Source organism: Drosophila hydei, unplaced genomic scaffold, assembly GCF_003285905.1.
Source record: "Drosophila hydei strain 15085-1641.00,03,60 unplaced genomic scaffold, DhydRS2 tig00000060-arrow-pilon, whole genome shotgun sequence".
NCBI classification, from domain to species: domain Eukaryota; kingdom Metazoa; phylum Arthropoda; class Insecta; order Diptera; family Drosophilidae; genus Drosophila; species Drosophila hydei.
Window position 1 is genome coordinate 89,820 of NW_022045656.1, and position 249,130 is coordinate 338,949.

At 39.0% G+C, this 249,130-nt stretch overlaps 1 protein-coding gene across 1 annotated transcript; it reads left to right on the forward strand.

Moving 5' to 3' along the window:
* Positions 1-7,136: 7,136 nt before the first annotated feature.
* Positions 7,137-188,076, forward strand: LOC115483804. The gene is made up of 6 exons (XM_030226124.1): positions 7,137-7,156; positions 13,790-14,144; positions 34,180-34,316; positions 83,449-83,545; positions 99,541-99,728; positions 187,895-188,076. The coding sequence occupies exons 1-6, from the start codon at positions 7,137-7,139 to the stop codon at positions 187,923-187,925; spliced, it is 828 nt and encodes a 275-aa protein (XP_030081984.1). The 3' UTR covers positions 187,926-188,076.
* The last annotated feature ends 61,054 nt before the right edge of the window (positions 188,077-249,130 follow it).

Genomic DNA, 249,130 nt, shown 5'->3' on the forward strand with positions numbered 1-249,130 from the left:
TCAGTTGGAAATAGGTCATGCTGAAAATTTCATTAAAAACCATTAAGTAAAACAGAAGTTATTAAACAAAAAGTTTGCTCATGCTAAGCATTTTTCCGAACCATTGAAATGCGTGTATTCTTCACTATTTAAAGAATCAACATTTCAATTGCATTGTACTTGAATTTATCAGCTGCTACTTAAGTTCAAATTTGCGACTTCTTGTAAAACCACGGGGTTGGTAGAGTTGAAGAGCTTGCATAGACAATGTGTGTTCGAGTTTTGTTATCGTAATGTCAGTTTATATATTTTCTTTTTTTTTGAATACTCGATACGACTATAGAAAATATTAAAAAACGCAATAGGACTGGGATCAGAGTATTTCATAGTCGAGCAACCTGACTAGAGCTTTGTTACTTGTTATATATATTTGTCTTTGTAAATAGCCCTTTTGTTCTGCGATATATATTACTATTTTTTTCATCTTCATTCTTACTTCACTTTAGTAAAACCTCGCGTTATGATAATCAACAATCTCAAAATTGGTCAACTTAATATTCCAAGTCTAGTATGGTACTCTGATGTATAAGTATCTTTGACATAAATACAAGTCTTTATTTTTTGACTTTCCCAATTAATCTATTTTATATACGGCGATGTTGACATTAGGCATCCTGTTAAAGTGCTGGTGTTGTGCTTTAATGGTCAAAGTGTTTCTGGTATATATAAGTTAATATTTCTCGTATTCACTTGTTTAGTTTTACGAAATGTGGTTCGTACATGGTATGTTAACCGCTACCCAAAGGTTCTTGGAATTCGCTGACTGCTACATAGTAGTATTATTCTGTAGTATTATTCTGTGCAACGATCAAGTTCGGAACTTGTTTATGCACAAAAAGATTAGACGTTTAGCTTATTATTGGCTTATTGCTGATTGGATACGATGAACACTGTAGGCCATGTTATTAGCTTTTTCTCAACGTTGCCAATGTGTTGTAGGTTTTCGAAATTTAGTCTTTGAAGGTAACGTAAGCTCAAAATTTCTTGATGACCAGTAATGTTAATGAGAGTTGATGTTGCAGAGCCTGGACGTCTTTGGACGATGCTTCTCATGTTCTTATATAGAGACCCATTGATGTTGATTTCATCATCGAATGTCAGCAAAAACGTGTCATGGAGAATTTGATCTGCTCCGCTGTTCATTTTCATTATAGCCGTTTCCTCATTTAGTATGATGATCCCATCATCTATCACTTCCGGTGACTGAAGGGGACTGGGACGAGTACTACAATGTGCAATGCCTCCAGGGTGTAATTGTTGTACGCATGTCGCTGAAGGCAACTCCTTGCAGAATGCAAAGAATGCAATTTCTAATTGGAAAAATTGTATTAAAACAGTCTGCCACGTTGTTGTCGCCATTGAAATTTAATATTGTGCCATTATGCTAAACAGGAAAAATGATTATCTTTTTACATACTAAATTAGGATTAGGATATTTGATTATAAAGTGTACAAACTTATGATCTAACAAAACGTTCACATAGGCTAATTCTATTAAATCGTTTAGAGTTATAATTGAAGAGTGCTCATTTAAAATTTCTTTTAGGTCCTTCGAATCGAGAATTGCTGGGTTTATTATTTGAGTCTTTGCGAATGTAATAGACAACATTATTGTCTCAAGCTCTGAAATTACAATTCTATTTCTTGCGAGTAATATTTCGTAAAGGTGACCTGAGTCAATCTGATTTTCTTTCGCAAATTTAACTATAGTGTTTATAGATTCTGTTAAATTATTAATTCTTTCTTGAATTTTTGTATTTATTAGTGCGTGTCTATTAATTGATTTACTTAGTTTTTGTTGATTGAATTTTAATTTTCTGCAAGTCTGCAAAGCCTGGAGTTCCAGCAACAATCTTCTGAGCTGTTCCCAGAATATTTATACTCCTTGTCTGTCTATGATGGATGTTTACTGTATCTAAAAATGTTTTAATATGACCTATGTCTGATTCAAGAATTTTTTTCATGTGCGACTGTAGAAAGTGTATCATTAAAGGTATGTATGTAATGTGTACCATTATAGGTATGTAGTCCGAGCTAGTGTAGTTGACGATCTTTCCGGCTGTTATGGTTACGAAAAGTAGTGGGCATAGAATCCAAATCCTAATAAAGATATTAGATTATGTACCTCCCTTCCCTTTATAAGAACCGTTGTCCCCAAATCGGCTTCTACAGTAACGTCCTTAAATAAGGGCGTTAAATTATTCCCGAGTCTTTTATTTATTTTCACGAGGACCTTGTCACCTACTTAATTGTTTTTCAAGTTTTAAACATCTGGCAATTTCCGCGAGAGTACTATGGAATCTCTCTACTTGACCATTTGATGTACTATGGAGCGGAATATACAATGTCAACGTTAAAATGATTTTTTAAGAGTGAATGAATCGTTCCTGAATTTAGTGATGGTTCATTGTCGCAATATGCAATTTTGTTGTGGGGGTAAAAGTTCATGAGTTGTAGAATAAGTGGTTCACTGTCTACTATGGTTCTTGAGGGTTGAACAGTTGCAAATTTTGAAAGCTAAGAAATATTTCATGTAATATGAAAAAATGTTTATGTGGAGGATTTCGCCTACTCGATTGGGAATTAGCGTTTTACTAATAAGCTGTTTTTTCGGATGCCGGTCATATTTTGACTTTTTACAAATCTTGCCAAACGAGTTTTGCTTTACATTTTCCTGAACTGCTCTATGAGCTCTGATATGTTCTGCAATTATTATTTGTTTCAGCTTGTTTTTGTCAAGGACATCTATGACCAACTTGTTGGAATGCCAGAATTGGGTTGAAGGGAAGGTCGAAACTAATGTATTTTGAATAAATGCAAGTGTTGGTAAATCGCATTTGATCGCATTCACCACTTCCTTTTTAACTGCATCGCACACCTTTTCCACTTAGTTTTCTCTACTAGGCTAGCATATGAGGTGTCGTGTTTTTTGTTCGAACATAACAATAATTTTCTCAAAGGCCGTAGTGCCTTCTTCAATAATTATTTGATTTCGAAAGCAGTTCACCGGTTTGTCTGTGGACTCAATGGTGTATGTTAGCGACAATTCGCTATGTATGGTGGCCAGGTGAGATGGAGCATTTGCTTATAATGGTTTTGCCTTGAGAGAGCATCAGCGACAAAAGTTTCCTTTCCCGGTTTAAAGAAAATGTGTGCATTATGCTCATCGATGAATGATTTCCATCTCTTTATTTTCGCATTCGGATTCTTATCCGAGCCTGCAAATGTTAGTGTTTAATGTGTTTGTGTTTTAATTGTTTACACCATATAGATAGTTTCTCAGAGTTTTCAAAGCCCATACTATCGCAAGAAGCTCACGTTCATTTTGTTGCGAAATTTAATTCATTGTCCCTTAAGGCCCTAGAGATCATGGTAATTGTCTTCTTATCTTGTGATAAGACTGAACCGAGGCCAGACGAAGCGTCTGTTGTCAAGTCGAAAGGTTTTTGGTAATCAGGGTAAAGGAGCATTACGTCTTCAGAAATTAATATGCTCTTGAGTTTCTCAAATGTCAACTTTTGTTTTTCATTGAGGCTCACAGGGATTTTCTTTGACTGTCCGGCGCTTACGTTGCGTTGTCACCTTTTAATATGTCCGTTAGTGGTTTGGCTAAAAACGCAAAATCTTTTATAAAGCATCTTGCTAAGCCAAGGAATGATCTATGATGGAACAAAGTAGTTGGCTGCTCAAATTTGCCGATTGTTTCTACTTTGCCGGGATTGGTTGTAATGCCGCCACGGGACAAGACACTCTACTTTCTCTTTGAAAAAATTAGACTTTTCTCGTGATACCCTCATGTTAGCATTAAATAATTTGTCTAATACCCAGGCAATGTGATATACGTGGTTTTCCATGTCTTCTGAGAATATAATCACGTCATCCACGTAAACTTAGCACGACTTGCCGATCTGTACCCGAAGTACGTCATTAATTGCGTTGGAATATTCCAGGAGCATTTTTTAGACCACAGGGAAGTCTGCAGAATCAAATTTCCCGTTTCCTATCGAAAATGCGGGTTTTTCTCTCTTTCTCTGCAAGAAGAATTTGGTGAAATCCCGATTTTAAATCAAGAGTTGTGAAGTACTTTGTCTTTCCTAAGTTTGAAAGGATATCTACTATGTTCGGAATCGGATATTTGTCATCAACCGTTTTCGTTTTAGTTTTCTAAAACCAATGACAAGACGTTTTTTTTTTTGTTTCCCTGTTCATCTGCTCATTTTTTATCGACTACCCACACCGGATTGTTATACGGTGAACTGGATGGTCTAATAATATTATCCCTTAACATGTTGCTTGTTTCATTATTAACGAACTCAGTTACTCCTAATGGGTATGGATATAATTTTGAGTAAATTGTCTTCAGTTCGAATTGCCTTACTTTATTCCTAATTATGCCTAATGCCTGGCAATGTCTTGAGCTTCCGACATAGTCCTCAAAAAGTTTATATGCTGTATGTGCGGCTGTACGCCATGAAACATAGCCGTCAAATTCGGGTACAGATTTTACCATATCTAGACTTTCCTCACACTTAACATTGCGATCTATTACTGCATTTTCAAAAACTTCCACTTCAGATACGGACACTGCTGTTTTCTGTAATTCTTTTTTCATATCTCAAGTAGACTTCTAATAGTCTTTTCGACAAAAGGCATTTGTTTGTTTTTACTTGGTTTAGTGTTAATCTGTCTTTTAAATCTTCTATTAGTTCTTCAAACTCGGTGTCAACTTCTTCAACTTTACGATCACTCATAAGATTTTCACTTCTTAACTTTACGATCACTCATAAGATTTTCACTGTTTATCTATTAAAAATGTTGTATGCAAAGATTCAAATTTTAAACACTTGAATTGGGTTTACTTTATATTTAATATATTTTAATAATTATTATTTATTTTTTTTAGATGAACACTCTACTTACATGACTTACTTATTTTGTTTTTAGCTGAAATAAGTTTTTTTATTTTTTTTGCGTTGTTTTGTTTTGTTGCAGTTCCCGCTATGCCGATCAAGTGATGCTAAGTTGCTGCTTACAAATTTTGGGTTGAGTAGTTCGTGCCCCACGTTGGGCGTTACTGTTTTTGTCGTCTTCACTTGTTTAGTTTTACGAAATAAAGACAAAGATATCGTTCTGTGCCGGGTTATTGTTCAAATCAAACTAAAACTAAAAATACAAAAAGATTCTCATGTGAAGCTATCCCTGCCCGATATTCGCTGACACAGCGATTTGGCCGTGGATCATATGGTTCGTACATGGTACGTTGACCGCTACCCAAGGGTTCTTGGAATTCGCTGACTGCAACATAGTTGTAGTATTATTCTGTGCGACGATCAAGTGCTTATGCACAAAAAGATGTTTGAGACGTTTAGCTTATTCTTGGCTTATTGCCAAATAATATATATAAAATAAATAAAATAAATGTAGGCAATTTGTGTAGGCATATGTATATATCCGGGTAGAATATACTGATTCTTGTAGGCTTCGTAGACGGCGTGACTAAGGTAACTAACGCGCCCACAATAAAACAATAACAATCGTAGCGACATTTTTTTCAGTAATTATTATAGAAAGTATGCATGCTGGCGCAATAACAATAAAGTTTAAGAAACTCCGGGAGAAGCGAGTAAACTAATTAAAATGGGCATGCAAGGATAGGGACGGCCTATATTGAGATGGACAGTGACACGTGACAACATCGCCAGAGGCCGCTCGGATTTGAGCAGCGGGTGCGTCCCGTCGATGCTCACGTGCTGGCCAGCAATTACGCCACAGTTGCACGTGAAACAGCAACAGTATTCAGTTCTATTACCAGTAGCTCTGCTGACCAGCACCGCTTAAAGGGAGACGGTAGACGGGAGACGGTGCGAGTCCGAACAGAAGTTCGTCTCTTTCACCCCTACAGATTACAAACGTTCCTTGCTACTTAACAGTAACGAATGCAGTCGTTCTCGTGGCAGGCCGCGTTCCGAAAAATCAAGCAGACTCCGTTCTGTTACTGGCCCTTCCAACTCAGTAAAAAAGTATTAAAAAAATAAATATTTTCCGTAGTTTGTATCGAGTATTCAAAAAAAAAAAACAAATAAAAATCGTCCTTAAGACACCAAGATTCGAACCTACAATTTCTACGCAACGCTCTTCAACTCTACCAACACCGCCACTTCATAATTAAATAAAAAAAAAAATACAGAAAAAATGTACCATCGCCACCAATCTCGAAACCAGGGATTAACCTCTTACGAGCGCCGCCTCTAACATCGTAGTCACTGCACCGCTTGCAAGAAGAGTTGCAAATTTGGACTTAAATAGCAGCTGATCGCAATTTCGATTCTTCGAATAGAAAAGAATACACGCATTTGAATGTATAAGTTAACAACAATCAAGTTGCAACTTTGCAACTGAATCAAATTACAATTTTGTAACTTTGTCGTCTGGGAAACATCCAATAATCCAGAAATGCTAACATAAACATCCGCCACGCGCAATGTAGAAATGCCTACTCTGCATTTCTGCATTCACACCAGCCACTTGAACGACTCCAGCAGCGAACGTCGCGTAGTATAAATTAGCAGAATAAATTTTGTCAACTTCAGTCCCAAACAAGAATCTGAATAAAGCGGTTCAAATAAATAAATCGTTATTTTATTTAAAATTCAATTTAAATAATTAACTGACACCCGAGCAGGGACCAGCGAATATAACTAATAGAGCAAAACAGTTTCTACAGTTATAGAAAATATCAACAAGTGGCCAAAAGAGCAAAACAGTTTCTACGGTTGCGAAAATATTCGAGAGTGACTAAAAGAACAAAACGATATCTATCTATCAATAGTGCAAAACGGTATCTACGATCACGTCAAAATTTTCATCGCTGGTCAAAGTGAAAATCGAGGGACTCCCGTATAAATTAAAACGGTCGATTCACTACAAAATTTTATGCACGATAACGGAAAACATTGTTAAGTGCGGAAAAGACAGTGTATCAAAAGTTGTAAGATCCACTCCCAGCTTTACCTCCACAAGAAGTGAATACCGAGAGCCTTAGTAGGGGCTATTAAAGGAAGTCGCCAAACCGGACCCACTCAAGGATTCCAGGAGGAATGATCACCGCAGGATTTATGTAAGCTAGTTAAGAAAATTAAGAAGTTTTAACAAATACATAAAAGAAAATACATACAAAATAATTATTAAGATAACACACAATCATTTTTAAGATAATACAATACAGATTATCTAAAATTAAGTAAAATGGCAAATCAAAACAACCTAGTAAGACCTTCAGTTTTGGGTAATAATATTTCACCCCCAATCCCACAACCGGCTAATAGTGACTCTACTAGAGCACCCAACATAACATTAGAAAAACTAAAAGAAATCATAAACAATATCGTAGTCGAGAATCTAAACAAAACCAAGACCCAATCTATCGATAATCCATTCAATTACTCTGACGTTACCATCAACCCAGACCAAAGACATAGAATTGACGACTTAGATAAAGTACCTGACGTAGTGAAAGGACTAAGGGAATTTTCAGGAAACCATGCAGAATTTAGTTCTTGGAAAAAGAGCGTAGACCGCTGTCTATCCGCTTATTCCGATTTAATAGGAACACCCAAATATTTCGGTATAATAAATACAATACGAAACAAAATTGTCGGCATAGCCGATACGGCACTTGAGTCCTACAACACTCCACTTGAATGGAATGCTATTTCAAAATGCTTGACTCTGCATTACGCAGACAAGAGGGATATAAACACACTCGAGTATCAGATGTCAACCTTAAGGCAGGGATCACAATCTGTTGAAGATTTTCATTCCTCAATTTACAATCATCTGTCTCTCATAATTAACAAAATAGGGGTGATGGGATTATCTAAAGATCAGGAAATACTACTAACGAATGTGCACCGTGAAAAGGCCCTTAACACATTCATAAGAGGTCTACGAGGTGACCTCCCCAAACTACTTGGAGTTAAAGAACCAACTGACCTTCCCCAAGCATTACATCTGTGCTTGAAGCTCGAAAATTAGAGGTTCGTTGCCTTTCAGGCGATTAACAAACCACAACCCTCGACCTTCAGGGCAGGACGTATGATAGAAAAAACTCCACAAAGACCGACCCAGAACCAATACAGTTACGCACAACAACAGAACCAATACAGTTACGCCCTACCATGTTCCAACCACGCTTCATATCCAATGTCCCACAAAAACCCAATCAGACAACATACTTTAGACCTCAAATGAACCAACAGATAAACCGACAACAATACCAAACCTTGCCTATTCCGCCACCGACTGGTCCAAAACCTCTTCAAAGTCCAGTACCAATGGAAATCGACTCAACCGTACAAACTCGGCAGGTTAACTACATGAACCGGCCGCAACATAACCGAACAGATAAAAGACAGCACAACTACAATATTCAATCAGAAGGACTAAATGACTCAATAGACGAAACTTCTCAACAACAGAACTACGAACAAATTCAACAAACAACTGCTAACGATGAATAAATAAATCTCTATCCTGGACTATTTTCCGACCCCAATAAAAAACTTAAATACGTCACAAATATTAGAGCAGGAATCAGAACAAATTCGGATATCCCAGTCTATTCTAAGTACTACCAGTACCCAATGTCTTTAAAAGAAGAAGTAGACACACAAATTCAACAGATGCTAGACGATGGTATTATTAGACCATCCAGATCACCTTATAATTCCCAAAGAAACTAGATGCTTCTGGAAAAAAGAAATACCGAGTAGTCATAGACTACAGAAAACTAAATTCAATCACAATAGCTGATAAATACCCAATACCCGATATAAATGTGGTACTTTCCCAATTGGGTAAAAACAAATTTTTCTCAGTACTAGATCTGAAAAGTGGATTTCACCAAATCCTTTTAAAAGAATCAGACATTGAAAAAACTGCTTTCTCCATAAACAATGGAAAATATGAGTTTACACGACTTCCCTTTGGTCTTAAAAACGCGCCATCTATCTTCCAGCGTACTCTAGATGACATATTAAGGCAACATATTGGTAAAATCTGCTACATTTACATTGATGACATAATAATCTTTAGTGAAGATGAAAAGTCACGTGTTCAAAATCTCAACTCTACAATTGGACAAATGCGAATTCCTTAAAACTAAAGTAGAATTTCTAGGGTTCGTAGTATCAGATAAGGGAATAGAAAGTTAATGCCATAGCTAACTATCCTGTACCCAAAACCTTAAAAGAGCTCAGATCTTTTTTGGGCTTATCCGGCTACTACAGACGATTTATTAAAGATTATGCCAAATTAGCAAAACCACTAACAACTCTACTTAGAGGAGAAGATGGAAGAATCTCGAAACATATGTCTGCCACAAAACCAATAAGCATGGACAAAGAATCTTTAGAAGCATTTCGTAAACTAAAAAATTCATTAATCTCGGAAGAAGTACTTAGCTATCCCAATTTCAACAAAGAATTCCAGCTGACTACAGACGCATCTAATTTCGCTATTGGCGCTGTACTTTGTCAAGATAATAAACCTATCACTTTTCTCTCAAGAACCTTATCAAAAGCAGAAGAAAACTACGCCACAAATGAAAAAGAAATGCCGGCAATTATTTGGGCTATTAAGTCCTTACGTAACTACCTTTACGGTAGAGCAAAAGTACAGATTTATACTGATCACCAACCTCTAACACACTCACTAAGCAATTGGAATGACAACGCTAGGATTAAAAGGTGGAAAGCCCTCCTCGAGGAATATGATTACCAACTTATCTACAAACCAGGGAAAGATAACATAATCGCAGACACACTATCCAGAATTCCGTCAAACCAAATAAACTCAGTAACTTCTACAGCACATAGTGCTAATAGCTCCTCACATTACCTAATCCCAAGTGTTGAGGCTCAATCAATTCATTTAGAAATCAAATAATTCTTTCAGTCTCCGATCAACCAAACTACACGTTTGAAATACCCTTTCAGTGCTTTCAAAGACACACCTTTTTAAGGAAATCATACTCCAATGACGAATTGATAGAAATCATCAATGGCATATTAACAACAGAAGACATTATGGAACGAATTCAAACATTTTATCCACAACATTTCAAAACCTATAAAACAAGATTTACCCAAATTAGAGTTACAGATCTTATCAAAGAGTCAGATCAGGATGAAGAAATCCTAAAAGTTCATAATAGAGCCCACCGTAACGCAGACGAAAATAAAATTCAGATATCTTCTAAATTTTATTTCCCTAAAATGAAAAGCAAAATAGCTATCATTCTACAACAATGTCAAATCTGCAAAGAGGAAAAATATGATAGGCATCCAACCAATCCCCAAATCAAAGAAACCCCAATTCCAGAATACCCCGGACACATTATTCACGTCGACATCTACTCTACAGAAGGGAAGTTAGTTTTGACAGCAATAGACAAATTTTCAAAATTGGCACAAGCCATAAACATAAAATCAAAATCAATTGAAGATATCAGACTACCCTTAAGAAACATAATATTCTATTTCGGCGTTCCAAAATTTATAGTAATGGATAATGAAAAATCATTGAATTCCGCATCCATCCCTTTTATGCTCAGAGATCAGCTCGGCATCGAAATTTATAAAGCCCCTCCATACAAAAGCACGGTAAATCGCCAAATAGAAAGATTTCATTCTACCTTATCCGAAATAATGATAGTTCTAAAGAGATCCAATATTCATCGAAACTTCGAAGAACTGCTAGATAGAGCCGTGTTTGAATACAACTATACTTTCCATTCTGTCACTAATAGACGACCTTTAGAAGTGTTCTTTGGCAGAACTGTGACTACGACCCCAGAACACGGCCAGACTGGACAACATAACTCGACTGAAACAAAAACAAGAACAAGACCTACAACACCACAATAAAGACAGAATACCTTTAAAAACATATAAACCAGGTGACACGATTTTCATAAAATAAACAATAGATTAGGATCAAAACTGTCATCAAGATTCAAAAAGGAAGTAGTAAAACTAGACCATGGTACAACCGTTATTACCCAAACAAACAAAACAGTTCACAAAAGTAATATCAAAAACGTATAATTACAGTCTACTTCTGACATGGCTTATAAACACAACAAACGTAGAGCTCGCCATAACGAACTATACGGACGCACAAACCATCATAAAGGTCTGGGGAAAATTCAAGCAACCACTACTAGAATTATTCATGTAATTGACATTAAGAAAATAGAAGAAACACTGGTCATACTTACTTTCCATACCGAACAATCACTGAAACACAGTATATTTCATCACACCATAAATCGCGAAATTAATCAAACAAACTCCATATTCTCATCAATAACCTCTTCCATAAATAGACGAACCACTAGATCTATTAATCTTACAGGAACAGCCTGGAAATATATTGCCGGAAGCCCAGATCATGACGATTTCGAGCAAGTAGAAGAATATCTCAATAAGTTAACTACAAACAATAATAAACAAATAATTATATATACACAATTAGAGGACAGATTAAATAAATTAACAACCGTCACAAATAGTCTAACAAATACAATAAAGAAAGATAGTATGTTCAGCAACGACATTGCCATTAACATTCAAAACCAGGTCAGACTTATCAAAGAAGAAATAGTTAACATAAAATATGCAATTCAATGGGCCAAGGTCAATATCATAAATTCATTCTTATTAAGAGATAACGAACTACAAGAGACAAATAGAATCTTTAAAGCAGGGAAAATGCCCCAACTCTCAATAGAAGAAATGTTAGAATTTGCCGATGTTTCAATTTTGCACAACAAAACAATTTTATTGTATGTAATAAAAATACCAAATTTAGAAGAAACTAACTACGAAAATATCATAATAAAACTTGTAATTAAAAATAACCAAATTGTCAATATAGATTTTAAAGAAATACTGTTAAGTAAAACAAAATATTATGGCATTATAAAAGATTGTAAAAATTTCAATAACATCAAAATTTGTAATAAGAATGAGATCATAAGTCTTAGAGACAACACATGTTTGCCCAGGCTTTTTAATGGAGAAAGATCAATATGTAAATTTAGTAATGCAGACCACATCAGCGAAATAGATGAAATTAACAGCGGATTTATCCTACTACAAAACTTCAACGGAACCATTTCGCGACAAAATAACACCACGAAGCTTAAAAGCACCTACTTGGTAAACTTCTGGAACGAGACCATCGACGTCAATGACAGGAGTTTCGGCAATGTCGGAAACACTCTGTTGAAACCGGGAGCCCCGATAATCCAAATCACCCCCGAAGAAACAAAGCGACTGAAGATACTCTCCCTAGAGGCTCTTCAAACTTTACACATAAACAACACACAAAAAATCGAACAACTACAAATAGAAACTTATGGAGCTGCAGCAGTCATCGCCCTCTACATTGTGGTAATAGACGCCTTTGTACTCTACTTGTATAAAGGCAAAGAAGAAAAAATCATATTGCAGCTAGCATCCCCCACAACTAGAAACAATATCAAAAATCAAAGCCCCTCCACTTCAATTCAATAACATACCGTTCTTTTAAGTCGCTTGAGGACAAGCTTGGATTTACGAGGGAAGAGTTAATAACAATCAAGTTGCAACTTTGCAACTGAGTCAAATTACAAATTTTGTAACTTTGTCGTCTGGGAAACATCCAATAATCCAGAAATGCTAACATAAACATCTGCTACGCTCAATGTAGAAATGCCTACTCTGCATTTCTGCATTCACACCAGCCACTTGAACGACTCGAGCAGCGAACGTCGCGTAGTATAAATTAGCAGAATAATTTTTGTCAACTTCAGTCCCAAACAAGAATCTGAATAAAGCGGTTCAAATAAATAAATCGTTATTTTATTTAAAATTCAATTTAAATAATAATAAAATTTATTTATATGTGTATAGGAAAAAAGCGTGGCGTGGCGCTGCTGACATTTGCTTTTGCAAATTGGCCAAACGTTTTGTTTAATAACTTCTGTTTTACTTAATGTATTACTGAAATGGATTAATTACATTTTCAAAATATTCTATTGATTTGGCAGTGATGCAACCGCCTTCACATAATGACCCTATTTCCAACTAAAATTAAATTGTAAGAATTTGGGGAAATATGGAGCCGGTATCCAAAATCCAACAAAAATCAAAATTGTATAAAAGATACATAAAACTAAGTACGAAATTTGAAACTTACGAGATATAATTTATTAACTGCATTTCGATCATGTTTTTATTCGATAACAATTAAATGTGAATAGTTATCGAATATTTGAAACAAACTTGACCTGCGCGTGCTATACACGGACCTACAAAATTTCAAGTCTCTAGCTCTTATAGATGATGAAATCCACACGTCCACACATACGGATAGACGGACAGACGGACGAACAGACAGACGGACAGGGCTTGTCGTCCAGATCAACAATATATATACTTTATTTGGTCTGCCACGCCTCCTTCTGCCTGTCACATACATTTGCACAAAACCATTATACCCTGATTTATTATTGATTAAAAGGGACCAGGGTATAAAAAAAATACGTGGTAAATTTATAGATTTGGAAAACTAAAAGGGTTTTTATTTCGACATATGAAAGGCAGAACAGTTTTAAATATTTTTAAAATTTTTTTTTATAACAAAAGGTAAATTTTTCCATTTTAGATCTTCACAGCTCTAGCACTAAAATATACTTATTTAACAGATTATTTTTGATATGCTTATTAACTGTCTCGGGATGGAATATGGGATCTATATTTCTGATTATGTTTACAAGGTTTAATACTGATTCGACAAGCATAGGAATAAGGACAACATATATTCGTTGGTCAAACACATTTCCATCAGTCAGTATATGTCTTATTAAAAATAAGATAACCAAAGATTTTTCAGCAACTTTAAAAAAACGAGTCTTTGAAGACAAACCCCTTATAAGTGGTTATGAAAGAAATATCATAGAATACCTGTTTGCGACCTCTGACGGTTCTAGCATTAAAGAAGAATATTGTAAGGCCCTAAACTCAACATGTGGAGTCAATATTATGGAACTCAGAAAAGAAGTAAGTACGTTCATTTAACTGTATATTTCAAAGCTATGTAATAATACTATATTCCGCACCGTCAATTGGCCTAGAAATATTCAATATATATTTGTATACCTTCAACCCATTGAAAATGGGAAATTTGGTCATATTTTTGTTGAAATGCAAATAACAGGCATATATATTCTTGTTTTATTGCTATCGACAAGCATGAATATACAGCAATCGAAGATTCTAAACATGCTGTATTTGCAATCAACGACAAACAGTTAGTGCAATGGTCCTATCACATAATTAAAATCGAAATAAACAAGTAAGAAAACTCTAGTCGGGGTGCCCGATTAGGAGATACACTGATCCCAGTCCTATCTGCGATTTTTAATATTTTCCGTAATTTGTAACGAGTATTGAAAAAATACAAATAAAAACTGACATTACCACACCAAGATTCGAACCCACAATTTTTACGCAACGCGCATCAACTGTACCAACGCCGCCACTTAATAATTAAAAAACAAATAAGAAAGATCTGGTCGGGGTGCCCGACTAGGAGATACCCTGATCCCAGTCCTATTTGCGTTTATTAATATTTTCCGTAATTTGTATCGAGTATTCAAAAAAGAAGAAAACAAATAAAAAACGACATTACGAGACAAGGATTCGAACCAGGGTTGTTTGCGCAACGTGCACCAACTCTACCAACACCGCCACTTCATAATTAAAAAAAAATAAAACAATAAAAAATATTTCATCTCCAGCGGTCTCGAGCCCTGGGCCTAGCTGCATACGAGCGCCGCCTCAGCCACTGCACTGCTTACTCGAAGAGGTGCAAATTTGAATATAAGTAGCAGCTAATAATTCAGCACAATTCAAGCGCAATTTCGACTCTTCGAATAGAAAAGGAAAAATGCATAGGAAAAATGCGTACGCGTGGCGCTACTGACATGTGCTTCGCCTTCACATAATGGCCCTAGTTCCAACTAATCTTAAATTTTAAGAATTTGGGGAAATTTGGAGCCAGTATCCAAAATGCAACAAAAATCAAAATTGCATAAAATATACATAAAACTAATTACAAAGTTTGGAGGCTCTAGCTCTTAAGACGTCCGAGATATAATTTATTAACTGCATTTCAATCATGTTTTTATTCTATAAAAATTAAATGCGAATAGTTATCGAATATTTGAAACAACTTAATATGCGCGTGCTATACACGGACATACAATGTGGTTCGTACATGGTACGTTGACCGCTACCCAAGGGTTCTTGGAATTCACTTTCTGCATCATCGTTGCAGTATTATTCTGTGCAACGATCAAGTTCGGAACTTGCTTATGCACAAAAAGATTTTTGAGACGTTTAGCTTATTATTGGCTTATTGCCAAATAATAAATATAAAATAAATAAAATAAATGTGGACAATTTGTGTAGGCATATGTATATATCCGTGTAGAATATACTGATTCATGTAGGCTTCGTAGAGCAGCGAAATTATTTTCAGTAATTATTATAGAAAGTATGCATGCTGGCGCAATAACAATAAAGTTTAAGAAACTCCGGGAGAAGCGAGTAAACTAATTAAAATGGGCATGCAAGGAAAGGGACGGCCTATATTGAGATGGACAGTGAGACGTGACAACATCGCCAGAAGCCGCTCGGATTTGAGTGCGAGTGCGTCCCGTCGATGCTCACATGCTGGACAGCAATTACGCCACAGTTGCACGTGAAACAGCAACAGTATACAGTTCTATTACCAGTAGCTCTGTTGAGCAGCACCGCTTAAAGGCAGACGGTAGACGGGAGACGGGGAAACGGTGCGAGTCCGAACAGAAGTTCGTCTCTTTCCCCCCAACAGATTACAAACGTTCCTTGCTACTTAACAGTAACGAATGCAGTCGTTCTCGAGGCAGGCCGCGTTCCAAAAAATCAAGCAGGCTCCGTTCTGTTACTGGCCCTTCCAACTCAGTACAAAAGTATTAAAAAAAATATTTTCCGTAGTTTGTATCGAGTATTCAAAAAAAAAAAACAAATAAAAATCTTCCTTAAGACACCAAGATTCGAACCTACAATTTCTACGCAACGCTCTTCAACTCTACCAACACCGCCACTTCATAATTAAATAAAAAAAAAAATACAGAAAAAATGTACCATCGCCACCAATCTCGAAACCAGGGATTAACCTCTTACGAGCGCCGCCTCTAACATCGTAGTCACTGCACCGCTTGCAAGAAGAGTTGCAAATTTGGACTTAAATAGCAGCTGATCGCAATTTCGATTCTTCGAATAGAAAAGAATACACGCATTTGAATGTATAAGTTAACAACAATCAAGTTGCAACTTTGCAACTGAATCAAATTACAATTTTGTAACTTTGTCGTCTGGGAAACATCCAATAATCCAGAAATGCTAACATAAACATCCGCCACGCGCAATGTAGAAATGCCTACTCTGCATTTCTGCATTCACACCAGCCACTTGAACGACTCCAGCAGCGAACGTCGCGTAGTATAAATTAGCAGAATAAATTTTGTCAACTTCAGTCCCAAACAAGAATCTGAATAAAGCGGTTCAAATAAATAAATCGTTATTTTATTTAAAATTTAATTTAAATAATAATAAAATTAACTTATATGTGTATATGAAAAAAGCGTGGAGTGGCGCTGCTGACATTTGCTTTTGCAAATTGGCCAAACGTTTTGTTTAATAACTTCTGTTTTACTTAATGTATTACTGAAATGGATTAATTACATTTTCAGCATATGATATACATATTCTATTGATTTGGCAGTGATGCAAACGCCTTCACATAATGACCCTATTTCCAACTAAAATTAAATTGTAAGAATTTGGGGAAATATGGAGCCGGTATCCAAAATCCAACAAAAATCAAAATTGTATAAAAGATACATAAAACTAAGTACGAAATTTGAAACTTACGAGATATAATTTATTAACTGCATTTCGATCATGTTTTTATTCGATAACAATTAAATGTGAATAGTTATCGAATATTTGAAACAAACTTGACCTGCGCGTGCTATACACGGACCTACAAAATTTCAAGTCTCTAGATCTTATAGATGCTGAGATCCACGCGTTCATACATACGAACAGACGGACAGACAGACAGACAGACAGACGGACAGGGCTCAATCGACTCGGCTTGTCGTCCTGATCAAGAATATATATACTTTATGGTCTGCCACGCCTCCTTCAGCCTGTTACATACATTTACACAAAACCATTATACCCTGATTTCCCATTTTCAATGGGATCAGGATATAAAAATAAAACAATATCTCAAAGCCGCGATGATTGAACCCAAGGATTTAACGTTGACGCCGCCTCTACCAACGCAGCCACTGCATTGCTTACTCGCACAGTTTCAAATTTAAAGTTAAGTAACAGCTAATAATTCGGCACAATTCAACAGCAATTTCGGAACTTCGAATAGAAAAGAATACACGCATTTGAATGTATGCTTATAGGAAAAATATAAACATACTTTAGCAAAGATGCATTTCCCATATTGTAAACATAAACAATTATCGAAGAGGATTCTCACAGCCTAACTGCATAATATAAACACACTTTAGCAATAAGACGCAATTCCCATATTCTAATCGTAAACAATTATCGCAGCTTCCGCTGTCTATCATAAGCATACTTTACCATGATCGGAACCGAGAGTCATATAAAAGAATAGAATAAGAATACAGTTGTATTTGATGCCTTAAATAAAGAACATGTATTAATTAGTGACATCAATCGAAAAATGTTCTGAAATCCACCACACGCGCAACGTTAACGAGCTGGCGCAGTTCGACAAGTTCGACAAGCTGTGTCATTCAGCAACCTCGGAGCAGCGGCCTGCAATATTTTCTAGATTTAGATTTATTTTAAACTTTGAAGGCAGCAGACCGCTCCTAATAAATAATTAATTCTCACAAACTACAATTGAACTAATTGGCGCCCAACGTAAAGAAAGCAGCGGAGACGGCAGGAGGCGAAGTCAACAAGTCGAGAGAAACATGTAAGTGGGCCTTTTATCAGAACAACTGATTTAGATATTGAAGCTCCTGTGCCTATGTAAGAAACCTTCCTTTCTCATGATACTTAAAGTGTTTAAACATATGAGTTATAGAACGCAAGACGATAGTGACGATAGACCTAGTGCATGAACAGTGTAGATTGGCAAGAAATAAGGTTAACCAACCCACAGGAACGAATCCGCTTTGGCGGCCCAGGCGGAGGAATCGGGCAGAGGAGAGCAGCGGCTTAGGGCAGAGCAAGAACAAAAGATCGAAGAACTGTCAGGTCGATTAAGGGCAATACAGTTATCAGTCCCAGAGGTAACAGTGTACAAAGATGCGGAAATTATCCCAAATGTAAAGTGCGATGAACCTTTGGACGCAGTCAAAAGCTTATAAGATTTCCTGGGTACACATGACACATACGTGGCTTGGCGACAAGCTGCCCATGCCGTGCACAAACTTTTTGAGAATTTTAATGGTAGCTCACGTCACTATCAAGCCATCATAATTATTTGCAACAAAATAACGGGTCCTGCTAACGTAGTATTGGCCTCGTTTAACACGGCTCTTAATTTTGAGGCTATCTTAGCTCGCCTCGATTTCACTTACAGCGATAAGAGACCTACCTCTTAGAATACTACTGCTACTTAGAAAAAGCTCACCTTGCTCACCAACAAAGATAGAGATTTAGCAAAGGGCATGTGTGAAAAATTCAGAGGAGACGCTCTACGAGTGTTTATTTCTGGTTTAAAGAGAAGCTTAACCGACGTTATATTTGCGGCTCACCTATCGGATTTGCCAAACACGAACGATACGCATTCGTGACAAACTATGCAAGAGGTCGAGAAGAAAGAGCAATCAAGAATGAGGTACGAAGCCAGTACCGTCAATCTCAAGAACTGAACCTTAATGCTGAAGCCAACCCGGGCAAAAATCCAGCATTTAAGAGGCAAAACGGGCAAAAACAACCCATGTCAGCTGACCCTAGACCCAGGTAGCTCATCAGGGACCGAACCTATGGAGGTCGACCCATCAATATGCAAATTAAGGCAGCCGACAAACTTTCATAAAGCTCAAGGCTTTGAAAGATACAATCCAAACCATTGTCAAGCCATGAAACGTTCCAACACGAACGATTGAGTATCCGGATAGAGATGACAGAGGGTAAACCACGACACAGCTGGGTCAGGGCTGGACTCGGCTTACAGTCAGGTTGCCGAGCAAAGGCTGAGATCGAAGCTATAAATCGACACGGGCGCATCTAAAACTACATCAGACCCCTTAAGCAACTCAAAGGTGGGGTCCCGGTCGAGTCTCAATTTACCGTCCAGTCCATTCATTGTTCGAACAACATAACCGAAAAGTGCGTGGTACCATTGCTTGGACAGGAGACAACCCCTTTTATTTTGGATAATTTATCCTCATTCGTCGGAATCGTCGAAGGTTAAAACAGGTCGACGCCACTATCAGCCTGAGCAAAGACAAGCTGATAGTTGGGGTGTGTGTCGGAAACGATACACTACTACAGCTGCAAAGATGTTAATCATTCAAGAATTTGTGACATCGATGTACCGGTGTCGGTAAGATCAAAATTCTTACAGATGCTAGAGGATTGTGCAAAGGCGTTTGCGGACCCTCACGAGGCTCTACCTTTTGACACAGCTGTGGTTGCTAACATCAGAACAACTGATGAGCAATTCGTTCACTCTGAGCTATACCCTTACCCTCGAAATGTTGATGACTTTTTTGCCGCGAAGTTAAACGACCTCCTAAAAAATGATAGCATTCAAAAATCTATGTCCCCCTACAACAACAGTCTGGGTGGTAGACAAAAAAGGTGTTGACCATGATGGCAACAGAAAAAGCGCTTGGTAATCCATTTCAGGAAACTAAATCAAGAAACAATAGCCGACAAATACCCTATGCCAAGCATGCCGATGCTCTTGGCGAATTTAGGTAAAGCTAAGTTCTTTACAACGCTCGACCTCAAGTCCAGCTACCACCAGATAACTCTGGCTAAGCAGGACAGGGAAAAAAACAGCGTTTTCGGTAAATGGCGGAAAATACGAGTTCCGTCGACTATCATTCGGCTTGAATAATTCTGGCAGCATTTTTCAAAGGGACATCGACAATGTTCTTCGGGAACATGAAAGACAGGGAAGCAAACTACGTTACTAACGAGTGTGAACTACTGGCTATCGTTTGGGCTTTGGCCAAGCTTCGTCATTACCTCTACGGGGTAAAAGACATCAATATTTTCACGGACCACCAGTCACTTACGTTCGCTGTGTCCGAGGGGAACCCGAGTTCTAAGATCAGGCGTTGGAAAACACGCATTGACGAGACAGGGGCCAACCTTTTTTACAAACCCGGTAAGGAAAATCACGTAGCTGACGCCTTATCAAGACAAAAAGTAAATGCGCTCGAGAACAAAAAACATGAGCCGGATGCTGCTACAATTGTGAGTCGTCCCTGACATATACCATTGAAACGACTACCAAACCGGTCAATTGCTTCAGAAATCAAATTAAACGTAATCGAAGAGGCTCGGTTTCCACTGAAAAGAAATTTCATTTTATTTGGCGAAAAAACTCGGCACGTAATCATATCGACACTGTAAAGGCGATAATTAACCCAGGTATGGTGAACGCAATACTCTGCGACTTCACAACCTTGGCCCAGATACAACATCAACTGGTCAGGGCCTTCCCCACTACAAAGTTCTGGCATTGTAAAAACATTGTCAATGACGTCTTCAATAGTAGGAAAAGTAGTGGGTAGTTTAGGAAAACGTATAGCAAATAATGACCGATTATTACTTCCCAAAAATGACAAAACATGCAAACGAGGTAGTCCTGAACTGCATGGTTTTCTCGAATGCAATGACAGACACCCAAAGAAACAGGAACTTGGACTTCGTCCAATCCCTTCTATCACCGGAGAGATGCTCCATGTCAACATCTTTTCAACAGATAGGAAACACTTTTTGAGAGAAGACGTTTCATCAAGATCAAAATTTGCGCTGGTTACTGACACAGTACTTATAGTATGCGTAGCAGCAGACGACTAATCGCCCAACAAGTCGCAGAGCTGGTGCAGGATTTGAACGCGCCGAGGACGGCCGGCCTTCGAAGGGGGGAGTAGTTAACTGCGCGCTCCCAATGACCCGGAGTAGTGGAGAGTATACACCACACGCGCAACGTAAGCGAGCTGGCGCAGCACTATCAGCGGTCAGCGAAGTTTCGTAAATAAAGTGTCAAGTTCGGCAAGCTTTATCGTTCAGCAACCTCTGGGTAGCGGCCTGCAATTATGTTGAACTTTCTTATTTCGATGCTCTAAATTTTGGAAATTTAAATCAAAAATTATTAATAAAAAACGACAATAATTATTCATCAAATTACAAAAAAAGACATTTTAACGGACAAAATAACCAAAACTCAAGACAAGACGCAGACAACCGAAATTAAAACGAAAATAATCAAACAAATAATAATTACCAAAGACAAAACATAAAACAGAATAGCCAAATAGTTAGGAATAATCAAAAGAAAAGTTTTCATTAAAGGAACTATTGAGGGGGATACTTTTCTAATTTTAAATAAACTTAAATCAAAGTATAAAATAATTGAGAAATTTTCAAAAACCATTTACACTATTAATGGGGATATAAAAAGGGACAGCTATTTAGTTAACACAGAAGTACCAAGTGAATTTAAATATGCAGATTGCTCAAGAATAAGATGGGTAGATAAGTCCCTGGGAAGATAATATGATGTTCTATTGGGCATGGATATTTTCCAAGCAAACTTGGAAAATATTGATTATAAAAACAAAATAATTAAGCTTTGCAATGGAGTCGAAATTCCGTTCCTTTCCAAATTATATGAAGATGTTTGTGTAATGGAAGTAGGTGAAATTGATGACTTTAAGCTAGAAGAGCTCAATGCTGAAGAAGCGCAGATAGTAAACAATCTTACGAAAAAGTATAAAAAATTATCTTTTAAAGAAGGAGATCTAACTAACTAACTAAGGAGTTAACTAACACTAATACAATAGTTCACAATATTAAAACCATAACAGATCATCCCATAAATTCAAAACTCCATAGGGTTTCTCCAAAATATGAGCAAGAAGTAAGAAAACAAATAATTGAAATGGAAAAAAGTGGAATAATAAGAAAAAGTAAAAGCAATTAAGCTCTCCTATATGTGTTATTAAGAAAAAAATTGATAATTCAGGAATTCAAAAATATCGTATCTGTGTACATTATAGATGACTAAAACAAGTAACCGTATAAGTATCCAATATCTGTTACCCAATATTTTATTACTCTTGATTTAGTGAGGGGTTATCATCAAATATTAATGGCAGAAGAAGATATTGAAAAAACAGCTTTCATAACACCAATGAGATTATACGAATGTGTGAGAATGCCATTCCGGTTAAAAAATGCTCCTGCTATATTCCAACGGTTAATGAAGGTTATATTGTGCGATTATATAATTAAATTTTGTATAGTATATCTTGATGATATTCTAATATTTTCAACAGTCGAAGAACACAAGATGGCTCTAGAAAAAATTTTCAAAGTACTTAGAAATCATAATTTAAAAATACAACCACATAAATGCTCTTTTATGAAAAAACACACCGAATGCTTGGGACATATTCTCACAAAAGAAGGGTTCAAACCATTTCCAAGAGAAAATATCGCTTTAATAAAAGAAATTCTATTACCAAAAACTGAAAAACAATTGAAAGGCTTTTTAGGAATGACAAGATTTTATAGAAAATTTATCAAAGACTTTCAAAATAGCTTACCCAATGATAAGATATTTACAAAAAGGTGTACCAATTAATGCAAATGATCCCAATTTATAGATGCATTTGAACATCTTAAAGCAGTTCATGAGTTCACATCCAATATTAAAATATCCAGAATTTGACAAACCATGTACAATTACTACAGATGACAGTGATTTTGCCATAGGTGCAGTTTTATCTCAACAAGGACAACCAATTGCTTATGCTTCAAGAACACTTAATAAACATGAGCAAAATTATAGTACAATTGATAAAGAATTTTTGTCTATTATACATGCCATAAATTATTTGATTGGAAATAAATTTTAAATTATAACAGATCACGATCCTATAAAATACTTAAATTCAAAACTCAAAAGAAATTAAATGAAAGTTAGACATCAAAGATGTATATTAAAACTACAGGAATTTGATTATGATATTATATATTTAGAAGGCAAAGACAATAAAGTAGCATATTTTTTGAGCAGACAAGAATCACCACAGTTAGTCAATACAGACAATAAAGAAGAATCAAATTTTGTTTTAACAAATACATAGCATTCAGCAGATGAAGAAGATTTAACTTATTTTTATATAAAAAATGATATTGTTAATAAATATAAAACTCAGATAAAAATTACCTATTCAGCAACAGATAGAATTAATATACACCATGGAAGAAAAATAATTGAAATAAGTCCAGCAGACACATTAAACGAAATTGAAATAAAATTACAAAATAATATATAAAAGAAAGGAACAGTAGGAATCTTTTTAGAAGTACCAAACTCAGAAAGAATTACATAAACAAATTTCAATTTACAATTTCAATTTATTTAAAAGATAAGATGGTATAATTGATGTATTCAACTCACTAAAAAACAAAATATATTGCCCAAAATTAAGGGACCATATTTAATCAAAATCCAATTGTAGAAAGTGCAAAGAAATTAAGTATGATAGACAACCGATAAAACCAAACTTTTAATTAACAGAAACACCAGATACTAAAAACCAAATTAAACATTTAGATATATTTCACATAACACACAAATCTTTTGTTACAATCCTATGATTGTAACAAACTTACAAAATTTGCAGTTGCTTATAATATTACGGATAGAAGTTGGCGAACAAAGATGCAAATTATGATAAAACATTTTGCAAAATTTAACAAACCACAGAAAATAATAATGGATAATGAGTTTAAATCAGAACATAAAATACAAATATTAAACAATAAAGATATTGAAATACATTATACAAAGATCAACTCCCATACAGGAAACGCTAATATTGAAAGATTAATTGAAATAATAACAGGAATAGATAATAATGAATTGTCCATTGAATCTAAAATTCAGTTAGCAAAAATAGCTTACAATAAACGTTATCACTCAGCAATAAAATGTGCACCAAATTATGCTAAAGATACAGAAGATGCAAATAAATTAAAAATGACGTACGTAAAAAAATAACTATGAACAAAATAAATAATACAAGAGAAGAACTTAAAGAACAAAGACAGGAAGGTCAATTAAAAATTATAAAAGAGTCAGACATACGGATGAGCCTTCCGTTACATATGCAAAGTTAGAAAACATTCATCCAAGTAACATTTAAAGACCGTTAAAGCAGGAAATTAACAATTCTAACGAAAGAAAAACATATTGATAGCAGAGTTTTTTTCTTTCTTTATTCCTCAGATGTTAATCATGTTAGCCATCATTATAACCAGGTTCAATCGAGTACATACAAGATTACAAATGGAACCGATATAAATAAGTACAGTACAGTATACTATGCACCCATATCGATTCATCAAACCGAAATAGTAAACGAAACAATAATTATACTACACATTATTAACGTTGACCCACTTCAGGATATTTTAGAACAGATAGAAACAAACATAAGAACAGCCAATATTACAGGCAAAGGGGAACTGTTAGTAGAAATCAGATTAATAAAAGAAAAGATTAAATCTATTACATATTTTAGCAGAAATAAAAGGGGGCTTATTAATATAGCAGGAACAGCATACAAATGTCTGTTTGGACTAAAGGACGACGAAGACAGGACTGATATCTTATAATCAACCAAAATAACCATAATAATTTAAAAAACATGAACCAACAAATAATCATAGATTCACATTTCAACAACACAATACATAGTTTAGCAGAAACAATTAGACACGACCAAATAATCATTAACGAAACACTGACAACCATAAATAACCAAAATAAAAAAATATTAATTAAAATACTTTACAATAACCAAATGCAGAAATTAATAAATACATTGAAATACCAAAATAATTGCATTATAAAAGCCATAAAAATTCCACAAAATTAAATAAGTGTAAATGTTAAGTTACTTATCCCAATGCCGTACACAGATTATATCCAAATTGACCAAGAAAATCTACAGTATAGAATTTAATAATAAGACCCTGGAATATAAACCAAATAAAAGTTTCACTCTTACCAACAATTGTAAATTTATATTTAATAATATCACAAGTATTGAAAAAATAAATGATGACACAAAAATAATAAACAAGTAAAAAGCTCTAGTCGGGGGCCCGACTAGGAGATACCCTGATCCCAGTCCTATCTGCGCTTATTAATATTTTCCGTAGTTTGTATCGAGTTTAAAAAAAAAATAAATAAACGCATAAGAAAAATGCGTGCGCGAGTTATGCCATCAGCATCTTAGACTTAGCTTCAGTTGACATTAAAAGTTTGAAATCTTCCTTAATGTAAAAAATCCAATTAACTCAAAGTACATAATCCAAAATTGCAAACCTAAACAATTATCGCAGAAGATTGACGCAGCCCAGTAGCATAATATAAACACACTTTAGCAATAAGCAGCTGCAATTTCCAGATTCTAAACATTAACAATTATCTCAGCCTCCGAGGTCTAACTTAAGCATAGAATCGTATAAAAGACCCCTTAACATTGAATAAGAGGCAGTCGTATTTCTTGCCTCAAATAAATAACATGTATTAACTCTTATCAAAAGAAAAACATAATTCGCGTGGCGCTGCTGACATGTGCTTTTGCAAATTGGCCAAGCGTTTTGTTTAATAACTTCTGTTTTACGTAATGGATTTTATTGAAATTTTCAGCACATGATCTACATATCCTATTGGCTTGGTTAAGATGCAAACACCTACACATAATGCCCCTAGTTCCAACTAAACTTAAATTTTAAGAATTTGGGGAAATTTGGAGCCGGTACCCAAAATCCAACAAAAACCAAATTGCATAAAATGTAAATAAAACCAAATACAAAACTTGGAGGATCTAGCTCTTAAGACGCCCAAATATAATTTATTAACTGCATTTCAATCATGTTTTTATTCGATAACAATTAAATGCGAATAGTTATCGAAAAAATGTTCAAGTCTCTAGCTCTTATAGACGCTGAGATTGGCGCGTTCACACTTACGGACAGACATGCAGACACACAGGGTTCAATCGATCCAATACATGGAGTCTGCCACGCTTCCTTTTGCCTCTTACATACATTTGCACAAAACCATTATACCCTGATTTTCCATTTTCAGTGGGTTCAGGGTATAAATATGCCAGAAAAGAAAAGCTGTATCAAAATTGTGACAAATGAAATATTATATTAAATGGAAATAAACTCATACAATTAGGAAATTGTCAAATAAAAATTTTAACAGAAACATTTTCCAATAAAAAAATAGAATTTTACGAAAAAAATTTTTATCCCACAAAACTATTAAATCAATTTTATAAAAACACTATTAATTTTGATCATTTAACAATAAAAAGCATTGAAAATTTAAAAGAAATCACAGAATTGAAATATGTGAGAAGAGTAAGAAATTGCAATATGTTAATAGTTTTAATCATTTTTATATATTTTATTATTTATGTATACTTACGATGCAAAAGGTAAATTATTAATATTAATTTAAAAAGAATTCAGGAGAATTCATATTCTAAGAGAGGAGGAATTATGCCATTAGCATCACTTCCCACAGCGTCAGCCGACACCATACCATTCATTTCAATAACTACATTTCCAATAACTACATTTCCCATAACTACAGGTATTTATTTATCGTGGCGTGTACCCCGAGGGGTCTTACAACCACGGTACGCGGTTGAGTCACATATGTGACACAAAGTACAGCGGGTGAATACGATGGGTCCACCAACGCCGCTAGAAGAAACTCTTTTAGGTACCAAGTCCGAATTCATGCTGTCGGTAATGAGCTCCCTCTTGGGTAGAAGCGAGGCCTATCTTAACCTCTGCTGACTGTGGGGACAGCTTCCAGATAAGGTCCAACTCTACGTTGAATCAAATTATCAACCACAGCCATCATGATACTCCCACTAAAGTGGGCCAACCTCAATTGTGCTGGCCTTGGCCACCAGCCTGTACCGTGGTTCAAGTTAACAGCTTTGATCGGCTTATCCGCCGACAGAGACTGCTTCCCATTTTGGTTTCCGTCAACCAGGAACTGGGTAAACACCGGCGACTGTCTCCCGAAGGAATGAGTCTACCAAATTAAGAGGCTTTGGTCCGCCCTTAGACTGGTCCACAAGGATTCGTCTGCCAAACTTAAGGACTCTGTTCAGCCTTCCGACTTTCTCCGGAGAGAAGAGAGCCTACCAAATTTGGTCTTTGGTTTGTCCTTCGACTAGCCCGTAAGGATTCGTCTCCCTAGCGTAAGAACTTTGGTAAGATCTTCGATGTATCGAAAAGTACACGTTTCCCAGATTAAGGCTCTGGTAGGGCCTTCGACTCATCGCGAGAATTTTGTCTGCCAAATTGAGGCTTTGGTCAGCCTTTCGACTAGTCCATTAGGATTCGTCTTCCAAATTTGCTTCGCTTGCTGAAGACTGTGCGAGCATAATCTTCTAGCAGTTGCATGCTCTCATTGGTCGTCAGGGTGTCCACTTAAGTCCAACCCCCGGATGTATTCTGCTGAATTCCAAGCTCTTCCGGGTCTCGCACATCCGCATAGAGGGGGCAGACACATAAAATGTGCTGCCAGTCCTCTACGGGATCGCCACATGGACATTCAGCAGTCTCGCTTAGACCACGCGTATGCAGGAAGGCATTCATCGAGCCATGGCCAGTTATGAGGAAACTGGCATGCATCGTGAACTTGAAGTCTGGGCGGCTGTAGACGAAGTTTACGTCCGGGATGAACTTATGCGTCACACGACGGTGCTCGCTGTCATCCCATCGGAGTTGCCACTCACGCAGTAAGCGTTCGTCCAGCAAGACTCTCCTCATGTTACGATCAAGGGTCTTCAACTGCATTGCTATACGCATCGCCACAAGGTCCAGCAGTGGAGCTCCAGCAAGAACTTTAAGAGCATCTGTAGATACCGTTCGGTACGTTGGCAAGCATCCTAATAGGATGAGCCGGTGACCGTGATGCCAAGGTAACGGCATTGCGTCACATACCGCAAGTTTGCTCTTGCAAAGCTTGCAACGAGCGGTCTGTCAGATGACAGCCTTCCCTTAAGGAGCATCGTCACAGTATTCGTTGCCGAGACTGAGACGCCTACCTCGATACCCCATCCTCCAACTAATTCCATTAGTTGGGCACCTTTGAGCTCCAGTTTGGATCTGGAATTTCCCTCTACTCGCAGCAAGAGGTCGTCAGCATATGCACTTAGAGAGCATTCCGCTTGAAGGTGATGCAGAAGAGTGTCCATCAGGATGATCCAAATAAATGGACCACTTATGGACCCCTGCGGACAGCTACGTGTAACATCTACACTGACTTCGCCGAAGCTGCTTTCGATACTTGACTTTCGGTCTGAATAGAAGGTGCGTCAGATCCCAACTTCCCTGCATCCTAGATCCGATAGTGGGCGTAGAGCTGCGTCCCATTCGACATGGTCGAACGCACCCCTGAAGTTAACGAAGATACCGAGCACAAATCGAGCAGAGCTGGCTTCGACACTGCTCACGACGTGACTCCAGGCATCCCCAACGCAGCGCCCGGGGCGAAAGCCGAATTGCCATCGACTCTCGTCTGTGAGCACCTCCTTCACGCGGCTCACCATGATCCCATCGAGTACTTTTCCGAAGACAGGCCACAGGCAGATACCCCGATAGGACGCTGGATCGCTCCTGTCCTTATCTGGGCCCGTGAGGAGCGCAACTACACGTGGGCGCTTCCACTCAGTGGGGAAGTAACTATCTGCCAGATAGCGGGAAAACAACGCTATCATGTACTCAGGGATGGCGCGCCAAGCCGCATTGACCATACCCCCAGTTATGCCGTCTAAGCCAGGTGAGCGTCTGATGCATGTTTCTACCTCGAACATGTCAAAGGCTGGGGGTACTTCGCGAGGAACGGAAATGTCCACTGGCCTCTCCGCAGCAGGAAAGAAGCTGCGGAGCAGGACGTTCGCACAGTCGTGCCAGGTTACAACTTGTTCATCATTCCAGCGAAGGCAACCGAGATCGGTGCACGTCATGTGGCCTCGGCATATCCGGTAGGCACGCTCCCAAGGGTCTTCCTGGTGCTCGCCGACAAATCGTCTCCAGTCTTCCTCTTTCACCTTAAGCATCATCCTCACGTATTCCTTTCGGGTGATCCTGAAATACGTGGCGAGGTCATCAGCACTATCACTGTGGTTTCGACGCGCATGCTGAAGCCTTCGTCGGGCTCTCCTGAGCTCACGACGTGCATCAGTGAGGGCGGCATTCCACCAACCCACACGACGCCTAGCTTGCAGCTGCTGACGCCCCAGCACAGTGTCGCTCACCTGATGAACCAGGGAGCGAAGTGCAGTGATCTGCTCATCAGATGCCATCTGGTGAAACTCCTCCAGAGGAAGTTCCAACGATGCAGTCATCAACTCATCACTGAAACGTCGCCAGTCAACACATTGAAGTGTCCACGAGGGCAGCGGAGCATAGCTCTCAACAGTGCTTAGCGGATCAAGTGTTACAGCAACAGTGATGATGGTGTGATCACTTAGATCCCACTCGCTCACACTCCAATCGTACGTGGCCCATGTAGACGCTGAATCGCTGACGATCGTTACGTGGATATCGCTTCTTGCCCTGCGATTATCAACCGTGTACACACTGCTGCGGACGTTTAGCACTCCGGCTCGACTGCCCTGTACCCAATTTGCTAACAGTTCACCCCGCTCTGTTCAAGTAGCCCCGAGAGCGCTCGTGGAGCTTACTGAACCGCAGGGGGTACTGCGTTCGCATCTAGGCCATAGATGACAGGCGTGCGGCTGGCTAGCAGCAGCACCGCATCCATGTACAGCACGTACGGTTCAATTTCAGCATTGAACTGGCAATACACGGAAGTGAGAAAAATTGAGCCAAATTTCCCAGACACACTCACGCAGACGCCGTACTCAGTGATGGGCGACGAAACAGGCATGCAGACGACCTCCTGGTCGTCAACGACTATAGCAGCTTTATTGCGGCGGTCGGAGAAAACTCGTATACCTGCCGGTAATCCGGTGATCCTTCCTCCACGGTCAACGTAAGGCTCCTGGATCAGTGCGAAATTTCTGCCTGAGTTCCTCATTCTGACACCGAGCTCTATCACGGCAGCTCGACTGCGACCGCAGTTTGCCTGGGTGATGCTAAACATTAATGTCCAGCAGCCACCTTGGCGAGCACAGCTCCGTATATCGGGCAAGCCGCTGAGAGCATAAGATGCTCGCAGGGTAGCCCCTTGAAGCTGCAATCCCTACAGTGCACAGGGTTGTAGCATTTCCCGGCTCGGTGTCCCGACTGTCCGGTAGATCTGCTCCTTCATCCGGCACTGAGCGATCTTGTGGTCAAAGCTGACACACCTGTGGCACGCATACGTACGCATCATCGATCGCCATCGAAAGGCGAACCAATCTACATACATCCTGTCGTGTTCCTCCAGGATATCCAGGGCCTTCTGTTCTAGCTCCAGCTGGATTGTCACTGATCTTGCCTCTTGTGTCCATAGTTTGGACACTATGGCCACCGACTTCTCGAAGCCAGCATGTGACATGTGCCCCGAGAAGTGGTTCTTGAACAAACCGCCCATGAACTGCTTGACAGTCATAGCGCAGCATTTCTCTTCCCATCTAACCCATCTTTGAACCTGGGGTTAGTCACGACCCTGCGACCCTCCTCGCTTCAGCTCACGCAACTCATGTACACGGACACCGATAGCGGGGGCAACATCCCTGCGAACGCGCTCAGCGACTTGGTGAGGCGTCTCCTCCTCCTTGTCACAATTGCTGACCAAGTCTCCGCAGCCTTGCGGGTACGTGGTGCACAAATTGGAGCGTTAGCGCGGGCGACTATGGCAGTGACAGCGGGGACAGCAATGGCGGCAGCGGTTTGTGGCGGGCACGGCTTAGCGCCTCCAATTCCATGATCCTCCCATACATCTTGATCACCAGCTACTGATAACTCGCACGTACATCCAGCACGCTTAGTGCTACGTTGTGGACCGTTGGACCATTTCGTTAGAACTAGTCAAGCTAAAGGAGGCGGCAGCAGTAGCAGCGGCAACGGCAGCAGGAGTAGCGGCAGCCGGGGCTGCAGCAATGGGGACGACAGCAGCGGGGGCAGTAGCGACGGGGGCGGCGACAACGGTAGCATAAGCAGCACTGGCGACGGCACCGACGGCGGCAGTAGTGGTGGCTCTGGCACTGCTGCTAGCATTGCTCTACATGCCCTACGATAGGCAATAGAAAGCAAAAAGTCGACACTAAAGGCTTGCAATCTGCCTTAATGTAGAAAATCCATGAGTCATAAGTGTCATCTGAATAACGGACACTTATCGCAAACCATTTAGCAATAAGATGTATTTCCCATATTCTATACATAAACAATTATCGCAGCCTCCGTTGCCTAAAATAAGCATACTTTACCATCGGAACCGAGAATCATATGAAAGACCCCTTAGAATTGAATAATAAGACAGTTGTATATGCTGCCTTAAATAAAGAATGTATATTGGATCTTGTATGAAAGAAGTACATACTTCGCGTGGCACTGCTGATATGTGCTTTTGCAAATTGGCCAAACGTTTTGGAGCCGGTATCCAAAATCCAACAAAAATCAAAATTGCATAAAACATACATAATACTTAATACTAAATAAAAGAGATATAATTTATTAACTGCATTTAAATCATGTTTTTATTCGATGACAATTAAATGCGAATAGTTATCGAATATTAATCAATCGACTCGACTTGTCGTCCTGATCAAGAATATGTACTTTATGGGGTCTGTCATGCCACCTTTTGCCTGTTACATACATTTACATAAAACCATTATACCCTGATATCCCATTTTCACTGGGATTAGAGTATACAAATAGATATAGCTAGATTTAAGGGATGAAATACGTATGAGTCGGGGTGTAAAACATTTGTTCCGAAGAATAAACATCAGTACAAAACTGAACAACAGCACAGTAAAGTGTATATAATAATTGACAAATGTGCCAATATATTCTATTGTCTGTAGATCATCTGCTGATAAAGTGTAATGGTCGTTTGCTGCACAAGCACAATAATTATTATTTGCCGCTGGAAAAAATATATTAAGAGAAAAATAATCATAACAGCGTTTTAGGATGCGATTTAAAGTCCAGCTTATTTTTTTTTTTTTTTTTTTGTTTTATTATTAAGTGTAGAACCTGTACAATCAAATTTAGTACCTTAACAACACATGTATATATATGGAATTAATGCCAAACCTCAGGCACATTATGAGGAATTAAAAGTCAATAGTTTACTGTATTCCAATCGTTTTGGCAAAGCCTTGCCATTTAAGTCGTCTTAGGAGTCTGGCAGGGATTAGAACTCTTGCAAGTAGGCTTCGTTGTCGTTGCAATCTATCCGTGTATCTGCTTGTATGTCTTCCAATCTGTTCTTCGACAGTAAACAGCTCGAGGTCTCTATAGAGTGTTGAGCCGCGTATAAACCAGAGAGAGTTGGTTATCTGGTAGTACTCGGTTCTGCAATACCTGTACCCGTTTCTAATTGGAGTTGGCAGCAGTTCCCCAGATTTGCACTCCATAGAGAGGGCCAAGTGGGGGATAGGTTATGAAGGAAATTTACAACTTATGATGAAATGGAAAAATTACCATTTATTTTCTAATTTTTTTTTAAAGTGAATCTATAGCTTTTTTCCTTTTCCTTTCATAACGCAACCTGTTATAAAACAACTGATTTTAAATGCTTAGCACAATGCGTAATTTTTGCAAACACTTCAGCACAAAATGACACCCGCAAATTTCAAACAGTTCAAAACACATGAAGAAGAGAACAAGACGGCAAATAAAGGTTTTAATCTGTATACGGAATATGCAGATAGATTATTCCGCGTCTAGCATTTAATTGTAAATTAAATTTTAAATATGCAGTGCTTTTATACGTCTGTTTTCGGGGTAGGGAACTTTTTATTCAGTTTGCTGAATAAGTTCAGTGCTTTAGCTTTAGCTCTAGCAGATGTTAAGCTTAACTTTTGCATTCCTAGCTTTAATTAGTGCTCAGGCATGCACATACAGCATATTCAAGAAGACATAAAGCTGAATACAAATGTTTGAGGCTTTAGCTCTTAAGCCGTATGAGCTATAATTTAATAACTGCATTTAGATCGTGGTTTTAGTAATAATAAAACGGGAATAGTTATTGATTTGAAATATACACGGAGCTCAGTTCGGCGTGGGTCCGCATGCCTCCTTCTGTTACGTACATTTGCGCATAACCTTTAAACCCTGATTTCCCAATTCAATGGGATTAGGGTACACAAATTTGCACTCGCGTACTTGTCATTGCGTGTATTTTCAGTTTGTACGCAAAGATACAAGTGACGCATTAAGTTTGAAAAATCGGCGTGGTCATCTTGCTATCCGTTGGTCAGACTTTGTCTGAATGGATACGGAGATGTAATTCTGTCGTCAATCTGTTGATAATCTAAAGTAATTCGTATGCTATCTTATTATATCTAGTACAAAAACTTTAAAAGACACACTACTCCAGTAATGGGCGTTGATAAATCCGTTATATTTTTATCTTCGATTTTGATCGCGAGTATATGTGTCAAATTTCAAGTCTCTATCACTTGAAATAATAGCGTTTCTTACATACCTGATTAAGTATAGTAATTATTTAACTATCAATACTATGTTATTATGCATATGACTTTATTAATACGATTAATTTTATATACAGTTTTTACCTGAATCTTGTGAACATTTTTTCAAAGCAATATATTTTGCTGGGGTTCCACTAAATGATTGCAAAACAATATTTAAATATCACGTGCTGGAGATGGGTAACTGCTTCATTTCCAATAACTTAATTGACTAGTGAGTATCTTTCTATTATTATTATTCTATTTTATTATGCACTTATATATATTTAATACCAATATTATACTATGTTCTTATAGACTAGACTAGATAAATAACAAGTATGAAAGCTCTAATCGGGTTTAATACACTAGGAGATACCCTGAAGTTTGTATTGTAATATTTTCTGTAGTTTGTTACGAGAGTTAAAAAAAAATAATAATAATAATCGACATTACGACATCAGGAATCGAGCCCACAATTTCTACGCAACCGCCCCTTCATAATTTAAAAATAAAACAAGAAAGAAAGCTCTAATCGGGGTGCCCGACTAGGAGATCCGTGATCCTAGTCCTATTTGCGTTTATTCATATTTTCCGTAGCTTGTATCGAGTATTGAAAAAAAAAGAAAACAAATAAAAAACGAAAATACCACCACCCCCACTTCATAATTAAAAAAAAAAATAAAACAATACAAAATATTTCATCTCTACCGGTCTCGAACCCTGGGTCTAGCTGCATACGAGCGCCGCCTCTACTAACGCAGCCTCTTGCAAGAAGTGTTGCTAATTTGATGTTGAGTAGCAGCTGAGAATTCAAGCAGTATTCAATCGCAATTTCGATTCTTGGAATAGAAAAGAATAGACGCATTTGAATGTATGTGTGCACACGCATAGGAAAAATGCGTGGCGCTGCTGACATGTGCTTTTGCAAAATGGTCAAACGTTTTGTTTAATAACTTTTGTTTTACGTAATGGATTTTGATGAAATGTTCAGCATATGATCTACATATCCTATTGGCTTGGTTGAGATGCAACCGCCTTCACATAATGGCTCTAGTTCCAACTGAACTTAAATTTTAAGAATTTGGGGAAATTTGGAGTCGGTATACAAAATCCAACAAAAACTAAGATTGCATAAAATATACATAAAACTAAATACAAAATTTGGAGCCTCTAGATCTTTAGACGTTCGAGAAATAATTTATTTACTGCATTTAAATAATGTTTTTATTCGATACCAATATTTGAAACAAACTTGGCCTGCGCGTGCTATACGCGGACCTACAAAAAAAATTTCAAGTCTCTAGCTCTTATAGATGCTAAGATCCACGCGTTCACACATACGGACAGACGGATGGACAGACAGACGGACGGGGCTCAATCGACTCGGCTTTTCGTCCTGATCAAGAATATATATACTTTATAAGGTCTGCCACGCCTCTTTCTGACTGTTACATACACATGGCACAAAACCATTATACCGTGATTTCCCATTTTCAATGGGATCAGGGTATAAAAAAGTAGCGACTGCAAACCGGCTGCTTATAAGCAGCAAAATGATGCCTTTGGGAAACGTTGGCGGAAGCAATATTTTGGTGTGGCAAAAAGTACCAACAGCTCCACGATCAATTAAACGGAAAAATGAAGAGTCTCCATCTGTGATAAGGAAAAATCTCTACACTGGCCCTTCTACATATCGGCAAGCTAACCTCTTTGTCCTATTCGCAGACAAGGGAGACGAAGAGACCAATAAATCAACAAATGCAACAACTGATGAAGTGGAAATTGATACAGCGAAAAAAACTACCTCCAATATTTGTTCCCAATGTGAGTGACATACATTTATTTCTTCAATTCCTCAACCCCCACATTGATGCCACTGAATTCACTAATAAGACATAACGAGACGAATATGTATTCGCATTATGATAAAAACTGTTGAAAAATATAGGACCATAGTTAAATTACTAATGGCTAAAAAGTAAACTACCACACATTTCAACTAAACTAGGAAAAAGCATTTAGAGTTGTAATTAAAAACTTGCATCACTCGACACCCTTCGACACAATAAAGCGTGCAATAGAAAAGCAAGTTCACGTAGTCAGAGGTATTTACAATATCAAGAGTCGTATTACCAAGGAGCCGCTTCCAATGCTTTTTGTAGACCTGGAACCAAATAAAAACAATGTGGAGATCTACAAAATAAAACATGTTGAGAATGCCATAGTAACAATCGAGCCGCCAAGGAAAATGAGCGACATGGTGCAATGCTTTCGATGTCAAGAATTCGGGCAAGTAAAAGCATATTGTAAAAAAAAAATTTAAGTGTGTTAAATGTGCTGGTAATCACCCAAGCGTCAATTGTACTAAATCGAAAGATTCACCAACCACCTGTGCCAACAAAGGATGCAGAGTCTATCAGTCTATTACAAAAACAAATCTATTAATAACAAAACAGCAATGGCTAATGAACGACAAAGATTGTCAGCAAATACTCCAACAAGCAATACAACTCAATTTTCAAAATTTGCAAGCTATGCGCAAGTACTACGAGGTTACCCTGTCATAAAAGAAAACTCTTCTCTAGAAAGTAAAAAAATCTGAACTAACAAATAATTTACTTAATATAATTATATATTACTTGTAGATCTCCGCAAAGCCATATGGAATGCTAACGGGCTTTCCAGTCATCGTAATAAAATTACCTTATTTATTAAAGTCAACAAAATTGATATATTACTTATTTCAGAAACACATTAGGATTAGACTGTATCAGCACAAATATAATGCAAGTTGCAGCGATTCAAGTACAATGCATGCACTCCTCTATATCTATTGCTGCAGTGTATCTAACACCAAAATATGCATGCAAAGAAGACGATTTCAATTCACTATTTCAAAGACTTGGTAGATGCTTTATTGCTGGAGGTGACTATAACGCAAAGCATCCATAGTGGGGGTCAAGGCTGATAAATCCAAAAAGTGCTGAATTATACAAATGTATCACCTTCAAGAAATACTCAACTTAATCGACAGGCAAGCCGACGTACTGGCCAACTGATCCACGTAAGATCCCAGATTTGTTGGATTTCATTGTTTACTCTCAGCTACCGCAAAATAATTTTAAAATAGAAGAGAACTTTGATCTGAGCTCTGACCACTCACCGATTATAGCAACCTATGTAACTACAGCGTGTTACAAGCAAAAGTCTTATTGAATTATTAATGGTAAAACCGACATAAACGGATTTAAAAACTGGCTAGAAGACCCAACATGTCTAAATATATCACTCAAGTCAGGTGATGAAGTTGAAATGGCAATTGAAGCACTCACAAAATCGATTCATACTGCTGGGTACATGTTCACACCACCACTAAAAGATAAAGAATGTAAATAGGGAAGCTTTTCTGCCACTAGAACTTAGATCAAAAATAGCTGAACAAAGAAAACTGAGGAAAATATGGCAGACAATGAGAAGCCCAATCGACAAAAGAAAATTCAACAAGGCAGTCAGACTTAAAAAGTAGACTATGGGAAATAAAAAATGAAGCTACAGCAGAGTATCTAAGGAATCGTGATCCGTATACAAGTGACTTGGATCACAGCCTTTGGAAAGCAACTAGGTATCTTTAGAGACCAACCAGAAGAGCTTCCACAATTCTAGACAGCAGGGGACAACGCTGCAGAGGCAATAATGAAAAAGGTTAAAGCGTTTGCAGAACATTTAAGCTCTGTTTTTAAACCAAATCTGGAAAATGATCCTGACACAGTAGATGAGGTTGACCAATCTCTAGAAACTGCTTGCCAGATGAGCCTACCGATACGCCACACGACTATTGCAGAAGTGGAAGAGGAAATAAACATTCTAAACAAGAAGAAAACGCCAGGATATGATAAAATATGCGCAAATACCATTAGACATCTTCCGCAGAAATGCATCCGATTGCTCACTCAAATATACAATTCTATGCTAAGATTGGAATACTTCCCAAACCAGTGGAAATGTGCGGAATTAATCATGATTCTCAAACCCAACAAGCCAGAGAGCTGCAGATTGTCATATAGTCTCATTAGTTTGGTGGTGATATTCTCTAAAGTATTTGAAAGAATACTTTTCAGAAGAATGTCAGTGGTGCGGGACGAACAATATATCTTATCGGAACATCAGCTTTGGTTTAGAAGACGGCATGGAACACTCGAGCAATGCCATCGTATAACGCATGCAATTATTGATGCATTTGAAAGCAAAAAATATTGCACAGGTGTTTTAGACATTAAACAAGCGTTTGATAAAGTCTGGCATGCAGGTCTTCTTTACAAAGTTAAGAAGTGGCTGCCAGCACCATACTTTACTATTATAAAATCGTACCTGGCAAACCGATTTTTTTATGTACGAGAACATAACGAATCATCCAATACAATTTACACAGCTGACCTACCTACAACAAACGTTGTTGAGATAGCAATACGAACACTCACCCACAAGTTGCATCCAACTTACTCCAAGAAGAACTCGGTCTGATTGAAGTATGGCTTCAAAAGTGGAGAATAATAGTGAACACGTAAAAGTCAGTGCAAGTTACATTTTCCCTGAGACCTGGAAGTTGTCCTGCAGTCACACTAAACGGTCATGCTATACCTGTTATTGAATCGGTAAAATATCTAGGTGTTCATATTGATCGGCGGCTAACTTGGAAGCAGCACATCAAATCAAACGGGAGCAGCTCAAGGTGAAAACGAGAAAAATGTATTGAACTTAGTCTTCAGAACAAATTAAGGATATATAAAGCCGTACTGAATCCAGTATGGACCTATGCATTGCAATTATGGAGTACTGCTAGTAATTCAAATATGAAAATATAAAGCGATACCAGAGCAAGACGCTCAGAATGATTACATGTGCATCACAGTATATGACTAATTATAATATCCACAAAGATGTTAAACTGCCCCTTGTTAAAGAAGAAATAAAACTATATGTAAACAGATACATGAATAAACTACATAACCACGATAATGCTCAAGCACAAAGACTACTGGATGACTCAAGCAACAACAGGCGACTCAAAAGATTACATGTCCTAGACCTACCCCACAGAAATAGATAAATATTTAAAGTAGGTAAATATATGGATTTATCTCATTGGAGCCCAAGCCAAACCATATTATTGTTAACAAATTTGTTTATTATCTAGTATAAGACAGATTGCAAAAAAAACCAAGTAAGACAGCTGTAGTCGGGGTGCCCGACTAGGAGATACCCTGATTCCAGTCCCATCTGCGTTTTTTATATTTTCCATAGCTTGTATTGAGTATTAAAAAATACAAATAAAAACTGACATTGCCACACCAAGATTCAAACCCCCACTCTTTACGCAACGCGCATCAACTCTACCAACACCGCCACTTCATAATTTAAAAAAAAAAATTAAAAAAATGAGTCTCGTCGTCGCACAATTCAATCGCAATTTCGATTTTTCGAATAGAAAAGAATACACACATTTGAATGTATATGTACACACGCATGGGAAAAATGCGTGCAAGAGTTATGCCATCAGCATCACTCCCCGCAGCGTCAGCCGACACCAGAATTAGCTTCAGTTCTTATTATACATATTCCTCTTATTCCTCAGATCGGGAACAATCTCTTTTGTTTTTCTTCCCTTGACGAAATCTATCAACTTAATGACAAAATTTGCAAACCAACACGTGATTGACATCCTTTAATACTTTCTTTACCGTAATATGCTGTTTAACGGTACTAAAAGCTTCACACGACGATTAAGCACAATGGGTTGTTAATTTGTACGCATACTTTTTCTAAGTGAATTTTTTTTGTTTTTTTATTTTAAATATAAAAAAAACTGTTTAATATTATAAAAAAAAATTGTTGATAAATGTGTGTTATTAAAGTGTTTTCCATTAAAAAATATAATATTGATAAATATACTATTTATCACATTTATTCTCTATCAAAGTCGCTCGTTAGGCCTGTACGCATAGTTTTTCTGGCAAGTGTATATTAATCGATATAAGCATATTTTTAAGCGATTTGTCATCACTAAGAGATGAACAAACGAAGTCCATACCTAATGTTCACATGTTGAAGCATGATGAAAGATTAAGCAACATTATGAAATTAAAATTCTTAGAAAACAGCAATGCTAAACTGGTGCCAGGATAGTCGAGCAACATTGTAAGATTGACCAGCAATAAGCAGAAAAATTAATAAAGATCAGTTCATTTCTGGGAGTAGAATGAAGAAGAGTTTTATAAATTTAAAATTAAAACAAAATTGGCGCAGCCGGTAGGATCCTTTTTTTTTAAAGGATTCAGTGATAAATGCGAATTAAAAATAAGTCGAATTATTTTTAAGTCGATCATTATAAAAAGTCAAACTACAAATAAATTGACTAATTTATAAATCGATCATTGTAAAAAGTTAAACTACACATACATAAGCTGACAAGTTTCATAAATCAATAAAATAAAACGAAAAGTATATCTCAACGTTGGCAACCAGAAAACAAAATAGAGTAGCTAATTACGACAAACGTAATTACGAACGATTCTTTCAAAATTTAAATTATTTGGCAACGTTCACGGGACCAGGTGATATTTCTATTAACTCGTTCTTCAGCAGAGTGGAGTACCTTCTCCAAGGAGTGAAGGACTCTCAAGTAAAACGGGATGCCACTAGAACAATCTTCCACAAGACCATCCAAGGATAGGTGAAGGATGTGGTCATCAATGTGCCGGAACCAGACAACTGGGAGCTAATCAAGTCAACCCTAAAGCTAAGGTATCGACCGGACACGGAACCCCAAAAAATTTACCGTCGAATTTATAAGTTAAAAGTAGACACAGTAAGCGAACTGGTGGTAGAATTACCAAATATTAAGTATAAAACCGACGAGTTAACAGTTTACCATCAAAACGATCATTTTATAGATTTAAGTAATGTTGAAAGTTAGTAAATGAAAATTAGTAAATGCAGCTAAAGAAATGAATCAAGGCACTTTACTTGATAAAATATACGAAGAGAGAAATTGAAATGCCATTTTAAAAATAATGATGTTACATAGATACGAAAATAGTTGTATTATATTCCAATATAAGAAAACTAAACCCAATAGGTATAATGCTGAGGCAGAGTTCAGCAAGAAAAATCATGACTACAAAAACGAAAACATCCAACAACAAAATTATAACAACAAGAACCAACAATATTATCAACAAAATTATAACAATAACAAGCAGTCATATTATCAACCTCAAAGTGATCAAAACAATAATCAACAAAATTACCAACTAAACTACCAACAATAAAATTACAGAAACAACTCAGGTCAGTACAGACAAAATAATACTCAACAGAATTCAGGACAGAGCTGACGTAACCCGAATCAGCAAACGATTTCACAACAGTCTAAACAGTATAGGTCAGTATAGGTAAACAAGTTACAAACAGTTACCATCAAAAAAAAGAAAACAATAGCAATAATGGCAACTCTAACAACCAGAACTATCAAAATCAGAGAGATGGTTACGACCAGGCAGAGGTTAATAATACTGTTTTGTTTTTATGAAACAGCCTCGGAATGCCTACCATTATTAGAATTTAACATTGATAAACAAAAAGATGTAGCATTAATAGATACAGGTGCAGGTTTAAGTCTAGTAAACAACCAAATTAATGGACACAAGAAGATTAAGCCTAATAAACCTATATCATATAGAGTATGAAATTCATACAACAGCACCTAGAGAATTTAACTTACCAAACAATGCCCGCTGGAAGTTAGCCCCACTAAAGGGAAGGAAGTATAACTTTATCATAGGCATAGACCTACTAAAACTTTTAAACGCAGTTATTAAAATTAAAAAAAAAAAAGAGCTTAATATTAAATCACAAAGCTAATCAATATAATAATATATGGTTTTATATATAATATAATAATAAATAATCCATATCAATATGAAGAAGTCTGTGCACTAGAGAACACTATGAAAAAATATTATAGCTTGGCATTAGATCATTTAAATACACAAGAAGTAATTGAAGTTAAGATAATTTTATAACGATATAGTAAACTATTTTTCAAAGGAGATAAACTAACTAGTACAACCGAAATAAAACATGAAATACGGATAACTACAGATGAGCAATTTAATTCAAAGCTATATAGATACCCACCACAGCATGTGGAAGAGGTCAGAAATCAGATAAAAGATATGGAAGAACAGGGAATTATTAGAAAGAGCAATTCAAGATATTCGAGCCCACCTTTAGTAATACCAAAAAAATTAGACAATTCAAAACAACAAAAATTTCGCATTGTAATAGACTATAGAAAACTTAATGCCATTGATAAAGATAAAGAATTTCTAGCAATACTTTGGAGTGTAAACTGTTTTAGACCATATCTATATGGAAGAAAATTCAAAATATTAACCGATCACCAAGCAATAAAATACATTCAAAGCACAAATTGAAAGATATTTCGACAAGGCATCAAAGATGGCTATTAAAGCTAGGAGAATATCAATTTAAAATATATTACTTAGATTTCTTAAGCAGACTAAAAGATAACGATTGGATAAATAACAACAAAAAAGACCCACACCAAGATAATAATGACAATATGTCCGACATAAATATAATAACAAATATAGAAGACATAGAAGATAACTTTTCAATAGCAACTGTACATTCAGCAGAAGAAAATTTATATGACCTTTTTCTAATAAAGGAAGAAATAGTAAATAAATATATAACGCAAATAATAATAACAAATTCCAAAACACAAGAATTTAAAATGATTCATGGAAAAACAATAATTTTCATAGCTAAACACGACTTCCCAACAATGGAAGAAATTTTTACAAAATACTTTAAAAAAAAAGGAAAAGTATGTATTTATTCAGATCTATCGTATCATGAGTATAATATAGTGCAAGAAAAATTAATTTAATTATACTCTAATACCAAACAAATAGAATTCACTAAATGCACACTTAGAGCTCAAGAAATAGAAAATGAAACAGAAGCTGTAAAACAAATATCTATCAACCATATTCAAGAGAGTATGCATTCAGGTATTTAATAGACGTATAACAAAATAAAAAATAAAATATTTTATCCTAAGTTATTAGAATTAATACAGATAGTTATCCACAAATGTAAGTTTTGCAAAGAAATTAAATATGACATAAATCCAGTTAAAAGCAAATTTGCTAAAACAGAAATTCCATCGGATAAGAATCAATAATTCATTTGGACACAAACGTAATAAAGAACACATTGTTTAACTATTATAGATTAGTTTTCGAAATTTTCAGCCGTTTACCCACTAAACGATAAGAACCATATAAACATTGTAGAGCAGATCGAAAATCATTTCACAGAAAAGGCAAACTAAATAAGATTGTGGCTGACAATGAATTTAATTCAATAAGAATTAAAGAACTATTAAGCCGAGATAATATTGAATTAAATTTAACAAAACCAAACAGCCATACGGGCAATGCAGATGTAGAAAGACTGCATAACTCATTAGCAGAAAAATTTAAGATAACACATAAAACAGAAGTAGAAAACATATCAGTAAAACAAATTATGCAAAGGGCAGTAAGAAATTATAATGACAGGTACCACTCTACTATTAAGTGCACACCTTTTGAAGCGCAAAATAATAAAATAGATTTAAAAATAATTAAGAATAACTTAGAAACCAATAAAATCAAGATGCTTGATAAATACAACCAAAACAGAGAAAATTATTAGGAAAAAAGAAAAGAGGGGTTTATTAAAAGCTATAGAGTATTCAGACACAAAGAGGTACCAAAGTTTAAAAAAGCTAAACTTAAGGATATCAACCTAACATATAAGTTAACAACAAAGTTGTTACACAATTCCGCAGCCTGGAATACCCAACAAAGTTGGCGCGCATCTCTATCTCTGAGGTCAAGAATCGCTGCAATAGCGCGAGAGTACCGAAGTTCAGCAGCTTGCAATTGCTAACAACAAATTTGGCGCGCAACTCTCTCTTCGGTCAAGAACCGCTGCAATAGCGCGAAAGTACCGAAGCTCAGCAGCTTGCAATTGCTAACAACAAATTTGGCGCGCAACTCTCTCTTCGGTCAAGAACCGCTGCAATAGCGCGAAAGTACCGAAGCTCAGCAGCTTGCAATTGCTAACAACAAATTTGGCGCGCAACTCTCTCTTCGATCAAGAACCGCTGCAATAGCGCGAAAGTACCGAAGTTCAGCAGCGGGTCGCTGAATGCAGACGATGTCGCGAGAGTCATCAGCAGCGCTGCCGCCATCAACTCGGACTTTAGCTAGCTAGGGTACAATAATTTTAAGGAAAAATTAGTCTAAAATCTGGGATCGACCTGATCACATGTGAAAATAAAAATAAGAAAAATTATTTATTTTAACTGGCGCCCGAGCAGGGACCGATCGCGATACAACAGTGCAAAAAGTCATCTAAGTACGCGAATCGGCCACGAATAAACCACGACAGAACAAAACGTTTCTAAGTGCGTTTAATCACGAAAAGGTCAAAACCGGATAGCAGCCACAGTTTGTGCAACGTGGGCTCACGCTTTGTATGATCCGTTCGCAGAGCACGTCTTGGATTAACGTATGAACAGCCGAACCGCGAGTAGGGGAAACCAAAAGGGATAAATTCGGCATCATCGGAGATGGAGCACGCACCAACAATAGTTTTGTAAGATAAAGAAAATTAGTGATTAAGTTAAAGTAAATTGAAAAAAAATTAAAAAAAAAAAAAAAAAAAAAAAAAAAAAACGAATCAAATCAAAAACTAGTTAGAAATATAAGTTAAGAAAATTAATAAGTAAAATTACTGATTAAGTTAAGGTAAATTGGAAAAAATATTTAAGTGAAATAATTAATACAAAATTAAAATTAAAAAAAGAAACAGCGAATCAAATCAAAAACTAGTTACAAATATAAGCTTAGTGTGCCGTGCTTGTAGCTGCGCAGTGTAACCTAAAACAAAAAAATAAGAAACAGTAGAACACAAACGCGCTGCAAAAACTTTCACAATTTTATATAATACATAAAATTCATTTTGCTTTTACAATTTTACACTACAACATTTTTTTTTAAATATTCCAAGCATTTCTTCAATATCACACTCTATCTATAAACATATTCACTTTTACTTACAAAAAATTAACTAACCATGGCCAACCCGAATAATCTATTACGACCCGCAGTACTTAATACAGTTGACACGGACGAATTTCCGACTTCAGCACCAACCAACGCCAATAACGACGAATACAACCAGAGACAGCAGCAACGAACAGCAAGTAGACAGACGATGAATCAAAATTATAGTAGTGGTGAAACAAATTCCATCGAAAACTATATAGACAGAATAATCAACGATAGATTGGCAACAATTTTAAGCAACATGAGTGGTAACAGCAATGCTAGCGATTTTGCTGAGGCAGCCGCCTATAGCATAGATCCCGACTCTAGAGGCAATACTGCAGACTTAGACCGCGTACCGGACATAGTGAAAGGAATGAGAGAATTTTCAGGAGATCCAGCTGAGTTTAGCTCCTGGAAAAAGGGGGTAGATAGGATTCTAGAGGCGTACTCTAGTATTAAAGGGTCACCTAAATACTTTGGTATCTTACAAACTATCCGTAGTAAAATAACCCAACATGCAGACCAAGTACTAGACTCTTACAATATGCCCCTAAACTGGGAGGCAATTGCTCGATGCCTTACTCTACACTTTGCGGACAAACGCGACTTAAGTACATTGGAGTACCAACTAACCACTATGATACAAAACGGACAACAGACAGTTGAGGAATTTTACCAAAATATTTACAAACACCTATCTTTAATCCTCAACAAGGTTAGTTGTATGAATTTAGACCGACAAACTGAGGTTGTTATGACAAAATCATATAGGGATAGGGCATTAGATGCATTTATAAGAGGCCTACGTGGTGATTTACCACGCCTTCTCGGCGTCAAGGAACCAACTGACCTGCCGCAAGCTTTGCATTTGTGTCTGAAATTAGAAAATCAAACCTATAGGATAACCCACGCAAACAATAGACAGCAAAACTCGAAATTCAGAAACATAGACCAAAACCCAATTCCGGCACCTCGTAGGTTCATACCGGCTCCATCAAACAACCCAACTTACATACTTCCAACATATTTACCATCTCAGAATCCACCTCCAATTCCGCCTCGTAGACTAATATCACAACCCAGACCATTCTACAGCTATAACCAGGTACAGCCCGTTCAATTTCAAAGACCACCAAACCAATTTGGTCGCCAACAACAATATTGGCCGCAACCCACCCAGACCCAACCAATAGCCCCAGCCCGTCCGACTGCTGTCAAGCCAGCAGAACCAATGGACGTCGACCGTAGTATGCAAACTAAGATGGTCAACTATATGAACAGACCTCAGTTTGAGATCGGTAAGAGGCCAACATTCCCCATAAACCAAGACGGGAAAAGACAAAGACTCTTTAACACTGAGGGAGCAGAATGTCAGGGACAAAATGAACAAGGCTATGCCGAGGCTTACGCCACCATGACTGATTATGAAAGATACGAGCAGGCAATGATAGAAATCAACAACCAGGAGGAATATGACATGAGCTTGGCAGGGTATATTGAGAAAGCGAACGCAAACAGCGAACCAGAAACCACACAATACTCCAATACAGACTTGAATTTTTTAGAATGAGCGACTCCTCGCTACCCTATTTCGAATGTCGAGTGGGGGGTCACAAAATTTTCAAAATTCTTATCGATACTGGTTCAAACAGAAACTATATACAGCCGAAGCATGTTACAAATCCAAAACCTAACGAAACACCTTTTAAAGCAATAACTGTAGGAGGTAGTATTGAAATAACACACCACAAACTTGCCAATTTATTCAATTATCCAGAATGTAACATTAAGTTTTTTCTTTTACCAACTCTAAAATCATTTGATGCCATTCTTGGCAACGATAGCCTTAAAGATTTAGAAGCAGTAATCGACGTAGCAAACAAAGTAATGACAATTAAAGGAGAAAAAAAGATACAGATAAAAGAAAAAAAATACGAAGCAGTTAACACAATCATACCCAGGACGGAACATTTAGACGACAGACAAAAACTAGACCTCGACCAATTAATCCTGAAATATCCTAATCTTTTTGCGGACCCAAACGAAAAATTAACCTACGCTACGAATGTTGAAGCAGAAATAAGAACCTCTACCGATTCCCCAATATATTCAAAATTTTACCAATATCCGATGTCCCTGAAAGATGAAGTGAATAGTCAAGTCCAAGAGCTGCTAGATAATGGCATTATTCGACCTTCACGGTCACCTTACAACTCACCAGTATGGATAGTTCCTAAGAAACTAGATGCATCCGGTGAAAGGAAATTTCGAATGGTAATAGACTATAGAAAACTCAATAAAGCCACTATAGCAGACAAATACCCCATCCCCGAGATTAACGAGGTATTAGCCCAACTCGGAAATAATAAACTCTTTTCTGTCCTCGACCTTAAGAGTGGATTTCATCAAATTCCGCTAAAAACGTCTGATATACCGAAAACAGCCTTCTCCGTGAACAACGGGAAATACGAGTTTACACGACTCCCATTCGGCTTAAAAAACGCACCATCTATTTTCCAACGTGCGCTCGATGATATTCTCAGAGAACACATCGGGAAAATCTGTTATATTTACATCGACGATATTATTATTTTTAGCAAGGATAGGGAATCACATACAAAAAATCTTCAAACAATTTTCCAAACTCTGCAAGATGCCAACATGAAATGCCAATTGGACAAATGCGAGTTTTACAAAAACAAAGTAGAATTTTTAGGGTTCGTTATTTCTGGCCAAGGTATCGAAACAAACCCAAACAAAGTACTAGCAATAGCCAATTACCCACAACCCAGAACTTTAAAGGATTTAAGAGCATTTTTAGGACTAGCAGGGTACTATAGAAGGTTCATAAGGGATTTTGCTAAGTTAGCTAAACCCCTTAGCTCCCTTTTAAGAGGGGAAGATGGACGAGTGTCCAAAAACAATTCAAAGAAAAAAATTATTAATATGAACCAAGAGGCAATAGAAGCTTTTAACAAAGTCAAGAACTCACTAGTGTCCGATGAAGTTATTCTTCAATTCCCTGATTTCAACAAGGAATTCCAACTAACAACAGATGCCTCCGATTTCGCCATAGGCGCAGTACTATCCCAAGGTGACAGACCAATTTCCTTTCTCTCTAGAACGCTTTCCAAAGCAGAAGAAAATTACGCCACTAACGAGAAAGAAATGTTAGCCATAATTTGGGCATTAAAAGCCCTCAGAAACTACCTATACGGTAGATCAAAAGTTAAAATCTACACTGATCACCAACCTCTTACTTATTCGCTTAGTAGCTGGAATGGAAATTCCCGAGTAAAAAGATGGAAAGCATACCTGGAGGAATACAATTACGAATTGCTGTACAAGCCGGGTAAAAGTAACGTAGTCGCAGATGCGTTATCAAGACCTAGCCAGATCTATTCAGTCGCGTCAACACAGCATAGTGCGGAAAGTTCAGCAGATAATTTAATTCCCAGCATAGAAGTCCCGATTAATGCATTCAAAAATCAAATCTTCATCAAGAAAAATGACTTAACCAGCTACAATTTCGATATCCCATTCCCAACATTCCATAGGCATACGATTCAACAACCAAACTATAACGAAAAGGACATACTGGACATCTTAAAAAAATATTTAAATCCATCAGTTTTAAACGGAATCATAACATCAGAAGATATAATGTTAGTAATACAAAAGATCTATCCTTTACACTTCAAAAACTATAAAATCAGATTCACGTCATTACATGTAAAAGACATTTTAACAGACATCGAACAGGAAGAAGAAATACTTAAAGAACACAGTAGGGCCCATCGTGGCATAGCAGAAAATAAGGCACAACTTTCGGAAAAATGTTACTTCCCCAAAATGAAGGAGAAAATCACGAATCTTGTCAAACAGTGCAGGATATGTAAAGAACAAAAGTACGATAGACACCCTACGAACCCAGAACTAAAAGAAACCCCTATTCCACAGTATCCAGGACAAATCATCCATGTAGACATTTACTCAACGGAAAAAGTATTGGTACTAACAGCACTAGATAAATTCTCAAAATTAGCTCAGGCCAAAATTATCAAATCAAAAGCTATCCAGGATATTAAAGAACCATTACACGATTTAGTATTCTATTACGGAGTACCAAAGTGTATTGTGATGGACAACGAAAAGTCGCTGAATTCGGAAACCATAACCTTCATGCTTAAGGATCAGTTAGATATCCAAATCTATAAAGCTCCCCCTTACAAAAGTTCAGTTAACGGACAAGTGGAAAGATTCCATTCCACCTTATCCGAAATAATGAGGTGCTTAAAAAATAACCGGAAGCAGAACAATTTTAAGGAACTACTGGATAGAGCAGTATATGAGTATAACTCATCGATACATTCAGTTACCAATAAGAGACCTTTGGATGTATTTTTTGGAAGGAATATTACAACAGACCCGGAATGTTACGAAAGATCCAGACAGAACAACATAGAAAGAATCAGAACAAAACAGGCAACAGACTTGGAGCATCATAACAAACAACGTAAAAAATTACAAGACTACAATATCGGTCAGGAAATCTTTGTCAGACAAAACACACGCTTAGGGTCTAAGCTAACAGCTAGGTATAAGAAAGAGACGGTGAAGGAAGACAGGGGTACTACTATACTAACTGAATCGGGAAAAATAGTCCATAAAAGTAATATAAAAAACCAATGATTCTTTTCCCTCAAATGGCTGACGATCATACGAGTCAGTTCATGTTTACGTCAAAACCTAACTCATTATCCATAGAGAAAATGCTTGAGTTCGCTAACGTTCTATCTTACGCAATATAACGAGATAATTCACCTAAAGCAAAATGAATTTAAAAAAAAAAAAAAAAAAAAAGAGAAAAAAATAAATAAATAAATAAATAAAAATAAAAATAAAAATAAAAAAAAATTTGTACGAAATATCGAATAGTTGTAAGCCATTATTAATATTACCGTATGCCTTAAGAAAAGAATTGTTAATTTAAGCGATACCAATTGTAATCAAAGCTAGTTCAGGGTACCAGGACTTACTGCAACTATAGCAACACGAAACTACGAAACTCATCAGAGGGACTCAGCAGATCGACAATACCGAATCGACCATCCGCTGCTGGCTACCTCGGAAGACAAGGGATTGCCTATCGTCAATCGAACACGGTCATTTGCGATATCAACTTGGGGACAAGTCGGATTTAAAGAGGGAAGAGTTAACAACAAAGTTGTTACACAATTCCGCAGCCTGGAATACCCAACAAAGTTGGCGCGCATCTCTATCTCTGAGGTCAAGAATCGCTGCAATAGCGCGAGAGTACCGAAGTTCAGCAGCTTGCAATTGCTAACAACAAATTTGGCGCGCAACTCTCTCTTCGGTCAAGAACCGCTGCAATAGCGCGAAAGTACCGAAGCTCAGCAGCTTGCAATTGCTAACAACAAATTTGGCGCGCAACTCTCTCTTCGGTCAAGAACCGCTGCAATAGCGCGAAAGTACCGAAGCTCAGCAGCTTGCAATTGCTAACAACAAATTTGGCGCGCAACTCTCTCTTCGATCAAGAACCGCTGCAATAGCGCGAAAGTACCGAAGTTCAGCAGCGGGTCGCTGAATGCAGACGATGTCGCGAGAGTCATCAGCAGCGCTGCCGCCATCAACTCGGACTTTAGCTAGCTAGGGTACAATAATTTTAAGGAAAAATTAGTCTAAAATCTGGGATCGACCTGATCACATGTGAAAATAAAAATAAGAAAAATTATTTATTTTAACTTATATAAAACGTGCTTTCAAATTTAAAGAAGACAACAATAACAACAGGATTGAAGACTCATCAATTACTTGACCAAAACAGATATGCAAGCAATGAAAAAAAATATATTTTACAAATTTATAATTTTTTTTAGGATTATAAACAAGTTACTATTCATTAATCAAAACAATTATTATAATCATTACCTACATTATATATTACCTATAAATAAGAAAATTAATAACAATAGAATTCAAATAGAATTCAGGAGAATTCTTATCGAAATGGGGGAGAAGTTATGTATAACTCTTCTCATTATACATAAACATATATTAATCGATATAAGCATATTTTTAAGCGATTTGTCATCACTAAGAGATGAACAAACAAACTCCATACCTAATGTACACATGTTGAAGCATGATGAAAGATTGAGCAACATTATGAAATTAAAATTCTTAGAAAACAGTAATGCTTAACTGGCGCCAGGATAGTCGAGCAACATTGTAAGATTGACTAGCAGTCAGCAGAAAAATTAATAAAGTTCACTTCTGGGACTAGATTGAAGAAGTCCAGCAATGACAATAAGACTTTTATAATTTAAAATTAAAACAAAATTCGCGTGGCACTGCTGACATGTGCTGTTGCAAATTGGCCAAACTTTTTGTTTATTAACTTCTGTTCTACTTAATGGATTTTAATGAAATTTTCAACATATGATCTACATATTCAATTGGCTTGGTTGAGATGCAACCGCCTTTACAAATTGACCCTATTTCTAACTAAACTTAAATTTTAAGAATTGGGGAAAATTCAAATTAAAATTGCATAAAATATACATAAAACTAAATTTGGAGGCTCTAGCTCTTAAGACGTCCGAGATATAATTTATTAACTGCATTTCAATCATGTTTTTATTCGATAACAATTAAATGCGAATAATTATCGAATATTTGAAACAAACTCGATATGCGCGTGCTATACACGGACCTACAAAAAATGCAAATCTCTATCTCTTATAGGAGCTGAGATCCACGCGTTCACACATATGGACAGACGGACAGACAAACGGACACGGCTCAATCGACTCGGCTTGTCGTCCTGATCAAGAATATATATACTTTATGGGGTCTGCAACGACTCTTCTGCCTGTTACATACATTTGCACAAAACCATTATACCCTGATTTCCCATTTTCAATGTGATCAGGGTATACAAATTAAAAAAATAAAAAAAAGTCGCATCGCCGCGAGGCTTGAACCCGAGACAAACCGCCAACGGACGCCGTCTCTACCAACGCAGCCACTGCACTTCTTATGTAAGACGTTGAAAATTTAAAGTTAAGCAATTTCGATTCTTCGAGTAGAAAAGAATACACGCATTTTTATGTATGCGTGCACAAGCATAGGAAAAATGCTGGTGCATTTTCACGATCAAATCATCAGAATCATTAATTTCAGATGCCTTTTATTTGAATGACAAAAAGCTAATATAGCTTTATAGCTTTATGAAGTCATAATGTTACAGACTGACAAAAAATAAAAGCTCTATATGTAGCCACTGACAGACAAAAAGGTGAAAGCTATGCATAGAGCGGCAGACTGACCAAAAGCTGAAAGCTTCATATAACGTAACAGACTGATAAAAAGAAAAAAGCTCTATATGAAGCCACTGACTGATAAAAAACTAAAAGCTATATATGACGTCAGTGGCCGACAAAGACCTGTAAGCTATATGTGAAGCGAAGAAAAAAAAAGTTGAAAGCTATACATAAAGTGACTGACTGACAAAAAGCTAACAGCTATTTATGAAGTGACTGATGACAAAAGTTTATAATAACTGAAGTGACTCACCTACAAAAAGGTGAAGTCACTGACTGACAAAAAGCTCAGAGCTATACATGCAGTAACAGACTGACAAAAAGCTACAAGCTATCTCTAATGTGACTAACTGACAAAAAGCTGAGAGTCATATAGAAAGTGACTCACTGTCAAAATATGAAAGCTATATATAGACAATGAAAGCTATAGTGACTTACTGACAGGCAGCTGAAAGATATATGTAGTGAATGACAGACAAAAAGTTGATAGCTATTCATACAGTGCCTGACACAAAGCTAATACCTATATATTAAAAGTCAGTGACTGACAAAATCTGAAATCTATACATAAAGTGGCAGACTTACAGAAATCTGAAATCTATATGATAACTGGCTGACTGACAAAAAGCTGAAAGCTATATAAAATGACTGACTGAACAAATATTGATAGGTTTATTTTTATTGACTGACAGAAAGCTAAAAGCTAGATTTGAAATTATTAAAAATAAGTTCAAGACAATATATGAAGTGATTAAGTAATAATAATGTGAAAGCTGTAGATGAAGCGCGCACATTAAGATGAGCGCACAGAGTCCTGCTATTTATTTATCGTGGCGTGTACCCCGAGGGGGTTTACAACCACGGTACGCGTTTGAGTCACATATGTGACACAAAGTACAGCGGGTGAATACGATGCGTTCACCAACTAAACGTTGAACCACAACATTTTATCAACCACAACCACCACGATACTCCCACTAAAGTGGGCCAACCTCAATTGGGCTGGCCTTGGACACAACCCTATCCCGTGGTTCAAATTAACAGCTTTGAACGGCTGATCGCAGGCAGAGACTGCTTCCCATTTTAGTTTCCGACAGCCAGGAACTGGGTAGACACAGGCGACTGACTCCCGAAGGAGTGAGTCTACCAAATTAAGAGGCTTTGGTCCGCCCTTCGACTAGTCCATAAGGATTTGTCTCCCAAACTAAGGACTTTGGTCAGCCTTCCGACTTTCTCCGGGGAGAAGAGAGTCTACCAAATTAAGGCTTTGGTTTGCCGTTCGACTAGTCCGTAAGGATTCGTCTCCCAAGCTTAAGGACTTTGGTAAGACCTTCGATGTATCCACAAGGACACGTCTCCCAGATTAAGGCTCTGGTAGGCCCTTCGACTCGTCGCGAGGATTTTGTCTGCCAAATTAAGGCTATGGTCGGCCTTTCGACTAGTCCATTAGGATTCGTCTCCCAAATTTGGGGACTTTGGTATGACCCTCGACTTTCTCCGTTATGAAGAAAGTCTACCAAATTGAGGCTTTGGTCTGCCCTTCGACTCGTCCGAATGGATTTTGTCTACCAAATTTATGGACTTTGGTTGGACCTGCGATTCACTCCGGGGAGATCGTCTGCCAATTTGAGTCATTGGTGGGCCTTTCGTAGTAAATGCTACTACCAGTTTTGACTAACGTCAGTCCGGTACTGGCCGACCAGGTCCAGCTCCAGCGTCAAGCAGCATGCGTCGCCTGCTGAAGACTATGCGAGCATAATCTTCAAGCAGTTGCATGCTCTCGTTGGTCGTCAGGGTGTCAGCGAAAGTCCAATCACCGGATGTATTCTGCTGAATTCCAAGCTCTTTCGGGTCTCGCACATCCGCATAGAGGGGGCAGACACATAAAATGTGCTGCCAGTCCTCTACGGGATCGCCACATGCAGGAAGGCATTCATCGAGCCATGGCCAGTTATGAGGAAACTGGCATGCATCGTGAACTTGAAGTCTGGGCGGCTGTAGACGAAGTTTACGTCCGGGATGAACTTATGCGTCACACGACGGTGCTCGCTGTCATCCCATCGGAGTTGCCACTCACGCAGTAAGCGTTCGTCCAGCAAGACTCTCCTCATGTTACGATCAAGGGTCTTCAACTGCATTGCTATACGCATCGCCACAAGGTCCAGCGGTGGAGCTCCAGCAAGAACTTTAAGAGCATCTGTAGATACCGTTCGGTACGTTGGCAAGCATCCTAATAGGATGAGCCGGTGACCGTGATGCCAAGGTAACGGCATTGCGTCACATACCGCAAGTTTGCTCTTGCAAAGCTTGCAACGAGCGGTCTGTCAGATGACAGCCTTCCCTTAAGGAGCATCGTCACAGTATTCGTTGCCGAGACTGAGACGCCTACCTCGATACCCCATCCTCCAACTAATTCCATTAATTGGGCACCTTTGAGCTCCAGTTTGCATCTGGAATTTCCCTCTACTCGCAGCAAGAGGTCGTCAGCATATGCACTAAGAGAGCATTCCGCTTCAAGGCGATGCAGAAGAGTGTCCATCAGGATGATCCAAATAAATGGACCACTGATGGACCCCTGCGGACAGCTACGTGTAACATCTACACTGACTTCGCCGAAGCTGCTTACGATACTTGACTTTCGGTCTGAAAAGAAGCTGCGTCAGATCCCAACTTCCCTGCATCCTAGATCCGATAGTGGGCGTAGAGCTGCGTCCCATTCGACATGGTCGAACGCACCCCTGAAGTTAACGAAGATACCGAGCACAAATCGAGCAGAGCTGGCTTCGACACTGCTCACGACGTGACTCCAGGCATCCCCAACGCAGCGCCCGGGGCGAAAGCCGAATTGCCATAGACTCTCTTCTGTGAGCACCTCCTTCACGCGGCTCACCATGATCCCTTCGAGTACTTTTCCGAAGACAGGCCACAGACAGACACCCCGATAGGACGCTGGATCGCTCCTGTCCTTATCTGGGCCCGTGAGGAGCGCAACTACACGTGGGCGCTTCCACTCAGTGGGGAAGTAACTATCTGCCAGATAGCGGGAAAACAACGCTGTCATGTACTCAGGGATGGCGCCCCAAGCCGCATTGACCATACCCCCAGTTATGCCGTCCAAGCCAGGTGAGCGTCTGATGCATGTTTCTACCTCGAACATGTCAAAGGCTGGGGGTACTTCGCGAGGAACGGAAATGTCCACTGGCCTCTCCGCAGCAGGAAAGAAGCTGCGGAGCAGGACGTTCGCACAGTCGTGCCAGGTTACAACTTGTTCATCATTCCAGCGAAGGCAGCCGAGATCGGTGCACGTCTTTTGGCCTCGGCATATCCGGTAGGCACGCTCCCAAGGGTCTTCCTGGTGCTCGCCGACAAATCGTCTCCAGTCTTCCTCTTTCACCTTAAGCATCATCCTCACGTATTCGTTTCGGGTGATCCTGAAATACGTGGCGAGGTCATCAGCACTATCACTGTGGTTTCGACGCGCATGCTGAAGCCTTCGTCGGGCTCTCCTGAGCTCACGACGTGCATCAGTGAGGGCGGCATTCCACCAACCCACACGACGCCTAGCTTGCAGCTGCTGACGCCCCAGCACAGTGTCGCTCACCTGATGAACCAGGGAGCGAAGTGCAGTGATCTGCTCATCAGATGCCATCTGGTGAAACTCCTCCAGAGGAAGTTCCAACGATGCAGTCATCAACTCATCACTGAAACGTCGCCAGTCAACACATTGAAGTGTCCACGAGGGCAGCGGAGCATAGCTCTCAACAGTGCTTAGCGGATCAAGTGTTACAGCAACAGTGATGATGGTGTGATCACTCAGATCCCACTCGCTTACACTCCAATCGTACGTGGCCCATGTAGACGCTGAATCGCTGACGATCGTTACGTGGATATCGCTTCTTGCCCTGCGATTATCAACCGTGTACACACTGCTGCGGACGTTTAGCACTCCGGCTCGACTGCCCTGTACCCAATTTGCTAACAGTTCACCCCGCTCTGTTCAAGTAGCCCCGAGAGCGCTCGTGGAGCTTACTGAACCGCAGGGGGGTACTGCGTTCGCATCTAGGCCATAGATGACAGGCGTGCGGCTGGCTAGCAGCAGCACCGCATCCATGTACAGCACGTACGGTTCAATTTCAGCATTGAACTGGCAATACACGGAAGTGAGAAAAATTGAGCCAAATTTCCCAGACACATTCACGCAGACGCCGTACTCAGTGATGGGCGACGAAACAGGCATGCAGACGACCTCCTGGTCGTCAACGACTATAGCAGCTTTATTGCGGCGGTCTATGACGTGACTGACTGAAAAACAACCTGCAAACTTAACATCAAAAGATTAACTGACAAAAAGCTAAAAACTATATATGAAGTCCCTGACTGTAAGCTTTACATTAATTAACTGACCTACATACATGTGATAACTACAAATTAAGCTATATAAATAGTACTGACTGACAAAAAGCCGAAAGCTATACATAAAGTGACAGACTGACAAAGAGCAAAAAGCTATATATGAAGTCCTGAATGTCAAAGAGGTGAAAGCTACACGAAGTGATTGATTGAAAAAAAGTTTAAAAATATTTACAATATATACAAAGTGACTGGCTGACAAGCTAAAGGCTTCATAGCTACATAGGAAGTGACTGATTAACAAAAAGCTGAAAGCTATATATGAAATGACTGACAGACAATATGCTAAAAGCTATACATGAAGTGACTGACTGGAAAAAAGCTGTAAGCTATATACGAAATGACTGACTGACAAAAAGCTGAAAGTTATATATAAAGTAACATACTGACAAAAGGCTTAGAGCTATATATAAAGTGACTGTTGAGGCATGAACACACAGCATATTCAAGAATTCTACGCATGCAGTCTACGCACTCAACCACTTGCACGGAGTGCAATAGGAATAGAACATATTACAAGCTTAGAAACTAAAATTAGACATACCAACGCTGAGCTTTACACACGCAGCATAGATAAGTTAGATTTAAGGGATGAAATACGCATGAGTACGGGTATCAGATCTCTAGCTCAGACAAATAAAGATCTACGTTTCGTGATAACTGTAAAAATGAAGTGAAAATAATCTCCTTTGGCTTTCAACACAAAATCACCCCCAACGGGTCAAGCCTAAGACTAAATCAAGAACAAATTTACACAAACAAACTGCTGTCGGCAAAAACTCTTGAGTTGCTCAAAAAGCAATCCGAGATCTATGACAAGATCCGGCAGAGCATCACAAACAAGGATGCGTTACCAGTCATTGATAAATTGGCAGAAGAGATTACTGCCAATCATCTAACGCTGAAAAAAAAGGCATCATCCACCATCAATATTTAAACGAAAAAATATATGATGGCAAAACATCAGGAACTACGAAGAGTCTCTTATGAAAGACGAAGTTGCCGTTCACGCCATAGCCACCGACCAAAGACATCCAAGGCACAGCACAGGCAGCAGGAAATAATATTTTCCCAAAATGCCCAATGGATGTGATGGTAGACCTTGTGGACAGACGAGCTCTAAAAGTAAGGCAACACATGCATGAAGTGTATGCCATTAATTAATTGGCTCATCTGCTAATTACAACTCAGCGTGGGAGCTAATATGCAAGCGCTAAGAAAATAAGCGCAAATATGTGGCCATGTCCACTGCTGAAGAACAATGATGAAGGCAGTGTCCGCAAGATCTTGGACACAGCATCAGAATGCATTTTCATCATCAAAGAAAATGGTCAATTTGGTAATGAAGCTGACGTTCTATTTGCTTAAATTCTATTGTGACTTAAATTCTCTCCGGAAGACCTCCAACTTTACGATCTACATGTAAAGAAGGCTAGAGAAATTTAGTCCTTGGACAATGTGCTGAAGTTTATTGAGCAACTATAGACCTCAATAGACTCAGTGCAAAAGAGTGCCGTTCTTACGTCGATGGAAGCAAAGACAACGAGCTACAAAATATGCCGGTTTCGCCAATTGACTGTTCATAAGATAACAGGGTGTCAGAGATTTGGAGCTGTACGTCATCCAGATAAAAGTAAGTGCCAAACTCCGCAAAATGTGGAAATTCTTAAAAATAGTGTTAAAAAAGTTTAAAAGCAAATTCGTCACTACAACGCAGACATTTGTAATGCCAAAACTTCAGAGAGCTCCGACCAAGAAAATTTACATGGATGTCACTAACGATTGGGACCTAGCAGACCCACATTTTAACGAGCCCAGTCAAATTGATGTTGTTATTGGCGTTGATTTACTTCCCCTAATAATGTTAAGAAAAGTAAAGAAAATCAATAAAACACTGGGACAAAACACTAAATTTGAATGGATTGACTCCGGCAATATAGCTGGATTATCAACCAACAAGGTCATCAGCGCAGCACCAACCATGTGCCTGGACGTCCTAGAGAACTGTGATAAGCATCGAAAAATTGGGATGCTATACAGACACAGACAACAGATTAAGAGGAGAAACCAGAGGCAGCAACTATTAGCTGTCACAAAATTCCAGTCGCAGTGACTGATTGACAAAGCGCTAAAAGTTATACAAAAAGTGACAGCATGACAAACCGCTAAGAGCTATATATGAAGTGACTGACTGACAAAGAGCTGAAAGATATATAACAAGTTACAGACTGACGAAAAGCTGAAAGCTATACATAAAGTGACTGACAAACAAAAAGCTAAAAGGTGCCTATGAAGTGCCTATAAAAGCTAAACAAAAAGCGACTGACTGATAGAAAGGTGAAAGATAGATATGAAGTAACTGACTGACAAAAAGCTAAAACCCATATACGAAGTGACTGACTGACAAAAATCTGAAAGCTATATAAGAAGCAACTGTCTTAAAAATAGCTGAAAACTATACTCGAAGTAACTGACAGACAAAATGCTGAATGCTAAACATTTAGCGACAGACTGACAAAAAGCTAGAATCTGTATATAAAGTGACTGACTGACAAAAAACTAAGAAATATATATATAAAGTGCATGACTGACAAAAAGTTGAAAGCTATCTAAGAGCTGAGTAACTAAAAGCTAAAAGCTGGATATAAGGTGACTGAATGACAAAACGCTGAAAGCTATATATGAAGTTACTGATGGACAAAAAGCTGAAAGCTGTATAAGAAGTAACAGGATGACAAAAGGCTGAGTGCTATACATACAGTGACTAACTGACAATAAGCTGAAAGCTGTATATGAAATGGATGACTGATAATAACCTAAGAGCTATACGTAATGTGCCTGACTGACAACAAGCTACAAGCTATATACGAAATGACTGACTGAAAACTATAAATATTGTGACTGACTGCCAAAAAGGTAAAAGCTATACACAAAGCAATTGACTGACAAAAAGCTGAAAGCTGTATACGAAGTGAGTGAGTGACAAAAAGCTGCAAGCTATATGCGAAATGACTGACTGATAAAAAGCTGAAAGGTATATGAAGTGACTGATTGACAAAAAAGGTAAAAAGTATATACGAAGTGAGTGTGTTACAAAAAGCTAACAGCTATATAAAGTAACTAGCTGACAAAAAGCTGAAAGCTCTCTACGGAGTGACTGACAAAATGCTGAAAGCTATATTTCACGTGACTGACTGACAAAAAGGTCAAATATATATATGAAGTGACAGAGGGACAAAAAGCTGATAGCTATAAATAAATTGACTGACTGACGAAAAGCTAAATGCGACTGTCACTGACTGATAAAAAGCGGAATGCTGTATATGCACTGAAAGAGTGACAAAAAGCTGAGAGCTACACATGAAGAGACAGACTGGCAAAAATCTAAAAGCTATATAAAAAGTGATTGACTGACAAAAAGCTGAAAGCTATTTATGAAGTACTGACTGACAAAGACCTGAAAGCTACATATGAAGTGAGTGACTCACAAAAATAATGAGACTGACGGCCAAAATGCTGAAAGCTATATATAAAGTCACTGACTGACAAAAAGGTTAAAACTACAAATGAAGTGACTGAGTGACAACAAGCTGCTAGCTATAGATAACAGGGACTAACAGGGAGCTTAGAGCTATATAAATTAACACGTCCAACCAGCAATAAGCCAATAATAAGCTGAACGTCTCAAAAAAAGTTCCGAACTTGATCGTTGCATAGAATAATACTACAACGATGTTGCAGTCAGCGAATTCCAAGAACCTTTGGGTAGCGGTCAACGTACCATGTACGAACCACATGATCAGTTTGGCCAAACCGCTGTGTCAGCGAAAATAGGGCAGGGCTAGCTTCACATAAGAATCTTTTGGTATTCTTAATTTTAGCTTGGTTTGAACATTAAAACGGCACAGAACAAAAATACGTTTGTCTTTATTTCGTAAAACTAAACAAGTGAAGACGAGAAACATTAACTGGCGCCCAATGGTGGTTCGAACTACTCAACCCAAAATTTGTAAGCAGCAACAAATAAAAAACGACATTACGAGACCAGGATTCTAAGCCGGATTGTTTGCGCAACGTGCACCAACTCTACCAATATCGCCGCCACTTCATAATTTAAAAAAAAAAAACAAAAAAAAATATTTCATCTCTACCGGTCTCGCACCCTGGGTCTAGATGCATACGAGAGGCGCCTCTACCAACGCAGCCACTGCTCTTCTTTGACATATAGTTGCAAATTTGAAATTGAGTAGCAGCTGAGAATTCAAGCAGTATTCAATCGCAATTTCGATTCTTGAAATAGAAAAGAATACACGCATTTGAATGTGTGTGCAAATTAAGTCTTCCCTCGTAACCTCGTTGTCTGGCGACGAAGTGTGGTTGATCGGACGGTAGTGACTTCTTTCTTTGTGAGGTGGTGATGAATCCAATAGATAACTATTGGAATTGTGTGATTAGGTTGGAATTGGTTGATTATCCTGGGCGTGGTCAACTATGATTGACACGCGGGTAAAGTTTATTGACGGCAATGCCGGAGTTTAATCATTCGCTCGACTTAAATTAATTAATGTTGCAATCTAGAAATGAGAGCTGTGTCTGTCGTCAACGTCGTACGCTATGAGACTGACCCTTTGGCGTTTTTCAAAAACGTTTCGCATAGCCTGTGTACTCCGCTACCGCCGCTATTCGCCTTCGTTTCTCTTTTGATTTGCCGTTGTCTTTTATCTTATTTTATGTACGTTATTCTTATTATTACAGTTGTTTCTAGTGCGTCGAGCGTCGTTGTTACTGCTGCTGCTGTTGTTGTATTTGTTGCTGAGGGCAACCAAATATTCGCCGCTATTCGTCTTCGTTTCTCCTTGATTTGCCCTTATTTTCTATCTTATTTTATGTAAGCTATTCTTATTATTACAGTTGTTTCTAGCACTGCTAGAAACTGCTGCTGTTGTTGTTGTATTTGTTGCTGAGGGCAACCAAATACTTATGATCGTGTGTTGCGTACTTAGAAATAACAATGTAAGACAGTGAGGGGTATCTTATATGCTTAGTTGTTAAGTTGCACACGCATAGGAAAAATGCGTGGCGCTGCTGACATGTGCTCTTGCAAATTGGCCAAACATTTTGTGTAATAACTTCTGTTCTACTTAATGGATTTTAATGAAATATGATTTACATATCTTATTGGCTTGGTTGAGATGCAAACGGCTTCACATAAAGGCCCTAGATCCAACTAAACTTAAATTTTAAGAATTTGGGGGAATTTGGAGCCGGTATCCAAAATCCAACAAAAATCAAAATTGTATAAAATATACATAAAACTAAGTACGAAATTTGAAACTTACGAGATATAATTTATTAACTGCATTTCGATCATGTTTTTATTCGATAACAATTAAATGTGAATAGTTATCGAATATTTGAAACAAACTTGACCTGCGCGTGCTATACACGGACCTACAAAATTGCAAGTCTCTAGCTTTTATAGATGCTGAGATCGACGCGTTCACACATACGGATAGACGGACAGACAGACGGACAGGGCTTGTCGTCCTGGTCAAGAATATATATACTTTATGGGGTCTGCCACGCCTCCTTCTGCCATTATACCCTGATTTATTATTGATTAAAAGGGATCAGGGTATACCAGAAATACGTGGTAAATTTATAGATTTGGAAAACTAAAAGGGTTTTTATTTCGACATATGAAAGGCAGAACAGTTTTAAATTTTTTTAAAATTTTTTTTTTTATAACAAAAGGTAAATTTTTCCATTTTAGATCTTCACAGCTCTAGCATTAAAATATACATATTTAACAGATTATTTTTGATATGCTTATTAGCTGTCTCGGGATGGAATATGGGATCTATATTTCTGATTATGTTTACAAGGTTTAATACTGATTCGACAAGCATAGGAATAAGGACAACATATATTCGTTGGTCAAACACATTTCCATCAGTCAGTATATGTCTTATTAAAAATAAGATAACCAAAGATTTGTCAGCAACTTTAAAAAAACGAGTCTTTGAAGACAAACCCCTTATAAGTGGTTATGAAAGAAATATCATAGAATACCTGTTTGCAACCTCTGACGGTTCTAGCATTAAAGAAGAATATTGTAGGGCCTCTTGGTGTGGTGATGTCAGTTTTTATTTGTATTTTTTCAATACTCGTTACAAATAACGGAAAATATTAAAAATCGCAGATAGGACTGGGATCAGTGTATCTCCTAATCGGGCACCCCGACTAGAGTTTTCTTACTTGTTTATTTCGATTTTAATTATGTGATAGGACCATTGCACTAACTGTTTGTCGTTGATTGCAAATACAGCATGTTTAGAATCTTCGATTGCTGTATATTCATGCTTGTCGATAGCAATAAAACAAGAATATATATGCCTGTTATTTGCATTTCAACAAAAATATGACCAAATTTCCCATTTTCAATGGGTTGAAGGTATACAAATATATATTGAATATTTCTAGGCCAATTGACGGTGCGGAATATAGTATTATTACATAGCTTTGAAATATACAGTTAAATGAACGTACTTACTTCTTTTCTGAGTTCCATAATATTGACTCCACATGTTGAGTTTAGGGCCTTACAATATTCTTCTTTAATGCTAGAACCGTTAGAGGTTGCAAACAGGTATTCTATGATATTTCTTTCATAACCACTTATAAGGGGTTTGTCTTCAAAGACTCGTTTTTTTAAAGTTGCTGACAAATCTTTGGCTATCTTATTTTTAATAAGACATATACTGACTGATGGAAATGTGTTTGACCAACGAATATATGTTGTCCTTATTCCTATGCTTGCCGAATCAGTATTAAACCTTGTAAACATAATCAGAAATATAGATCCCACATTCCATCCCGAGACAGTTAATAAGCATATCAAAAATAATCTGTTAAATAAGTATATTTAAGTGCTAGAGCTGTGAAGATCTAAAATGGAAAAATTTACCTTTTGTTATAAAAAAAATTTTTAAAAATTTAAAACTGTTCTGCCTTTCATATATCGAAATAAAAACCCTTTTAGTTTTCAAAATCTATAAATTTACCACGTATTTTTTTAAATCAGGGTATAATGGTTTTGTGCAAATGTATGTGACAGGCAGAAGGAGGCGTGGCAGACCCCATAAAGCATATATATTCTTGATCAGGACGACAAGCCCTGTCCGTCTGTCTGTTCGTCCGTCTGTCCGTCTATCCGTATGTGTGAACGCGTCGATCTCAGCATCTATAAAAGCTAGAGACTTGCAATTTTGTAGGTCCGTGTATAGCACGCGCAGGTCAAGTTTGTTTCAAATATTCGATAACTATTCACATTTAATTGTTATCGAATAAAAACATGATAGGAATGCAGTTAATAAATTATATCTCGTAAGTTTCCAATTTCGTACTTAGTTTTATGTATCTTTTATACAATTTTGATTTTTATTGGATTTTGGATACCGGCTCCATATTTCCCCAAATTCTTACAATTTAAGTTTAGTTGGGCCATTATGTGAAGGCGTTTGCATCAAGCCAATCGAATATGTATATCATATGCTGAAAATGTAATTAATCCATTTCAGTAATACATTAAGTAAAACAGAAGTTGTTAAACAATTTGGCCAATTTGCAAAAGCAAATGTCAGCAGCGCCACGCCACGCATTTTCCCTATACACATATACATTAAAATGCGTGTATTCTTTTCTATCCGAAGAATCGAAATTGCGATTGAATACTACTTCAACTATCAGCTGCTATTTAAGTCCAAATTTGCAACTCTTCTTGCAAGCGGTGCAGTGACTACGATGTTAGAGGCGGTGCTCGTAAGCGGTGAATTCCTGGTTTCGAGATTGGTGGCGATGGTACATTTTTTCTGTATTTTTTTTTTTATTTAATTATGAAGTGGCGGTGTTGGTAGAGTTGAAGAGCGTTGCGTAGAAATTGTAGGTTCGAATCTTGGTGTCTTAAGGACGATTTTTATTTGTTTTTTTTTTTTTTGAATACTCGATACAAACTACGGAAAATATTTATTTTTTTAATACTTTTTTACTGAGTTGGAAGGGCCAGTAACAGAACGGAGTCTGCTTGATTTTTCGGAACGCGGCCTGCCACGAGAACGACTGCATTCGTTACTGTTAAGTAGCAAGGAACGTTTGTAATCTGTAGGGGTGAAAGAGACGAACTTCTGTTCGGACTCGCACCGTCTCCCGTCTACCGTCTCCCTTTAAGCGGTGCTGGTCAGCAGAGCTACTGGTAATAGAACTGAATACTGTTGCTGTTTCACGTGCAACTGTGGCGTAATTGCTGGCCAGCACGTGAGCATCGACGGGACGCACCCGCTGCTCAAATCCGAGCGGCCTCTGGCGATGTTGTCACGTGTCACTGTCCATCTCAATATAGGCCGTCCCTATCCTTGCATGCCCATTTTAATTAGTTTACTCGCTTCTCCCGGAGTTTCTTAAACTTTATTGTTATTGCGCCAGCATGCATACTTTCTATAATAATTACTGAAAAAAATGTCGCTACGATTGTTATTGTTTTATTGTGGGCGCGTTAGTTACCTTAGTCACGCCGTCTACGAAGCCTACAAGAATCAGTATATTCTACCCGGATATATACATATGCCTACACAAATTGCCTACATTTATTTTATTTATTTTATATATATTATTTGGCAATAAGCCAAGAATAAGCTAAACGTCTCAAACATCTTTTTGTGCATAAGCACTTGATCGTTGCACAGAATAATACTACAACTATGTTGCAGTCAGCGAATTCCAAGAACCCTTGGGTAGCGGTCAACGTACCATGTACGAACCATATGATCCACGGCCAAATCGCTGTGTCAGCGAATATCGGGCAGGGATAGCTTCACATGAGAATCTTTTTGTATTTTTAGTTTTAGTTTGATTTGAACAATAACCCGGCACAGAACGATATCTTTGTCTTTATTTCGTAAAACTAAACAAGTGAAGACGACAAAAACAGTAACGCCCAACGTGGGGCACGAACTACTCAACCCAAAATTTGTAAGCAGCAACTTAGCATCACTTGATCGGCATAGCGGGAACTGCAACAAAACAAAACAACGCAAAAAAAATAAAAAAACTTATTTCAGCTAAAAACAAAATAAGTAAGTCATGTAAGTAGAGTGTTCATCTAAAAAAAATAAATAATAATTATTAAAATATATTAAATATAAAGTAAACCCAATTCAAGTGTTTAAAATTTGAATCTTTGCATACAACATTTTTAATAGATAAACAGTGAAAATCTTATGAGTGATCGTAAAGTTAAGAAGTGAAAATCTTATGAGTGATCGTAAAGTTGAAGAAGTTGACACCGAGTTTGAAGAACTAATAGAAGATTTAAAAGACAGATTAACACTAAACCAAGTAAAAACAAACAAATGCCTTTTGTCGAAAAGACTATTAGAAGTCTACTTGAGATATGAAAAAAGAATTACAGAAAACAGCAGTGTCCGTATCTGAAGTGGAAGTTTTTGAAAATGCAGTAATAGATCGCAATGTTAAGTGTGAGGAAAGTCTAGATATGGTAAAATCTGTACCCGAATTTGACGGTTATGTTTCATGGCGTACAGCCGCACATACAGCATATAAACTTTTTGAGGACTATGTCGGAAGCTCAAGACATTGCCAGGCATTAGCCATAATTAGGAATAAAGTAAGGCAATTCGAACTGAAGACAATTTACTCAAAATTATATCCATACCCATTAGGAGTAACTGAGTTCGTTAATAATGAAACAAGCAATATGTTAAGGGATAATATTATTAGACCATCCAGTTCACCGTATAACAATCCGGTGTGGGTAGTCGATAAAAAATGAGCAGATGAACAGGGAAACAAAAAAAAAACGTCTTGTCATTGGTTTTAGAAAACTAAAACGAAAACGGTTGATGACAAATATCCGATTCCGAACATAGTAGATATCCTTTCAAACTTAGGAAAGACAAAGTACTTCACAACTCTTGACTTAAAATCGGGATTTCACCAAATTCTTCTTGCAGAGAAAGAGAGAAAAACCCGCATTTTCGATAGGAAACGGGAAATATGAATTCTGCAGACTTCCCTGTGGTCTAAAAAATGCTCCTGGAATATTCCAACGAGCAATTGATGACGTACTTCGGGAACAGATCGGCAAGTCGTGCTACGTTTAGGTGGATAACGTGATTATATTCTCAAATTCGCAAATTCGACCAGCCAACTACTTTGCTCCATCTTAGATCATTCCTTGGTTTAGCAAGCTATTACAGATGCTTTATAAAAGATTTTGCGTCTTTAGCCAAACCAATGAAAAACAAAAGTTGACATTTGAGAAACTCAAAAGCATACTAGTTTCTGAAGACGTAATGCTCCTTTACCCTGATTACCAAAAACCTTTCGACTTGACAACAGACGCTTCGTCTGGCCTCGGTTCAGTCTTATCACAAGATAAGAAGACAATTACCATGATCTCTAGGGCCTTAAGGGACAATGAATTAAATTTCGCAACAAAATGAACGTGAGCTTCTTGCGATAGTATGGGCTTTGAAAACTCTGAGAAACTATCTATATGGTGTAAACAATTAAAACACAAACACATTAAACACTAACATTTGCAGGCTCGGATAAGAATCCGAATGCGAAAATAAAGAGATGGAAATCATTCATCGATGAGCATAATGCACACATTTTCTTTAAACCGGGAAAGGAAACTTTTGTCGCTGATGCTCTCTCAAGGCAAAACCATTATAAGCAAATGCTCCATCTCACCTGGCCACCATACATAGCGAATTGTCGCTAACATACACCATTGAGTCCACAGACAAACCGGTGAACTGCTTTCGAAATCAAATAATTATTGAAGAAGGCACTACGGCCTTTGAGAAAATTATTGTTATGTTCGAACAAAAAACACGACACCTCATATGCTAGACTAGTAGAGAAAACTAAGTGGAAAAGGTGTGCGATGCAGTTAAAAAGGACGTGGTGAATGCGATTAAATGCGATTTACCAACACTAGCATTTATCCAAAACACATTAGTCGAAACCTTCCCTTCAACTAAATTTTGGCATTCCAACAAGTTGGTCATAGATGTCCTTGACAAAAACAAGCAGAAACAAATAATAATTGCAGAACATATCAGAGCTCATAGAGCAGTTCAGGAAAATGTAAAGCAAAACTCGTTTGGCAAGATTTGTAAAAAGTCAAAATATGACCGGCATCCGAAAAAACAGCTTATTAGTAAAACGCTAATTCCCAATCGAGTAGGCGAAATCCTCCACATAAACATTTTTTCATATTACATGAAATATTTCTTAGCTTTCAAAATTTGCAATTGTTCAACCCTCAAGAACCATAGTAGACAGTGAACCACTTATTCTACAACTCATGAACTTTTACCCCCACAACAAAATTGCATATTGCGACAATGAACCATCACTAAATTCAGGAACGATTCATTCACTCTTAAAAAATCATTTTAACGTTGACATTGTATATTCCGCTCCAGTACATCAAATGGTCAAGTAGAGACATTCCATTGTACTCTCGCGGAAATTGCCAGATGTTTAAAACGTGAAAAACAATTAGGGGATACAACCGAGTTAATTTTACAAGTTACAATAGAATATAACAGAACAATTCATTCTGTTATAAAGGAAAAGTCGATAAATATAATATATTCATCGCCACCAGAATTTGAAGAAGAAATAAGGGAAAGACTCAATAAAGCACAGAAATTACTATTACAAAGACACAACACAGACAGAAAAAACAGAATTTTTCAAGTAGGTGACAAGCTCCTCGTTAAATTAAATAAAAGGCTCGGGAATAAGGTAACGCCCTTATTTGAGGAGGTTACTGTAGAAGCCGATTTGGGGACAACGGCTCTTATAAAGGAGAGAGAGGTACATAAGGATAATTTAAGATATCTATATATATTAAGATAATATCTTTATTAGGATTTGGATTCCGGAAAGATCATCGACTACACTAGCTCAGACTACATACCGCAAAAGGACGGAAATGCCGTTATTTGGAAGAAGTTCAGATATCTTAGGCATTCCTCTAATCTAAGCATGTACTCAAAAAAGAATTAATAATTAATTAATTAATAATAATAATTAATAATAATCCAAAAAAGAATTAATAATTTAACAGAATCTATAAACACTTTAATTAAATTTGCAAAAGAAAAACAGATTGACTCAGGTCACCTTTACGAAATATTACTCGCAAGAAATAGAATTGTAATTTCAGAGATTGAGACAATAATGAAAGAAATTTTAAAGGGGCACTCTTCAATTATAACTCTAACAGATTTCATGGAATTAGCCTATGTAAACATTTATAATCAAATATCCTAATCCTAATTTAGTATGTTAGAAGATAATCATTTTTCCTGTTCGGCATAATGGCACAATACTAACTTTCAATGGCTACAACAGCGTTACAGACTGTGGTAATACAATTTTACCAATTGGAAATTGCACTGCTACGCTCACTTCAACATTCTGCAAGGAGTTGCCTTCAGCGACATGGGCACAACAATTATACTCTGGAGGCATTGCACATTGTAATAGTCGTCCCAGTCATTGGAAGTGATAGATGATGGGATCATCATACTAAAAGAGGAAACGGCTATAATGAAAATGAACAGAGGAGCAGATCAAATTCCCCATGGACGAAATCAACATCAATGGGTCTCTTTTTAAGAACATCATTCTCCTGGTCGTAGGATTCTTTCTTTCCAAAATATATCGAAAGTGGACAGCAAATAGGCAACAAACCACTCTCAAAGCTGTCATTGACTCTAAGGAAATCCAAGGACGGCCTTCACTTTAATGATTAATTAAGCCAATAATAAGCTAAACATCTCATATTTCACAGGTTCACAGAGTTGTGCTCCATATTCTAGGAGTGGTTCAAATTAACAGCTTTGAACGGCTGATCGCAGGCAGAGACTGCTTCCCATTTTAGTTTCCGACAGCCAGGAACTGGGTAGACACAGGCGACTGACTCCCGAAGGAGTGAGTCTACCAAATTAAGAGGCTTTGGTCCGCCCTTCGACTAGTCCATAAGGATTTGTCTCCCAAACTAAGGACTTTGGTCAGCCTTCCGACTTTCTCCGGGGAGAAGAGAGTCTACCAAATTAAGGCTTTGGTTTGCCGTTCGACTAGTCCGTAAGGATTCGGCTCCCAAGCTTAAGGACTTTCGTAAGACCTTCGATGTATCCACAAGGACACGTCTCCCAGATTAAGGCTCTGGTAGGCCCTTCGACTCGTCGCGAGGATTTTGTCTGCCAAATTAAGGCTATGGTCGGCCTTTCGACTAGTCCATTAGGATTCGTCTCCCAAATTTGGGGACTTTGGTATGACCCTCGACTTTCTCCGTTATGAAGAAAGTCTACCAAATTGAGGCTTTGGTCTGCCCTTCGACTCGTCCGAATGGATTTTGTCTACCAAATTTATGGACTTTGGTTGGACCTGCGATTCACTCCGGGGAGATCGTCTGCCAATTTGAGTCATTGGTGGGCCTTTCGTAGTAAATGCTACTACCAGTTTTGACTAACGTCAGTCCGGTACTGGCCGACCAGGTCCAGCTCCAGCGTCAAGCAGCATGCGTCGCCTGCTGAAGACTATGCGAGCATAATCTTCAAGCAGTTGCATGCTCTCGTTGGTCGTCAGGGTGTCAGCGAAAGTCCAATCACCGGATGTATTCTGCTGAATTCCAAGCTCTTTCGGGTCTCGCACATCCGCATAGAGGGGGCAGACACATAAAATGTGCTGCCAGTCCTCTACGGGATCGCCACATGGACATTCAGCAGTCTCGCTTAGACCACGCGTATGCAGGAAGGCATTCATCGAGCCATGGCCAGTTATGAGGAAACTGGCATGCATCGTGAACTTGAAGTCTGGGCGGCTGTAGACGAAGTTTACGTCCGGGATGAACTTATGCGTCACACGACGGTGCTCGCTGTCATCCCATCGGAGTTGCCACTCACGCAGTAAGCGTTCGTCCAGCAAGACTCTCCTCATGTTACGATCAAGGGTCTTCAACTGCATTGCTATACGCATCGCCACAAGGTCCAGCGGTGGAGCTCCAGCAAGAACTTTAAGAGCATCTGTAGATACCGTTCGGTACGTTGGCAAGCATCCTAATAGGATGAGCCGGTGACCGTGATGCCAAGGTAACGGCATTGCGTCACATACCGCAAGTTTGCTCTTGCAAAGCTTGCAACGAGCGGTCTGTCAGATGACAGCCTTCCCTTAAGGAGCATCGTCACAGTATTCGTTGCCGAGACTGAGACGCCTACCTCGATACCCCATCCTCCAACTAATTCCATTAATTGGGCACCTTTGAGCTCCAGTTTGCATCTGGAATTTCCCTCTACTCGCAGCAAGAGGTCGTCAGCATATGCACTAAGAGAGCATTCCGCTTCAAGGCGATGCAAAAGAGTGTCCATCAGGATGATCCAAATAAATGGACCACTGATGGACCCCTGCGGACAGCTACGTGTAACATCTACACTGACTTCGCCGAAGCTGCTTACGATACTTGACTTTCGGTCTGAAAAGAAGCTGCGTCAGATCCCAACTTCCCTGCATCCTAGATCCGATAGTGGGCGTAGAGCTGCGTCCCATTCGACATGGTCGAACGCACCCCTGAAGTTAACGAAGATACCGAGCACAAATCGAGCAGAGCTGGCTTCGACACTGCTCACGACGTGACTCCAGGCATCCCCAACGCAGCGCCCGGGGCGAAAGCCGAATTGCCATAGACTCTCGTCTGTGAGCACCTCCTTCACGCGGCTCACCATGATCCCTTCGAGTACTTTTCCGAAGACAGGCCACAGGCAGATACCCCGATAGGACGCTGGATCGCTCCTGTCCTTATCTGGGCCCGTGAGGAGCGCAACTACACGTGGGCGCTTCCACTCAGTGGGGAAGTAACTATCTGCCAGATAGCGGGAAAACAACGCTATCATGTACTCAGAGATGGCGCGCCAAGCCGCATTGACCATACCCCCAGTTATGCCGTCCAAGCCAGGTGAGCGTCTGATGCATGTTTCTACCTCGAACATGTCAAAGGCTGGGGGTACTTCGCGAGAAGCTGCGGAGCAGGACGTTCGAACAGTCGTGCCAGGTTACAACTTGTTCATCATTCCAGCGAAGGCAGCCGAGATCGGTGCACGTCTTGTGGCCTCGGCATATCCGGTAGGCACGCTCCCAAGGGTCTTCCTGGTGCTCGCCGACAAATCGTCTCCAGTCTTCCTCTTTCACCTTAAGCATCATCCTCACGTATTCCTTTCGGGTGATCCTGAAATACGTGGCGGGGTCATCAGCACTATCACTGTGGATTCGACGGGCATGCTGAAGCCTTCGTCGGGCTCTCCTGAGCTCACGACGTGCATCAGTGAGGGCGGCATTCCACCAACCCACACGACGCCTAGCTTGCAGCTGCTGACGCCCCAGCACAGTGTCGCTCACCTGATGAACCAGGGAGCGAAGTGCAGTGACCTGCTCATCAGATGCCATCGGGTGAAACTCCTCCAGAGGAAGTTCCAACGATGCAGTCATCAACTCATCACTGAACCGTCGCCAGTCAACACATTGAAGTGTCCACGAGGGCAGCGGAGCATAGCTCTCAACAGTGCTTAGCGGATCAAGTGTTACAGCAACAGTGATGATGTTGTGATCACTCAGATCCCACTCGCTTACACTCCAATCGTACGTGGCCCATGTAGACGCTGAATCGCTGACGATCGTTACGTGGATATCGCTTCTTGCCCTGCGATTATCAACCGTGTACACACTGCTGCGGACGTTTAGCACTCCGGCTCGACTGCCCTGTACCCAATTTGCTAACAGTTCACCCCGCTCTGTTCAAGTAGCCCCGAGAGCGCTCGTGGAGCTTACTGAACCGCAGGGGGGTACTGCGTTCGCATCTAGGCCATAGATGACAGGCGTGCGGCTGGCTAGCAGCAGCACCGCATCCATGTACAGCACGTACGGTTCAATTTCAGCATTGAACTGGCAATACACGGAAGTGAGAAAAATTGAGCCAAATTTCCCAGACACACTCACGCAGACGCCGTACTCAGTGATGGGCGACGAAACAGGCATGCAGACGACCTCCTGGTCGTCAACGACTATAGCAGCTTTATTGCGGCGGTCGGAGAAAACTCGTATACCTGCCGGTAATCCGGTGATCCTTCCTCCACGGTCAACGTAAGGCTCCTGGATCAGTGCGAACTTTCTGCCTGAGTTCCTCATTCTGACACCGAGCTCTATCACGGCAGCTCGACTGCGACCGCAGTTTGCCTGGGTGATGCTAAACATTAATGTCCAGCAGCCACCTTGGTGAGCACCGCTCCGTAGATCGGGCAAGCCGCTGCAATTCCTGCAGTGCAGTGTTCCAGCTCCAGCTGGATTGACATCGGTCCAGCGTCTTGCGTCCACGCCTGAGAGACAATGGCCACCGACTTCTCGAAGGCACCAATAGACATGTGCCCCGAAAAGTGGTTTTTAAATAAACCGCCCATGAACTGCTTGACAGCAATGCTACTGTCAACGTCCAGGACGGTTATCCTCGGCCTTAGTGCAGCATTCCTCTTCACGTCTAACCCCAGTTCCTTGAACTAGGGGTTAGCCAATACCTTGCGGATCTCACCCGACGACGGCGTGCGGATAATCGCACCACCTCGCTTCAGCTTACGCACCTCGTGTACGCGGACACCGAGAGCGGGGGCAACATCCCTGCGAACGCGCTCAGCGACTTGCTGAGGCGTCTCCTCCGGGTTGCTGCTTGTCACAATTGCTGACCAGGTCTCCGCAGCCTTGCGGGTCCGTGGTGCAATTGGAGCATTAGCGCGGGCGACTGTAGAGTTGGCAGCGGGGACAGCAAAGGAAGCAACGGCCTGTGGGCGGGCACGGCTCTGCGCCTCTAACTCCACTATTCTGCCATACATGCTTAACACAAGCTCCTGGTATCTAAGATGAGCGTACAGCAGGAACATTACGGAAAACTATATTTATATCTATTCTTGATCAGGACGACAAGCCGAGTCATTTGAGCCCTGTCCGTCTGTGTGGCCGTCCATCTGTCCATCCATCCACATGTGTGTACACGTGGATCTGAGCATCTTAAAAAGCTATAGACTTGCAATTTTTTTGTAGGTGCGTGTGTAGCGCGCAGATATCATGTTTCTTTTAAATAATCGATAACTATTTCCGTTTAATTTGTATCGAATAAAAACGTGATCGAAATTCAGTTCATAAATTATATCACACACGTCTTCAAAGCTAGAACCAAATTTTTTATTTAGTTTTATGTATATATTATGCAATTTTGATTTTGGTTAAAATTCTTACAATTTAAGTTCAGTTGGAAGGACGGCCATTATGTGACGACGCTTAAATCTCTACCAAGCCAAGAGAATATATAGATCATATGCTGAAAATTTCATTAGAATTCAATAAACAGAAGTTATTAAAAAAAACGATTGGCCATTTTGCAAAAGCACATATCAGCAGTGCCACGCGAATTATGTACTTCTTTCATACAAGATTTAATACATGTTCTTTATTTAAGGCATCAAATACAACTGTCTTCTTATTCAATTCTAAGGGGTCTTTTATATGATTTTCGGTTCCGATCATGGTAAAGTGTGCTTATTTTAGGCAACGGAGGGTGCGATAATTGTTTATGTTTATTGCTAACTGGTTTGCGATAAGTGTCCGTTATTCTGATGACAATTATGGCTCATGGATTTTCTACATTAAGGAAGATTGCAAACCTTTAGCGTCGACTGTAGTTATTGGAATTGAAGACGATACGGTCCTACTAGTAAATAGCCTGACAATAACTAAATATACTCCATTTCGAACTGTTTGTCAAAAAAAGCCAAAAAAAATAAAGAACAAGTAAGAAAGCTCTAGTTTAGTGCTAGGAGAGTCTGATCCCCATACTACTCGCGTATTTTAATTTTTTTATGTTTGTAATCGAGTATTAAAAAAATAACAAATAAGAACGACATTTCGACATCAACACCGCATCAACACCGCTAGGCTTTCTTACTTGTTTTATATTTTAGTTATGAAGTCATAACTAAAATATAAAACAAGTAAGAAAGCTCTAGTCAGGGTTCCCGACTAGGAAATACCCTGATCCCAGTCCTATCTGCGTTTTTTAATATTTTCCATAGTTTGTATCGAGTATTCAAAAAAAAAAAACAAATAAAAATCGACAATTCGGCACCAAGATTCGAGCCCAAATTATTTACGCAACGTGCATCAACTCTACCAACACCGCCGCCTCATAACTAAATAATTTAAAAACAATAAAAATGTTTCTTCTCCGCGGTGCTCGAACCCAAAGATCATTGCCTTCGAGCACCATCGCAGCCACTGCACTGCGCTTGCTAGAAGAGTTGCAAATTTGGAGTTAAGTAGCAGCTGGTAATACAAGCAGTATTCGATCGCAATTTCGATTCTTCGAATAGAAAAGAATACACGCATTTGAATGTATGTAAGTTAAAATAAAAGATCTTGAGTTTTATTTTTACATGTGAATAGGTTGATCCCAGATTTCAGACTACTTTATTCTTGAGACCACTGTACCCTAGCTAGCTAAAGTCTGCGTTGATGGCGGAAGCGCTGCAGGTGACTCTCGCGACATTGTCTACGGTAGTTTCGCGCTATTGCAGCGGTTATTGATCGCAGCGAGAACTGCGCGACAACTTTGTTGTTAACTCTTCCCTCTTTAAATCCGCCTTGTCCCCAAATAGGTTTTTCCACATTGGATCTTTTTTTTAAAGTACGGGTCGTCATTTATCTCAGAAATGACCGTGTTGGAGCGCCGATAGGTGATCCCTTTTCTTTCGAGGTAATCTGCAGCAGATGGTCGATTCGGTGTTGTCGATCTGCTGACCGTTGTGATTATGAAGTCATTGTGAAGCCGGATGAGACAAGTCCCTCTGATGAATTCCGTAGTTCCTCATTGCTAAACTTGCAGTAAGCCCTAGAACCCTGAACTAGCTTTGGTATATATTTGGTATCGCTTAAATTAACAATTCGTCTCTTAAGGTATACGGTAATATTAATAAAGGTTTACAATTATTCTGTATTTCGTACATTTGGTTTTTTTTAAATAAAAAATTCATTTTGGTTTAGGTGAATTATCTTGTTTTATTGTGGAATGGATAAGATCCTAAGCGTGTGTTTTATTTCCTGACCACTATTGTAGTATAGTAATTTTTATACCCTGATCCCATTAAAAATACGAAATCAGGGTATAATGGTTTTGTACAAATGTATGTAACAGGCAGAAGGAGGCGTGGCAGACCCCATAAAGTATATATATTCTTGATCAGGACGACAAGCCGAGTCGATTGAGCCCTGTCCGTCCGTCTGTCCGTATGTGTGAACGCGTGGATCTCAGCATCTATAAGAGCTAGAGATTTGAAATTTTGTAGGTCCGTGTATAGCACGCGCAGGTCAAGTTTGTTTCAAATATTCGATAACTATTCGCATTTAATTGTTATCGAATAAAAACATTATTGAAATGCAGTAAATAAATTATATCTCGAACGTCTTAAGAGCTAGAGCCAAATTTTGTATTTAGTCTTATGAATATTTTATGCAATTTTGATTTTTGTTGGATTTTGGATGCCGGCTCCAAATTCCCCCAAATTCTTAGAATTTAAGTTTATTTGGAACTAGGGACATCATGTGAAGGCGTTTGCATCTCAACCAATCCAATAGGATATGTAGATCTTATGCTGAAAATTTCATTAAAATCCATTAAGTAAAACAGAAGTTATTAAACAAAACGTTTGGCCAATTTGCAAAAGCACATGTCAGCAGCGCCACGCGCACGCGCATTTTTCCTATGCGTGTGCACACATACATTCAAATGCGTGTATTATTTTCTATTCCAAGAATTGAAATTGCGATTGATTTGCGCTGAATTATTAGCTGCTACTTATGTTCAAATTTGCAACAGCTCACATAAGAAGGGCAATGGCTGCGTTTGTAGAGGCGCCGATCGTATGCAACTTGGTCCGGGTTCGAGACCAGTGGATATGAAACGATTTTTATTGTTTTATTTTTTTTTAGTTATGAAGTGGCGGTGTTGGTAGAGTTTGTGCACGTTGCGCAAATAATCCGGTTTCGAAACCTGGTCTCGCAATGTCGATTTTTATTTGTTTTCTTTTTTTTTTAATACTCGATACAAACTACGGAAAATATTAAAAAAGGACTGGGATCAGGGTATCTCCTAGTCGGGCACCCCGACTAGAGCTTTCTTACTTGTTTACGTTCTTAGTTATGATGTTCTAAGGCTTTTGCCGGTTTTTTTCTGATTTTTTCTATGTTGTTCTGTCTGCATCTTTCGTAACATTCTGGGTCTGTTGTAATACTCCTTCCAAAAAATACATCCAAAGGTCTCTTATTGGTAACGATGAGTTATACTTATATACTGCTCTATCCAGTAGTTCTTTAAAATTGTTCTGCTTCCGGTTATTTTTTAAACATCTTATTATTACGGATAAGGTGGAATATAATCTTTCCACTTGTCCGTTCACTGAACTTAACTGAAGGGGGAGCTTAAGAGATTTCGACATCTAACTGATCCTCAAGCATGAAGGTTACCGTTTCCGAATTTAGCGACTTTTCGTTATTCATCACAGTACACTTTGGTACTCCGTAATAGAATAATATATTGTGTAATGGTTCCTTAATATCCTGCATAGGTTTTGATTTGATAATTTTGGCCTGAGCTAATTTTGAGAATTTATCTACTGCTGTTAGTACCAATACTTATTCCGTTGAGTAAATGTCTACATGGGTAATTTGTCCTGGATACTGTGGAATAGGGGTTTCCTTCAATTCTGGGTTCGTAAGGTGTCTATCGTACTTTTGTTCTTTACATATCCTGCACTGTTTGATAAGATGCGTAATTTTCTCTTTCATTTTGGGAAAGTAACATTTTTCCGAAAGTTGTGCCTTTTTTCTGCTATGCTACGATGGGCCCTATTGTGTTCTTTTAGTATTTCTTCCTGTTAGATGTCTGTTAAAATGAGTTCTACAAGTAATGACGTGAATCTGATTTTATAGTTTTTGAAGTGTAAAGGATAGATCTTTTGTATTATTTGCTGTGTTGACGCAACTGATTTGATCTGGCTTGGTATTGATAACGCATCTGCGACTACGTTACTTTTACCCGGTTTGTATAGCAATTCGTAATTGTATTCCTCAAGGTATGCTTTCCATCTTTTGACTCTGGAATTTCCATTCCAGCTGCTAAGCAAATAATAATAATAAAAATAATAAGTAAGAGGTTGGTGATCACTGTAGATTTTAACTTTTGATCTACCGTATAGGTAGTTTCCGAGGACTTTTAATGCCAAAACTATAGATAACATCTCTTTCTGGTTAGTGGCGTAATTTTCTTCTGCTTTGAAAAGCGTTCTAGAGAGAAAGGAAACTGGTCTGTCACCTTGGGATAGTACTGCGCCTATGGCGAAATCGGAGGCATCTGATGTTAGTTGAGATTCCTTTTTGAAATCAGGGATTTGAAGAATAACTTCATCGGACACTAGTGAATTCTTGATTTTGTTTAAAGCTTCTATTGCGTCTTGGTTCATATTAATTATTTTTTTCCGTGAATCGTTTTAGGACATTCGTCCATCTTCCCCTCTTGACTTGAAATTTTTTGTACGTCCGTGTATAGCACACGCGCATATAAAGTTTGTTTCAAATATTCGATAACTATTCGCATTTAATTGTTATCGAATAAAAACATGAGTGAAATGCCGTTAATAAATTGTAATAAAATTTATATTTTATGCAATTTTGATTTTTGTTGCATTTTGGATACCGGCTCCAAATTTTCCCAAATTCTTAAAATTTAAGTTTAGATGGAACTAGAGCCATTATGTGACGGCGTTTGTATCTCTACAAAGCCAATAGAATATCTAGAGCATATGCTGAAAATTTCAGTGAGAAAATTTCAAGTTATTAAACAAAACGTTTGGCCACACACATACACACCCACACATACATTCAAATGCGTGTAGTCTTTTATGTTCGAAGAATCTAAATTGCAATTGAATTGTGCTGAATTGTTAGCTGCTACTTAACTTAGCTTGTGTAAGCAATACAGTGGCTGCATTGGTAGAGGCGACGCTCGTATGCAGCTGCAGGGTTCGAGACCAGTGGAGATGAAATATTTTTTATTGTTTTATTTTTTGTTTTTTTTTTTTTTAATTATGAAGTTGCGGTGTTGGTAGAGTTGGTGCACGTTGCTCAAACAATTCGAATTCTCGTCTCGTAATGTCGTTTTTTATTTGTTTTCTTTTTTTTTTGAATACTCGATACAAACTACGGAAAATATTAATAAAGGCAAATAGGTTTGGGATCAGGGTATCTCCTAGTCGGGCACCCCGACTAGAGCTTTCTCACTTGTTTAATTATGATGCGCGTTGCGTAAAAAGTGGGGGTTCGGATCTTGGTGTGGTAATGTCAGTTTTTATTTGTATTTTTTTTAATACTCTATACAAATTACGGAAAATCTTAAAAAACGCAGATAGAACTGGGATCAGGGTATCTCCTAGTCGGGCACCCCGAGTTTTCTTACTTGTTTCTCCTTTAGAAGCAGTAATCGACGTAGCCCATAAACGTCGATTAATGCTTCTAAATCTTTAAGGCTATCGTTGCCAAAAATGGCATCAAATGACTTTAGAGTTGGTAAAAGAAAAAATATTACGTTACATTCTGGTTAGTTGAATAAATTTGCAAGTTTGTAGTGTGTTATTTCGATGCTACCTCCTACAGTTATTGCTTAAAAGGTGTTTCGTTTGGTCTTGGATTTGTAACATGCTTCGGTTGTATATAGTTTGTGCTATAACCAGTATCGATAAGAATTTTGAAAATTTTGTGACCCCCCACTCGACAGTCGATATAGGGTAGCGAGGAGTCGCTCTTTCTAAAAAATTAAAATCTGTATTGGAGTATTTTGTGGCTTCTGGGTCGCTGCTCAATGTACCCTGCCAAGCTCATGACGCATTCTTCCTAGTTGTTAACTTCTATCATTGCCTGCCCGTATCTTTCATAATCCGTCATGGTGGCGTATGCCTCGGCATAGCCTTGTTCGTTTTGTTCCTGACATTCTTTTTCTTTTCCCGTCTTGGTTTATGGAGAATGTCGACCTTTTACCGATCTCAAACTGAGGTCTGTTCATATAGTTGACCATTTTTGTTTGCATATTGGTTGGGTCTGGGTGGGTTATGGCCAATATTGTTGCTGGTGATCAAATTGGTTTGATGGTCTTTGGAATTGACCGGGCTGTACCTGGTTATAGCTATAGAATGATCTGGGTAGTGACACTAGTCTACGTGTCGGAACTGGAGGTGGATTCTGAGATGGCAAATAAGTTGAGAGTATATAAGTTGGGTTCTTTGATGGAGTCTGGTCTATGTTTCTGAATTTCACATTTTGCTGCCTATTGTTTGCGTAGGTTGTCCTATAGGTTTGGTTTTCTAATTTTAGACACAAATGCAATGCTTGCGGTAAGTCAGTTGGTTTCTTGATTCCGAGAAGGCGTGGTAAATCACAACGTAGGGTTCTTATGAACGCATCTAATGCCCTATCCCTACAGGATTTTGTCATAACTACCTCAGTTTGTCTGTCTAAATTCACACAATTAACCTCATTGAGGATTAAAGATAGGTGCTTCTAGATATTCTGGTAAAATTCCTCAACTGTCTGTTGTACGTTTTGTATCATAGGGGTAAGTTGGTACTCCAGTATAATTAAATCGCGTTTGTCCGCAAAATGTAGAGTAAGGCATCGAGCCATTGCCTCCCAGTTCGGGGGCATATTGTAAGAGTCTAGTACTTGGTCTGTATGATAAGTTATTTTACTATGGAATGTTTGTAGAATACCAAAATATTTTGGTGACACTTTTATACTAGAGCATGCCTGTAGAATCGTATCTACGCCCTTTTTCCATGAGCTAAACTCAGCAGGATCTCCTAAAAATTCTCTCATTCCTTTTACTATGTCTGGCACGCGGTCTAAGTCAGTATTGTTGCCTCTATAGTCGGGTCTATACTATAGGCGGCTGCCTCAGCAAAATCGATAGCCTTACTTGTATTGTTGCCAATCTATCATTGATTATTCGGTCTATATAGTTTTCGATGGAATTTGTTGCACCATTTCTACTGTTTGATGCATCTGTCTGTCTGCTTGCCGTTGCTGCTGTCTCTGGTTATATTCGTCGTTATTGGCGTTGGTTGGTGATGAAGTTGGTAATTCAACTGTATTAAGTACTGCGGGTACTATGTAATTTTGGTTTGTGTTTTACTGTTTATTATTTTTTCGACTCAGGTTACACTGCGCAGCTGCAAGTTCGGTACACTAAGCTTATATTTGATTTTGTTTCTTTTGATATTCCTATTACTATTTTTCTTTGTTGCTTCTTATAATTGAAAATTTTAATATTAGCTCGATATATTTTCTTTATTAATTTTCTTAATTTATATTTGTAAATAGATTTTTATTTGATTCGTTGTTTTTATAACCTGATCTCATTGAAAATGGGAAATCAGGATATAATGGTTATGTGCAAATGTGTGTAACAGGCAGAAAGAGGCACGGAAGACCCCATAAAGTATATATATTCTTGATCAGGACGACAAGCCGAGTCGATTGAGCTCTGTCTGTTATATGCTGAAAATTTCATTAAAATCCATTAAGTAAAACATTAGTTAAAACATGAATTCAAATGCGCGTATTCTTGTTTATATGAAGAATCGAAATTGCGATTGAATGCTGCTACTTTACTCCTAATTTTCAACTCTTCTTGCAAGCGGTGCTGATAGAGGCGGCAGTCGTAAGCTGTAAATATGTGGGTTCGAAACTCGCGGCGATTTGTAGTTTTTTGTTGTTTTATTTATTTTTTAAAAAATTAAATTAAAAAAAATTGTTGGTTCGAATCTTGGTGTGGTAATGTCGATTTTTATTTGTTTTTTTTTTTTTTTTGAATACTCGATACAAACTACGGAAAATATTAAAAAATGCAGATATCTATAAGTCGCCTAGAGCATTCTTACTTGATTAATTATGAAATGGCGGTGTATTGGTAGAGTTTATGCGCGATTGGTCGAATCTCGGTGTCGGAATGTCGCGGTTGTTATTATTTTTTCTTGTAATACTCGATAGAAATAATAGAAAATATTGGGACTGGGATCAAGGTATCTCGTAGTACCCTGACTAGAGCTTTCGTACTCGTTTAACATTGTTCTTGAGTGCAGTCAATCTCAGTCATACCTTTTAAGGATCCAATTCTTAAGAGCTCTCAAGAAATTCCTGTTAAATCGACTGTAACCCTTGCAAGTTCTATTTTGCTAAAGTTTAAAATTCTTAAAAAATATAGAAGCTTTCCAAAACATAGAAGCTTTCTAAATATTTGTGTAATAATCTTCTTGGATTTCGACTTTGAATACATATATTTATGAACACACATATATATATTTATTCCTCTACTTTCACTTAATTTTAAAAACCTTTCAAATTGTGGATCTCTAATTTTTAGTCACGTTTGTTTGATTTCCATACAAATGTTGATTTTTGACATGCTTTGCGTAATGCGTCTTTGAACAAGAATATTTTGTGAGGTCGACCACGACTCCTTCGTCTGTTGGATACATCTTAAGAAAACCACTATACACTCATGTTCCATTTTCTATTTATACAGAGTCTAGACCATAAGAACTTAGAAGACTTAAAATAAGTTTCTATAGGTCTGCCAGACAAATGAGAATATTAAAGGCTTAAGTTATTTCTATTTATTTGAAAAAAAATTAACAGATGGGACTTTGAAAAAAGTACTTTCGAATCGCGAATGCTTCCACACATTATGGACGCATCGTTAATCCGTAGTATTTTTTCCAGGCATAAACTTCTTGCTATTCGTAATACTAAACGGAATTTATTGTCAATTAAATTTCTGATATGTTTTGCAGACAGTTAGTTCTGACGATTGTAGATCGACAGGAATTTGCCGGAATTTTCGATTTTTTTCACTGAGTGTAAAATATCAAACGTACGTTCGCTCAAACTTTTATTTTATGTTTCGATTTAAATTTTATTTTCAAATATGTAATGCCATATACGTACAACGTAGAAATAAATATACAAATATTTATTTATGCTACAACTAAATATTTACATATCAACTTTAAATAAAATCCGTTATATAAAATCTCGTTAAATTAAAATCTTTCCTTGTCAATTCGAATTATCAGGATTCGACTGTAAAAATAAATAATGTGTAGTGAGTGTTTTTCAAAACATTTTGTAATGGAAATTATAATTATAATACTACATTTTTTGTTGCTTATACAATTTTCAGCAAAAATCAAAATCATTTACCATTAAAATATTCATCTTTGGATAAAGATCGGTCACTTAAATTAGTATTGCAAAATGGAAAATTATACAAATATCAGGTAAGTAAAGATTTATAAAGTCTGATCAGACTATAATCCTACGAAAATTAAAAATCTCCTACGTTCCTACATGCATGGTAAAAATTTATTTAATAGAATTATTTTAAAGAGTACGTCACTTAAGCTATGTTTTTTTGTAAGCAAGGTATAGCATATATCTTATCGCTCTAGGTAAAGTCTTAGATGGCGCTCCCGACGGTGTGCTGAATGATTCAAGGACCTTACCACTTCTTCCGAGAAACCGCGCCGGTCATGACATTTAAGTTATCGGATTGCTGTGTTACTCAGCAGTACTCATTTGGTAATATTTCCTGAGAGCTCTCAACGAAATTGTGCCACTTCAGTGCCGTATGTTTCTTTATCACCACAAAATGTTATCAAAACAAATAAAAAAGCTCTAGTAGGGGTGTCCGACTAGGAGATACCCTAATCCAGGTCTTATCAGCATTTTTTAATATTTTCCGTAGTTTGTATCGAGTGTTAAAAAAAAAAACAAGTAAAAACCGACATTACGACACCAAGATTCGAACCCACAATTTTTACACTACGCGCACCAACTCTACCAGCACCGCCAAGGCTCAAACCCAGGGATTAATCGCTTAAGAACACCGCCTATACCAACGCAGCAACTGCACCGCTTGCAAGAAGAGTTGCAGATTTGGCTTAAGAAGCAGAAGATAATTCAAACACAATTCAATCGCAATTTCGATTCTTTGAATAGACAGACGGAAAGGGCTCAATCGACTCGACTTGTCGTCCTGATCAAGAATATATACTCTATGGGGTGTGCCACGCCTCCTCTTGCCTGTTACATACATTTGCACAAAACCATTATACCCTGATTTGCCATTTTCAGTGGGAAGAAAAATCTAGCAAGCACATGAACCGGTTTGATGTAGCGAGACACATAAAAGTGGAGTGCGATAGTGTTATAAGCTGATAGCGAAATAAGATGGGAAACAGGTGATAATAGTCAGGTAAGAGCCTAGAGCTTTGCACTAGCCATATTTAGAACCCAGTTTCACACGTTAGCCAACTACACAACCAAAACGCTGTTAGCCAAGCTTTAGCCCAGCAAGAAGTAAGGTTTTAGTCTCAACTAAACGCCATGGCAACTACAATAGATAACTTGTGTATTGAAACTTCGCAAGTAGAAAGTTTTCAAAGAATTTCAGCCCAAGCAGAAATAAATTGCGACATCCCTCTCGATAGTTTTAGTGTCGCAAAGTATAGTGCCCAATTTTGACGCTATCTATCTAGTCACTACGTCACTACGACTGTAGAGGCAACGACTTGAATTGGTCAGACAAGACGACTTAAGCCTTATGGAGTATTACAACGCAGTTGCAAAGGCGCTGAGCAAGCTACATTGAAGAAGAAGTAAGGTCAGATTCGCTTCACGCATTTACGTCTGGTATGAAAAGATTACTAACAACGGTAGATATTCCAGCACAGCCGAAAGAGTTATCATCCTCCTTGGAAACATTTAGGGCACATATAGGAAAGAGTTGATCTGTGTACTTCGACAACATAATAAAGCCGATCAATTTCATCACATACACAAAGTGTTGGAATGCTTGTGCGAAAAAAAACCAAATTTTTCGGAGAAAGCGTCGAATTTTTGTGCTTCATAGTAACAAACACGTGGCCAAAACTTACCCAGAAAAAGGGAAAGCTATCCAGGAATTTCGTGAGACAAAAAATTGTTCAACTTGCGATCATTTCCTGGCTTAGCCAGCTACTACGGAGCCTTTGTTAAAGATTTTGCAGCAGTAGCAAGACCATTGACCAACATCCCCAGAGGAAAATATGACTCCGTGAGTAAGAACATTTCCAAGTTGAGCTCTTATCAGACGCTGCTACGATACATAATAAGATCTCACTAACTTACACGGTAGAGACAACTGAAAAGCCATTAAACTGTTTTGAAAACCAAATTGTCTTAATAGAGGCACGTTTCCCGATACAGAGAAAAATTATAATCTTCGGCAAAAAAATTCGCCATATCATCAGTTTTATTGATAAAAATTACTTATTTGAAACATTAAAACTGCTTATTATTCAATATTATTGAGATTTCCCACACTTCCAGCCACCAAATTGTGGCATTGCAAGACTACGTGTCAGATGACAAAAATGAGCAAGTGAAAATCATTACAATAGAACAAAAGCAGAATTTAATCTGAAACAATAGTATCGCTGCTGACAAATAGCTACAACATAGATATTGTTAACGCACCACCACTACAAAGCGTTTCAAACGGTCAGGTGGAAAGATTCCATAGCACTCTGGCAGACATAGCCAGAAGCGTAAGAATTGATAGGAAAGCTAGCGTTACGGTGGATCTAACTATGAGAACAACTTTAAAATATAATAGATCAATCCACTCGGTCACGAACCAAAAAACGCTTGATGATGACATCAATCGAATTTTGACAGTACATTTGACAGACAAAACATTGCAAGCTGTACTTCAAAGATTTAACGCAGACAGGCAAAACGGAATATTTGAGGTAGGCGAAGTGGTGTTCGTTAAGAATAACAAAAGGTTAGGTAATAAGTTAACAGCACTTTACACGAAAGAAAAGATCCAAGCATATAAGTTATTTAAGTCTATCCGCTCCAGTAGTCCTCGTAAGGGGATGCCGTCGGGTAGATCCAGGTTGTTAGTTGATAATGTAGATTAGGTTGAGATACGGTTAAGTATCAGATCACTGGCCTTGTGGCTCAGCGATATATTAATTAATAAGTCAGTCGGCCAATTGCCGAAGCAATGTTTATTCAACGTGCGTTAGCTTACGTTATTGGAACAGAACTGATCGTGACAATGAAATGAATAAAAGACTAAAGCTAAGTACATAAAAGGGAAATATGAATCCAAACCTAAATACATATTATATAAAGATCACGCCATGGGCTGTCGGCCGCGCGGAGCTATGCCGGCATATTTATGTTAGCGTTACAATGTCTGCGATTGCGACATATAACGAAAACTGCTAATGCCCGCAATAGCATATTTTGCAGACGTTGCGTTCGCAGTGCAACCGAAATCCGATACGTTGATGTTCTAGCTGCGTGGGTTGCTCCGAACTTAACGCGAGGGTTGTTCGTTAACTTGGTTGTTAACTATTCCCCCTTTACGTTCATTGCCGTCCTCGGTGATGCGCAACTCCTGGATGAATCTCTGCAACTTAATCGAGGTGTTCTTCCGATACCAACATAGGCCAACTACGATGAGGCTACAGAACAGAAGGCTGATAGTTACTCCAATGGCGAACCAGAACTTGGGAGATCCGTTAGATGACATGTCGTCGCTTAATTCCCTAATGGCGTGCAGGTTGTGTTCATTCATTCGCTGAAGTAGGGGTAGGCTTAGCACGTGATCGTGTCCCGTAATGTTCAGTAAAGGTGAAGTCGGAATGCCAGGAACCATATCGACAGTTTTATCGTGGTTGAGATACGTGGTGTCGTTTACCATGGCGTTGCGCTCAAACGTTATGAGATTAGTTCCCCTGATGTATATTGTGGGGCCTCCATCTATACTAACTCTCGCAGGCTGGTTGATGATGATCATTCCTTCGTCAACCCTTGTAATAGGTTCCAGGTGACTGGGCTGCGTTCGGCATATGGCTGATTCGCCTGAGTGTAATCCGCGGAAGCATGTATCATGCGCGGCTAGCTTGCAAAATGTTGCGTGGTTAGTTGTGACGCAATCGGTGGCAGCTTTCACTCCGTCCTTGCATTCAGCTACTATTTATCGTGTAATTGTAGCGCGGTGTTTTGATGTGCCACCGGAAAAATTATGATCTTTTTACAAACAAATCTTATATTAGGGTATTCTATAATTATATGAAGGGTGCTGTCGGATTGAAATATTTTAATTTTTGATACTGTCATTAAACTAACTATGGAGACCTCTGTGAGCTGTTCAGTGAAAATAGATTTTAAGTCTTTATGATCAAAAATAGTTGGATTTATTATATCTGATTTGGCAAGCGTAATAGTAAGCATAAGGTTTTGAATTTCTATGATAAGCATTCTATTTCTTGCTAGAAGTGTTTCATACAAGTGTGGGGTGTCAACCATTTCAGACTTTTTAGCTTTGATTATTCTATTAACTGTCTCTGTGAGCAGGTTGATTTGTTTCTGAGTTTCTGTGTTGATTACAATTTGTCTATTGTTTGATTCTATTAATTGTATTTCCGAATTTCGAATTTTCTCCAAGTCAGACGCATCAGGCGTTCCAGCTATTACTTTTAGTGCTGTGCCTAGGAAGTCTAAACTTCTTGCTATCCTGTGGTGTATTGTTAGAGTGGACAATAAGTTTTGGACGTGTTCTATGTCTACTTCTAAAAGCTTTCGCATGTGAGAGAGGGGAAATAGTTCGGATAATTTTATGGTATCGTCTATGATGGCTGAGAATTCTGTTAAGTTAGTCGAGTGTCGTATGAATTTACTTTGCTCCCATAGTCAAACACTACCGTCTAGCACAGGAATGTATTTCGCATTTGAGAAGTCGGTGATGCGCGCCCCCGCTGCGGTTAGAATTGGCAGTATTATGATGGTCAACCTGTAGGAAATGTGAAGCGAAGTTATATTAACTGTGTGGAACCAAAAAATTTTGTAGTTTATTTAAGGTTGTCCTTATGGACCACCCTCCCCTTAATAAGTACAGACGTCCCTAGGTTTGCTCGTATGTGTCCCTCAGAACATAATGGGGTCAGCTTGTTTCCTAACCTCTTGTTGTTTTTTATGAATACTTTTTCACCTACATCGAATACCCTATTTTGCCTATTTGTGTTACATCTGATGAGTTGATCTTGCTGGGCTTTGATTATCCTGTCTTTGATATTATGTTGTAAATCGATATTTTGAGAGTGAATGACGTCTAATGGTTTCTGTTCTGTAACTGACTGAATTGTTCTATTATATTTTATAGTTGCTCTTATTATTATCTGTGTTGTGTTATTTAATTTTTTGTCAATTTTAATGCATCTGGCTATTTCTAATAGAGTGCTATGAAAGCGCTACACCTGTCCGTTTGAGCAGCTATGTAGTGGAGGGGTGTTGACTATGTCTATGTTAAATTGATTTTTTAGTAGCGAGGTACGATGCCTCATTGTCGCAATAGATTGTTTTTATTCTTGGAAAAATGTTGATTAACTGTAACATGGGGTTAATGATATCTATTATTGATCTGGATAATAAGGGTTGTACAATGGCGAATTTGGAAAATTTATCAACACATGTCAAGAATAGTTTCTGGTCAGTGGAGAAGATATCTATGTGCAGCATTTCACCAGTATAGGATGGTATGGGCGTTTCCCCCAGTTCTTGTTTTTTTGGGTGACGGTCATTCTTAGCGGTAGTGCTCACCTTGCAATTTGAGACTATTTCCTTAGTTAATTTGGCCATTTTTGGAAAATAATATTCGCGAAGAATTTGTTTCATGTTTTCCTGCGCTGCTCTATGTGCGCGATTATGTTCATTATTAACTATTTCTATTTGGTCACTTTTGCTAGTAATGTCGACTACAATATTCTTGCAGTGCCAAAACTTTGTTGTAGGGTAGAGTGATACGAGTTCGTGTTGACAGACTGCCAAGGTCGGGAGATCACAATAGAATGCGTTTACCACATCACTGTTTACTGCAAGCTTTATGGATTCGAGGAGGTCATTCTTGTCTGTGAATTGTATCACATGGCGGGGTTTTCTGCCGAATATGATGAGTCTACGATACAAATTGTAGCGTGCTTCTTCTAGGATAATTTGGTTCCTAAAAAGGTTAACGGGCTTGTCTGTTGTATCGATTGTGTAGGTCAGGGATATCTCACTATGGATGGTAGCAGCACATGATTGTGTTTCATCTTGCAGGGCATTAACGTTTTGCCGGGACAGGGCATCTGCCACGAAGTTTTCTTTCCCAGGCTTGTAATGAATCTGTGCGTTATGCTCTTCAATGTATGCTTTCCATCTTTTAATATTTGCGTTAGTGTTTTTTTCTGACACTGCAAAGGTGAGCGGCTGATGGTCCGTAAAAATGTGAAGTTCTCTGGTGCCATACAGATAGTTCTGTAATTTTCCAAGAGCCCATACGATGGCCAATAATTCTCTTTCATTGGTAGCATAATGAGATTCAATTTGCTTTAATGTTCGAGATATCATTGTGATTGGCCTTCCCCCTTGAGACAGTACTGCACCGATACCATTAGCGGAAGCGTCGGTCGTTAGATCAAAAGGTTTTTTAAAGTCCGGGTACATGAGTATGACGTCTTCTGACGCCAAAATATTTCTTAGGCGGTCAAAAGCGTCGCGTTGTGCATTGTCAAAGTCAATTGGAACCTTTTTGGACATGTGTTTGCTTACCATGCCGTTTTCGCCACGTCATCAACATAGACGTAGCATATTTTTCCGATTTGTTCTCTTAATACATCATCGATTGCCCTTTGAAAGATGCTTCCCGCATTTTTCAACCCAAAGGGTAGCCGGCAGAATTCGTATTTTCCGCCATTTACCGAAAATGCCGTTTTTTCGCGATCTCTTTCATTTAGATAAATCTGGTGGTATCCAGATTTCAAATCTAGTATTGTGAAAAATTTCGCTTTTCCAAGATTGGCTAGAATCATTGGGATGCTCGGTATTGGGTACCTATCGGCGATGGTTCGCTCGTTTAACTTTCGGAAATCGATGACGAGTCGCTTATTTTTGTTGCCGTTTGCGTCTGTACCTTTTTTATCAACAACCCATGCAGGGCTGTTGTATGCAGACCGTGATGGTTTTATAATGCCATTTTTTAGTAATTGAGCGATTTCGTTGTTAACAAAATCGGCTACGCTTGCCGGGTATGGGTATAGTTTTGAGTATACCTCTTTGTCGTCAATGGTGCGGATTGTGGCCACAACCGATGTGTTAAATGGCAACGCCTCGTTAGAGGTCGAAAATGTACCAATCCTTTTCAGTATGACATTTTTAAACTTGTCCCTTACATTATCGGGGACTACTATGTCATCTATGCGTGTACATTATCGCATAGGTGGTGATGCAACACCTCCGTCGTATTGCCGTAGGTGATATTATTATTGTTTAAATTTAGATTTACCCCTGCTTGTGTCAATAAATCGAAGCCTATTATAGCATCAAAAGTGTCAAGAGTGTCTAAAATAAAAAATGGGGCACTTTTTCCAAAAATTTTCATGGAACATTTTTCTTTAATTTTACTGGACCCGTGTATGGAGTTCACAGTGAATGGGGTGTCGACAGGTGTTATGTTTTTTAACTCCTTTACGGGTTTTACATAATTTTTTGCCGCCCCAGTGTCGATTAGGATTTTTAATGTTTTGCCAGCCAATTGTCGCTCGACGAACGGCAATTTGGAGCGTTCCCTAAAAAATTCAATAGGTCATTGTCTCCTAGCGAATCACTCTCATCGGAGGCCTCAGCAACTGCAGCTTCTGCTGCACTTGTGTAGTCTTGATCCTCTTGGTTAGAGTTCTGTTGAGTTACATTATTGATTCTTTGGCGTCTTTGCCCTGACACACGTTCTGACGTGTTCTGTCTCTTTTGAGCTTCGCCGTATGTGGGGTTACTCTGAGGTTTACCCCAATTAGTCGGTTGTCTAAACTTTGAAGTTGATGGATCGATGTCCATGCGCCTGGCTCTGACCTTGGTTAGAGTTGTTGGGCCTGTTGCTTGAACTTGGTCCGGGTTCGCTTTGTTGGGTTTTATTTTGGTTTTGTTTGAAGTGTGGATTTTTCTCGAAATATTTTCCCTGTTTTGGTATTTGGAATTATTTCCTTGCTTATTAGGCTCCCTAGAGTGGTTCCTATCTTAGATTGTTTTGGCATAGGTCAAACATGCTTCTTTCTATGCTGTTCTCAGCCTCGCGAGCCAACGCTAAAGCGGATGGCAAATCTTTAGGCTGTGCCGGTATGACCAATGCTTTTAGAGGCCTCCTAAGGCCTGCCATAAAAGCATGCAGGGCATCATTCCTAATTTCTGCATTGAGGATAGATGCTGCCTGTTCATTATGTGTCATGACAATTTTGTTTGTAACGAGCGTGAGTTTTTTCTCGACTTCGTCATAATATTGCATTATGTCTAGGTCACCTTGCCTAACCAATTCGTTTTGTCCGCGTATGTGCAATCAAGTCTAGCGATGATTGCATTGAAGTTGAGCACAGTATTGTGGGATGTGAGCACTGAGCGTGCTGCGCCACACACTTTGTTTTTTAATATAGCCACTGCTTGGTAATGGGTTTCACTTCCATCGTATCGTTCGAAAATTTGATACGCCTCTACGGCAGCTTGTCTCCAAGACACATATTCTTCGTGGTCACCACTAAAATTCGGTACCGATTTAGCAACGTCTAGTCTAACTTCGCATCTAATGTTGGGATCAATCGTTACGCTTTCATATACTTGAACTTGAGGTGTTTCTACTCTAAGTGAGCTCACTTGTTCTCTCAATGCTTGAATTTCGGCATGCATTTCATTTCTAATTTGTTGTTCGCTTGCTAGTGCGCTGCTGATAGCGTTATCTATAAAAGCTTTAACTGTTTCTGTGTCCATTTCTGTTTGGTTTGATGTACGGGGTGCAAAGCCTAAACTATATTCTTCGTCGCTATCGATTTCCACTTTAATATTCCTATAGGTCCAACTCATTAGCAGTTGGCGAAAATCCAACAATAAGAGGGAAAACAATCGAAATGACAATAAACCCGCACACAGTTTATATTTTATAGACTTAGTTATATGTATGTATGGATACTTTGGTTTGAAATAATTCAATAGATTTATCTACTACGTCACCTTGCGCTTACATTCACGCTGCCACTTTGTTTTATATTTATTGGAATTTTTAAGTTTTTTCTTTTGTCAGTCACAGTCCCTTACATGTTCTTATGGTGTGGGTGCTTAGATGTTAATCCCGTTGGGCGCCAGTTATTTAAGTCTATCCGCTCCAGTAGTCCTCGTAAGGGGATGCCGTCGGGTAGATCCAGGTTGTTAGTTGATAATGTAGATTAGGTTGAGATACGGTTAAGTATCAGATCACAGGCCTTGTGGCTCAGCGATATATTAATTAATAAGTCAAGATTATACGGCCAATTGCCGGAGCAATGTTTATTCAACGTGCGTTAGCTTACGTTATTGGAACAGAACTGATTGTGACAATGAAATGAATAAAAGACTAAAGCTAAGTACATAAAAGGGAAATATGAATCCAAACCTAAATACATATTATATAAAGATCACGCCATGGGCTGTCGACCGCGCGGAGCTATGCCAGCATATTTATGTAAGCGTTACAATGTCTGCGATTGCGACATATAACGGAAACTGCTAAAGCCTGCAATAGCATATATTGCAGACGTTGCGTTCGCAGTGCAACCGAAATCCGATACATGGATGTTCTAGCTGCGTGGGTTGCTCCGAACTTAACGCGAGGGTTGTTCGTTAACTTGGTTATTAACTTATATAAGTTAACAAGTAACCATCGCACGCTAGGCCCTCTAATATAAAGCTACCCTCGCACTCGCATTCCGCTGACAAATAAGTGCAATGCCCTCGCTGCTGAATAGTAACGGTAAACATGATACTTGCGCAAACCGCAAGTTGAAGTGTTAACAGTTATGTTGAGCTTTTGTGCTGAGTCTTATGCTGAGTCGGCACTGCCGGCTATGACTCTGGTCGTTTTTGCTTCTAGCTTTAGCTTTGACTTTGAGTTTAAGTTTTAGTTTTACGTAGACACTCATTGGAATAAATCGTATTTGCTCCGGCACAAGCCGTCAAGACAATTGCTTTTATCTTTTTATAAGACCACTGTACCCAAAGGCCAGTAGGTCAAGGGAGGAAGTCAACTCCCCAACATAATCTTCATAACCGAAGTTTATTTTATCAACACAATTACATAATTGGCGCCCAACAACATATAGGACTTACGCCATCATACACAACCAATTTAGAATTTTGGGACCAATAATATGTAAGTTCATGAATTGTTCTTGTTCGTTCATAAAACACACAACCAAAGAAAACTGCTGACTGCGGCAGATGTTATTGAATGTTTAAATAAAAAGTAACTCAATATTTACAAAATCATATTCCGATTCTGTGTTTCATGTCTATGCGAGATAAATAAGCTATCACTTACATTTTCACAAAAACAAGTGCCAGTTTAATATAATAGTGCATATGAGCTGGTTTGATGCTGTTAGGAATATAAAAACCGAGTGCGAAAGTGAAGGTGAAACACAGTGGGATTTAGACACTGATAATAGTCGAGTGCAAAGTGAAAATATAATGGACCCGAATCAGGTGCAGGCTTTGATACAAAGCGCTGTTAGCCAAGCATTGGCACAGCAAGAGGCGAGGTTTCATACTCAGTTAAATGAAGTAAGGGATCAAGTCAACAGATTAAGAGTCGAGGCACCTCAGGTTGAGGTATACCAAAGAATCACTGTCAACCCAGAAATAAGATGCGACATTCCGTTAGATATTATCAAATCAATCCCCGAATTTGACGGCAGCACCGACGAATATGTTGCCTGGAGGCAAACAGCTGTAGACGCATATGAACTCTTCAAGCCGTTTAACGTCAGTAGCATTACCAATCCGTGACTATAATTAGAAATAAAATTAGAGGTCCAGCTAGAGCACTCTTAGTATCCCATAACACAGTGCTAAATTTTGATGCAATCGTAGCGAGGCTAGTCTGCACTTATGCGGACAAGACATCGCTTCGTATACTGAGACAATCGTTAGATATGTGTAGGCAGGGTAACTTAAGCCTCATGGAATACTTCGACGAGGTCGAACGAAAACTGACTCTTGTAACCAACAAAGTGGTTATGACCCACGAGGCAAACCAAGCTACCATAATCAATGAAGAGGTTAGATCCGACGCACTACATGCATTCATATCAGGTCTTAAAAAATCGTTGCGATCCGTTGTGTTCCCAGCACAACCCAGGGACTTGCCATCCGCCTTGGCTTTGGCCAGGGAGGCGGAGGCAAGCATTGATCGAAGTATTTTCTCGGTCTCTTATGCCAAGGCTTTAGAAGAAAGGGCTCAAACAAGTGAGACTAATAAAAACCGTCACACCAGACAAAATAACAATAACAGGGATGAACGGGGCCACGAAAAAAACACACATTTTTTTAAAAAGCAAAACTCCAACAACGATAGGCAGGACAATGGAGGTTGATCCCTCCATATCCAGACATAGACAGCCCACTGCTTATGCAAGACCCCAAACAAATAACGAGCAGACCTCAAAAAGATCTAATACTTCCGATCGGGCCACAGGCCAAGAGCGTCAACGCTTGAATAATGTCGTTCAAGAAGCCGCTAACGAACAGGAACAAAATTACAACAACGCAGCAACAGCCATTGTAGCTGACATAGACGATGATAATGAATCAATAGATAACAGTGACTCATTAAATTTTTTAGGGAACGCTCCCAGCTGCCGTATATCAAACGACAGTTGGCTGGGCGACGAAAAATTACATAAGGCCCGTAAAGGAGCTCCCAAATGTAACGCCCATCGATACCCCTTTCACTTCAATACCACATTTGTGACAATGTAAACTTTACAAACGTCATCGACATAATCGTACCCCTCTCCATTAAAAAGGAGTTCAAGGATATGATATTAAAAAGAACAAAGGCATTCTCAACCTCTAACGAGGCGCTGCCATTTAATACCTCAATTGTGGCTACCATCCGTACCATAGATAAAGAACCAACATATTCCAAACTGTACCCATACCCTATGGTAGTTGCTGACTTTGTAAACGATGAAATCAAGCAACTACTCAAAGATGGCATCATACGACCATCAAGATCCCCGTATAACAGCCCTGTATGAGTTGTTGACAAAAAAGGGGCAGATGCCAATGGGAACAAGAAAAAGAGACTGGTGATTTTAAAAAGCTAAGCGAGCGAACTATTGCCGACAGATATCCCATGCCGAGTATTCCGATGATTCTAGCGAATCTAGGTGAGGCAAAATTTTTCACGACCCTAGACTTAAGGTCAGGGTACCACCAGATCTACTTAGCGGAGCAATACCGCGAAAAAACCTAATTTTCAATAAATGGTGGCAAGTACGAATTCTGCCGATTGTCCATCGGCTTAAAAAATGCAGGAAGCATCTTTCAAAGAGCCATTGACGATGTTTTGAGGGAACAATTAGGGAAAATATGTTATGTATATGTAGACGATGTAATAATATTTTCCGAAAATGAAGCCGATCATGTTCGCCACATCGACACGGTATTAAAATGCCTGTGTGAAGCCAACATGAGAGTAGCTCAGGAAAAAACGAAATTCTTCAAAGAGAGCGTAGAATTTTTAGGATTTATAGTTGCTAGAGGCGGTGCCGCGACTGACTCCGAGAAGGTCAAAGCTATACAAGAGTACCCCGAGCCAAAAAATTTGTTTAGTTTCCGGTCATTTCTCGGCCTCGCTAATTACTATAGAGGGCTTATCAGGAATTTCGCATCCTTAACTAACATCCTTAAAGGAGAAAATGGCTCTGTCAGTAAACACAGATCCAAAAAAATCGAAATTGAATTCAACCAAACCCAACGCAATGCATTTGAAAATCTGCGAAACATTTTGGCATCAGAAGATGTCATGCTCATGTATCCAGATTTCAAACAGCCTTTTGACCTGACCACTGATGCCTCAATGGATGGCATCGGCGCGGTTCTATCCCAAGGGGGTAGACCGGTCACCATGATTTTACGAGCTTTAAAACAAAGCGAGGCACACTATGCCACTAACGAAAGAGAGCTATTGGCCATTGTATGGGCATTAGGCAAGTTACAAAACTATCTATATGGCACAAGGGAGATTAACATCTTCACTGAAGGAAGGAAAATTTAGTTGCGGATGCCCTATCAAGGCAAAACGTGAATGCCTTAGAAAATGAACCCCAATCTGACGCTGCTACTGTTCATAGCGAACTTTCACTGACCTACACGGTCGAAACAACCGAAAACCCACTTAACTGCTTCAAAAACCAAATTGTTTTAGAAGAAGCACGGTTCGAATAGAAACAAGACATTATACTTTTTGGTAAAAAGATCCGTCACATTATTCACTTCACAGATAAGAATAATCTTTTCAAAACACTGAAACCACTCATTGTCGCAGACGCTGTAAATGCAATACATTGTGATTTGCCGACTTTAGCCTGTGTCCAACACGACTTGGTATTAAATTACCCTGCTACAAAATTCTGGCACTGTAAGAACATGGTGGAAGACATTACTAACAAAAATGACCAGTTAGAAAGTTAGAAAGAAAGAAAATGTAAAACAAATTCTCCGTGAATATTACTTTCCAAATATGGCTAAACTGGCAAATGAGGCAAAGCATGCACCAGAACAAAGTATGACAGGCACCCACAAAAACAGGAAATGGGGGTGACCCCAATACCGTCATATGCTGGCGACAATTTGCCGTAGTACAACCACTGTCATCCCGCACAATAGTGGACATAAAAATACCCATTATCCAACTGATAAATTTTTTTCCAGAAGTGAAAACTATATATTGTGACAACGAAGCTTCCTTTAACTCGGAAACTATAACATCACTTCTTAAAAATGGCTATAACATAGATGTTGTCAATGCACCCCCACTTCACAGCAGCTCGAATGGGCAAGTGGAACGTTTCCACAGCACTCTAGGTGACATTGCGAGGGCTTTTAGAATGGACAAGATGTCCTCCGACACGACAGAACTTATTATGAGGGCAACGGTAGCATACAACCGAACCATACATTCAGTCACAAACCAAAAGCCTATAGAGGTTATATATGCAGCACCTAGCGAATTTAGGCAAGCCATCAAAGACAAAATCACCAAAGCGCAGCAAGACAATCTTGCAAGGTGTAACCCGGATAGACAAAACAGAATCTTTGAGGTAGGCGAAAAAGTTCTTATAAAATATAACAGAAGGCTAGGCAAAAAGTTGACTCCATTATTCACGGAGGAAGTAATAGAAGCAGACTTGGGAACCTCAGTTGTCATTAAGGGGAGCGTGGTCCACAAGGACAATCTCAAGTAAGAATTATCCACACTTTTCAACATAAGCTAAAAATAGAAATAAAATGCTCTACAATTATTTTTCACCTCCCGTTTTTCTTTCCGCTCCTCTTACAGGATTAGCCTTACGATCCTCTTATTATTAGGGACAGCACATAGTCGGATCATTGACTATTCCCATTCTAGCTACATATTGTCAGAATTGTTAGACATAGACATATAAAAATTTGTTGTCCGTAATAAAAATACACCACAGAATGGCGAGAAGCTTAGATTTTTTAGGCACTGCGCTCAAAGTAATAGCTGGCACTCCAGATGCGTCCGATTACGAAATAATTAAATGGTCCGAAGCACAACTGGCTAATGCAAATAACAGGCAGATAGAGATAAACACAGGAACTCAGAAACAGATTAATAAAATCACAGCGACGGTAAACGAAATAATTAAGGCTAAAAAGAAGGAATTTGTCGACAACCCGCATTTATATGAAGCGTTGTTAGCATGAAACAGAATGTTAATAACCCAAATTCAAAATTTGATACTTACAATAACACTGGCTAAGTCTGATATTATAAATCTTACCATTTTCGATCATAACGATTTAAAGACAATTTTAGATGAACATCCTTTAGAAATACCCATAGTCAGCCTAATCGAAGCGGCAAAAATTAAAATCCTTCAGTCCGAAAATGTTATTCCACATACTAAAAGCATACCCTAGAATCAAGTCCATCTGCAAGATGATCACAATATTCCCTGTCTCACATCAACACGTCGCAATATAACTAGAAGAGGATACCATTGCCAAATGCAACGACGATGTATTAGCAGTCAACGAATGCGTCACAACCACCTACGCTGCGATCTACAAACTAGCCACACGAGATACTTGCGCCCGTGCACACCACGCCGGTAGCGCAGCGTTTTGCCGCACACCAAGCCATTTGAATCCCAAGCCATTTGAATCCCATTACAGAAGTGGATGAAGGCATCATTATTATCAACGAGAGCTCAGCGAAAGTCATTACAGACGACGGCCCAGAAATCGCTTTCTGCAGTCGTCAATGGCACTAAATATGTCAACCGGCGCGAGATGGTGAATAAGACGCCAGGCATTGCTGGGTCACCTCTTCTAAATATCATCAGCCATGACTCAATATTAATGATGAATAACTTAAGGAAGAATTGGAGTCGACCGGTACATATGCAAGCTGGCTAACCATTGGCATCATCTTGAGCATCGCATGCAATTGTTTTATCATCATCTATCATATTTTTAAGCGAAGACAATCATCGAAGGAGCTACAAAAAGCCATCAGCAAATACAACGTGACCGAGGACACTCACGAACTTGGTGGGGTAATAGTAACCATAGCACGCTAGGCCCTCTAATATTAAGCTACCCTCGCACTCGCATTTCGCTGACAAATAAGTGCAATGCCCCTGCTGCTGAATAGGAACGGTAAACATGATACTTGCGCAAACCGCAAGTTGAAGTGTTAACAGTTATGTTGAGCTTTTGTGCTGAGTCTTATGCTGAGTCGGCACTGCCGGCTATGACTCTGGTCATTTTTGCTTCTAGCTTTAGCTTTGACTTTGAGTTTAAGTTTTAGTTTTACGTAGACACTCATTGGAATAAATCGTATTTGCTCCGGCACAAGCCGTCAAGACAATTGCTTTTATCATTTTATAAGACCACTGTACCCAAAGGCCAGTAGGTCAAGGGAGGAAGTCAACTTCCCAACACAATTCAACACAATTACATAATTTATATATAATCTACATATTCTATTGAAGTAATTGTCAGCGGGATATGGTTATATTTGATTCAAAAATTTAGGTACTAACCATTATGCTTCACGGTAACTCTGAGTCGATCAGTCGACTCTTTTTTATAATTATTTCAAAAAATTTATTTAATCAAACAATAATAGCTTTATATCCACAGTCCTGAGGATATGCCGTATTTTAACACTGTAGGATACGCAATAAATTTACGGCGTACTGTGTACAATTTTAATATCGAAGAAATACATAATACGGAGGATGTAATTAATGAAGCTGTAGATCAACGAATGTGTAAATTTCCATCGGAGAGCATTAGTACAATTTTTAAATATAGGTAAGTGAGTACGATTTTCAACTTTGTCACATAATTGAACGATCATTCCATAAAAATGGTTCTGCTAAAATAAAGCCAATTTTATTATAAAGTAGAAGCTGATATTTTATTTGATTTAAGTAGAGTCGCGAAAATACATACGCTTATAGCTGATTGCTTAATACTTATGTCACACATGCTTTCTCTAAAAACTTATATGCAACTTAGCATATTATACTTAAATTTTAAGCAACCGATCGTGGATCGATTATATGCATATATGAAAAATTAAGTTCATTGCTAATAATATAAACTCTTACAATTTGGCTATATTTAATATTAAACTTCAATTTATGAGAGCAATAGAAATAGGAATGTTGCGGGCACATACGACTGTACTTGTTCTCAATTGAATATCATATGTAGGACACCTTATGCAGATGATTCTATGCCCTTCTGGGCCCCTATTCTGAAGTATAAAGCTTAAAGTAGTTCCCTCTATCAATTAAAATTAATATGCTTTGTTATATATATAGTTTGATAACTACGATTTTATGGTCGGTTTGGTTTCTTCGTATGGAAAAGAGTATTTTCTAAATCTTAAATCTCTAACCTTAATAGTGGAAAAATGGTTTGTATTCATGCGAAGAGACGGACAGATGGTTGGACTCCTATGTACCCCCGTTTATCTTTTTTTACCCTTTAAATTTACACCTTTTTTGAGTCATAAACAGTAAATTGGACGTATATGTTATTGTAGGCTCGTCCAAAGGATTCAAATCGAAAAAAAAACGGTATATAGTTAGAAGTTAATACTGACCTCATTTTTTAATTTACCGCACGGTATATATAAGATTACGAGTGCCCCTCGCACGCTACAATTTGGCACTTTATTGTCAACATATGCATGATTCAGCGATTGCGCAAGTGACCATCCCGATGCACTATGTGGCACTGAGCGGGAGTAACGTCACTGACCACGAATCAGAAGCAATAACAAAGCCGAACGAGATGGACGTGTGACGCTCGTCAGCAGCCGAAAAATATAAGGAGATGCTCAACGCAGTAGTAGCAGCAATATTAGCTCTTTACGTGGTATAAGTAGAAATGGTGACAAGACTAACAAAATGTGTGAAAAAAAAAAACGAAAAGAAAGAAAAACCTTGCGAAAACACAAGAGATATCGGTGTTTTGCGGTATCATTTCGATGATGCCGCCGTGTCTTTCGTGGGCCGCACTGCGAGCTTCTTGACCCAACGCGTCGCGATAAATGTATATACATATGCCGGAGAGTAGGTAGTCGAAAATACAGGCGCCTTACCGGCGCTTGCTGGTAATATGTTTGAAGGTCACACTACATATGCATTGGTGTGTCTTCGAGCATTTTCGTAGAAACATAATTGCAACACTATGCTGATATTGCATCATCCTTTTTTGTGCGTTGCGATTGGTTGCCTGTGTTTTGTAGTTTGGTAAAGTTTTAGCGAGGCGACCGCTCTGTCGCCGAGTGTGGTTTGATGGAAGGCCCAAGCAATGAGAGACTGACAGAGTTCAGTTGTATTTGGGATCTGAGTGTAATCGAAACTTGCTACGCTAAAGCAATGCCAAACAATAAGAATATTAGTGATGCTACAACATATATATAAATTCCAAAACAAGTGCCGATGCCGCAGATCCCAGGTACAGTGAATGTGTATTGCGCTATTAGTGCTGGCGCCGGCGCCGCGACTCTTTTGAGTACCGCACATTACATTGTAAGGAAACAACATTTGTATTTCGCTTCGAGCGATTACATTGAAGGCAAACGAAATTTATATTACGCTTCGAGCGACGCCCTGCAAGAGATAAGGCAACGCAAGGTTGGCCACTCAGCAGTTGTGCAACAATCAGAATCACATTTTGCGCCACGTCGTATAACCGTTCAAACAATTACATATTCGATTAGAACACACACCAACCAAATATATATTGCAGTTCTGAAAGAAAAAAAGGATAAAAAAAATAGAAAGAAAACATACGAAATTCTGTTTCTCACACACACCTTAGTATTTGAACTCTTAAAAAATAACGTAAAACATTTTGTTGATATTCATAAATCCCTAGACTAAATGACAAAAACAAAATTAGGGTTTGTCTCGAAACTAATTCTACCTAGGAAACATAGATATTAGCTTTGAAACAGCGTTAGCCTCCCAAGCCTCCCATTAATACAGAAGAAGTGACATTGTTAAATAAAGACGTTAATAATATGGAGCCCAGATCTTCAAATAACGAACCCAGCCCTTCTAATGCACCATGGAACCCTACGGTTACCATGTCCTCAGTAAACCTAATACACCATGTTAGAATACGTTAAAGAACGGCAAACTTTTGACGGCTCTCCCAACACCCATTTTTAACCAGTGTCGAGGAATTTATTCTTCTAATCTTCGAATCATATCGGACATTACATGGACTAGTCCTCCTCAGGAACATTAGGAATAAAATCGTGGGCAGGGCCAGGGATATTCTCGACCAAGCCAACCCCTCCTTAAATTGGGACCACATAAAAAGAAGTTTAATTCGTGCATTTGGGGTTAGGCGAACTGAAGAAGCCCTAATCGGCGACATTGAAAATGTGTCGGGGGCTTAACCTTAACCATATTATATTCCGACATATTCAATATAAAAAGCAATTGATTTCCCTGGCTAGCTAAAGAGACTCTTTATAGCAACCTATGTCTCTGGGTGTTCTTCCGCGAACTTAGAGAACCATTGAAGTCCCTTATTAGACTAAAAGATCCCAAACTATCGAAGAAGCATTTGACCTATGCAGAACCGAAAACGCATCGACCCGAGACAGACGAAACTACGACAATAGCTACCGAAACAGCAGGGACGCACCACCACGATACGGAAGGTATAACTCAAGTGGATACAAACCCCAATGGAGCGCAATTTATAGTTACAACCGTAATAATAATTATAATCAAAATCGTAGTTACTTCGGAAAAACTCTGACTCTCCTGAACACAGACTAACAGACAGACAGCGAAACGGCGAACACGAACAAAGGGACACCCGACGTAATCCATTTAATAGGGACAACCAACGAGGAGACCTTAATAATACTGAAATGAAGCAAGCCGACAAACATTTTCGCTCAAAAGCATCCGACAGTTCTACTCTCCACTATATCTTTATTACGTCCCTCAAGAAACAACCATTAAAATTTTTACTGGACTCAGGGTCCACCAACTCATTTATTAATCCTGAATCTGCCCCTATCATTAATATAATAGATTTACAAGAACCAAAAATTATAACAACAGCCTTTAACAGTTGTAGAATTCGCAAGAAGATAACTATCCCTTTATTGCCTGAATTTAAGCAAAACGGGGTATTTGCTGTTGTTTAAATTCCATTCATTTATCGAAGGCCTACTGGGCATGGATGTTCTTAATGCACTTAGTGCAAAAATAAATCTAAACGATCTCTTACTCGAATCACCAAGAGTGTCATTAACAATTTTCAGCGGTGCCAATAATTCATCCGAAATTTATCACGTGTCAGCAGAAGCAAAAAACATGATTTCAATACCAGTTGCAATTCAAAACGGGGACTTTTACTGTCAACAAATAAATATCAAAGATAGCGTTACCATATCAGAGAAAATATATAAGGCAGAGGACAGCATGGGAAAAGTAGAAATAATAAATAGCTCACCTGAGGACCTCTTATTCTGCCTAGAACAACCCTTAAGAGTAGAGTCATACCAAGAAGACAATAATATCCAAATCCATAGCCTGAACAGTGCAACATCCCCTCTCATTACTCACTGTACCAATCTAACATGTATTAGAACGGAATATATGAACAAAGAGGAAAAAATAAGATCCTCCAACTGTGTCACGGCTTTTCCGACCTGTTCTATAAGGAAAACCTTTTGGAATAAAATAAGGCACACGATACCTACAACGGATAACACACCCATCTACACAAAGTCGTATAGAAATTATTAAGTTCCGTCCGTCCAGGGTCCGCGTTAGGGGAAGCCGTCGTTCGGAGCACAATGTAGATCAAATTGATAGGCAGATTATGATGGGATATAATTAAGATATCAAAATTACAGGCCTTGTGGCTCAGCAATATATTAATCAGCAAAATGATTTTAGTAACGGCAGTGTGCCGGAGCAATGTGTGTTTATTCGTAAAACTCTTGAACCAGACTGTACTTAAAGTAAAACTAAAATGAAATCGAAAGCTAAAAGAGACAAAAGCTACAAACTACAGTTATTCTTAAGCTACAAGAATTCGACCGACACGCCGTCTCAGCATAACTGTTAAACAAATCTACCGTTAAACAATGTTACCGGTGCTGACTTTGTAAGGGCATTGCGCTGACTCTGGCGCTTCAGCGGAATGCGCAAGCGAGGGCAGTACTTATTCTACAAAGTTATAGCGCGAGGGTTACTTGTTAACTACCCCCCACTAAGTTCGTGACCGGCCTCGGTTACATTGTACTTATTGATGGTTTCCTGAAATATTTTTGTTGCTTGTCTGCGTTGGTAGAGGTGATAGCTCACGAGGATGCAGCTGAGGGCGACGCCCAAGATTATACCGCTGATGAGCCAGTTAGCTTGGGATCCGGATGACTCCAGTTCCTCTTTAAACTCACTGATGACTTGTAAGTTGTGGTCGTTCATCCGATGAAGTTGCGGTAAGCTTAGCACTGGGTCATGGCTTATGATGTTGAGAAGCGGAGACCCTGCTACGGCTGGACTCTTTTTTAACGTCTCACGTTGGTTAATGATTCTCGTCCCGTTGATTAAAGCGGAGCGCTCAAAGGTGGTGAGATATGTTCCATTGATGTTGATTTCTGGCCCTTCATCAGAGCTTACTTCCGCCGAGTTTTCATTGATGATGATTGCGCCGTCGTCTACTTCGGTGATGGGTCTCAGGTTGCTGGGTTGAGACCGGCAGTTCGCCGTGCTTCGGCTTGTAGGGCTCGAGAGCACGTTTCGCCTTTTGCTCTCTTACAGACCGCGCCAAAATTGGTTGTAGTACAATCCGGGGTTGCCAGGATGTCACCGTCACAGTCAGCTACGATGTTATCTTGGAGCTGTAGTATGATGTGGTGATGCGGTACGGGATAGACAGTTATCTTATTACAGACGGACTTGATGCTAGGGTATGCAATTAGTACATGGACGATGTTTTCGGATTGGAGGACTTTTATGGAAGAAGCTTCCATCAGGCTAACTATGGGGACTTCTGGGGGTGCTCATGAAGGAATGATTCCAAGTCATTGTGATTAAAAATTGTGGGATTTACAATGCCTGATTTGGCGAGAGTGATCGTGAGAATTAAATTTTGTATTTCTGTGGTAATCATTCTATTCCTTGCCAAGAGTGCCTCATACAAATGTGGCGAGTCTATGAAGTCGGCTTTTCTAGCCTTTATAATTTCGTTCACGGTAAAAGTTAATTAATTGATTTGTTTTTGTGTTTCAGAATTTATAACTATTTGCCTGTAAAGAGTAAGCAGTGCGAAAAATAAACTATTGTGTCTTAGTGCCTATCCTTAGTTACTATTTGAGGTTATCTTTATGGACCACTCTCCCTTTAATGAGAACCGTGGTTCCCAAATCTGCCTCTACCCTTTCTTCTGAGCATAATGGCGTTAGTTTGTTTCCAAGTCTCTTGTTGCTTTTTAGAAACACCGTTTCACCTACCTCAAACACTCTGTTCTGCCTGTCTGGATTGCATCTATCGAGTACGGCTTGTTGTGCCTTTTGAATTCTTTTCTTGACAGATAATCTAACTTCTGTTGAAGTGGCATGTATGATGACAATCGGCTTTTGGTTTGTAACCGAATGGATTGACTTATTATATTCTACCGTTGCTCTCAATATGAGCTGAATAGTTTCGCTGGCTTTTCTATCTAACCTCAGGCTTCTGGCTATGTCCGTCAGGATACTGTGGAACCGCTCTACTTGTCCGTTTGAACTGCTGTGAAACGGTGGTGCATTTATAATGTCTATATTGTAGCTGTTCTTCAGGAATGATGTGATCATTTCTGAGTTGAATGCCGCTTCATTGTCACAATAGAGTGTTTTGATTTCAGGAAAAATGTTTATTAGCTGGATAATGGGTGTTTTTACATCTATTGCTGCTCGAGACGGTAGTGGTTGTACGACGGCAAACTTTGAAAACTTGTCAATGCAAGTTAGAAATAGTTTTTGTCGGTGGCAAAAATGTCGATGTACAACATTTCGCCTGCGTATGAAGGGATTGGAGTGGCACCCAATTCCTGTTTCTGCGGGTGTCTATCGTATTTGGATTTTGTGCAAACTTTGCAATTTGCAACGACTTCCTTGGCTAGGTTGGACAAGTTAACAACCAAGTTAACGAACAACCCTCGCGTTAAGTTCGGAGCAACCCACGCAGCTAGAACATGAACGTACCGGATTTCGGTTGCACTGCGAACGCAACGTCTGCAAAATATGCTATTGCGGGCATTAGCAGTTTTCGTTATATGTCGCAATCGCAGACATTGTAAAGCTAACATAAATATGCCGGCATAGCTCCGCGCGGCCGACAGCCCGTGGCGTGATCTTTATATAATATGTATTTAGGTTTGGATGCATATTTCCCTATTATGTACTTAGCTTTAGTCTTTTATTCATTTCATTGTCACGATCAGTTCTGTTCCAATAACGTAAGCTAACGCACGTTGAATAAACATTGCTCCGGCAATTGGCCGTATAATCTTGACTTATTAATTAATATATCGCTGAGCCACAAGGCCTGTGATCTGATACTTAACCGTATCTCAACCTAATCTACATTATCAACTAACAACCTGGATCTACCCGACGGCATCCCCTTACGAGGACTACTGGAGCGGATAGACTTAAATAACTGGCGCCCAACGGGATTAACATATAAGCACCCACACCATAAGAACATGTAAGGGACTGTGACTGACAAAAGAAAAAACTTAAAAATTCCAATAAATATAAAACAAAGTGGCAGCGTGAATGTAAGCGCAAGGTGACGTAGTAGATAAATCTATTGAATTATTTCAAACCAAAGTATCCATACATACATATAACTAAGTCTATAAAATATAAACTGTGTGCGGGTTTATTGTCATTTCGATTGTTTTCCCTCTTATTGTTGGATTTTCGCCAACTGCTAATGAGTTGGACCTATAGGAATATTAAAGTGGAAATCGATAGCGACGAAGAATATAGTTTAGGCTTTGCACCCCGTACATCAAACCAAACAGAAATGGACACAGAAACAGTTAAAGCTTTTATAGATAACGCTATCAGCAGCGCACTAGCAAGCGAACAACAAATTAGAAATGAAATGCATGCCGAAATTCAAGCATTGAGAGAACAAGTGAGCTCACTTAGAGTAGAAACACCTCAAGTTCAAGTATATGAAAGCGTAACGATTGATCCCAACATTAGATGCGAAGTTAGACTAGACGTTGCTAAATCGGTACCGAATTTTAGTGGTGACCCAAAGAATATGTGTCTTGGAGACAAGCTGCCGTAGAGGCATATCAAATTTTCAAACGATATGATGGAAGTATTATTATGGAATATTAAAAAACAAAGTGTGTGGCGCAGCATGCTCAGTGCTCACATCCCACAATACTGTGCTCAACTTCAATGCAATCATCGCTAGACTTGATTGCACATACGCGGACAAAACGTCCCTGCGTGTCCTCAGACAGCGATTAGAATTGGTTAGGCAAGGTGACCTAGACATAATGCAATATTATGACGAAGTCGAGAAAAAACTCACGCTCGTTACAAACAAAATTGTCATGACACATAATGAACAGGCAGCATCTATCCTCAATGCAGAAATTAGGAATGATGCCCTGCATGCTTTTATGGCAGGCCTTAGGAGGCCTCTAAAAGCATTGGTCATACCGGCACAGCCTAAAGATTTGCCATCCGCTTTAGCGTTGGCTCGCGAGGCTGAGAACAGCATAGAAAGAAGCATGTTTGCTGCGACCTATGCCAAAGCAATCGAAGATAGGAACCACTCGAGGGAGCCTAATAAGCAAGGAAATAATTCTATACCAAAACAGGGAAAATATTTCGAGAAAAATCCACACTTCAAACAAAACCAAAATAAAACCCAACAAAGCGAACCCGGACCAAGTTTAAGCAACAGGCCCAACTACTCTAACCAAGGTCAGAGCCAGGCGCGCCCCATGGACATCGATCCATCAACTTCAAAGTTTAGACAACCGACTAATTGGGGTAAACCTCAGAGTAACCCCACATACGGCGAAGCTCAAAAGAGACAGAACACGTCAGAACGTGTGTCAGGGCAAAGACGCCAAAGAATCAATAATGTAACTCAACAGAACTCTAACCAAGAGGATCAAGACTACACAAGTGCAGCAGAAGCTGCAGTTGCTGAGGCCTCCGATGAGAGTGATTCGCTAGGAGACAATGACCTATTGAATTTTTTAGGGAACGCTCCAAATTGCCGTTCGTCGAGCGACAATTGGCTGGCAAAACATTAAAAATCCTAATCGACACTGGGGCGGCAAAAAATTATGTAAAACCCGTAAAGGAGTTAAAAAACATAACACCTGTCGAAACCCATTCACTGTGAACTCCATACACGGGTCCAGTAAAATTAAAGAAAAATGTTCCATGAAAATTTTTGGAAAAAGTGCCCCATTTTTTATTTTAGACACTCTTGACACTTTTGATGCTATAATAGGCTTCGATTTATTGACACAAGCAGGGGTAAATCTAAATTTAAACAATAATAATATCACCTACGGCAATACGACGGAGGTGTTGCATCACCACCTATGCGATAATGTACACGCATAGATGACATAGTAGTCCCCGATAATGTAAGGGACAAGTTTAAAAATGTCATACTGAAAAGGATTGGCACATTTTCGACCTCTAACGAGGCGTTGCCATTTAACACATCGGTTGTGGCCACAATCCGCACCATTGACGACAAAGAGGTATACTCAAAACTATACCCATACCCGGCAAGCGTAGCCGATTTTGTTAACAACGAAATCGCTCAATTACTAAAAAATGGCATTATAAAACCATCACGGTCTGCATACAACAGCCCTGCATGGGTTGTTGATAAAAAAGGTACAGACGCAAACGGCAACAAAAATAAGCGACTCGTCATCGATTTCCGAAAGTTAAACGAGCGAACCATCGCTGATAGGTACCCAATGCCGAGCATCCCAATGATTCTAGCCAATCTTGGAAAAGCGAAATTTTTCACAACACTAGATTTGAAATCTGGATACCACCAGATTTATCTAAATGAAAGAGATCGCGAAAAAACGGCATTTTCGGTAAATGGCGGAAAATACGAATTCTGCCGGCTTCCCTTTGGGTTGAAAAATGCGGGAAGCATCTTTCAAAGGGCAATCGATGATGTATTAAGAGAACAAATCGGAAAAATATGCTACGTCTATGTTGATGACGTGATAATATTTTCTGAAAACGAAACGGACCATGTCAAACACATTGACACAGTTCTCCAACAGCTTTACGACGCCAACATGAGAGTCTCTAAAGAGAAGACTAAATTCTTTAAAGAGAGCGTTGAATATTTGGGTTTCATTGTCTCAAGCAATAGAGCAAAAACTGATCCCGAAAAAGTCAAAGCGATCCAAGAATTCGCTGAACCAAAAAACCTCTTCGCATTAAGATCGTTTTTGGGACTTGCTAGTTACTACAGGGTGTTTATTAAAGACTTTGCGTCAATTGCGAGACCTTTAACTAACATGCTTAAGGGCGAAAACGGCATGGTAAGCAAACACATGTCCAAAAAGGTTCCAATTGACTTTGACAATGCACAACGCGACGCTTTTGACCGCCTAAGAAATATTTTGGCGTCAGAAGACGTCATACTCATGTACCCGGACTTTAAAAAACCTTTTGATCTAACGACCGACGCTTCCGCTAATGGTATCGGTGCAGTACTGTCTCAAGGGGGAAGGCCAATCACAATGATATCTCGAACATTAAAGCAGATTGAATCTCATTATGCTACCAATGAAAGAGAATTATTGGCCATCGTATGGGCTCTCGGAAAATTACAGAACTATCTGTATGGCACCAGAGAACTTCACATTTTCACGGACCATCAGCCGCTCACCTTTTCAGTGTCAGAAAAAAACACTAACGAGAAGATTAAAAGATGGAAAGCATATATTGAAGAGCATAACGCACAGATTCATTACAAGCCTGGGAAAGAAAACTTCGTGGCAGATGCCCTGTCCCGGCAAAACGTTAATGCCCTGCAAGATGAAACACAATCATGTGCTGCTACCATCCATAGTGAGATATCCCTGACCTACACAATCGATACAACAGACAAGCCCGTTAACCTTTTTAGGAACCAAATTATCCTAGAAGAAGCACGCTACAATTTGTATCGTAGACTCATCATATTCGGCAGAAAACCCCGCCATGTGATACAATTCACAGACAAGAATGACCTCCTCGAATCCATAAAGCTTGCAGTAAACAGTGATGTGGTAAACGCATTCTATTGTGATCTCCCGACCTTGGCAGTCTTTCAACACGAACTCGTATCACTCTACCCTACAACAAAGTTTTGGCACTGCAAGAATATTGTAGTCGACATTACTAGCAAAAGTGACCAAATAGAAATAGTTAATAATGAACATAATCGCGCACATAGAGCAGCGCAGGAAAACATGAAACAAATTCTTCGCGAATATTATTTTCCAAAAATGGCCAAATTAACTAAGGAAATAGTCTCAAATTGCAAGGTGTGCACTACCGCTAAGAATGACCGTCACCCAAAAAAACAAGAACTGGGGGAAACGCCCATACCATCCTATACTGGTGAAATGCTGCACATAGATATCTTCTCCACTGACCAGAAACTATTCTTGACATGTGTTGATAAATTTTCCAAATTCGCCATTGTACAACCCTTATTATCCAGATCAATAATAGATATCATTAACCCCATGTTACAGTTAATCAACATTTTTCCAAGAATAAAAACAATCTATTGCGACAATGAGGCATCGTACCTCGCTACTAAAAAATCAATTTAACATAGACATAGTCAACACCCCTCCACTACATAGCTGCTCAAACGGACAGGTGTAGCGCTTTCATAGCACTCTATTAGAAATAGCCAGATGCATTAAAATTGACAAAAAATTAAATAACACAACACAGATAATAATAAGAGCAACTATAAAATATAATAGAACAATTCAGTCAGTTACAGAACAGAAACCATTAGACGTCATTCACTCTCAAAATATCGAGTTACAACATAATATCAAAGACAGGATAATCAAAGCCCAGCAAGATCAACTCATCAGATGTAACACAAATAGGCAAAATAGGGTATTCGATGTAGGTGAAAAAGTATTCATAAAAAACAACAAGAGGTTAGGAAACAAGCTGACCCCATTATGTTCTGAGGGACACATACGAGCAAACCTAGGGACGTCTGTACTTATTAAGGGGAGGGTGGTCCATAAGGACAACCTTAAATAAACTACAAAATTTTTTGGTTCCACACAGTTAATATAACTTCGCTTCACATTTCCTACAGGTTGACCATCATAATACTGCCAATTCTAACCGCAGCGGGGGCGCGCATCACCGACTTCTCAAATGCGAAATACATTCCTGTGCTAGACGGTAGTGTTTGACTATGGGAGCAAAGTAAATTCATACGACACTCGACTAACTTAACAGAATTCTCAGCGATCATAGACGATACCATAAAATTATCCGAACTATTTCCCCTCTCTCACATGCGAAAGCTTTTAGAAGTAGACATAGAACACGTCCAAAACTTATTGTCCACTCTAACAATACACCACAGGATAGCAAGAAGTTTAGACTTCCTAGGCACAGCACTAAAAGTAATAGCTGGAACGCCTGATGCGTCTGACTTGGAGAAAATTCGAAATTCGGAAATACAATTAATAGAATCAAACAATAGACAAATTGTAATCAACACAGAAACTCAGAAACAAATCAACCTGCTCACAGAGACAGTTAATAGAATAATCAAAGCTAAAAAGTCTGAAATGGTTGACACCCCACACTTGTATGAAACACTTCTAGCAAGAAATAGAATGCTTATCATAGAAATTCAAAACCTTATGCTTACAATTACGCTTGCCAAATCAGATATAATAAATCCAACTATTTTTGATCATAAAGACTTAAAATCTATTTTCACTGAACAGCTCACAGAGGTCTCCATAGTTAGTTTAATGACAGTATCAAAAATTAAAATATTTCAATCCGACAGCACCCTTCATATAATTATAGAATACCCTTATATAAGATTTGTTTGTAAAAAGATCATAATTTTTCCGGTGGCACATCAAAACACCGTGCTACAATTACACGATAACATAGTAGCTGAATGCAAGGACGAAGTGAAAGCTGCCACCGATTGCGTCACAACTAACCACGCAACATTTTGCAACCTAGCCGCGCATGATACATGCGCCCGCGGATTACACTCAGGCGAATCAGCCATATGCCGAACGCAGCCCAGTCACCTGGAACCTATTACAAGGGTTGACGAAGGAATGATCATCATCAACCAGCTTGCGAGCATTAGTATAGATGGAGGCCCCACAATATACGTCAGGGGAACTAATCTCATAACGTTTGAGCGCACGTATCTCAACCACGATAAAACTGTCGATATGGTTCCTGGCATTCCGACTTCACCTTTACTGAACATTACGGGACACGATCAGGTGCTAAGCCTACCCCTACTTCAGCGAATGAATGAACACAACCTGCACGCCATTAGGGAATTAAGCGACGACATGTCATCTAACGGATCTCCCAAGTTCTGGTTCGCCATTGGAGTAATTATCAGCCTCCTGTTCTGTAGCCTCATCGTAGTTGGCCTATGTTGGTATCGGAAGAACACCTCGATTAAGTTGCAGAGATTCATCCAGGAGTTGCGCATCACCGAGGACGGCAATGAACGTAAAGGGGGAATAGTTAAAAACCAAGTTAACGAACAACCCTCGCGTTAAGTTCGGAGCAACCCACGCAGCTAGAACATCAACGTATCGGATTTCGGTTGCACTGCGAACGCAACGTCTGCAAAATATGCTATTGCGGGCATTAGCAGTTTTCGTTATATGTCGCAATCGCAGACATTGTAACGCTAACATAAATATGCCGGCATAGCTCCGCGCGGCCGACAGCCCATGGCGTGATCTTTATATAATATGTATTTAGGTTTGGATTCATATTTCCCTTTTATGTACTTAGCTTTAGTCTTTTATTCATTTTATTGTCACGATCAGTTCTGTTCCAATAACGTAAGCTAACGCACGTTGAATAAACATTGCTCCGGCAATTGGCCGTATAATCTTGACTTATTAATTAATATATCACTGAGCCACAAAGGCAGTGATCTGATACTTAACCGTATCTCAACCTAATCTACATTATCAACTAACAACCTGGATCTACCCGACGGCATCCCCTTACGAGGACTACTAGACCTAAATAACTTGCAAGATATCAGATTACCGTCAATGGCCTGATACTCTCGGGTGTTGAACTGACATTTGCCTAATCAGCACAATGCTTTTGGTCTGCTTACGTCGTCCAACTATTCCGAGGGGTACTCAGTAAGTTACACCACTGTTCCCGAGGGGCACTCGTTAACTACTCCCCCCTTTGAAGTAGGAGCGTCCTCGCTCATCCTGTAGTTGTCCACGATCATCTGTATCTTCCATGAGGCTCGTTTTTTCTTCAAACTTTGGTAAAAGAGAATGGAACCGCTGAGAGCCAGATTGAAGCGACTGCGGCGATGAACCATGCCTTTGGCGATCCAGCTGAAGTTACGCCTTCTTGCAATTCCTGAATGACCTGTAGGTTATGGTTGGTTATCCTTTGTAGCAGTGGTAAGCTCAGTACCGGATCATGGCCGATGATGTTTAATATTGGTGAGGCTGCTATGCCTGGCACCTTGTTGATGATTTCACGCCGGTTCACGTATTTGGTGCCATTTATGACTGCTACGTGTTCGAACGTGATGAGGAACGTGCCATTGACTGACACTTCTAACCCGTCATCGGTGCTGACGTTAGCGGGGCTCTCATTTATGACTATGATACCCTCGTCAACCACATTGATGCTCTTCAGGTGTCTAGGTTGAGTGTTGCAGCGCGCAGTGCGTCCAGCGTGCAGTCCACGTGCGCAGGTGTCGTATGAGACCAATTTGCAGATTGATGCGTAAGATGTTGTGGCGCAACGCTACGATGTTGTTGCCTCATTCTGTTACCGTGTCATCTCTGAGTTGAAGCACTGTATGTTCGTGGGCCACCGGGAGTATGTTGACCTTCTTGCTTATAAACTTAATTCTGGGATATTCAATTAGAACGTGAACAATGTTTTCGGACTGAAGGCTATCTGCTTCCATTAAATGGACTATGGGAATTTCTGTGGGATGTTCAATAAGCACGGACTTTAAATCTGTTCGAGTTTCATGTCTTCTAAGAAAGGGCGCTCTTCAGAACCCACCCTACATTAGGCATAATGCTTATCAGCCTGACCAGATGGTACGCAGATGCGACATCTGGTCGCTATCTACATGCACATGTTAGTTTAAGAGAATCCTTGACCGTCATAAAACCTTATTTTTATGTATTTTTAAGACACATGCAATGTAATATCACAAATCATTATTGATCCTTAGAACCTAAAAACTGTATATAAGGCCATACAATTTACAGAATAAAGCAGTATGAATCTAGCACTTGAAAATAGAGCATCTCGTCTCGCCCTTCACTAATTCTACTCATCTCCGTTGTCCAACTGATTCAAGTATTAGTTGCGACGCCCGTAGTCACTGGTTCTGTACCAGAGGCTTACAATAAAACACTATAAACAAATACTCAGTCTTGGTTCTGCACCAAGAACTGAAATAAACACACAACATTTGGTGACCCCGGCGTGATTATTCTTATCACAAGCATTTGGTCAACTTGGCGACCAATTTCTTCAAAAAATAGTGGATTCATTTGGCGAACCCTATTTTGCTTATGCTGATCAACAGGTGATCAACGAGTGAATATTACAAGCATTCTGTAATACTTTCACAAAATATTTGGTCAACTCGGCTACCAATCTCTTCAAAAATAGTGGATTCATTTGGCGAACCCTATTTTGCTTACGCTGATCAACAGGTGATCAACGAGTGAATATTACAAGCATTCTGTAATACTTTCACAAAATATTTGGTCAACTCGGCGACCAATCTCTTCAAAAATAGTTTATTCATTTGGCGAACCCTATTTGTCCATATTGATCAACAGGCGATCAACGTGATCTCTCAACGCATCAATCTTGTCATTTGGCGGCAAGTCGGCATCTTCGTCGTTTTATACCAATTGTCATTAAACAAAAAATAAATAAAAAGAAATAAATAAAATGGAAGGATTAATTCATAATCAGACATCTATTGGTGAGGAGATCCAAGTTCTCATTAGAAATTATAAAAAGGATACTCAAGAACGGAAGTCACATCCAAAATACTTCCAAACTAAGGCTGCGCATTTAAACCAGCTCTGGTCTGCCTTCAAGCAAGGCGATAAAAAAATAAGGACCCTGATGGCTAGGAATCCTATTGAGAATTCATATTTAAATCAAAATTACTTCTCAAAAATCAAGGATATTGTTGTAAAATATCAAGAGGAATTTTCCGAAAATTCGATCGAAGTTGACCATATGAAGACAGCACGTCTGGAAATGCTACCTCTCCAAAGGCAAAAAACTGCTCTACTGGCAGCATTGAAAAGATTGCTTGACCAGATGACACAAGAATCACAGGCCCGCTTCAGGCCTCTGATAAAGGAATATTGGGAAAAAATTAACGAAATTCATTTTGAGATATTCCGAATGTTCGAAGATCCAATCGCGCTTGGCTACAATATGGAAAACTACTTGAATGCAGAGACAGCCATCTTCCAAATCCAAGGCACGCCAACTGATGAGAAGCCTGCAGTCACTACGTGTACTACACATCCCCAAGTGCAGCTGCCAAAGGTATCCACACCAAAATTTGATGGATGCCATTTAAAATGGCAGCAGTTTCATGATTTAGTCAAGAAAATGATCCATGAAACAACATTGCCAACAATACAAAAAATGTGGTATTTAAAAACAAACCTCTCTGGCGATGCGGAAAGACTGGTCAGACATTTGGATTTGACAGAATCCAACTACGAAACCGCCTGGACTATGTTGAAGGGGCGTTTCGACAATAAGCGAGTACTGACGACAACAATCCTGAACAAACTGCTGGATCAACCGTCAGTAACAAACGAGGCATCATCTATAAAGAACTTCCACAACAACATTAAAGAAACGCTGGCTGCACTAAGAAGCATTGAGGTGGACACAAACAATTGGGATCCACTTTTGCTAGTGCTACTAGCAAAGAAGTTAGATAGGATGACTCATGTTCTATATGAGCAATCCATCAAGGATACTGAATGCAGCCAATTAAGGAATTTTTAGTCTTCTTGGAACAAAGATTCCTTGCGTTGGAAGCCATCGGAGGAAAGCAATATCTACATAAGGAACGGCAAAAAATATGTGCATCTGCCTCATCCGAAAAGGATCAGAATTGTCAATTCTGCAACTCTTCAGATCATCGAATTTATCGATGTGAAAAATTTGCGTCGAAGTCTGTAGACGCACGTTTAAAATGGGCACAAACCCAAAAATTGTGCTTAAATTGTCTGCGGCCAAATCATATGGCAAAATCATGCTTCTTACGCAACTGCATGAAGTGCAATAAAAAACATAATACATTGTTGCACTTCGAGAAGACTCCAGACGTAAAAACAACTGATACAGCAAACGCCACAATAAACAATTATGTTCTACTCGCCACTGCTCGAGTTGAAGTACAAGGAACCAACGGCCGAATTGGAGATTTCAGAGCACTTCTGGATTCAGGATCCCAAATCAACGTGATTTCTGAAAGAGCCGTACAAACATTGGCATTAGCAGTCAAAAATTCACACATACGAATTGAAGGCATCGGAGGAAATCCAAACTCATTAAGGTCCAGGGTAAATATCCTCATCAAGTCCAAGAACGGAAACTATACGACACTCGTAGAAGCATTCGTATTGCCACATATCGTGGCGGATCAACCAACCCACAAGTTAAACGACGTATCGTGGGTACCAAACAACCTACCACTGGTGGATCCAACATTTGAGAAACCTGGAAGGGTTGACCTACTACTCGGAGCAGAGCACTATTTCGAGCTCATTCTGCCGGAGCAAATTAAAAGGAGCCCAAAATTCCCAATGATCCAAAACTCCAAATTGGGCAGGATAGTAGCTGGAAAACTGCGCACCACAGCTCCGAGAGTTGCTACTTGCTCAGTAGCAACTACAAATTAAGGCACAGACGATCTATTGGAACGTTTCTGGAAATTAGACACGTTGGAATCAGTACAACCTTTTCGGACCCCAGAAGATGCATATTGTGAAACACATTTCAAAAATAATATACAAAAGGCAGTGGATGGAAGGTTCATTGTAAAACTGCCATATTCTAAAGATGTTTTAGCGCTGGGAGAGTCTCGTGAGGTGGCGACAAGACGATTTCTTTCATTGGAAAGAAGGCTCTGCAGGGACACAGATCTACAAGGCAGTTACGTAGAATTCATATTCCTTCAAAATCGTTATGCTTGCTTTTGCAAGGGTGATTGTGAGCATGAGATTTTGAATTTCGGTTATTAGCATCCTATTTCTTGCCAATAATGCCTCGTACAAATGTGGAGTGTCTTTTTTGCTTTTATTATCCGATTCACAGTATCCGTGAGTTGGTTAATTTGTTTCTGTGTCTCCGTGTTTATTACTACCTGCCTATTGTTTGATTAAATTAGTTTAGTCTCGGTTCCATTGTTTTTTTCTAAGTCCCTGGCATCTGGTATGCCGGCTACAACCTTGAGTGCTGTCCCTAGAAAATCTAGGCTTCTGGCGATTCTGTGTTGAACTTCAAAAACGGACAAAAGATTTTTAATGTGGTCTACATCCACATCTAATAATTTTCGCATATGGGATTGGGGAAATAAATCGGACAACAGTTGGCCACTATTTCTGTGACCAGTTTGGTCTTCTTGGGGAAATAGTACTCGTCCAGGATTTGCTTTACGTTTTCCTGTGCGGTCCTGTGAGCTCGATTGTGCTCTGTTGTGGCGATATCCCTTTGCTCAGCCTTGTCGATTATGTCGGTTACCATATTTTTACAGTACCAAAACTTCGTCGACGGGAAAGTTTTCCCTAACTCATGTTGGACACACGCCAGTGATTACTTCTTTCAAGACTGTGTTCTTGTCTGTGAAATGAATCTTGTGGCGTGTTTTCCCGCCGAAGAATATAAAGTTTCGTTTTAGACAAAACAATGATTCATTTAAAATTATTTGATTCCTGAAATAGTTCACAGGTTTTTCCTTAGCCTCTATTGTGTAGGTTAAGGATGATTCGCTTTGAATTGTCGCAGCATCGGATATTACTTCCTTTTGCAAAGCATTCACATTTTGCCGTGAAAGTGCGTCAGCAACATGGTTTTCTTTACCCGGTTTGTAGTGGAGTTTGGCTAACGCCAACGTCGATATACGCTTCCCATCTTTTTATTTTCGCGTTGGGGTTTTTGTCCGACACAGCGAACGTTAATGGCTGGTGGTCTGTGTAAATATTGATATCCCTTGTACCATATAAGTACTGTTGAAGCTTTCCCAAGGCCCAAGCTATGGCCAACAATTCCCTCTCATTGGTGGCGTAGTGAGACTCACTTTCCTTTAATGATCTAGAAATCATTGTGATGGGTCTATTATCTTGTGATAATACCGCACCAATACCATGATCAGAAGCATCCGTCGTTAGATCGAAAGGCTTCTTGAAGTCAGGGTATCTGAGGATAACATCCTCTGAAGCTAGGATGTTCCTTAGTCTTTGAAAAGCATCTCGTTCGGGAATGCCGAAGTCGACAAAGGTCTTCCTTAACATGTATTTGCTTACTAACCCGTTTTCCCCTTTCAGTTAGTTCTCGGAGAAAATTATTACGTTGTCTACGTCTACGCAACACGTCATCGATCGCCCTTTGGAAGATGCTACCAGCATTCTTCAATCCGAATGGCAGTCGACAGAACTCATATTTTCCCCCATTTACGGAGAAAGCGCTTTTCTCACGATCCTGTTCTGCCAAGTATATTTGATGATAGCCAGATTTTAAATCGAGCGTTGTGAAATATTTGGCTTTACCCAAATTTGCCAATATCATGGAGATGTTAGGCATTGGATATTTATCGGCGTTTGTTTTTCATATAGTTTCCTAAAATCAATTACCAACCGCTTATTTCTGTTTCCATTTTCGTCGAAACCCTTTTTGTCAACAACCCATATTGGGTTATTATAGGGTGACTTGGAAGGCCTGATGATGCCATTTTCCAGCAGATCATTGATTTCTTTTTTGACGAAATCGTTGACCCCCATCGGGTGTGGATATAGCTTTGAATAGACCGCGTTATCATCTATTGTGCGCACTGTGGCCACAACAGACGTATTGAACGGTAACGCCTCGTTAGAGGTCAAAATCATGCTTCTAAATTTTGCTTTTACAGATTCTGGCACTACAAGGTGATGTTATCGCAATAATGGTGATGTAGCTTTTCAGTCTCAGTTCCATAATTGATTGTGCCCTTTTCGGCATTTAAGGTTGCTCCTACCTGCGTTAGCAGGTCGAACCCTATGATACCATCAAACGGTGCTAGAGATTCTAGCAAGAAAAATGGAGATGTTTTCCCAAAAATGTTCATTGAACACTTACGGGTTATTTTGTCAGAACCATGGATGGAACTAACTGTAAAAGGAGAGCTGACCGGGCTTACATTCTTAAGCTCCTTTACGGGCTTAATGTAATTTTTGGCCGCTCCAGGGTCTATTAACATTCTTAGTTTTCTCCCAGCCAGGTTTCGTTCGATGAACGGCAACCGGGAGCGCTCCCTAAAAAATATCCCAGGTCATTGTCACTCTCAGCGTCGTGCTCGTCTTGAGTTTCCGCAACTGCGGCTTCGGCCGATTTGTAATATTCTTGGTCTTGGTTATCGGATGCATGCTGAATCGTGTGCAGCACCCGTTGACGCCTCTGATCCGACATTTTTTCGGAACCCTGTCTTTTTTGGCCTTGCACGTTCTCATTTTGAGGCTTACTATTTTGACCCTTTGCAAACTGCGTAGGCTGTTTGTACCTAGTCATAGTGGAACCAATGTCCATAGGCTCTGGTGCCTGGCCTTGATCATGTTTGGGGCTCTGATAAGCATTACTTTGCTGCTTATTCAGTTTTCTGACAAAATGGGGGTTCCTGTCTTGGCCGTGTTCGACCCTGTTGTTCTTTCCCTGCTTTTCTTGAGTACGCGCGTGTTAACTATTGTGCTCACTTGCCTGCGCCCTGTCTTCCATTGCTTTTGCATATGTAGCTGAGAGAATGCTACGTTCTATGCTAGCCTCAGCTTCTCTAGCTAAGGCTAAAGCAGATGGCAAGTCCTTGGGCTGAGCTGGAAATACTCCTGCCTTCAGTGACTTTTTAAGTCCAGATACAAACGCATACAGGGCCTCATCTCTGACTTCGTCATTAAGCACCTTCGCCGTATCCGGCTGATGTGTCATAATGATTTTATTTGTGACAAGGGTTAACTTTCGTTCAACCTCAACATAATATTCCATGAGAGTAGCGTTGCCCTGCCTGACCATGACCAGGTTTTGGCGCAAGAGCCGAAGTGAGTTTTTGTCGGCATATGTGCAGTCCAGTCTTGCTATTATAGCGCCGATTTAGGACAGTGTTATGCGACACCAACAATGCTCTCGCAGTACCCATCTTATTTCGGATGATGGTTACTGCCTGATAATGAGCACTGCTACCAACAAATGACTTGAAAAGCTCGTATGCATCGGTGGCGGATTGTCTCCAAGCCACGTAATCATCCTGAGTTCCATTGAACTCTGGCACTGACTTTATAATGTCCAGTTTTATATCACACTGGATTTCTGGATTTACTGAAATTCTCTGGTATGACTCTACTTGTGGAGTTTCAATGTGTAGTTTTTGCATATCCTTTCTCACTAAATGTAGTTGGGCATTAAATCGATCTGTTAACCTTGTTTCCTGTTCCGCTAATGCGCGACTGAGGGCATTTTCTAACAGTGCTTGCACTTGGTTCATATCCATGTCTACGTTCTTACTCGGTGACATCCGAAAAACTTCTGAATCTAAGTCCCACCCATTGTCACTATCGTATTCTCTTTTAATTTCCCTATACGGACCTAGGCTGCTCATTTGTTTTTTGCAAATCAAACTTCGAGTGACACTTCACATTCACGAAATCAAAGTATGGCCGAGTAACTATATTCGGCAAGGGGCATTAAGTTGGCAGTGCGAAATGGCAACAAAAATGAATTAAATGGCGAAAAATATACTTGGTTAAAAACTCACGATCCCATTTGCACAATTTATTGATATATTTGTTTTCTTTCTAACTTTGCTGTTAATTTTTCCTGCTTTTTGAACATTCCACTTACATGTTTCTTAGGGTGTTTCTATCTCTTACTCTCCTTAGGTGTAGGTTCTATTTAGAGTTGGGCGCCAATAATTGAAATTGAATGGTTCCGCTCCCGCGAAGTTACAGATAAGATCCAGTTGCGTCAGCTTCTGGTCCAGGCTGTGTTGCGATTAGATTGTTGTCTAGGAAGGTTACGTTGGACAGTTGACTTCCTCTCTTTGATTACTAGCCAATATGAGTAATTAAGAACAAACAATATTTAACGGCTGAATGCCGGAGAAAGTGACTTTATTTCTAAATGTCTTAAACTGAACTGAATTGGTGCCGCCAGCGTGCTGAGGCACAAGCGAACCTAAATTATTCAAAGGAACTAAAGTTACAAAATATAAGAACTTAAAAGATACAAAATAGCAGTCAGCAAGCCGACTTGACTCCAGCGATAATGCTGATCTTGCGGCATGTGCAAGACATCAGATTACCGCCAATGGCCTGATAGCGAGGATAAACTTGACTTTTCTGCTGATGAGGAAAGAGAGTTTTATCCAGATGAGAAAGATGCAAGTAGTACGGATGAAGATGACATCGATGACCAAAATCCACCGAGTAATGCCTTAGACGTTTCAAACTCAAATCTCATAGATGATTTTGAGCCAAATGTTATCAGTAATAACCCTGATCTGAAAAGAAACTTGCTATGGAGACAACGCAGTTTAATTTTGAACGAAAATCAACTGCAGTTTCTCGGGAATACTATGTTGCATCCGGAACTAATGGAACTATCAGAGCCAATACAATTTCTTGGTATCTTTTTCCAAAAAACCTGTTTGATGAAATTACAATCGAAACAAATCTTTACATTCGCCAAAAAGACCCTAGCGCACATGTCAATTTTACGTCCTTAGATATTCGAGAGTTTGTTGGAATAATATTATACATGTCAATTCCGCGTTTTCCAAGAATTACTCAATATTGGTTAACATTAATTGGAGTACCAGCGATACAGAATAAAAACATTTGAGATGATTAGGCGTTACATTCACTTTAACAACATTGATAATGCCCTGTCTTTGTCACACACCTGGCGCGATCGGCTATTAAAAATCAGGCCAATAATAGGTGAACTATACAAAAATTTTAAAAAAGTTCCTATGGAACAATTTTTGTGTGTTGATGAACAGATATGTTTAACAAAGGCTAAGAACCACATGAAAAGGTACAATCCCAACAAGCCTCATAAATGGGGCTATAAGATTTTTGTACTTAGCGGTAATTTTTGAAATAGACAGTGGAAATGAAAATAAAGTACGGCCTAACGAGCCAGATTTGGGTGCGGCATCAAACTGTGTCGTCAGATTGGCTAGAGATATGCCCAGGTATAAGAATTATCGATTATACTTTGATAATTATTTTAACTCCGTACCCCTTTTGAAGTACCTGGCGGAAGGAGGAATTCTAGCTTTGGGAACAATAAGAAAAAACCGAATTCCAAACCATAAATCCATTGACCAGACCGCTGAGAGCCAGGTTGAAGCGACTGCGGCGATGAACCATGCCTTTGGCGATCCGGCTGAAGTTACGTCTTCTTGCAATTCCTGAATGACCTGTAGGTTATGGTTGGTTATCCTTTGTAGCAGTGGTAAGCTCAGTACCGGATCATGTCCGATGATGTTTAATATTGGTGAGGCTGCTATGCCTGGCACCTTGTTGATGATTTCACGCCGGTTCACGTATTTGGTGCCATTTATGACTGCTACGTGTTCGAACGTGATGAGGAACGTGCCATTGACTGACACTTCTAACCCGTCATCGGTGCTGACGTTAGCGGGGCTCTCATTTATGACTATGATACCCTCGTCAACCACATTGATGCTCTTCAGGTGTCTAGGTTGAGTGTTGCAGCGCGCAGTGTGTCCAGCGTGCAGTCCACGTGCGCAGGTGTCGTATGAGACCAATTTGCAGATTGATGCGTAAGATGTTGTGGCGCAACGCTACGATGTTGTTGCCTCATTCTGTTACCGTGTCATCTCTGAGTTGAAGCACTGTATGTTCGTGGGCCACCGGGAGTATGTTGACCTTCTTGCTTATAAACTTAATTCTGGGATATTCAATTAGAACGTGAACAATGTTTTCGGACTGAAGGCTATCTGCTTCCATTAAATGGACTATGGGAATTTCTGTGGGATGTTCAATAAGCACGGACTTTAAATCTGTTCGAGTTTCATGTCTTCTAAGAAAGGGCGCTCTTCAGAACCCACCCTACATTAGGCATAATGCTTATCAGCCTGACCAGATGGTACGCAGATGCGACATCTGGTCGCTATCTACATGCACATGTTAGTTTAAGAGAATCCTTGACCGTCATAAAACCTTATTTTTATGTATTTTTAAGACACATGCAACGTAATATCATAAATCATTATTGATCCTTAGAACCTAAAAACTGTATATAAGGCCATACAATTTACAGAATAAAGCAGTATTAATCACTTGAAAATAGAGCATCTCGACTCGCCCTTCACTAATTCTACTCATCTCCGTTGTCCAACTGATTCAAGTATTAGTTGCGACGCCCGTAGTCACTGGTTCTGTACCAGAGGCTTACAATAAAACACTATAAACAAATACTCAGTCTTGGTTCTGCACCAAGAACTGAAATAAACACACAACATTTGGTGACCCCGGCGTGATTATTCTTATCACAAGCATTTGGTCAACTTGGCGACCAATTTCTTCAAAAAATAGTGGATTCATTTGGCGAACCCTATTTTGCTTACGCTGATCAACAGGTGATCAACGAGTGAATATTACAAGCATTCTGTAATACTTTTACAAAATATTTGGTCAACTCGGCTACCAATCTCTTCAAAAATAGTGGATTCATTTGGCGAACCCTATTTTGCTTATGCTGATCAACAGGTGATCAACGAGTGAATATTACAAGCATTCTGTAATACTTTCACAAAATATTTGGTCAACTCGGCGACCAATTTCTTCAAAAAATAGTGGATTCATTTGGCGAACCCTATTTTGCTTACGCTGATCAACAGGTGATCAACGAGTGAATATTACAAGCATTCTGTAATACTTTCACAAAATATTTGGTCAACTCGGCTACCAATCTCTTCAAAAATAGTGGATTCATTTGGCGAACCCTATTTGTCCATATTGATCAACAGGCGATCAACGTGATCTCTCAATGCATCAATCTTGTCATTTGGCGGCAAGTCGGCATCTTCGTCGTTTTATACCAATTGTCATTAAACAAAAAATAAATAAAAAGAAATAAATAAAATGGAAGGATTAATTCATAATCAGACTTCTATTGGTAAGGAGATCCAAGTTCTCATTAGAAATTATAAAAAGGATACTCAAGAACGGAAGTCACATCCAAAATACTTCCAAACTAAGGCTGCGCATTTAAACCAGCTCTGGTCTGCCTTCAAGCAAGGCGATAAAAAAATAAGGACCCTGATGGCTGGGAATCCTATTGAGAATTCATATTTAATTGAAAATAACTTCTCAAAAATCAAGGATATTGTTGTAAAATATCAAGAGGAATTTTCCGAAAATTCGATCGAAGTTGACCATATGAAGACAGCACGTCTGGAAATGCTACCTCTCCAAAGGCAACAAACTGCTCTACTGGCAGCATTGAAAAGAATGCTTGACCAGATGACACAAGAATCACAGGCCCGCTTCAGGCCTCTGATAAAGGAATATTGGGAAAAAATTAACGAAATTCATTTTGAGATCTTCCGAATGTTCGAAGATCCAATCGCGCTTGGCTACAATATGGAAAACTACTTGAATGCAGAGACAGCCATCTTCCAAATCCAAGGCACGCCAACTGATGAGAAGCCTGCAGTCACTACGTGTAGTACACATCCCCAAGTGCAGCTGCCAAAGGTATCCACACCAAAATTTGATGGATGCCATTTAAAATGGCAGCAGTTTCATGATTTAGTCAAGAAAATGATCCATGAAACAACATTGCCAACAATACAAAAAATGTGGTATTTAAAAACAAACCTCTCTGGCGATGCGGAAAGACTGGTCAGACATTTGGATTTGACAGAATCCAACTACGAAACCGCCTGGACTATGTTGAAGGGGCGTTTCGACAATAAGCGAGTACTGACGACAACAATCCTGAAAAAAACTGCTGGATCAACCGTCAGTAACAAACGAGGCATCATCTATAAAGAACTTCCACAACAACATTAAAGAAACGCTGGCTGCACTAAGAAGCATTGAGGTGGACACAAACAATTGGGATCCACTTTTGCTAGTGCTACTAGCAAAGAAGTTAGATAGGATGACTCATGTTCTATATGAGCAATCCATCAAGGATACTGAATGCAGCCAATTAAGGAATTTTTAGTCTTCTTGGAACAAAGATTCCTTGCGTTAGAAGCCATCGGAGGAAAGCAATATCTACATAAGGAACGGCAAAAAATATGTGCATCTGCCTCATCCGAAAAGGATCAGAATTGTCAATTCTGCAACTCTTCAGATCATCGAATTTATCGATGTGAAAAATTTGCGTCGAAGTCTGTAGACGCACGTTTAAAATGGGCACAAACCCAAAAATTGTGCTTAAATTGTCTGCGGCCAAATCATATGGCAAAATCATGCTTCTTACGCAACTGCATGAAGTGCAATAAAAAACATAATACATTGTTGCACTTCGAGAAGACTCCAGACGTAAAAACAACTGATACAGCAAACGCCACAATAAACAATTATGTTCTACTCGCCACTGCTCGAGTTGAAGTACAAGGAACCAACGGCCGAATTGGAGATTTCAGAGCACTTCTGGATTCAGGATCCCAAATCAACGTGATTTCTGAAAGAGCCGTACAAACATTGGCATTAGCAGTCAAAAATTCACACATACGAATTGAAGGCATCGGAGGAAATCCAAACTCATTAAGGTCCAGGGTAAATATCCTCATCAAGTCCAAGAACGGAAACTATACGACACTCGTAGAAGCATTCGTATTGCCACATATCGTGGCGGATCAACCAACCCACAAGTTAAACGACGTATCGTGGGTACCAAACAACCTACCACTGGTGGATCCAACATTTGAGAAACCTGGAAGGGTTGACCTACTACTCGGAGCAGAGCACTATTTCGAGCTCATTCTGCCGGAGCAAATTAAAAGGAGCCCAAAATTCCCAATGATCCAAAACTCCAAATTGGGCAGGATAGTAGCTGGAAAACTGCGCACCACAGCTCCGAGAGTTGCTACTTGCTCAGTAGCAACTACAAATGATGGCACAGACGATCTATTGGAACGTTTCTGGAAATTAGACACGTTGGAATCAGTACAACCTTTTCGGACCCCAGCAGATGCATATTGTGAAACACATTTCAAAAATAATATACAAAAGGCAGTGGATGGAAGGTTCATTGTAAAACTGCCATATTCTAAAGATGTTTTAGCGCTGGGAGAGTCTCGTGAGGTGGCGACAAGACGATTTCTTTCATTGGAAAGAAGGCTCTGCAGGGACACAGATCTACAAGGCAGTTACGTAGAATTCATATTCCTTCAAAATCGTTATGCTTGCTTTTGCAAGGGTGATTGTGAGCATGAGATTTTGAATTTCGGTTATTAGCATCCTATTTCTTGCCAATAATGCCTCGTACAAATGTGGAGTGTCTTTTTTGCTTTTATTATCCGATTCACAGTATCCGTGAGTTGGTTAATTTGTTTCTGTGTCTCCGTGTTTATTACTACCTGCCTATTGTTTGATTAAATTAGTTTAGTCTCGGTTCCATTGTTTTTTTCTAAGTCCCTGGCATCTGGTATGCCGGCTACAACCTTGAGTGCTGTCCCTAGAAAATCTAGGCTTCAGGCGATTCTGTGTTGAACTTCAAAAACGGACAAAAGATTTTTAATGTGGTCTACATCCACATCTAATAATTTTCGCATATGGGATTGGGGAAATAAATCGGACAACAGTTGGCCACTATTTCTGTGACCAGTTTGGTCTTCTTGGGGAAATAGTACTCGTCCAGGATTTGCTTTACGTTTTCCTGTGCGGCCCTGTGAGCTCGATTGTGCTCTGTTGTGGCGATATCCCTTTGCTCAGCCTTGTCGATTATGTCGGTTACCATATTTTTACAGTACCAAAACTTCGTCGACGGGAAAGTTTTCCCTAACTCATGTTGGACACACGCCAGTGATTACTTCTTTCAAGACTGTGTTCTTGTCTGTGAAATGAATCTTGTGGCGTGTTTTCCCGCCGAAGAATATAAAGTTTCGTTTTAGACAAAACAATGATTCATTTAAAATTATTTGATTCCTGAAATAGTTCACAGGTTTTTCCTTAGCCTCTATTGTGTAGGTTAAGGATGATTCGCTTTGAATTGTCGCAGCATCGGATATTACTTCATTTTGCAAAGCATTCACAATTGTAGTGGAGTTTGGCGTTATGTTCGTCGATATACGCTTTCCATCTTTTTATTTTCGCGTTGGGGTTTTTGTCCGACACAGCGAACGTTAATGGCTGGAGGTCTGTGTAAATATTGATATCCCTTGTACCATATAAGTACTGTTGAAGCTTTCCCAAGGCCCAAGCTATGGCCAACAATTCCCTCTCATTGGTGGCGTAGTGAGACTCACTTTCCTTTAATGATCTAGAAATCATTGTGATGGGTCTATTATCTTGTGATAATACCGCACCAATACCATGATCAGAAGCATCCGTCGTTAGATCGAAAGGCTTCTTGAAGTCAGGGTATCTGAGGATAACATCCTCTGAAGCTAGGATGTTCCTTAGTCTTTGAAAAGCATCTCGTTCGGGAATGCCGAAGTCGACAAAGGTCTTCCTTAACATGTATTTGCTTACTAACCCGTTTTCCCCTTTCAGTTAGTTCTCGGAGAAAATTATTACGTTGTCTACGTCTACGCAACACGTCATCGATCGCCCTTTGGAAGATGCTACCAGCATTCTTCAATCCGAATGGCAGTCGACAGAACTCATATTTTCCCCCATTTACGGAGAAAGCGCTTTTCTCACGATCCTGTTCTGCCAAGTATATTTGATGATAGCCAGATTTTGTGAAATATTTGGCTTTACCCAAATTTGCCAATATCATGGAGATGTTAGGCATTGGATATTTATCGGCGTTGGTTTTTCATATAGTTTCCTAAAATCAATTACCAACCGCTTATTTCTGTTTCCATTTTCGTCGAAACCCTTTTTGTCAACAACCCATATTGGGTTATTATAGGGTGACTTGGAAGGCCTGATGATGCCATTTTCCAGCAGATCATTGATTTCTTTTTTGACGAAATCGTTGACCCCCATCGGGTGTGGATATAGCTTTGAATAGACCGCGTTATCATCTATTGTGCGCACTGTGGCCACAACAGACGTATTGAACGGTAACGCCTCGTTAGAGGTCGAAAATGCTTTAGATCTATTCAAAATCATGCTTCTAAATTTGGCTTTCACAGATTCTGGCACTACAAGGTGATGTTATCGCAATAATGGTGATGTAGCTTTTCAGTCTCAGTTCCATAATTGATTGTGCCCTTTTCGGCATTTAAGGTTGCTCCTACCTGCGTTAGCAGGTCGAACCCTATGATACCATCAAACGGTGCTAGAGATTCTAGCAAGAAAAATGGAGCTGTTTTCCCAAAAATGTTCATTGAACACTTACGGGTTATTTTGTCAGAACCATGGATGGAACTAACTGTAAAAGGAGAGCTGACCGGGCTTACATTCTTAAGCTCCTTTACGGGCTTAATGTAATTTTTGGCCGCTCCAGGGTCTATTAACATTCTTAGTTTTCTGCCAGCCAGGTTTCGTTCGATGAACGGCAACCGGGAGCGCTCCCTAAAAAATATCCCAGGTCATTGTCACTCTCAGCGTCGTGCTCGTCTTGAGTTTCCGCAACTGCGGCTTCGGCGGATTTGTAATATTCTTGGTCTTGGTTATCGGATGCATGCTGAATCGTGTTCAGCACCCGTTGACGCCTCTGATCCGACATTTTTTCGGAACCCTGTCTTTTTTGGCCTTGCACGTTCTCATTTTGAGGCTTACTATTTTGACCCTTTGCAAACTGCGTAGGCTGTTTGTACCTAGTCATAGTGGAACCAATGTCCATAGGCTCTGGTGCCTGGCCTTGATCATGTTTGGGGCTCTGATAAGCATTACTTTGCTGCTTATTCAGTTTTCTGACAAAATGGGGGTTCCTGTCTTGGCCGTGTTCGACCCTGTTGTTCTTTCCCTGCTTTTCTTGAGTACGCGCGTGTTAACTATTGTGCTCATTTGCCTGCGCCCTGTCTTCCATAGCTTTTGCATATGTAGCTGAGAGAATGCTACGTTCTATGCTAGCCTCAGCTTCTCTAGCTAAGGCTAAAGCAGATGGCAAGTCCTTGGGCTGAGCTGGAAATACTCCTGCCTTCAGTGACTTTTTAAGTCCAGATACAAACGCATACAGGGCCTCATCTCTGACTTCGTCATTAAGCACCTTCGCCGTATCCGGCTGATGTGTCATAATGATTTTATTTGTGACAAGGGTTAACTTTCGTTCAACCTCAACATAATATTCCATGAGAGTAGCGTTGCCCTGCCTGACCATGACCAGGTTTTGGCGCAAGAGCCGAAGTGAGTTTTTGTCGGCATATGTGCAGTCCAGTCTTGCTATTATAGCGCCGATTTAGGACAGTGTTATGCGACACCAACAATGCTCTCGCAGTACCCATCTTATTTCGGATGATGGTTACTGCCTGATAATGAGCACTGCTACCAACAAATGACTTGAAAAGCTCGTATGCATCGGTGGCGGATTGTCTCCAAGCCACGTAATCATCCTGAGTTCCATTGAACTCTGGCACTGACTTTATAATGTCCAGTTTTATATCACACTGGATTTCTGGATTTACTGAAATTCTCTGGTATGACTCTACTTGTGGAGTTTCAATGTGTAGTTTTTGCATATCCTTTCTCACTAAATGTAGTTGGGCATTAAATCGATCTGTTAACCTTGTTTCCTGTTCCGCTAATGCGCGACTGAGGGCATTTTCTAACAGTGCTTGCACTTGGTTCATATCCATGTCTACGTTCTTACTCGGTGACGTCCGAAAAACTTCTGAATCTAAGTCCCACCCGTTGTCACTATCGTATTCTCTTTTAATTTCCCTATACGGACCTAGGCTGCTCATTTGTTTTTTGCAAATCAAACTTCGACAAAAATGAATTAAATGGCGAAAAATATACTTGGTTAAAAACTCACGATCCCATTTGCACAATTTATTGATATATTTGTTTTCTTTCTAACTTTGCTGTTAATTTTTCCTGCTTTTTGAACATTCCACTTACATGTTTCTTAGGGTGTTTCTATCTCTTACTCTCCTTAGGTGTAGGTTCTATTTAGAGTTGGGCGCCAATAATTGAAATTGAATGGTTCCGCTCCCGCGAAGTTACAGATAAGATCCAGTTGCGTCAGCTTCTGGTCCAGGCTGTGTTGCGATTAGATTGTTGTCTAGGAAGGTTACGTTGGACAGTTGACTTCCTCTCTTTGATTACTAGCCAATATGAGTAATTAAGAACAAACAATATTTAACGGCTGAATGCCGGAGAAAGTGACTTTATTTCTAAATGTCTTAAACTGAACTGAATTGGTGCCGCCAGCGTGCTGAGGCACAAGCGAACCTAAATTATTCAAAGGAACTAAAGTTACAAAATATAAGAACTTAAAAGATACAAAATAGCAGTCAGCAAGCCGACTTGACTCCAGCGATAATGCTGATCTTGCGGCATGTGCAAGACATCAGATTACCGCCAATGGCCTGATAGCGAGGATAAACTTGACTTTTCTGCTGATGAGGAAAGAGAGTTTTATCCAGATGAGAAAGATGCAAGTAGTACGGATGAAGATGACATCGATGACCAAAATCCACCGAGTAATGCCTTAGACGTTTCAAACTCAAATCTCATAGATGATTTTGAGCCAAATGTTATCAGTAATAACCCTGATCTGAAAAGAAACTTGCTATGGAGACAACGCAGTTTAATTTTGAACGAAAATCAACTGCAGTTTCTCGGGAATACTATGTTGCATCCGGAACTAATGGAACTATCAGAGCCAATACAATTTCTTGGTATCTTTTTCCAAAAAACCTGTTTGATGAAATTACAATCGAAACAAATCTTTATATTCGCCAAAAAGACCCTAGCGCACATGTCAATTTTACGTCCTTAGATATTCGAGAGTTTGTTGGAATAATATTATACATGTCAATTCCGCGTTTTCCAAGAATTACTCAATGTTGGTTAACATTAATTGGAGTACCAGCGATACAGAATAAAAACATTTGAGATGATTAGGCGTTACATTCACTTTAACAACATTGATAATGCCCTGTCTTTGTCACACACCTGGCGCGATCGGCTATTAAAAATCAGGCCAATAATAGATGAACTATACAAAAATTTTAAAAAAGTTCCTATGGAACAATTTTTGTGTGTTGATGAACAGATATGTTTAACAAAGGCTAAGAACCACATGAAAAGGTACAATCCCAACAAGCCTCATAAATGGGGCTATAAGATTTTTGTACTTAGCGGTAATTTTTGAAATAGACAGTGGAAATGAAAATAAAGTACGGCCTAACGAGCCAGATTTGGGTGCGGCATCAAACTGTGTCGTCAGATTGGCTAGAGATATGCCCAGGTATCGGAATTATCGATTATACTTTGATAATTATTTTAACTCCTTACCCGTTTTGAAGTACCTGGCGGAAGGAGGAATTCTAGCTTTGGGAACAATAAGAAAAAACCGAATTCCAAACCATAAATCCATTGACCAGATAAACTTAAAAAAAAATCACGAGGTACATCAGTGAAATATGTTGCCGACTACGGTGGAGTGGACATTTCCCTAACTTCATGGGTGGAAAACAAAATTGTTACTTTGGCATCCAATTACGCTGGAATAAGTCCCAAAGACACTGCCCGACGTTACAATAAAGTCCAAAAGAATTATATTCATATTGACCGTCCATTTGCAATAGCACAATATAATAGTTATATGGGTGGCGTTGATCTCATAGATAGCATAATTGGAAGTTATAAAATTTGGATAAGAAGCAGACGTTTGCAAGTTAGGGTTTTTTATCACCTGCTGGACTTGACAGTCAGCAACGCTTGGTTGTTGTATAAACGAGTGCAAAAGGAAAATGCATCGACAAAAAAACTTTTAAGCTCATCAGAGTTTCGGCTAGTCATCGCTGAAGTTTTGAGAAAAGTAGACACAAAATCTAAAACTGGAAAGCGAAGTTATTCTGTTGAAAATGAATTGCAGAAAGAAAAGCAGAGAGGTCCAACTCAACTTGTACCAAATCAAATGGTGCGTCAAGATCAAGAACAGAACCAGATATCCCAACTGCACTGGTTTTTCACTGACAATGTGAGAAAAATGTGGCGTAACACTCTGCTTTAACAAAAGAAATAATTGTTTCAAAAATTTTCATTTACATTAAAATACCTCCTCTTTTTTACTTAAATGAGTTAGAAATGTTTCAACTCCACCGGTCCCGAACCCCGGACCGATCTGCATACAAGCGCCGCCTCTACCAACGCAGCCACTGCACCTCTTGTGAGAAGAGTTGCAACTTTGAAGTTAAGTAGCAGCACAATTCAGCACAATTCAATCGCAATTTCAATCCTTGGAATAGAAAAGAAGTCACGCATTTGAATTTATGTGTAAGTTAACACGTCCAATCAGCAATAAGCCAATAATAAGCTAAACGTCTCAAATATCTTTTTGTGCAAGTTCCGAACTCGATCGTTGCACAAAATAATGTTGCAATGATGTTGCAGTCAGCGAATTCCAAGAACCCTTGGGTATGCGGTCAACGTACCATATACGAATCACATGATCCGTTGGCCAAATCGCTGTATCAGCGAATATAGGGCAGGGCTAGCTTCATATAAGAATCCTATTGTATTTTTAGTTTTAGTCTGATTTGAACATTAAACCGGCACAGAACAAAAATACCTTTGTCTTCATTTCGTAAAACTTGAACAAGTGAAGACGAGAAACATTAACTGGCGCCCAACGGTGGTTCGAACTACTCAACCCAAAATTTGTAAGCAACAACTCAGCATCGCTGGATCGGCATCGCGGGAACTGCAACAAATCATAACAAGACAACGCAAACAAAAAAATATAATAATTTAAGCTAACAACAAAAAGAAGCAAAAGCTGAGAAAGTCATGTAAGTGGAGTGCTCATCTAAAAAATAATAATAATTAAAATATACTAAACATAAAGTAAATCCAACTCAAGTATATAAGATTTGAATCTTTGCATACAAAATTTTAAATAGAGAAACAGTTAAAATCTTATGAGTAATCGTAAAGTTGAAGAAGTTGACGCCGAGCTAGAAGAACTAATAGGAGATTTAAAAGACAGACTACCACTAAATCAAGTAAAAACAAAAATGCCTTTTGACGAGACAACTATTAGAAGTCTCCTTGAGTATGCCGTAAATTCTGCACTTGAAAACCAAGCAGCAATATTTAAAAGGCAGATGGAAGAGATGAAAAAAGAATTACAGAAAACAACAGTGTCCGTACCTGAGGTGGAAGTTTTTGAAGATGCAATAATAGATCGCAATGTGAGGAAAGTCTAGATATGGTAAAATCTGTACCCGAGTTCGACGGAAAAATCGAAGCATATGTTTCATGGCGCACAGCCGCAAACACAGCATATAAAGTTTTTGAGGACTATGTAGGCAGCTCAAGACATTACCAGGCATTAGGCATAATTAGGAATAAAGTAAGGGGTCCTGCCGATATGGTATTATCTTCATATAGCACACCACTACATTTCAAGGCGATTATCAACAGACTCGACTTTACATACGCCGATAAGCGGCCTGTCTATATAATTGAACAAGAATTGTCTGTTCTGCGCCAAGGAAACCTTACGATAGTCCAATATTATGGGGAAATAGAAAAAAAGTTAACACTTCTAACAAATAAAATAATAATGACTTATGACTATCAATTGGCTACTTCAATGAACGAGAAATATAGATTTGACGCATTGAGAGTATTTATTTCAGGGGCTAAGAAATCCCTGAGTGATATTCTTTTTTCGGCAAGGCCAAAAGATTTACCATCTGCTCTGGCCTTAGCCCAAGAAGTAGAATCTAATCACGAACGGTTCCAGTTTGCAAGTAGTTTTTCAAGAAACAGCGAGGAAAAAGCTCAACGTTATGAGCAAAGACATCAAAAAAATGTTACTCCAGAAAATAGCTCGCACCAAGGGAAAAATCCTTTCTATAAGCAAAAGCCACAATTTAATAACCAAGGTCAAAAACAAGAACCGCCACAACCAATGGAAGTTGATACTTCTTCTAGATTCAGACAACCGACCCAAGCAAATCAAGGTAACTTCCTTAATGTCTCTTATCAAAACCAATTTCCAAAAAGAACAAACAGTGGAACAGCTAGATACACAGGCCCAAAACAACAGAGAGTAAATCATATCTCTCAAGAAGGAAACTCAGGAAATTTAGAGCAAGAATACCAAGCAGTTGCAGAATCCGAGGTATCAGACATTGATGACGAGGATCAACTACAAGAGCTGAATTTTTTAGACACAGTTCCCTGCTACCGTTCGTAGAGCGAACGATAGCAGGTAAGACGATAAAGCTACTCATTGACACAGGCGCTTCTAAAAATTACATTAAACCTATTCCGGAATTAAGAGGTGTATCGAAAGTACAAGACATATTTCAGGTCAAGTCACTTCATGGCTTTACTTCAATTCAAAATAAATGTCGCATGTACCTCTTTAATACCACAACCACATTTTTTTTGCTTCCAAATCTAACAAGCTTTGATGGAATAATAGGACTTGATCTTCTTAATAAAGTAAACGCAACACAAGACTTCAAAAATAAAATTCTAGAAACTGAATCTGGATCTGAGAAGATTCAATTTCAAAAATGCGCAAATGTCAACTTTACAGAAATAGAAAACATAGTAGTTCCTCAAGAGATCGAAAAAAAATTCAAAAGCATGTTAATAGAGAAAATAGGCGTTTTTGCTGATCCTAACGAAGCTCTTCCGTACAATACTAACGTCATTGCTACAATTCGATCTGAAGACGATGATGCAATTTACTCAAAATTTTATCCGTACCCACTAGGAGTAACTGAGTTCGTTAATAATAAAACAAGCAACATGTTAAGGGATAATATTATTAGACCATCCAGTTCACCGTATAACAATCCGGTGTGGGTAGTCGATAAAAAAGGAACTGATGAACAGGGAAATAAAAAAAACGTCTTGTCATTGATTTTAGAAAACTAAATTCGAAAACGGTTGATGACAAATATCCAATACCGAACATAGTAGCTATTCTCTCAAACCTAGGAAAGGCAAAGTACTTCACAACTCTTGACTTAAAATCGGGATTTCACCAAATCCTTCTCGCGGAGAAAGATAGAGAAAAAACCGCATTTTCAATAGGAAACGGGAAGTATGAATTCTGCAGACTTCCCTTCGATCTAAAAAATGCTCCTGGAATATTCCAACGAGCAATTGATGACGTACTTCGGGAACAGATTGGCAAGTCGTGCTACGTTTACGTGGATGACGTGATTATATTCTCAGAAGACATGGAAAACCACGTATATCACATTGCCTGGGTATTAGACAAATTATTTAATGCTAACATGAGGGTATCACGAGAAAAGTCTCATTTTTTCAAAGAAAAAGTAGAGTATCTTGGATTCGTAGTATCCCGTGGCGGCATTACAACCAATCCCGGCAAAGTAGAAGCAATCGGCAAATTCGAGCAGCCAACTACTTTGTTCCATCATAGATCATTCCTTGGCTTAGCAAGATGCTTTATAAAAGATTTTGCGTCTTTAGCCAAACCAATGAAAAACAAAAGTTGACATTTGAGAAACTCAAAAGCATACTAGTTTCCGATGACGTAATGCTCCTTTATCCTGATTACCAGAAACCTTTCGACTTGACAACAGACGCTTCATCATCTGGTCTCGGTGCAGTCTTATCACAAGATAAGAAACCAATTACCATGATCTCTAGGACCTTAAGGGACAATGAATTAAATTTCGCAACAAATGAACGTGAGCTTCTTGCGATAGTATGGGCTTTAAAAACTCTGAGAAACTATCTGTATGGGGTAAAAAATTTAAACATTTATACCGATCACCAGCCACTAACATTTGCAGTCTCAGATAAGAATCCGAATGCGAAAATAAAGAGATGGAAATCATTCATCGATGAGCATAATGCTCACATTTTCTTTAAACCGGGAAAGGAAAATTTTGTCGCTGATGCTCTCTCAAGGCAAAACCTTTATGCCCTAGAAGAAAATGCTCCATCTGACCTGGCCACCATACAAAGCGAATTGTCACTTACATACACCATTGAGTCCACAGACAAACCGGTGAACTGCTTTCGAAATCAAATAATTATTGAAGAAGGCACTACGGCCTTTGAGAAAATTATTGTTATGTTCGAACAAAAAACACGACACCTCATATGCTACACTAGTAGAGAAAACTTAGTGGAAAAGGTGTGCGATGCAGTTAAAAAGGACGTGGTGAATGCGATTAAATGCGATTTACCAACACTAGCATTTATCCAAAACACATTAGTCGAAACCTTCCCTTCAACTAAATTTTGGCATTCCAACAAGTTGGTCATAGATGTCCTCGATAAAAACGAGCAGAAACAAATAATAATTGCAGAACATAGCAGAGCTCATAGAGCAGTTCAGGAAAATGTAAAGCAAATTCTCCAAGATTATTTTTTCCCTAAAATGACTCGTTTGGCAAGTGAAATAGTTGCAAATTGCAAGATTTGTAATAAGTCAAAATACGACCGGCATCCGAAAAAACAGCTTATTAGTGAAACGCTAATTCCCAATCGAGTAGGCGAAATCCTCCACATAGACATTTTTTCAACAGACAAGAAATATTTCTTAACTTGTATTGATAAATTTTCAAAATTTGCAATTGTTCAACCTATACCCTCAAGTGGACATTGAACCACTTATTCTACAACTCATGAATTTTTACCCCCACACCAAAATTGTATATTGCGATAATGAACCGTCACTAAATTCAGGAACGATTCATTCACTCTTAAAAAATCATTTTAACGTTGACATTGTAAATTCCCCTCCGCTCCATAATACATCAAACGGTCAAGTAGAGAGATTCCATAGTACTCTCGCAGAAATTGCCAGATGTTTAAAACTTGAAAAACAATTAGGGGATACGACCGAGTTAATTTTACAAGCTACAATAGAATATAACAGAACAATTCATTCTGTTATAAGGGAAAAGCCAATAAATATAATGCATTCATCGCCACCAGAATTTGAAGCAGAAATAAGGGAAAGACTCAATAAAGCACAGAAATTACTATTACAAAGACACAACACTGACAGAAAAAACAGAACCTTCCAAGTAGGTGACAAGGTCCTCGTGAAATTAAATAAAAGACTCGGGAATAAGTTAACGGCCTTATTTAAGGAGGTTACTGTAGAAGCCGATCTGGGGACAACGGTTCTTATAAAGGGGAGGGAGGTACATAAGGATAATTTAAGATAAACTATTCCCATGGTACAAATTCTAATATCTAATATCTTTATTATGATTTGGATTCTATGGCCCCTACTTTTCGTAACGATAACAGCCGGAAAGATTATCGACTACACTAGCTCAGACTACATACCGATAATGGACGGAAATGCCGTTATTTGCAAGGAGTTCAGATATCTTAGACATTCCTCTAATCTGAGCATGTACTCGGAAATTACCGAGGAGACAAATTCTTTAATGATACACTTCCCACAGTCGCACATGAAAAAAATTCTTGAATCAGACATAGGTCATATTAAAACACTTTTAGATACAGTTAACATCCATCATAGACAGACAAGGAGTATAAATATTCTGGGAACAGCTCTGAAGATTGTTGCTGGAACTCCAGACTTTGAAGAATTAAAATTCAATCAACAAAAACTAAGAGAATCAATTAATAGACAGGCACTAATAAATACTAAAATGCAAGAGAGAATTAATAATTTAACAGAATCTATAAACACTATAGATAAATTTGCAAAAGATAAACAGATTGACTCAGGTCATCTTTACGAAACATTACTCGCAAGAAATAGAATTGTAATTTCAGAGCTTGAGACAATAATGTTGTCTATTACACTCGCAAAGATTCAAATAGTAAACCCAGCAATTCTCGATTCGAAGGACCTAAAAGAAATTTTAAATGAGCACTCTTCAATTATAACTCTAACAGATTTAATAGAATTAGCCTATGTGAACGTTTTGTTAGATCATAAGTTTGTACACTTTATAATCAAATATCCTAATCCTAATTTAGTATGTAAAAAGATAATAATTTTTCCTGTTCAACATAATGGCACAATATTAAATTTCAATGGCGACAACAACGTTGCAGACTGTGGTAATACAATTTTACCAATTGGAAATTGCACTGCTACGCTCACTTCAACTTTCTGCAAGGAGTTGCCTTCAGCGACATGCGCACAACAATTACACTCTGGAGGCATTGCACATTGTAGTACTCGTCCCAGTCCCCTACCGTCATTAGAAGTGATAGATGATGGGATCATCATACTAAATGAGGAAACGGCTACAATAAAAATGAACAGAGGAACAGATCAAATTCTCCATGGCACGTTTGTGCTGACATTCGATGAAGAAATCAACATCAATGGGTCTCTATATAAGAACATGAGAAGCATTGTCCGAAGACGTCCAGGCTCTGCAACATCGACTCTCATTAACATTACTGGTCATCAAGAAATTTTGAGCTTACCTTACCTTCAAAGGCTAAATTTCGAAAACTTACAACACATTGGCAACGTTGAGAAAAAGCTAATAGCATTGCCTACGGGGTTCATCGTACTTACTATCATTCTCCTGGTCGCAGGATTCTTCCTTTCCAAAATATATCAAAAATGGACAGCAAATAGGCAACAAACCACTCTCAGAGCTGTCATTGACTCTTTAAGGAAATCCGAGGACGGCCTTCACTTTAATGAGGGAGAAGTTAACACGTCCAATCAGCAATAAGCCAATAATAAGCTAAACGTCTCAAATATCTTTTTGTGCAAGTTCCGAACTCGATCGTTGCACAAAATAATGTTGCAATGATGTTGCAGTCAGCGAATTCCAAGAACCCTTGGGTATGCGGTCAACGTACCATATACGAATCACATGATCCGTTGGCCAAATCGCTGTATCAGCGAATATAGGGCAGGGCTAGCTTCATATAAGAATCCTATTGTATTTTTAGTTTTAGTCTGATTTGAACATTAAACCGGCACAGAACAAAAATACCTTTGTCTTCATTTCGTAAAACTTAAACAAGTGAAGACGAGAAACATTAACTTGTACACCCGCATAGGAAAAATGCGTGCGCGTGGCGCTGCTGACATGTGCTTTTGCAAATTGGCCAAACGTTTTACTTAATGGATTTAAATGAAATTTTCAGCATATGATCTACATATCCTATTGACTCGGTTGACATGCAAACGCCTTCACATAATGTCCCTAGTTCCAATTAAACTTAAATTTTAAGAATTTGGGGGAATTTGGAGCCGGTATCCAAAATGTCACAAAAATTAAAATTGCATAAAATATACGTAAAACTAAATACACAATTTTGAGAGTCTAGCTCTTAAGACGTTCGAGATATAATTTATTAACTGCATTTCAATAATGTTTTTATTCGATAACAATTAAATGCGAATAGTTATTGAACATTTGACTGAACAAACTTGACCTGCGTGTGCTATACACGGACCTACAAAAACCTTCAAGTCTCTAGCTCTTATAGATGCTGAGATCCACGCGTTCACACATACGGACAGACGGACAGAGTTGGGCGCCAATAATTGAAATTGAATGGTTCCGTTCCCGCAAAGTTACAGATAAGATCCAATTGCGTCAGCTTCTGGTCCAGGCTGTGTTGCGATTAGATTGTTGTCTAGGAAGGTTACGTTGGACAGTTGACTTCCTCTCTTTGATTACTAGCCAATATGAGTAATTAAGAACAAACAATATTTAACGGCTGAATGCCGGAGAAAGTGACTTTATTTCTAAATGTCTTAAACTGAACTGAATTGGTGCCGCCAGCGTGCTGAGGCACAAGCGAACCTAAATTATTCAAAGGAACTAAAGTTACAAAATATAAGAACTTAAAAGATACAAAATAGCAGTCAGCAAGCCGACTTGACTCCAGCGATAATGCTGATCTTGCGGCATGTGCAAGACATCAGATTACCGCCAATGGCCTGATAGCGAGGATAAACTTGACTTTTCTGCTGATGAGGAAAGAGAGTTTTATCCAGATGAGAAAGATGCAAGTAGTACGGATGAAGATGACATCGATGACCGAAATGGAACTATCAGAGCCAATACAATTTTTTGGTATCTTTTGCCAAAAAACCTGTTTGATGAAATTACAATCGAAACAAATCTTTATATTCGCCAAAAAGACCCTAGCGCACATGTCAATTTTACGTCCTTAGATATTCGAGAGTTTGTTGGAATAATATTATACATGTCAATTCCGCGTTTTCCAAGAATTACTCAATATTGGTTAACATTAATTGGAGTACCAGCGATACAGAATAAAAACATTTGAGATGATTAGGCGTTACATTCACTTTAACAACATTGATAATGCCCTGCCTTTGTCACACACCTGTCGCGATCGGCTCTTCAAAATCAGGCCAATAATAGATGAACTATACAAGAATTTTAAAAAAGTTCCTATGGAAAAATTTTTGTGTGTTGATGAACAGATATGTTCAACAAAGGCTAAGAACCACATGAAAAGGTACAATCCCAACAAGCCTCATAAATGGGGCTATAAGATTTTTGTACTTAGCGGTAATTTTTGAAATAGACAGTGGAAATGAAAATAAAGTACGGCCTAACGAGCCAGATTTGGGTGCGGCATCAAACTGTGTCGTCAGATTGGCTAGAGATATGCCCAGGTATCGGAATTATCGATTATACTTTGATAATTATTTTAACTCCTTACCCGTTTTGAAGTACCTGGCGGAAGGAGGAATTCTAGCTTTGGGAACAATAAGAAAAAACCGAATTCCAAACCATAAATCCATTGACCAGATAAACTTAAAAAAAAATCACGAGGTACATCAGTGAAATATGTTGCCGACTACGGTGGAGTGGACATTTCCCTAACTTCATGGGTGGAAAACAAAATTGTTACTTTGGCATCCAATTACGCTGGAATAAGTCCCAAAGACACTGCCCGACGTTACAATAAAGTCCAAAAGAATTATATTCATATTGACCGTCCATTTGCAATAGCACAATATAATAGTTATATGGGTGGCGTTGATCTCATAGATAGCATAATTGGAAGTTATAAAATTTGGATAAGAAGCAGACGTTTGCAAGTTAGGGTTTTTTATCACCTGCTGGACTTGACAGTCAGCAACGCTTGGTTGTTGTATAAACGAGTGCAAAAGGAAAATGCATCGACAAAAAAACTTTTAAGCTCATCAGAGTTTCGGCTAGTCATCGCTGAAGTTTTGAGAAAAGTAGACACAAAATCTAAAACTGGAAAGCGAAGTTATTCTGTTGAAAATGAATTGCAGAAAGAAAAGCAGAGAGGTCCAACTCAACTTGTACCAAATCAAATGGTGCGTCAAGATCAGGTTGGGCATTGGCCAATGTGGACTCACAACAGAACCAGATATCCCAACTGCACTGGTTTTTCACTGACAATGTGAGAAAAATGTGGCGTAGCACTCTGCTTTAACAAAAGAAATAATTGTTTCAAAAGTTTTCATTTACATTAGAATACCTCCACTTTTTTACTTAAATGTGTTATATAATTAATTAATAATATTATTAAACTAACTTTGAAAAATATTTGGTTTTACTTCTTACAATACACTATGAAATACTTATTTTCACCGCAAGCCTATCTGTTGCATATATGCAACAATCCTTTTATCCTTAAATAAATGTCTAAACAAGTAAGAAAGCTCTAGTCGGGGTGCTCGACTAGGAGATACCCTGATCCCAGTTCTCTGAGTTTTTTAATATTTTCCATAGTTTGTATCGAGTATTCAAAAAAAAAAAAATAGAATAAAAATCGAAATTCGAGATCAGGTTTCGAACCCATCTCTACTAACAGCGCCACTTCATAATTAAAAAAAAAAATAAAACAATAAAAAATGTTTCAACTCCACCGGTCCCGAACCCCTGACCGATCTGCATACAAGCGCCGCCTCTACCAACGCAGCCACTGCACCTCTTATATTTTTTTTTTAATAATTAAAAAACGCAGATAGGACTGGGATCAGGGTATCTCCTAGTCGGGCATCCCGACTAGAGTTTTCTTACTTGTTAAGTCTACTATTGCTCGTGACGGGATTGGTTGCACGACAGCGAACTTACAGAACTTGTCTAAGCAAGTGAAGAAGCTTTTTGTCAGTGGAGAAAATGTCTATATGTAGCATTTCGCCAGCAAAAGACGGAATTGGTGAGGCTCCCAACTGTTGTTATGGTAGATGCCTGTCATATTTAGATTTTGTGCATGTCTTGCAATTAACTACAATTTCTTTTGACTACTATTTTTTTTAAAAATGAACAGATTATCATTTTTAAAAAAATAGTAGTCACGAAGGACTTGTTTTACGTTTTCCTATGCGGCTTTGTGCGCGCGGCAGTGTTCTGATGTAAAAATTTCAATTTGTTCGTTCTTATCTGTGATAAAAACATAAAAAACAATGCCAAAATTTTGTAGATGGGAACCATGAAATAAGTTCATGCTGGAAACTAGCTAGTGTGGGAAGGTCACAATGAATTGCGTTAACTGCATCTGGTATTATGAGTTGTTTTAATGCTTCCCAAAGATAGTTTTTATTTAAGAAGCTAATGACGATTAGGTTAGGATAGTTCTGTATCTTTTCTAAGGCCCAGACAATAGCTAATAACTCCCTTTCATTGGTAGCGTAATGAATTTCGGTCTCCTTTAATATTCGGGAAATCATGGAAATAGGTCTACTTCCTTGCAACAAAACAGCCCCAATGCCGCTCATACAGGCATCAGTGGTCAGATCAAATGGTTGCTTGAAGTCAGGGTACATGAAGATGACGTCTTGAGTATGTTTGTTAATGGCCTTGCTATTAATGCAAAGTCTTTAATGAATATTCTATAATAGCTGGCCAAGCCGAGGAAACTGAATAAGTTTTCTGGCTCACGGAATTGCTGTATAGCTTTTACTTTTTCGGGATCTATTCTAGCTTCATCTTTGGTTACTATAAAGCCTAAAAATTCTACGCTTTCTTAAAAAAATTTTGTCTTTTCTTGGGCGACACGCATGTTAGCACTGCATAAGCATTCTAAAACTGTAGCAAATCTTTCCGATGTGTTCTCTGAGAACGTAATCGATTGCCTCCAGAAAAATGCTTTGAGTCCGAAAGGCAATCGACAGAGTTTGTATTTGCCGCCATTGTGAGAAATTGTGCCTCTACTAAGTTTGCTAAAATTATAGGAATGCTTGGCTTTTTTTTTCGATCGGTTATTGTGCGCTCATTGAGCTTTCGTCGACGTCTATTACTAACCTCTTTTTTTGTTGCCATCCTTTTTTGTCAACGACCCAGGAAGGGCTGTTGTATGGGGATCTGGATGGTCTGATAATGCCATCGTTCATTAATTGTTTGATTTCTGTGTTTACGAAATCAGAAACTCCCATAGGGTGTGGATATAATTAAAAATATACCGCCTCATTATCTATGGTTCAAATAGTGGCAATGACAGAGGTATTGAAAGGGAATGCCTCGCTTGAGGTCGAAAATGCCTTGATCCTCTTCAAAATCATAGCCTTGAATTTTTTTTTTTTTACCCCAGTTGGTACTTCTGTGTCATCAACATCGGTGAAGTTTACACTTTCACATTTGTGATACTTTAACTGATCCGATTTGTTTAGATAAGTGAGTGTGCCCTCCTCTTGCAAATGTAGTGATATTTTCACTCGCGCTAGCAAATCGAAGCCTATAATTGCATCAAAGGAACTGAGAGTGTCTGAAATGTAGAATGGGGAAACTTGGCCAAACACCTTCATTAGACATTTTTGACCTATATTGCTCGAACCGTGTACCGAGCTTACGGTGAAGGGTTTTTCGACAGGGACTACGCCTTTTAGCCCCTTTCTGAGCTTGACGTAGTTTTTTGCCGCCCTAGTATCTATTAGAATTTTTATTGTTTTTTCGCCTAGCCGCCGCATGATGAAGGACAGCCGGGAGTGTTCACTAAAAAATTAATTGAGTCTATTTCAGCCTCGCTGTCATCTTCGATACCGGCAAGAGCGGCTTCTGCCTCTTCTGGGTATTTGGCATTTCCGACCTTAGAGGCATTCTGGGCTATGTTATTTATGCGTTGGCGTCTCTGTCCGGTGACTCGATTGGACGTGTTTGGTCTCTTAAATGACTGTTCTCCATTTGCTTGGGCTTTCCCATCTCCATTGCTTCTGGCCCGCCTGTTATTGTTGGTTTGTTTTCTAAGATTTTTTTCGTGAAACTATTCATGATTGCCATATTTGCCTTGTTTTGAGTTTTTTGAGTGGTTTCTATTTCCCTCCCTTGCCTGTTCTCTGTCAGCTATAGCCTTAGCATACGTGACCGAAAACATGATTCGCTCCATGCTTAACTCGGTTTCTATGGCTAGCGCTAATGCGGATGACAAAATTTTGTGTGTTTTGCGACACTAAGATTGCCCTTGCTGCCCTGATTATAGCGATTGATTATAGCGATTGCTTGGTAGTGCGCGCAGCTGCCATTAAACGACCTAAATAATTCGTAAGCATCGCTGGCTGACTGCCTCCTTCACTAAATTCGTGGACAGACTTTATAATATCAAGAGCGACTTCACATCGAATTTATGGCTGCACTTTGATAACTTTCTATTTGTGGAGTTGCAGCGCTCAATCTATTTATCTTTGCTGTCATGACGTTTAGCTGAGACTGAAACCTTTCTTCTTGCTGGGCCAAGCCTTGGCTAACGGCGCTCACGATCAGTGCTTGCACCTGGTTCGCTTCCATGATATCTTGGTTGTGGGGAACTGGGTTTTGGTCTTGGCTAGAGCTGGGTTGTAGGTTCTGTGTTTGACTATCGTTTTCTGTTTCCCAGTCTGTTTCGCTATGACTGTTACACTCCACTTGTATGTGTCTTGCTAAGTCGAATTTATTTATATGATTGCTATTTCAACTGTGTTGGTAATCCGATTTATAGCTGATGTCCGCACAAGTATGTAACACTAACTCAGTTGCACAAATGATTTCACTTTTTTTTATATATGTTTTAAGCTTGATTCCTACAACTGCACTGATGTGCTTCAGTTGTGTTTTAATGGGTTATATATATATTTTTTTTTCGATTTGAATACTTTTGATATTTAAGATATTTTTTGATATTTAATTGATATTGTTGATATTTAAGACTCTAGCCTGATGAATCTTCCAGGTAATGAATCCTTACACGTTGGGCGCCAGTTATGTAATCTTGTCCAGGGCCAGATACAGAGTGGTTAGGTGCTTAGGTTAAATACAATTAAGTATTTCGATTACTGGCCTTATGGCTCAGCAATGTGATAATTGATAAATGAAATGTCGTACGGCTAGTTGCCGGAGCAGCGTTTATTCGAACGTGACTTAGCTTACTTTTTAAGAACAAAAGTGAACTAATAACCTATGGCCTAAGCTGAAGATCATTGTCATGAGCTACAAAGCTACAAAGCTGCTAAGCTACAGTCGGCAAGCCGACTCAGCATAAATGATAACGCGGACACTCGCGACATAGTCAAGTTCCGTGTTACCGCTGCCAACCGTTGCGGTCGGGGAGCTGAACTTATGTGTCAGCGAAATAGGTTTGTAGCAAATGGCAATGTTTGAAAGAAATGCTTGCTGTGTTAACTTGTACATATCACATTTTCAGAACTTTTACTCATCCTTTTTTACTTTCACCATTTGGCGGCAAAAGGTTTTTTTATTGTATACTTCGTTAATTATATTGCATGGTTTTATATTTATAAAGAATATATTTAGTTTTTCATCCCTGTTTGTCCTTGATCTTGGGTTGTGTACTTGCAGAGCATCAAAACCATATTTTTTAAAATTGGCAATTATTTCTTTGTTCAAAGTGCTATGGTGAAGCCCTCTTACTACAATTCTGTAAGGTTTTTCTTCCTTCTGCTGATAAGTATGGAACTTAATGCCTATTATATCAAGATGACTTACAATAGCTCTGTAAGTGTCGCTAGGAAATATTCTTGCCTTTACTCCTTCGTAGACTTTGACTGCCACGTTGTCAATACTATTGACTTCACTAATGATTTCAAATAGGTCATTAAGATCAGTGGTCCTCACAACGATTTGCGGTGTCTTTGGTCAGCGGATAGGCTGTTTGTTGTTGCTGGGTTCCTTATGTTGAGGGTTGTTGACTGTATCAGTTGCATCAAAAGTGTTGCTATGATCAATAGAAGCAGACGTTGGGCTTGCTCTTGTGTTGTTGGGATTCACATCATCATAGCTTTCGTAAGTTACATCAATGTTCATGTCTAGTAAAACAAAACTAATGCTGGATTTTGTCATGTTAGTTGAAGCGGAGTATGAGACCATATCTCAGTTTGCTCTTTTACAACTATTATGGGGTAATAGAGGTTTCTTCCTCTTAGTTTTTAAAATTTTTTGGGCTGCCGCCAGTTTTGTAGCAGCTCCAGTGAGTTTTGAAGCGTCAATTTTTGAGGAGGCAGTTGGGAAGCGGGCTGCATGACTAACCATACTTCCGATAGGGATCGCGCTGATGATTGCAGCAGTTGTAGTGGTATATATTGTGCTAGTAGTACACTAGTACACTAGTAGATATGATTGTTGTTGTTGTCGTGCTGAGTCGGCACGTGATAGGCGTTAAACTCAGTCCTTAGCTCCAAAGGGGTCTTACCAGCTATTTGGTACATTCATTCATAATCAATCGGCTTATTTCTAAGAGCGTTTTTTGCCCCTCTTGAACGGCAGCGCGCGGAGAGAGAACGTTTAGCAATATTAATAGATCAATGTGTTCTTGACAATGCGTGACACAACCGATCTCGAAGAACTTATCTTAGCGACACAAAACAAATTAAATAAAATAATAAAATTCGTTACTCGTTCACTGTTTTCCAGTTGACAGTGGAATCCTTACTACAAAAATTAATATTACATACTTTTACCAAGTAAAAAATACTAGTGCAGATTTTTGTCAAGTTAAATAATATTTCATACTTTTACCAAGAAAAAATATTACTACATACCTTTGAAAATTTAAAAAATATTATTGCATTCTTTTCCAAACTAAAGCTATTATTGCATACTCTTACAAATTAAAAAATGTAATTGCATACCCTGATTATATTGTCATAATATCGCGAAAATTTTAAAATGTTACCCCCATTGATAACTAAATAGTCAATACTGTCACAGCTATCCCGGATGCAATCCCAAATAAGCTCGCTAACAGAGCGAATGGAAAGTATACAGCTGCAAGCACCATCAATTACCACATACCAAAAACTGTCCGTTACCCAGATATCAGATGCGATTTATCACTTGATATAATAAAGTCAGTGCCAGAGTTTTCTGGTGTACATGACAAATATGTTGCCCGGAGACAGGCAACGCTAGATGCATACGTTCTGTTCAAGCCCTTCCACGGCAGCAGCTTACACTAGCAAGCCGTAGCCATCATTAGGAACAAGATCACAGGACCAGCCGGAAACCTGCTTGTGTCCTATAATACGGTGCTAAATTTTGAGGCCATTCTGGCTAGACTAGACTGAACCTATTCCGACAAAACATCTTTGCGCCTACTGAGGCAAAACCTAGACTTGGTCAGACAAGGTAATTTGACCCTCATGCAATACTATGACGAGGTCCAAAAAAGATTCGCTTTAGTGACTAATACGGTTGTAATGTCGCACGAACATGAAGCAGCCGATTTGATCAATATTGAAATTAGGACCGCCGCCTTGCACACCTTTATTTCTGGCCTAAAAAATCAACTCAGAGCTATTGTATTCCCGGCGCAACTCAGAGACTTATCTTCGACACTAACTCTTGCCAAAGAGGCGGAGGATAGCATAGAAAGAAGCATGTTTGCTAACTCATACGCCAAAGTTGTTGAAGAACGAAATCAAGCCGCTGAAAACAGTAAAAACCTTGGCCAGGAAAAAACACCCCATTTCAAGCGCAAGAAGGACACTCCACTCCATTGAGGTAGACTCCTCGTCCAGGTACAAACAGCGTACAGATTACAATCAGCACCAACACAATGGATCACACTCTCCCAATGCGGCAACGTCTTAACAACATCGTTCAGAAAGATACTGAACAACAAAAGCCAGCGTACGTAAAGGCAGCAAAGACCGCAGTCGAAAAAATCGACAAAGAATACTAGAATATCAGGGCAGATCTAAAGAAATTAAGTACCAGACGTATGCGCCGACGTATATTTCACTGATGTTAATGACATCGTGGTTCCTGACTTTATTAAAAAAGAAGTTCAGAAGAATGATTGTTAAAAGGAAAAAGGCCTTCTCAACAGCAGAAGAAGCCCTCATCTTTAACACTGCTGTCTGCGCCGCAATTCGCACGGTAGACAACGAAGCAATATATACCAGATCTTATCCTAATTGAATGGGCGCTACTGAGTTCATAAACAGTGAAGTCAAGAAATTGTTGAAAGACGGCATAATCAAGCCATCAAGGTCACCCTTCAACAGCCCAACATGGGTTGTTGACAAAAAAGATATAGACGCCTATGGTAACACCAAAAAGAGGTTGGTCATCGACTTCAGGAAGCTGAACAAAAAAACCATACCAGACCGTGACACAAGACTTAGTATTCCAATGATAATACGTGTTCTGCCGTCTGCCCTTTGGCCTTAAGACTGCTGGTAGAATCTTCCAAAGGGCAATGGATGATGTTTTAAGGGAACATATTGGCAAGATATGTTACGTCTACGTAGATGACGTCATAGTCTTCTCAAAGAATGAGTCAGACCATGTTAACCATATCGACACGATACTCAGATGCTTGTTCGAAGCCAATATGAGAGTAAGACAGGAGAAAACTAGTTTTTTAAGGAAAGCGTAGAGTACCTAGGCTTCATTGTAAGTAAGGACGGGACAAAGTCCGAACCCAAAAAGGTAAGGGCCATTCAAGAATACCCCGAACCCAACAGCCTCTACAGTGTTAGATCCTTCCTAGGCCTGACAAGTTACTACAGAGTCTTCATAAAAGACTTTGCAGTAATAGCTCAATCAATAACAGATATCCTGAGAGGAGAAAATGGCTCGGTGAGTAAGCATTGGACCAATAAGATTTCCGTCGATTTCAATGAAACCCAGCGCAACGCATTCGAACGCTTATGCAACATCTTGGCGTCGGAAGACGTAATCCTCATGTACCCCGACTTTAAGAAACTTTTTTACCTGACCACCGATGCCTAAGCCAACGGAATTGGTGCGCTACTATCTCAAGAAGGTAGAGAAATAACCATGATTTCATATACCCTAAAAATCCCGAGTTGAACTACGCCACCAATGAAAGGGAATTGCTGGCCATTGAGTGGGCTTTAGGTAAATTGCAGAACTTTTTGTATGGCTCCAGAGAAATTAATATTTTCACGGACCACCAGCCGCTTACCTTTACTGTAGAGGTCAAAAAACTAATACAAAAATAAAGAGGTGAAAAGCTTACATTGACCCACACAATGCCAAAGTTTGCTATAAACCGGGTAAAGAAAATTTTGTAGCTGATGCCCTATCCAGACAAAATCTAAATTCCCTACGAAACGAGCCTCAATCAGACGCTGCAACCATTCATAGCTAACTTTCAATGATCTACACGGTCGAGGCTACGGACAAACTCTTGAATTGCGTCACAAACCAAATAATCCTGAAAGAAGCTCGTTTCCCATTAAAACGCAACTTGGTCTAATTCCGAAACAAAACCCGTCACTTAATCAACTTTACGGATAAGACAACCATATTAAAGATACTAAATGAGGTCGTAAATGCAGAAGTCGTAAACGTCATCCATTGCGACCTGCCCACTCCCCTGCTTCTAACAAAACTTTTCCCACTTTCCCGATATTCAGTTTCGGTTCTGCAAAAATGATGTACAGGACATATCCGATAAAAGTGAACAAAGGGATCGTCACCACCGAACACAATAGGGTGCACAGAACAGCCCGAGAAAATGTCAAACAAGTCCTTCGCGACTACTATTTTCCGAACATGATCAGCCTAGTCAAAGAAGTGGTCTTAACTACAGGGTTTGCACCCAAGCAAAGTATGACAGTCATCCCAAAAGGTAACTCGGCGAAACACCCATACCATGCCAAACTGGCAAGATGCTTTACATAAAAATTTTCACAACTGATAAGAAACAATTCTTAACTTGCACAGACAAGTTCTCCAAGTTCGCCTTGGTACAATTGTCAATATACAATTGTCGATATAAAAGGCCGCTTGTTGCAAATTTTAAATATGTTTAATAACATTAGAATAATATACTGCGGCAATGAACCCGCGTTCAACTCAGAGACCATCACGTCCATATTGAACAAGAAAGCTCTAGTCGGGGTGCCCGACTATGAGATACCCTGATACCAGTCCTCTCTGAGTTTTTTAATGTATTCCGTAGTTTGTATCGAGTATTCAAAAAAAAATAAAAAATAAAAAACCGACAGTACGACACCAGTATTCGAACCCACGGTTTTTAAGCAACGCGCACCAACTCTACCAACTCCACCAGTTCATAATTAAAAAAAAAAAACAAGTAAGAAAGCTCTAGTCGGGGTGCCCGACTAGGAGATATCCTGATCCCAGTCCTATTTGCGTTTATTAATATTTTCCGTAGTTTGTATCGAGTATTTAAAAATAAAGAAAATAAATAAAAAACGACATTACGAGACCAAGATTCGAACCCGGATTGTTTGCGCAACGTGCACCAACTCTACCAACACAGCCACTGGACCGTCAAATAAGAATACCACAAGTGACACTTTGTTCACTGAAATGCTTCAGCAACAACAACGTCAGTTTGACGCAATTAATGCCGAGCTCAAAGCGATGCGAGAAGTACAATCCCAACAAGCAACCATGCTAAACAGTTTAATGGCCATCATAACCAAGCTTGCCTACAAATAATGGCTTTACGTGTGGGTATCTGGAACGCCAATGGCCTGAGAAACAAGACTCAGGAACTGGCTGCGTTTCTCTCACAAGAAAACATAGATATAATGTTAATAACAGAAACTCATGAGTGCCCCACTACACAAATTTTCGGATACGAACACTATCAGGCTCATGGTGAAGGAGCAAACTGCTTTGGTGGATCCTCAATCCTCATACGAGCAACAATACCGCATACACCTTTACTGCCAATTTGCAACGCAACAATGCAGGTCTCAGCCATCACCCTGCCTACGTCTATTGGAGCGATCGAAGTTGCGTCAATTTATCTTCCGCCAAACACTGGTCTGTGTGATCATCACATGGAACAGGTTCTAGGCCAAAGGTTGAATAAGACCCTCATCGGCGGCGACTGGAATGGATGGCACCCATTTTGGGGAAGCAATAGTGCGAATCGTCGCGGAGAAGTCATATTTGAGGCGATTCAAAACTTACAATTCAGCATATTGGCGACTGGAGCCCCCACCCGTTACCCAATTAATGGACACAGGCCCTCGGCAATCGACTTCGCTGTCTACAAAGGCATCTGTGACCGGCAATTGACCATTGAAGAATCCTTGGACCTATCCTCTGACCACCTGCCACTAATAGTCACAATCCACGCGCAGCCACAGCCCTTGCCCATTAGGAAACAACTACTGCCAGCAGGATCAGATTTAGGAGTCTTTAGGCGCGAGCTCCATTACTCTTTGCACATAGAAATGGAACTTAACACTCCTGAAGACGTGGACTACGCAGCAAACAAACTGCAGGAAGAAATAGTCAAAGCTGCGCACCAAGCCGCCCCACCATCTTGCCAAACAAGACAACAGTCTCCGTACAACATCCCCCTCACCTTGGAGGCCCAACACCTACTAATACACAAAAGATGGGCCAGGAGACGCTGGTTAAGATTACGCACGCCTGATGCCAAATCCATGTACAACGAAGCCACGAGGCATCTTAAAGCTGCTCTCGCCCTGCTTCAAAAGAGGTGTATCAGCGATGCGCTGGTACGAGCTGAATCGCCCACTGACGCAGAGTTTCAATTATGGAAATTTACAAGAAAGCTCAAACGGCAGCCAATACGACGTCATCCCATTCGGAGCATTTCTGGTTCCTGGCACATTGGAGACGAAGCTCAAGCTGAGGCTTTTGCAAACCACCTTCAAGACCAATTCACGCCGGTGATTACCGCAGAGGCCTCAGAAATCGAAGCAACAGAAGACATCGTTCTCTCGCCCCTCCCAGCTGAAGACCAGATAACTGGATGTACAAAAGAAGAGGTTCTTGAACACATCAGAAGAGTGAAGGCAAAAAAATCCCCTGGATATGATCTAATAAACGGCAGAGTCCTTAGAGCACTGCCTGACTCCACCATAGACTACATAACTATGGTGTACAACGCCATGCTCCGCATCCGGCACTTTCCAGCCTGCTGGAAGCGCGCCGTGATTGTGATGATTCCTAAGCCTGGCAAACCCGTGGGAGAAATTGAGTCGTACAGACCAATTAGCCTGTTGCCAGTACTCTCCAAAATATTCGAAAGAATATTTCTGGAACGAGTACTGACACATCTGGGACGCCAGGAGGCCATTCCAAACCATCAGTTTGGCTTCAGGAGACAGCATGGAACACCGGAACAGGTTCACAGAGTTGTGCACCATATCCTTGGAGCCTTTGAAGAAAAGATGTACTGCTCTGCCGTCTTTTTAGACATCAAACAGGCGTTTGATCGAGTTTGGCACCTGGGACTGCTGCAGAAAGTGAGGACCACCCTTCCAGCCCCATTTTTCGCGTTGCTATCCTCATACCTTATTGGAAGAACCTTCCAAGTGTCAAGGGGGCAAACAGTATCCTTGACTAGACCAATTATGGCTGGAGTACCACAGGGTAGTGTTCTAGGCCCAACACTTTATACTTTATTCACAGGAGATATGCCAACTCCCGAGCCAAATATAGGAAGTACAGATGCAGTACTCATAGCGACCTATGCAGATGACACCGCCATCTTATCACGTCACGTATCTGCGCAAGAAGCTTCAGACTCACTACAAAAATATCTGGACTCTTTCGGACGCTGGGCAAAACGGTGGTGTATCACCATTAATGCACAAAAGTCTGTACATACTACCTTCGCCACTAGAAGAGGAGATTGCCCAAGCGTTGCATTGGGGCCCACTATTCCCAAAGCCTCAAAAGTAAAGTACCTTGGTATCACTCTTGACAGAAGGCTGACTTTTAAAGCGCACATAAGTCAAGTAACCTCAAAATGCAAAAGCAAGCTAAAAACCCTCGACTGGATGCTGAGAGCTTCAAGCAAGTTGTCTTACAGCAGCAAGGCCGCCATCTACAAGGCAATAGTTGTCCCAACCTTCGTATATGGTATCTCTCTATGGGGCTCCTCGGCGAAGACTACAAGGAACAAAATTCAGACCCTGCAGAATAAAGCACTACGCAGATGGACTGGAGCCAGCTGGTTTGTAAGAAACTCAGTCTTACATAGGGATTTAGCAATTCCCACAGTTGCTGAACTCATTGGGCGACACAGTTCAAGATACGCGGACAGACTTGCAGCGCATCCTAACCATCTCGCAAGCAACCTGGCTATAAACAACAATAGGCGAAGACTGAAGAGATTGCATCCTCTAGACAATATTAGAACTAATTAAGATAGTAGCTACAAGTGCAGAATAATTGGCATATCTGCCCTCCCATTAGTTAAGGTTTAGAGCTAAATGCGCTATAGAGTCTAAGACAATAAGCTGCAACAAAATAAAGAAATAAAAACGAAAAAAAAAAAAAAAAAAAAAAAAAAAAAAAAAAAAAAAAAATTTCGTCTCCACCGATCTCGAACCCTTGGACTAGCTGCATACGAGCGCCGCCTCTACCAACGCAGCCACTGCACTGCTTGCCTAGCAGTTGCAAATTTGAAGATAAGTAGCAGCTAATATTTCAGCACAATTCAATCGCAATTTCGATTCTTCGAATAGAAAGGAATACATGCATTTGAATGTATATGTGCACACACATAGGAAAAATGAATGCGCTTGGCGCTGCTGACATGTGCTTTTGCAAATTGGCCAAACATTTTGTTTAATAACTTCTGTTTTATTTAATGGATTTTATTGAAATTTTCAGCAGATAATCTACATATCCTATTGGCTTGGTTGAGTTTCAAACTCCTTCACATATTGTGCCTAGTTCCAACTGAACTTAAATTTGAAGAATTTGGTGAAATTTGGAGCCAAAATCGAACATAAATAAAAATTGCATAAAATATACATAAAACTAAATACAAAATTTGGAGGTTCTAGCTCTTAAGACGTCCGAGATATAATTTATCAACTGCATTTCAATCATGTTTTTATTCGATAACAATTAAATGCGAATAGTTATCAAATATTTGAAACAAACTTGACCTGAGCATGCTACACACGGACCTACAAGTCTCTAGATGCTGAGATCCACGTATTCACACATACGGACAGGGCTCAATCGACTCGGCTTGTAGTCCTGATCAAGAATATATTTATGAGGTCTGCCTTGCCTCCTTCTGCCTGTTAAATACATTTGCACAAAACCATTATACCCTGATCCCATTGAAAATGGTAAATCAGGGTATCAGGGGAAAACCAAAACGACATTAAAATTGTAAACACACATCCTCTTAATAGCTCATCCAACGGTCAAGTGGAACGCCTTCACAGTACTTTAGCTGACATCGCTAGGAGTCTGAAAATAGACAAAAAGATTAAAGACACAATTGAACTAATCTTGAGAGCAACGGTAAAACACAATAAAACTCTACATTCGGTCACTCGCGAAAAACCAGTCGAGATCCTCCACTCAGGGTCCGATGAGCGCCGTTCAGGTATTACTGCTAGACTAACCAAAGCCCAAAAGCACATAATGGAGAGATGTAACGCAAGCAGACAGAACCGCATTTTCGAAGTAGGAGAGGAAGTATTTCTCAAAAACAACAAAAGGTTAGGTAATAAGTTGACCCCTCTCTGCACTAGGCAGAAAATACAAGCAGACCTAGGGACGTCTGTCTTAATTAAGGGGAGGACGGTCCGCAAGGTCAATCTAAAATAGTTTAGACAAAGCACCATAGTCTCACTCCACATTTAAAATTCCAGGTTAACCCTCGTGACGCTCACCGTCCTAGCAGAAGCAAATGCTCGGATCACCGACTTCTCGCACGCCAGCTACATCCCAGTTATAGATGGCGAAATACGGGTATTCGGACAACGCGACTGCCAGCAATCTATCAGAATTCGTTAGCATGATAGAAGAAATAGAAAATTTGTCCGATTCCTTCCCACAGTCACATATGCGTAAACTGTTAGATGTTGATTCAGACCACATAAGAACACTGCTGTCCGTCCTTAAAGCACACCATAGAATGGCGATACTTTAGATTTTCTAGGATCCGCCTCTGATTTCCTAAGAATCAGTGGAACAGAAGCCCAGCTAATCGATTCAAATTCCAGGCAGATAGTTATAAACTCCGAAACAAATAACACCATAGAAACTAAGTATAGTTATGTAAACAATGCTGACGCGCCACTTCGTGGCTCAGTGTTCTGCACTAGCAACAATAAGCCGCGTAACACGACACTTGCTATGCCGAAGTGATGTGTCGCTGAGAATCCGCTGAGTAGGCGTGCTGCCTGTAACTTGATGGCGTGAGGCATTCGGGTTCTTAGGGTAGATCTAAGTTAACAACCAAGTTAACGAACAACCCTCGCGTTAAGTTCAGCTAGAACAACCACGTATCGAATTTCGGTTCACTGCGAACGCAACACCTGCAAAATATGCTATTGCGGGCATTAGCAGTTTCCGTTATATGTCGCAATCGCAGACATTGTAACGCTAACATAAATATGCTGGCATAGCTCCGCGCGGTCGACAGCCCATGGCGTGATCTTCATATAATATGTATTTAGGTTTGGATTCATATTTACCTTTTATGTACTTACAATCAGTTCTGTTCCAATAACGTAAGCTAACGCAAATTGAATAAACATTGCTCCAGCAATTGGCCGTATAATCTTGATTTATTAATTAATATATCGCTGAGCCACAAGGCCAGTGATCTGATACTTAACCGTATCTCAACCTAATCTACATTATCAACTAACAACCTGGATCTACCCGACGGCATCCCCTTACGAGGACTACTGGAGCGGATAGACTTAAATAACTGGCGCCCAACGGGATTAACATATAAGCACCCACACCATAAGAACATGTAAGTGACTGCTCAATGACAAAAGAAACAAATTAAAAATTCCAATAAATATAAAATAAAGTGGCAGCGTGAATGTAAGCGCAAGGTGACGTAATAAATAAATCTGTTGAATTATTTCAAACCAAAGTGTCCATACAAACCGCTTTATATAACTAACTCTATAAAATATAAACTGTGTGCGGGTTTATTGTCGTTTTCTCTCTTATTGTTGGAATATTAAAGTGGAAATCGATAGCGACGAAGAATATAGTTTAGGCTTTGCACCCCGTACATCAAATCAAACAGAAATGGACCCAGAAACAGTTAAAGCTTTCATAGATAACGCTATCAACAGCGCACTAGCACGCGAACAACAAATTAGAAATGAAATGCATGCCGAAATTCAAGCATTCAGAGATCAAGTGAGCTCACTTAGAGTAGAAACACCTCAGGTTTAAGTATATGACAGCGTAACGATCAATCCCAACATTAGATGCGAAGTTAGACTAGACGTTGCTAAATCGGTACCGAATTTGCCGTAGAGGCAAATCAAATTTTCAAACGATACGACGGAAGTGAAACCCATTACCAAGCAGTGGCTATATTAAAAAAAAAAGTGTGTGGCGCAGCACGCTCAGTGCTCACATCCCACAATACTGTGCTCAACTTCAATGCAATCATTGCTAGACTTGATTGCACATACGCGGACAAAACGTCCCTGCGTGTCCTCAGACAGCGATTAGAATTGGTTAGGCAAGGTGGCCTAGACATAATGCAATATTATGACGAAGTCGAGAAAAAACTCACGCTCGTTACAAACAAAATTGTCATGACACATAATGAACAGGCAGCAGCTATTCTCAATGCAGAAATTAGGAATGATGCCCTACATGCTTTTATGGCAGGCCTTAGGAGGCCTCTCAAAGCATTGGTCACACCGGCACAGCCTAAAGATTTGCCATCCGCTTTAGCGTTGGCTCGCGAGGCTGAGAACAGCATAGAAAGAAGCATGTTTGCTGCGACCTATGCCAAAACAATCTAAGATAGGAACCACTCGAGGGAGCCTAATAAGCAAGGAAATAATTCCAAATACCAAAACAGGGAAAATATTTCGAGAAAAATCCACACTTCAAACAAAACCAAAATAAAACCCAACAAAGCGAACCCGGACCAAGTTCAAGCAACAGGCCCAACAACTCTAACCAAGGTCAGAGCCAGGCGCATGGACATCGATCCATCAACTTCAAAGTTTAGACAACCGACTAATTGGGGTAAACCTCAGAGTAACCTCACGTACGGCGAAGCTCAAAAGAGATAGAACACGTCAGAACGTGTGTCAGGGCAAAGACGCCAAAGTATCAATAATGTAACTCAACAGAACTCTAACCAAGAGGATCAAGACTACACAAGTGCAGCAGAAGCTGCAGTTGCTGAGGCCTCCGATGAGAGTGATTCGCTAGGAGACAATGACCTATTGAATTTTTTAGGGAACGCTCCAAATTGCCGTTCGTCGAGCGACAATTGGCTGGCAAAACATTAAAAATCCTAATCGACACTGGGGCGGCAAAAAATTATGTAAAACCCGTAAAGGAGTTAAAAAACATAACACCTGTCGACACCCCATTCACTGTGAACTCCATACACGGGTCCAGTAAAATTAAAGAAAAATGTTCCATGAAAATTTTTGGAAAAAGTGCCCCATTTTTTATTTTAGACACTCTTGACACTTTTGATGCTATAATAGGCTTCGATTTATTGACACAAGCAGGGGTAAATCTAAATTTAAACGATAATACCTATGCGATAATGTACACTTTACATGCATAGATGACATAGTAGTCCCCGATAATGTAAGGGACAAGTTTAAAAATGTCATACTGAAAAGGATTGACACATTTTCGACCTCTAACGAGGCGTTGCCGTTCAACACATCGGTTTTGCCCACTATCCGCACTATTGACGACAAAGAGGTATACTCAAAACTATACCCATACCCGGCAAGCGTAGCCGATTTTGTTAACAACGAAATCGCTCAATTACTAAAAAATGACATTATAAAACTATCACGGTCTGCATACAACAGCCCTGCATGGGTTGTTGATAAAAAAGGTACAGACGCAAACGGCAACAAAAATAAGCGACTCGTCATCGATTTCCGAAAGTTAAACGAGCGAACCATCGCCGATAGGTACCCAATGCCGAGCATCCCAATGATTCTAGCCAATCTTGGAAAAGCGAAATTTTTCACAACACTAGATTTGAAATCTGGATACCACCAGATTTATCTAAATGAAAGAGATCGCGAAAAAACGGCATTTTCGGTAAATGGCGGAAAATACGAATTCTGCCGGCTACCCTTTGGGTTGAAAAATGCGGGAAGCATCTTTCAAAGGGCAATCGATGATGTATTAAGAGAACAAATCGGAAAAATATGCTACGTCTATGTTGATGACGTGATAATATTTTCTGAAAACGAAACGGACCATGTCAAACACATTGACACAGTTCTCCAACAGCTTTACGACGCCAACATGAGAGTCTCTAAAGAGAAGACTAAATTCTTTAAAGAGAGCGTTGAATATTTGGGTTTCATTGTCTCAAGCAATAGAGCAAAAACTGATCCCGAAAAAGTCAAAGCGATCCACGAATTCGCTGAACCAAAAAACCTCTTCGCATTAAGATCGTTTTTGGGACTTGCTAGTTACTACAGGGTGTTTATTAAAGACTTTGCGTCAATTGCGAGACCTTTAACTAACATGCTTAAGGGCGAAAACGGCATGGTAAGCAAACACATGTCCAAAAAGGTTCCAATTGACTTTGACAATGCACAACGCGACGCTTTTGACCGCCTAAGAAATATTTTGGCGTCAGAAGACGTCATACTCATGTACCCGGACTTTAAAAAACCTTTTGATCTAACGACCGACGCTTCCGCTAATGGTATCGGTGCAGTACTGTCTCAAGGGGGAAGGCCACTCACAATTATATCTCGAACATTAAAGCAGATTGAATCTCATTATGCTACCAATGAAAGAGAATTATTGGCCATCGTATGGGCTCTCGGAAAATTACAGAAGAAGAGCATAACGCACAGATTCATTACAAGCCTGGGAAAGGAAACTTCGTGGCAGATGCCCTGTCCCGGCAAAACGTTAATGCCCTGCAAGATGAAACACAATCATGTGCTGCTACCATCCATAGTGAGATATCCCTGACCTACACAATCGATACAACAGACAAGCCCGTTAACCTTTTTAGGAACCAAATTATCCTAGAAGAAGCACGCTACAATTTGTATCGTAGACTCATCATATTCGGCAGAAAAACCCGCCATGTGATACAATTCACAGACAAGAATGACCTCCTCGAATCCATAAAGCTTGCAGTAAACAGTGATGTGGTAAACGCATTCTATTGTGATCTCCCGACCTTGGCAGTCTGTCAACACGAACTCGTATCACTCTACCCTACAACAAAGTTTTGGCACTGCAAGAATATTGTAGTCGACATTACTAGCATAAGTGACCAAAAAGAAAAAGTTAATAATGAACATAATCGCGCACATAGAGCAGCGCAGGAAAACATGAAACAAATTCTTCGCAAATATTATTTTCCAAAAATGGCCAAATTAACTAATGAAATAGTCTCAAATTGCAAGGTGTGCACTTCCGCTAAGTATGACCGTCACCCAAAAAAACAAGAACTTGGGGAAACGCCCATACCATCCTATACTGGTGAAATGCTGCACATAGATATCTTCTCCACTGACCAGAAACTATTCTTGACATGTGTTGATAAATTTTCCAAATTCGCCATTGTACAACCCTTATTATCCAGATCAATAATAGATATCATTAACCCCATGTTACAGTTAATCAACATTTTTCCAAGAATAAAAACAATCTATTGCGACAATGAGGCATCGTACCTCGCTACTAAAAAATCAATTTAACATAGACATAGTCAACACCCCTCCACTACATAGCTGCTCAAACGGACAGGTGTAGCGCTTTCATAGCACTCTATTAGAAATAGCCAGATGCATTAAAATTGACAAAAAATTAAATAACACAACACAGATAATAATAAGAGCAACTATAAAATATAATAGAACAATTCAGTCAGTTACAGAACAGAAACCATTAGACGTCATTCACTCTCAAAATATCGATTTACAACATAATATCAAAGACAGGATAATCAAAGCCCAGCAAGATCAACTCACCAGATGTAACACAAATAGGCAAAATAGGGTATTCAATGTAGGTGAAAAAGTACTCATAAAAAACAACAAGAGGTTAGGAAACAAGCTGACCCCATTATGTTCTGAGGGACACATACGAGCAAACCTAGGGACGTCTGTACTTATTAAGGGGAGGGTGGTCCATAAGGACAACCTTAAATAAACTACAAAATTTTTTGGTTCCACACAGTTAATATAACTTCGCTTCACATTTCCTACAGGTTGACCATCATAATACTGCCAATTCTAACCGCAGCGGGGGCGCGCATCACCGACTTCTCAAATGCGAAATACATTCCTGTGCTAGACGGTAGTGTTTGACTATGGGAGCAAAGTAAATTCATACGACACTCGACTAACTTAACAGAATTCTCAGCCATCATAGACGATACCATAAAATTATCCGAACTATTTCCCCTCTCTCACATGCGAAAGCTTTTAGAAGTAGACATAGAACACGTCCAAAACTTATTGTCCACTCTAACAATACACCACAGGATAGCAAGAAGTTTAGACTTCCTAGGCACAGCACTAAAAGTAATAGCTGGAACGCCTGATGCGTCTGACTTGGAGAAAATTCGAAATTCGGAAATACAATTAATAGAATCAAACAATAGACAAATTGTAATCAACACAGAAACTCAGAAACAAATCAACCTGCTCACAGAGACAGTTAATAGAATAATCAAAGCTAAAAAGTCTGAAATGGTTGACACCCCACACTTGTATGAAACACTTCTAGCAAGAAATAGAATGCTTATCATAGAAATTCAAAACCTTATGCTTACTATTACGCTTGCCAAATCAGATATAATAAATCCAACTATTTTTGATCATAAAGACTTAAAATCTATTTTCACTGAACAGCTCACAGAGGTCTCCATAGTTAGTTTAATGACAGTATCAAAAATTAAAATATTTCAATCCGACAGCACCCTTCATATAATTATAGAATACCCTTATATAAGATTTGTTTGTAAAAAGATCATAATTTTTCCGGTGGCACATCAAAACACCGTGCTACAATTACACGATAACATAGTAGCTGAATGCAAGGACGAAGTGAAAGCTGCCACCGATTGCGTCACAACTAACCACGCAACATTTTGCAACCTAGCCGCGCATGATACATGCGCCCGCGGATTACACTCAGGCGAATCAGCCATATGCCGAACGCAGCCCAGTCACCTGGAACCTATTACAAGGATTGACGAAGGAATGATCATCATCAACCAGCCTGCGAGCATTAGTATAGATGGAGTCCCCACAATATACATCAGGGGAACTAATCTCATAGCGTTTGAGCGCAACGCCATGATAAACGACACCACGTATCTCAACCACGATAAAACTGTCGATATTCATTCCGACTTCACCTTTACTGAACATTACGGGACACGATCACGTGTTAAGCCTACCCCTACTTCAGCGAATGAATGAACACAACCTGCACGCCATTCGGGAACTAAGCGACGACATGTCATCCAACGGATCCCCCAAGTTCTGGTTCGCCATTGGAGTAATTATCAGCCTCCTGTTCTGTAGCGTCATCGTAGTTGGCCTATGTTGGTATCGGAAGAACATCTCGATTACCTTATGAGGACTACTGGAGCGGATAGACTTAAATAACTTCTATGCTTTGCCTTTGTTTTTACCTTTAGGTCCATTTACAATAAAGAGAAGACAATAAGTCTGTAAATTGCAGTTCGACAACAGCCGCAAGCAATTATTAATTTATCTCAACGTTGCTGAGCCACAAGGACAGTAATCAACAAAGGAACCGAAGTCAAGTCCTCCATCGTAATCATCCTAATTGGATCAGAAATCCCTTATCAGGAAGGCCTGGACTGGATTAGGGACACATCGTCAGGAGTCACCGCTGGGCCATGACGGACTGCAGACTTAAATAACTTCCACGTCGAGCCGCTAAGAAAATACCAAACAAATCATCCGTGACTATTACTTTCCAAAAATGACCAAGCTACCAAATGAAATCGTCATAAACTGCAGAGTTTTCACTAAGGCAAAATATGATAGACATCCCAAAACACAAAAACTTGGAGTTACACCCATTCCTTCTTACGCCGGAGAAATGTTACATATTGACATTTTCTCCACAGATAAATAACAATTTCTAACTTGCATCGACAAGTTTTCCAAGTTTGCAATTATGCAACCAGTGGGGTCTCGAACAATAGTTGATTTGAAAACACCCAGGTAGGTAATCCAGGTAGAACATTTTTTTCAAACACCAGACCATATATTTCGATTACGAGGCTGCATTCAATTCAGAAACAATAGCAACGTTACTTAAAAACAATTATAACATAGATAGCGTAAATGCACCCCCGCTTCACAGTACATCGAACGGTCAAGTTTCCACAGCACCTTAATAGAAATTACTAGGTGCCTCAAAATTGACAAAAAACAAGTAAGAAAGCTCTAGTCGGAGTGCCTGACTTGGAGATACCCGGATCCCAGTCCTCTGAGTTTACTATTTTCCGTAGTTCGTATCGAGTATTCAAAAAAAAAAGAAAACAAATAAAAACGACATTACGAGACCAGGATTCAAACCCACTATTTTTAGGCAGCGCGCACCAACTCTACCAACTCCGCCACTTCATAATAAAAAAAAAAAAAAAAAAAAGAAAGCTCTAGTCAGGGTGCCCGACTAAGAGATACCCTGATCCCAGTCCAATTTGCGTTTATTGATATTTTCCGTAGTTTGTATCGAGTATTCAAAAAAAAAAAAACAAGTAAGAAAGCTCTAGTCGGGGTGTCCGACTAGGAGATACCCTGATTGCAGTCCTATTTGTGTTTATTAATATTTTCCGTAGTTTGTATTCAAAAAACAAAAAGACAACAAATAAAAAACGGCATTATGAGACCAGGATTCGAACCCGGATTGTCTGCGCACCGTGCACCAACTCTACCAACACCGCCACTTCATAATTAAAAAAAAAATAAAACAATAAAAAATATTTGGTCTCCATCGGTCCGAACCCTGGGCTCTGCTCCATACGAGTGAGCGACGCCTCTACCAACGGAGCCACTGCACATCTTGTAAGAAGAGTTGCAAATTTGAAGTTGAGTAGCAGCTGATAATTCAAGCAGTATTCAATCGCAATTTCAATTCTTGGAATACAGAATACACGCATTTGAATGTATGTGTGCACACGCATAGGAAAATGCGTGCGCGTGGCGCTGCTGACTAATTGGCCAAACGTTTTGTTTAATAACTTCTGTTTTAGTTAATGGATCTTAATTAAATTTTCAGCATATGATCTACATATCCTATTGACTCGGTTGACATGCAAACGCCTTCACATAATGGCCCTAGTTCCAACTAAACTTACATTTTAAGAATTGGTGGAATTTGGAGCCGGTATCCAAAATCCAACAAAAATCAAAATTGCATAAAATTCATAAAATACATAATACATTAATACATAAAACTAAATACAAAATTTGGAGGCTCTAGCTTTTAAGACGTTCGAGATATAATTTATTTACTGCATTTCAATAATGTTTTTATTCGATAACAATTATATGCGAACAGTTATTGAATATTTGAAACAAACTTGACCTGCGCGTGAGTTATCGTCCCGAGCGTATGGGCGATGCTACCGTGGCCGAGGTTATTTTAATTGTGTTCGTGGTTTTATGTTTCATTTTTGTTGCGCTATTAATGTGCTCGCTTCGATGATCAGCATGAGAGTGTTCCTCATTCTCTGGCAGTCGTAGGTTTTTGCTTTTTTCGCGCCGAACTTCACTCGGCGCCATACGCTGAAACTGGACTTTTTTCAAGCTACAGCGCTAGATAGGCTGATGCAAAATTTGTCTCTTCTTGAGAAAAAGTCCGAAAACGCATCAATTCAATGTAGCTGCGCACATATATTTTAACAGCGTGCACCGTCGCGGCGCCAGCGTCTTCAGCTACTTATAGCCGTAGTTAGCTTTTGTTGCAAAGGGGCTTAGGTGGGAACAGCGTAACAGAGGGGTGGAGTGGCCGTCGCGAAAGGGGACGCAAGAGGTTCTGGCATAAGACCAACGCTACCAGGTATAGACGGATGATTAGGAGGTGGTTGATTGCTAGTACCTATGTAGTTAGGTAAATTTACATATATATTTAGTGTTATTTATGGGTAGTACAATTAAATGGGACAATGTATTGCTTTCCTTTAACAATGTTGGTATTTGTATTATGAATGTAATTGTTTTATAATTAATCTTAGTTTCTAGCGTGAGTAGATTGTATATGTGTAATTGACTGTATTGGGAGTGCCCCGTTCCTAATTCGCATTTTCAACGGTTTCTTTTAATCTTTTTACGATTATATATTTACGGCTGTTATAAGGGCCTGGCCGCTTTCTTCTTTAACTGTGTTTTGTAAATCTAGCTGATAATTTATTGCGTCTATTTTCTCGCCTGAAGACAACGTCGTTTTCTTCTAAAGTGGGTGGGTTAGCTATATTGTCGTTTGTTTTTTCTACAGGTTTGATTTTAGCCTGATGCATTTCCTTTTGCATTTCAGGATAGATTTTGGCGCGGAATTCGTTGAGCTTAGTTAGGTAATCATTTTCGTTATTTATCTTAATTGTTTGATTAAACATGTGGGTTCGTCCTGTAAATAGTTCAAAGGGTGTGTGGTTTGTACTAGAGTGTACGGCGTTATTGTATGTGATTAGGCATTCTGTCAAGATTTCATCATGTTCTATTTATACCCTGATCCCATTGAAAATGGGAAATCAGGGTATAATGGTTTTGTGCAAATGTATGTAACAGGCAGAAGGAGGCGTGGCAGACCCCATAAAGTATATATATTCTTGATCAGGACGACAAGCCGAGTCGATTAAACCCTGTCCGTTTGTTTCAAATATTCGATAACTATTCGCATTTAATTGTTATCGAATAAAAACATTATTGAAATGCAGTAAATAAATTATATCTCGAACGTCTTAAGAGCTAGAGCCTCCAAATTTTTTTTTTTTTCGTATTTAGTTTTATGTATATTTTATGCAATTTTGATTTTTGTCAGATTTTGGATACCGGCTCCAAGTTCCCCCAAATTCTTAAAATTTAAGTTTAGTTGGAACTGGGGCCATTATGTGAAGGCGTTTGCATCTCAACCAAGCCAATAGGATACATATGTTCATATTTTATTAAAATCCATCAAGTGAAACAGAAGTTATTAAGCAAAACGTTTGGCCAATTTGCAAAAGCACATGTCAGCAGCGCCACGGGCACGCATTTTTCCTATGCGTGTGCAAGTTAACTGTGAGCGCCCAGCGAACCCGGCTGAGATAGAGTATTCCCGCGGCGTTCACGTAACCGCGGCCGAGTCAGCGTTATCAGCGGTCAGCAAGAACGCTCCAAGTCGAGGCGTCAAGTTCAACGACGTCGCCGACCTGTAAAGCTACGTCAGCGTCCCGCAACTCTGTTGCACAACGTCCGCTGGGTAACTTAATACCCCACACGTAGCGCAAGCTGGCAGATTCTTCGCGCGGCTACCAAGAGCCAGCGTCGGCTGCGGCAGAGCCGCCGGCAACTTTAGGTTAGATATTAAGTATTTCAACGATTGTACTTTTAGTTTTATAATCGAATTCAAAAGAGGCACACGGCCCTTAATAAAGAACATTCGTATATTCTCACTTAGTTCCGCGCCTTTAACTCTGAAACGGGCGGGAACTACTTTAAATAATTTGCACACATACATTCAAATGCGTGTATTCTGTATTCCAAGAATTGAAATTGCGATTGAATGCTGCTTGAATTATCAGCTGCTACTCAATTTCAAATTTGCAACTTTCAAGAGGTACAGTGGCTCCGTTGGTAGAGGCGTCGCTCACTCGTATGGAGCAGAGCCCAGGGTTCGAGACCGATGAAGACCAAATATTTTTTATTGTTTCATTTTTTTTTTAATTATGATGTGGCGGTGCTCGAATTCTGGTTCGAATCCTGGTCTCGTAATGCCGTTTTTTATTTTTTGTCATATTTTTTTTTTTTAAATACAAACAAAATATTAAGAAACGCAAATAGGACTGGGATCAGGGGATCTCCTAGTCGGGCACCCCGACTAGAACTTTCCTACTTATTTTGATTTTATCTGTTTGAATTTGTCTTCGATGAGTCTATAGATTTCGCGTGGACTCTTTCGATGGGCGAGTTGCTTGAGGACTGTTGAAAGGAGGTCGTGTGTAAGTTAACACATAAACATTGCACACAACATAACACATAAGTATCGCACACAATAACTTAAAGCAATTTTGTATAACTATGTAATATTATTCATACGAATCCATTCGCTCTAAATACATTCCGCTGATGCATGAGTTCAGTGGCCTGATCAACTATGGTAACATGATACTTGACTATGTTGCAAGTGTTTGCGTTATCATCTTTGCTGAGTCGGCTTACCGGCTGTAGCTCTGTAGCGTATGGATTCAGCTTTAGGTTTAACAGAAGATTCTGGTTTTGTCTGAATTCAGTTTTGTATTTGATGTTTACGGACAAGGTCCAAAATAAACCATACTACTCCGGCGACAGCCGTAAATAATCGTTTTCATATATTAAACATATTGCTGAGCCACAAGGCCAGTGATTGAGGTGAAGTCAAGCCTCCACCGTAAACATCCTAAGAAGACTTAGGAGATTACCTTACAAACCTCAGCGACGACGCGGGAATAAGAAAACATTAATTGGCGCCCAACGCAACAGAATTCACACCTTTAGAATTTTTTCTCACATTTCACGTAAGCTCATTTAAAAAAAGTTTTCAAATTGTTCATAACAGTGTAATTGTGAAAATTATAATTATTGAGTCATATTTTATAAACGTTAACACGTTCAAAATTCATTTTAATCATTGCTAATCGTTGTTTCGAATTTTGCGCTTGTTATATTTGAAATCACGAGCATATGAGTCGTTTTGACATAGGAAGACAGATAAAGGCAGAGTGCCCTAGTGATAGTGAAGAAGGTTGGGAAACAGAATATAATAGTGAAGTTCAGAACCATAACCTTAGCCAAGCACACAACCAAGTAAGCATAGACCCAAACCAGGTTCAAGCCTTAATACAGAGTGCTGTTAGCCAAGCTCTGGTACAGCAAGAGGAAAGGTTTCACTCTACACTAAACGCAATGACAGCCAAGATAGATAGATTGTGCATTGAAGCTCCACAAGTAGAAAGTTTCCAAAGAATTTCAGTCCAACTTGAGAAAAGATGTGACATCCCACTTGATATCATTAGGTCCGTTCCCGAATTTTCTGGGGGTTCCGACGAATATGTCGCATGGAGGCAGTCAGCCTGCGTTGCTTATGAGGTATTTAAGCCATACAACGGCAGCAGTACTCAAGCGGTCACAATCATCAGAAAGAAGATCAGAGGAGCAGCTAGAGCAGTTTTAGTATCCCACAATACAGTGCTTAACTTTGATGCTATATTAGCTAGATTAGATTGCTCCTACGCTGACAAGACATCGCTCCGACTTTTAAGGCAAGCACTCGACATGGTCAGACAAGGCGATTTAAGCGTTATGGAATATTATGACGAGGTCGAAAAGAAATTAACCCTCGTTACAAGCAAGATAGTTATGACACAGGACACCGAGCAAGCTACATTGCTTAACGAAAAGGTGAGGTCCAATCAAATACTTCTGATCGGGCCACAGGTCAAAGACGTCAACGTTTAAACAACGTCGTTCAAAACGAGCCTCGAGAGGAAAGCCCCAGTTATGCAAACACGGCGGAAGCCGCTGTAGCCGACATTGAAGGGGACAGTGAGGCAAGTTATGACAATGACTCTCAATTTTTTAGGGAACGCTCCCGGCTGCCTTTCGTCACGCGGCAGCTGGGTGGGAGAACAATAAAAATCCTAATAGGCAAAAAACTACGTCAAACCCGTAAGTTAAAAGTGGAGTTAAAAGGAGTTAAAGGTGTAGTTCCGGTCGATTCCTCCTTCACTGTAAGCTCGATACACGGCTAGAGCGAGATTAAAGAGAAATGGCCTATGAAAATATTTGGCAAAATCTCCCCATTTTTTCTGCTTGACACTCTCACCTCTTTTGATACCATTGTAGGCTTCGACTTGCTAACGCAAGCAGGAGTGGCATTGAACTTACAAGAGAGTACGCTCAAGTATCTAAATAGATCTGAGCAATTGCAGTACCATAACTGTGAAAGTGTAAACTTCACAGATGTAAAAGATATCGTGGTACCGAGCCTTACTAAAAAAGAGCTTAAGGCTATGATATTAAAGAGATTAAAGGCATTTTCGACCTCTAACGAGGCACTACCCTTTAATACATCCGTTATTGTCACCATTCGGACCATAGATAATGAGCCGGTATATTCAAAATTATAACTTCACCCCGTAGGAGTCTCAGATTTCGTAAACAAAGAAATCAGACAACTGCTAAAAGATGGCATAATTAGACCATCTAAGTCCCCGTACAACAGCCCCTCATGGGTCGTCGACAAAAATGGGCTCGACAGTAACGGCAACAGAAACAAGCGGTTAGTAATTGACTTCAGGAAACTCAATGAGCGCACTATAGCCGATCGATACCCAATGCCTAGCATTCCGATGATTCTAGCGAATCTAGGACAGGCAAAATTTTTCACAACCCTAGACTTAAAATCAGGTTACCACCAAATATATTTGGCAGAACATGATCGTGAAAAAACCTCGTTTTCAGTCAACGGTGGGAAATACGAGCTCTGCCGACTGCTGTTTGGACTGAAAAATGCTGTAAGCATTTTTCAAAGAGCCATAGCTGATGTTCTAAGAGAACATGTTGGAAAGATTTGCTATGTGTATGTAGACGACGTAATAATCTTTTCTGCAAATGAGGCCGACACATTGACACAGTGCTAAAATGCTTGTGTAACGCTAACATGCGTGTTGCACAATAAAAAACTAAATTTTTCAAAGAAAGCGTTGAATATTTGGGCTTTGTAGTAACCAAAAACGGAGCCATGACCGACCCCGAAAAAGTGAAAGCCATTCGGGAATATCCCGAGCCAAAAAATTTGTTCAGTTTGTGATCATTTCTGGGCCTAGCAAGCTATTACAGTCTTTATCAAAGATTTTGCAGCAAGGACATTGACCAATATACTCAAAGGATAAAATGGTTCCGTGAGTAAGCACAGGTCCAAAAAGGTCAAAATTAAGTTTAATGAAACTCAGGCCAGGGCCTTCGAGAATCTGTGGAATATCTTAGCATCAGAAGATGTTATCCTCATGTGCCCGGACTTTAAGCAGGCCTTCGATTTAACCACAGACGCGTCTATGGACAGCATTGGTGCTGTTTTATCTCAAGGAGGTAAACCAATAACCATGATCTCCAGAACCCTAAAAGATAGAGAAGCTCATAACGCTACAAACGAAAGAGAATTGTTAGCTATCGTATGGGCCCTAGGGAAATTACAAAATTACTTATATGGCACGAAAGAAATAAATATTTTCACTGACCATCAGCCACTTAGCTTCGCTGTCTCTGACAGAAACACGAACGCTAAAATCAAAAGATGGAAAGCATTTATTTACGAACACAACGCAAAAGTGTTCTATAAACCAGGTAAAGAAAATTTAGTAGCCGATGCTTTATCTAGGCCGAATATAAATACCATGCAAGACGAGCCTTTATCTGACGCTGCGATAATTCATTGTGAAATCTCGCTAAGCTACACGATAGAGACAACTGATAAGCTATAACTATAATATAGACATTGTCAATGCGCCGCCACTACACAGTGTTTCCAATAGCCAGGTAGAAAGATTCCACAGCACTCTAGCAGATATAGCAAGAAGCCTGAAAATGGATAAGAAGGCTAGCGATACAGTGGAACTAATCATTAGGGCAACGGTGGAATACAACAGATCAATCCACTCAGTAACGAATCAGAAACCAATTGACGTTATCCATGCCACTTCAATCGAATCTAGACAAGATATAAAGAAAACAAAAATGGAAAAAGCACAGCAAGCGGTACTCCAAAGATTTAACACAGACAGACAGAACAGAATTTTTGAGGTAGGCCCAGAAGTATATGTTAAGAACAATAAAAGGATAGGAAATAAGTTAACACCGCTTTGCAAAGAGGAAAAGATCCAAGCAGACAGGTGTAGGTGGTCCATAAAGACAACCTCAAGTAGCGGACAGAAGAAACTACCCAGAATAATCTTGCTATCACTAATCGCTCAACAACCCCATTTGACTCTTTGCAGGATGCAATACGCAATACTGTTAATTATAGGGATAGTACAGAGTCGGATTGTCGACTATTCGCATTCCAATTATATTCCAATAAAAGATGGGAAAGTATTGGCATGGGAACAAAGGGATTATATAAGGCATTCGAGTAACTTAACAGAATTTAACATCATCGTAGATGATACTGAAAAGTTAGTAGAGTTATTCCCACAATCTCATATGCGGAAATTATTAGACGCAGATATAGATCATATTAGGAGCTTATTGTCCGTTATCCAAATACACCATAGGATGGCCAGAAATCTAGATTTTCTAGGCTCAGTACTAAAGGTCATATCAGGCATACCAGATGCCTCCGACTTTCAAAAGGTTAGGTGGTCGCAATTGATCGATGCAAACAATAAACAGAGAGTTATCAATTTAGAGACGCAAAGGCAAATGAACGAATTTACTGATGTAGTTAATAAAAAAAAAAGAGTAAAAGCCAAAAGAAACGAAATAGTTGATACATCGCATTTGTACGAAACACTATTGGCAAGGAATAGAATACTAATTAACCACATGTCAAACCTAATCCTCACAATTACATTAGCCAAATCTGGAATACTAAATCCAACAATTTTTGAACATAATGATTTGAAAGAACTTTTAAATTAACATCCACTATAATTCCCCATAGTCAGCCTCACTGAAGCGTCTAAAATTAAGGTCCGAAAATGTAATCCATATCCTAATAGCTTATCCCAGGATAAAACTCGTCTGCCAAAAAATCACAGTCTATCCAGTATCCCACCAACACATCATACTACAACTTCAAGACAACACCGTAGCCGAATGTAACGACGAGATGTTAGCGGTCGATGAGTGCGTGGCAACAACATACACCTCGGTCTGCAAGTTAGCAGCGCAAGGGTCCTGCGCACAAGCGCTACACGCAGTAGCACAGCCTCTTGCCGAACGCAGCCAAGCCTCCTTAAGCCGATCACCGATCATCAAGTGGATGACGGCATCATTATCATCAATGAAAATACTGCAAGGGTCAGCACAGACGAAGACCCAGAGATTGTAACCAACTGAACACACCTCGTCACTTTTCGATTCTCCGCAATTGTTAATGGCACGAAGTACGTGAACCAGCGTGAGATCCAACGAAAGGCACCAGGCATTGCAGGATAATCGTTGCTTAACATCTTTGGCCATGACCCGGATGAACAATGACAACCTCCAAGTCATCCGAAGTTTTTAGAGTGAATTGGCATCTGCGGAAACATCGAAGAACTTGTTTACCATCGGCATCGTCGTCAGCCTTACATTCTGTTGCCTCATTATCGTCTGGCTAATCGTCAAAAGATGGCGAACGTCAAGGAAGGCACAAGGGATCATCGATAGCTATAACGTGACCGAGGACGGTCAGAAACTGGAGGGGGGAATAGTTAACACATAAACATTGCACACAATATAACACATAAGTATCGCACACAATAACTTAAAGCAATTTTGTATATCTATGGAATATTATTCATACGAATCCATTCGCTCTAAATACATTCTGCTGACGTAACATGATACTTGACTATGTTGCAAGTGTTTGCGTTATCATCTTTGCAGAGTCGTTATCATCTTTGCTACCGGCTGTAGCTCTGTAGCGTATGGATTCAGCTTTAGGTTTAACAGAAGATTCTGGTTTTGTCTGAATTCAGTTTTGTATTTGATGTTTACGGACAAGGTCCAAAATAAACCATTCTACTCCGGCGACAGCCGTAAATAATCGTTTTCATATATTAAACATATTGCTGAGCCACAAGGCCAGTGATTGAGGTGAAGTCAAGCCTCCACCGTAAACATCCTAAGAAGACTTAGGAGATTACCTTACAAAACTCAGCGACGACGCGGGAATGAGAAAACATTAATTTGTAGGGTGATATTGTGTTGACCGCAAAAATCACTGAATAGTTTCTCTGAAAATTCTATGCCTTGGTCGTAGACAAGTTTTTGTGATATGCCGAAAAGGCTGATAAAGGTTTTCAGGTTCTTAACAATGTTGACTGTATTTCTGCTTAGGAGGGGGTAGGCTTATGAGAATTTAGAAAATTTATCTATTATAGTTAGATTACAATTGTTATTTATTGTGTAGACGTCAAGGTGAACTATCTTTAAAGGTCTGTTAGGTGTTTCGGTTAGTAGTTGGGGAACTGGTTGAGGTTCACACTTTAGAGTTAAACAAGTGTCGCAGTTTTTTATGAGGTTTGTGATTTTTGCTTTCATTTGTGGGAAATAGTACTGTCGTTTGAGGTGTGCATACGTCTCGTCGATGCCCCTATGATTGTTGTCAATGTGATATTTTTCAATAGTTTTAGTTTGGTCTTCTGTGCCTGTGATGTCTTCGAGTAGGGATTCACAACGTACCATTTTGTATAGTTTATTGTCGGAGAAATATTTGTTGAAGAATTTTTTAATGAGTTGAAAAATGTCATCCGGTTGAAATATCATTTATGTGGTGTTGTAGTGATTTTGAAAAAATAATATCATCTAAATACACTAGACAAATGTTTCTTATGGAGTCGCTCAAAACGTTATCCATCACCCTTTGGAATGTGGCTGGAGCGTTTTTTAATCCGAAAGGCATACGGATGAACTCGAAATGTGCACTGTCTACAAAAACGCAGTTTTAGGGATGTCTGCGGTACTCAACTGAATTTGGTGGAATCCGCTGGGCAAGTCTAGTGTTGTGAAATAAGATGCCTTACCAACATTATCTAAAACTTCATTAATGTTTGGCATTGGGTATCTATCAGAAATTGTTTTTTCGTTAAGCTTTCTGAAACCAATAACGAGTCACCATTTCTGTTGTATCCCTTTCTCTGTTTTCTTTGAAACAAGGCGAAAAACTATTTCTTATTATTTTTTGATCAAAAAGTTCAGAAATTTGTTTCTTTATATCTTGTTTATGAATAAGATGATAAGACTTAACGATGATTGGAATATTATCTGTAGTTGGGATCGAGTGTGTTATTTCGCTACTGAAGGTTAGTTGGGTGTCTTATTCATAAAATATATCTGAAAAGTCTGAGCAAATTTGGATGAGCTGTGATTTCTCCTCTTTATTTAGGTTTTCCGTACTCAGAATGTTGGGTTTAGACTGTGTAAGGCCTTCGAGGGTTGGTGCATTCACAAGGTAGTGGAGTTGGATGAACTCGTTGTTATTGAAAGGTTGTGTGGGTAAGGGGTCTTTGATGCAAACAACTTGATCGTCGATTGATTCGTTGACCAATTCGAGGTTTGCATCACCTTTGGTAGCAGTGTATAATCCACCAGAAATGGTAATGTGTTTTTCTAGTGTTGTATTTGGTAAATTGAAGTCGCCGTCTGGCGTTTGGACTGGCAACGGGGATAATGTCTTGCTAGAGCTACACATTTGGTGGACGTGAATGGTAGTGTCGACTTTCGTGAAGATGGGTCACAAGTCACAAGAGGGGTTACTAGCTGTCGTGTTTATAAGTCAATTTTTGCACTTAGTTTTGTTAGTATGTCCATACCTAGAAGGCCGTTAAAGAAGGTATGGAATTTGAAAATTAATAGTTGTATGTTTGTTGACTCGTTGAATTCTTTGAATAGAGGAATATTTGTAGAGTTTGTAATTTCGTGACTGCTAAGAACGGTTTTATTCAATCGGGTGAGTCTAGTGTTGTCATCTTGTCTAGCGTTATTAGATTTGGTTCAATAAAAGAGTTTGTTTATACAGTATATAACAGGAATTTCAATGGTGTATTATTTAACGAAGGTATTATTATGTATGGTAGACATGCTTCGTATTTAGGTAGAGTCAAATGTTTTTCGGGGGCGGAGAGGCGGTTGTAAGAAAAATTGTGGAATCGTTGATGTTGCATGAATTAGGGTCTTGCGTTTCTATATTGTTTGTTTTCGTTGGTTTTGAGGTTGGTTATTATAATTATTTGATCGTCGGTTGTCTGTGTTATAAGGGTTGTTATTGTGTTGTCTCTTGTGACTTGATTTTTTATTGTAGTGGCTGTAATTGGTAGACCTCTGGCTGTTATAATATATAGTTTCTGCGTCCGTCAGTGTATCTCGTATGTAAGTTCGATTTGACATATTTAGTATGCCCGTTCTAAAGTACTGGGGTCTCTAGCCCTGATAACCATTCGGAGAGAATCGCGTAGTTCCATAACGAATGCATTAAGAGCAACGTCGTTGTACAGACGTTTCTTTATAGCTTGACCATCTGGGCTTTCGGTACTATTTCTGAGCAAAGAGTAAAGTTACTCCCTGATTTTGGATATGCCGAAGAAAAGTTTCCCCAAAGATAGGCCATTTTGGAGAGTCTGCATTTCCATAAGTAAGATGGCTTCGGGTTTTTTGTTGCCATACAGCCTATACAAATTTTCCTCAATGTTATTTCACACTAGGCTGGTGTTAGCTAGTGTCAATCCCTCGTCAGCTCTTCCTATAATTCTATTACGAATAGCTCGGAGCACAAGTGTTCGTAAGGTTGTTGATCCGTGCCCCTGACTAACATAATAATTTCTTCGACGTTTGTAATAAATTTGTCCAATGTTGTTGGCGTTCCGTCAAATGATGGCAGTTCTTTTGCAAAGGCTAAGGTCGGAGTGAGTATTGTGGAGATGTTTGTGGTACCACTAACAGTTGGGGTGAGCGGGACCGAAGATCTACCCGAGTTCATTGTTGTTTGTGAGGTTTGAATCGGTTTACTGGTGGGTTATCTCAACTATTTCTTCTTCTTGTTCGGCTACTAGCGGAAGATTTTGGCTGCTAGGTCCTGACCTAGTTCTTCCTTTAGTATTTGGGAGAATCTGTGGAAAGAATTTTTTTGACATTGACATTTTGTTTGTTTGTGTGGTGATCGGGTTGTAGCCTCGAACTCAGTGTGTTGTCTGTAATCAGCGTGATAATTATGAAAATAGTTTATATTTCTGTATATATGTATAAGATTGTTTGTAACGACAGACTGAAAATGTGCATTTTTTTTGTATAGCTTATGCATGCGTGTTTTTTTCTTTTTGTTAAAATGTGTTTCTTTGTTGTTTTAAATGTATATACACTTGTGTGTATATTGATAATCGTGTAATTCCAAACAACTGTAAATTCCATCGTGAGAATTAGTGAAATACAGTAGTTTTGGCCATCGTATATGCGTAGCTTTGCACAGTTTACGCGGTGTGAGGCGGTTTCAACGATAGAATCCTCCTTACTGCCGCTTCACTTGCACTTGCCCAATGACACCTTGGGTTGTACGCATGTTACGTGGGTGTGACGTGGCGCTTGGATTTACTATATTTCGGGAGCGGCTTCAGCGTTAGAGTCCGCGCAAACGAAACACACGTCAATATCACTTTTAACCACATGGAGATCACACGATTTATATTGTTGACTTGTATTGCACTTGTATATTTGTAGTTTGTGTTTTTGAGCAACTGTAACTTCCATCGTGAGAATTAGTGAAATACAGTTGTCAAAGTTGTCGTGTATATGTATATGAACATATTTGACGTGGTGTGATGCCTGATCGTACACGATAGCGGCTTCAGCGATAGAATCCGAAAGGCATAACGCACAGCCTCGTCATTTGTACTTGTATAACGACATGATAACTTTAGGAAAGATAATGGTGGCGTGGTATTTGTCCTGTATTTCGGCAGCGACTTCAATTAATGTGATTCACTACGTAATATACGGCACCGTTATTTTTAACCATTTGGAAACCACAAGTTTAATACGTTTCATGCGTGTGTATATTGTTTTGTTTATCGTAAGTATGCATATGTATATGTATATTGCATTTTGTTATGTTACATTTTTTTTTATTGCACAATTTCATGTTTGCCGCTACATACCCTTACAGTATTAGTATTAATGTTGTTGGTAACATTGATTTCCGCTGTTTTTCCGCTGTTTTTCCGCTGTTGGCCGAGGTTGTGTTACAATCGTTGGTGTAAATAAAACGCTTTAATTTTAATTGTGTTCGTGGTTTTATGTTTAATTGTTGTTGCTCAATTAATGTGCTCGCTTCGATGTTCAGCATGAGAGTATTCCTCGTTCTCTGGCAGTCGTAGGTTTTTGCTTTTTTTCGCGCCGAACTTTACTCGGCGCCAGACGCTGAAACGGGACTTTTTTCAAGCTACAGCGCTAGATAGGCTGATGCAAAATTTGTCTCTTCTTGAGAAAATGTCCGAAAACGCATCAACTCAATGTAGCTGCGCACATATATTTTAACAGCGTGCGCCGTCGCGGCGCCAGCGTCTTCAGCTACTTATGGTCCGTTATGTTGAATGTGTCCGAGTTGGCACTCATGGCAAAGTTGCAAAGGGGCTTAGGTGGGAACAGCATAGTATTATCCGCTGTTAACTCGTGCTATACACGGACCTACAAAAAAATTTCAAATCTCTAGCTCTTATAGATGCTGAGATCCACGCGTTCACACATACGGACAAACGGACAGACGGACTGACAGACAGACGGACAGACGGACAGGGCTCAATCGACTCGGCTTGTCGTCCTGATCAAGAATATATATACTTTATGGGGTCTGCCACGCCTCCTTCTGCCTGTTACATACCTTTGCACAAAACCATTATACCCTAATTTTCCGTTTTCAATAGGATCAGGGTATAAAAAGTACAACTTAATTCCATCTAGGTAGAATAGCGTGTTCGAGGTGTTTGAAAAGGTTTTATTAAAGAAGAATAAAAGACTGGGATACAAACTGACCCCACTATGCTCAGAAGAGGAAATACAGGCAGGCAAGGGAACGTCTGTTTTCATTAAGGGGAGGGTAGTCCACAAGGACAATCTCAAGTAAAGCTGGATCCTCATGCCTGCGATTCTCTCTATAATAACAAAGGCCATCGTTATTATGACAAATGGTCGAATTACCGACTATTTACATTCTAACTACATCCCCGTAACGGAAAGGCAATAGTATGGGAACATCGAGACAACTTAACAAATTTTTCTCAATTTAACGGACATCTTAAACATAGTAGATGACACAGAAAAACTGTCCGAATTATTCATACAATCGCACATGAGAAAACTACTAGATGTTGACACAGATCATATTAAAAGCCTTTTATAAACATTAACAATACACCATAAGATCGCCAGGAGCTTAGATTTTTTAGGCATTGAATTCAAGGCAATCGCAGGCACCCCAGACGCTTCAGATTTCGAAAGAATAAAATTGTCCGAATCACAATTGATTGAATCAAACAATAGACAGGTAATAATTAACTCATAACCAAAAACAAATAAACCGACTTACAGATACAGCTAATAAAATAATCAGCGAAAAGAAAAATAATCTAGTTGTCAATCCACATTTGTATGAAGCATTGCTAGAACGAAATAGAATGATAATACTGTAAATCCAGAACTTAATGCTGACAATCGCCAAGTCTGAGAGTTTGAACCCCACAATTTTTGATCATAATGATTTGAACTCTTTAATTGATAAACAACTGAATTGAACAAACAACTGAAGTCTGTTAGAAGCGTCCAACATTAAAGTGATCCACTCCGAAAATATAATACACATTCTAATCGCCTACCCTAGAGTTAAGTCTATTTGTAAGAAGGTCATCATATTCCCAGTACCACACCAACACACCGTGTTACAATATCAAGACAACGTCGTGGCTGAATGTAAAGACGGCATTCTTGCAGTAACCGAATGCACCAAGACCACCTACACTACTTTCTACAAATTAACGAGCCATGATACTTGCGCACGGGCCCTACATGCTGGAAGCACAGCTCGATGCCACACGCAGCCCAGCCAATTAAAGGACATTACGTTCGTCGACGACGGTGCCATTATCGTTAACGAAAATCCGGCAAGTATCAGTACAGACGGCGGCCCAGATATATCTACGAACGTTACACATCTCATCACGTTCGAACGGGCAGCCATCATAAATGGAACTAAATATATAAATCAACGCGAGGCCCTATGCAAAACTCTGGGTATAGCTGGATCACCCCTGTTAAACATTATCGGTCATGATCCAGTCCTGAGCATACCCTCCACAGAATAAACAGCAATCCCTTTAACTCCTGATTTGTAGCCGAGGTAACACTCAGCCTTGCTCTCGCTCTCGGCACTATCGATGGTTGGGCACTATCAAGCCACAATCGATAGTAGCAGACACTTTCGATAGTGGCCCATTCACTATCAATGGTGCCATCGATAGTGGGCGTCTCTATTAAAACCCTGTTCTGCAAGTACCTCTGCCTTCCCGCTACGTCCGTAGAATCTGAAAGGGCATTCAGGTGGGCCACTTTTTTTCGGATAGTCGGACACGACTTATAGAAGAATATTTAAACATTCTCTTGTTTCTGAATCGTAACTTTTGGTTAAAATAAAGCACAATTTTCTTATATATGTCGGGCTATACTATCGATGGCACTATCGATGATGACGATGGTACTATCGTCACTACCGATGGTTCAAAATAAACAATCTTTGAATATCGATGGTGCCACTATTGATATTTCTCCACCTCTACGCTCTACTCCTTTTGAAGACGAGAGTCGCGAGAAATACAAAGGGCTATCGGCAAATTCAGTACGACCGAGAACGGTCATAACTCTTAGGGGGGAGTAAGTGACCCTCGCACTTATGCAACCCTCGCCCGCGGCGCATCAGTCAACGGGTATAACCAGACACCAATGTTATGTCGTCAGAGTCTTCCGTTAGCACTTAAGATAATGCTGAGTCGGCTTGCCGCGATTATGACTTTGTAGCGTGTTGTTTAGACATAAGTTCCACATTCCCTTGTCTTTAGCTCTAAGTGAAGAATTATTGTATTAATAAAGACAGTTCTGTTCAACCATCAAGAGAGCATAGTCTCATTGGATCACCAACACAGCCGTTTATTGATATATATATATATTCATCGTTAAGCCAGAAGGCCAACGATTAGGAAAGGCCTTAGCTTTCCCAAACTAATCAATAGCCGATCCAGAAGACGACGCTTACGGATCATTCTAAGGCGACGCGAGAAGAATACAACCAAGGTAACTTATACATCAATTATCATGTCATACCACTTGTACTCGAGTTAAGAAAGGTGTTTCCGAGAATCAAAACAAAATTCCTTATCTTCAACACTGAGATTAACACTGACTAAAACAACTGACTAAAACAGACTAACAATGACTAAAACAGAAGTAAGTCGTTGTCGCCATGAAGACGAGGGCACGTACTTATGCGAGAGAAGTTGGGCGTGGAAAGATGCAGATGACGAGAGATGTGAAATATAGCCATTAAAACCAAGCAAAACGCAACCTTTGTTCAAAAGCTTAACGGAAAATATCGGTGCCTCTTCAAAGTATTTGAAATGATGTCAGCCCACATGAGATGACCTTATTACCAAACCAAGACATAATTGAACTAAATACTGGATGTTCAGCCAGGCTAGGTAAAATCAACATCATAACACCGCAGGAGGTAGCGTCAACGAATACTGCACAGTACTCTCCAGTGTTCTTCAGAGTTATCGACCACAATGGGTTCCGAAGCCACTTCACCACATTGTAGTAAACAACTCATTGATTGTCTGGTCTTCCACACTGTAAATGGACACATTTCGTTAGGAATAATAATAATTACAATAGTTTTAATGGTCCTGTATATGATTAAAAGTAGAAACCAGAGGCAGCAATTGTTAGCTGTCACATTTTATGGCCCCCGTTCAACCATGAACATACAACATATTCAAGAATTGTAAGCATACCGTCTACGTACTCAACGAATAGCAGGGAGTGCAAAAGGAATAGATCAAATTACATACCTGAAATCTAAATTAGACATACCAGCAATGACCCTTACACACTCAGCACTTGATAAGTTTGATTTAAGAGACGAATAAAGATCATTACAGAACTGAGCACCACCACAGTTTTACATTATTTTATTGTTTAAAACTATTTGTTTGTCCAAGCATCCAAACCTTACTTTGAATATAATTTCTTATCAGGATGATTCCTCCATGCTATGTATCTTTTGAATCATGAAGATGTCAGAGCCATCTTCATGATTCAAAAGATACATAGCATGGAGGAATCATCCTGATAAGAAATTATATTCAAAGTAATATATATGGCGTAAAATAATATTGTCATGTTACGATAACCAAAATACAGTCTAATTAACTTTGATAAGAAAATAATCATCATTATTAAGATTCCACTGTTTGGTAAATACCCATCTAAACCAAATTATAATGGTACACCTAAAATCCGAATAGTGTATAACTTCTAAATTCGTTCTTAGCACCTAATGACTCAAGTTACAATGAACAATTTAATAAAACGATAGTCCAATAATCGCATCTGTGAAAAAAACTGTACATAAGATTATGAAAAAAAGCACAAGATATCAGCATATAACCAAACTGATGAACGCAGTTAGCGTTTATCAAAAATTCAAAAATATATTGGATTGAATTGAAAAGTAGAAGTAGTTGGACTTTCACCACTGTTTTATATAGTTGTTTCCGATTTTCCACCATCAAAGTTTACTATTTAATAATGTTAAACTATTGAGCAATAGGTATTGAGTTAAATTATACAAACAGATAATAAAACTAAAAATGAGTAACAAATTAAACAAAAAAAACTAAAATTACTAATTACTGTCACAAAAGTGCTTACACAAAATAATTTTATTTTTACAATTTAAAATTTAAAACAAATAACTCTATTTTTAATACTTAGTTTGATCTTCCGTAGCATTTAACACCAGTTGGAGACTTTACGTTACGTTGTATTGACCTAATTTGTTATTTAAGAGGGATCATTATTCTAGGATATCAGCTTTCAGTTATGTGGTTTTTTTTTGGATCCCGATTTCCTCTTTACTTAAAATTCATCTTTAAAATGTGAAGGTACTGAACCACATTCATGGTGTTCTCTGGAAGTGTCAGTTTTCCTGCGCGAGAGATGCACCCCAAACCATAACTGAATGCTTTCCGAATTTCAAGCTCGAAATGATGCTTCTGTATTCCACTGCAGCTTACTTTGGATGGAACATTATTATAGTTCAGCATTACTTTTGTTTCGTAAAAATATGGCGTTTTTCCAATATTTTATCGGCTGACTAATCAGGTTCATAGCAAAGCAAGTAAGAAAGCTCTAGTCGGGGTGCCCGACTAGGAGATACCCTGATCCCAGGCCTCTGAGTTTTTTAATATTTTCCGCAGTTTGTATCGAGTATTCAAAAAAAAAAAAAAAAACCAGGTTTCGAACCGGATTATTCGCGCAACGTGCACCAACTCTACTAACACCGCCACTTCATAATTAAAGAAAAAATAAAACAATAAAGAATGTTTCATCTCCACCGGTCTCGAACCCCGGACCTAGCCGCACACGAGCGCCGCCACTACCAACGCAGCCACTGCACTGCTTGTTCGAGCGGTTGCAAATTTGAATATAAGTAGCAGCTAATAATTCAGCACAATTCAAGCGCAATTTCGATTCTTGGAATAGAAAAGAAGTCATGCATTTGAATGTATGTGTGCACACGCATAGGAAAAATGGGTGCGCGTGGCGCTGCTGACATGTGCTTTTGCAAATTGGCCAAACGTTTTTTTTAATAACTTCTGTTTTATTTAATGGATTTTATTGAAATTTTCAGCAGATGATCTACATATTCTATTGGCTTGGTTGAGTTTCAAACTCCTTCACATAATGTGCCTAGTTCCAACTGAACTTAAATTTTAAGAATTTGGGGAAATTTGGAGACAGTATCCAAAATCCAACAAAAATCAAAATTGCATAAAATACATAAGACTAAAACAAAATTTGGAGGATCTAGCTCTTAAGACGTTTGAGATATAATTTATTTACTGCATTTCAATAATGTTTTTATTCGATAACAATTAAGTGCGAATAGTTATCGAATATTTGAAACAAACTTGACCTGCGCGTGCTATACACGGACCTACAAAATTTCAAGTCTCTAGCTCTTATAGATGCTGAGATCCACGCGTTCACACATACGGCCAAACGGACAGACGGACAGACAGACAGACGGACAGGGCTCAATCGACTCGGCTTGTCGTCCTGATCAAGAATATATATACTTTATGGGGTCTGCTACGCCTCCATCTGGCTGTTACATACATTTGCACAAAACCATTATACCCTGATTTCCCATTTTCAATGGGATCAGGGTATAATTAAAGCTCTTTTCTACATTTTCCTATGAAAGTAGAAGAGGTGCACGAAAGAAGTGCAACTCTTGGCGTACTATATTATGTGATATTTCTTTTTGCTATAGCGTAATTTAATATACGTCTACATTCGGAGAGGTTACAGGAGAAGGAGAAAGTTTTTTGACATCTTACTTGTAATGATGGTAAAATCGGGGATTGTAACGATAGTTACAGAACCTTTTCGATTACAGAACCTTATTATTATGCTCCCCTTTTAAGATTATTGACGTCAATGCTACACCCTTGGTGAATGTCGACTTGACTCAAGTGTTTCTCCGGTTTCTCTGCTTTGAATACTTTGCACCATTATTATGGTTATGCATTTGTGTGTGCCCAGGTGGGCATCCTGATTGTTGTCACAGATATGTCATCAATGGATTCTTGCAGATCGTGTGTCGATGTCAAGCACTTCTTTGTCTACCACTGTAGTTGGTTCCATGTGACCGTGTACATATCTGATCTGCCTGGGTATAATTCACGAGCGCGTGTAACACGTAATTGTAACTTGCAAATTGTTTGTGGTGAGATCTGTGCTAGCTAAAACTTTATCATCACACTTTCTCTCTTTCTTAGGCATGGGTGCCACAGCCTTCTTACAAACTAGCTTGGTGAGATATAATCGACAATGACTTAAATATTGTGGTTTTATTAACTAGGATTTGGCGAACGTGGCAGAGAACGTAAGTTTTATATTTTCGTACTTGTTTATGTAAATGCGTTTGTAAATTGCGTTTATGTAAATTTTGTTTACTGCCCGACTAGTATCCCGCTTATCAAATGCAAGACTCTGTTCACTCTCTGTTCGTCCCCTTTAACAGCACAAACATTCCTAAGGTCTACTTGTATGATCCCTTCCAAGCATAAGAAGCACAACTTGTTACCCAAACTCTTGTCGTTCTTCAGGAACCTCTTTCGCCTACATCGAACACCCTGTTCTGCCTATCTGGGGTACATCTGTCCAGATAGGCTTGTGGTGCCCTTGCTAACTTGCTTTAAATAGTTTGGTTAAACTTGCCCGGTGTGGAAAAGATTATTTCAATTGGCATTTTGTTGGTAACTGAGTGTTTAGACATGTTGTACAAGGCTATGACTATGGCTATGTCGTGGGATTTTTGGCCCATCACCAATTCTCTACCGTTCTACCTGTCTATTTGAGGTGCTGTGTAATGGTGGTACATATATGACTGGTTGCATTACTGTAAATTTGGAGAATTTGTCGATACAAGTTTAAAAACAGTTTTTATCTGTGGGAAAAATGTCAATATGCAACATCTCGCCTGCATATGAAGGAATTGGAGTCGCGCCGAGTTCCTGTTTTTTGGGATGCCTATCATATTTTGATTTTGTGCACACCTTAATATATTTTTGCAACACCAAAATTTGCTTGATGGAAAACTTAATCATTGTATACCCCGATCCAATTAAAAATGGGGTAGAGTTGGGGCACGTTGCGCAAATAATCCGAGTTCGAAACTTGGTTTCGCAATGTCATTTTTTTTTTCTTTTTTTCTTTTGAATATTCGATACAAACTACGGAAAATATTAAAAAACTTAGAGGACTGGGAACAGGGTATCACCTAGTCGGGCACCCCGACTAGAGCTTTCTTACTTGTTACTTTTGCCTTTTTCAATTAAAAACATGATCGAAATGCAGTTGTTAAATTATATCTCGTAAGGCTTAAGAGCTTGAGCCTCAAAATTTTGTAATTAGTTTTATTTATATTTTCTGCAATTTTAATTTTTGTTTTATGTATATTTTATGCAATTTTGATTTTTGTTTGTATTTTGATTACCTGCTCAGTTGGAAATTAGACCAATAAGTAATCGAGTTTGCATTTCTAACAAGCCAATAGATCATATGCTGATAATGTCTTTAAAATGCATTATTAAGAAAGCTCTAGTCGAGGTGCCCGACTAGGAGATACCTTGATCCCAGTCCTATCTGCGTTTTTTAATATTTTCCGTAGTTTGTATCAAGTATTCAAAAAACAAAAACAAATAAAAATCGATAGTACAACACCAAGATTCGAACCCACAATTCCTACGCAAGGCGCATCAACTCTATCAACTGAATTAAAATTTTACGAATTTGGGGAAATTTGAAGCCAGTATCCAAAATCCAATAAAAATCCAAATTGCATATAATATAGATAAAACTAAATACAAATTTGGAAGTTCTAGCTCGTAAGACGTACGAGATATAATTTATTAACTGCATTTCGATCATGTTTTTATTCGATAACACTAAAACAGGAATAGTTATCGAATATATGAAGCAAACTTGATATGCGCGTGCTATACACGGACCTACAAAAAAATGTTTGCCTGTTACATACATTTCCAGAACACCAGTATACCCAGATTTTCCCATTTTCAATGCGATCAGGGTCTATCTATTAAGACTAGGATGGGGGCAAAAAAAAAATGAATGCTTCTAGCATTATGTAAATGCGATATGTGCATGCAATTCTGACTTCCAATATTTTAATGATCATCATCTTTATTTTCGAAAATACCTTTTAGAATGTTGAAATTAAAAAGCCTTAACATGTTATTGTTGGTTAGAAGAAAGAAGAGATTGTATATATAGAACATTGCCAGAATATATCATATTGAAGATGGAATGTAAAATATAGCAAGCAAAAATTATAACTTAGAAGAATAGATTGAAAATTTAAAGTAGCTTTAACATTAAGTTTAATAAATTGATCTTGGTAAACTCGTTCACAAGCCGTGTCACAAATCTAAAAGCATCCATTTTGTAAATTTAGTAGCTTTGAACATTTAACAAATTTTATAATACCTAATATATACTTTTCTTTATATAGTGCATACAAATAATTTCTAATAAATTTTTTTAAATATTTTTTTATTTCAGTTTTTCCACTTGTTTATCGCAAATCCGATATGAAATGGAAATTAATTTATGCAATTGCTCCCTACGTAATCCAGCATTAACAAGTATGTGTATATTCAAGTAACAAATAATATAAGTAGTAAAACATAAAATGGCAATAGTATATAACAATATTATATAATTATGGAGAGGTCAACAATATCCACGTAACAATAACACGTATATATATAGTATTAGATGTATAAAGGCAAAAATTCTCCTGGACATAATATCACAAACAACGCAGTTCTCAGACCACCTCCACAACGCCATGCTTTTCATACGGCACTTTCAATTTTTCTGGAACAATGTCGTGATAGAATTTGAAGAAATTTGGAGCCGGTATCCAAAATCCAACACATCAAATTTGAATAAAATTTACATACAACTAAATACAAATTTAGAGGCCCTCTCTAGAAAAAATAAAATAACTGCATTTACAAAAATACATACGATCAGACAGACAGACGACTCGGTTTGTCGTCCTGATCAAGAATTCCCGTTTTGTGCAAATGTATGTAACAAGCAGAAGGAGGCGTGGCAGACCTCGCACGTTACAGTTTGACGCCCTATCATGCTTAGTCAGCATGCCGATTGTTGTTGTAATTTCTTTAATGAAATAGCCGTTGTGGCTTCTAAACTTAAGTTTACTCTCGTACGAAAGAGCTTTTGGTTAACATTAAAACTACTTGCACTCCGGCAACTGGACGTTAAACTGATCATTTACTTATTGACATCAATTACTGAGCCACAAAGCCAGTAAGTGAAAAGGGTGAAGTCAAGCCTCCACCATAATCTTAATAAGATGACCGTAATCCGGACCGCGAGCTCACGTCACAGGACCGAGACAACAAACTTAATGTAATATGCACACGTATAGGAAAAATGAGTGAGCTTGGCGCTGCTGACATGTGCTTTTGCACGAGCACGTATTTTTCCTATGCGTGTGCAAACATACATTCAATTACGTGTATTCTTTTCTATTCGAAGAATCGAAATTGCGATTGAAACTGGCTGAATTATTATCTGCTACTTAACTTCAAATTTGCAACTCTTTTTGCAAGCAGTGCAGTGGTGCCCTTGGTAGAAACGGCGCACGGTAGCGGTTAATCTCTGGATTCGGGACGGGTGGCGATGTAACATTTTTTATTGTTTTCTTTTTAATTATGAAGTGGCTGTGTTGGTAGAGTTGGTGAGCGTTGCGTAAAAATTGTGCTTTCGAATCTTGGTGTCGTAATATCAATTTTTATTTGCTTTTGTTTTTAATACTTGATACAAACTACGGAAAATATTAAAAAACGCAGATACAACTGGGATCAAGGTATCTCCTAGTCGAGCACCCCGACTAGAGCTGTCTTATTTGTTACAACTCAAACAGTATGATAAAAATGTATATCTTTTCTTTCAGATCAGCCTTACTGCAATATTATGGGACTTAAATGCTTGAAGGAAGGTGACGTATAGAAATAATTATCAATACTATATTATACTATACTATAGTTTGTTGTGTAACGGACCCACGGCTTATTCCGAGTTCAATCCGGGCTAAATTCAATTGGCTGAAAGTTCATGCTTACAATACTTATAGATGGAGACACCAGCGACACTTCGGATGTCCAAGTTGTCACTTTGAGCATAACAACTCTTTTAATGTTTCTAACTGCCCCTTACCATTGTCTTCGTTGATAAAAATGGATCATTTGCTTTAAGGGATATTTATTAAACATTATAAAACACGTCGCACTGCGGAGTGTTTATCAGTTCAACGTAATGTATTCTATCTCATTAAACATATGTATAAATACATACATACATATACACTTACAGTGTATTTATATTTATACATTTAAATATATATATCGATCCTCACAGAGACGCTAGTAATATGTATCTCATAAGATCCTGAAAAAATTGTACTGAAAGCCTAAGAAAACATATACCAGCCAAATACCTCCACATAACGACATTTTACAATGGCAAGAGTCTACGAAGACAATAATTATTGCCACAAATGCATAGAAAGGCTTGAAAGGCAATCAGCTCGTTACAACAATCAGAGTCAGAAACTAAAATTGACCCACTGTAGGTTAAAAATCAAAATTGCACAAAATATACATATAACTAAATACAAAATTTAGTTCTTAAGACGTTCGAGATATAATTTATTAACTGCATTTCATTCATGTTTTTCTTCGATCACAATAAAATGCAAATAGTTATCAAGTCTTTGAAGCAAACTCGATATGAGTTTAGGTTGTGGTCCGAGTGATGGAGCTTCGTTGATAATTGGAGATAATGTCCCTCGGCGAGATTTTTAATTGTTCATCAAGTAATTCTAAGGTTGGAGTACAAATAAATTCAGAACTGGTTGGTTTGCGAGTCAAAATTGAAGTGTTTTATTCAATTTCTAAAGTTCTGAGTTCTGCCGAGCGTCACACGTCGGCTTTGTTATTGCTTCTGACTCGCGGTCAGTGACGTTACTTCCGCTCATTGCCACAAAGGCAGAGTTGTTGGTGGGTGCGAGGCTTGAGAGGAAGCGAAGCTGTGGCCAGCATCGGGATAGTAACACCTCCCCCCCAGTGTGGAGTGCTGGCCAAAGGCTAGGGACGGCCGGTACGTAGAATGCCGGAAATTGTTTCCTTAAAAATAACTTCTTTCCTCCAGTGTCTTATGAGTATGATCATGCTGATCAACAGAAGGATTATTGCAGAATAAATCGTAGTGAAATGTGTCGTGCTTAGACGGGTTGGGTAATCAACAGTGAAATAAAGGCTTTTCAGTTTGATCGACTTAGTTGTCGTATTAGTTTTCATGTGTTTGATTTTTGGCATCTCTATTTCAAATTTTTCCAAGGCTTCCGATTGGACTATGGTTTATTGCTGGTTGTTTGATTTTCTGTGTTTGCGCCGTTTAAGATGAAAACGACTCGACGTTTGGTTACTCAACAAGTTTTCTAGGCATTTGTTTCTAGTAGTTAGTTTGTTTTGTCAAATATTTAACTTATATAATTTTACACAATTATTCTGAGTTTCCTTAGTTTCTACAGTTGCTTGCAGTTCATTACAACATATTCGGGTATTTTTAAAAATGTTGTCCTTTAATGGGCAGTGGTATAAGGTGGTACAGATAATATTCTTCTCTAAATAAAATTGGTATTTTAATCTTAAAGATAATACTCTTATTTTCCGAATATGCTTCCATCCGAAGGATGTTGTACAATTCGTAATCTGTTTCCACGGTAATATTTTGTGTGTTGATCATAGTTCTTAATTTTTGAAGCTCAACCACGTTAAGTATAAAACGTGGTAGTAATTTAATTTAATGAATAACAAACTTTCTGCCAAATTGTTTAACTGATTAAAGAGGATATCAATGTAAAAGTTTATTATATTTACTAATAATAGTGTTCTCTTGTTTGTTCAGCTGCTGTTTAATTGTTGGATATAAGTTGGATTTGCATTCATTAAGTTTTTATACCCTGATCCCAATAAAAATGGGAAATCAGGGTATAATGGTTTTGTGCAAATGTATGTAACAGGCAGAAGGAGGCGTGGCAGACCCCATAAAGTATATATATTCCTGATCAGGACGACAAGCCGAGTCGATTGAGCCCTGTCCGTCTGTCTGTCTGTCCGTCTGTCCGTCTGTCCATCCGTCCGTCTGTCCGTATGTGTGAACGCGTGGATCTCAGCATCTATAAGAGCTAGAGAAATTTTTTTTGTAGGTCCGTGTATAGCACGCGCAGGTCAAGTTTGTTTCAAATATTCGATAACTATTCATATTTAATTGTTATCGAATAAAAACTTTATTTAAATGCAGTAAATAAATTAAATCTCGAACGGATACCGGCTCCAAATTTCTCCAAATTCTTAAAGTAAAGTTTGGTTGGAAATAGGGTCATTATGTGACAGCGTTTGCATCTCAACCAAGCCAATAGGATATGTAGATCATATGCTGAAAATTTCATTAAAATCCATTACGTAAAACAGAAGTTGTTATACAAAACGTTTGGCCAATTTGCAAAAGCACATGTCAGCAGCGCCACGCGCACGCATTTTTCCTATGCGTGTGCACACATACATTCAAATGCGTGTATTCTTCTCTATTCCAAGAATTGAAATTGCGCTTGAATTGTGCTGAATTATTAGCTGCTACTTAACTTCAAATTTGCAACTCTTTTCGCAAGAGGTGCAGTGGCTGCGTTGGTAGAGGCGGCACTAGTATGCAGATCGGTCCGGGGTTCGAGACCGGTGGAGATGAGACATTTTTTATTGTTTTATTGCTGCGCAAATAATCCGGGCTCGAAACCTGGTCTCGCAATGTCGATTTTTATTTGTTTTCTTTTTTTTTTTTTTTGAATACTCGATACAAACTACGGGAAATTAAAAAAAAAACTCAGAGGACTGGGATCAGGGTATCTCCTAGTCGGGCACCCCGACTAGAGCTTTCTTACTTGTTTTAAGGTAATCGTGTGCTGAATTTGGCGTGAATGAACATTCTACCTGTGAAGGCTTCATACGGTGTGAGGTTTGTGTTCGAGTGTATTGAGTTATTGTATGTTATGATGGTTTCCGTTAGTATGTCTTCGTGGTCTAAAGTGAGTTTCTGTTTTTTCCTTTTATTAAGATTATTCTATAACTTTCGGTAAGGGTTGAGTGAAGTCCTTCAACTGGAGCGTTGCTAAAAGATTATTAGAATAATGTCATGTGGGGCTCGAAATCGAACTGGTCGCAAAAGTCTTTATAGATTTTCCCTGCGAATTCTGGCCCTTGGTCGCAAACTATTTTTTTTTAATGCCGAATGTTTTTATAAAATTTTTAATGGATTTTACGATGTTAATCATGTTCCTATTATCAATTGTGTATGCTTGCGCAATGACAGTCAAGTAATATGCTTTGTTAATAGTATAAATATCTATGTGTATAATTTGTAGGGGTAGGGACGAAATTTCAGGGATGACAAAGGGTATTTGTTGGGGATGTCTGTCATATTTTGTTGTTAGACAAACGCTGCAGTTCTTTATGGTTTTGCTCACTATTTCTTTAAGTTTGGGAATATAGAATTCCCTTTTTTGATATGTCTCATCGATTCCCCTGTGGTTTGTGTCTGTGTGGTACTTCGAGATGATTTTATCCAATTGTGTCTGGTCTGTTATTTCCTTCAGTATGTTTTTGCATCTGACTATTTTGAATTAATCGTTTTGATTGAAATGCATGTTGTATATGCTTTGAATGCTAGAAAGGTTTGGTCGTCCGCCATTATAGCGTATATTTTGTGAGGTTTGATATGATCCCCAAGTATGGTTTTTATTATTTGGTCGTTGAAAGTGGGGACCTGAATTATTCGTCTTAATTTAATTCTTAAACGGTGATATTATTTTATTTGTGAAGTTGGGCCCGTTTTCGAAAATTATTTGGTATTTTAAGTCATTTATAGGTGTTTCGGTATACGGCTTGTTCGATGTTGTCAAGTCTATGTTGTTGTCATTTAAGTTGCATTCTAGTCTACTCAACGCATTTGCCACTACGTTCTGGTAGCCTTTTTTGTACACTACTTCATCGTCATATTCTAGGAGTTGTAGCTTCCATCGGACAAGCTTAGAGTATGGCTCTTTGAACTTCATTAACCAGGTGAGAGGTCTATGATCTGTAACAAGTGGTACTTTGTTGCCGAAAATATAGGGTCTGGAGTGTCCAGACGATGGCTAACATTTCTTTTTCTTCTACTAGCATACGCCACAGGTTTGTCGTTAGAAACACTACCTTGTGAGAGCACTGCGCCTAGCGCTAAGTTATTGCGTCTGTTGTGAGAATGAAGGGTTTATTGAAGTCGGGGTGTTGTAGAATTGGGTCGTTGCAGAGCAAGGTTTTGCATTTGTCGAATGCTTCCGTAAATTCGGTATCTGTGGAAATATTTCTTTTTGCCTTTTAGTTGTTTCGTCATTGGTTTCGTGATTTTGACGAAGTCCCTACTGAATTTCCTATAATATCTGAACAACACTGAAAATGATTTTAACTAATTCCTATTCCTTGGGAAAGGAAAGTTTTTAATAGTGTCTATCTTGTCTGGATTTGGTTTTATTCCGTTATCTGTAACAATGGGCCGTAGAAAGTCGATCTCCGTCCGAAGATATTCCAATTTGGTAATCTGAACCTAAAGAGGTTAGCTGCTGTTAATTTTACAAAAAAGCTCGAAATGTCGTTAATGTGTTGTTGCAGGGATGGTAAAAAAGATAATTATATCGTCTAGGTAGACCAAGCAAATGGGGCCAACGAGGTCGCCTAGGACGTTGTCCATGACTCGTTGGCGCTCTTCAGCCCGAACGGCATACGGACGAACTCATAATGCCCGTTTTCCATAGTAAATGCTGTTTTTGTCATGTCACCGGATTCCATCTCGATTTGGTTGAACCCGCTTGCTAAGTCGATGGTCGAGAAGTAGATTGATTTTCCAATATTGTCCAGTACGTCGTTGATGTTTGGTGATGGGGTACCTATCTGAAATTGCTTTTTTGTTCAGTTTCCTATAATCGATTACTAACCTCCACTTCTTATTGCCAGTCAGATTTTTTCGGAACGACCCACACGTTTGAGCTACAAAGTGAGCAGCTATTTTGAATGATTTTTTGGTTTAAGAAGAGTTGCTATTTGTTTTTTTTTATATTTCTAATTTGTGTATGGTGAGGTATCTATACGACTTTGTGTAGATGGGTGTGTTATCCGTTGTGGGTATCGTGTGCCTAATTTTATTCGAAAAGGTTTTCCTTATAGAACAGGTCGGAACTGCCGTGACACAGTTGAATGATCTTATTTTTTTCCTCTTTGTTCATATATTCCGTTCTAATACAGGTTAGATTGGTACAATGAGTAATGAGAGGGGATGTTGCACTGTTCAGGCTATGGATTTGGATATTATTGTCTTCTTGGTATGACTCTACTCTTAAGGGTTGTTCTAGGCAGAATAAGAGGTCCTCAGGTGAGCTATTTATTATTTCTACTTTTCCCATGCTGTCCTCTGCCTTATATATTTTCTCTGATATGGTAACGCTATCTTTGATATTTATTTGTTGACAGTAAAAGTCCCCGTTTTGAATTGCAACTGGTATTGAAATGATGTTTTTCGTTTCTGCTGACACGTGCTAAATTTCGGATGAATTATTGGCACCGTTGAAAATTGTTAATGATACTCTTGGTGATTCGAGTAAGAGATCGTTTAGATTTATTTTTGCACTAAGTGCATTAAGAACATCCATGCCCAGTAGGCCTTCGATAAAGTAAATACCCCGTTTTGCTTAAATTCAGGCAATAAAGGGATAGTTATCTTCTTGCGAATTCTAAAGCTCTTGAGAGCTGTTGTTATAATTTTTGGTTCTTGTAAATCTATTCTATTAATGATAGGGGCAGATTCAGCATTAATAAATGAGTTGGTGGACCCTGTGTCCAGTAAAAATTTTAATGGTTGTTTCTTGAGGGAAGTAATTAAGATATAGGGGAGAGTAGAACAGTAGTACACTCGATTTATGTATTTTGTGGGTATGGTAAGGCTTTTGAGCGAAAATTTTTGTCCATCTTCGATGTTGGAAAGCTCTGCTTGCTTCATTTCAGTATTATTAAGGTCTCCTCATTGGTTGTCCCTATTAAATGGATTACGTCGGGTGTCCCTTTGTTCGTGTTCGCCGTTTCGCTGTCTGTCTGTTAGTCTGTGTTCATGAGAGTCAGAGTTTTTACCGAAGTAACTACGATTTTGATTATAATTATTATTACGGTTGTAACTATAAATTGCGCTCCGTATCGTGGTGGTGCGTCCCTGCTGTTCCGGTAACTATTGTCGTAGTTTCGTCTGTCTCGGGTCGATGCGTTTTCGGTTCTGCATAGGTCAAATGCTTCTTCGATAGTTTGGGATCTTTTAGTCTAATAAGGGACTTCAATGGTTCTCTAAGTTCGCGGAAGAACACCCAGAGACATAGGTTGCTATAAAGAGTCTCTTTAGCTAGCCAGGGAAATCAATTGCTTTTTATATTGAATATGTCGGAATATAATATGGTTAAGGTTAAGCCCCCGACACATTTTCAATGTCGCCGATTAGGGCTTCTTCAGTTCGCCTAACCCCAAATGCACGAATTAAACTTATTTTTATGTGGTCCCAATTTAAGGAAGGGTTGGCTTGGTCGAGAATATCCCTGGCCCTGCCCACGATTTTATTCCTAATGTTCCTGAGGAGGACTAGTCCATGTAATGTCCGATTTGATTCGGAGATTAGAAGAATAAATTCCTCGACACTGGTTAAAAATGGATGTCAAAAGTTTGTAGTTCTTTAACGTATTTTAACATGGTGTGTTAGGTTTACTGAGGACATGGTAACCGTAGGGTTCCATGGTGCATTAGAAGGGCTGGGTTCGTTATTTGAAGATCTGGGCTCCATATTATTAACGTCTTTATTTAACAATGTCACTTCTTCTGTATTAATGGGAGGCTTGGGAGGCTAACGCTGTTTCAAAGCTAATATCTATGTTTCCTAGGTAGAATTAGTTTCGAGACAAACCCTAATTTTGTTTTTGTCATTTAGTCTAGGGATTTATGAATATCAACAAAATGTTTTACGTTATTTTTTAAGAGTTCAAATACTAAGGTGTGTGTGAGAAACAGAATTTCGTATGTTTTCTTTCTATTTTTTTTATCCTTTTTTTCTTTCAGAACTGCAATATATATTTGGTTGGTGTGTGTTCTAATCGAATATGTAATTGTTTGAACGGTTATACGACGTGGCGCAAAATGTGATTCTGATTGTTGCACAACTGCTGAGTGGCCAACCTTGCGTTGCCTTATCTCTTGCAGGGCGTCGCTCGAAGCGTAATATAAATTTTGTTTGCCTTCAATGTAATCGCTCGAAGTGAAATACAAATGTTGTTTCCCTACAATGTAATGTGCGGTACTCAAAAGAGTCGCGGAGCCGGCGCCAGCACTAATAGCGCAATACACATTCACTGTACCTGGGATCTGCGGCGTCGGCACTTGTTTTGGAATTTATATATATGTTGTAGCGTCATTAATATTCTTATTGTTTGGCATTGCTTTAGCGCAGCAAGTTTCGATTACACTCAGATCCCCAATACAACTGAACTCTGTCAGTCTCTCATTGCTTGGGCCTTCCATCAAACCACACTCGGCGACAGATTCTGTAGCGGTCGCCTCGCTAAAACTTTACCAAACTACAAAACACAGGCAACCAATCGCAACGCACAAAAAAGGATGATGCAATATCAGCATAGTGTTGCAATTATGTTTCTACGAAAATGCTCGAAGACACACCAATACATATGTAGTGTGACCTTCAAACATATTACCAGCAAGCGCCGGTAAGGCGCCTGTATATTTCGACTACCTATTCTCCGACATATAATGGGGGGGGGGGGGGTAGTTAACAACTAAGCATATAAGATACCCCTCACTGTCATACATTGTTATTTCTAAGTACGCAACACACGATCATAAGTATTTGGTTGCCCTCAGCAACAAATACAACAACAACAGCAGCAGTTTCTAGCAGTGCTAGAAACAACTGTAATAATAAGAATAGCTTACATAAAATAAGATAGAAAATAAGGGCAAATCAAGGAGAAACGAAGACGAATAGCGGCGAATATTTGGTTGCCCTCAGCAACAAATACAACAACAGCAGCAGCAGTAACAACGACGCTCGACGCACTAGAAACAACTGTAATAATAAGAATAACGTACATAAAATAAGATAAAAGACAACGGCAAATCAAAAGAGAAACGAAGGCGAATAGCGGCGGTAGCGGAGTACACAGGCTATGCGAAACGTTTTTGAAAAACGCCAAAGGGTCAGTCTCATAGCGTACGACGTTGACGACAGACACAGCTCTCATTTCTAGATCGCAACATTAATTAATTTAAGTCGAGCGAATGATTAAACTCCGGCATTGCCGTCAATAAACTTTACCCGCGTTTCAATCATAGTTGACCACGTCCAAGATAATCAACCAATTCCAACCTAATCACACAATTCCAATAGTTACCTATTGGATTCATCACCACCCCACAAAGAGAAGAAGTCACCACCGTCCGATCAACCACACTTCGTCGCCAGGCAACGAGGTTACGAGGGAAGACTTAATTGGCGCCCAACCAATAAATAGGAACCCATACCATGTAAGTTCATAAGTGATTTCAGTTTTGAAGAAATTATTCACGAACGCCACGTACCGACACGTGTGATTAAAAAAAAAAAAAAAAAAAAAAAAAAAAGTGTAAAGTAAAGTAAATATTTCTGCTTTCTTCTGCCAACATTTCATTCCTTTCAATCATTGCACACTTTATAATAAATATTGCATACCCCAATATACACCAGTTTCCGTTATTGCCAACAGTCTTACCTGCCGATCTTTCTCGATCGGCCTAAGTTTTGAAAAGTGCAAACCATAAGCCAATGAATTGGAATTATAGAAAGATACAGGTCGAATATAATAGTGACGACAGCTGGGAGGGGGAAATCAATTGCTCAGTAGATCTTACTCCTGTAGATACCGTTGTAACTGAAGAAATGGAGCCGGGTCACCTTCAGACTCTCATTGAAGGTGCCATCAGGCAAGCTCTAGCGCAACAACAAAATCAGTTTCAAGCATAAATAACCGCTTTAACTTCACAAGTACAGAGTTTGCAGGTGAAAGCGCCGCAAATCGTCACATACGAGAAAATATTCGTCGATCCTAACGCCAAATGCGATATTCCCTTAGACATTATTAAATCTGTGCCGGATTTCTCCGGCGTACAGGATGAGTATGTAGCATGGAGGCAAGCAGCCATCAACGCATACGAACTATTCAAGAATTATCCAAAGAGCACTGCACACTACCAAGCGGTAGCGATCATTAGGAACAAAATCAAAGGCCCAGCTGGAGCCTTACTAGTGTCTCACAACACTGTCCTAAATTTCGATGCAACACTAGCTAGGCTAGATTGCACATACTCGGATAAAACATCCTTGCGCTTGTTGAGACAATGTTTGGAGTTAGTTACGCAGGGCAAAATGTCCCTGATGACTACGATGACGTCGAAAAGAAACTCACGCTCGTAACTAACAAAATCGTAATGTCTCACGACCAAGAAGGCGCCGATTTGCTCAACCGGGAGGTCAGAGACGACGCCTTGCACGCCTTTTTCTTCGGTCTTAGAAAGCCGTTGAGAGCGGTTGTGTTCCCTGCACAACCAAAAGATCTACCATCCGCACTGGCCCTTGCCAGAGAGGCAGAAGCTAGCATTGAGACCTTGCAAGACCGAGCGCAAACTGCTGAAGGTAACAAAAACCGTGCCCAAGGCAAATAAACCAGATTTAACAAAGATGAGCAAAATTAGGAGAGAAATCCCTATTTTGTGAAACGCCAAAAGGGCGGTCCCTAGCACCAGGCCCCTAAAGACAATCAATCCAGGGATCCACAGCCCATGGAAGTTGACTCTTCCTCCAGATTTAGACAAAAAACTGACTACAGCAAGCTTCAGGCTAATGAGTCCAACGCACCAAAACGCAAGAATTCGTCAGACCGTTCAACAGGTCAAAGACGACAACGCGTTAACAATATCGTACAATCAGATTCCAAAGAAGCCGTAACAGAATTCGAGAAGGCGGCCAAAGAGGCAGTTGAAGAACTAGAGAGTGAGAACGAGTACGCACCTGGTGACTACTCGATTAATTTTTTAGGGAACACTCCCGGCTTCCGTACATTGAACGACGGTTGGCTGGGAGAACTCTGAAGATGTTGATTGCCACTGGCGCGGCAAAAAATTATGTGAAGCCCTTAACAGAGCTAAAGACCATAACGCCGGTCGCCAAGTCGTTCTCGGTAAACTCGATCCACGGGTCTACCGAAATCAAGCGCAAATGCTTTATGAATATTTTCCAACATACTTCCCCGTTTTTTCTCCTCGATACCCTAAGTTCTTTCGACGCCATCATAGGCTTCGACTTGCTAACACAAGCCAGAGTCAAATTGAACTTGGCAAAAAACACTCTGGAATACCAGAGTACATCCGAAAAACTCCAGTACTATCAATGTGCCGATGTAAACTTCACCGATGTCAACGACATCGTAGTCCCCCCCTCCGTAAAGAAAGAGTTTAGGGACATGATACTCAGAAACAAAAGAGCCTTCTCAAATGCTGATGAAGCTCTCCCTTTTAATACTGCTGTCATCGCTACAATCCGAACAATAGACAACGAGCCTGTGTATTCAAGATACCCGAGTCTCATGGGTGTTTCTGACTTCATCAACAAAGAAGTCAAACAATTACTGGACGATGGCATAATCAGGCCCTCCAGATCACCTTACAACAGCCCAACATGGGTGGTTGATAAAAAAGGCACTGACTCATACGGTAACCCAAAAAAAAGGTTGGTAATCGACTTCAGGAAACTGAACGAAAAAACCATACCGGACCGTTACCCCATGCCGAGCATCCCCATGACCTTAGCAAATCTAGGAAAGGCAAGGTACTTCACTACCCTCGACTTAAAGTCTGGGTACCATCAAATCTACCTTGCGGAGCATGACCGCGAAAAGACTTCGTTTTCAGTAAGCAGCGGCAAGTACGAGTTCTGTCGCCTACCATTCGGCCTGCGCAATGCAAGCAGCATATTCCAAAGGCAATAGACGATATCCTGAGGGAACACATAGGAAAGATTTGCTTTGTCTATGTAGACGACGTCATAATTTTTTCTAAAAACGAAACGGAGCATCTTCAACACATTAACATTGTGTTAAAATGTCTAATCGACGCCAACATGCGTGTAGGCCCTGAAAAGACTAAATTCTTCAAGGAAAGTATCGAATTCCTGGGTTTCATCGTAACCAAAGACGGAGCAACATCCGATCCCAAAAAAGTTAAAGCCATTCAGGAATTCCCCGAACCAAAGAGTGTCTACAGCGTTAGGTCCTTCTTGGGGTTAGCCAGCTACTATAGGGTCTTTATTAAGGACTTTGCCGCTATAGCGCGTCCGATATCGATATCGGACATACTTAAAGGGGAAAATGGTTCAGTCAGTAGGCACGTATCAAAGAAAATCCCTGTTGAATTTAATGAAGTTCAACGCGATACATTTCACCGTCTACGGAGTATTTTGGCATCAGAAGATGTCATGTTAACGTATCCAGACTTCCAGAAACCGTTCGATTTAACCACTGATGCTTCGGCCAGTGGAATTGGCGCGGTTCTTTCCCAAGGCAATAGGCCAATAACAATGATTTCTCGCGCCTTAAAACAGGCCGAACTAAACTATGCCACTAACGAAAGAGAATTGCTGGCCATTGTGTGGGCTTTAGGCAGACTGCAGAACTTTATTAAAAATATTAATAAAAAATTAACATTTTCACGGACCACCAGTCGTTCACGTTCGCTGTGTCGGACAAGAACACGAATTCCAAAATTAAAAGATGGAAATCATACATTGACCAGCACAATGCCAAAATGTTTTATAAACCGGGCAAAGAAAATCTGGTGGCGGATGCCCTTTCAAGGCAAAACATTAATGCTCTGCAAGATGGGCCTCGTTCGGACGCTGCAACCGTTCACAGCGAACTTTCCCTGACCTACACGGTCGAGACAACAGACAAACCGTTGAATAGCTTTAGGAACCAGATTGTCCTAGAGGAATCGCGTTTTCCGCTAAAGCGAAACTTGTTGCTGTTTCGCAGCAAAACACGCCACTTGATCAGTTACATTGACAAGAGCACAATTCTCAAAACTCTCAAAGAAGTTGTGAATTCTGGAGTCGTTAATGCAATACATTGCGATCTTCCCACGTTGGCAAGTTTCCAACACGACCTGATTTTGCATTTTCCTGCCACCCAATTCTGGCATTGCAAAAACCTTGTGCAAGATATAACGGACAAAAACGAGCAGTTAGAAATTATCACTGCCGAGCACAATCGAGCGCACAGAGCAGCTCAAGAAAACATCAAACAAGTACTTCCTGACTATTACTTTCCCAATATGGCCAGTTTGGCCAAGGAAGTGGTTGCAAACTGCAGGGTCTGCACTAAAGCCAAGTATGATAGGCACCCGAAGAAACAAGAACTCGGGGAAACGCCTATACCAAGTTATACTGGCGAAATGTTTCATATTGACATTTTCTCAACAGATAAGAAACAGTTCTTGACCTGCATAGACAAATTCTCCAAATTTGTAGTCGTCCAACCGATATTATCCAGAACGATAATCGATGTCACAAGCCCTCTACTGCAAATTGTTAACCTTTTCCCCGCAACCAAGACAATTTATTGCGATAACGAGGCGGCCCTCAATTCCGAGACCATCACTTCGATGCTCCGAAACGCCTACGGCATTTGCATTTGCTTCACAGCACCTCAAACGGCCAGGTGGAGCACTTTCATAGCACCCTGACCGAAATTGCGAGATGCCTCAAGTTAGACAGGAAAATCAGCGACACTACAGAATTAATCTTAAAGGCTACGATAGAGTACAACAAAAGTTTGCACTCAGTAACCCGCGAGAAACCAATTGAGATCGTCCATGCAGCAGCTTATGACCGTCGCGAGAACGTCAAAGACAGGCTTAAATAAGGCACAGCAAGACAATATCAAAAGGTGCAATGCATCCAGGCAAAACCGCGTTCTATAGGTAGGAGAAAAGGTGTTCCAGAAGAACAACAAGAGGCTAGGGAACAAGTTAACTCCCTTATTCTCAGAACAAAAAGTCGAAGCAGACCTGGGAACGTCTGTCCTCATTAAAGGGAGGGTGGTCCATAAGGACAACCTGAAATAAGTTTTCCTCCACAATTAGCTAGTAAGCCAACTTAGAGTTAGAACACCGTCTTACATTGTGCGTCCATTTCAGGTTTGTACTCACTTTGCTTGTGGCACTAGCAGCGGTAAATGCTCGGATCACCGACTTCTCGCATGCCGACTACATTCCGGTCTTAGACGGGGAAGTACTGGTATTCGATCAACGTAGCTACTCGAGGCACTCAAGTAACATTTCTGAGTTTGTTAGTATGGTAGACGTGACGGAAAAACTGTCCGATTCCTTTCCACAGTCGCATATGCGCAAACCACTAGACGTAGATACCCTTAGAACATTGTTGTCCGTTCTTCAAGTGCATCACAGATTTGTACGTAGCCTCGATTTCTTAGGCACTGCCTTGAAGGTTGTTGCTGGCACCCCTGATGCTTCAGATTTCCTAAGGGTCCGCGTTACAGAGACGTAGTTGGTGGAGGCTAACTCCAAACAGATACTAATAAACTTCGAAACTCAAAAACAAATAAACAGACTGACGGATAATATCAACAAAATTATCAGTTCCCGCAAAGGCGATTTGGTCGACACTCCTCATTTATTCGAGACACTGTTGGCAAGAAATAGAATACTGAACACAGAAATTAAAAATTTAATACTCACCATGACGTTGGCAAAAGCAAATATAGTAAATCCTACAATCCTTGATCATACCGATCTGAAATCACTTATCGAACAAGATACCCCAATAGTTAGCTTATTAGAAGCTTCTAAGATCAAGGCCCTTTAGTCCAAGAATATTATCCACATATTAATAGCCTACCCTAAAATTGAGCTTGGGTGCCAAAAGGTCTCCGTCTACCCCATTTCACACCAACAAACCATTCTGCGACTCGACGAAGACACGTTGGCGGAATGCGAAAAGGATGCCTTTGCAGTTACTGGATGCACCTTAACTACGCATAACACCTTCTGCGAACGAGCACGGCGCGAAACCTGTGCTAGCTCCCTTCACGCGGGAAACATCGCCAACTGCCACACTCAACCTAGCCACCTGAAAGCGATAATGCCTGTAGACGACGGCGTCGTGGTTATCAACGAAGCGACAGCGCGCGTCCGAACAGATGATGGCGCAGAGGTAACCGTCTCAGGAACCTTCCTGATTATTTCCGAACGGTCTGCAGCTATCAATGACACGGAATTTGTAAACTTGCGCAAATCACCAAGCAAGCAGCCTGGCACCGTGAGGTCACCGCTCCTAAACATCATCGGACATGATCCGGCTTTAAGCATACCACTCCTGCATCGTATGAACATCAACAACTTGCAATCAATTCGAGATTTCAAGGAGGAGGAGAAAGCGAGCCTCATTAAGGATACAGAAGGCTTTGGACAACTTTAATATGACCGAGGACGGCCATCACCCTGAGGGGGGGTAGTTAACAACTAAGCATATAAGATACCCTCACTGTCATACATTGTTATTTCTAAGTACGCAACACACGATCATAAGTATTTGGTTGCCCTCAGCAACAAATACAACAACAACAGCAGCAGTTTCTAGCAGTGCTAGAAACAACTGTAATAATAAGAATAACGTACATAAAATAAGATAAAAGACAACGGCAAATCAAAAGAGAAACGAAGGCGAATAGCGGCGGTAGCGGAGTACACAGGCTATGCGAAACGTTTTTGAAAAACGCCAAAAGGGCAGTCTGATAGCGTACGCCTTTAACGACAGACACAGCTCTCATTCTAGATCGCAACATTATAAGACGAGCGAATGATTAAACTCCGGCATTGCCGTCAATAAACTTTACCCGCGTTATCAATCATAGTTGACCACGTCCAAGACGGGTAACCGGGAAGGCCAGACAACGATGTTACGACGGAAGACTTAATTTGAATATAAATTAAGTCTTCCCTCGTAACCTCGTTGTCTGGCGACGAAGTGTGGTTGATCGGACGGTGGTGACTTCTTCTCTTTGTGGGGTGGTGATGAATCCAATAGGTAACTATTGGAATTGTGTGATTAGGTTGGAATTGGTTGATTATCTTGGACGTGGTCAACTATGATTGAAACGCAGGTAAAGTTTATTGACGGCAATGCCGGAGTTTAATCATTCGCTCGACTTAAATTAATTAATGTTGCGATCTAGAAATGAGAGCTGTGTCTGTCGTCAACGTCGTACGCTATGAGACTGACCCTTTGGCGTTTTTCAAAAACGTTTCGCATAGCCTGTGTACTCCGCTACCGCCGCTATTCGTCTTCGTTTCTCTTTTTATTTGCCGTTATTTTTTATCTTATTTTATGTACGTTATTATTATTATTTCAGTTGTTTCTAGTACGTCGAGCGTCGTTGTTACTGCTGCTGTTGTTGTATTTGTTGCTGTGGGCAACCAAATACTTATGATCGTGTGTTGCGTACTTAGAAATAACAATGTATGACTGTGAGGGTGTATCTTATATGTTTAGTTGTTAACTAACCCCCCCCCCCCCCCCTCAGGATGGTGGCCGTCCTCGGTCATATTAAAGTTGTCCAAAGCCTTCTGTATCCTTAATGTAGCTCGCTTTCTCCTTACTGCCATAAAAAGGACGAATGAGCCAATTAGTCCGACGTTCAGGACCGCACCAACCGCGAACCAGAATTTTGGCGAGTCAGCCGCAATTACCTCCTCCTTTAAATCTCCAATTGATTGCAAGTTGTTGATGTTCATACGATACAGGAGTGGTATGCTTAAAGCCGGGTCATGTCCGATGATGTTTAGGAGCGGTGACCTCACGGTGCCAGGCTGCTTGCTTGGTGATTTGCGCAAGTTTACAAATTCTGTGCCATTGATAGCTGCAGACCGTTCGAAAGTTGTCAGGAAGGTTCCTGAGACGGTTACCTCTGCGCCATCATCTGTTCGGACGCGCGCTGTCGCTTCGTTGATAACCACGACGCCGTCGTCTACAGGCATTATCGCTTTCAGGTGGCTAGGTTGAGTGTGGCAGTTGGCGATGTTTCCCGCGTGAATGGAGCTAGCACAGGTTTCGCGCCGTGCCCGTTCGCAGAAGGTGTTATGCGTAGTTAAGGTGCATCCACTGCAAAGGTATCCTTTTCGCATTCCGCCAACGTGTCTTCGTCGAGTCGCAGAATGGTTTGTTGGTGTGAAACGGGGTAGACGGAGACCAAGCTCAACTTTAGGGTAGGCTATTAATATGTGGATAATATTCTTGGACTGAAGGACCTTGATCTTAGAAGCTTCTATTAAGCTAACTATTGGGGTATCTTGTTCGATAAGTGATTTCAGATCGGTATGATCAAGGATTGTAGGATTTACTATATTTGCTTTTGCCAACGTTATGGTGAGTATTAAATTTTTAATTTCTGTGTTCAGTATTCTATTTCTTGCCTACAGTGTCTCGAATAAATGAGGAGTGTCGACCAAATCGCCTTTGCGGGAACTGATAATTTTGTTGATATTGTCCGTCAGTCTATTTATTTGTTTTTGAGTTTCGAAGTTTATTAGTATCTGTTTGGAGTTAGCCTCCACCAACTGCGTCTCTGTAACGCGGACCCTTAGGAAATCTGAAGCATCAGGGGTGCCAGCAACAACCTTCAAGGCAGTGCCTAAGAAATCGAGGCTACGTACAAATCTGTGATGCACTTGAAGAACGGACAACAATGTTCTAAGGGTATCTACGTCTAGTGGTTTGCGCATATGCGACTGTGGAAAGGAATCGGACAGTTTTTCCGTCACGTCTACCATACTAACAAACTCAGAAATGTTACTTGAGTGCCTCGAGTAGCTACGTTGATCGAATACCAGTACTTCCCCGTCTAAGACCGGAATGTAGTCGGCATGCGAGAAGTCGGTGATCCGAGCATTTACCGCTGCTAGTGCCACAAGCAAAGTGAGTACAAACCTGAAATGGACGCACAATGTAAGACGGTGTTCTAACTCTAAGTTGGCTTACTAGCTAATTGTGGAGGAAAACTTATTTCAGGTTGTCCTTATGGACCACCCTCCCTTTAATGAGGACAGACGTTCCCAGGTCTGCTTCGACTTTTTGTTCTGAGAATAAGGGAGTTAACTTGTTCCCTAGCCTCTTGTTGTTCTTCTGGAACACCTTTTCTCCTACCTATAGAACGCGGTTTTGCCTGGATGCATTGCACCTTTTGATATTGTCTTGCTGTGCCTTAATTAGACTGTCTTTGACGTTCTCGCGACGGTCATAAGCTGCTGCATGGACGATCTCAATTGGTTTCTCGCGGGTTACTGACTGCAAACTTTTGTTGTACTCTATCGTAGCCTTTAAGATTAATTGTGTAGTGTCGCTGATTTTCCTATCTAACTTGAGGCATCTCGCAATTTCGGTCAGGGTGCTATGAAAGCGCTCCAACTGGCCGTGTGAGGTGCTGTGAAGCGGAGCCGCATTCACAATGCAAATGCCGTAGGCGTTTCGGAGCATCGAAGTGATGGTCTCGGAATTGAAGGCCGCCTCGTTATCGCAATAAATTGTCTTGGTTGTGGGGAAAAGGTTAGCAATTAGCAGTAGAGGGCTTGTGACATCGATTATCGTTCTGGATAATATCGGTTGGACGACTACAAATTTGGAGAATTTGTATATGCAGGTCAGAACTGTTTCTTGTCTGTGGAGAAAATGTCAATATGAAACATTTCGCCAGTATAACTTGGTATAGGCGTTTCCCCGAGTTCTTGTTTCTTCGGGTGCCTATCATACTTGGCTTTAGTGCAGACCCTGCAGTTTGCAACCACTTCCTTGGCCAAACTGGCCATATTGGGAAAGTAATAGTCAGGAAGTACTTGTTTGATGTTTTCTTGAGCTGCTCTGTGCGCTCGATTGTGCTCGGCAGTGATAATTTCTAACTGCTCGTTTTTGTCCGTTATATCTTGCACAAGGTTTTTGCAATGCCAGATTTGGGTGGCAGGAAAATGCAAAATCAGGTCGTGTTGGAAACTTGCCAACGTGGGAAGATCGCAATGTATTGCATTAACGACTCCAGAATTCACAACTTCTTTGAGAGTTTTGAGAATTGTGCTCTTGTCAGTGTAACTGATCAAGTGGCGTGTTTTGCTGCGAAACAGCAACAAGTTTCGCTTTAGCGGAAAACGCGATTCCTCTAGGACAATCTGGTTCCTAAAGCTATTCAACGGTTTGTCTGTTGTCTCGACCGTGTAGGTCAGGGAAAGTTCGCTGTGAACGGTTGCAGCGTCCGAACGGGGCCCATCTTGCAGAGCATTAATGTTTTGCCTTGAAAGGGCATCCGCCACCAGATTTTCTTTGCCCGGTTTATAAAACATTTTGGCATTGTGCTGGTCAATGTATGATTTCTATCTTTTAATTTTGGAATTCGTGTTCTTGTCCGACACAGCGAACGTGAACGACTGGTGGTCCGTGAAAATGTTAATTTTTTATTAATATTTTTAATAAAGTTCTGCAGTCTGCCTAAAGCCCACACAATGGCCAGCAATTCTCTTTCGTTAGTGGCATAGTTTTGTTCGGCCTGTTTTAAGGCGCGAGTTATCGTCCCGAGCGTATGGGCGATGCTATCGTGGCCGAGGTTATGTGTTACAATCGTTGGTGTAAATAAAACGCTTTAATTTTAATTGTGTTCGTGGTTTTATGTTTAATTTTTTTTTGTTGCTCGAATGATGTGCTCGCTTCAGAGTTCAGTATTAGAGTGCCGCGTTCTCTGCCAGTCGTAGCTTTTTTGCTTCTTTTCGCGCCGAACTTCACTCGGCGCCAGACGCTGCAACGGGACTTTTCCAAGCTACAGCGATAGATAGGCTGATGCAAAATTTGTCTCTTCTTGAGAAGATGTATGAAAACGCACCAACTCAATGTAGCTGCGCACATATATTTTTCGGCGTGCGCCGTCGCGGCGCCAGCGTCTTCAGCTACTTATGGTCCGTTATGTTGAATGTGTCCGAGTTGGCACTCATGGCCGCAGTTAGTTTTTGTTGCGAAGGGCTTAGGTGGGTACAGCGTTGTATTGTCCGCTGTTAACTCCTCCCCCCCAGAATGAAGCGAGGGCCAGAGGGTTGGAGTGGCCGTCGCGAAAAGGGACGCAAGAGGTTCTGACATAAGAACACCGACACTAGCAGGTCTAGATGGGTGATTAGGAGGTGGTTGATTGCTAGTACCTATGTAGGTAAATTTACATATATATTTAGTGTTATTTATGGGTAGTACAATTATATGGAACAATGTATAGCTTTCCTTTAACAATGTTGGTATTTGAATTATGAATGTAACTGTTATATCAATAATCTTAATTTCTAGAGTGAGTAGATTGTATATGTGTAATTGACTGTATAGGGACTGCCCCGTTCCTAATTCGTATCTTCATGATGTTTCTAAATTCGTTAATGTTTGTGTCATAGTTAGTCAGGTTAACAACGTGATCCAATGCTCCTAATCCGGCGATATTTTTGAAGTCTCCGAATTTATGAACAAGATTGGTTGTTTACTGTCCGATAACTAGGAGTCTAAGAGCTATCCATGTCGTGTTGTGCGTCTGTGAATCAGTTTTTTGTGTTAGTTAGTCGTTTAATGGTTTTGCGAATTTTTGATTTATGTATTTTTTGGTTTCTGGCTGTTATAAGGGTCGGGCCGTTATCTTTTTATACCCTGATCCCATTAAAAATGGGAAATCAGGGTATAATGGTTTTGTGCAAATGTATGTAACAGGCAGAAGGAGGCGTGGCAGACCCCATAAAGTATATATATTCTTGATCAGGACGACAAGCCGAGTCGATTGAGCCCTGTCCGTCTGTCTGTCTGTCCTTCTGTCCGTCTGTCCGTCTGTCCGTATGTGTAAACGCGTGGATCTCAGCATCTATAAGAGCTAGAGACTTGAAATTTTTTTTGTAGGTCCGTGTATAGCACGCGAGTTATATATGCATTTAAGGTAATCGATATAAGCATAGTTTTAAGAGATTTCTCATCACTAAAAGACAAAGTCCATACCTAAATGTTGCATGTTTAGGATGATGAAAAAACCAGCAACATTATGAAATTAAAATTACAAAGAAATACATATCCACTAAGCTGACGCCCGAATAGTCTAGCAACATGTTGAAACTGAAATTATAAAGAAACGGCTATGTCGCCAGAATAGACTAGGATTAAGAAGAAAAATCGAATAAAGATCAGTTCTAATCTGAGACTTAACTGAAGAGGTTGAGCCATGTTTTTTAATTTCAAAAACAAAGAACTCAAAACAAAATTGGCGCAGCCGGTAGGATCCTTTTTTTAAAAAAAAAAAAAAAAAAAAAAAAAAAAAAAAAAAAAAAAAAAAAAAAGGATTCTGTGATAAATTCGAACTAAAAATAAGTCGACAAATTTATAAATCGATCATTATAAAATAAAAAGTCAAACTAAAAATAAGTTGACAAGTTTTATAAATCGAAAAAAGAAATATAAGTTGACAACTTTTAAAAAAAAAAAAAAAAAAAAAAAAAAAAAGTACATCTCAACGCTGGCAACCAGAAAACAAAAGAGAGCAGTATATTACGACAAAAGCAGGATGGCACAAGCTAACCCACAAATGTCATCGCAGCAATTATATGAGCAGTTGATCAACAAGGAGCGGCAACTAGAGGAGCTACATCAAGCTTACGTCATGCTCCAGGGAAACACCAATACGGCTCAGAAGGAACGGTTGTTTCAAAACATCAATTATTTGGCAACGTTCACGGGAACAGGTGATATATCGATTAACTCGTTCTTCAGCAGCGTGGAGTACCTTCTCCAAGGAGTGGAGGACACTGAACTAAGACGAGAGGCCACTAGGACAATCTTCAACAAGACAATTCAAGGACAGGCGAAGGATGTAGTTATCAATATACCGGAACCAGACAACTGGGACCTAATCAAGTCAACCCTAAAGCTAAGGTATCGACCGGACACGGAACCCCATCAAATTTACCGTAAAATTTATGAGTTAAAAGTAGACACAGTAAGCGAACTGGTAGCAGAACTACAAAATATTAAGTATAAAACAGACGAATTAAAAGTTTACCATCAAAACGATAATTTCATAGATTTAAGTAACGTAGAAAGTTTACTAGTAAATGCAGCTAAAGAAATGACTCAAGGCACTTTACTTGATAAAATATACGAAGAAAGAAATTTAAATGAGATTCTAAAAAAAATGATGTTACGTAGATACGAAAATAGTTGTATTAGATTTCAATATAAGAAAAGTAAACCCAATAGGTATAACGCTGAGGCTGAGTCTAGCAAGAAAAATCATAACTACAAAAACGAAAATATCCAACAACAAAATTATGACAAGAAGCAACAATATTATCAACAAAATTATAACAATAACAAGCGATCTTATTATCAACCACAAAGTGGTCACAACAAAAATCAACAAAAATACCAACAAAACAACTCAGGTCAGTACAGACAAGATTATACTCAACACAATTCAGGACAGAGTCACCCTAACCAAAATCATCAGCAAACAAATTCACAACAGTCAAAACAGTATAGGCCAAGGAATTCAGAACCCATGGAAATAGAAAACCTAGAAACAAAGCAAGATACAAACAGTTACCCAGAAACAAGAAATGACTACGACCAGGCAGAGGTTAATAATACAGTTTTTTTTATGAAGCAGCCTCGGAATGCCTACCATTATTAGAACTAAACATCGATAAACATAGATATATAGCATTAATAGATACAGGAGCAAGTTTAAGTCTAGTTAACAACCAAATTAATGGGCACACAAAGATTAAGCTGAATAAACCCATATCATATAGCACAATTAATAGTAAGGACATAATAGAGTATGAAATTCATACAACAGCACCTAGAGAATTTAATTTACCAAACAACGCTAGAGTCCGCTGGAAGTTAGCCCCACTAAAGGGAAGAAAATATAACTTTATTATAGGTATAGACCTTCTAAAATTTTTAAGTGCAGTTATTAATATTGAAAGAAACAGTTTAACATTAAATCACAAAGAAAACCGTATAATAAATAAGCCATATCAATATGAAGAAATCTGTGCATTAGAAAGTACTATAGATAAATATGATAGCTTGGCATTAGATCATTTAAATACAAAAGAAGTAATTGAAGTTAAGAAAATTATAAAACGATATAGTAAACTTTTTTTCAAAGAAGGAGATAAACTAACTAGTACAACCGAAATAGAACATGAAATACGGACAACTACAGATGAACAACTTAATTCAAAGCTATATAGATACCCACCACAGCATGAGGAAGAAGTCAGAAAACAGATAAAAGAAATGGAAGAACAGGGAATTATTAGAAAAAGCAATTCAAGATATTCGAGTCCACTTTTAGTAATACCAAAAAAGTTAGACAATTCAAAACAAAAAAAATTCCGCATTGTAATAGATTATAGAAAACTTAATGAAATAACCATCGACGATAAATTTCCGATTCCCAATATAAATTCAATTCTTGATAAACTCGGAAGAGCCCAGTACTTCACAACAATAGATCTAGCAAAAGGCTACCATCAAATTTTAGTAAAAGAGGAAGACAGAAAAAAAACTGCCTTCGTTACGCCGCATGGCTTATATGAATTTATTAGAATGCCATTTGGGTTGAAAAATGCCCCTGCCACTTTCCAAAGACTAATGAATGAAATCTTAAGAGAGTTTATTAACAAAAAATGTGTCGTGTATTTGGACGACATACTTATTTTTAGCACATCGTTGCAAGACCATGTTGAAGCCATCAACGAAATATTTAAAGTATTAGAGGATAAGAATTTGAAGATTCAAATCGATAAGTGTAACTTCATGAAGAAGGAGACAGAATTTTTAGGTCATATCTTAACCAAAGAAGGCATTAAACCAAATCCAAACAAAATAGCCATACTAGAAAAGTTACCTTTACCAAAAACAGAAAAGGAGATAAAAAGTTTTTTTGGCATAACAGGTTTCTACAGAAAATTTATTAAAGATTACGCAAAAGTAGCACAACCCATAACAAAATATTTAAAGAAAAATACTAAAATAAATACAAAAGATCCAACTTTCATCGAAGCATTTGAAAAGTTAAAGCAGCTTATTTGTTCACACCCTATATTAAGATTTCCTAACTTTGAAAAAGCATTCACGCTTACAACTGACGCTTCAAATTATGCCATAGGATCGGTTCTTTCTCAAGAAGGGCATCCAATTTGTTTTGCGTCAAGGACATTGAACAATCATGAGAAAAATTATTCAGCGACAGATAAAGAATTTTTAGCAATACTATGGAGTGTAAACTATTTTAGACCATATCTCTACGGAAGAAAATTCAAATTATTAACAGATCACCAAGCGATAAAATTCTTATATTCAAAACATAAAGGGAAAGATATTTCGCCAAGGCATCAAAGATGGTTACTAAAACTAGGAGAATATCAGTTTGACATAGATTACTTAAGAGGAAGAGAAAACAGAGTAGCCGATTTCTTAAGCAGAATAAAAGGTAATGATTTTGACCCACAGCAAGATAACAATGACAATATATCAGACATAAACATTATAACAAATATTGAAGACACAGAAGATAAATATTCGATAGCAGCAACTATACATTCAGCAGAAGAAAATTTACAGGATCATTTTCTAATAAGGGAAGAAATAGTAAATAAATATAAAACACAAATAATAATAACAAATTCCAAAACAGAAGAGTGTAAATCGATTCATGGAAAAAGAATAATTTTCATAGCAAAACACGACTTCCCAACAATGGAAGAAATTTTTACGAAATACTTAAACAAAGGAAAAGTAGGCATATATTCAGATCTACCGGATCAGGAATATAATATAGTACAAGAAAAATTAGTTCAATTATACTCTAACAACAAACAAATAGAATTCACTAAATGCACACATAGAGCTCAAGATATAGAAACTGAAACGGACGCTGTAAAACAAATATCTATTTACCATGTACAAGAGAGTATGCATTCAGGTATTCAAGAGACGTATAACAAAATAAAAAATAAAATATTTTACCCTAAGTTATTAGAATTAATACAGAGAGTGATCAACCAATGCGACTTTTGCAAAGAAGTCAAATATGACAGAAACCCAGTTAAAAACAAATTTGTTAAAACAGAAACTCCCTCGGATAAAAACCAAATAATACATATAGACACATACGTAATAAAAAACACATATTTTTTAACTATTATAGATAAATTTTCAAAATTCGCAGCCGTTTACCCACTAAACGATAGGAACCATATAACCATTGTAGAGCAGATCGAAAATCATTTTACTAAAATAGGCAAACCAAATAAGATTGTAGCTGACAATGAATTTAATTCAATAAGAATTAAAGAACTATTAAGCCGAGAAAATATTGAATTACATTTAACAAAACCGAACAGCCATACAGGCAATGCAGATGTAGAAAGACTGCATAACTCATTGGCAGAAAAATTTAGGATAATATATAATACTAAAACAGAAAACATATCAGTAAAACAAATTATGCAAAGGGCAGTAAGAAATTATAACGACAGGTACCACTCTACTATTAAATGCACACCTTTTGAAGCGCATAATAATAAAATGGATTTTAAAATCATTAGGAATAATATAGTAACCACTAAAATCAAGATGCTTGATAAAAACAACCAAAACAGAGAAAATTATGAAGAAAAAAGAGAAGAGGGGTTTATTAAAAACTATAAAGCAGTAAGACACAAAGAAGTACCAAAGTTTAAAAAAGCTAAACTTAAGAATATTAACCCAGCAAATATAAAACGTGTTTACAAATATACAGAAGACAAGAATGATAACTCATCAAATACCTAACTGAAAAAAAAAATAAATAAAACCTATAACAATTAATCTATGAATGTAAACAAGTCAATATTCATAATTCAAAACAATAATTATAAGTAATACCTACCTTATATATTACCGCTAATAAGAAAGTTAATAACAATACAGAATTCAGGAGAATTCTTATTTAAATGAGGGAGAAGTTATATATGCATTTAAGGTAATCGATATAAGCATAGTTTTAAGAGATTTCTCATCACTAAAAGACAAAGTCCATACCTAAATGTTGCATGTTTAGGATGATGAAAAAACCAGCAACATTATGAAATTAAAATTACAAAGAAATACATATCCACTAAGCTGACGCCAGAATAGTCTAGCAACATGTTGAAACTGAAATTATAAAGAAACGGCTATGTCGCCAGAATAGACTAGGATTAAGAAGAAAAATCGAATAAAGATCAGTTCTAATCTGAGACTTAACTGAAGAGGTTGAGCCATGTTTTTTAATTTCAAAAACAAAGAACTCAAAACAAAATTCGCGCAGGTCAAGTTTGTTTCAAATATTCGATAACTATTCGCATTTAATTGTTATCGAATAAAAACATTATTGAAATGCAGTAAATAAATTATATCTCGAACGTCTTAAGAGCTAGAGCCTCCAAATTTTGTATTTAGTCTTATGTATATTTTATGCAATTTTGATTTTTGTTGGATTTTGGATACCGGCTCCAAATTCCCCCAAATTCTTAGAATTTAAGTTAAGTTGGAACTAGGGCCATTATGTGAAGGCGTTTGCATCTCAACCAAGCCAATAGGATATGTAGATCATATGCTGAAAATTTCATTAAAATCCATTAAGTAAAACAGAAGTTATTAAACAAAAGGTTTGGCCAATTTGCAAAAGCACATGTCAGCAGCGCCACGCGCACGCATTTTTCCTATGCGTGTGCACACATACATTCAAATGCGTGTATTCTTTTCTATTCCAAGAATTGAAATTGCGATTGAATTAAAGCTGAATATTAGCTGCTACTTATGTTCAAATTTGCAATAGATCGCATAAGAAGGACAGCGGCTGCGTTGGTAGAGGCGCCGCTCACATGCAGCTTGGTCCGGGTTCGAGGCCAGTGGAGATTAAATGTTTTCTATTGTTTTATTTTTAGTTATGAAGTGGCGGTGTTTGTAGTGTTTGTGCACGTTGCGCAAATAATCCGGGTTCGAATCCTGGTCTCGCAAAGTCGATTTTTATTTGTTTTCTTTTTTTTTTTTTAATACTCGATACAAACTACGGAAAATATTACAAAACTCAAAGGACTGGGATCAGGGTATCTCCTAGTCGGGCACCCCGACTAGAGCTTTCTTACTTGTTTAACTTTGTGTTTTGTAAATCTAGCTGTTAATTTATTGCGTCTATTTTCTCGCCTGAAGACAACGTCGTTTTCTTCTAAAGTGGGTGGGTTAGGTATATTGTCGTTGGTTTTTCCTACACGTTTGATTTTTGCTTGATGCATTTTCCTTTGTATTTCGGGATAGATTTTGGCGCGGAATTCGTTGAGCTTAGTTAGGTAATCATGTTCGTTATTTATCTTAATTGTTTGATTAAATATGTGGGTTCGTCCTGTGAATAGTTCAAAGGGTGTGTGATTTGTACTAGAGTGCACGGCTTTATTGTATGTGATTAGGCATTCTGTCAAGATTTCATCATGTTCTATTTTTGATTTTGTCTGTTTAAATTTGTCTTCGATGAGTCTATAGATTTCTGTCAGAGTCGAGTGGACTCTTTCGATGGGCGAGTTACTTGAGGACTGCTGAAAGGAGGTCGTATGTAGGATGATATTGTATTGTCCGCAAAAATCACTGAATAGTTTCCCTGAAAATTCTGTGCCTTGGTCGTAGACAAGTTTTTGTGGTATGCCGAAAAGGCTGAAAAAGGTTTTCAGGTTCTTAACAATGTTGACTGTATTTCTGCTTAGGAGGGGGTAGGCTTGTGTGAATTTAGAAAATGTATCTATTATAGTTAGATTACAATTGTTGTTTATTGTGTAGACGTCTAGGTGAACTATCTTTAAAGGCCTGTTAGATGTTTCGGTTAGTAGTTGGGGAACTGGTTGAGGTTGCCTGTCATACTTTAGAGTTAAACAAGTTTTTTATGAGGTTTGTTATTTTAGCTTTCATTTGTGGGAAATAGTACTGTCGTTTGAGGTGTGCATACGTCTCGTCGATGCTCCTATGATTGTTGTCAATGTGATATTTTTCAATAGTTTTAGTTTGGTCTTCTGTGCCTGTGATGTCTTCGAGTAGGGATTCACAACGTACAATTTTGTATAGTTTACTGTCGGAGAAATATTTATTGAAGGATTCTTTAATGAGTTGAAAAATGTCATCTGTTGCGAGTACTGCAACTACTTTGCGTGGTTTTAAAATTAGTTTCAGTATTTTGGTTACTTCTGTCAAGTTGTATGTTTGTCGGGTTATTGTCTGTCTTAGCTTGTTTTTGAAAGTTGCCATTGAAGTGATGTTAGGATGTTGTCCAGTCTTTATAATGCATTGCGTACTGAAATCGTTAATGACGTTCTTTGTAGGTATACTACTGCCGAGCTGGTCTTGGCTATTGTCTTTCTGATTTAGGTGTACTTCTATTCTGCTGAGGGCGTCGGCAACGACATTTTGTGACCCTTTTTTTGTATATAACGTCAAAGTCGAATTCGTTAAGGCGAAGCTTCCAACGAACCAACTTTGAGCTAGGATCTTTAAAGTTCATAAGCCACGTTAGTGGTCTATGATCTGTTACGATCGTAAACTTTTTGCCAAAAAGGTATGGCCGGAAATATTTGGTTGCCCATACAATCGCTAGCATTTCTTTTTCAACCGTTGAGTAGTTTACTTCAACTTCCGTCAGAGTTCTGCTGGCGAAGCATATTGGTCTGTCATTGTTTAAGGGTCCCTGTGACAAAACGGCACCTAGAGCAAAGTTACTTGCATCTGTCGTTAGAGTGAAGGGCTTTTCGTAGTCGGGATATTTAAGTATGGGGTCGTTGCAAAGGAGGGTTTTTGAGAGCTCGAATGCGTCTAAGAAATCTTGGTCTATAACAATGGGCTTTTTCCCTTTTAATTGGGCTGTTAGTGGTTTGGATATTTTCGCGAAGTCCTTAATGAATTTACGATAGTAACCGAGTAAACCTAGGAAAGACTTAATGTCTTTGCGATTTTTGGGTAATGGGAAACTTTTTACAGCCTCAATTTTTGTAGGGTTTGGTTTTATCCCTGTGTAACAATGTGTCCAAGGAACTCGAGTTCTTTTTTTAGGAAGTGGCATTTTGAAGATTTAATTTTTAGGTTTGCCTTCCTAAGTTTGGAGAAAATTGTTGAAATATCATTTATGTGTTGTTGTAGTGATTTTGAAAAAATAATAATATCATCTAAATACACTAGACATATGTTTCCTATAGAGTCGCTCAAAACATTGTCCATCACCCTTTGGAATGTGGCTGGAGCGTTTTTTAATCCGAAAGGCATACGGATGAACTCGAAATGTGCACTGTCTACAAAAACGCAGTTTTAGGGATGTCTGCGGGACTCAACTGGATTTGGTGGAATTCGCTGGCCAAGTCTAGTGTTGTGAAATAAGATGCCTTACCAACATTATCTAAAATTTCATTAATGTTTGGCATTGGGTATCTATCAGAAATTGTTTTTTCGTTAAGTTTTCTAAAATCAATAACGAGTCGCCATTTCTGTTGTGTCCCTTTCTCTGTTTTCTTTGGAACAACCCATACGGGTGCGCTCCAAGGCGAGAAACTATTTCTTATTATTTTTTGATCAAGAAGTTCAGAAATTTGTTTCTTTATTTCTTGTTTATGAATAAATGGCTGACGATTAGACTTAACGTGGATTGGAATATTATCTGTAGTTGGGATCGAGTGTGTTATTTCGCTACTAAAGGTTAGTTGGGTGTCTTCTTTATAAAATATGTCTGAAAAGTCTGAGCAAATTTGGCTGAGCTGTGATTTCTCCTCTTTATTTAGGTTTTCCGTACTCAGAATGTTGGGTTTAGACTGTGTAAGGCCTTCGAGGGTTGGTGCATTCACAAGGTAGTGGAGTTGGATGAACTCGTTGTTATTGAAAGGTTGTGTGGGTAAGGGGTCTTTGATGCAAACAACTTGATCATCGATTGATTCGTTGACCAATTCGAGGTTTGCATCACCTTTGGTAGCAGTGTATAATCCACCAGAAATGGTAATGTGTTTTTCTAGTGTTGTATTTGGTAAATTGAAGTCGCCGTCTGGCGTTTGGACTGGCAACGGTGATAATGTCTTGCTAGAGCTACACATTTGGTGGACGTGAATGGTAGTGTCGACTTTCGTGAAGATGGGTCACAAGTCACAAGAGGGGTTATTAACTCGTGTTTGTAAGTCAATTTTTGTTCTTAGTTTTGTTAGTATGTCCATACCTAGAAGGCCGTTAAAGAAGGTATGGAATTTGAAAATTAATAGTTGTATGTTTGTTGACTCGTTGAATTCTTTGAATAAAGAAATATTTGTAGAATTTGTAATTTCGTGGCTGCTAAGAACGGTATTTATTCTAATGGGTAAGTCTAGTGTTGTCATCTTGTCTAGCGGTATTAGTTTTGGTTCAATAAAAGAGTTTGTTGATCCAGTATCTAACAGGAATTTCAATGGTGTATTATTAAATGAAGTTATTATTATGTATGGTAGACATGCTTCGTATTTAGGTAGAGTCAAATGTTTTTCGGGGGCGGAGAGGCGGTTGTAAGAAAATTTGTGGAATCGTTGATGTCGCATGAATTAGGATCTTGCGTTTCTATATTGTTTAAATGTCTCTGCTCGTTGTTTCTAAAAGGGTTTTGAGGTTGGTTATTATAATTATTTGATCGTTGGTTGTCTGTGTTATAAGGGGTATGGTTGTTATTGTGTTGTCTATTGGGACTTGATTTTTGATTGTAGTTTCTGTAATTGTTAGACCTCTGGTTGTTATAAGTATAGTTTCTGCGTCCGTCAGTGTATTTTGGTTTTGAGTATGTAAGTTCGATTTGACATATTTCGTATGCCCGTTCTAAAGTACTGGGGTCTCTAGCCCTGATAACCGATCGGAGAGGATCGCGTAGTCCCATAACGAATGCATTAAGGGCAACGTCGTTGTACAGGCGTTTCTTTATAGTTTGACCCTCTGGGCTTTCGGTACTGTTTCTGAGCAAAGAGTAAAGTTGCTCCCTGATTTTGGATATACCGAAGAAAAGTTTTCCCAAAGATAGGCCATCTTGGAGAGTCTGCATTTCCATGAGTAAGGTGGCTTCGGATTTTTTGTTGCCATACAGCCTATACAAATTTTCCTTGATGTTATCCCACACTAGGCTGGTGTTAGCTAGTGTCAATCCCTCGTCAGCTCTTCCTATTATTCTATTACGAATAGCTCGGAGCCCAAGTTGTTCGTAAGGTGTTTGATCCGTGCCCCTGACTAACATAATAATTTCTTCGACGTTTGTAATAAATTTGTCCAATGTTGTTGGTGTTCCGTCAAATATTGGCAGTTCTTTTACAAAGGCTAAAATGTCGGTCGGAGTGAGTATTGTGGAGATGTTTGTGGTATCACTAACAGTTGATGTTAGCGGGACCGAAGATCTACCCGAGTGCATTCTTGTTTGTGAGGTTTGAATCGTTTCCTGGTGGGTTATCTCAACTATTTCTTCTTCTTGTTCGGCTATTAGCGGAAGATTTTGGCTGCTAGGTCCTGACCTAGTTCTTCCCTTAGTATTTGGAAGAATCTTTGGAAATGATTTTTTTGACATTTTGTTTGTTTGTGTGGTGATCGGGTTATAGCCTCGGACTCAGTGTGTTGTCTGTAATCGGTGTGAAAATTATGAAAATAGTTTATATTTCCGTATATATGTATAGGAATGTTTGTAACGGCAAATAAAATTATAAAATTGTGCATTTTTTTTTTTTTTTTTTTTTTTTTTTATATATATATATATATATATAGCTTATGCATTGTTGTTTTAAATGTATATACACTTGTGTGTATATTGATAATCGTGTGATTCCAAACAACTGTAAATTCCATCGTGAGAATTAGTGAAATACAGTAGTTTTGGCCATCGTATATGCGTAGCTGTGCACAGTTAACGCGGTGTGAGGCGGTTTCAACGATAGAATCCTCCTCACTGCCGCTTCACTTGCATTTGCCCAATGACACCTTGGGTTGTACGCATGTTACGTGGGTGTGACGTGGCGCTTGGATTTACTATATTTCGGGAGCGGCTTCAGCGTTAGAGTCCGCGCAAACGAAACACACGTCAATATCACTTTTAACCACATGGAGATCACACGATTTATATTGTTGACTTGTATTGCACTTGTATATTTGTAGTTTGTGTTTTTGAGCAACTGTAACTTCCATCGTGAGAATTAGTGAAATACAGTTGTCAAAGTTGTCGTGTATACGTACATGCACATATTTGACGTGGTGTGATGCCTGATCGTACACGATAGCGGCTTCAGCGATAGAATCCGAAAGGCATAACGCACAGCCTCGTCATGTGTACCTGTATAACGACACACCAACTTTAGGTAAGATAATGGTGGCGTGGTATTTGTCCTGTATTTCGGCAGCGACTTCGATTAATGTGATTCACTACTTAATATACGGCACCGTTATCTTTAACCTTTGGAAACCACAAGATTAATATGTTTCATGTGTGTATATATTGTTTTGTTTCTATTCGTATGTATGCATAAGTATATGTATATTGGATTATGTTGTTTACATTTTTTTTTTTTTTTTTTTTTGCACATTTTTATGTTTGCCGCTACATACCCTTACAGTATTAGTAGTAATGTTGTTGGTAACATTGATTTTCGCTGTTTTTCGTTGTTTTCCCGGCTGCGCCAGTTATCGTCCCGAGCGTATGGGCGATGCTATCGTGGCCGAGGTTATGTGTTACAATCGTTAATGTAAATAAAACGCTTTAATTTTAATTGTGTTCGTGGTTTTATGTTTAATTTTTTTTTGTTGCTCGAATGATGTGCTCGCTTCAGAGTTCAGTATTAGAGTGCCGCGTTCTCTGCCAGTCGTAGCTTTTTTGCTTCTTTTCGCGCCGAACTTCACTCGGCGCCAGACGCTGCAACGGGACTTTTCCAAGCTACAGCGATAGATAGGCTGATGCAAAATTTGTCTCTTCTTGAGAAGATGTATGAAAACGCACCAACTCAATGTAGCTGCGCACATATATTTTTCGGCGTGCGCCGTCGCGGCGCCAGCGTCTTCAGCTACTTATGGTCCGTTATGTTGAATGTGTCCGAGTTGGCACTCATGGCCGCAGTTAGTTTTTGTTGCGAAGGGCTTAGGTGGGTACAGCGTTGTATTGTCCGCTGTTAACTCGCGCGAAATCATTGTTATTGGCCTATTGCCTTGGGAAAGAACCGCGCCAATTCCACTGGCCGAAGCATCAGTGGTTAAATCGAACGGTTTCTGGAAGTCTGGATACGTTAACATGACATCTTCTGATGCCAAAATACTCCGTAGACGGTGAAATGCATCGCGTTGAACTTCATTAAATTCAACAGGGATTTTCTTTGATACGTGCCTACTGACTGAACCATTTTCCCCTTTAAGTATGTCCGATATCGATATCGGACGCGCTATAGCGGCAAAGTCCTTAATAAAGACCCTATAGTAGCTGGCTAACCCCAAGAAGGACCTAACGCTGTAGACACTCTTTGGTTCGGGGAATTCCTGAATGGCTTTAACTTTTTTGGGATCGGATGTTGCTCCGTCTTTGGTTACGATGAAACCCAGGAATTCGATACTTTCCTTGAAGAATTTAGTCTTTTCAGGGCCTACACGCATGTTGGCGTCGATTAGACATTTTAACACAATGTTAATGTGTTGAAGATGCTCCGTTTCGTTTTTAGAAAAAATTATGACGTCGTCTACATAGACAAAGCAAATCTTTCCTATGTGTTCCCTCAGGATATCGTCTATTGCCTTTGGAATATGCTGCTTGCATTGCGCAGGCCGAATGGTAGGCGACAGAACTCGTACTTGCCGCTGCTTAATGAAAACGAAGTCTTTTCGCGGTCATGCTCCGCAAGGTAGATTTGATGGTACCCAGACTTTAAGTCGAGGGTAGTGAAGTACCTTGCCTTTCCTAGATTTGCTAAGGTCATGGGGATGCTCGGCATGGGGTAACGGTCCGGTATGGTTTTTTCGTTCAGTTTCCTGAAGTCGATTACCAAACTTTTTTTTGGGTTACCGTATGAGTCAGTGCCTTTTTTATCAACCACCCATGTTGGGCTGTTGTAAGGCGATCTGGAGGGCATGATTATGCTATCGTCCAGTAATTGTTTGACTTCTTTGTTTAAGAAGTCAGAAACACCCATGAGACTCGGGTATCTTGAATACACAGGCTCATTGTCTACTGTTCGGATTGGCTCTTTTGTTTCTGAGTATCATGTCCCTAAACTCTTTCTTTACGGAGGGGGGGACTACGATGTCGTTGACATCGGTGAAGTTCACATCGGCACATTGATAGTACTGGAGTTTTTCGGATGTACTCTGGTATTCCAGAGTGTTTTTTGCCAAGTTCAATTTGACTCCGGCTTGTGTTAGCAACTCGAAGCCTATGATGGCGTCGAAAGAACTTAGGGTATCGAGGAGAAAAAACGGGGAAGTATGTTGGAAAATATTCATAAAGCATTTGCGCTTGATTTCGGTAGACTTGGCGACCGGCGTTATGGTCTTTAGCTCTGTTAAGGGCTTCACATAATTTTTTGCCGCGCCAGTGTCAATCAACATCTTCAGAGTTCTCCCAGCCAACCGTCGTTCAATGTACGGAAGCCGTGAGTGTTTATCTAAAAAATTAATCGAGTAGTCACCAGGTGCGTACTCGTTCTCACTCTCTAGTTCTTCAACTGCCTCTTTGGCCGCCTTCTCGAATTCTGTTACGGCTTCTTTGGAATCTGATTGTACGATATTGTTAACGCGTTGTCGTCTTTGACCTGTTGAACGGTGTGACGAATTCTTGCGTTTTGGTGCGTTGGACTCATTAGCCTGAAGCTTGCTGTAGTCAGTTTTTTGTCTAAATCTGGAGGAAGAGTCAACTTCCATGGGCTGTGGATCCCTGGATTGATTGTCTTTAGGGGCCTGGTGCTAGGGACCGCCCTTTTGGCGTTTCACAAAATAGGGATTTCTCTCCTAATTTTGCTCATCTTTGTTAAATCTGGTTTATTTGCCTTGGGCACGGTTTTTGTTACCTTCAGCAGTTTGCGCTCGGTCTTGCAAGGTCTCAATGCTAGCTTCTGCCTCTCTGGCAAGGGCCAGTGCGGATGGTAGATCTTTTGGTTGTGCAGGGAACACAACCGCTCTCAACGGCTTTCTAAGACCGAAGATAAAGGCGTGCAAGGCGTCGTCTCTGACCTCCCGGTTGAGCAAATCGGCGCCTTCTTGGTCGTGAGACATTACGATTTTGTTAGTTACGAGCGTGAGTTTCTTTTCGACGTCATCGTAGTATTGCATCAGGGACATTTCGCCCTGCGTAACTAACTCCAAACATTGTCTCAACAAGCGCAAGGATGTTTTATCCGAGTATGTGCAATCTAGCCTAGCTAGTATTGCATCGAAATTTAGGACAGTGTTGTGAGACCCTAGTAAGGCTCCAGCTGGGCCTTTGATTTTGTTCCTAATGATCGCTACCGCTTGGTAGTGTGCAGTGCTCTTTGGATAATTCTTGAATAGTTCGTATGCGTTGATGGCTGCTTGCCTCCATGCTACATACTCATCCTGTACGCCGGAGAAATCCGGCACAGATTTAATAATGTCTAAGGGAATATCGCATTTGGCGTTAGGATCGACGAATATTTTCTCGTATGTGACGATTTGCGGCGCTTTCACCTGCAAACTCTGTACTTGTGAAGTTAAAGCGGTTATTTGTGCTTGAAACTGATTTTGTTGTTGCGCTAAAGCTTGCCTGATGGAACCTTCAGTGAGAGTCTGAAGTTGACCCGGCTCCATTTCTTTAGTTACAACAGTATCTATAAGAGTAGGATCTACTGAGCAATTGATTTCCCCTTCCCAGCTATCGTCACTATTATATTCGACTTTTACCTTTCTATAATTCCAACTCATTGGCTTATGATTTGCGCTTTTCAAAACTTAGGCCGATCGAGAAAGATCGGCAGGTAAAACGGCAATAACGGAAACTGGTGTATCTTGGGGTATGCAATATTTATTGTAAAAGTATGCAATGATTTAAAGGAATGAAATGCTGGCAGAAGAAAGCAGAAATATTTACTTTACTTTACACTTTTTTTTTTTTTTTTGTTTGTTATAAAAATCACACGTATCGGTACGTGGCGTTCGTAAATAATTTCTTCAAAACTGAAATCACTTATGAACTTACATGGTATGGGTTCCTATTTATTGGTTGGGCGCCAATTAGGTCTTCCCTCGTAACCTCGTTGCCTGGCGACGAAGTGTGGTTGATCGGACGGTGGTGACTTCTTCTCTTGTGGTGGTGATGAATCCAACAGGTAACTATTGGAACAATGTGAGTATGTTGTGGGAGCCTTCCCGGTTACCCGTCTTGGACGTGGTCAACTATGATTGATAACGCAGATAAAGTTTATTGACGGCAATGCCGGAGTTTAATCATTCGCTCGTCTTATAATGTTGCGATCTAGAATGAGAGCTGTGTCTGTCGTTAACGGCGTACGCTATCAGACTGCCCTTTTGGCGTTTTTCAAAAGCGTTTCGCATAGCCTGTGTACTCCGCTACCGCCGCTATTCGCCTTCGTTTCTCTTTTTATTTGCCGTTATTTTTATCTTATTTTATGTACGTTATTTTTATTATTACAGTTGTTTCTAGTACGTCGAGCGTCGTTGTTACTGCTGCTGTTGTTGTTGTATTTGTTGCTGAGGGCAACCAAATACTTATGATCGTGTGTTGCGTACTTAGAAATAACAATGTATGACAGTGAGGGTGTATCTTATATGTTTAGTTGTTAACTTACATATATCGTGACGCGTGTCAAGAAGCTCGCAGTGCGGCCCATGAAAGACACGGCGGCGTCACCGAAATGATACCGCAAAACACCGATATCTCTTGTGTTTTCGCAAGGTTGAGCATCTCCTTTTATTTTTCGGCTGATGACGAGCGTCACACATCCGCCTTATTCAGCTTATTCCGCTCATTGCCACACAGCCAGAGTTGCTGGTGGGCGCAAGGTGGCTTGAGATGGGGCGAAGCTGTGACCAGCCTCGGAATGGTAACTTGCGTGCTATAAACTTCGGTTATGAAGATTATGTTGGGGAGTTGACTTCCCCCCTTGACCTGCTGGCCTTTGGGTACAGTGGTCTAATAAAAAGATGAATGCAATTGTCTTAACGGCTTGTGCCGGAGCAAATACGATTTATTCCAATGAGTGTCAACGTAAAACTCAAACTTAAACTCAAAGTCAAAGCTAAAGCTAGAAGCAAAAACGGCCAGAGTCATAGCCGGCAGTGCCGACTCAGCATAAGACTCAGCACAGAAGCTCAACATAACTGATAACACTTCAACTTGCGGTTTGCGCAAGTATCATGTTTACCGTTCCTATTCAGCAGCGGGGGCATTGCACTTATTTGTCAGCGGAATGCGAGTGCGAGGGCTTAATATTAAAGGGCCTAGCGTGCGTTGGTTACTTGTCAACTATTCCCTCACCAAGTTCGTGAGTGTCCTCGATCACGTTGTATTTGCTGATGGCTTTTTGTAGCTCCTTCGATGATTGTCTTCGCTTAAAAATATGATAGATGATGATAAAACAATTGCATGCGATGCTCAAGCTTGCATATGTACCGGTCGACTCCAATTCTTCCTTAAGTTCTTGTTATTCATCATTAATATTGAGTCATGGCTGATGATATTTAGAAGAGGTGACCCAGCAATGCCTGGCGTCTTATTCACCATCTCACGCCGGTTGACATATTTAGTGCCATTGACGACTGCAGAGAGCCGGAAAATGACGAGATGTGTCCCATTTGTCGCGATTTCTGGGCCGTCGTCTGTAATGACTTCCGCTGAGCTCTCGTTGATAATAATGATGCCTTCATCCACTTCTGTAATGGGATTCAAATGGCTTGGCTGTGTGCGGCAAAACGCTGCGCTACCGGCGTGGTGTGCACGGGCGCAAGTATCTCGTGTGGCTAGTTTGCAGATCGCATCGTAGGTGGTTGTGAGTTATTCGTTGACTGCTAATACATCGTCGTTGCATTCGGCAATGGTATCCTCTTCTAGTTGTATTGCGACGTGTTGATGTGAGACAGGGAATATTGTGATCGTCTTGCAAATGGACTTGATTCTAGGGTATGCTATTAGTATGTGGACAACATTTTCGGACTGAAGGATTTTAATTTTTGCCGCTTCGATTAGGCTGACTATGGGTATTTCTAAAGGATGTTCATCTAAAATTGTCTTTAAATCGTTATGATCGAAAATGGTAAGATTTATAATATCAGACTTAGCCAGTGTTACTGTAAGTATCAAATTTTGAATTTGGGTTATTAACATTCTGTTTCATGCTAAAAACGCTTCATATAAATGCGGGTTGTCGACAAATTCCTTCTTTTTAGCCTTAATTATTTCGTTTACCGTCGCTGTGATTTTATTAATCTGTTTCTGAGTTTCTGTGTTTATCTCTATCTGCCTGTTATTTGCATTAGCCAGTTGTGCTTCGGACCATTTAATTATTTCGTAATCAGACGCATCTGGAGTGCTAGCTATTACTTTGAGCGCAGTGCCTAAAAAATCTAAGCTTCTCGCCATTCTGTAGTGTATTTTTACTACAAATTTTTTATATGTTCTATGTCTATGTCTAAAAGCTTTCGCATGTGCGATTGGGGAAACAATTCTGACAATTTTGCTGTCTCATCTGCTATATTCGTAACCTCGGTTAAGTTACAGGAGTGCCTGAGGAAATCTCGTTGCTCCCATACCAACACTTTTCCATCTTCTATTGGTATGTAGCTAGAATTGGAGTATTCGATGATCCGACTATGTGCTTCCCTAATAATAAGAGGATCGTAAGGCTAATCCTGTAAGAGGAGCGGAAAAAAAACGGGAGGTGAAAAAGAATTGTAGTGCATTTTATTTCTATTTTTAGCTTATGTTGAAAAGTGTGGATAATTCTTACTTGAGATTGTCCTTGTGGACCACGCTCCCCTTAATGACAACTGAGGTTCCCAAGTCTGCTTCTATTACTTCCTCCGTGAATAATGGGGTCAACTTTTTGCCTAGCCTTCTGTTATATTTTATAAGAACTTTTTCGCCTACCTCAAAGATTCTGTTTTGTCTATCCGGGTTACACCTTGCAAGATTGTCTTGCTGCGCTTTGGTGATTTTGTCTTTGATGGCTTGCCTAAATTCGCTAGGTGCTGCATATATAACCTCTATAGGCTTTTGGTTTGTGACTGAATGTATGGTTCGGTTGTATGCTACCGTTGCCCTCATAATAAGTTCTGTCGTGTCGGAGGACATCTTGTCCATTCTAAAAGCCCTCGCAATGTCACCTAGAGTGCTGTGGAAACGTTCCACTTGCCCATTCGAGCTGCTGTGAAGTGGGGGTGCATTGACAACATCTATGTTATAGCCATTTTTAAGAAGTGATGTTATAGTTTCCGAGTTAAAGGAAGCTTCGTTGTCACAATATATAGTTTTCACTTCTGGAAAAAAATTTATCAGTTGGATAATGGGTATTTTTATGTCCACTATTGTGCGGGATGACAGTGGTTGTACTACGGCAAATTTTGAAAATTTGTCGACACAGGTAAGGAAAAGTTTCTTGTCTTTGGTGTACATGTCGCCAGCATATGACGGTATTGGGGTCACCCCCATTTCCTGTTTTTGTGGGTGCCTGTCATACTTTGTTCTGGTGCATGCTTTGCCTCATTTGCCAGTTTAGCCATATTTGGAAAGTAATATTCACGGAGAATTTGTTTTACATTTTCTTGTGCTGCCCTGTGGGCTCTGTTGTGTTCGGCTGCGATTATTTCTAACTGGTCATTTTTGTTAGTAATGTCTTCCACCATGTTCTTACAGTGCCAGAATTTTGTAGCAGGGTAATTTAATACCAAGTCGTGTTGGACACAGGCTAAAGTCGACAAATCACAATGTATTGCATTTACAGCGTCTGCGACAATGAGTGGTTTCAGTGTTTTGAAAATACTATTCTTATCTGTGAAGTGAATAATGTGACGGATCTTCTTACCAAAAAGTATAAGGTTTTGTTTCCATTCGAACCGTGCTTCTTCTAAAACAATTTGGTTTTTGAAGCAGTTAAGTGGGTTTTCGGTTGTTTCGACCGTGTAGGTCAAATGTATTGCGTTGGGTTTGGTTGAATTCAATTTCGATTTTTTTGGATCTGTGTTTACTGACAGAGCTATTTTCTCCTTTAAGGATGTTAGTTAAGGATGCGAAATTCCTGATAAGCCCTCTATAGTAACTAGCGAGGCCGAGAAATGACCGGAAACTAAACAAATTTTTTGGCTCGGGGTACTCTTGTATAGCTTTGACCTTCTCGGAGTCAGTCGCGGCACCGCCTCTAGCAACTATAAATCCTAAAAATTCTACGCTCTCTTTGAAGAATTTCGTTTTTTCCTGAGCTACTCTCATGTTGGCTTCACACAGGCATTTTAATACCGTGTCGATGTGGCGAACATGATCGGCTTCATTTTCGGAAAATATTATTACATCGTCTACATATACATAACATATTTTCCCTAATTGTTCCCTCAAAACATCGTCAATGGCTCTTTGAAAGATGCTTCCTGCATTTTTTAAGCCGATGGACAATCGGCAGAATTCGTACTTGCCACCATTTATTGAAAATTAGGTTTTTTCGCGGTATTGCTCCGCTAAGTAGATCTGGTGGTACCCTGACCTTAAGTCTAGGGTCGTGAAAAATTTTGCCTCACCTAGATTCGCTAGAATCATCGGAATACTCGGCATGGGATATCTGTCGGCAATAGTTCGCTCGTTTAGCTTTCTAAAGTCGATCACCAGTCTCTTTTTCTTGTTCCCATTGGCGTCTGCCCCTTTTTTGTCAACAACCTATACAGGGCTGTTATACGGGGATCTTGATGGTCGTATGATGCCATCTTTGAGTAGTTGCTTGATTTCGTCGTTTACAAAGTCGGCAACTCCTATAGGATATGGGTACAGTTTGGAATATGTTGGTTCTTTATCTATGGTACGGATGGTAGCCACAATTGAGGTATTAAATGGCAGCGCCTCGTTAGAGGTTGAGAATGCCTTTGTTCATTTTAATATCATATCCTTGAACTCCTTTTTAATGGAGAGGGGTACGATTATGTCGTTGACGTTTGTAAAGTTTACATTGTCACAAATGTGGTATTGAAGTGTCTCAGTTTTATTTTTGTAACTGATCGTATTATTTTGCAAATTTAGCGCCACCTCCGCCTGCGTTAGCAGATCGAAGCCTATGATGGCGTCAAATGAGCTAAGTGTGTCTAACACAAAAAAGGGGGACACCTGCCCGAAAATTTTCATAAGCCACTTGTCTTTGATTTTACTGGAGCCGTGCACTTAGCTCACTGTGAAAGGGGTATCGACGGGCGTTACATTTGGGAGCTCCTTTACGAGCCTTATGTAATTTTTCGCCTCCCCGGTATCTATCAAAATTTTCAATACTCTCCCAGCCAGCTGTCGTTTGAGATACGGCAGCTGGGAGCGTTCCCTAAAAAATTTAATGAGTCACTGTTATCTATTGATTCATTATCATCGTCTATGTCAGCTACAATGGCTGTTGCTGCGTTGTTGTAATTTTGTTCCTGTTCGTTAGCGGCTTCTTGAACGACATTATTCAAGCGTTGACGCTCTTGGCCTGTGGCCCGATCGGAAGTATTAGATCTTTTTGAGGTCTGCTCGTTATTTGTTTGGGGTCTTGCATAAGCAGTGGGCTGTCTATGTCTGGATATGGAGAGATCAACCTCCATTGGCTCCGGGGCTTGACATTGATTATCTCTTTTATTCTTGTCCTGCCTATCGTTGTTGGAGTTTTGCTTTTTAAAAAAATGAGGGTTTTTTTCGTGGCCCCGTTCATCCCTGTTATTGTTATTTTGTCTGGTGTGACGGTTTTTATTAGTCTCACTTGTTTGAGCCCTTTCTTCTAAAGCCTTGGCATAAGAGACCGAGAAAATACTTCGATCAATGCTTGCCTCCGCCTCCCTGGCCAAAGCCAAGGCGGATGGCAAGTCCCTGGGTTGTGCTGGGAACACAACGGATCGCAACGATTTTTTAAGACCTGATATGAATGCATGTAGTGCGTCGGATCTAACCTCTTCATTGATTATGGTAGCTTGGTTTGCCTCGTGGGTCATAACCACTTTGTTGGTTACAAGAGTCAGTTTTCGTTCGACCTCGTCGAAGTATTCCATGAGGCTTAAGTTACCCTGCCTACACATATCTAACGATTGTCTCAGTATACGAAGCGATGTCTTGTCCGCATAAGTGCAGTCTAGCCTCGCTACGATTGCATCAAAATTTAGCACTGTGTTATGGGATACTAAGAGTGCTCTAGCTGGACCTCTAATTTTATTTCTAATTATAGTCACGGATTGGTAATGCTACTGACGTGAAACGGCTTGAAGAGTTCATATGCGTCTACAGCTGTTTGCCTCCAGGCAACATATTCGTCGGTGCTGCCGTCAAATTCGGGGATTGATTTGATAATATCTAACGGAATGTCGCATCTTATTTCTGGGTTGACAGTGATTCTTTGGTATACCTCAACCTGAGGTGCCTCGACTCTTAATCTGTTGACTTGATCCCTTACTTCATTTAACTGAGTATGAAACCTCGCCTCTTGCTGTGCCAATGCTTGGCTAACAGCGCTTTGTATCAAAGCCTGCACCTGATTCGGGTCCATTATATTTTCACTTTGCACTCGACTATTATCAGTGTCTAAATCCCACTGTGTTTCACCTTCACTTTCGCACTCGGTTTTTATATTCCTAACAGCATCAAACCAGCTCATATGCACTATTATATTAAACTGGCACTTGTTTTTGTGAAAATGTAAGTGATAGCTTATTTATCTCGCATAGACATGAAACACAGAATCGGAATATGATTTTGTAAATATTGAGTTACTTTTTATTTAAACATTCAATAACATCTGCCGCAGTCAGCAGTTTTCTTTGGTTGTGTGTTTTATGAACGATTTAAAAAACAATTTCGTGAAATTACATGTTATGGGTCCCAAAATTCTAAATTGGTTGTGTATGATGGCGTAAGTCCTATATGTTGTTGGGCGCCAATTATGTAATGGTGTCGATATGATAAACTTTGGTTATGAAGATTATGTTGGGGAGTTGACTTCCTCCCTTGACCTACTGGCCTTTGGGTACAGTGGTCTTATAAAAAGATAAATGCAATTGTTCCAATGAGTGTCAATTAAAACTAAAACTTAAACTTAAAGTCAAAGCTAAAGCTAGAAGCAAAAACGGCCAGAGTCATAGCCGGCAGTGCCGACTCAGCATAAGACTCAGCACAGAAGCTCAACATAACTGATAACACTTCAACTTGCGGTTTGCGCAAGTATCATGTTCCTATTCAGCAGCGAGGGCATTGCACTGATTTGTCAGCGGAATGCGAGTGCGAGGGTAGCTTAATATTAAAGGGCCTAGCGTGCGGGGCTTACTTGTTAACTTGTTAACACGGACCTACAAAAAATTTCAAGTCTCTGGCGTATAGTCTTATAGATACTGAAATCGTTCCTAGTCGGGCACCCCAACTAGAGCTTTCTTACTTGTTGAAAGAAGCTTGCAACTTAAAGAACAACAGATTGACGCCAGCCAATCAACAGAACCCCAGAAATACTCACGCAAAACAGCAGACCAACGGAGTTACGGATGACTATGAAGAATCACATTTTGACCACCCCCAACATATAAACACTTTCCCACAAACACAGACATATATGCAGATCTCCGTTTTTTCCACCTTCCGCACAGTGAGAGATCTTGTCCTATTGACAGCTTCCGTTGATGAACGTGTTATATCGAGAAATGTGGGATCATGGACATCTGAAAAGGGCTTCCATCATTATAAGCATACATCAATAAAAATATTTTATTGAAATTTGGATATCCAAATAGAAAATAGTTATGGATTTGAAAGCAATACAGTTATGGACGCTTCTTGGGAACGCAAAATAGAATAAGCTCTAATTTAGAGCTGTTTGATCGCACTAGGCTACAATGTTCTTACCTGTTTTTCAAATTTTCGTACTGCAGTTCAAAAAATTTCTTGTTTTATTTTTAGCTGGCATATCCGAAAGAGTAATAACATATGTTGGAACTAACTTAGTTTGCTTGCCCTCGTGCTTGGAACAACAAATAACTTTTGTTGGGTAAGTAAGAATGCATCAAATTAAATCAATATAAGTACTGTGATGCGGAGAAGCACCCACATTAACGTTAGCACGTAAAACAATAACAAAAAGTTAAATAAATATACTTAACAAAAAAATTATATACAACAAAATTATAAAAAACAAGTAAGAATTTTAATGAAATTTTCAGCATATCATCTACATATCCTATTTTCTTGGTTGAGATGCAAACCCTTTACATAATGGCCGTCCTTCCAACTGAACTTTAATTGTAGGAATTTGGGGAAATTTGGGGACGGTATCCAAAATCCAACAAAAATCAAAATTGCATAAAATATACAAAAAACTAAAAACAACAAAACAGTTAGGAGGCTCTTGCTCTTATGACGCCCGAGAAATAATTTATTAACTGCATTTCAATCATGTTTTTATTCGATAACAATTAAATGCGAATAGTTATCGAATATTTGAACCAAACTTGACCTGCGCGTGCTATACACATACCCACTTATAGACGGACAGACAATCGACTCAGCTTGTCGTCCTGATCAATAATATATATACTTCATGGGGTTTGCCACGCCTCGTTCTGCCTGTTACATACATTTGCACAAAACCATTATACCCTGATTTCTCATTTTCAATGGGACCAGGGTATATAAATCACACTTGCGATTTAATTATTAGCTGCTTCTTATGTTTCGGATTTACCACTTTACATATCTGAATTGCATTGGGAGCGATGGTAGAAGTAATGCGTGTGATCGAAGATTCGTCAGTTCGATGCAAAGCAAAGCCAAGGCTGCTATTTAAATTAAATTTATTTATTTTTTTTGACATACTATTTGATTGTTAAGATGGTAGCTGGAATCATATAGCAAAATCTCGAAATAGCATTGGAAATTCTATGCGAAAGGCAAAAAAAAAGCATGGCATATATGTAAATATATGTGCTTGATTACCATTAATAGGCAAGTCCAATCAGCTGCATCCGTTCATCTTGCTGGAGAATTAAATGTTTTCGGTATTTATTATTCAATAGAATATGTGGATCATATGCTCATTGAAATCCGGTTAATGACAGAGGTTATTAAACAACACGTTTGGACAATTTGCATAAGGACGTAGCAAACTGTGCGTTTGTGGATTTTTCTCGTTGTGTGAGATATTAATATAATTTAGTATATATCGGATTTTGGCAATAACGGACGTATTAAATGGCAAAGCTTTGACAAAGCCTTTGCTCTGCTGAGAATCATACTCATAAAATCTGCTTTTACTGATACTTGCACTACGATGTAGCTCACATAGTTGCAAAACTGTTTTTATCTGAAGACTTAGTTTCCTATTGTTTTTGCTGTTCTAATTGTAATACTTTCGCATACGTGGACGCAAATGCAAGTTCTGCCTCTCTGGCTAGGACTTTTGATTTCCATGAAAATAAAAGTGATCTTAAAGAATTCTTTAAGTTAGAAAGAATCGCGAGATTTAGCGTCATTTAGCCTTGTATGCATGTATTCCACAGAATTTTGGGACAGACTTTACAATATCTAATCTGTCCGTATGTGTGAACGTTTTCATCTCAGTAATCATAAGAGCTAGAGACTTGATTTTTTTGGAAGGTCCTCGTATAGCACGCGCATATCAAGCTCGTTTTCAATATTCCACAACATGTTCGAAAGGCAGTTGGTAAGTTATATCTCGTACGGCTTAAGAGCTAGAGCCAAATTTTGTATTTAGTTATATGTATATTTTCTACAATTTTGATTTTTGTTGGATTTGTCCCCAAATTCTTCAGTTCAGTTGTAGATGTAGGAGTCTGCATTTCTACTAAGTTATTAAACAAAACATTTATAATTGTTTTATTTTTTAATTATGGAGTGGCGGTATTAGTAGAGTTGATTCGCGTACCGTAAAAATTATGGGTTCGAATCTTGGTGTCGTAATGTCGATTTTTGTTTGCTTTTTTTGAATACTCGATACACACTACGGAAAATATTAAAAAACGCAGATAATACTGGAATCAAGGTATCTCATAGTCGCGCACCCCGACTAGTGCTTTCTTACTTGTTTTTATTCGAAATAATCTCCATTTAACTCAACACAACCTTTAGAATGATCAAATGATTTATGCATAGACTTTTATGTCATCTATAGGATAGTTCTTTAACACCTGTCACTGCTGCTTGAATGGCTCGAATATCATCAGTTTAGGGAACAGAAAATAGATAAAAATACATAATTTTGTGGGTGGTTTTTTGGACTTCATTTAATTGATGGGGAACAAAGCGAAATTATGAAAATTTGAACGAGCTAAACAATCATCATCATACCCTTTTTGCATTAACTCGTACGTCTCAGTAAATGTTTTTCCAAGCTTAAATAAAAATTTTAATATTTTTCACACTACATACTGTACTTAAAAAGCGCGTAACTTTTTAACTTGTTAACCAATTTACATGTCGTTGTACCTTTCTAATGCTCTTATGTCAGCGTTCAATAGATGGCGTTTCGTGTTCCGTGATAAATAAAAAGTCCCCTTATTTATGAACATACGGTATATATGGAGAACGAGCAGCGGGAGAGCAATTTAAATGATTAAAATGGCTCCAACGACCCCAACTGCTGCTCTTAACAGTAGTAAAGCTTATTCTAACATTTTCAAGCAGTTAGTGTTCATAATTCACTTTACATCTCTTCAATAACAAACTCAAAAATGTGCATATATAGAATACAGATGTTTATAGAAATTCTTCATATTCTAAGATTCGCCAATTACGATTAAACGGTATTTGAATTACCGGCTGCTACTTAAGTTAACTATTAAGTTAACTTAAGCCACTCAGCGAGAAAGCATTGAAGTAGCGGTGTTGGTAGACACTATGCGCTTCGCCGAAGGAGTTGTAAGTCGAACTAAAGGAAACGAGTAATTTTTTTATTTACAAATATATTATAGATACAAGCTATGGAATATATTTTATAACGGTCGGGATTCAGGATATCTCCCTGTCGGGCATCCCTGACTAGTGTTTTCTTATGAAGAGCCGCCAACTATGAAATACGCTCTTTAAGCACATTTAAAGTACAATGAATATTAACAATCAGTGGCTATAATTTTCGATAGTCACTATTTCACATGTTTCTTCACATTCGGTTTTTGTTAAACACCGGAACAGACTCCTTCAGCAGAAACTCGCCAACAGCAATAGCTTCAAGTTAAAAACTTTGTAGATTTTTAATTAATCAACTCTATTCTTGGGTATTAGATATCACTTAATACACACATAACACAATTTGTTATAAATTTTTTCTCACGTCCAGCTATTTTCGTAGTCGCCAAAGTTATTATATTCGTAAATTTATGACAGTTATGTATATGCTTCTCAAATTTAATAAATTAAACTATTTTCTTGACAGAGATCTAACCATCTTTTTTTAGGTCTACTGAAGATCAAATTGCTGGAGATGATTTTACCGTTGAAATACAAATCGCCAGTCCACCCTCAGCAAGATTTTACCGTATTGTTACACAAACAAAACTAGATCTAATAGGTAAGAAAAGTTGTTGCCTCATTTATTTATTATACCCTAATTATTATACCTTAATGTATAATAGTTAAAATATATGTAACACGTGACTTTCTTTAAGTTTGTATGAACGAGTCGATATCAGAACCTATTAGCCAGAGCTAAAGCAACATATTCTATTGGATTAGTACAACTGAAAACTTTACACCATGTACAACTCATTATAACTGAACTTAAATGTGAAGAATTTGGGGATATTTAAAGCCGGTATCTCAAATCCAACAAAAACCAAAATTGTAAAAAATGTACATAAACCATCTTAAACAATACGAGATATAAATTAATAACTACATTTCGATTATGTTTTAAATCGATATCACATAAACTTGATATGCACGTGCTAAGCACGAAACTACAAAAATGCTGAGATCGACGCGTTTACAAATACGGACAGACGGGCAGGGCTTAATCGACTTGGCTTGTCGTCCTGATCAAGAATATATACATCGCAGTCAAGTGTATTCAATAGATATATATGTATGCATAACTATGTACATATCTATGCGCATATACACTTGCCAGAAAAACTATGCGTACAGGCCTAATGAACGACTTTGATAGAGAATAAATGTGATAAATAATAGTATATTTATCAATATTATATTTTTTAATGGAAAACAATTTAATAACACACATTTATCAACAATTCTTTTTTTTTATAATATTAAACAGTTTTTTTTTATATTTAAAATAAGAAAAAAAAACGAAAATTCACTTAGAAAAAGTATGCGTACAAACTAAAAAACAAAAGAAAAATAACTTTTTTCAATGAGAATTTGCAAAATTTATATGAGATTGGATACCCTTATCGCTTCTTGGTCTCTTCCAACCGTTTTGGCATCGATGCCACCAATTTCCGGGTGAAATCAACCGGAATTTTTAGCCATTCCTCCATCAGAACATGTCCTTTGATGTAATTATTCGCTCTCTGATCCTGCGCTCCAAAAAATCCCATTAATGCTCTATGTACATATATAAACTGACGGCTTGAGCCTGAATAAAGCTCATCTGCAAACTAATATATATGAACTAGAATAAGTACATCGGGCTGGTGCCTAATCGCTTAATTATATAAACAGACTAAACTTTACGACAAACATAACTGACTGGGCATTACCGGTAACGGTGCTTTTTCGACGTAGGCAAGGGCTCAGGTCAGAATCAGGCGAGCATGGTTACAAAGTGTCACACAATTGAGCGTGAGAAGCACCCGTTAACTACTCCCTTTTTTAAAACATGGGCGTCCTCTTTAATCTTGAAGCTATCGACGACCGTCTGAATTACCCTCGTATTCGCCTTCTCGTTAGTTAAGGAAGATGTAGGTTGTGAATAAAGCACTGAGGACAAGTACCGCAGTGCACCATGTCTTCAGCGATCCCAAAGCTTCTACCCATTTTTGTAGTCGTCGGATGATACTAATGTTTCCGAAGCTTATCCTTTGCAAGAATGGCAAGCTAATGATGGGAATAATGTTAGATAAAAGCCTTTCATTCATACTTCTGGCCCTTCAGAGCTCTCATTTACTTATAAAACTATCATATTCAACTAGGATTGATTTCAACTGGTTCGACTGAGAGCAATAGTGGGACGTCTAACCGCTATGTGGGCCACGTACGCATGTGCCGAGATGAGATAATTGGCAGGTTTTGCCTCACATTTCGTGACTGCCAGTATTTCGTTGTTGCATTCGGATACGATGACGTTATGTAGAAGGAGTACACGGACTTAGTGTTTGAATAAATAATAATATAAATTATTTGAGGATCCAACTAACTAGCTATCTCTAAGAAATGCTCAGAAAAAACGGCCTTCAAGTCATTGTGATTTAGTATCGTAGGACTAATAATATTCGACTTTGCAAGCATCATATTCTGAATCTTAGGAGACCGGATCCAAATTTCTACAAATTCTTAAAATTTAAGGTTAATTGGAACTAGGGCCATTATGTGAAGACATTTGCATCTCAACCAATCCAAAAGGATATGTAGATCATATGTTGAAAATTTCATTAAAATCCATTAAATAAAACAGAAGTTATTAAACAAATGCAAATTTGCAAAAGCACATGTCAGAAGCGCCACACGCACGCTTTTTTCCTATGCGTGTGCACACATACATTCAAATGCCTGTATTGTTTTCTATTTGAAGAATCGAAATTGCGATTGAATACTGCTTGAATTATCAGCTACTACTTAACTTCAAATTTGCAACGCTTCTTGCAAGAGGTGCAGTGACTAAGTTGGTAGAGGCGGCGCTCGTATGCAGCTAGGCCCTGGGTTCGAGGCCCGTGGAGATTAAATATTTTTTATTGTTTTTTTTTCTAATTATGAAGTGGCGGTGTTGGTAGAGTTGGTGCACGTTGCGCAAACAATCCGGGTTCGAATCCTGGTCTCGTAATGTCGTTTTTTATTTGTTTTCTTTTTTTTTTGAATAGTCTATACAAACTACGGAAAATATTAATAAACGCAAATAGGACTGGGATCAGAGTATCTCCTAGACGGGGGTTCCTAGTCTAGAGCTTTCTTACTTGTTGCTTTTAGTGTTTTGTTTACGGTATCTGTGAAATAGATTATTTACTTCTAAGTTTCCGTCTATTTTTGGACTCGATGTGTTCTGATTCAGTCATCCTCATTATATCTAAGTCTACGGCCCATGGTGTGCCAGTTACAATCTTGCCCAGAAAATCTAAGCTCATGGCAATTCTATGATTCACCCTTAAAACGAACAACGGAATTTTAGTGTGTTATTAATCCACGTCTAGTATTTTAAGCCTGTTCCATCTATTTTTGCAAGATTACCACAATGTCAAAAAATTAAAAAATTGAAATTGGAAGAAAATGACTTGGTAGATAAACACTGTTTTAGGTTGTCCTTATGGACTTCTCTCAATTTAATGAGGTCTGCTTATAAAACTTCCTCTGTACATAAAAGGGGTTCGCTTGTTTCCTAGACTTCAGTTCGTTTTTGTAAATACTTTTTCGTCCACCTCAAATACTCGGGTTTTCCTGTGTGCGTTGTGTCTGTCTAGTTCAGATTGCTGTTCTATTCTGTTCTTGATTCGATACCTAGTAGAGTACTATGAAAACGCTCTACTTGCCCATTCGAGGTACTGTGAAGAGGTGGTGCATTCACTACGTCTACTGTTAATTGGTTACACTATTGCAAATTTTGAAAATTTTATCCATACATTGTTTCTTGTCAGTTTGGAAAATATCAATGTGAAAAACTCCCCAGGGTACGACAGAATAGGAGTTTCCCCGAGAACGTGTTTCTTCGGATACCTATCGAACTTGGCCTTAGTGCAAATTTTGTAGTTGGCCACTGTAACTAACTTATTAATTGTAATAGTAATAATAATAATAATTGTAATAGTGGTGATGTAGCTTTCCGAATACAGTCCCATACTCTATTGGTCCTTTCTAAACCATGTCCATTGCCTGTACGTAGAGAGGTCGACATTCATATGCTCTGGCATTATCTGGTGATTTTGTTTTTGACCAAAATTCTTTTGTTGTTATTTACTCCGTGTCTCTTGCCTTTTGGTTTTACTGTTGTAAGTTTGAGATTTTGCCTCAAATACTTTCGCCTGGTAATGAGTGCAGCTGCCTGCGTAAGGCGTGAACAATTAATAGTCGTCTGTGGCAGACTCCAGGACTCATAGTCGTCCTATGTTCCATTGAACTCTGGGGTAGAATTTACGATATGTAACGGTATTTCACACCTGATTTCAGGGTCTACCGCGATTTTTTGGTCGATACTGCTAAATGGTAAAGAGCTCATCTGAGATTTTAATACGTTTATCTGCGCATTGAATTCTTCTTCCTGTTGGGTAAAACCTTGGCTAACTGCGTTGGCAATCAGCACTTGAGGCTCGGCGACATCTATGTTCCAAGTGTTTTCTAACTTTTTATAACTTTCTATCTAGGTATCCCACTCTTATGAGCTTGTTGGCAATAAAACAAAAAAAATTTTTTTAGGTTCTAGTCATGGTGCCCGACTAGACGATTCTCTGATCCTATCCTATCCTATCAGCGATTTGAAATATTATCTATAAATTCCCGAAATTAAGACACCGAGATTCGAACCAACATTGCCTACGCAATGCGCATCAACTCCAATAACACCTAAACTTTTTAATTAAAAAAAATGACCTTACGCCGCAGGCGCGAACCTAAGGATTTTCGCTTTCGCAACACCGCCACTGCACTGCTTACAAAGGAAGTTGAAAATCTTAGCTTAAGGTAGAAGCTGAAATTCAAGCACAAAAGTCTATTTTCTATTATGCTTGAATTTCAGCTGCTACCTTAAGCTAAGATTTTCAAAGAATACATATTTGAATGCATTTGTGCACATGTATATTATTCCTATACATGTGAACAAATTCGCTTGGCGCTGCTTGACATGAGCTTTTGCAATTTGGCGAAACATTTTGTTTAATAACTTATGTTTTACCTAATTAATTAAATTTAGAACATATGATATACATATTCTATTGAAGTAGTAATTTTCAGCTTAGTAAAATAGTACTAGAAAAATTTCTAGCCGGTATCCAAAATAAAAACAAAAATCAGAATTGTATTGTATTGACAGACAGACAAAGGTCTGACAGGGCTCAATCGATTCGGTTTGTCGTCCTGATCAAGTATATAAATAAATTATATAATGATTCTTCTCGCGGTATGCGATGTAAGTAAGTTTGGGTGCCTCTTTGAAGAACCTACAATGATCCAACGTTGGTTGATATTGTGGTCTTCCTTATCTTGTCCCGCGATGAACCGTAGCGGGGTGTCTTTATTACAAGTGAAGACTTCAGATGCTTGAACAGAACTAATGTTAAAGCTATCAGCGAGCTAAGGCATAAGCTAAGCAAAAAAACAAAAACTACGAAAGAATCTAAAGTTTCGAAGTTGCAATGTTATAGCCGGCAAGCCGACCTTATATAAGTGATACCGCTGATCTTATAGCTTATAGTTACCATATCTGGCCATTTCGATCAGGAGACTGAACTGAGCTCTCGCTGTGTTAGCACCATGAGCGCTATAATTGGCCAATAACTTTTTGTTACGTTAACAATTATTTGTAAAGACACTCGTAGACCCTTATACAATTATGTGCGAGGGGCCCTCGTTAACTTATAATATATGGGGTTAGCGACGCCTCCTTCCGCATACATTTGGGCAAAACCATTATACCATAATTTCCCATTTTCAATGGGATCAGGGTATAATAAAAACAAAGTCGACTAAATAGGAACGATCACATTACCCATATTTCGTGGGAACTCACTAGTCAGCATACTTGTCTTATACTTCAACGTGACCAATCAAGGCACCAGAGCCAACAATAAAACAAGTAAGAAAGCTCTAGTCGGGGTGCCCGACTAGGAGATACCCTGTTCCCAGTCCCATTTGCGTTTATTGATATTTTCCGTAGTTTGTATCGAGTATTCAAAAAAAAAACAAGTAAGAAAGCTCTAGTCGGGGTGCCCGACTATGAGACACCTTGATCCCAGTCCTATTTTTGTTTATTAATATTTCCGTTTATTAATATCGAGTATTCAAAAAAAAAGAAACCAAATAAAAAACGACATTACGAGACCAGGATTCGAACCCGGATTGTTTGCGCAACGTGCACCAACTCTACCAACATCGCCACTTCATAATTAAAAAATAATAAAACAATAAAAAATATGTGTGCACACGCATAGGAAAAATGCGTGCGCGTGGCGTTGCTGACATGTGCTTTTGCAAATTGGCCAAACATTTTGTTTAATAACTTCTGTTTTACTTAATGGATTTTAATGAAATTTTTAGTATATGATCTACACATCCTTTTGGATTGGTTGAGAAGCAAACGCCTTCACATAATGGTCCTAGTTCCAACTGAACTAAAATTTTAAGAATTTGGGGAAATTTGAAGCCGGTATCCAAAATCTAACAAAAATCAAAATTGCATAAAATATACATAAAATACAAATACAATACTAAAAACAAAATTTGGAGGCTCTAGCTCTTAAGACGGTCGAGATATAATTTATTAACTGCATTTCAATCATGTTTTTATTCGATAACAATTAAATGCGAATAGTTATCGAACAATTGAAACAAACTTGACCTGCGCGTGCTATACACGGACCTACATACAAAATTTCTCTAGCTCTTATAGATGCTGAGATTCACTCGTTCACACATACTGACAGACGGACGGGCAGACAGACGGACGGGCAGACAGACGGACAGGGCTCAATCGAATCGTCGTCCTGATCAAGAATAGACATACTTTATGGGGTTTGCCACGCCTCCTTCTGCCTGTTACATACATTTGCACAAAACCATAAAAAGTGTGCGATTCGACAAGGAGCTTATCTAAATTAGCAAAAATCATCATAATATTTTGTAACAAAATATATATTCGAAAATTTCTTGGTGACTTGTGTAATTCATATCCAGGTTTAATTATTAAACGGTTTAGTACTTAATAGAAAAGTCTTTGCTAAGCGATGTTTTTCTGTTTTAACTTGTTTAAATGAGATCAACTTTTGATAAAACTTGTTTGTCTTTTTCTTTCTTTAAGTTTCCGTTGGCGGTGTAATCGGACTCTTTATTGGAGCATCTTTACTAAACATTATAGAGCTAATATCAATTCTTTTTCATAAGATATATTATTATATAAATTAAATTGATTTAAATAAATGTAGCGGCTTGTATTTTACAATTTTAGCGTATTTAAAATTATTTCTAAAAAATCTTTTAATTGAATCTATTAACATTATTACAAATCGAGTTTAATCATTTGAAAGCAAAAATCTGTCCATATTTTAGTCTTAAAAAATAATGCCGTCAAAAAATCGATTTCGATGGGTTTTTCCCATTTTAGTATACTTGGCAGTGGAAACAAGTCAGAATATAAGTGATGCCCTGAACACCGTCTGATCTGTTTTTTTTTTTTAAATTTTTGAATGTGTTCAGGCATGAACATACAGCATATTCAAGAATATTAAGAATGCCGTCTACGCACTCAACCACTAGCAGGAAGTGCAATAGGAATAGATCAAATTACATGCTTAGCATCTACAATTAGACATACCAACGCTGAGCCTTATACACTCAGCATAGATAAGCTAGATTTAAGGGATGAAATACACTTGAGTACGGGTATAATCATTACGCAACTGAACGCCACCATAGTCAAGTGTATTCACATTGGACCTTCGAGCCGGATAATACAATACTGAATAACATCATAGTCAAATGTACTCTTATTGGTTCTTCAAGTGCAATCTACAAGGCTACGTTTTGTGATAAGCATAAAAGTGACGTGAAAAATGGTTTAAATAATTTTCCTTGGTTTACCAATTCAAGCTGTTAGTGGAGGCACAGCATGATCAACCAGGCTATCAAAACAAAAACACCACATCCAACTAAATCAAGAAGAAATTTACACAAACAACACACACAAAATGCTGTCGACAAAAACTCTTGCTTGCTCAAAAACCAATCAGAGATCTATGACAAGATCCGACAGAGCATCACAAACAAGGATGCGTTATCAGTCATTGATAAATTGGCAGAAGAGATTACTGCCAATCATCTAACGCTGATAAAAATCGGCATCATCCACCATCAATATTTTAACGAGAAAATATATGATGGCATTATGGAAAACATCAGGAACTACGAAGAGTCTCTTGTGAAAGGCGAAGTTGCCGACCACGCCATAGCCACGAGATGAGCCGATGAGATCGACGAGCTGGAATGCAATGTCACCGTACTCACGAGAAAACTAAGGAGAAGAGTAGGTGAAGGTGAAGTAAGAAAACATTCCAGAACTACAAAGCTTCCTCACTTAATGGAACTCCTAAAGAGTGACCAATGTTCTTCGAACTATTCTCTGAGGTGATACACAAGAGGAAAGGTATCAGCGACACAAGGAAGTTGAATTACCTGAAATCGTGCCTCAAAGGAGAACCAAAAATGGTCGTAGACTATTTATTAATTAGCTCGTCTGTAACCACAGCTCAGCGTGGGAACTAATATGCAAGCGCTACGAAAATAACCGCAAAATTTGTGGCCATGTCCTGTTGAAGAACAATGATGGCTAAAAAAGGCTAGAGAAATTCAGTCCTTGGACAATGTGCTGGAGTTTATTCAGCAACTATATAATTCAATAGTCTCCGTGGAAAAGAGTACCGTCCATACGTCGATGGAAGCAAAGACAACGAGACAACAATTGGACTGGAGACATGAGAGGTTTCAGAGATTTAGATCAGGTGTCAAAGATTTAGAGTAAAACTTGTTAAAAAGCGCAAAGAAATTGTGTATAAAAACAAACTGTGCTATAAATGTCTTGGCGCCCATAGCATTGAGGATTGCAAGAAGAATTGGACTTGCAATCAATGCACCAAAGCACACACAACATTTGCTTCACGAGCATGCAAATAAAAAGAGACTGTCATCAGCAACTGTCTAAATGAAAATAAAGGACAAAATACTTTGCTGGAGACTGCGCTCATCCAGATTAAAAATAAGTCTGGAAAATACGAGCAACTAAGAGTTCTTATAGATGAAGGCTTGCAAAATACCTTAATATCTGAAGAAGCCGCACAACATTTAAAACTGCGCCGAACCAAACGGAACGGAATTTGGAAATTCTTAAAAATAGTGTTTGCTTAACAATCAAACCCAGTTTAAAATTCGTGACCACAACTCAGGATTTCGTTATGCCAAAACTTCAGTGAGCTCATCCGACCAAGAAAATTGACATGGATGTCAATAAGGATTGGAATGGCTGCGAGCTAGCAGACACACATATTAACGAGTCCAGTCAAATTGATGTTGTTATTGGCGTTGATTTACTTTCCCTAATAATGTTGGGAAAAGTAAAGAAAATCAATAAAACACTGGGACAAAACATTAAACTTGAATGGATTGTCTCCGGCAATATAACTGGATTATCAACCAATAAGGTAATCAGTGCATCAACAACGATGTGCCTCGATGTGCCTCGACGTCCCAAAGATGCAGGGATGCTAGACAGACGGAGGCACAGGCAACGGATTAAGAGGAGAAACCAGAGGCAGCAACTGCTAGCTGCCACATTTGGCACCCCGCAAAATGTTCAGGCTTGAACATACAGCATATTCAAGAATTCTACGCATGCACTCAACCAATACGAATAAATCAAATTACATGCTAAGAATCAAAAATTAGACATACCAATGCTGAGCCTTGTATATAGGAAAAGCACATGTTTTGAGCTGCACATGGTTTGTAAGTTGGCCAAATCTTTTGTTATTTCATGAAAATTCCTTTGGAATATTTGTCAAGTTAAAAACAAGTAAGAAAGCTCTAGACGGGTGGCCCGACTAGGAAATACCCTGATCCCAGTCTTATCTGCGTTTTTAATATTTTCGAATTTTAAAAAATAATAAAAATCGACATTACGAACCCACAATTTCTACGCAAAGCGCATCAAGTCTAACAACACCGCCACTTCATAATTAAAAAATAAAATACAATAAAAATGTCCCTTCGCCGCCAGGCTCGAGACTAGGAACTATCCGCTTACGAGTACCGCCTTTACCAACGTAGCCACTGTACTACTTGCCAGAGTTGCAAATTTGGAGTTAAGTAGCAGCTTATAATTCAAGCCGTATTCAATAAAAAGTTCGATTGTTTCAATAGAAAAGTATACACACATTTGCATTTATGTATGCACACGCACAAAAAAATGAGTTTGGGTTAATACTTAATGGATTTTAATGACATTTGCAGCATGTGATCTAGATATTCAATTGGCTTGGTAGAGATTCAAACGCCGTCACATAATGGCTGTCCTTCCAACTGATCTTAAATTGTAAGAATTTCAATCAAAATCAAAATTACAACAAAAAATTAAAGTCTCTAACTCTTATATATGCTAAGATCGACACGTTCATACATACGGACAGCCGGACGGACATTTGCACACAACTATTATACCCTGATTTTCCATTTTCAATGGAATCAGGGTATAAAATTCCGAATGTACCGTATTTGGCACATTATTAACAGTTGCCCATTTCATTCGCTCGGTAAACATTTATTAGTCACTCGCGATTATTGGTTTGATTAATTAAGACGTGTTGGCAGACAGAAATCGAATAGATTTCAGCAACTGTGTTATCTCATTATTTGAGGCGATCCATATATAGCGCACTGGCGACTGGAGCCCCAATTTGTTACCAACTAAATAGACATTGGCTAAAAGGGCATCAGCAATCGGCAATTTAGCAATGAAAAATTCTTGGAGCTGTTCTCTGACCACCAACCATTAATAATCACAATACAGCCACAGCCGATCCCGTTGATATGATCGATTTAGGAGTTTTCGACGCTCCTGAAGATGTGGATTACACAGCAAACCAATTGCAAGAAGCAATAGTTAAAGCTGCACTCCTAACCACTCTAAGTCTCCTTGAAGGCCCAAAATCTCCTAATATACAAAAGTCAGGCAAGGAGACGCTGTATATTTTCCAGCACGGCTAGCTCAAAGCTTCAGCCGAATCACCCACAGACGAAAAATTTCATGTATGCAGGCTAACGCGCAAACTTAAACAATGCAATAATTTAGTACCTCGATTATCGCTAGAGTTGTGTGTGTCAACCAAGGCACACATAATAAAATGAGGCCATACACATATGCCAATGCTCGCACCTAGCAGCGATCAAAACGACGGTGAAAGTCAAACTATCATGCCTGAATATATGACAGCTGATCTCCAGAATCAAGCAGTGATTCTGGACAGAATGGTCAAAGAATTACCTACTCAACCTCCAAGCTAGTATTTAGCTTAAGTTTTAAGTGAACCAAGAAGAGCAAAATGTGGCGGTAGGAACATTCATCCTCTCAGTCAGTAAATGCAAGGAATAGGAACCGAAGCAATCACTGTCGGATCCATCGTACAACACTGCTACCACTTAATGACTTTAGTGTTAGTATTTATACTCAAGTCCTCGAGTCATTCAACGCAGCCAATTTCAATTCATTTGAGATCAAACCTTTGCAGTATAGAAACAATATACATAATATAATTAAAATAATTTCAGTTGTATACTATCATTCATATATTATAAGCTATCATTACTGTACTCTTTTCAGCATTTGGAATTGGGGTTGTGTGATCACTCTCCATATGTTCACTGCCATTGTCCATTGTCCATAACTATTAAAATAAATTATACGTCGAATTGTAACTAATCACTCATAAAAAGTAGTAATATTTTTTTTTTACATTTGAAACATATAAATCGGGAAGGCTATAGCTTGTAGTCTGCACTTGATACTTACTTTTCTTATTTCAGAATTAATTAAAAATACTAAAATTATTATACCGATATCCAGTTGGACGTTGTTGTTGTTTATATACAATAAAAAGGTTTTTTAGGCTGTAAAATAGCAAGGAATTATTAAAAGGCCACATTCCTTGACATACAAGTTTAATGAGTTTTCATTTAATACATCTCTCTTGTGTTGCTTCTGACATCAGGTCTGGAATTATGTCTTATAAACTGTTAATAGGTAAAGGAATAATGTTGTGTAATTGTAATTATGATTATGTTAATATAAGTTTGTTAACTTATTTTCTGGGCTTGAGTTGTACAAAGGACTATGTCTTCTCTCATCCTGTGACAAAACATAACTTGGGTATATCGGTTATAAAGATCGCTAAAGAATATAATTTGTCACGTAAGACTATTTATTATCAGATTTATTCTGCAGAAGGACAACGCTCCTTGCCACAAGGCGAGAGTGATAACATTTTTGAGAGAAGTTGGGGTGGAAACACTGGATTGGCCACCCCAAAGTCCAGATTTGAATATTATTGACAATGTTTGGTCGCTAATAAAGCGAAATAGATCCGCCGATCTAACAAGGACAAGAATTGAAACGATCGCTGAGGTCACAAAGGAGTGAGAAAGGATTCCATTAAAACATGTTCAAACCGTGGTGGATTCCGTCCCGAACCGCCTCCAAATGGTCAGAATTTCCAAAGGAGGGTATATTTTCCATTAATTTAAAATTTAAATTGGGTTTTTTTACCATAATATTAAGTCTTGTTGATAAACATAACAATGTCAAAATATACATTCATTTTCGCTTCGTTAAATGCAACGGTACTTAGAAAAAAAGACTAATACTGAAATGTAAATGATGTCAAAATATATATGCCGACCAGTGCAGGACATCAGCAATGCTATGTCTAACGATCAATTCGGGTTTCCACCAAATAACTTGGCCGGGTTACTTAGATTATAATGTACTCATATGAGAACAGGAAATATCCTTTACTCTATACATGGAGTCTCACTTTTAAAGTAGAACAAATTTTAAATTTACAGAGCTTTTATACGTTGGCTGTAACGTTTGGTTTAATCCAGAAAAACTGCATTTACACTGATCGGAAAGCCAGCCTGGAATAATCGCTCAGAAATGAAAGTACACAGTGTATAACTTGGTCTCCATGTGTTTAACTTCAGCACTATTAGTATCTTGACTTAGAACACATTTCGTACTCATGTTTTGATTTCTCCCATAGGACGCGCATTTGAATAGTTCCGATTTATGTAGACTTGGGTGCGGTAGATATTAGTTGTTTTCCGGATGGAATGGGAAATGCAGAGAAACTCCGATCGATTGCATGGAAGTGGGAACACTGAATTGAACGCAATTTAAAATATTAGCTATTTTATGCCTACCTTTCGAATAGTGCTAGAGTCTAACGCGAAGTTAGCTGTCGGAAAATTTTAAATTGAAGTCAGAGAAATAAGAATTACTCAATGACGGAAACGATGTTGTCAAGGTTCGATTAACTTAGATGTTATCAAAATGAAAGCAATCGGCAGGAAACACAAAAGATGATTTTCTTTTTTTAATTTTAATTTTTAATTTTACATAAAAAAAATTATTAGTGTAATTCCTAGTTCATACAATTTTTTACCAACAGCACCCAATAGAGCCACATACCGAAGCGAAGTCTAGTGGCTAGTGTGCGATGCTCATGCCTAATATGGATATAGCAAGTTTCCTACTTTGGCGGTATCAACCCTGTCAAATATTTTCAATACTATTTATACGGTCGAAAATTTGCTTAAGTGATTGAATTTCTTCTAAACTGACAAATATTCCAATAGAATATATAAATCATATGATGAACATTTTATTGAATTCCGTTAAGGCAATGAAGATAAGCTTTTCGTTGGTGTTATTCTTCTTCCTTGCTGCTTCCTTTTGTATATGCATTCATTTAATGACAGACTTAAAACCACAAAGTGCCTAATTATTTACTCCACTCTGGAATGGAAATTATTATCAAGTTATATTTCAATAGGCTACAGGCCCAGGCACCCATGTCAAAAAAAATATATAAATTATATGTTTTCCAGTCCTGTAGTGACTGAAGGTTGGGTTGAGAGGCGACTGTGCCTCTTGTTGCTGGCCTCGAGCTCAGACAATGAAATAAGCCATTTAACGGCCAAGTGCCGGAGTGAATATTTATTTAAGCTGTTTACTGGAAGAACGCATTTTAAACCAGTGGGGTAATTAACATGCTTTGAATTGTTTTTGGGTAATCGAAACAGTTAACTTTATTGTTTTTTCTTATTATATTCACTACTTTTAATTTGACTTATATGACACCAATTTTTAGCATGTCCTTTCAGTACGACTTAAAACAAGAGACTGATTCCAAATTTTACAAATCATAGCCTCACTGGCGTAAGCAGAGTTGCCATTGCCAGGGCTGTTCCTTAACTTATCTAGAACCCGATAGCGAGTGTTGACTAATACCTTATATTAAGTGTTATAAGTTAACTTATACAATACAAAATATATGTATACATATGTTCACGAACGATCATTTTCCATTTTGATGGGTTCGGGACAACTCGAATTAAGACTAACTCTCGCTCTTTTTCATTTCTCTATCTCGCACCGACCTACACTTGGTGACAACTTCTATGTCACCGCGTTTAGCGGTTCTTCCTCTAACTACAAATTCTACCAAAAGAGCGTCATTAACGAGAATTCAATATTTCGTATTAATGCGAAAC

Coding starts and splice junctions, on each gene's coding strand:
- LOC115483804 (XM_030226124.1), top strand. CDS start 7,137: ATGATCACCGCAGGATTTAT. Junction 14,145..34,179: donor TTATGGAACTCAGAAAAGAA/GTAAGTACGTTC, acceptor TTTTATATACAG/TTTTTACCTGAATCTTGTGA. Junction 34,317..83,448: donor TCCAATAACTTAATTGACTA/GTGAGTATCTTT, acceptor TACAATTTTCAG/CAAAAATCAAAATCATTTAC.